A 254,163-nucleotide genomic window follows, 5' to 3' on the forward strand; every position below is an offset into this window, starting at 1 on the left:
CCTCTCTTTTGTTTTAGTAAATCTAGTAACCGGTTGTGGCGGTTCACCCACTCTTCATTGAAGCCCCTGTGTTCCAATTCAATTGATATTTCCAGCTTTTTACTACTCTTAGGACTTATATAAGTAATAATTTAAAGTTTCTTTTTCCTGTGAGGTCCATATTCATTCACCAGCTGCTGTTTTCTGATGAAAAAGCAGCTGGACGTTTTACCATCTTGGTTATACATTATGTATGATTTATTTTGTGGCATCTAAAACATGTTTCGCATCTGTCAATTGAATGTGGTCTCATTCCTCGATTGATTAATAGTTACTTAAACCTTATTTTAATTGTTTCCCATGCATTACCATATACAGGATATGCAGTATGACATGTCATGCACAACTGTTCTACCATGTAAAAGAATGTGTGTACCCTAAATTATCATACTTCAATCACAGTGATGTTTTTGACCTTACTTCAAGCAATGTGATCATTAAGTAAAGACGTCATCAGTTTGCCACACTAACAAGACTTTAACAATGAAATAATAAAAATGTACTTGTATTACTTTTTATATTTAGGTATACAAAGTGTCTCACATCTCGAAATTTGATGTTTCAACAAAATAAATATGGTAAACAATAACAGTTTCCATTGGTTAACATATAAAAGCTTTATCTGACCTGACTTTTTCTGATTGTTCTGGCATTTTGCAGCTGTTACTCTGAGACGCCAGATTTCAGTGGTGCATGTCTACTGCCAACATGGACATAATCAACCACAGTTGCTACAAATTCTTTACCAGTTACCAAAACAAATATCATTTTAATGGTGCAGGCATGTTACCAAAACAAATATCATTTTAATGGTGCAGACACAATGTGTGATACATTCTGTTTGTCACGTAGTTTATTTGCACTGCGAATTTTTGGCTTAGATGATAAAGTGACGTCTCGCCGTCTTAAATAAACATTCAGAATTTTAAGATGGAAGAAAACAAAATGTGAATGTGACATTTTGGTGAATTTAGCTGCTTGTGTTTGACTAATAGCTTAATTGCTGCACTGGAATGAAGAAGCCATTTATGGCCACTCATTCCAGCTTAAATCGTTACGAAAAGAGTAGGGTTACAAATGATGGTGCCGAATCCAGGGGCCACAGCTGGAAAGGACTTGCAAAAATCCCAATAAGATTCTAATAGGGAGGGTAGTGGACAATATTTATTCATGGGTTCCCTGAGCTGGATCCCTTAATTACAACCAGAAACACGAGTGCAGTGTTATCCTAAAATACTCGGGGTGTCATTTAAGGAGGGTCACTTAAATGATACCCCGAGCTGTTATCCTGTAGTAACGCCTGCCTATACCTCCGATTTGTAAATGATCATTAGACCTAAGCTTGCCAATTTTGCACTATTTTGTGTGTTACTCTAATCATCTTGGGGTGGTTCACAAGTAGAACATCCAAATCCTCTGATGACAGGGTTCCAGCACGCCAAACTAGGGGAGAAAACCACTGGCATCAACCTCCTAGTGGTAATTACAAGTTGGGAAACCACGTGTCATGGCACCCTTGAAACAGCCAGTATTTACCTTGCAAATGTGTACTGACACCCAGCAAACACTGTTAATCAACTGCCAACCATTTCAGGACAACTAGAATTGCAGCTGGTTACAGCTCTCATTGTAATCCCCTATCAGCCACAATTGAAGTCTGTGTAAAGGAAAATCAGACGTTTCTTTTTAAGCACATTATACATGTTAGAACTATGTTCTATGTATTAGAACTATGTAGAGTTTTGACCATTTTTGTGTTCAGGATTTTTTGGGCAGGTCTGAGATGGTGGCTCGATGACATAGAGAGGTTACCAGCATGACCCCTCCCTGACTATATAAACACTAGAGCACACATACTCATAGTTACTATTTTTACACAGGGTAGTTTTATAAGCTTTCATTGGAGACAACTGGGATTTGCTTTGGATAATCCGCTGTTACTGGTTAATGGGGCCATTTTTGGTCAACATTAGCGCTCAAGGAGTTATTTCAAACCCAGCTGAAGCATCCGTTGACGTTGGCTTCAGCACTGGCTGTTCAGCTGGGAGGAGAGTTAACTGACGCAGCGCTGGCAGCTGACACCGGCCGCCGTCGGCCATTGCCCGCAACTTCGGCTTCAGCACCGGCTGTGTGGCTGGGAGGTCCCCAGCCGGAGGGAGAGCATTTGCCGGGCAGCACTTAACCAAAAAGCACAACGTGAGAGGCAATTGCGATGATTGTTGATGGTTCGCTTGTTAACTAGTCATTTATGTTATATTTTTACTGAAACAAGTCCACATTTACCTACAAAATAGGTGCTGAATTAAACAGTGGCTCCTAATGTTACTTAATTTTAAAAATATCATCCATGTTGCTTGCCTTACACCTACAAACAAGGCCTATTTTAAATTGCGTAATTTTATACAAGCGTTTGGTATGAGCATTGTTAAGTCAGAGGCCACTCAGTGAACACGCCCCCAGCATTTCAGAGCAGAGAATACCACTTACTTTTCCACGATTTTGACACTTAATTTTATATACTCGGCAATTTTTTTTAATCATTCAAATTTGACTGTGTGATTAATTACACATTTTTCTGTGGTGTGACAATCTCAGAAGGGATAATGTACAGCAAGCAGGTCATTATTGTGAAATGAACCCCGACAAGGTGATGCAGGACTTACATTCATTTCCTGGAGACTTACTCTAACCATAACCTTAACCACTGACCCAAAAATCAGCTTTTTCCCAATTGGGGACAAAGCTGTTGTCCTCAATTGGACAACCCGTCCCCAGTTAACTGGTCTTTAGTCTGAAATTTGTCCCCAACAGTAGCCTATCACACACACACACATGCACGCGCACACACACGCACACACAACCACAGATACAGAAACACATGTCCTGTTCCCCAGCTGGATAGCAGTGTAAAGGCCGTGGCTTTCTCATGCTTTATTTTTCACATCTCACCGCACAGCCGGCACAGTATGCACATTTGTAACGTATAAGAAAATATAAACAAGCTATTTTGGGAATTATTTTATTTATCACATCATCTCATGGTCTTATTTGTCTGTTCTGTTCATCATAAGCAATAAAATAGATAAATTGTACTTATTTTAAACTAAAAACGATTTGTAAATTGTAAGTTAAATGTGGTCTAAGGTACATAAAATATCAAAGTAAGTATATATATATTATGGTTATTGATGAATAATAAGTCACTTAGCAGATACAACATCTTACTGGATGATAATAAGTGTTTTTTTCTATGCATATTAATGAATTTAAACACGGGTCAAATTTAACCTGTCCTCATGATTTTCTTCCCTCCCATGTAAGGCTGGGTGATATTGCATACATACCCGTAAACTGCAGCAGGTGTGCATGTAGTTCAACTAATCACTTTTTGACGTGGAAAAAATAACCTTTTTGTGCACATTGTCATAGGCGCCTGAGCAGTGGAGCAAATGCATCCTTATTATTCAGTTTATTATTCAGTTAATTGCTAATTGTTTGCCACAGCATGCTTTGGCTGTCAATCACAGTCTGTCAATCCACACAGGAGTCTGATTGTTTACAAAGGTGAGAAACATGCCATTTAGCTTAACTGCGAACATTGAAAATAGAACATAAGAAAAGATAAGCTAGCGTTTGTTGAATGAACCTGCTTGGCCCACTGACTCCAGCCAAACTTTAAATTACCTAAAAGTAGGATCGTACTGTTGCTGAAATGCTGTACCAATTCGCAAGTCAATGCTAGCTAACTTTGCTAGCCCGCACTACTAACATTAGCTCACTGATTGGACAGGATTCAGCTGTGGAGATGGGACGTTCACAAAGAAGTCGAATCAGAGTCGGCTCTTTTAAGTGTAACGTGGCTATTAACAGGGCTGCTCTCATGCATTGACCATGACGCTCACACAACTGACTCTTTTCACACGTTCTCAAACCACACGTCCATTTCCTCAAGCTTACTCAAGAAAAACAATCTCATAAGATGAGATACTGTTCTTGATTCTATCTTGGTTTTCATGGTACTCTCAATCTAACTAATCTAGACTATGGCAGATGGCTGTTTCTTGACTTAATCCACAAGGTTAGGTGGTGTAGAAATGCAGGAAATTTGTCTATCTTTCCAAGTTTGCTCCCCCATTTTAAAACATAACCAGGCACCCATGCATATTGTAATAACAAAATTTTACAATTAAGACATTTTAAACATCAAGCAAAAAAAAAAGTATTAATTGAATTAATTCAAGATATTGCACAGCCCTGTACGCTGATGTCTACTACCTACATGCAATGTCAAACAATCATTACTATACTGTATGCCTGTGTCACAATCCCCACACCTGCAAGATTGTATCTATTTCTGCAGTCACTGGGTAGCAGTTATCCTTCTCCATGTCTTTGTATAAATATTATGAATCGCTTTATATACAAAGAACTACAAACACCAAGATCATCTCATCAGCTAGCATGCAGAATGAGTTATTTACTACACACACACGCACACACACACACAGTATATCCTGTTTTAGCCTGCCTTATTATATAACTATGCACACGCACACACACTACTTTGTGTTCACTGTATGCCATAGACATACAAAGAATACCGTGGGGTTATATGAGGTATGCAAGCAATACATGTACACTTAAAATGTACACACAGACACACATTTGTATCGCACAGAGTCTCTCAGGAACTCCCAGTGAATGAGACTGTTTACAGGAGTCCTTCCTGTCTTCGGCCCTACAGATATCTCTGACTGAGACTCAGGAAGACGTTGATTAGTTTTCATGTATTTCAACATACCCTTCCCCACCCATCTCCCTCCCCCCTTCCTCATTCTTTTACGCACCTCGGCCCACTCACATGCTTTTTTCCTCCTGGTAACAATGTATAGGGAGTGTAGTAATGGCACTCCATGTTTTCATTTTGACCCCTACACAGTTTCCTCTGCTTCCTCAGTCCCCTGTCTTTCATCCTGACATGCAATATTCCTCTATTAGCCGTAGAGGTCTATTCTAATGTGTTTTTCTTCTCTCTCCCCCTTTAAATGTCTGTATACATACAGACAGGAAGAGAGCATTAGGAGTGTCCAAGATACGAGGCTCTCTTGCTCCCTAATGAATCAAAGTCATCTTCATTCAATTTCATAAATACTTTCTTTGAATATTCTTTTCTAAAAAACAATCAGTGTGGCTTTTTTGAGCTGCTGTTTTTATAGCTCCACTAATGTAATAAAGACAAACTGTGTATCGCAGGCACAGTAAATCCCTTTAAGTGAAGGAAATTAGCTTGGTTCATACAGTCTGACAGACAATATTTATTTGCAGACTGAGTCAATCATTAGGTCATGCTAAAGCCAAGCGGTAGACTCTCCTTCCCCAATAACAACCCCTCCCCTGCAGTTAAAGCTATTTACAGTGAGCGTCTAAGGAATCTGTAATGTATACAAATGGATAGTGCTTGTGTGTGAAGGTAGATGACAGTTCAATGTAAACATATACTGTGTATGGTATTCGCTGTTGTTTCATTGAATACTGATTTGACATCTGGAAATTTGAGACTATATTTCACTAATATGACATCTGCGGACAAGTGAACCCTTATTGGGGAACTAAAATCGGGGAACTCACTAGAGACAGATTGGAGCTGCACTGATGAATAGTATTATATTAACAATGGATCAAATGACTAAATGTAAAGTGAAAGTGAAAAACCCCTGAGAGAATCATCACCCAACTCTGTGGTCGCCCTCAGCCTCTTTTAGCTTATTGTTTTGGTTTCGTGGCCTGCAACCTTACTGTTTGGTTCAGTCTTACTGTTCTCATCAGAACAATTTCCAACCACAGCTTTTTTCAGCAAATGCTCTGAAAAAACCCCCCCTTCCCAGCATCAAATGGCATGACAGACTAGCTGGTGAACATAGTGAAGCATTTAGCCGTTAAAGAGCCCGACATACAGTATTTCCCACCAGAGCTGTTCAAGACCAAAACAGAGCTAAAACGATGTTTAATAATGTTGGACTTAAATTTGTCAGGTGGACAGAAACGCGACCAAATTAATGCTTGTGTCTGCAGTACGTGTAAATGGGGTGCTGTTTGCCATAACAACTGTAAAAGTTGTCTGTGCTGTCTTTACAGCTTGTTCTGCTGCCACCAAGTGGCCCAAAAAGGAATTACCTTAATCCTACCGACTGGGGTACCCGCAGACCCTAGAGGAATACTTTTTGTCATATCTCACAGGTGCTTTATTCTATCATGCCAATTTTTTTCATTACTTTGCCAATCAATTTGTTCCGAATAACTTTATATAATTGTTTTCTGTTTCTGTTTTGATTAGTGCTTTTTAAAAATACCAAGGTATTGGGGTCCAGGGCGTTAGCTATAGTGACGTTAGCCGTTAGCCCGCTAGCTATAGGGATAACTGCTAACGTCAGTATAGCTAACGCTAACAGCAGATTAGCAACAGTAATGTTACATAACTTGCTAATACACAATATATGTACCTTGTGTTTAGAGGGTATGGGGCTATTAAAACTCACCTGGAAGAAAACAGGAATGCTTTCAGTCCTATATAGAACATGGGGTAGTGGTGCACTTGTGGCCCCCTGTGGCCGAAATGAGTATTACATCAACAAACACTGAAAAAAATCCTGACAAAAAAAATATTTTTTCACCTGCTACTTTCACAGATGATGAAGAAAACAAAACAAAACTTTGTCCCCTTGTGGCCGAAATGAGTATAACAACAACAAACAAACATATTTTTTCACCTGCTACTTTCAGAGATGAAGAAAACAAAAACAAAACTTTGCCCTCTTGTGGCTGAAACAAGTATTACAACAAAAAACACTTAGAAAAATCCTGACAAAAAAAATATAAAAATTCACCTGCTACTTTCACAGATGAGAAAAAAAGCCCTCTTGTGGCCCGAAATGTGTATTTCCTGGCAAAACTTTTTTTTTTTTTTTCTGTTCCAGAAGAGAAAAGAATTTCTCTCATGTCTCTAATGTTTTGAGAAGAAATAAGTTAATATTTTGCTATGATGGTTATTTCTTACAATAGTTTATTCTCCAGGGACCCCAGTTGGTAGTCCTTGTATGTTAAATATGTTGGTAGGATAATAGACTCACAGGTCAGTCTCTAAATGCTTCGCTCATAGAGACTGAGGACAATCTCCCAGATTTTGTTGTTAAAACTAGTAGGAAACAATTAGAGAGTTTAAAGAAAAAAAAACGGCATTGCAGAATCAATCCAAAGTCTTAAGGGCGACCCTTCATATTGGGGCAGTGACATGCAGTTCACTACAGAGGAGAACGGGTGGGAGAGCATCATTTCTGGTAAGGCTTGACAAAATGTAAGGGGCGTAGGTTTGTTAGCAGCCTTTCTCGATGCCATTCAAGCAACTACTGTGCATTTAGAAAAATCCAGACTTTGGTGGACAAGATTTCTGAATGTCTGGTATCACGAGACTAGTAGGAGGAGGGTTAATGCAGCTTTTACAAAAGAGCGGCCAAAATTGAAGCAGCAGAGGTTGAAATATCCTAACTTTCTTTTCTATTGGCATTATCGACAAAACCAGGTACAAAAGCCCATTCTGCCAATTTTTCTCTGAACTGCTCAATTTATTTCTTCCTTTTTCTTAATCTCCAATAAACAGTAAAGACAATGAATGTGTATGATAGGACTACTTTCTCATGGTTACGCTCCATGACTATGCAGCTCTGTTGGTGGTTGCTCTCAAGCGTGACTTAGCAATACTACTGGGGGTGAACTTCAGGGACAAAACTAAGTCCTCTGTCAGCTCAGAGAGAAAGCAGATCCTTCCTTACTGATTCCTCTTTGATGAGAACAGCATTTGACTATGTTTTTAACTCGAACATTAACCAGACCAAGGAGGAGAGCAAATGGAAATATCTTGAGTTCAACCCCACTATGGTCCTCACTCTTTCTTGTTCCTTTCTTTTATTTATTTAGTCTTATATATTGAAAATGTGTCTATAACAGATATTTGGGAAGCCACCAACAAACAGGAAATGACTAATAAGAAACAGATGGAAACCAATGTGATAATTGGATCTGTGCTTTATTTTCTGTGTATAAGAGATTGTCTCAGACCATTAGGGCTCATGGTACACTACACTTTAAATTCAAACTATGCAAAACTTGTAAAACTTGAATTTCTGCCAAAAGTACACAAGTTTTTGGCCCTTGTATACCCATTGTAAACCCAGATCTAGATTTTTTTAAACTTCTTTTTCTATTAGGGAACTCTATGAAGTGTAAAGGCAAAAAAGTTAAAGGAGGGCATGTATTAGGCAAATGCCAAAAAAGCAAGTTTAAGCTGGTCAATCCGTTGTTTATTAATTCCTAATTCAGACTTTGATGGTTGCATGGGAGCATGTGAGTATAAATTAGCACACTATCTTCAAAGTCAACCTCCAGTCCCCCCTAGGCTGGCGAAAACAACAATCTGACACATGGGCATCAATTAGCGGTGTCTTCAGTCTCCTCCTTCCTGGGGATCTATCTCCCCTCTGACCTGCTGACAGGACTAGGAGCTTCACTTCACTCTACAAAGGGCCAGAACAGGGTGTCGACCCTTTGACTCCGTCAACATGGAGTCAGAGCTTCAGTTACAGCCTGGCTACCCACTCTCTGTCTCCCATAGACACACATTACAGCAGTGGCAAATCCTTCTTCTCTGGTGAGCATAGCCATGCACAACACTGAATATTTGAGCCCTCATGACATGTAATGCCATTTAATATGCTTTAAATTAAATTCTGCATCCCAGCCTTTCTGAATTCATTTTAAATTTCCATGAAATTAATATATTCCTATCCGCCACAAAAATGTATTCAAGGCAAAGGACTTGAGACAGGCTGCTGTCCATTTTAAACATTTTTATCCATGTTTTTGTTGCATTTTGTTGCAATCTGACACTTTACTTGAGTCTCTCAATTCTGAGTGTGTGAATACAATTTACCTTTTGAACCTAAAAGAGACAATTCTCAATACAGTACTGTCACACTTTATTTAATGCTCAGATCATGGCACACTCGACACAGACATACAAGCTGCTGCTGCTGAGGAGCGAGCCCCGAACACTGGTGCGAATACTTCTTCATCTCTTTCTTACCAACCTCTAGTAGTTGTTTTGACAAAGGTTCTATCAACTATCTATTAACTATCAACAATCTATCAACCCATTTTGCATAATGAGTACTTTTACTTTTGATACTTTAAGTCAATTTTGCAACTACTTCTGTACTTTTACTTAGGTAGGATTTTGAATGCAGGACTTTTACTTGTAATTGAGTATTATACTGTGGTATTTCTACTTTTACTGAAGTTAATGATATCAGTGCTCCTTCTACCACTGCTCAAAACCCAAATGGCAACTACCACAGCTTGAAGTATCTTAAAGTGCAATACCACTGACAGCTGCTAGATGCTCCCACTGACTCCCATTCAAAATGTGTCAATTTCTCACTAGAAATACTAAGTCAATAATGTTTTGTCATTATGGTCTCAATCGCTAAATTTGGCCCCTCTAATTAGTGTGCTGGTGGTCATTTTGGAAATTATTGCTCCATTAATAAGATTTGAAGACTTACATTAGCTTTGATGTCAGTCGTGGGTGTCCATTGACAGTTTGGGACTTGCACTGAGACAGACTATTGTTGCAATATTTCAGTATGTTTAATAAAATACCAGTGTGTTAGCATAATTTAGCTAACATTAGTCCATGTTCGTATCTGGTGTTCACAGTAAGCTAGTGTGGTAGTGAGGCATATTTCAATAACGTGAAAGGCAACAACCCGCACTCCTTATTTGGAAACTCCTCGCTCCAAACGGGAAAACTGCAACTCTGGGCTTCAAACTGCCTCCAATGCAAAGTAATGGGTGATGTCACTCTTTGCTACATCCATCTATACAGTCTATGCTCAACACCTGTCACTATGGTGACACAAAATGATTATTAACCATTCCCTCCAGGAAACTGATTGATTGATTTGATTTATTGATTGGGACAGTGTGTAGTTTTAAACATTAAAGATGCACTGCACCGGAGTTAGCTCAAAGCTAATTTGCATCCGTAGTCCCCCACAATCAAAACATACAACAGCACAACAACACAAAAAAACAAAACAAAAATAAAACACACAGAACACACCAAAAATGATGCATTGGTCAGACAGCAAAGATGGACATAATCTACCTCAAAAATAAAAATGGGCACTTTCACGCCCAAAAATGAAACTATATTTTTATGTTAATGAATTTATTTCAATGGCATTATTAATGGCATTTTATTTGGTGCTAATGTTTATTTAATAAAGGCTTATAAATGGAACTCAAGTATGGTATGTTCTTTTTTATATAACTTTGGTTATATATAATGGTTCTCATGTTCAGAAAATAGATTAAAAAACTGAAATATAGTTGTTTCTGTGATATGCAGTATGCTTTTTTTTATCAAAGGAAGTGATTACATATGAGTCTTCATTGGTAGTAGTTTTTTTTGCTTGCAATTTTTTCCCATTTCCCACAATGTTACCGCAAAAAGAACACCTCAAATATCACAAATTGTATCACAATTTTTGAGAAAAACCACTGCAAAATCCAGCATTTTGGCCACAATAATCACAAAAAAAATTTTGCAGAATCCTGGAGGGACTGATTTATTGTCTGAAATCTTGATTTGCTGCTCACTACTGAGTCGACTACTGACTGACTGTCGTATAGGGAGTAGTGAATGGGTGAAAGAGGGAGTGATTTTGGACAAAGCCATAATTTTGTTCCTTCCTGTGTCCCTGACAAAACTAAACAGCTTGTTGTGGAAGTTAAGTCAAAAGTCAGAAGCCATTGTGTTGTAAAGTTCTGCTCTGTATGGCTTTGACTGCCTGACAATGACAGGAATGTGATTTCTGTCAAAGTTTGTTCCCGGACCCTGGTGTCAGTATATAAAATTGGTGGGGGCTTCGCTCAGTGGAATGGATTGTTTAAAGAATGATGAGTGCCAAAACTGTACTGCAGTCACTCCCTGAAGGCAGTTTCAAACTAGTTTTCCCTTAAAACGTTATAGCATGTAGCCTTTGATACCGTGAGAATCTGCTAATGACAAATGAACTGCCATAATGACTTTTCCCTTGTATCCCAGTAGACAGACATACTTTCACGTATGTCAGTAGGCATGTACACAAGTGCGCACACTTGCACAGTTGTTTCCAGCATGTGACATCGCATTCCTGGCATATTCACATAGCTATTGTGATTGGAGGATATCATATTCTCCTCAGAGTGCAGTAATTTCTTGGCGTGACATTTGACATGACAACATTGTAGAGACGGGAGGAGACCGGAGTGGGGGTCACGCTGGGGACCACCGAGGTCGATTTCTAAAGTTCGGTTCACAATTTAGCACAAGATAGTGCTGTGCGTGATCCATGCCTCAAGCAGCATGCATCCCATTGTTTTTTAATTTTTTAAAAATCAATCATCGAACCCCCCGGTCACTGATATTTCAAGAGTTGCTTTACAGTAGATGACTGTAGCCACCACCACATTTCACCAACCCATCATGATTTACAAACTGGAGACAAACCTCAAACTGTGCTTCAGTATTTCTTGCGAGCAACAGAGAATCCAGACAACAAAAGCAGTAATTCTTATGTCTCAATCACTAACCATGGCTTTAGACGTATAAGAAGGGAACTTGCACAAAATTCATAGCAGAAACAAACTCCCAATAGGCCTTTTTCATGTTAAAACATTTTAACTTGTCACAGTAGGAAAAGCACAAGTGTAAATAATGAAATGAATGATGGTCACGGCTTACTGTGACACCTCTATAAAACAGAGCCATTGTTAATGTTATTAGTAACACCTGTGCTTTTCCTACTATGACAAAAATATCTGCTATAAAAAAAGGCATATTGTGTTACAAAAAGGCTTTAAGACTTGGTTGAAATAATTACCAAGTAAAACAATTGTATGTAGTAGGTAAGAGGACTGAAGGCGTAGATAAGCAGTCAGTCTACCAACCATATAAACATCAGAGTTTAACATTTTAGCCACAGACTTTAATCGACGACAATCCAACGCTGGGGAAACGCTGAGTCCAGTATCATCTGCAAAATAAGAAAATGTATCTTTTACATCTTAAAAATGGCTTGTTTACTGTATTTTCTTTCTAAGAGGCTTTGAACCACTTCCACTTCCTCCTGCATTAGAAATAATAATTATGTGTTAAATTCATTATATATTATATTTATCTGCTTAGTAAGTGACAGAATTTTATAACAAGACTGTATGAAGAATGCAATTTTACTCACAATATCATATATTAACTTACAGAACTTTCTATTATTATATACAGTGCTTTGTGTTGCAGCTACTCAACAGTGAGTTTATGGTATTTTCCCCCATATGGTTTCAGTGTAATACTATAGTGACTGTTTAAATTGTATAGGGTATGCTCCTGACTTTTATTACATTCTATTTTACCAATTCAGTCTGTCCATCCTACCCAGAGGCTCTCCAAAATAACAGGGAAGAGATTTGTTTACCAGTTGGCTGTCACAGGTGGTAAAGCTGAGTACTGTCAGCGAAATATTCATAACACACCCACATCAGGGACTCTACACCATATGTAGCAGTAATGTACAGTGAACAGCATATTCCTTTACAGTCAAAATATAGACAAGGAGTTTTAACTTTGCTGGCAGTTTACTTTTTGTTTGCGAATACCTTTTTTATACCTGTGTGTCAGTTAATTTTAAACAGATTTAGTTTTGCTTATTGTGGCAATAGGTCTCCTATGGTGAATATTAATTCAGGGTCTGAGAGGGGCTCAAATGCTCCAGTTCAGACCCTCAAGGGGTCACATCTCCTCAGGTATATGCTGTGATGCTCACAGGGAATATCTGGTGTGTGCCTGTTTGTATGTCTGCGTGTGTTTGACCCTTCTATACTCTACCACCCCCTTGAGTAACCAGATGATGATTAAGATCATAAGGTCTCCATGCGCCCTCATCATGTTCACTTTGACTTGACTTTTTCAACCTCAGATCCCATGTTTCAGGGTGAACATCAGTTGGCCTCTGCCCACAAGTCATCTGGTCAGGATTATTAGCTGGCACTGCGTAACTCGTCTGTGAACCTGTGTATCATCAACACTTGAGGCACTTTTACATTGTATAAATTTAAACTGAGAAAACACTGCCTTGAATACTTCATCACTCCTGTTGAGAAAATAAACCAAATGTTAAGCATGAGGTCATCTGTGCTGCTGATTCATCAGCTGTTCCCGCTCTCTAGATACTTATCAGAAATCTCCTAACTGAACAATGTTGGTCAACAATCAAGCTGGTAGTTTAATCATACTAACAATAAAAGTTTCTACATCATGCTCAAGTTAAAGGGTGACTGCATGCTCACTTCCTCTGTGTATACTGTAAGTGTGTGTGTGTGTACGTGCAAACATAGACGTGGTCACGCATGTGTGTCTGTGTGGACTTTCTTACCGTACAGCTGGGTTTTAGAACCTCTGGAGGGGTCCCATTGTTAAAGACTTCCTGCAGAAATCTACCGGGGAGAACAGAGGAAAGGGAGGATCACACAAATGATGGAGGCTAAATAGAAAAAGAACATTTTCATTTTTGGCATAAAAAAATAACAATTGTTAGTTTGTGCATTAGTTAAACAATAAGTGAATCAACCCACACATTTTATTGTAACAATGAAACTAAAACTAAAACTTAACCTGCAGTTGTAAGCTAACTCTAGATTTAGATTTAGCTTGAATTGTTGTAAGAAAAAATTTGAGTCATTTTTTTCTGCATCTGGCTGGTCCTGAGACAACGACTTCATTCAGCCGAATGCACGTGATAAAACACTTCCGTAGTCCGTTGACTGATCAGTGTCCTAGATACAAGGCTTTCAATACATGTATTCAAGCCTCTGCTGTGAAGTGAAATTACTCGTTGGTCAATCGAATTATATACTGTAGATGTATTGCCTCATTGTTATGTTTATTATTCATGTCAATGGGAATGGGGAAATGGCAAAGCACTTCCCGTAATTGTGCAGAGTTGGAGCAGATGTTGAAAGAGACATTATTTTGTTGCTTTCTTTCTTTAACTTCATTATTCTTCATCTGTCACTCTCTTTCTTGTTTTGTATTCTTAATGTTGTGGCTGTGTCTCTGGCAAACAGTCATATTTATAGCCCACCTGGCCTCGGACCAAGCGTGCTCATGTCCTTGGATGTGCTGCTATTATAATAGCACTGTGAATTGTCCGGAGCTTCTGTTTCACCTTCAAGTTTACAACAATATCAGCTACAGAGAAATTTGCAGATGTATCCTTTTATTCTGCAATTATTTAGGCCTCCTCTCCTATCTCGTTTCTCATTATTGCAACAATCTGCGAGAAAATTGAGAGGATCTTCATTTTCGAGGCCTTTACACACGATCCCAAAATTGTGATTCTGCTTTTTCTCAGCCTTCTAGTATTCACATGGGCTTTCTGAATATCACAAGCTATTAAATATAATTATATTTTCTCAGCCATTATTCTCCAGTGAGATGCAGTGTAGTGCCCTATTGAGAGATTCAGTAATTCACTTACTGCAGTGCAGTGGTAAGTGACTCCCCTAGTTCTCTCTGTGGGGGTGTTGTCTTAAAAGACTGTGTGCATGTGTGTGTGTGAGTGCGTTCTTGTGCATTTATATAGAGGGGGGCACTGAGGGTCAACCCTTTGCCCACTCCAGAGACAGGAAATGGCTCCAATATGGGTCTGAGCGTGGCCTCCTTTAAAACTCTGGGGAGTGATTTAAGCTTCTTGTCAAGACCAGAACTCCAGGATCAGTGAGCAAAAATGTACAAAGTGAAAAATACAGATGTTTTGTTCGGGCCATTTGAAACCATAGATCTCTGCTAGGCTTCACAGGGACCCAAAGGTTTATTAATCGTGTCAGTGGGGAAGCAGATGATGAGCTGATATGTCAGAAATAATTTATGTCCAATCTAATATTTATATTTTTAAAAGATGGTGGTTTTTCAATGGATGGAGTTCTAACTTCTGCTTGTTTTCATGCTTTTAAAGACTTTTTATTGGAATCTAGTAACATGTATTTAGTGTTTTTGTGTGTTTAGGCAAAAAAAACAGAAATCATTTTTTTCTTTCTTTTCTTATCTTATCGTTATCGCCCTTCTTATATTAGTTTTTTTTTTCTTTTTTGTTTTGTTCTTTCGATTTTCTTCATTGGGAGGGGGTTGATGTAACTGTATGTGTACGTACAGTTCCACCTCACATGCGTATCTGTATATGTATGTATGTGTATATATTCTTTTAGTTGGATCTCAGATTAATATTATGCTGAATTAATATTATTTATAATATATTATTTTTAATATAAGTTTCCATTAAGGAAATCTAAATTTTAAAGGAGCTGTGGGTGAAAAAAATTCAGATTCTGTCCCTAATGTATTATATTTCAATGAAAGTCGATGCGTTAACAGACAGTAGGCAAGCAAAAATGAACTGTGCTTGAAAAAAAGGCAGTATCTAATTAAATCTTCAATACCATTTTCAGCTCTGTTTACATCTGTACACACAGATTTTAGCATGAAGACATTTGCCACGAGACTATTTCCAGGCCTGATGCTTGTGCATCTTGTCATCTTGGACTGCGTGCAAATATGCTACCTAGATGGTCAGAGTGTCGGTCGACTGCCTGGCTGTGATGGTAGTACAAGATGGTTGTTTATATAGAGCATATTTCCAACCGTCTGGGGAAACATCTCTCCAAGGAATTTTTAGAGCCACACTTAAGGGCTCTTTAACGTCAGAAAGGAAGACAGTGTTTATTACTTGTAGCCTGTTTGTGATGTGTTAGTACTTTCTTGGCAGAATTCGCCTAAGATGAACAAAAGATTATTTAACTAATCTGTGTGATGCAAACAGTTCATATATTCACAATACACAATATTCAGGGAGATGAATGTATTTGCTCAACAGTGGTGGAATATAACTGAGTACTTTTACTCAAGTACAAGTAAAAATTTGAGTTACTTTACTTGAGTATTTCCATTTTATGCAACTTTATACTTCCACTGCACTGCCAGCCATAGTTGCTAGTTACTTTACAAATAACGATTTTACATACAAAACGTAGGATGAGTTTATAAAATATGTTGCATTGCTCCACCTTGACAAACTACAACAATAAAATGCTTATCACACATAGATTCATCAGTATTGACTCAATGACATAATAGCATAGTTCTTACAGGGGCTGTTCTACATTGAGTACTTTTACTTTTGATACTTTAAGTATAATGTCATATGTTTACTTAAGTAACACTTTGAATGCAGGACTTTTAATGGAGTATTTTACTGGCAAAAAGAAGGGTAAACTAACAACAAAGTATAACATAGGAAAATGTTGTGAACAATAAATTATTAAATTGGAAAAAATGTGTAAGAAATATTTATAGAGTAAGAGGTTATCCTAAATATTCTCTTCAGAATGGAGATATGCAGATGCTAGCTCTTAACAAAATAGCTGAATAAGGTATCACAGGCGTGTATATGTACTGTAGCTTATGTATAGTTATATCACATTTATACCACAACAACAAAAACAAAGCTTCGGCTTACTTTGAGCAGAACCCTCCCAGGGCCTCACAAAGCAGGATTAGTGGGTTAACTACCTTTCTTTACTGAAGCTTTTAGGTGTCACGAAACGGCTCAAGTTCAAACGGAAAACGACCCCCTTCACCATCCAGCTGGTAAGAAAATGGAGTCACCATTCCTCCCAGTATGGATAAAACTTATATTCACATTAAAGTGATATGTAAGTATTCAAGAGCACTATTGCCATACCATTGCTCTCTCTAAATAGCATGTTAGTTGCTGGAAATTTAGCTTAATAATAAATACAATTTAGTCAACTGTTACATATTTATTTCGCTCAAATTAATATTATTCAGTAGGGCTGCAACTAATGATTATTGTCATCATCAATTAAACTGCCAATTATTTTCTTGATTAATCATTTAGTTTATAAAATGTAAAAATAATTGTGAAAAATGGCATTCAAAATTTCTCAGAGCCTGCAGTAATGTCTTTATTTGCTTGTTTTGTCCACCCAACAGTCCAAAACCTAAATATTTCTAATCTACTGTCACATATGACAAAGAAAAGCAGCAAATCATCACATTTTAAAAGCTGAAACCAGAGAATATTTGACCTTTTTGCTTGAAAATTGAGAAAAAATCAAATGATTATTTGATTATCAAAATAGTTAAAGATTAGTTAGACTAATCGATTAATTGACTAATCATTGAAGCTCTTTTATACAGTGACTGACTGTATACTGACTGTATACTGTAGCTCTGGAGAGCATGGGCTGACTTGACAAAAAGAAATTCTTTTTATAGACCTTTTAATTATAAAAAGAGAGAGAAAGAAAAATGTATCTGCTCACTGAATATGAGACTGGTCTCAGACTTCCATCATCAATAAAGCATCAATTTTTGTTCAAACCTTTTTATCTCCACTGTCTGCAGGAAATAATCCAGCTGAACTCTCTGCTTCAGCTGCAAAACAATGTTAGTACTTATACTGTATGTTTTTCACCATAATATCTTTTATACTATAATATTTTTTGTGAAAAAGAACACAAATGTTAAATGTTAAATGTTAAATGCACTCTAAATCACTAAATATTTTTAATGTCAGCCAGATATATTTACCTTAATAATAAATCCACATCCACTTATTTCAGTTTGTTTTAGTATGTAATTATTGTGATGTTTTCCACTATTTTTATTGCTTCTTTTTATATCAGAGATTTATGCTTATGTTCTGTATATTTAACCTCACTGAATCACTGCTTGGTGCTGCTATGACCTCATTTCCCCACAAGGATCACCAGTTTCATTATGATCTGTTGTTGTTGCTGAATGTGATCAGAGGCTTGTTTCAAAGCTCCTCATGTAAATAAGCTAATATCCTATAACAGCCTGAATAATTGAACTCACATCCTGAGACACACACACACACACACATCACCAAGAGCAGATGTGTGTCACAAATAGTTTGCATTCAGAAACAAAACATTATAGAACAATGTTTATCTAACTGAGACTCTCATAACCTAATAATGAGTCTTATTGAAAAGTTTGGAAGTACCTTACTCTTCTTTTTCAGTCTTGGAAGATTTTCTTGTTTTCAGGGATTCAAATCTTGAATCTTTCACACAATTCCTTCTTTCAGCTCAGAAATGTTGTAAAAAAAAAAATCATTCAGAAACTTTTCCATATGTGTGATTTTCTTTATTTTGTACAAACTTTAAAACTTCATATTTGAGGAAAGGAAAATCAAAGCAACAAACTAAGTAGTCATGTGTTCCCACAGCATGTTTCTGTCTGTCTGTATGTAAATTTATCACAGCTTGGAGAGATTGAGCTCCTGATACCTGACACAAGTGACCATACAAGGACAGCTACATCTCCCAAGGCCAGTGTGGGACTCCTCCTCACTGACAAATTGAATGCAGGCTCACCACTTGCAGCAGCAACAGCCACAAACTTACAGTTTTCAACATTGATATTGATATGATACACAAATTCCACTGAACAAATTACCTTTGTTATTATCTTTGTCTGTCTCTGTCACTACTGTAATTTACTTCAACAGTTAATTGCTGTAAAAAATTATAACAGTATTCTGCTGTAGACTGTGATGAACAGTTTCTTACTGTAAATGTTACAGTAAACAAATGAATAGTTTTCCTCTTATTCATATTAAGAAAAACAACAATAAATTGCAGATGTATACTGTAAATAACAATGTGTCTTCAATCTTAATGGTCCAGTAATGAGATCAATTTTACATTTAAAAACATATAACCATTAACATCTGGCACAAAAGAGGATGAGACAAGTAGCAGCTTTGAGGAACTGGACATTTATTCAAAGGCTTTCAAATATATCAAGTATATTCAAGTATGTTTGAAAAAATAATTCTCCAGGCTCATGTCCTTTCAAAGGGGGTCGATGACCCACAATGTAAAATGTAAACTGCCAGCAAAACTACTGTTAAAAAAATATAATAGCACAAACAGATTGAAGGATGAACAATTTGTAATGCCTTCAAACGTCCTCCATTATACATAGCAGAAGGTCATCATCCAGACTTCCAGGCTCGCAGCTCACTGAGCAAGAAAGAAAAAAGAATGAAAATCGAGCACAGAGTGAGAGAAAGGGAAATGAAACAAATGGGAGTGATAAACATTTTAAACAAGGACAACTAACTTCCCTTGTTGAAGTGACGTGTCGATGTTCTTCAGAAGAGTGGTGATGAGAATTCACTGTTAGCTTTCCTGTCTTCTTAGGAATTCATTTGTTAATTCCCGGCTGGCTCTGTTTCCCTCTCAGAGATAATCACAATGAAAACAACATATAACAAATCACCTAATATGTCCCATGGTTTAGTACAGCTTGGCAACAAACTACAGTATCTTTGCGGCAAACTGCAGCTTAGAAACACACTTGGGTTGAGCTAAGATAACCAATATAACCATTCTGTCTTTTGGGGTCCAGCAGCAAACATGTCTTAATCAACTTGGCTACATATATGAATAAACTTCAATTATATTGTGCTTTAGAAAGTAGGCTATTATTAATTATGAAATGCAAGTAGGATAAACAAGGTGTACGTATAGACCAGGCTGGACTAACATTAGTATTCACTGATGTGTAGTTCAAGAGAAAACAACCATCCTAAAATAATCTTTAAACTAGACTTACAAGCAGCAGTGAGAATAATGTTTAAATACCAGTAATACAAACTTCCAACTGAAGAATACTACCTGAAAAAAAGCTCTTTTGTGCCTGCCAGGTGCTTGCTAGGATTATACCAACTGAATGTTAGCAAAAATTAAACGTAGTCACCAATTGGGTAACCAGATGCACAAATGCAATTCTATTTCATCAGTATGATGTTACTGACTCTTTGGTTTGATTCCACAAAGGTGGATGAACAATGATTGTATGATGTCGATGATTGCATGTGGCTTCCATTACTGCAGCAGCGAAAATGAAAAAGCTGTATTTTACCGTCAAATCTTACAGTAGCTACTGTCAATGTCTGTTCTTGGTTTTGGCTCCAAAAAGCATAACATTTCACAGTATTTTACTGAATTTAGAAAGAACAGTACCTTACTGTTAGAATTTGGCTGTATTTTTACAGCAATTTATTACAGTGTAGAACAATTTTATATTTTGTGCAATTTTGCAGTTTTTTTCTATATACATACATTAGAAAGAAACATGTCAGCATGTGTGTTCTTTAATGACATGGAAAAGATGTAGATCACAATTGCTCTTAAGATGGAAGCACAGGACATTCAACTCATGAATTAATGTAAAACATGACGTTACTCTGGGAATTAGGGATCATGCAATATGAAGTATGTTACTTTTTGTGTATTGGGATAGGATTATAGGGTTTCTGCAGAGAAGAAGCACCTGCAATTTAATGGCCTCTGCAGTATTTTTACAGCCATGCAAGACAATACTGCATTAATCACTGGTATTCCAGACATGAAAACAGTTCAATGGGGCCTTTCACTGTTACTACTACTTATTGGACCTCCTTTCACATCTGCTATTGTTGCTCTTCCTGATATGTACTGCATAGTCACCGTAGTATGCACTGTACTACACAGAAAAACATCCAGCCTCTATGTACATGGCCGTACTATTAATTGTTTTTTTGTTTTGTTTTTTTGCTATTTATAGTACTAGTCAAAGGTTTGGACACACCTACTTATTCAAGGATTTGTGTTTCATAGTTTTAATGTCTTCAGTATTGTTCTCCAATGTAGAAAATAGCAAAAAATAAAGAAAAACCCTTGAATGAGTAAGTGTGTCCAAACTTGACTGGTACTGTATTTTATGCCTTTTTGCATAAAATTACCAATGAGAATGTTCTAGTTCTGTAGGTAAAACACAAACAAACATAGCATATCTGAGATATTACATACATAGTTATATGTATTTCCATTAAAACCTCAGTTTCTTGTGATGTGTAACAAAGGTCTTTTTTTGAACGGAAGACATGTAGACATAATAGCAGGAAAAGCAAAGGACTAATAATTATGGCTGCACTCAATTACAGTTCCAAAGCCCCTGGTGCTGTGCATGCTGGATCATTAATATTATAGATTACACCTGTGCATTCCCTGCTATACAACAAAATATCAGCCATGAGAAAGATCTATAAAACCCACTGGCAATCCACTGGCTTGCCACAACTTCCTTTGTGACGAGTCCAATCACAAAGGAAGGAGGATATGGGAGGTACATGAGGTGAAGTGGAGGACATTTGGCAATTTATCTGCTACGTCATCATCAACAGTGGACCTGTGCCAACGATGAAGCGGTCGTGTAGCTCAAGCCAACAGTATGCAGCCTAAGAGGTAATATATATAGAGAGAGTATATACACAGCACAGAAAGTCATAAAAATCATAGAAAATAACACTGATGTGATGTGTGAACATAAATGAGCTGGTATTTAGCTTTGTTAAGGTTATTTAAGGTTTGTCTTCAGATGATTATATAATCTATATTTTTTTTGTCAGTGATTACAATGTGCCCTCCTTAATCCCACCAACAACACAATTAAATAAATGAAAAAAACCCAGACATTTTCCTGAAGAAGATGTTCCTGCACATCCCCTTTTAAAGGAGCATTCAGCAGCGTCAGTTTCAAGGAAAGGGAGAGGAGAGGAAGACATCTATTTCCTGCACGCAGCCTGCCATCTTGTGCTGACAGTGTGTATTACACAGTGTCTGGTAGCTTTTTTGTCTCAATAAAATGTGTATTTTCTGAATATAAAGATAATGTATAAACGTTATGTGTTATATGAAACACCTAAAATGACAAAAAAATGGAGATGGAGGGCTCTTCCACATCAGAGACCTGTTTTTAAAACATTTAACTAGAGTACATTGATGAGAGATACACTGTTCCACACTCGCACACAGTTCCACACATACGCTTGGAAGATGTCCAGTAAACCACAGTCTGATTTATAGTCAAGTCAAGTCAAAATTTATTTGTATAGCACATTTAAAACAACCACAGTTGACCAAAGTGCTGAACAGGCTTAAAATGTCAAATACATAAATATAAAACTAAATAACAAATAAGAATAAAAGAAAAACAATAAACATAATAAGAATAATAAAAGAATTGTGGCACAATAGAAGATGAAGTCAAGGTGTCAAGCTCAACTCCAATTGAATGCCAACAAGAAGAGGTGGGTCTTAAGCAGCGATTTAAAAGTTTTTAGGGTCTGAGCAGTTCTTATATGAATAGGTAAACCGTTCCAGAGATTAGGGGAAGCCACTGCAAAGGCTCGGTCACCTCTATTTTTGTGCCTGGATCTTGGAACATCCAAGAGCATCTGGTAAGGTCGACCTCAGTGCTCTAACTGGAGTATGATGATGTAAGAGTCTTGCTAGGTAAGATGGCGCCAGCCCATTTAAAACCTTAAAAACAAGCAATAAAATCTTAAAATAAATTAATCTCTGGGTTTGCTGGCAACCTCAACAGTGGTTATAAGGGAGGGAGGGAGTAATGTTCATTTGTAAAAAAGGTCAAAGTGTAGCCTATTAGTAACACTGTATATATATCTAAATAAGTTTTGAAACATAAACTGTGAGCTGGGAGGAATTTGGGGGATTTGGAGATCACTATACTGTCAATAACAAAAACAAGGAGTGTATCTTTCAGTATCAAATTTGAACTTTTTCTCTTTTTTCTATTGTTTTTTGCAACTTTTATATAAAAAATATATCTATATACTGTGTAGCCTAATATATAACATTTTTTATAATCTTTCAGAAGGGTCAAATGTTTTCAACTATTTCTTTGCAAAGGCTTTGTGTCAAGAAATTGAAATGGAGTTTTCTCATTGTGTTACACATGGTGTGAACTATGCCATAGCTTTCAGGGGGGCTCACTTTTTTTTTAATCAGGTGGGAAATTTTGGGTGAATTTGCAAGTAAGCTTCCTTGTTTTCTTTTGGCATATCTGTCTATCTATCTGAGAAATGAGTAATGGCGATTTGGAGTAATGCAGAGTATTGTAGATTAATGCGCACACTGTGGGACTAAGAAAGGTTTTTTCCTATTATCTTTAAGTTAAAGTGAGTTAAATTTATGATATTGTGTCGTCACGCTTCGATGGTGATGGCAAGAATCGCATGCATGCCAGTATCTTGATTAAAGTGAATTAGTGATGAATAATCCTCATGCATGAATCATACATCAATAATAGCCTAATTTTATGATGATGAAGATACAGAGAAATAGAAATGCATGGCAAAAAAAATATTTAATAATAATATTTTAGAGACCCCACCCCCTTCTCAAAAAAAAAAAAAAATCACAAATCATGTTTTCGGGGGAGCTCATGTCTTACTAAGATGAGCCAAGCTCACTCTGGCTCCCCCATAGGTCGCACCCTGGTGTTACACTGTGAAGAGACGAGTTCAACTTCTAGATTTACAATTTTCCCCGAGGCGCATGAAGGCAACAGGGGAGATGCGTTCACGGTCAGTTCAGACCTCAGACCTCGTTCGACGTCACTGCCACTTCCACCATGTTGGATCAGGAAGTGGGCAGAGTCGAAGCAGGAATGCCGAGCCGAGCTTAACGTTAACGACCGTCTTTACTCGATCGGTCGACCGTTTTTCACCTTTAACACTCAGGTTGCACACTGTGTCGCTTTCTAGCTGGTCGAGGTAGGCGCTTTTCTCCGGATTTGATCGGTTTTTGCAGCATCAGATATGACTTCTCTCGCGCAGAGGACCTCCGGCCTCGTCCAGCGGAGGACCGAGGCCATCCGCAGCGCCGCTGCCGACAAGGAGCGGGAGTCCGGCGGGGAGGAGGACGACGCGCGCCGCGGGGACGAGGAGGAAGACGACAAGGGGGACTCAAAGGAAACCAGACTCACACTGATGGAGGAAGTGTTGCTCTTGGGCCTCAAGGATCGAGAGGTGTGGGCTGTTTTTAATCCGTCCACTAGGTTAGCTTGTAACTCCGCTCAACGCTAACATCAGCTAACAGTTACGTTGCGTCACCAATCGTGTTTGCAAACGTCAACAAAGTTCGCTAATGTTTCCCAGATTTGCTTTGACTACAGCCACAGCTTCGAGGTTTTGATTTAGCGGGTAACGCTAGTCAAAATGTATGTCAAGCAGCTTGTATTCGCAATGCTACTATGTAATAATTATTTATAATCATTGCATTGTTGGTGTTGAAGTGGGGTAAATGGTAAACGATGAGCGGAATCTAACATTACTTAGCCGCATATCTTGCATTGATTTACCCTGGCAGTTTTCTTGACAGCTCACCAGTAGCGACGTCCCTCCTTTCCAACCTGAGAAAGGTTACCTACCACCCACCAACACGTCAGCATGGCGGGTTAACAAGCGCTGCACCTTAGCTGATATTTTTCCTCCTTCCTCCTCCTCCTCCTCCTCACAGGGCTACACGTCTTTCTGGAACGACTGTATTTCCTCCGGTCTTCGTGGGTGTATGCTGGTCGAGCTGGCCCTCAGGGGGAGGCTACAGCTGGAGGCCTGCGGCGTGAGGAGGAAAAGCTTGCTCTCAAGGAAGGTGAGATAGATGGTGATGTGTTCAGGTGTTCAGAGGGAAGAAAACAAAGATCCTGTGTTCAGGCTACCCTCGGAAAATGTTCTTGTTTAGTACAAGACACCCTTGTGAGCGAAATCATGCATTTCTGTATCGTACGAAGAATCTGAATCAACTATACTAGTCAAGCATGTTTATGCATACATGAACTCCGATTCAGTGGTTCTCAATGCACATAAACAAAATAACAACATAGTAATCTTCTGAAATATACACAAGAAATGCCTGTATACAGATTAATTATTTATTAAAGTAAATTTTATTTGTATAGCACATTTCATACACACAGGGGGCGATTTTACCGTTAGGCGATGTAGGCAAGTGCGTGGGGCCTCAAACAGCTAAACAGATTTATAATGATGTTTAGATATGAAAAATATTGAATTATGTTACTATTTTAACTCACTGTACCCTGAAATAACTTAGAAAAGGCCCTCAAAGCTCCTAATAAACCGTATACTTCAGAGGAAAACATGACATTACATGACAGATAAATGTTACTGGTTACGTTGCAGATTCAGATTTTACTCATAAAATATAACAAATAAAATATGATGAATTATTATTCATGAAACTATTCAGCATTATGTAAAATAGTTAGAATTAAAAGCTCCACCTTGAACAGACGTGAAGTAAATTTAAATACATTGTGCTGATGATGCCTCTCTTTCAATCTTCACTTTTAAGTAAAAATTTGAATGCAGAACTTTCACAGTATTCTTACTGTGTGGTAATAATAGTTTATAAAAAAAAAAAATTTTGAGTATATCTTCTACCACTGCCAATACCAACATTCCCAATTAGAGAAAGGGTGAAAATAAAGCAAGACGGCGTTTGCCTGGGGCCCCCAAATCACTAAATCCGCCCCCGCACACACAGTTAAGCTCAATGTGCTTTACAGTAAAACACAGAAAACGTTAAACAAATGAGATGGTAAACACACATAAAATACCCACACACACACACACACATATGTAAAATACAGTTTTTATAACCCCTGTCCTATTCCCACTACAGGATCGACAACATCAGGCTCACACACACCACACACACACTTTAGGGATCTCCTCACTAAACTTGTTTTATTGTGTGGAGGAGAGCACACAAGAGACTGCGTTGTGATTCCTGTTCACCCAGGATGTGAGTTTAGGTGTTACAGACGGAAACAGTCCTCCCTAGTTCAAACACATGTTTCCCTTTTTGTTTGCCAAGGTGATCTGCAAGTCAGATGCCCCGACGGGAGATGTGCTACTGGATGAGGCCTTGAAGCACATTAAAGAAACCCAGCCTCCAGAGACTGTTCAGAGCTGGATAGAGCTGCTCAGTGGTGAGATAAGCCTGCTGAGTTTGTTAACCAAAACCAGCAATAATCATTTGATAGTTTCACTTGTTGAACGTGTGGATGGCAGGTGTGTGTGTGTGTGTGTGTGTGTGTGTGTGTGTAGGGGCTATTTTTGCTCTTGTATCTGAGTTATCAGTATACCTTCATTGACTAATTGTTAAACTTATATTGCATCAAATGAGTATTTACCGTTTTAAAATTACCCATCATGAACAACTCTATTCAAAACTCTACACACGAGTAAATTCAGACAGTTGATGTGATTAAAATGACATTTACATACACAGTGCGGCTTTAATGTCCTAAAATGGATCTCTTGTTGTCCTTTAGGAGAGACCTGGAATCCCCTGAAGCTGCACTACCAGCTGAGAAACGTCAGAGAACGTCTGGCAAAAAACCTTGTTGAGAAAGGCGTTCTCACCACAGAGAAACAGAACTTCCTGCTTTTTGACATGACCACGCATCCGCTCACCAACAACACCATCAAACAGGTGAGGTACAGCGATGTTCAGTGACTCTTTGTTGTGTGATAAAGGTGATTCAGTTTAGTTTTCTTTGTATACGGTTCATAGTTAAAACATAACATCCTGTTTTGGGGTTAGCATTACAACAAGAATAATCATACTGTAACCGAGCAATGACTAAACCTCTTCCAGCAGTCTATGTCGTATAGCAAGGTCTGGTGTACTAGAAAAACGTTGCTCGCCTGCTTTGCAAAATACAACCATGCAGTTCTATCTCGTGGGGTTAATAAAACTCCTGCACGTTTAAGCTATCGTCTCTTTTAAGAAAAGATACTTAGAGAAGAGGCGGTAACAAGCTCTTGCAGTTTTGTTGGATTGTGTGATACAGAAATGTGTTTGAACCCATTTAAAATAAATATATCAATGAAATGCCAGTTTCGCTAATAATTTGTCAATGTTATTTTCGGGGGCTGCAGCTAATGATTATTTCCATTTCTCGATAATCTTTTGCTAAATAGTAATAATAGTAAAATAGTGAAAAAATGGCATTCACAGTTTTCTCAGAGCACATTGTGATGTCTTCAATTTGCTCGTTTTGTCTGACCAACAGTCCCAAACCTTCAGATATTCAATTTTCTTTCATATATGACAAAGAAAAACAGCAAATCGTCACTTTTGAGAAGCTTGAACCAAAGAATATTTGGCATTTCTTGCTTGAAAACTGATTGAAATGAATGATCAAAATAGATGCCTTTTAATTTTCTTTCAGTCAACTAATTGTTGCAGCTCTGGCTGAATGTACATGATGCTTAAATGTGATGCATATAATAGCCATAAAAACACATTTGTTAATATTTTTGCCTACAGCGCCTCGTCAAGAAGGTCCAGGACTCCGTTTTGGAGAAGTGGGTCAACGATCCTCACCGCATGGACAAGCGGATTCTGGCCCTGATCCTCCTGGCCCACTCATCCGACGTCCTCGAGAATGCCTTCGCCCCACTCCAAGACGACCAGTACGACCTGGGCATGAAGAGAGTCCACACCCTGCTAGAGCTGGAGCCGGAGAAAGAGAGCGCGAAGCCCAACGCCAATGAACTAATGTGGGCTGTGGTGGCCGCGTTCACTAAATGAAAACACCTGATTCGGTTGGACTGGAAGATCTGGCTACGGTCTGTTATTTAATTGGTTGAAGGACTTCACTCTAATAAGACAGACTTCACTCTAATGAGACAATCTATTTTGGTTGGGGAGCTTGTTTGTACATCTATTTCGGATGACATTTTGGCGGTAGTCCATATTAACCCAGTGCAATCTGATTGGTGGTGGGCTTCACCAAGTCACTTTTGGTTGGTTGGAATGGTCTCTAAAATGACAAATGACTGGCTGCTCTCACACAGCGAGGTAAGTTCTCTACCGCTGGGGAGCCGGACATACTTACGAAAAAAAACCATCGACACTACAAACAGACAGGCTTCTGTTATGTTAGATGACATCAATGAACAAAGCAGGTGGCAGCAGTAGTCATGGTGAATATGAAGATTTTGACTGGGGCCAAGTTTCCCTTCCACACACATCATCTCTCCGTTACTACAAGATCTGGCCAGAATCAAACCCTGGTCTCATCTCCATACACTCTCTCTCTCTCTCTCTCTCTCTCTCTCTCTCTCTCTCTCATGCATATGCAAGGATAAAAGGATAGCTAATCACACAGCTATCGATAGTCTCCTGCTTCCACCTGTTGGTTCCCGACTCGTGTTGGGAGTACATGCTGAGGGTCACTGTTAGAATAGACTGCCTGGATGTCTTCTGATTCGCTCTGTCTCCTCTCCTCTCTTTGAATCCTCCTTTCTTCCTCACTCCCATTTTTTTTGAGGAGGAAAGAGAGGACCCAAATAAACGCTCCTGCATCATCAAGCGTGAGCCGGGTAATTTGGCCCTTTTATAGACCTAAATGAAGAATTAAATCTTGAGTCTAGCAAAACTCTTTATGTTATTAGTTTCCTCTTTCTTGCAAACGGTCTCACCCTGTGAGCACAGAGTGAGACCAGTCTTCCATTTCTATTTATGTTGCTAATCGATGCTTGGGAGTAGCCTGCCATTTATCAACTATTTTGCACAGTCAATAGCCCTGTATGTAGGATGATATTTATAGGGATTTTTTTGTTTGTGAAGATGAGGTTAAAAATGATAAACCTTAGCAACCACAGTATAAATATCTCACATATTTTGTCTACAGCTATTTACTTCATGAATACTTAAAAATCATTCCTCTGGACATGTAGAAAAGCTTCTGCTCACGTTTTCCACGTGCGAGGCCCAGATGTAGGAAATACAGACGGTGATCTAATCTGCTCCGATTTGGATCTCTGTGATGAGCCTGCACAAGGTTTACAGTATGATCTTCAGCAGTTGCTTAGACTTTACAACCGGGCTGGGAAATTAGGTGAAGTTAGGCAAAAAGGCTAATTTCACTTCAGAAAATTTTAAAGGGTTGATTCACCCAAATCTTTTTTTTTTTTTTTTTTTTTTAAACACATTTTCTCAGACATACAGTTATTCATTCATTCATTAAGGGTTTGAGATATCTGCCTCTATAGTTATACAATGAGAGTGAAAGGAATTTCCTTTTAAGATGCTCATCAGCAGGAAAACACTCAGAAGGAACATTTCTTTCCAGTCAGTTTTCCAGTTACTCTAAATAATACACAGACCTCAGTGCAAATAGCTTTCATGAACAACATGAAGACTTATAATAACTGACAACAGCATGTTCTGTGGATTATATCACCAGAAGCAAATAGAGAGGTAAGTGAGAAAATGTTTTTTTTTTTGTTTGTTTGTTTGTTTGTTTTATTTTATTTGGGTGAACTGATCCTTTAAGTTTCCCTCTTGCAATATAATGTATCTCTCATTTTGTATGTCATGTCATCATTAAGTGTTATTTCCATGTTGTACTGTTTGATACATGCAGATGATGGGAGGGTTACTTGGGCCCCAGATGAATCCTTGTTAAAGAGTGAAACAGTTTGACAATGATGCAAATCTGTTGGAGAAAAAAAACGATCTCCAAATATGCTTTAGCGCAGGTCTGAGAAAACGTCTGTTTCAATGTGAACGAAATTATGGTTGTGAGCATCATTCTGGTCTGATCTACGTATGAAGTTACATCACCTATTGTTTCATGGCAGACGTAAAAAGTTATGTCCTTTTTCTACCTATAAACAAAAAACAAAACCTACAGGTATGAGGAACTGTCGAGATCTGTTTACAGCAAAGAGACCATGCATGCTATTGGTGGAGGGCTGGGGTACTTGTGGATTTAGCTAAAGAGGAAAGGCTTGTATGTAATTATTAGTCATTTTATGTGTACGATCTAATTGAACTCAATGAAAGGGATCTTCTCTCCTATCCTCTATAATTCTGTATGCTTTTGTATTACCACACAAAATAAAGTAAGGATCCTTTAAGTGCCTGAATTTAGAAATGTTTTCCTGTGGTGGTTTTTATTTCGTATTGTACAGTGTGTGTATATATATATATATGTATATATTAGTAGATTATATCCTAACAGCTACTCTTCCTGGGGTCCATAGAGGAAAAAGATTTACTACAATGTCATGCAAATCAAAAGTTTGAAATGAGAAAGTGTCCAAACTTGTATGCACGTACATGATACGCGTGCTTAAATATATATATATATGTATATATAAATGGAAGATAATTTATTTCATAGTTTGCTCTGATTAAACTTGCTGAATTATCCTCTAAATGCATCATACAAAAAATTTCATGTGCATCTTAGTCTGATAACTGTGTATTAGATTCATCTGATGGTGCTGAAATGAAACGATTTGGAAAATCGGTTAAATTTGTAAGCTGTTTATCAAGAGAAAATTCAAAACGTTTCCTTGTTTCTGCTTCTTTAACGTGAGGATTTTCTGTTTCTGCTTTTTTTTTTAACACGATAAACGTTTTGGACAAAATTTGCAATTTTAAGACATCACCTTGGGCCCTGGAAAGTTGAATTGCTGTTATCTGACATTTTATCAAGGAAATCAATGCATTAATTGGGAGAAAAAAATAACAACAGATAAATAGATATGAAAATTATTGTTAGTTGCGTCTGTTTTTTTCTTACCACCACTATGGTACATATGACCAGGCACAAGATTTCATGAATATGCGTCTTTTATTACCATCCCATGCAATGCTTCAAAAAGAAAGAAATTGGATAAGTAACCAAGTCTTAATTATTCCAAGTCTTCAATCAACATAAAAGCGATAGACTTATAGAGCAGTGTCTTTCATGCGTTAATGTCCACATACAGCATGTGTGTCCAGATCACACGTGACAAACAGCATTTTCTGACAGTTCACTTCCCTTCAGATGTTCCTCTTTGTTCGAGTCGCCCACAGCTCTGAATGCGTGAATCAACAGAATCTGAATTTCTCTGTAGAGCTCCAGTCAGCAGTCAGTCCAGTGACGGTTCATATTCAGCAGCTCCATCTGGTTGTTTTCACCAGCTTAGTGTACATCCAACTTGAGAGCCAAAACACAGCCACCAGTGATGAGTCCACAGCTGAGACTCTTCTGCTTTGCGTCTGATTGCCATCCGGCTATCCGATTCTTCTTCATGTATCTTGAAGTGACATCTCATTTGATTTTAGTAACGTTCTTGTAGTTTCTGATCAATATTTCCAGCAGTTTGTATCTCCAGTAAAGCTCGTCTCCAACTTGACGCAGCTCAAGTGCACAGAGATTCACAGTGGCAGCAAGATCTGAAGGGAAAAAAAACATTGGTTGAATATCCATGTTGCAATACACTTAAAGACAGCTGAAGCTAATTTAAAAACCAACCAAATTCAATCAAATCTTAGATACTCACCTTGGCCAGTCATTTTTTATTGAGCGATAACGTCTCTGCCTGTCCGGAGAAGAGAAGAAAAGCTCTATAGATTCAGTTTGTCTTTTCCCTCAGTGCTTATGTAGCGCTGTTATTGCGGTTTGACAAGAAGGAACTGGTTTGAACTATTGATAGCAGTGCAGCTTACATAGTCCCACTGGTTGATGATGTCACAGCACAGCTGAGGAATCCCCGTCGGTCACAGCCAAGTACCTCCCACCGCTAGGTACAGGACTCTGTTTACAGTAGTTATGGGCTCCCTTAATCAGTTGTATTACATAAAATGCTTACCATTTGTACACCTTGAAGAACACAACACACACCTGTGTTGTTTGTGCAAAGAGGTGTTTTTTTTTTTATTTAATCAACATTAACATGCTTTTGTGTGTAGACTAAAGGAGGAATTTACAGTAATATATCATGGACAGGTCATGTGACAATGTTAGAAGCAAACTGGTTTTCATGAGGTCACATGTCATGTTTACTTCCCTTTGTACACAAAGTAAACACAATGTCCAGCTGCAACGTCTCACATGGAGAAATGTTTCATCATCCAGACCATCTCATACAGACCACGCTGTCCCATAGATAGAGTCTGAATTTTGAGAACACTTACATAATCCCACCATAAAGATTTATTACGTTTTTCAGAGTATGATTTGAATGCACAACAACAGGAGCATCAGTGGCTGATGTTGTGTCCTTATGTCCTGATCATGATAAGATGTTTGGCTGAGGTTGTTTTTTTTCCAGAATGTACAGCACAGTCAGAACACAAATGTCATTTCACAGATCATATAAACAAAAACACCCGAAATTCCAAATAGCTACCATGTCATGTGATCACCAGAAGGTCTATTTTACATCAAAAACATGATATATTAACAGACATCTTACACATCATTGCTCTAGCAGACAAAAGCAGACAAAGCATCCAAAGCAGACAACCTTCATTCAACAACAAAGCAGCATTTATTCCACCAACACCACCTCTAATTAAATTACTCACACCAGAGTGGTGACCTAAATACAGCAGGAACTAAATAAAAGATTTGTAATGTGAAAGATAAATGTGCATTTAAGTTCCTTCGAACCCCGTGTGATTCGCCTTCTCAAAGTAGGCTAAACTGATAACACATGATGTGTCTTCATACTATGTGTGTAAAATCATAGACATGTCAAGGCTTGCCCTGCAGTTGTGATTCTCGCTCTGAAGTAAATGGGGAAGTACCATGGAAATTACAGCAGTCTGCAGTCAGGTGATCTGTGCTACTGCCGGCTGAGTTCATGCAATGTAAGAATGTTTGTGGACAGTAAAATGTGACAGAAAATTGCAGAAGAGACAGTAGGGGCTTTTTTAAATTAAAGAATAAGGAAAGAAGATACAGTAAAAACTGAAGGAAATGCAAATGAGTTTAACGTCAAGCACAATCTAGTTCATGCAGAGTGATCGTATGGTTGCAAAAGGCATGAGCCTCGCTGCTGATAATGATGTTGTAAAACTTTTTTTTCCCTCTAGGTTGTCTGTTAATTACCACATCCTGAAGGTAGTATATGAAGAAAGCGAAAGATAGAGAGAGGGTGTTTTCAATGTAAATGAACTATAAACACACTTATCAGAGTTACTGTACAGACAAAATGTTTAGTCAACTGATATTATGTGTGTCACCAAACTGCTTGTTGTTGTTGTTGACGACGTGAAAATGTCGTCCAACATGTTACTTGGAAGATAAAGAAATCCTGCCACTCCCAATCTATAAGTGCGACAGGGAACAAAGAAGTTGTAGTTTAACATTAACTATAACTAATGTTTGACTAAACACGGTTGACAGGTTGGTCTTAACTGTTCTACTCAAACTCCAGATGGTAGTGGATTGATTGTGTATATAAAACCATAAAGGACATAAATATCCTTAAGTTTATAAAGTTTATAAGTTTATCAAAAAAAAAGAATGTGTGCAGAATTGTTACCAATGAAGCTGTAGCAGAATTCGACTACTAGGTCAAAGGTCATAAATGAGTTGCTACTGACAATATATGTTATACCAAGAGTTAATTTTTGATCATATAAAAAGTGCTCTGTATTGAATCATGATATACTGGAGTTGAAGGCCATAGAAAATGCCACACAGGGTGGTTTCATTGATAAAGTGACAAAAAAGTATATATTTGAGTGTGTTTTCAGTGTTATAGTTTGTTAATTTAACATTATAAGGAGAGTTCTGACACATGAGCTCCAATGTTTCCAGCATTCCTTGAGTTAAATGGACATCTGCCTTACAAATGACAGACTCAAAGGTCATCCTCTAAAAATAGATGAATAAATACATAAAACCACGCTCAAGTTCACAAATAACTTCATTTAGATGAAAGGAAAAGGTCAGATTAGAAAAAAGGTCAGAACCTAACTCTGAGATCACTATTTAGTGTTTTATAATTTATAATATACCAGCTATGTAGTAGTACAGAATTTAAAATAAATGAATATAAACATAAATATATTATATCAGAGGTGGAAAGAAAGTACATTTACTCCAGCACTGTATTTAAGTACAATTTCGTGGTATTTGCACTTAAGTAATACTTGAGAACTACTTTATACTCGTACTTCTTATACTATACTTTTTACTCCACTACATTTATTTAATAATTACATAATTATAGTTACTTATTAGACTACTTAGATGTCTACTCTACATTTATATATAAGTAGCCTACTGCTTGCATGTGAATGCATTAATAATAATACTACTAATAATAATACTAATACTACTACTTCTGGTACATTACCTACAGTTTCTGGTAAAACCTCTGTACTTTCACATAAATTTAAAAAATTAAGGCAGGACTATTTTTTTTAGTGTGGTATTGCTACTTTTACTTAAGTAAAGGATCTGAATAGTTCATCCACCACTAAGCATAATCCATTATTATTACTGCAGTACTACCTGACTGGCCTGTACACACCTTTATTATTCACCAGATGGCAGCACATTCAAACTCAGCGTTACAGCTTGACAACTGTCTGCTACACATATCAATCCAATCTATCCTACATACTATCTATTTATAGATGGGTAACAAATTAAAGGAACAACTGGTTCAGGTCTGAATGCTCTACCCCTATAGTGAGGGGATCTGGTGGCTCTGTTATGCTGTGGGGGGCATTTTGCTGGTATGGTTCGTGTCCACTGGTCCCCTTAGAGGGAAGGGTCACTGCAAATCAATACAAAGTTGTTCTGAGTGATCACCTTTATCCTATGATGAAACATTTCTATCCTGATATCCTGAGTGGTCTCTTCCAGGATGACAATGCCCCTATTCACAGGGCAGGAGGGATCACTGAATGGTTTGATGAGTATGTCACCTATCCGTATCTATCTATAGTATAAAATCATGCAAAGAACTTTAAGAGGGTTTATGAAATTGTTTTTGATCATTTAAATGTCAAATTATTTCGGCTAATAGTCAGTTTTGTAGTTTGTGTATGTAACTGTTGCTCATTTGATTACACTGGGACAGCGACACTTTATTAAAGTCAACATTAATAAAGGACAATGACAAAGTGATGACATTAAATATACATTTCACATATTGTACACTGAAGGTAACATAATTTTAAGAAATATATTTAAAAAAAACATTCAAAAATATATAAAAATGTGTAAATTAAACATATAAACACAACAACAACAACAACAACAACAATAATAATAATAATAATAAAAGAAGAAGAAGGACAAAAAAAAGTCTGATACATGTGTAAGAATTGTATACAGGTGATATTAGAGCAAAAACAAACAAATAATTTGATCAAAAAATGAATTCATGACAGTCAACTGTAGAAAGTATTTTTATTGTTGTGTAATTTACATTTAGTAAATTTACATTTAGTTGTTGTTTGTTTTTTTCTCTCAACTTTATTGAAAACAGTCAAATTAAAAAGACAGTAACATGTATGAAAAGCAAAAAGAGGAAACAAAGTGCCTGGGAATTCAATTATGACATATGACAGTAAAATGAACTAAAAAAAACATTGGGTAAGGGGATTGTGCAAGAAGCTTTGCATTCAATAGAAATAAATAATACACAGGAGGATGATAAATAAATAAGTAAAGGTGCACAGATTAATAATCAAGTAACATTAGTCAATAATTTCATATGTTTTTAAATTGTTTGGGTCTTTGTTGCTTTTTTATTTTGCAGCTTGACTTGTACTTGAATTGTAATAGAGCTCAATTTGAATTAGAAATAAGGTAAAGTTTGTTTTTCTATTGGTCCGTTTCATTTTATGTATGTGGAATTTGCCAAACATTTATACAATAGTTGGATTAAAAAGCTAACATTCTTGTCCACTAGGTTATTTAAATAAATAATTTAGGATATCACCTCCATAAAGCGTGGCCATTTGAGCAGATTTTTTAGATAGGCATAATACAAGATGCACGTCAGATGACAGGTAACTGTGACGTCAGGAGTGCAGCCTCAGCATGTGCCCAGCCCACACTGTGGCTTTAAAAAGCAAGAAGAGAAAGTGTCAACTGTCAGTCAGTTAACAGACCTGTTGTAACTTCAGTCTCCTGCTGCGTCTGCTGCATTTCACAATTATGAAAAATCTACATTTCAAGGATTTCTTTTGGGTGAGTTTCCGTTTTTGTGTTTTGAATTTTTTGTGGTGTGTGTTCATTATTACTTTTAACATAGACTTTTGGTTGAAAAAAAGTGAAGCATGTCAGTAAACCCAGCCATGCAGAGGGCATATTAGCAAAGTAACTTCACTGAATTTAACAGCAGTTTCTCTTTTGCTTTTAGTTTTGCAATGAAAATGTGAACATTTGTGGTTCTCGTAAAATAAGCTACACTTGAAAGCCATCGGTAGTAAAGTTATGAAGAAAGTAATTTGTTTACATATTCCGATATAATTGAATTAGCACGGCAAGTATGTAGCCTCTTATCTTTTATACGGATAAGAGTCAATAACCCACTGATTTCAACATGCACATGGTTTGGATGATTACAGGCTGTTACCCTCAGCTTATCTAAATTATGGAGAGGTGCAGTTCAAAACACCAATTTCTTCACTCTTAGTCAATACATACTGAGGTTAAAGTGTTTATTTATGTCTGTGTTCACTGTTGTCTTGGGAACTTCATTGTGTGAAGTTAGAGTAAAGCGAGTTTAGACAGTCTGCCAGTCTTACAGTAAAGGATTGGGTGTTTTCTGCCTGTCCAGGTACAGAATCTGTTTTGAGGCAATAATATTTGTGTAACGTAATATAATATATATTTATTAACTAGACATACAATCTAAACAAATCTGATGAACAGAATGAAACATTTTCCATCTTATCGACAGAACTCTGACCTGACCTGCACATCAGGTTATGACGCCATCATCCAGTATCTCAATGATGGCAAGAGAACCTGTAAGGAGATGGAGGACTTCATGAAAGCCAGGTAATGAGGTGCTTAAAATATATGATGTCATGATCTATGTGTGTAATAATGCACAAATATCTCCATGTAAATTGTGGTCTAGCCCAGACCAGCGAGATTGTAATCTAGCTCCTAATTACCGGTCAGTTGTGCCAGTTGGAGCACTAGACTGGTTGCCATCATGCAATAATAGGCAACAAGATAGATAAGCACTAGGGGTGTGGTCGAGTACAAATACATTATTCGGCAAAGCACAAATAGTGGGGTTTCTTTCACGAACATTTGTTTCATACAAATATTTTAAAAATGATTTGTTTTCGGGAAGAAAAAAAAAACCCATGTCAAATACCAGCACGCAGGTCGGTTAAATCGCTATCTGAGTCTCTCCTCTGTTCCGCTCTTACGCCTATCAGCAGGTCTCAACAACGGGAGTCACATCCACCTGCTACATGACGCACGTTTCCTAATTTGGACATCACTCCCAGAGTCGGGGGTGTTCCCAAGAGATAAAGCTGAGCTACTGGCTTTCCATAACCTGTTGTTCCCCTTCTCCTTTCCAGAAAGTTAGGTTGTAAAAAATAGGAAATAAATGGAAAGTGCAAATCGATAATCACTTTGAAGTTCCTCCTTATACATTACACGGTGTGCTGTCTCTGTGTTATGGGTGTATAGATAAGTAGAGGTCTGTCTGCAATGAGGCAATGAGTAAAGTTTTAGCTCAGTAGTCAGCGCAGTCGTCTATGATCTTGGAGACTCCAGTTCAAGACCCAGTGTGGGGACCTCCTTTGTAAGGTAGTTTATTCATGAACACTTATTGTTCACACTTGTTGTTCATAACACTTTTCTAAAATTAAAAGCGTAATAAAAACAAAAACAGGATTTTTAAGCCTCTTTCCACTTTTATTTGAATACAAATACACATAATTTTGCTGCCTCAACAAATATAGATACACATACAAATACTGGGCTCTCTGCACATCCCTAATAAGCACGATATAAGCTGCAATGACTATCGATCAACAAAAAATTAATCTGCAACTATTTTGATTAGCAATGAATCATTTCAGTCATATTTCAAGTAAATATACCAAAGATTCTCTGGCTCCAGCTTCTTAAATGCGAGAATTTACTGTTTTTCTTCTACATATATAACAGTCAATTGAATATCCTAAGACTCCGACTGTTTGTTGGACAAAACAGGCAAATAGAAGCTCACTGTAGACTCTAAGAAATGGTAAATGGCATTTTTTCTATATTTCTTTAACATTTTGTGGCACAAACAAAGATTCCATTAATCAAGAAAGTAATCGGCAGATCAGTTGATAGTGAAAATAACTTTGGGTTGCAGCCTTACATAAGTTTGGGATAAAAAAGAGGAACATGAACTGTAGACTGTAGAGTCATTTTTTGAGGAACTGATGAAGTTTATTGATGAGAAGACAAAAACTTTGTTGTGGAAGTGGACATGAAAAGATCAGAAACAGAAGGATTAAACATCTCTTTGCAAGGTTGAAGCTGCTCAGGAGTGTACACTCAGATGCTCAAGAAGGTGAACTAGGTGCAATAAGGTCAAAACTGAGAGAAGGATCAACATGAGAAATACATAATTGATGACAAAAGTCTTTTTCTTGTGTTTGTTCTGCAAACCTCATGCAAAATAGCATTAATGGCATCATTTGCAAGAATTAGTTTCCAATCTGTGAATGCTGTGGTAGAGAAAGCTGCTGTAATAACCATATTAAACGCCAGAAAGGTAATCCCCCAAACAGACACCAGAATAGTAGTTGCTTACAAGAACTGATGTTTGTCCAATATGAAGTGAATAGCTGGACTTGAATATACAGCAAATTAAGTTAATGTAACATTCTTATCTGTTACACTTAGAGCAGGAACAGAAAACTGTTTCTACTGCCCACAGCGCTGTAGCTCTAAACCTTTCATAACAAATCACTTATGATGAAGCATCAGCAAGATGGACTTTACAATACAGACACTTATAAAGTTTGACATTTTAATTCCTTCTTCCTCATATAATAAGTAATCTGTCCTCTCTGCCTCTCTCTGTCATGTACCTGCACGAGTCCAGTTGGCAGTCAGTGATTCAGTGAAACAGGGCCATTGTGGTGGCATAATAAAACAAACAACTGTTGATAAAGCAAAGGAGGAAATGGAATAATACCTCAACTGGAAATTCCCTTATGTAAGAATGGCAAGCGATTTTGTAAAACTATACTGATTTGCAAAATATCAGCAGTCACACTTACTTTATAAACAACGGTGTCGATATGCAAACATGAAATTAAAATGCATAATCATAATATGATATCCTCATTGATGGACTTCATTTAGAAATGCATGCAGTCATTTGTACTAGATAGTATGCACAATGCACATGCAGCTACACAGAGAGCCCTTGTTGTGTATGAACACTTATTGTTCACACTTGTTGTTCATAACAACATGATTGTCATGTTTAATGGTTTGTGGGTTTCCTGATCGTTTATACTTAGCTCTAGCTATCTGTCTTTTTCCATATTCAGTACTGTGCAAAAAGCATGTCTGACAAAATGCTGTAAAGTGAGGATGCTTTTAAAAATAATGTTCAGTAATCAGAAAAAACAACATCGAATCAATCACACTTTGCCTTTAAAACAGCACCAGTTCTCCTCGGCAAACTTGCACACAGTTTTTCAAGGTACTTGGCAGGTTGGTTGTTCCTATATCTTGGAGAAGTTCTTCTGTGGATTTAAGCGTCTCGGCTGCTTCCATCTTTTCATGTAATCCCAGACTGACTCCATGATGTAGAGATCAGGGCTCTGTGGGGGCCGTACCATCTGTTGCAGGACTCCTTTTTCTTCTTGTCAAGATGGTTCTTTATGACTCCGGCTGTATGTTTGGGGTCATTGTCATGCTGCAGGGTAAATTTGGGACCAATCAGATGCCTCCCTGATGGTACTGCATTATGGATAAGAATCTAAACATCTAAAGTGCCTAAAACCTTTGCACAGTACTGCATGTATTTGCCCTTTTGATTTTCAACTGACATCTATCAAGCCATTAGGATGTTACTGATATATCATACTGTATTATACAGTCAAATCACTTTGAGAGATGACAAAGGGTCATTGTCAGTCAGTCTAGACTAGGAGCACTTCTGTTTGACGTCTGTTTTTCCAAAACCATTTTTATATTTCTTTTGTATTTTGGAGCAAAACATGATTTTCATGTTAAGGTTTTAGAAGGACTATCAGTCTTGTCCTGTCTTTGTTCTCATCTGTTACACTAACTGATAATTTCATATGGGTAGTAATGATGGTAATTTCTCAAAAATTGTTCTCTTTCATTGATTGTATGGCTACAACTGATGACTACTTTCATTATTGATTAATGTTGATAGTTTTTTCAATTAATCCATTGGTTGTTAGGGTCTATAAAATGTCAGAAAATGGTGAAAAATGTCAATCATTGTTTCCCAAAACCCAATACGCAACCTCAAAGGTCTTGTTTCAGTTTGCTATCATAGAGGACTAAAGAAACCAGAAAATATTCACATTTAAGAAGCTGGAAGCAGAGAATTTTTGTATTTTCTCTGAAAATATGCCTCAAAATGATTAATCGATCATCAAAACAGTTTACGTTTAATTATCAGCCAATGGACTAATGGTTGCAGCTCTAATTCTTTGTATGAATGCTTGTATTCTGAACTCAGTTTTGTTTTTGTTTTGTTTTTTCTTTCAGGGCATCAATTGAAGAGAAGTATGCCAAAGATCTCCTTGGTTTGTCCAAGAAGGTGTGTGGACACAATGAGATGAAGTAAGCACCCTCATTGTTGAGATGCTGTTATTTGAGATTTAGTTACAGTGAGCCTCAGATAACAAAATGAATGAGTCTGTCTCTGCAGAACTAGTCTAGTATTTATTAGTTTGGATTTATGGGCAATGCAGAAGAGAAGATGCGTGAGCCTGCTCTGTGGTTCTCAGCGAAAATGTTGAAATATTCTAATCAGCATATGCTGTGGAAATACTCTACCTCATTACAACATAGATTATGAACTATTACACCATATGTATATTTCAGGAAATCTTGTTGTTCTCTGTTTTAGAGAGATAAAATATAGAAAAAATGTTTAAAAAAATGCATCATAATGTGACTCAAACAATGGTTGTATCATTTTACAGACTGTTGCATCTAAAGAAAGTAATCTCAGTTGATAAGATTTGATATGTTGGAGTAGACATGTTGTTTCTGTATCAGCAAGTCTAGTTCCCATTCTGTGCATGGTCACATGATCAGTGTAGCTTCATTTCTGCAGTTTCTGTTTGAAGATGTTAAGGTTTGGAAGAGGAAGGAAGACTAAGCGGGGGAGGGTGAGGCAGGGAATATTATTTACTTAGTTGGTTATTAATAATCCTTTCCATTAAAGATGCCTCGTTGAGTTTTCTTGTAAACAAACAAAAGTTACTGTTTATATTCAGTGATTCTTGTGTGAGTCAGTGGGGTCCAACTAATGTGTTAATATGTTACTAATTTCCTTCCTCATAAAACATTTACAGAGGAGATCATAAAACTGTTTGAAATCGTTCACATTGGATATATCCATGTTTGCTTCATTGCAGTCTTCTTGTTGGCACATTACCACCATCAACTGTCACAACATGTCAAAAATGCACAATACAAACAAACAGGAAACCCTACTCATAAAAACATTGCTACAAAAAATTATCCACAAGGTGCCTTTAATGTCCTCAATGTGTGCTGTGCAGTGGATAATAAAAGGACTTGTAGATTCATTGTGTAATGTGTGAAATCCTTCTGTAATATGCTTTTCTTTTGTTTTTTAAGCACGTTAAAAAGATCCCTGGACATGTTCAAATTACGTAAGTGCTTAACGTTTTTAAGTCTTGAAAGTGCCTGTCATCCACCATTGTTTACTTGTCTTTCTCAGTACATGTTTTCTGTGTTGGCAAGAACTGTAGTTGTGTTTTTACCCCGCAGAGACTGAACATGTGAGTCTGTCACACTTACAACTGGCACAGAGCATGAGAGAGGAGGCCAAGAAACTGGAGGAATTCAGAGAAAAACAAAGAGAAGCGAAGAAAAAGGTTGTTAGTTTCATCAGCGCTTTGGTGCACCAAGGTGACAGTCTAGTCAACACATATGCAGACGGTGACTAGATGTTGTTGTTGTCATTTCAGATAGACCAACATATGGACGCTCTCCACAAACACAAGTCTTCACATTACAAGAAGACAGTGGATGTAAGTAAAAATTTAAATATATTTGAATGTCACCCAGAGTTAATTATTACAGGCTCAACATGAAATAAATTTTTGCAGTGTCACACCCAGACTATCCCTCAAGATATTTTCTTGGTTTCTTTTCCTTGTAATGTGTTGGTCTGATTAGCATGTGGACTTTCAGTCACGTGCAGAACACACGTGTTGACTGACCTGTCAAATTTAAAGACAAAGTGTGTTATCTGCATTAACATAACATAAACATCAAAAAGTGATATTACCGAGCTTGTTCTTTTAACTGGTGTCATGCACTCTCTAAGGTAAATGAAAACCAGAAGTATTGAGAGAAAGTGATGCCACCAGATAGTACTTTTATGATTGTTGCCATCGGAGTTTCAGGTGTGTTGTGAAAGCAGTGAAAAAAGCCATTCTTATCTCTTCTCTGTTCTTCCTCTTTGGTGGGGGAAGTTCTGTTGACCAGTCTGGGAAGTGAACTGCAGGCCATCATTGATCATGAAAACTAATGCCAAAAAGAGAAGTGTTTCTCATGCACTTTTCCCTAATGAAAATAAGTCAGCAGCAACAGAAATTATTTCAGGAGATACAGGCTGACCTGAAATAGAGAACAATATAAATCTGCTGAAATCTGATGGTAACTGCTGTCCCCAGTCAAAGAAGACATATGACCAGAAGTGCCGAGATAAAGAAGAAGCAGATCAGAACGTGAACCGAAACACCAACACCAACAACACCAAGCACATGGAGAAGGTACAGTTGCAACAGTGAGCCTCTGCACTGATGGCAGATTAGTGTGTTATCCTCCATCTTTGGTCTGGCACAGGGTTTGATCTGAATTGTGCAGCTTTTCAATGAGCAAATATGAGACCAAATCAGTGAACATGACAGCATCAGAAAGCTTATTTTCACATTGGATGTGCTGTGAATGTGCCAGTTTTTCCACCGCATAGTTCATCAGTGTGGAAGAAAATGTGAACTTCTCAGTTCCACTGCATTGTATTTGACTCCGATACAGATACGGCCACTGTTAAAACATTAGTGTTTGCATAATAAATTTACAATTGCGTCAGATTTCCTCCATCTACTGTGCGTGTATCAGCTTACTTATCTCCGAGAGGCATCACATTGACGCTGACACCGCATGATTTCCTCATGGGCAATCATTTCTGTATTTGTTCCATGTTATATTGTCTTAGCCATACACCCACTACTGATGGCTTCATATGTTCTTTCTTCATCTTCCTTCAGCTCTACTCAAAAGCGCAACAAGCCAAGCAGAATGCAGAAGAAGCAGGTAAAAAAAAAAAAAGTGCCAGGGGGCTCTTGTAGATTCTGACATACACAACTATGCTGATTTGAATATGGCTTTAGTGTTGATAAACCACATAAGTGACAGCAGTGTTTAGCACAGTTTTGTAGGAAGTACTTGTATATCTAGTGTATTGGTGTGTATTTAAAGCAATTATAAACAATATTTCAATATTGACAATACATGACTAACTCTATGTGAAAGAAGTGACTCATAGTGATGAAGTCACAGATAATTATCACCAGACTCTGCTGTTTTAGTTCAGCATCATTTTCTGTGTCTGCCCTGCACCACACGGCAGACAGCAGAAAGTTAGCGGCTAGCAGTGGAGAATTAAGCAGTTAAAGGGGGCAGATATTTCCCTCAGGAGTTGGAGGAGCTAAAAGGAGAGGGAATGTTGGCCTTACATTTGTCAGGTGGCAAGACATGACTCAAAATAATAGCTAATGTTCCTTTGTATCAGCTGGATGTATAGATAGGCAACTGTATGTACTGGAACAAGAACTCCTCACCCCCAGAACTCAAAGTGGATCATGATTGGGATAATTTGAACTCAAATTGAATCAGTTTTTAAAGATGGATCGGTCATGTAGTCGTGAGTGATCTGGTGTTTGTTGTTTTACTTGTATTGTTAGTATATTGTTGGTGTTTTGTGCTGTTTTGTATGTATTTTATGTACTTTAAAGGCCCATCTACAGACGGGCATTGCAAACTAACTTAGACTATAAATACTGTAGCATATGCCATTAGTTACGTGTCCCTATACAAATAAAACCATTAAATAAATAATATGTAATTATTGCAGGTTTAAATACTGTGTTTGATTTTCAGACAGGATATACCAGCAGAATGTGACCTCGCTGGGGAAGGTCACAGATGAATGGCTGAAGGAGCATGTCAAGGCCTGCGAGGTAAGACTCTCAAAGACTCAAGGTTGACAAAATGGGGATATAGCACACGCATCATGTAAACGAGCCGAATGTTTCCTCCACAGATGTTTGAAAAACAGGCAATGGAGCGGATCAACTTTCTGAGAAACACAGTCTGGACTCACCTCAACTTGCTATCCCAGCAGTGTGTGACCAGTGATGAGGTAAGGCCCAGTTACTAAAGTCAGCAAACTAAGAAAAAACTTTTTTATTATTATAAGAATCTTACTTTTATAAGCTTTATCAGACAAAATCTCCAAGTGTATCAATAAAAACAAGACTTACTTGGACTCTGACCTCATTTTTACTTCCCCTGTTTGTGTGTGTGCGCAGTTGTATGAGGAAGTGAGGAAATCGCTGGAACAGTGCGATGTCCAGGAAGATATTGAACACTTTGTGAACCTCAGACGGACTGGCGACAAACCACCAGGTATGAATGCAGGAATACTATGTCATTAACAATAAATCAGTGCTGGAACAGTGCTAAGAACACACCCAAATGAAGGTTGTTATCAGACCACAGAAAAGGGTGCAGTGTTCAATCTAAATACCTTTTGCAGTTGCCAGTATGAGAACAGTGTCAGCCTTCCTCTCTAACAGCTCCAGTAATGTACGAGAACTTCTACAGTGGTCAGAGGCCTCCATCTGGAGCGCCACCCCCCCGACTGCCTCCACCAGTCATCAGGTAAACATGTCTATCCATCTATTTGTTCATTTCCATTTGCATTGTTCTTTATTGTTTACCTTGTTTTGTGAATTTGCAGGAGAGGGCCATTACCTGATCCAAAGCACAACAGCAGGGGTATGTCTTTTATTTACTCTCTTTAATTTACATGTCAGTCTTCTGGCATTGTGTATGAAAGAGGTATTTTTAGCAATGGCACCAAAGCTTGTGGCTTTACTATGAACTACACGCTTCTGCTTTGTCATACTTAAAGATTCCCTCCAGACATGTTTTAAGAAGTTTATAAAGTACTTCTTCTTCTTCACGGTAAAGTCCATCCTTAGTGTGCATGTACTGCAGCTGCAAGTTTCCACATCACACAAGTTGAATATTGGACCAGGATTGGCACCGGACTAGTTGTGATGTCACAAATCATGCTCAGACCTGCCCCTTAAAATCTGATTTTAAATGAGCTCAGAGAAGCTTTCCACTTTCAGCAGATGAAGTGTGAAAACAGCCTTCTAGTGTCAAACTCTGCACATACATCATTCTGCACAGTGAAACATTCAACTGCACTGTAGGAACAAGAAGCATTTTTGAGTGGAGGGGGACTTTAAACACCACATCATTTTGACCTTTTGATCTTTGTTTGGTTGCAGAAGACACAATCTACTCAACAGTGCAAGACGCAGGGTACAGTGTTGTTCAATACTAACACACAGATCTGCCGGAGGAGTCATTGTAGATCCTATGCAGCGCTGGGGCTTTGTGATGGACACGAAGGTTACACATGTCTCATCACTTCCTCTTTTATGATTTCCTGTAAAGATAAGGTCTTACCAGATGGAAATGCAGTGTCATATATATGTGTATATATATATTTTTAGCGAGGTTTGTAGCATTTTGAAAGTATCACTGTGTTATAAACAGTTCAGTAAACATCATTGTTTTTATTTTTAAGTCCTTGTGTCTATTCTTAAAATCAAAACAGGCTAAAATGAGAAGTTTTGCTCAGTATTTTGAAGAAAATTACATTCTGTACAACGATACAGAAGCTGATTACACAAGTAAACACATAAAATCAGCTAATTATTATGTAAACTTAAGAAGAGCCTCTTTATTACCCACACATTAATGTGCAACACTATATTCTGCATCATTGCATCCTAATTTATCTTCAGTTCTGTATTTATTTCTGTGGATCTGCACTTTTTAAAAAAGTGTTGAACAGACATTCACAAAATAGCATAAAGTGTCATCTGTTGTTTTCAACTTGTTTTCATTTCCTCTTAGATGTGAGCGTAGCCTGTCAGATGACTGCTATTTTGGGATTGGAAGCTAAATGCTCACTGTTATTTATCTACAGTATGCAATATATGAATAACAAACCCTACATCCTAACATTTGACAGTCTTATTGTTGGCTTTATGTGCTTCATTGTTGGAATATTTGCACATTTACTTTGCTTTATTTATGTTAAGAACACATCATTTGTAAGAAGAAAATGCTACAACCTGTTTGAAACTGTAGGAGGGATTAATTGGCATCTCACTGTGCAATTAACCCGGTGTTGGTTTTGTATCAATAAAATTATTGTTCTTCACAGCACTTGAAGTCTGAAAGTTTCTCTATTCTGAGTTTGTCTTCTTATTTCCATGATCACTCCTAGCAGGTGACAGATTTGATTATTTTCATTACTGACCTGGGCGTGGTGTGTGATACTGGATTAAGGTCCACACATTTTAGCTGCACCCCTGACTTGCTCCATCTACAGACTTAGTACTTGGTTTAAATCTTACTTTTCTGTGTCCAATATGCCTGATCCCTGTTAACTTACTGTGAACTATGTAATTGCATCAGTTGGCAATGCTTTATTTCACAAGTCCCTTAATTCTATACTGATTGCCTGGAAATTAGTTAATTTTTAGGGCATTTTGCAAAAAGGCCTGGTGCAATTTGGTACAAATTGTAAGACAAATGGACAGAAGTTGGTTAAGTTGGTAAGTACTCACTCAATTTTTGGGTTCATATGTAGTTCTTAATTTGCAAAAAAATCTTAATAAATTAGATTTTTAACAATCCTTTAACATATAGAAAAAAAGATACTTTTCAGTTTGTAGTTTTGTGGGTCAAACAATATATTAGCATATTAGGTTTGCAAGTTTCTTAAAAACGCTTTCAGTAACACTTTATATAATGGATTTCTTGCATTCCTACTAATTTCCAGGGATTGTATTCACAAACATTGTGACAATACTCTCAGAGAACTGATAATTTAGCCTAAAGGTTTCTCGCAAGGAGTCCTAGCTTAGGAGTGACGTAGGAAAATTCTCAGAGCAACTCTGAGCAAGGAGGGGACAGAAACTTTTAACTTAGTGAGGAGGTGTGGTTAGCCGTGTTGCTAGGTATGACACATTATTTAAAAATGTGTGATTGGTTGATCAAAAATAATAAAAAAAAAAAAACTCTTTTAAGTGATAATGGGCCTAGAATGAACAGTGAAATCGATAGGCCTCATCATAGAATTTATTCTTTCTTAAGACATGGTGTTATTATAAATACTATTTTATGTAATGAAAATCTGTGTTGAATAAATTGTGAGCCTTTAAACGAAGCCTACGAAATGTTTGAAAATAGTCCTACTTGCAAAGTAGTCTATTCACATGCTGATAGTTGTTACATTTGTTTGCTTACATTTATTTACCATGCTGGTAATTTTAGTATTTGATCTATTTGATATTAACGGCGTAAAAATGGCTCAGATTTCATCAGTTTCTGTGATTGCTGGCCAGTCAATATAAGTAGCAGTGTTGGTTGGCATGTAAATCTTTCTTTTTTCAAGCTGCCAGCAAATTCCAAAATTTTCCAAATTTTTCATTTCTGGAGTTATTGTGTTGGGTGGGAGATGTGAGCACAACTCTAATGATATTGACCACAAATATTATCCCTGCAATCTGTAGCGTTTCATTAACTTACTGTCATTCAACCCTCTGTCTTACTGCCATTTCCTCCTCTGCTTAAGAAACTCTTAAGCCTCTTTAAAGTCCTCCTCCCTACTCATAGTTTTTCACCTTTGGAGTTCTCTTAAGGGCTAAGATGCTTTGTGAATAACTTCCATTTTTACCAGAATCTAGTCTTAACTGTAAGGGGAAATTCTTAGAAAATGTCTAATTCTGAGCCTTTTCTTAGAATTTCGTCACTAGGAGAGTACAAGGAAACTATGAATACGGCCCCAGGACAGTCTTTACATAATTTCCTAGTTGTTGTGTAACTGTTCATTCTTAAGACATTTCTTTGTTTTTGTAATTTCTTATAATTTGTACAAAATTGAACCACCCCCTCTGTAAAATGTCTTAAAAATTAACAGTTAAAAACCTGCAAATTACACAGAAAATTTCAGGAAACTAATATAAAATTAAAGGACCTGTAAAATAAAGCATTTCCCAATCAATCAACCATGACACATTAAAAGGTTCAATAAAAATTAATACAGCTTTATTTCCACCACATTTGGCAACATAATTTTCAGTTTCTTTTCTCTCAAATTTTTTGTCTTTTTGCATTTCATATTATTCGGTCTTCCTCATGTGGGTGAGAGTTCCTTGTAACCATCATTTATCTTTAGGATGCCCATATATGTCCACTGTTTGTTTGCAGGCGTCCATCCTGAATATCAGAGTTGAAACAGGAAGCACTTTGTCAACAGGACTGTACAGTAGGTGCAGAGCCCCGTCGACAGCGTAAGACAAAGGTATGCTGGTTCTTCAGTGGCAAATAAATCCTTTGTTGGTCTGATGTCACACAGCATGCTCTGATTTGATCAGCTCCAGAATCACAGGGATGGTCTTCTCACCTATAGCAGACAGACAGGATCAGAGCAAATGTAATGCTGGAGAAAAACAAAACAAAACCATCTTTTCCTTTTATTTTTATGTGCAGACTAATCTGCTTCAAAACTGTATATCTCCATATTAATATTCTTATGGTTGTATTTATATAATTATTGTATAATTGTAAAATGTACATATATTACTACACTTAAAGTACAGCATCTGTACACAACAGCGGGTAATTTTTCTTGAAAAAAATTTAAATGTAAAACAAAGGGTGTTCCTCTATTAATAAAATCATAATTTGCTTGACCAAGATTTTAGCAGCTGTCAAATTATGAACACTGCAAAGCCATGCCTTGTTTAACTTTAGACAGCAACTGAAGTGCCTTTGTCATGTTTTTTCACTTGGGTTTACCTTCTAGACTCATCCGAGGGTTCTCTATCTTCTTTTCAAGCAAAGAGTCCATCAGCTTCCTCAGGTGTTTGAAGATCACACCGATCCTTACAGGAGCCTTTAAGATCGAAGATAAATTGAAGTCAATAAACCAGGAATGACATCCATTTCATTAGTCTACAAAGTCAAGTTTGGGAGCCCCAGAACAACTCCAGTGACCTCTGACCTGGAAATGCATCCAACTGTCTAATGTGATGAGCCTTTCTCTGTGCTGAATATCGATGTCACCTCCAAACAGCAGCATGGGGAACGGAGATATCAGAGTTGTGTCTCGCAGGTAGATCTTAGTGTATTTCACCTGTGGATAAATGTTTATTAGCACAACTGTGAATTATTGATAACAGATATTACACACATAGACACACATTCTTTATCCATACCTTTTCCTGGTACAGCAGCCAGCCGTGTGTCTGCAGGTTGCGGTTAACAGATGAGGGGTGGACCTGAGCCTTGCCTTGCGGGGTCTCCACTGTGCAGGCCACCCGCTCGAGCACATCCACAGAGGTGGTGCACAAGACCCGGGCCACACTGTCGTAGAGCCCGGCTGTCAGCACTGCGTTCAGGACGGAGATCTGCTGTTTGGACAGCGTGGCCGCCTGCGGCTTTAAGTGAGAAGAGGAGCGAGACGACCAGAAACCTGCCTGCTCCATCATCTTCATCAGGTCATGCTTCACATCCTGGATAAGAGTCAAACATGTGGGATTAGACAGGAAGTGGAAGAGAAAATGATCTGCGAATAAATGTATACGTGTGTGTTACCTCTATTGTAATGAGAGCTGTTCGATTGAGGAAGTGTTTTCTGCAGAAGGACATTTCTGCTCTTTGACCCTCATTCTGTGAGTTCTTCCACCTGACAGTATGACAGGTTAACAAAAGAAAATAGATCATCAGGAAATAACAAAATCAACAGTAATTCAGGGACTCAAAAAATGTATTTTGATAGAAAACACAACACCTTCCAAACATTGTGAGTTATACATTTTCTACTGAAAATCTCAAACATGCAACTTTAGGAAAAATACTCAAGCTGTCTTTGAAGTCAAGCCTTTAAAAGTATTCAGAAAAGTCTGTACCCCAGATATGCATTGTATATGGTCAGGTGATCGGAGTTGGCTAATGCTAGTGCGGCTTTAGCCAGGTTGGCTTCCTCCTTTCTATTCATTGGTGTGGAGAAGGGAGACTTTTCAGTGATTGCAGCCGCGATGGTTGCCTGAAACAAAATGGCAAGATATGAAACAAATAATAATTCAAAAATATATATTTATTACATAATATAGTTATAGAAGTAGTGATATAATAAAATACCAAGATATAGTCATTACACAGTCGCAAAATATTAGTTAGAGAGTGTTTTCTGAGAAATGAGACAGCGGAACGTACTATGGGCTCCAAGCAGCCGAGAATGGCTCCATAGATGAGCATCTTGCCAATCTTCACATTGACGGGCAGGCTCGCCAGGTGGTGTCCCAGAGGGGTGAGGAGATGATGGTTAAGGTGACAAGCACCGATCTTCCTCAGCAGGTTGACGGCGTTACTGACTGACTGAGGCTGCGGAGCATCCAGGGCCCGGCTCAGAAACTCCTCTGGGGAGCCGTACTGACATTTCTACCAGAGGGGAGAGAGGGGAGAGAAGAACATCTAAGAGAACATCTAACAGAAGCTTCAATAATGTTTCCACATGTGGTAGAAGGTTGAAGTGTTTGGCTTTGAGTGAATTTTCATTTTTGTGCGACTGAGTATGGTGCATTAAATACCATAATATGAAGACAGAGCTCCTCCAGGGGGACCCGTAGTATCTCTGGAATGGAGTAATCCATGAACGCGTCAAACCTGAGATGAAACAGAAATGCTGACGTGTATAGGTGTTTTTTTGTCTGAACACATCCTATTTATCTGATGGGAAATGATCAGTTTCCTACTTTCTGTTCTTGCAGGGACCTTTTTAACACCACATAGAATACTATTTAATTCCTGTTTCATGATAATTACAGTCAAAGAATGACAGGAAGAAAGGGCTTTTTTTGAGAGAACTGGATTTGATGCTTTTTAAGACTTTTCTGGACCTGCAGATGCCCTGTTTTGATTGAGTTACCATCTCCACTTTACCTGTATTTCGGGTAAAGTCTGAAACAGAAGCCATTGCGGACTCGTCCTGCTCTCCCCTGCCTCTGGAGGGCGCTGGCTTTGGACACAAAGGTTTCCACCAGAGAACTCATCTGGCTGCTCTCATGATACCTGAACAACACAGAACACTGGAGTTAAGTCTCTCTGCAACCAACTTCACTTATGAACTTATGAACTTCCCGTTACTATAATTATTTTCTTTCTACTTAGTATTTATTCACAGAAACTGGCAATTAGATAAAACATACTTTGACAACTCCTGTCACAGAAGCCATTAAACAGATATAATAACTTACATCCCATGAGGACAGAAATATGTTTTAACTTCATAGGAGATAATATAATAACACTACAGTATGAGAGACTTTTTCTGACATTGTTTATGAGTCCTTACTTATTTTCTTTGGTCTTCCCAGTGTCGATGACAAACACAACGTCGGGAATAGTCACACCTGTCTCAGCAATGTTGGTTGACAACACAATCTAACAGAGAGCATAACAGTACAGATTTTTAGAACTTATTGTGAATATATTGTACTTGTTCAGTTTCACAGTGCTTCATTATAACACATTCTGTAGTACCTTCCTAACTCCATTGGAGGGCACTGTGAACGCTGCAGCCTGGTCCTTTGAAGAGAGAGTAGAGTGCAGAGCAACAATCTTGTACCTTAAAGTAACAGACACAACTACAAGTTAAATAAACTGTTTGGGGCAAGACTGTTATGGGTGTTTATTAGATAACAGTACATGACATTAATGGACATATGTCACCTGTTTTTGTCCTTGAACCTCTTGTCTGAGGAGAGCAGGTCGTGGAGCTGCTGGATGTGAGCCAGACCCGGGAGGAACACGAGAATGGCCCCATCCAACTCCGCAAATTGTGGAGATTTATCTGGCAGAGCACAAAGAAGGCCAGAAATTTTACACATTAAAAAAAAAAGCATGCATAAAAATGTACTTTATGCTGTCTGAAACAAGCATGATGATGTGTTGTACCTAGGTAGTCTAGAAGGTCAACCAGCAAATCCATGTTGATCTTATTGGGGTTCGTATACTGCAGCACCTGCCGAGTCCTGCTGCTGAAGTGGTCCAGGTCAGGACCTAGGTCCCAGCCTGCAGATGAGTCCCTTATTATCACTTCCTGAAAGAAAGAGAAGCACGTGTGCAAGTTCCCAGACATTAGAGCATTTGATGAAATAACAACAGCAACAATAGTGATTATATAACATTAAACTAGGAAATACACAGATGAATAAGAAAAGACTGAAAGGAAATAACACTTGTCTTCTCATTTATTTCCACAAGCAAAAGTCTAAGAAGGAGATATTACTGCTGCAGAGATCCATCATTACCTGATGCTGTAATGTCTTGCCACCTTTTTGAGTGACAGAGATGCTAACTTCCTCTTCTTCTTCAAGAATTTTCTGGCTGTACTCCGAGTCCTTTTCCAGGACGTACCCTGTCTGCTCCACGATGTCTTCCAAATGGAACACCTGGAAATAAAACCACAGGCACTTGAGTACAGGATTTCCTGTTTCCTCTGCCTTCAGGTTCAAGTTCAAAATTCAAAAATGCATCTGTAAATGGAAAAAACAGATGCAGCTTATCCCTGTAATCCACCTCCAAAGACGCCAGGACAGACAAAAAGGACATTTAAAATAGATAGCTACACCAAAACAACAATAGCTCCTCTCACCTCCACTGGGAAAGTCCTTCCAGGGATGGTGATTACTGGGCAGCGGTTGAAGTAGTTGGAGAACTTGTCACAGTCCACTGTGGCGCTCATTAGGATCAGCTGCAGGTCTGATCTCCTCAGAACAACATCTTTCAGGATGGTTAGCAGGAAGTCTGACTGGACACTGCGTTCGTGGACCTGAGAAGATGGAGGTGTGGATATTAACCTGAGGGTGGGAAGGACACTCTAAAGTCATTAAAGACGTTTTTAAACAAAGTCTTTAATCCAACAGAAACTGTCGGTACCTCGTCTACAATGATGTGCGTCAGGGAGCTGAGGTGTCTGTCATGCTGGAGTTTCCTGAGCAGAACTCCAGTCGTACAGTACAGCAGGCGGGTCCACTCCCCGGACTGATTCTCCATCCTGATCTGGTATCCGCACAGCGACGACTGAAACATGATTTCCACATGAAACATGATCGTTAAAGCGAAGTGAAAGTTCATCCTATAAGCCTGCATTATTATTTGTATGACAGCTAATCACAATGTTTCAAATTAAGGGCCATCAAGCCTTTAGATGTCTTAGTAAAGATGTATTTTCACCTTCGATCCCGGTCCATCCTCACAGCCAAGCTCCTGGCTGACCCTGCAGGCCAGGCTCATGGCAGATATCCTGCGGGGCTGGGTCACCACGATGTTGCAGGGCTGCGCCACTTTACCCCCAGTCAACAGCTCCTCCAAGAGGAACTGAGGAATCTGAGTACTCTTTCCGCTGCCCGTCTCTCCAGCCACCACGACCACAGGGTGGCGCTGCAGAGCCTCCAGGACACGATGCCGGTGTTGGAAGACAGGAAGCTGCTCTCGCTCTGCCTTGAGGGTGGGATACTCGTTGAATGACTTGGGTTCATTTCACGTAAAATGTCTTAAAGATGGTAAATTGTACAATGCTTAAGTGTGTTTACCTGTAGTTTGTGGGCCAGTGGTGAATTCTTCAGCTTCATTAAAAGCTCTCTGGATGCCTCGAGTGCTCCTTCCCTTTCCTTCCTTCCTCCTTTTTTCTCACTCTTGTCCTCCAGTTCTTCTCCTCCCTCTCCGATGTCAAGAGCAGCCAGATTCTCCCAGGACTCTTCAGGCTCTTCATCCCCATCGCCACCTAGCCCCAGCTGGCCTTCGGAGCCAGACTCCTGCTTCTGGTTCTGGTTCTGCTGCTGTTTGAGTCTGGTCAGTAGGCGGGAGATGAATTGGTCTCGAGGTTTGTTGGCAGCAGTGCGGCTTTCTTCCTGTTGCTGCTGCTCGTTGTCTCTCCACTCCAGCCAGACATCTCTGTAAGTTGGTGGGAGGAGCTGGTGCACCGACTGAGAGCGACAGATAGAGAAAGGGGGAGTGAATCAATTGTTAAAAGAAAATTTGAATTAGAATATACGGCTACAACAGGTCAATCTGCACAGAAAAACAGTGCTATCCTCTGCTAGGTTACATGTATTACCTGTCCTTTAACCAGGGTGTAGAGTGCCTGTGTGGCTGCCAGATGTTGAGCCTGCATGCTGTCTTCAGTCAGGATGGTTGGACAAACTTCCACAACATCATCTGGCCTCTGAACACGCACCCTAATGGATACAAAGACATCACATTAAGACAAAATATTTCTAAAGGGCATGACTGATTGATATTTTCATAGTGTGTGCACACATGTGGCATACATGCTTAAGTTAAAATTTATACAGTATATACTACTGTTTGAAGGCCTAACTGGTCAGAAAGGAAGTTCAGGACCACAGCTTGCTCCCTGATTGTCCAAACAGAAGAAAACCCTGAGAGACCCCTGAGAAGAACCTCGCTCATCAAATTTTCAATTTTTCAACACATCAAAACTGTCTTAAGCATTTCTCCCTTGGCAAGTGTATCTCTCCAGTGCTACACACAAAACAGAGTGTGTCTTTTTATGTGACAGCATTTGTATATGGGAACAGAGACGCAGAATCACACACTTACTTGCATCTCCAGTATCTGCCGGCAGGAACCTTGTGAAAAGACGGCGGGGGACTCTTGGGCAGGTTCTTTCGGACCCAGTCTATGAGGAACTGTTTTGGAGACTTCCCTGTCCAGCTGCGAGCTGTGTAGTCAAAATTGCGAATATCCTTTGGCTCGTTCTTTTTCACAACTGCAGAGGAAAATGTAACAATATGGTCAGCAACACAGTGTGTATCAGAGAGAGGTCAATTATAATCAATTATTGCATTAAAAAACATGACCACTCACATAACGCTCTTTTTATCTGTGGTCAGTGATGTGTCGTATGTGTGTACAGCATCTATTACAGTGTATTACTCTTGAACCATATCAATACAATTTGAAGCTACTGTAAGCTACATTACTACATTAATAGTTATGTTTCACATTTACTATATCCTGTAAAAAAATTTGAACCTTTTTTTTTAATTTAGCTTGGCTCAGAAGGTGTTTATTTGTGAGATGTACCTTTCTGTGCAGGAGGGTCCTTTTCAGCTTGTTCAAATAAGTTGAAGCTGAGGTCTTCTTTGTCCTCAGTGACAGGAAGTATTTTCTTCTCCTTCTGAGGCGCATCCACCACTTTTATAGCTGGATTGAACATCGGATGGGACTCCAGTTGCTTCATTTCTAGAAACAGAAAATACATTTGTTCTATGAAAGTCAAAAGTAAGTTGGAAGAAATTGTTTAATCTCTGAATCTGAATGTTAAAGCACACACACCTTGCTGTATGACGCGTATTCTGTCCTGTGCCATCCTTTGGCCCGCCTTGTCTCCTTTTGTTTTGGCAGCGGTTGCCATGTCTTTAGCATCATACAGCTGAGCAGTGAGGATCAAATACCTATCGTTCTACATGGCAAGAAACAACACACACTATTATAGAACTACTGCACCATGCCACATACTTTATTGATTTGATTTGATTTATTGAACAGGACAGTGTGCAGTATTAAGCATAAATGATGCACTGCACCAGAGTTAGCTTGAAGCTAATATTTAATATACCAGAATATCACAAATCCTAACTTCATACAAAAGCTGAACGGCTGTCATCAACCAATCTGATCAACATTTCTAAATAAAAGTATAGAGAGCATCTCTAGCCACAAAAATGTGCTATAGTGTCCACTATACAGATGGGCTATTTAAGAAATAATTAAAAAATAATTTTGGGAAATATCCTTATTCACTTTTTTGCTGAGACTTAGGTGAGAAGATCGATACCAGTCTCATATTTTTCTGTTAAATATCAAGCTACAGCCAGCAGCCAGTTAGCTTGGTTTAGTATAAAGACTGGAAATAAGGGGAAACAGTTAGCCTGGCGCTGTTGAAGGTAACAAAATCTACCAATCAGCACAGCTCACTACTTAAAATGTGATGTCTGGTATGTTTAATGTGTACAAAAACCAAAAATGTATCTAAATCTCAGTGAAAAAGCAAAAAACATATTTCCCAAAATGCCCAACAGTTCCTTTAATTTAAAAAAAAAATCTCAGATTTAAGTGTCTTTAATTTTACTTACTGGATCAAACTTTTCGTCCAGTTCAGGATTGCGCACAGTCTTCTTCCCTCCATCCTCCTCTTCCTCCTCCTCCTCATCACTGCTCTGCTCTGCATACCTTAAGATCCAATCCTTCATGCTTGCAGCTTCATCCTTCTCTGTGGCCTGGCAAACACCACACTTATAAGGTTTAATGTGTCACAGTACACGTCTGTTTACCCAAGACACACTTGTAAATAAACACACATACCTTGGTGGTCTCTTTGCGGGGATTACTGGGTGCTTTGGGGCTCGGGGGTGCAGGTTTCTGCTGGGCAGGAGGCTGGAACCTGGGTCTGCTCCTCTGGCTCTCCTCCTGCATCTGCTGGGTAAAACCTTCCGGCAGCTCCTCTGGTAAATAGACAAATTAAGAAAGTTATTGCTTTGACAGCCTTGTTTCCTCAGGATGACATCTTAAACAACTGCTGATGCTCTTTTACCATCTTTAAGGTTGAGGCAAAGCCAGTCGAGAGCAGAGTGGAGATCCCCTCCGTACAGCACACTACTCTTCATCGCCTCCTCAATGTGCTCTCTCTTGAAGTTGAACTTCTGCAGAGCTGTGTAGAGATCCTGCAACCACAAACAAAACCCGAATACAACAATCTCCCACAGAAAAACATTGATATATGTATTAACTGTGTAAAAGTTGGAGAATCGGTTTTGTCTTTACCAGTAATTTCTTGTTTGTGAGTCGGCCTGATACGGGCCCTTTGTCACAGTTTTCCTGTCTGAAGTCATTGATCAGCTTGATGATCTTTTTCTCCAGGTCAGCTTGAATTGAAACCTGCGTTAGAAGGAAAGTTTTGGTCTCATCTCAACCATTAATAAACATTTTGAAGCATGAAACACACATGAAAAAAATGTGACTCACAGCTAAATAAATGATGGACTATTTCAGCTGCTGGGACATTATATAAACAGCCCATTTAAATAACTAATACTACAGCATGTCTGACTGATTTACCTCACCCTGTAGTAAAGTCAACAACAGGTTACAGGTTACAGATGAAACATTTACTAGGCATAAAGAGTAATTAAAGAGAAATCCTGTCAAGCTGCACAGTAAAGATAAAGTACACAGTTAATGAACCAACCACTTACTTTAAGGATCGATTTGTCTGAGACTCCACCTGTGTCAACCTGGGCAGTGTTGGCAAGACTGTAGGTCTTCGGAGCTGGAGGAAGAAAAAAGTATGTTTTATTTATGATTACATCACAGATTTACTATCACACACTATTGTGCAGATTCAGCTACAACTAACAGCTGTTTCTATTTTGATGGATTGATTAACTGTTGGAAGTGTCTAATGTACAGTCAAATGTCCACCACAAGTTACCAGACACCAAAATTTGTTTACCAATCTGACAAGAACATTGTTCACACATCTGCCATGAAGCAAAAAAAGGGGATTTTGTGACTTTTATTAACCTGTAACCAGAGGAGGTATGTTATTTTATACTTATCAAATTACTAAAAATAAGGACACTGTGACGAAAATATGACGTCCCTTGTGCAAAAGTTCTCACAGTGAATCTGCACAACCCTGCAGCCTCGCGGTTTATTTACTAGTTTGTTTACTCGTTTACTAGTTGAAGTAAAAACAGTAAAAGACAAGTAAACATACATACAAGGCTGAACACACAATATCATTAATGTCTACACAATATAATGCAATCTATCCCACCACACACTACAGCTGGGAGTGTGTCAACACATTCTGACAGTCTGTACCTAATGGAAGGACTTTTAGGATTTATTTATCCACTACTGTACAGAGTAGATGAATGTTAATGATATTACGTCCACCTCTGTACAGATAAAAGTCATACTTTAACGCTGAGTGCCTGCCTGACTGTGTGAACTGTATAGTGATGTTTCTGGTGTCTGAATTTTGGGAATGACACCGATAGAAACCAAACAAACTCGGGAATGACGTTTTCGTGCTGGTAGATAGTTAATACCACCTTTTGACTTGTTCTCTTTGGCTGGTTTAGCCGGCTTGTTGCTGTGTGGCTGTTTCTTCGACTCCTCCGCCACGCTGTTCCCCGCTGCAGCGGCACCAGCCCTGCCCGTTGCTGCTGCCGCCGCTGCCGGAGCCACCGGAGCACCAGCCGCCGCCGATTTCTTCTTCTTACCACCCATTAAGTCACCAAAATACTGCCTCCTCTATGCGACTGTATGATGGCGGATCATCAGCAAAGCGCTGAAAGGTGGTGGTTTTAAATAAAGAGCAAAACAGAGACTGAATCCTCACACTTCGTATATATGACGCGTCACTTTTGGACCACCCGGCTGCCGTAGAGGAAGTGTTACCGGAGAGCAACCTCGTGTTGTATTGTGGGAAGTGTGCCCCTAACAATCATGGCAGACGCATTTGGAGACGGTTTGTTCAGCGTGTTTGACGAGGAACAACAAAGTGCCACAAGCAAAAAGATACCTGCCTCACTGACTCCAGAAATAGGGTAAATGTTTGGGTTTTTTCGCATAGTTAAGTTTGGGGTTTGAACTTTAAGAGGGAACCTGATTGTAGCATGAAGTGTGCTCGTGTCTGATAACGTTAACGTCAACTGACGAGTTAGCGAGCTAAATGACAGTTAACTCGTTTATGAGACACCAGATAAAGTGTGTAGCGGTACCGATAAACGTATTTTTAATGTTTTACATATAATATGTGTAGGAAGTTTAAATTTCAAACTGTTTAGCTAACCTTTCCAGCGTAAATTCAGACACCGTCGGCTAACAGCAGCTAACTTATGTGTCTGCCTGTGTTTTTCTATTTTGCAGCAAAGCTGTTGTTAAAAATGGCACTGACAAGGAGGCTGGTCCATCTCCCAGGGTCAAGAGGGAGGCAGACAGCGACGGTGGAGAGGAGGTGGTGTTTGGGAAGAAACCACGACTGGAAGCCGTATCTGCGAATGACCTAAAGTGAGATGAAGTACATCTTAGAAGACGGGTTCGCAATGTTTCAAGTCTGTCTTAAAACAACAGTCATATGCCCAAATGAACATTGAAACCGTAATCATTAATCATTAACAGTAATCAGCTGTAATCATTCCTCCTGTTCATACCAGATGATCCCTTCTTATTGTACTTATAGTGTAAGTGATGGGGGCCGAAATCCACAGACTGCTGAAGCCTCATATAAGCTTCAGATAAACTTTGAAATGTGTTTTTGCAAAAAAACCCACTTATATCACTTATATTGAAAGTGCATTTGAAGGGGATCAGTTAATAGCCAGTATGAACAGGAGGAATGATGACAACGAGGAAAACATCTTTCAGTGTTCATATGGACACCTGACTGTTGTTTTAAGACAGACTTGAAAAGGTGTGAACCTGTCCTTCAATACTGTGTGAGCCTGTGCAGAGTGTTTAGGTGCTGTCATAACTTCTGTCTGTTGATGTACACTCAGTTTGCAGTCACTAATCATTGGTGGAAAGTAGCTAAATAACTGCATTCACTCAAATATTGTACAATATTTGGGTTATTTCTACTTTACTGGAGTATTTCTGTTTTATGCTACTTTACTTTACTTCACCTAATTTAGTTCCACCTTGAATACTGCTTACACAAGGATGAATTTATAATTATAATCCAATAATATAATGCTGAAACTGTGCTATAGAGTGATTACTTTACTCTTTACTTTAGTTTTGGTTGAAACTGTCAGAAAGGTGTTAATTCAACTCTTTGTCATTCAAATCGATGATTTTGAGTGTTGTCACTGTCAGGTGGAATATTGGCTTGAGATGCTGCAGAATATGCAAAATATTTTAAGTTGCTGCTTTTGCTCTGTTCCAGTCTTGCAGAATTTATGCCACAAGTGAAGGTGGAGCAAGTTGAGACTGTTGAAGGATGTTCCCATGAGGTAAAGAAAGCAAATCAAAGAAAATTTACAGATTGACATATAAAAGGAAAACCAGGAAGTTGTCTTAGTAAGGCACCACAAGCTGCCAGAACAGCACTGTGTAATTGTGGCCCTGTTTACACCTGCTATTAACATGCGTCTCGGGTGATCTGATCACAAGTGGATAGCTTTAAGTACGTCTGTGTACACCTGGCATTAAAACGCGTCTCCACATGCGTCCTGAGTGACCACTTGTGATCGGATCTCACTTCCCCGCTCTATATGCAAATAAACACGGACATCATTTCCGTTTTCAAAGACCAAATTCGTTTGTTATTAATTTGCGGGAGGATCTGACTCAACTTGTTTGATAACTATTAAATAACTATTGAATAAATATTCAGGATATATATAAATATTCCGTGTCGGAATAGAGAAAGAGAGAGCGTTATATGCAGCGATCTCCCCGCAGCTGCATGTTTCCCTTGAGAGACACATTTACGCACAAGACACAGCAGCATAACTTCATTCCTTATTTAAATTTCCGACACACTGACAGCAGCGGTCAGGATCTAATGTTAATTAATGTTCCGTGTTCTTCTACACATCCAGTAGGTCAGCTGTTACACACACAATCCAGGTTCATACTGTTTGGAGTAGGCAGCCGTCCTCCTGATAAATCCTGAGCTCCATTATGTCGAGCAGCGCAGCAAAACTAAAAACCGTAGTTAAGAACTTGACAGGACAGAGGAAACTATCCAGCAACGTCTAGCTTCTGAAATATTTTTTTAGTCAGACAATTGAAAAATTAATGGTTTAATTTCTATTCTAATTGACGATTTGAAGAGGAAAACCGGTTAGGGGAACGGGAAAAACAGGAAAAAACAGGAGGTGGATTACGTTTTTAATTCACATGAAATACAAAATAATTAGTTTGTCCTGTTATCAGACAAGTTGAACAGCTTTGGACGGAGGGTCCTGTGCCTAGTCTGCCGGAAAATAGAGGACGTCAGTTGACTAGGCGGTCCCTCAATGTGGCCCAAGACGTTATTGCGTTTACACTGTTAAATGAATGTGGTCACATGTGGCCCAGACCACCTCTGAATGTGGTCTGAGTGATCGGATCTCGGATGTTAATACCAGGTGTAAACAGGGCCTATGATTCACACCATTTGTGTACCAGCTATCTAGTGACCTCTTGTGCCATCTATGGCATCGTTATGTTTCTTCACTAATTTATTCAGGTGTTTCCTTTCATTTGTCACCTGTCTGATTTCTCTGATTATGAATGTCAAACTTTTATGGTTAAAAATTCTGTCTTTCCCCAACAGGTCGCTCTGCCTGCCAGTGATGAATATAAACCTCTGAAGCCGCGAGTGGGGAAAGCAGCCAAGGTATAATGGGCCTTTAAATGACACTACTTGTGTGTTATTACTCCTTTAAGACTGTGCATTGAACTAGTTGGTTTGCAGAACTAGAATTACTTTACTTCGTTTTGATCGTTTTGTCTTGTTTGTCTTGCAGGAGTATCCTTTTATTCTCGACCCGTTCCAGCGCGAGGCTATTTTATGTATCGACAATAACCAGTCCGTGCTTGTGTCCGCACACACATCTGCTGGCAAGACTGTCTGTGCTGAGTGAGTATCATCAATAAGCATCGCTAAGGATAATTTCTGGTGGTTTTTTTTCCCCCCCCTTTGTTTTGCTATTGTGACAACTGTTTCAAAATTTATTTGCTTACTGTGCTGTTGAACAAAGCATGTAATTAAGTCCAGACTACAGCAAATATTCTATTGTGTGAATATAACTAAGGAATAGCAATATTTACTAGCTTTGACTACTGGCATTGGTGGATCTGCTACCATTGTATCTGTATTGTTTGTGGGGCACATGACACTGACATTTGACGACATCCACATGTCGCTGTTTTTATAAATGCAATTTAAAATGGAGTTTTCTGGACTCTTGGATGCAGCAAAGTGGAATTTTTTGAGAAAGTTTTTACTTGTAAGTGACACTATCCTAAATGTAATTACTGTTAGAAGGTTGAAGTGAACATTTTTCCCATTCAGGATTTCATATTCACTGATAATTAGATTTTCATAATGCAAGATCAAAGTTCTTGACTTGTTTATCTCATGCAAGTTAAAAAAATCTACTGTGACTTTATTAGTTTTACTCGTTTTAGTCAGCTGTTTGTGATTGTGTTTGTTCCAAGTATGTATTTTGGAGAGCTGTGCTCTCAGAGAACTGGAGGTATCTAAAGCTCCAAAGTGCAAGTGATAAAATTGCAAATGCAGTTTTCTTGGTAGCAAAAACCTTGAAAATCAAGGCCCAGGTGGACAGCAATCAATATTATCTTTCATTAATCATAGTAATGTCAGATTTGTGATCTAATCTGATTTACTGTATATCCTCTTCTTGTAGATATGCCATTGCACTAGCCCTCAGAGAGAAGCAGAGAGTGATCTTTACCAGCCCCATCAAAGCCCTCTCCAACCAGAAATACAGAGAAATGTACGAAGAGTTCCAGGATGTGGGACTGATGACTGGTGACGTCACCATCAACCCCACTGCCTCCTGCCTTGTCATGACAACAGAGGTGAGTTATAGTTGTGTCTGGAAAAAGTGGAAACCTTATTAGATATGTCAAATATCACCTTTATTGGAAAGGGGCACTTTACAGCCGGGGAGTAGAGACGGAGCCGAGAGGTTGTTCTGACACAATGAACTGCTTTCCTCCCAGATCTTGAGGAGCATGCTGTACCGAGGCTCTGAGATCATGAGGGAAGTGGCGTGGGTCGTCTTTGATGAGATCCATTACATGAGAGATTCAGGTGGGCAAAGAACACAGATGGCACAAACACACTATTGATCAACCCACGTCCATTTCATTTTTATGATAATTAGTGACAATTCCCTTTTAATTTCTGTGTATTTCAGAGCGTGGTGTGGTGTGGGAGGAGACCATCATTCTTCTTCCTGACAACGTGCATTACGTCTTCCTGTCGGCCACCATCCCCAACGCTAGACAGTTTGCAGAGTGGATTTGCCACCTACATAAGCAGGTGGGCCTTCTTTTGTGGACTTGTACTGATGTATATTATAATTATAAGGGTTAGAATTAAAGTTACTTTGTCCCTCCTCCTGTATGTAAAGTGAGAAGGCCACAATTATCTGTCAGTTCTTATGAGGGGATCATGATAACATCTCTTTGTGTTTTTCTGCCCTTTATTTTGCATAATTAATGAAGTGTTTCTGTCTCATGTGTTCTGTAGCCATGCCATGTAGTCTACACAGACTACCGGCCCACTCCGCTGCAACACTACATCTTCCCTGCAGGGGGCGACGGACTCCACCTGGTGGTTGATGAGAATGTAAGGACACACACACAGAGTATACTTCAGAGTTATGGAAGAGAGTTGGCTAATTAGTGATAAATAATCCTATAGATCTCATATTAGCCCAAGATGACACTTGCTCTGTTTCCTAATTTTGGACACATCCATTGCAACCAGTCTTTATGTGATGTACAGTATATATGATGCATAACATCTGTTTGTGTTTTGCTATTTTTCAGGGAGACTTCAGAGAGGACAATTTCAATACAGCTATGCAGGTGCTGAGAGACGCTGGGGATTCTGGGAGCAGCAGCGGAGGGGGCAAATGGGACCCGAGAGGACGGAAAGGAGGAACCAGAGGTGAGTGTGTCACTTTGATTTGAATTCATTGATATACATCAAAGTTTGTGTACTCACATGCACACATGGTCTCTTCAGGTCCATCCAGTGTGTTCAAAATAGTGAAGATGATCATGGAGAGGAACTTCCAGCCTGTCATCATTTTCAGCTTCAGCAAGAAAGAGTGTGAGGCGTACGCTCTGCAGGTGGCCAAACTGGACTTTAACAGGGGTATGTGCTACATTTCAGTGTCAATTATATACGTGTGTATAATTATTTTTTTATACTTTGCCTGTCACTCTATGGAGATTTGCAACATCAGGGGTAATTCAGAGAGGCAAAGAGACTATTTAAAAGCAGTCAAGCATGACTGACATTGTATGCACTGTACAATACTGCTGCAAGCACCAGTTCAGTAGCTATACACAATAGTAATGGTGGTTTTTTTGAACTGCGTGCATAGTGGAAGGTTTACGTCAGACTCTTGAAACAGTAGATCGATGGCATGTGATGTGTATTTTAAATGAGTTTATTAATCCTTTTTCCTGGTTTGCGAAGCCCAATTCATGTCAAATTGTCTGTTAAGCAGATTCGACACGATATAGATCAATGATTTTCGTGTTTACAAAGCGTAAATTCTGGTGATTGGACTGTGATAAGGGTTAAAATGTTTTCCAGATGTGACAGTCCAGAGTAGAGTTGGCAACTCTGATTTATAGCCATATTATTGTGAGTTTCATAATCTCATGATATTTTCCATTCTGGAAAGTCGATTATTCCGACTGTGTAAAATCCTTGCTGCTTATTCACCCAGTTGTCAGTGATCAAATGTCATATTGACATAATTTACCTCTTATTAGCGTAAATTAAATAATTTTATTACAGGCTGTATTTTCACTGCATTTGTCACCTATCAGGTATAAAGGTCACTCTATCAGCACATTTAACAGTGAGCTTATTCTTGGAATTGGTGATCAGATTGTCTTTCTGAAATGCCAGAATAAACATATTTTTGCGAAAAATTGCTGAGAAAGTTGGAGGGAGTTGAAATTAGGCAAGCAAAAAACCACTCACCAAAAGGCTGAACTGTTGGCAAGCTATGCTGAATGAATCCTCCCCACTGAGTGAAGCCATGAATATGGCTTATCACGCCTGCACAGCTGGTCCTGCTGTTTGGTCCAGTGGATAAGTGAAGTTACTTCATGAGGACAAATCTCTGCATGATGGGAGATAATCCAGCAGATTGAGTTTGGCTCACATCCACCAGCGTCGGGCTTTTTCTGTTAAATAAAACATACTTACGAAGTCTTACTCGGGAAACATTTTTCCTCCCTGATCTCGGTTTGTTTTTTCTGCATGTGCTCTGACATTCTTATAAATGAAGTTTGTTTTAATGCTGAACTCTTCCAACACTGAAGCCTTTTGTCTGTCGGCACTGCCAGTTTCATCATCAATATTGCAAAAAAAACAAAAGGATCTATTCTGCCAAAGATCATTTCTCATTACCAACACAATTCTTAAAACATATGAAACTTTCTTAAACAAACCAAACTTTCCTAGAGGAATAAGGCAGATGGCATCCAGTAATAGATTTCAGATCATTTCATTTGAAGAAATGTTTCACTTAATGGGGGAAAAATATTGAAATAAGCAGATTTGTACAAGAGTGATTGACTTTTTTTTTTTTAGTAGTTTAAACAAATAAGAAGCTTTCATGTCAAACTGATTGTATTTTACGGCTACAGAAAATTGCATCACAAATATTGCTTTTACTTAATGACAGCTGAGATAATTGCTTTGAATGGTTCAACATTAAAATGCTGCATGAGTTTCAGAAGTGAAATTCTTTCTATTTTTCTTTATACTTCTCTTCACTACTCTTTTTGCTCAGCTTCATTTACCAATACATGTCTGTCATTTACAAACTCACAGACACCAACTCTTCGTTTTTTCTCTTTTCTCTCTAGTAAACAGTTGAGAAGGCAGATTGTGTTTGTTGGCAGGTTGTTGTTGGCGTTGAGTTCCTATGTTTGTGTGTGTGTGTGTGTGTAGGTTGGGATATGATGAGGAGAGGGAGCAACGTGGCTCTTCTGGTTTCTCTCTTACCAGCCTCTGTACCCCCACCCCCCATCCCCACCCCCACCCCCCATTTCCCTCTCTTCTACCTCTCTGACTTTGTGCCTTCTTCCTTCAATCCTTATCTTTTTCTCAATCTCTCTCTTTTTTTTTTTTTGTTCAATAGAGAAATTAGCCCCCCTCTCTCTGTCCCTGCTTTGTACTGTGACACATAGTTTCTGGGCAGTGTTAGTGGACTGGCAGAGCTGTGTTGGAGTCAGGGGACCAGCTGGTGCCGAAACACAAATAAATTGACCAAGTGCAGAGATGCAGTGACAAAAAGAAAGTATAAAGTGGTACATGCAAAGACTAATAGGTGGACAGTCTTGTGTTGTTGTGTTGTTGTACTGCAGCATTATAGTTGTTATTACCCACTAATGGCAGGGCCTGACGTTGCTAAAGCCTGGATATTCATCATCCCTAGCCCAAGGGATGAATGACACACCTCCTCATGACTTTTGTCCACTATTAAGTCAAAATTTCCCCATGACCAACACTTAAATTCATGACAAAGTATCCTGGAAATTACTGATCAAGTTGCCATAAAGTTTGTTGTGGATATTCATGTTCATCAGAGAATAAATCGTAAAGTTTTTGATGACCCTCTGACCTTTCCTTTTCTGTCATCATCAGGACAAAACTTCCAGTTGTGCACAAAAAGTGCTGGCAAGGCGCAAAAGTGTGTGTCAGTATACTGTCATACCCTGGAGTATAATGAACTTTGCAGGCTCGAGGGGCCACAGATGGAGCTTTAGTCTTAATTAGCACACTTGCCTCTACTTGAGCAACTATGTTAGAAATCTTTAAGAAGTCTGCTCTGTTTGAGTTAATAGCTACATGTATGATATGAAGTGGATGTCATGGCTTTGAGCCATGGACTTACCTTGCATCTCATGTGTGTGTTCTTCTGTGGTAATGCTTTCTTATTAAACCACAGTACAAGAACCCACTCACACTAAAGTCATTTGTTATTAAAAATGCTTACTGGGTCCTTAGACACTGCAGAACTCCAAGGTTCTGAGTAATACGGGCACAAGAAACAGAAGGTTTCCCAGAATGGTCTCATGAATAAAGACAGGCATGTGACTAAGTTTCCACACAGCCAGAAATGGACAGAGATAGCCAACTAGCTACAGCTAACAATGTTATGTGATTAACACAATAATAAGATAGTGGTGGTGGTGGCACAGTCAGTGTATTCACATAGTGAAGATAGATAGAGTCCAACGATAAAGTGTTGGTTAAAAATGTGTCAGCAGTCAAACATTTTCCAGACAATGTTTTTGTAATAAAACCTCAGCTTCAATTAGAGTGTTTTGAATCTGTGGATTTAAAAAATGGTCAATTAATCAATATGAACATTTGTTAATAATACAGAGAAATAAACTACAGAGTTAACAAGACTTGAAGCAAATGAAGCAGCATCATTTGCTTCCTCAGTCCCTGGGTGGTAAGAGTTTTCCTGTAAGCTGTTTCCCACAAAACTCCCCAGTGTCCTGGATTAACCACACATTCCGAGAAAAATTACATTTGAAACATTGTTGAGTTGTTGGGATACAGGTTCAAGATGTGAGAAACGACTTTGTTCTAATATTCCCAACACTTTCTGAACAGCTATGAGAAGTTGTTGTTAACAACGGCACGATTTGTTTGTTCCAGATGATGAGAAACGCCTGGTGGAGGAAGTGTTCAACAACGCCGTGGACTGCCTGTCAGACGAAGACAAGAAACTCCCCCAGGTGAGGAGGACTGTATTCTCACACTGTGGTCGCTCACAACTGGTGTGATGTTTTTATAACCCTCCGAGATTGTCTTACTCCAGCGTTTGAACCCACCGCTGCCACGTTATAATGGTGACAAGAAAAAGAGCCTCAACATATCCTTCATAGTCACTTTCTACTAACGGAGGACTGTTAAATAGCTACACACATAATGTCAACACGGACTCAAACACTGAGCTCCTGTTGTTTTACCCAGCTGTGTTGAGTCACATTATGAAAACCAGCCATGTTGAGGTAATAGTAGTTAGTGGGTAGACCGCTACAGCACGAGCAACGGCAAAGCCAACCATAGATCACACTTTTCCACTACGAGGGTCAGATACTTTTCCACTTTCTGCTTCTCTGGTGCTTATGGCTGTGATGTTATGAACTTGCGCGCTTGAAACCTTCATAAACAAATAGTACAAACAGTAATCTGCTAACAACACTCTGTATTTCTCAGGTGGAGCATGTGCTGCCGCTGTTGAAGAGGGGGATAGGAATCCATCATGGAGGCCTACTGCCCATCCTGAAAGAGACCATAGAGATCCTTTTCTCTGAAGGCTTGCTCAAGGTACGACTACTTCTGCATTAAGATTAAGAAACAAATCAGACTTATTCCACCTCACAGGGTTACTGCAAATGGCTTTATTTTTAAATGATGTTCAAGAAATGTTCTCACATATGGACAAAATATTATTTTATCTTTATTTAACGAGAAAGTCTCTTGAAATACATGATCTCTTTTACAATTGTTTTTACAATTTACAACAATGAAATCTAACAGAACAAAAGATAACAAGGGATACTGAAAATTGATACATAAAAGTGGAATTGGTACAGTCCAGGCAGTTCCTGCTGATATGTACAATAATAATAATTAAAGGTACCTTGTAAAGTTTTTGACCACTATGAATGCATTTATGAGTCCTGCAACTCAATGTACTTTTTGCTGCTAGTTTCAGGCCGTTCCACTGATTAACAGCTGGTGGCAGTAACACTCCAAGAAACATGCCAAAACAAAATGTGCCAACAAAAGGCCACGAAGAAGACTGCTAGCAAGCAAACATCTTTGTTAACAATGCTGTATCAAAATACTTTGGCTTCGCAGACGTTTTTGAGGAACAAAATGCCTTCAACATATTTATTAGCCCTCTAAGACAAACAAAACGCCTTTTGATGAACACTGAATGTTTGTTTGTTTGGACCAACAATTACATTGTCATAAAATAGAGATGAGATTATCTTAATGTTGCCTTTTTATTCTCATGCCAGGCCCTGTTTGCCACAGAGACATTCGCCATGGGCATCAACATGCCGGCTCGCACTGTGCTCTTCACTAGTGCCCGGAAGTTTGATGGCAAGAATCACCGCTTTGTAAGAGCACTCGCAACACACACACACACACACACACACACACACACACACACAGTTAGTGTCACCAAACATCCAGTCAAGGGGAAATTGTATCAGCAGGAGCCCTGGATCAGTTCCCTCATCCTACATTACATGCAAAATCAAAATGTTATGTTTTCGAACTGCAATTTCCACAGCTGTGGCTGTTGACACACATAAGCAGGAAGTTCAATGGTGTAATTTATGTAAACTAGGCAATTCCTTTGGAAAAGTTTCTCTGCCTCATAAGGGGATGCTACATAGCCCATAAACATCCAATAAGAGAGCCGCATGAAGCTAATCTTCCTGTTACTGTACCCTCCCTGAGTATCCAGTAAAACTCATTAACAGTGCTATCTCTTTAAAACAACACTGCTGGTCTGTGTGCAGTGTGGAATTGACACACTGTGTGTTGCTCTGAGGCCTTTATAAGGTCTTAAAGTGCTGCAGCTCACATCGCCACATAAACAGCCACGTATTGTTTATAAGAGCTGGGGGCTGTGTGTGGAGCTGCCATCACTTAGAAGCACCCTTCATCTTCACTTCATACACATGGATTTTCAGCTCACACACATACACCCACACATACATACACACACACACAAAGGATTGAAGAGAATGCCAAAGAGAAGAAAACTGCCCTCCAAGAGGTTCATCAGGAACATCTGGTGCCTCTGATAGTGCCAAAGCTCCACGCAGGCACTCACACACTTAAATACACACAACTCTCATTCCTGAAACACACTGTGTTTCAAATCAAGTGCTGATCCCATGGCATGCCTGAAATGAGGATCAGATCATTTCAGCACAAAAAAATCTTATCTGCCTTTTTCCCTTTTTTTTTTGTGCATTTTTTATTGCTCAAAGACCAGTAGATAACGAGTTTAATCAGAGCCATGTGCCTCACAGGCTTGTGGAAAGCTGGTTGTCTCTTCCTCTCGAGACAATTGCATCATCTAGATTTCTATGGTACACATTCAATACTTGGCGAGGCACTGATTGTAGAAATACCTCAACTGTTTTCTCTAATATTTAGTCATATTCTCTGCCCACCTTCTTTTGTCAGTAGTAGAATATGCCATTTCTTTTTCAGCGTTTGTCTCAACAACAAATATACACAATATTACAGGTATAAAAAAGAAATCACTAACAAATTTCTTTGTTCTTAATGTTATGTGTGTTTTCACGTGATCTAGATTACTTCAGGTGAGTACATCCAGATGTCTGGGCGTGCTGGGAGGAGAGGAATGGACGACAGGGGAATTGTTATCTTCATGGTGGACGAAAAGATGAGTCCAGCTGTAGGCAAACAGTTACTTAAGGTACTGTGAATCCAGGAGCTATAAAACTTTGTCCTTTGTGTATACACTTACTAGTCATCCATCATATCTATGTAAACCTCTTCAGTTCTTATCAATGAAACATATTCCCTTGCTGTCATGCTGAGAATCTCTTGGAACGACTGATAAAAAATCGTCAGGAGTTGCTCTCTATGGATCATCAGGCCATCAAAACTTGACAACACACAGCTTGTGCGTTGTCAAGTTGTGGCCAGAGACTCTCGGTCTTATGTCTTTGATTTGACACATTTATGGCTCCGCTGCTTTAAATATGTAGCCGCATAGATTTTGAAAGAGGCTTTGTTAATGTAAAACTGTTTGTTGGCACCGTCGCAGCTCTTAACTCCAAGGGTGTCTTGGATAAAGATGTCGAACACATATCTGTGGTTCTGGAGGTTCAAAAGTTATGATTACAAAATCCTCAGCAGTGTTTTATTATTTGAAAGTAACTCAGACTGCATTTATTATATATTTATATCTTAGCACCCTTGTAAAATATTGATAATGCTATCAAAACGCACACATTAAGAATTCATTATGTTTATTTTTAATGACTTTTTTTCATTTGCTGTGCAGGGCTCAGCAGACCCTTTGAACAGTGCCTTCCACCTGACCTACAACATGGTGCTCAACCTGCTGCGTGTGGAGGAAATCAACCCAGAGTACATGCTGGAGAAGTCTTTCTACCAGTTCCAACACTACAGGGCTTTGCCTGGTGTCGTGGAGAGTAAGCATGTTCCCCCCCCCCCATATGTACTACTGTACACGCCCAAGTTGGGTGAGGTAGTAGTGACTAGACAGACACTTCTTTACATTCTTGTTCTACAGGGATACATGTGTACGTGATTAGCATACATCGTAGGCTGTTAAAGATAAATCAGACTTTACTCTAAGAGGCTGCATTTTGTTTACCGTAAGAGGCTGCAGAGGTTGTATTTTGCAGCAACTTTCTTGATTCCATGATTAAGATACATTATCAGATGTCTGGTATAAATTATTTTTCATGTCAAGAGGTGAGATGTGTAGAAAAGTCATTAAGACAGGATTTTAGTGGAAGATGCTGAAAAAGAAAAACATTGTCTATCCTGTTGCCCAGTTCTAGGTTGTATTTTAATCATATTGCTGATTCTTTCTGTGCAGAAATTAAGAAGTTGGAGGAGCAGTACCACGCCATTGAGATTCCCAATGAAGAAAGTGTGGTCACTTACTTTAAAATCAGACAGCAGCTGGCCAAACTGGGTAAAGAGATACAAGAGTTTGTCCATAAACCCAAGTACTGCTTGCCCTTCCTGCAGCCTGGGCGACTTGTCAAGGTAAGACTTCACATGCAGTGATACTATGAGGACAGAACGATATTTATAGATTTTTTTTACACGACGCTTAATGTCTCTTTGTTGTGATTGCACAGGTAAAAAATGAAGATGCTGACTTTGGCTGGGGAGTCGTTGTAAACTTTTGCAAGAAGTCTAATGTGAAGGTAAGTCGGTGTCATAGTGTCACATGTATGTGAAGTCATTTTCATCTGACTGTGATTAACATGCATTTCCTCTTTTTTAGACCAGTACAGACTCAGAGCCGCTGTATGTGGTGGAGGTCTTGGTCCACTGTAGTAAAGAGAGTGTAAAAGATGCAGCGACTGAAGCTGCTAAACCTGCTGCTCCAGGGGAGACTGGAGAGATGCAGGTGGGTGAAAGTGCATATTACAAACATGAATATGACTTCATGTGTCTGTAGTCAGGATGACAATGATTCATTTTCTTTTTTTGTTTTTGCTCAGGTGGTCCCAGTGATGCTCCATCTCCTGACTTCCATCAGCTCAGTTCGTCTTTACATCCCTAAAGACCTGAGGCCCTTTGACAACAGGCAGCTCATGCTCAAGTCTATACAGGTACAAAATGCAGCCATCTTGAAATGGAAGATGTTGAAACTCATACAGGTAAACAGAAATTAAAACCTATATGGTTTTTCTTTCTTTTCTTTCCAGGAAGTGCAGAAGCGTTTCCCAGATGGAGTTCCTCTGCTCGACCCCGTAGATGACATGGGCATCAAAGACCCTGCACTGAAGAAAGTTATTCAGAAGGTGGAGGCCTTCGAGCACCGCATGTACTCCCACCCGCTGCACAGCGACCCCAACTTGGAATCGGTCTATTCTCTCTGTGAGAAGAAAGCTCTGGTGAGAAACTACATATGTGTACTTCAGGTTGTGTGTGTGTGTGTGTGAGTTGAAAGTCAAATCATGTGAAACCCTGCTAAATGTCAAACTCTATTTAAAGTTAAACAATTTATCCACAGGTTAAAGTTGGTTTATCTTTCCTATTTATCTACATCGGTTCCATTTTGATAGATACAAATCACTGACCTTCAATTGTCTTTTCCTGGTAGACACGTCGTCCGTGACTTTATATACTGGTACAGACAAACACAGGAAAAAAGCAAGGACATTGTTCCTACAGGGCCTCACGCACAGTCATACTGTAGGTCCGATAACCGAAAAACACCTGATCAGGTCACATGGAGCAAGGCAGATGATATAATGAATAAGGACTCGTAATAAGGAGTTGATTTTATTTATTTTCTTTATCAGGTATCTGTCGAACTCTTCGAACTCTGCGTCATGTTGAATAGTAGACTAGTGGACTTCACTTCCCTGGACTGTCTTTCAGCATTTTATTGCAAGGCAGCAGCACAACTTCACTGCAGATGTAGAGAAACAAAGCATTCACAGTTTGGCCTCAGGTGACTCCAACGACTCTTACAACAGCCAGGAGCACTATAACAAACCAAGTGGTATCGATTACTTTAATAACGACCCCACACAAGTTAAACACCTGGAACTCCCAGTCAGTTAGAAGTGAAGAAGCCACTTGGATGAGAAGGGAAATGTCATCAAGTATATTCAACCAAGTCCAGTTGTCCTGACTCAGCCCTTCTTGGTTTCACAGTGTCTGTTTTGCAGATATGCTCTCTGGCTGTGTAAAAGCTCAGCAGAGTCACTAAACGCTAAAAGCTGGCCAACATGATCTCATCCGTACACTCTAATGGTGCAAGCTTTACAGGAGCCCTGCAACACATATGTCTGGACAATCTTCTGTTTTGCAGATTTATGAATGAAAATAAATAAAACCTTATCTCCAAGATGTAAAAATATCAGCACGTTTAGTTTAAGTAGTTAAAGTAGCTCAAGGTCACATATTTAGCAAAAGCACTGAAAGTAAACATGGTGAGGAAAATGCGTATCTTATCAGGGAAAAGTCCAGAACTAAGGAAGGAAATAAAAAAAGGAAATGATTGTGTACAGCTAGTAAAATAAAACAATGCACTTCCTGTTAAAACTCAAAATATTCTCTTTTACAGGGAAGTGAACTCAACGTTAGAACATACCGGTCCCGTAATAATATATTGGCAACACTTCAGGAAGTGTATTAAGACTAAGGAACACTGTAAATTTTTACCTTGTGAGTTGTTCATATCCAGCAACTCATTAGTATCCTTTATGTCATCAAACAAAGAATCACGAAACTTAAAACACAATGGGCAGTAAAAAACTAAATGATAATTATTTTCCCTGAGATCACACATTGGACAATTTGACTCTTCCAAAACAACAAATCAACCCGCTTCAATATGAAGATGTAGAATACAAGCTCTAACATTTTTTTGTTTGACAATAAGTACGCAGCTTTGGTTTACCCCAGATCACATTTGCCCAGTCGTGTTTAGCCTCAAAACACTTTTTCCCTTAAAGCTACAACATCAATCTTCTCCAACTGACTGAATTTATCATAAAACCCATATCTACAACACATCATACACGTCCCGTAACCAGTTCCCAATTTGTTGTTAATTCCATTTAAATATTATTTTGGCTTGTTTTTCCTCTTCCATATCGCTTAACCTATTAGCCTGGATGTTCAAACCTTCCACCGAACCTCACAGGGCTCCTGCCCCATATCTCCTCTTATCGCTAAGAGTGGAGCATATCAGGAAATGTCAAATTGCTCAGTCATGAATAACTTCACATATAATAAAATATGATAAATAACAAGAACACCTTTTATGTCATGCTCTGCTTTACAGAAAGATCTAGTCAGCTCAGTTCAAAACAACATGATTTATTGGACCAGTTGAAATAGCACTACTGTATGATAGATGAGGGAGAAACACAAACTGGACTATGTTTGACAATTTAGATAAACATTTACATCTGTCTGTGGTCTTGTGTGTGTGTGTGTGTGTGTATATATGTATGTGTGTGTGTTGTGAAATGATAGAGTGTACAGTACAGTCTAAACTGGATTACTTTATGTTGGACTGGCAGAGTAAGACTTTTAAGATTAACCTGCTCTTCTATTAACATCTCTCCAATCCCTGGACGGCCACTCACAGCTAATCCTCGTCTTGTTTCTGCAGCTGACCTCTCCTTTGACCTTTTTAATAGTCAAAGCACTTAATTTGTTTAGCAAAGCAGGTAGCACATTATCCCATTTTGTCACAGCTCACAAAAACACACCACGGCTGCTAAAGTCGACACATGTGATACCATGCTGGCTAAAGTTAGAACGCCATTCATTTTCTGTGCTGATGGCTTTCTTCAGTATCTCACATGCAGCCACCACTTGAGGAAAAATATGCTGACATTGCTTAAGTAATAAACCACGCTGCTGCAATCTTTCTTTGTACTTGCGGCTCTGAGGTGTGTTGTAACAAACGGGTAAAGGTTGAGGTCAGTAACGGACCTCATTATGGACAGATAAGCAGGCAGATTAACAACTGTTGTCAGATAATTCAAATGTTCTACTCCATCACTGCGACAGTTAATGTAGTGTTTGAAAGTAGCTCATGTGAGTGTAGCACAGCTGGTTGTTTTCACAGTGCATTTAGTTATTAGAAAGACTTTTTCATTTTCTTGAGCTTCCACGAAGATACTTATGGTTGCAATATATTACAATACATTTGTTTTTGTGTTTTTAGATTGCGGCAGATGTTCGAACAGCCAAGCGAGAGCTGAAGAAAGCTCGGACCGTCCTGCAGATGGACAAGCTGAAGTGCAGGAAAAGAGTTCTGCGGCGCCTCGGCTTCGCCAGTCCTTCTGACGTCATCGAGATGAAAGGGAGGGTCGCCTGTGAAATCAGCAGGTCAGGACAGAGCACACATTCAGCATGCAATATGAATAAATAAAGTTAATTAACTTGTCTGACACTAGTTTAACAAGGATAGATGTAACAGATTTTGCAAGATTAGTTAATAAAATGTCTATTAATTCTCTTTCTGTTAATCTCTCCAGCGCCGATGAGCTCCTGTTGACCGAGATGGTGTTCAACGGTCTCTTCAACGATCTAACGGTCGAACAAGCCACCGCCCTGCTGTCCTGCTTTGTCTTCCAGGAGAACGTACGTGCACATGCGCGCACACTCACAAAAACGCACATAATTCCCCTAATTCTCCGTACAAACAAATATGAAGTCTTTCCCCACATTGAGATAAAAAAAGCTTATTCTCATTCCCACACATTAGGTCTTCAATTGCATTCTTGGCCTCTCCCCATGCACTTCAACCAAAACAGAAACCTGAGGTTGATGTGTGTGTTTGTCTTGCCTAATGAAGCAATCCAGTGTCAGATGGTTTAACAAACCTTTTCTTTGGCTCCACATCAGCTCATCCTCCTCAACAGAACACATTTGTGTCTAAACTGAAAAATGGCTCCCATTGTCATCGCCTCTCTTTTGAGTCTTATTCAAATGCTTTATCAGAGAGGGAACGACAACAAGCAGCTGTCATATTTGTATACCAATATACAGGACCGCTGTGTGTGTGTGTTGGTGTATGTGTGCAGCTGTCACCTGTCATTAAACTAAACTCATCCACTCACTTATTCTGACATGAGAGTGCTCCAGAAGACTTCTATTATTATGTTTTCGGGTTGTCTGTCCGTCCCATTCCCGTCATATCCGATACCTCAGGAACGCCTTGAGGGAATTTCTTCATATTTGGCACAAACATCCACTTGGACTCAAGGATGACCTGATTAGATTTTGGTGGTTAAAGATTACTGTGATCTCACCAAACATGTATTTGGCCAGAACTCAAGAATTCATACGCTAATTATGACAAAGTTTCACAAAAATGCCTAATAAGATAAAATGATGAAGTGATGACATTTCATATCCTATAGGTCAAAGGTCAACTTCACTGTGATATCATAATGTTCTGCAAAAACACTTTTCTGGCCATTATTCAACTTGATAACTCAGGAACAGTAGGGGAGATTGTGACCGTATTTCACATTTGGTCTGATACTGAATTGGTGACAATAATCTTGGTTGCCCTCCTTGAAACTGTGGTGATTGTTTAGATCTTCTGTGCTGCCGGGTGGAAGATGTGTGTGAAGCATTGATGTTTTAGAGTTTGTAGCTTCTTTGCAGCAACATCCGTATCTGAAGCTTTGTCTTCTGTCATGGCTACAGCTTTGTGTTCTGTCAGAATCCGCTTTATTGGCCGAGCATGTGAACACATACAAGGAATTCGACTCTTGTTTTTTGTTTCTCTCAATAAACTTACACACAAATAGACATAGCAGAACAAGAACAATAAAGCTGAGGCAAGAGAATAGACCATGGATAACAAGCAAGACAACAACAAATGAATAGTTTTCCAAACACACTTGACTAGGGAGGTTTGCTCACTGGGTGAAGAGCCAGAGCTGAATTATTCACTGAAATCATACATGTCAACATAGTGATAACTTCCACTTCACCACAAAATAAACTTAATACAATTCATCAAATTCCTTCAAATTTTCAAAACAAACATTATGAGTCTTGACAGACATGGATATAAACTGCAACTGGACTGGTTGGCGGAGGCATGCAACTGCCAGGCGGTATTTCTAATTAAAAGTAATTGAGTTTCAATCAATGGTTTAACGATGTTAATCAGGGCAGGAAGGGGTCAGTCCGTCCCCCTGATGTCGACTTGAATGATCCTCATCCTGTGACTGACAGGGCTTCAAAAACTGACCAAGGTTGGCACAGAATGCCTGAATTTTAGTCTGGTTGAAATAAAATAAAGAATAAATGCATGTGATCATACAGCATTTCACATTTTAGAATCCCAGCTTTATTTGTCAAATGAAAAAAAAGTATTAAGTAGAAAAACATGTTATTCATCAAAGTAAGATGTTGAAAGTTATTTGGGTATCTGTACCAAAACTTTGCTATCATATCGGCACCTACAGATAAATATGAGACTGGTATTGAAAGAGAATTAGTACATTTCCTAAAACATCAAACTATTCTTTACCAGCCGAGGATGAACCTTTGACAGGAAACCCAACGCTTTTTCACTGTGAAAAAAAAAAATTCATAGGGAAAAAATGTTGCCTTTTGCTGACGCTGGGATGTTATTACAAAAGTTAACACGCAGTCAGGTGTTAATGTATAACATTTAGAGCTGCTAGAGGTAATTGTTATTGATTAACCATCATACTGAAGTAACAAAACCGTAGTTATCAAAGACAAGCAGGATCGAATGTTTGAGTGTCAGAAAGCAGCAGCTTCAGTCTTATATTCTTCTGGTTTTAAGATGAAATGTTCAGAAACCCGTCTGACCAGTGAGACGAAACCAGTGTTCTGTTATAGTTGGGAGGAGATTTGATCTATTTCTTCTTAAACATGCCTGTAGCAGGTTTAACCAGCAACCTATTTTACCCAGGGCGTGGAATATAAACAACAAAAACAAATGTTTGAAATTTGCTATCACAACAATTAACAATGTCATTTTGCCCTCCAGGCCAGTGAGATGCCAAAACTGACTGAACAACTTGCTGCACCCTTGAGACAAATGCAGGTGAGACACTATAGAACAATCCCAAATTTGTATCTGCAGTTGTTTGAATCCGGTGGAAATGTGAATGCTGTGGTTGTGTTCAGGAGTGCGCCAAGCGTATAGCCAAGGTGTCTGCAGACGCCAAGCTGGAGGTGGACGAGGAGACGTATCTAAACCAGTTTAAGCCTCACCTGATGGATGTGGTCTACGCCTGGGCTAACGGAGCCACGTTTGCTCAGATCTGCAAAATGACCGACGTCTTTGAAGGTGAGCCACTTATATGAATATCCAACAGACATGCCAGGAATTGAAAATGCAGGTATTAAACTCGAAGGGGAAATGTCATGCACATTTCCAGGTCTGTATTTATATTCTGGGGCTCTACTGGAATATCTTGGCATGATTTACAGTTTAAAAAACTCCTTATTCATCTTATACTGGCCCTTTATGCAGCCCCTCAGTTCAACCTCTGTCTGAAACAGGCCGTTTAAACTCTTGTCCCGATAAGCCCACTCTGTTCTGATTGGTTAGCTTCTGGAAGCTATCCAATCAGCTGACTTTCTTCAGCTCTGGCTACATAAACAAACAATAGTAGTCGCATTTTACTTCTTTTTGGACCTTTGATCATGTTTTAACAAAGACATCCAATATCATAACAGTATAAAAGTAACAGAAAATCACAAAAAGCATGATAGAACTGGACATTGTTCTTGCACCTTCCTCGTCACCTTGTTCTATTAATTCGTTCATTACATCTAATTTAGGTTTTCACAATTGGTCCATGATCTGGCTGAAAATGTGTGGCAAGCCTTTAACAAAAATTCACCCATTTACAACATGGCCTTTACAAATCCCTTTCACCTTTGATTTCTTTGATCATATACAGTCTGCAGCCACCTGGAGGCTGTCAGAGGCTCCCTGATTGATTTATTGTGTGTGCTTTGATTAGAAGCCCATTCCATCATTCTCCTCATAGTTTCTGTCTTCGCCTGCCAACAACGACCTCAGCTGTGAAATACTGGACGTCATCAAAAGAAAGAAGTAATGCAGAGTTAAGAAACCGAGGGAGTATTAGATGTGGGTGTGTGTATTTGTGTTGGAAAATGGGAAAGACAGAATTGAGAAATTTCAGCAACAATCTGTGTATTTTGACCTCTGTCCATTTCAAATTTGATGATACTTGGCTGTAAATGAAACACTTTGTTTCACAAATTCGTATTTTTCATATTAATTTTACTGGAAAGAGAATAATTTGTTACTGGTTGTTGGGAAAATGGGAATTTCCTTGATGCCTCATTCAAACCAAAGTAAATATTAACTGACTCATCTTTGATCATCAATTTTGGAAACTTCTGCTTGCCTAATCATAAATTTCCATTTCTGCATGCTCAGCTGACTTGCTGTGTCACGGACTAAAAGACTCTCTATGTTACAATAGAAATTAATCGGCAGTTTACCAATTGAACACTGTCTCTATTTTGCTTAGAATTAGTTCAAAACTACAAAGTTATTTCCTGGAAACTTATTGGAAATTGTTAGTTTATGTGAAAATTATAACCCCATAAAATATATGAGCTGTTAAATTCTGCAGCCACAGTACTGATGATCCAAAGCTTTAAACTTAAACAATCCTTCAAGACCTCTTTATCCTCCCATCACACTTTTGAGTATGAATTCATTTTAGACCACAGCAGTAAAATCTGCTTCATTGTTCGATATTATGCACACGCTGAACACTGTGTGGCTTTGTGTCTCCGCAGGGAGCATCATCCGCTGCATGCGCCGTCTGGAGGAGGTACTGAGACAAATGTGCTCTGCAGCCAAGGCCATAGGCAACACTGAGCTGGAGAACAAGTTTGCTGAAGGTAGGAAACCTCATAGTGCTGTTTAAAAACACACAATCTGTGCTCCACGACCTTGAAGACACAGTCAACCCACGTTATTATACATAATCGTTGTCCCAAAGGGTGTAAACTTTAGAGAAGGTGCTGTTTTAATTAATTAATTAATTATTTTTTTTTACCACTATAGAAAAATGTATCCTTCCTTACAGGCTGAGTGACACACTATTGTTTACATCTCTGTTTGGAATAAACTTAAATTAATTCAGTCTTCATTTGTGTCTCTCTGCAGGAATAACAAAGATCAAGAGAGACATCGTCTTTGCTGCCAGTCTCTACCTATAATGACCTCACATCTTTCCCACATGATGGGCAGTTCCTACTGGTGGATTCATTCTGTTTTTGACTTTTTGTCATGATTAACCCCCTATAGATCTCTTAACCATCCGCTCTTTGTTTTTGTGTCACATTAGGGTCAACTTTTTGTCTTTGTAGTTCGGTTAAAACTGTTCTTGATGGAAAAATTATTTATTCGTCCCTCAGATCACTCTTCTGAACAGTTTTTTTTTTCCATCACACCTTACCTGAACTTTGTAATGTTGAGTCCTTTTATCCACAAAGAGATCCAGGATTTACTGCTTCCATAAGGGTTCCTACCTTGTACTGAATGATGTAGGAGCCAATTTTATAACTGAATGAGCCTGAATATGTCTGAGGATGTAAGCACAACTGTTGCTTTTTTTTGTTTGTTTTTTCATTTTTAAAGGCATTTAAGTGAATGCATCTATGTGGCCAGAATATATTGAACATACAGGCTTTTTATTTTTTTGCTCACATAAAGCAAAGTGGTGCATCATGAGAAAAGGTAAACAACACAAGCTTTTAATTTTACATGATGGCTCATGGCATAATACATCAAACACTTTTGTTCCATTTGTGTCCATGTTAATAAGTAAAATGGCTTTATTTTTCCTTTTTTTTCTGATTTTAGACATTTGTACATATTTGAAACACTTTTTTTTTTTCAATAAAAGTCTGTATGGTGATGTCTTTTTACATACAGATGATACATACAGATGATACAAAAAGTACATTGTTGTCTGTTCACTTGATATTAGTTCTTAGATACACAGGGAGCTGTGATAGCAGCAGTAGCGGTCCAGCAAAGGCAACACGGGACACAAACTGACAGTCTATTCTTCAACTTTCTAACCAGACATGATACAAGTCAGGTGTTCCTCCTTGATTATATTGGATTAGATAGTTGGAGAATCAGACGGCAGTGGCCTGGAGTCAGCAGCTCCAGATGTGAAGCGGTTCTGCCTCCTCTGGTCTAGGATCAGCTTTAGTCTCCAATACATTCTGTTCTCGGGGAAACCTTCCCCTTCATAATTAGCCCTTTAATTAACCTCATCGGCAATGTTATGAAACACTGCCGTCTCTTAGGGTGCGGGAGTGAATCTAAAACTGACCCTAAATCAGATCTTTGAGCAGACTGACTCCAGGGCAGGAAAAGCACAAAGCAGAGTTACATTCACAGGTTTCCAACCCTCCTCTCTCTCTCTCTATCTCTCTCCCAGCAGTGGTCAGACCCTTTAGTGGGTGCATGCAGTTAAGTCTTCCCACTGGCTCAGTAGATATGGTTCCCATCATTACAGAATCTCTAGCCCCTAATTTACGTCTCACTCTTAAGCATATCTACAAGGTTGTCTCAGCACTTCCACATGGAGAATTGGTGGACATGACAGCAAATTGCCTAAAATTATAAAGTCTTTTAAAATCTAAACAGGCCTGAGTTGTAGCTTTCCAAGTTTCTTGAATGTTTCCTCTGGGATGCACCATCATCCGCTAACTTTAACTGAAGTAAGAATCCACACTGTAAATCCATGCAGGGTTTTGGATGAGAATCTGCGTGAGATGAAAGGCTAGAGAGCTGGGATCCTGGGTGTGCGTTTGGACAGAGCAGCGGTATCCTCACTCTCACTTAGCTTAGTTGGGACTTTCAAAGTGGTTTCCGTTTGTGGGCGTCTCCTGCAGGGTTGTGTGGGGGATGTCTGCTTCTTTACAGGAATCCACGCGTGGCTTGAAAAAGTCCGACACGAAAAAGACCTGCAGGATACAGATGGAGAATTTGGAGAAAATCCATCATTGCAATGAAACTTAAAATCCCCCCCCCCCCTCCACTCAAAAATGTGTTGTGCTCATTGTTCTTTCAATTTGACATCTGAGCTTCACTGTGCAGAATGATGTATGTGCTGAGTTTGACACTAGAGACTGTTTTCACATTCATCTGCTGAAAGTGGAAAGTTTCTGTGTGTTTACTGAAAGTCTGAGTTTAAGACATGCGCCTATGAGCAGGATTTTTTTGACATCACACACACACAACTAGTTTGGAGCCAATCTTGGGCCTGTATTCCACATACACAAGTGTGATGTGGAAACTTGAAGCCTCCAGTGCACAAACACTGAGAATGGACTTTTCAGCGAAATAGAGGACGTCTTGTGTTCAACAATTAAACTTTTGAAAGAAAAAATATTTGCATATTCATAGATTCTGGATTTCTAATGGGTTAAAAAGGAGTAGATGTCATTTTAAATGTCTTAAAACACATCTGGAGGGGCTCTTTAATTAGCTGCATCTGTCATTTTGGGAAAATTGCCCATTTGTTTTTTGCTGAGAGTCAGATCAGAAGATAGACATGAGAGTGTTAAAGTATGAAGCTACAGCTGTTTAGCTTAACTTAGCATAAAGACTGGAAACACCTGCTTGTACAAAGGTAACAAAATCTGCCTTACAAAACCTCGTCTTGTTTACTTTGTACAAATAACAGTGGTACTTTATTTGGGGAAAGTCATGTGCCAAACTATTTCATGGCCATAAGCAGTGACTTCCTGGAGTCTCCTCTGGTCGCCTGGCAACCACAAGGTGACTCCAGGGGCTAAGAAATAGTCCCACATGTAATCCCCCAATAAAACCACAATTTGATGTTTTTATAGTTTTGTTTTTGTACAAATTAAATGGTTTACATGTCAATTAGAGGTAAGTAGGTGGATTTCTTTTTTTTTACCATTGGACAGCTAGGGTAGCTGTTTCTTTATGCCAAGCTAAGCTAGCTCTCTGTAGCTTCATATTTAAAGTGGTGCTTGCTTACTTAATCTTCTCATCTAAATCTTACTGAAAAAAATGAATAAGCACATTTCTTAAAATGTCACACTTCCTTAAAAACACCACTCAAAGGCAATGAATTTGTAACCAAACAGCTTAGTTTCAGATTAAAGCACAGCACTTACCACCAGGAGAGCCATAAGGGCACCCTGCAGGAGTCCGGTCAGCACGTCACTCCAGTGGTGTTTATAATCTGACACCCGTGACAGTCCTGTGTACACTGCAGCAGCAATCAAGAAGAACTGGATTGTGGGTCTCAGCAGCCTCGCCCATTCAGTCTGGAGTCGAGCCTGCAGGTAGAGCTGATAAAGACGACACGGGACACACAGTACGTTTTTAAAATGCTTAGAGTCACAATAATAAAGTGTTTCTGGCGATGATAAAGACAAGCGGAGAGGGCACCAGGTTAGATCGTCTAAATAATCATTATAGTGGGCAGCATTCCTGCAAGACAAGCAAATGAGCCGGAAAAAAAAAACGAGCTGCAGTGATTTGTAGATGACTCAGTGTGTTTACATTTCCACACTAGAAACAAATCTATCATGCAGGAAAAAGTAATAAAAATTGTTTCCTAATGTTCCTGCATTGAAAAAAATATCCCCTTTTTTATGGCTCAAAAATAAGGGTGATAAAAGGTGAGAAAATACTCCTACAGCTGGTTTCACACGGGTCATGACCACATTTTCCTCCTTACTCATAGGAATAATCAGTATAACATTGTTTATTATATAATCACAAACATTATCCGATCTGATACTTAAATGCTGATAACACGGCCTCTGGTCTTCGTTCAGCTGAACATCAAGTTCCTCTGTGGCATAAACCAGATTCTAAATGTTGTTTGTATTAAAAACCGGGCGTGTCTACTCTCTTTGTTTGAATCAAGGACAAACAAGTGTAGCCACTTTATCCATATCCATGTTTCTCTTCCTGTTACACTCCACTTCTGATGCAAACTGTGTCATTTAATGAGTGGCAGGAGAAAAGTACTTCAGGGTCTGTAGGTAAAATGTTCAAATGTCAGCTGCTGTTTCTTGGACTACCAGTCCATGCAGAGGGAGAGAGCTTTGTATTGGCGCCAGGACTTTGTCCCTGTGTCTATTTATATCCCCTAATGTTGGATGAATCAGCAGCCTATAAAAATGATCAGGGTCGAGCAGTAAAAGCAGCTCTGAAGGATACTCAAAAAAAAAAGCTGCAAACCTTTAAGTGAAACAATGCCACTGATAATCTAAAGAAATATAAAATATACATAAAGAAATCTTGAATCACTGCAGTTTAAGGGAGTAATTTGATTTTTTGGGAAATAAGCTTATTTACTTTATTGCCAAGAGTTTGATGAGAAGATTGAGACCCCCTTCATGTCTGTACGCTAAATATGAAGCCATAGCCGGCAGTTGATTAGCTTAGCTTAGCATAAAGACTGGGAACAGGGGGAAACAGCTAGCCGGGCTCTGTCCGAATCAGCCTACAAACACCTTTGAAGCTCTATAATTAACATGTTTTGTCTTGTTTGTTAAATTCATACATAAACAGAGCGTAAAAATGACAAGTTGTGGATTTTGTTACCTTTGAACAGAGCCTGGCTAGGTGTTTCTGCCTGGTTCTCATCTTTATGCTAAGCTAAGCTAATCAGCTGCTGGCTTTAGCTTTATATTTAAAGCACAGATACCAAGACAATTACATTTGATTGACAAGAGCCGTGACACTGTTTACATAAAAGTTGGTAAACTCTTTAAGTAAAAGGCGTGGACTGCCCGTCCACCTCGAGTTGTAATTATCAGTCTTTACAGCTTAAGCACCTGGTGTGGAAGTTAGTATGCACACAGACTATCTCAGTGGGCTTTTCAGTGCAGTACAGTGCATGTGTCAACCTGTCCCTTTATTTCATGACGAAATATACCAAAATAACAAAGGAAAAGGAGGGAACGACACCACACAAATACTTTGAATATAAAGGTTGATTTTCTCACCAAACTCTCGGCAAGAAAGCAAATGTAAGCATGTTTCCCAAAATGTACTCCTCTACGCTAGTTGCTCCGAAGCTTAATATGCTAATTAACATGAATAAATAGATATCAAACGTGTTTTCCAAAAACACAAATGAAACAACCAGAATGTCCCATTCTGCAGCCTGCCTTTGAACACAGCCTTCCAATAAATACTGATTTAATTGCGGATGAATATGCAGCTGTGTTTGGTACTTACAGCCAGGAACATCATGCAGTACATGGAAAAAGAGGAGTGTCCGGAGTAGAAGGATAGCCTGCAACAGAAAAAAGACAGAAAAATGGCTCAACACTTTGCAATGTGCTTAATAAATTTAATGAACTCATTAAAAAGACACATCTTGTAATAGGTCAACATCAACATCTGTTACTCAGAGGCACACACCCACACAACACCACATCCTGGCACCTATATGTGGGGGTTGTAGTGGTGTCAGTGTTCACTGACAGGTGTTTGTTGCTGCGGGTGAGAAGTGACCACTTAGATTGACGTTGAGAAAAAGAAACACGCCCTCCAGTCCCCACCACCGCCTTAGTTACTTCCTGTTTACAATAACAGTGCTGCACACATACACATACTGTACTATAACTGTACACCAGCTCATTGGTGTGTCATTCCACTCTGGTGGGCGATGAGGAGTTCAGGGCTTCACGGTGTAGAATAAGATGAAATATGTATTCCAGAGTTAGTCTCTAATGTGGACAAACGACCTGCAGCTCGTTTAAGTAGCAGGTTTATTGATTTGTCTGGATAAGTTTGGCAGGTAAATCCCTGACCTGCCTTAAATCTCAGACGTGGAGTGATGGAAAATAAAGGAGCTGTTCTGGGGTTCAACTTGTTTCCACTGTAGCCTCATCACAAATTAAGTCTACCATTGGTTTTAAGAATTTTATAGCGGCTGAAATATCTCAATAAATGCTGGATGGATTAGTCTAAGATTTGCTACAGACATCAATGCTCTCTAGAGGATCAACCCTACTGACTTTGGTGATCCTCTGACTTTTCCTCTAATGCCACCATGAGGTTAACATTTTTAGTTTTTAATGAAATTTCTCATAAACTGTTGGATGGATCGTATTAGATTTGGTTCAGACATTCATGTTCCCCTCAGCATGAATTGTAGTAACTTTGATGATCCTCTAATTTTCCATCTAGTGCCATCATCAGGTCAAGTTTTTGATTTGTTAAATACTTTGATTCATGTCCAAATACCTGCGAAACTAAATCACTTTTCCATCAGCCTCAGCTGTATTTTGTTTTTAGTGCTGATTAGCAAATGTTATCCTGCTGACACGCTAAACTAAGATTGTGAAAATGGTAAACGTGGAACCCTTAAATTAAAATGGGCTGCAACTAACAAGTATTCTCATTAGATTGATCAGTTTTTTTCAATTAATTAATTAAGTAATCAATCAATTTGTCTATTAAAATGTCAGATATGAAAAATACCATTACAAAGTCGATGTCATATTTTGTGTGTTTCTCCAACCAACAGTCCAAATACCTTAAGATATTTAACTATATAAGGCTCAAAGAGGCTGAAATCAGAGTTGGCATTTGTGTTGCTTAAATGACTCAATCCATTATCAATATTGTCTTGCTGTAATCATTCCCCCTGTTCATACTGGCTTTTAAAAGATCCCCTTCAAATGTGCTCAAGTGATGGGGGCCAAAATCCAGGGTCCTTGTTTTGTGCTAAAATGTGTTTAAAGGGCTAATTTGAAGCTTCAGCAGACTGAATTAATCAAATAAAATGCAATCTTCCAAAGTTACAGTCATGTTTGTATAAAATTCCCTCTTTGCATTTCCAGTGTTTCCCTGTTGAGCAGCTGTGGAAGTACAATAACAAAAAGAGGGAATTTGGCAATAAAAACACAAGATATTGACTTGATTTGAATAATTTGGATGACTGAAGCTTCATATTATCTTCAAATAAACTTTTGAATACATTGTTTCTCTATATTTTGTCCCCCATCACTTACATTGAAAGCACATTATGACAGGATCGTCTAATGGTCAGTATGAACATGGGGAACAATTACATGAAGCCAAACCTGTTTAAATGTTCATTTGGGCACCTGACTGTTGTTTTAAGACACACTTGAAAAATTGTGAACCTACCCTTTAATTTTCTGGCGATCAAGTAATCAATTAATCAAAGTGTTTGGTGGTGGACAACCCAGGCTAATCCAACAGACCTCAGTAACATAACCTCACTTTCCAATGCAATAATAATGCAACAGATTAAAGCTGCAAGTTGGTCAGACCCTGTGAGGGCTACGCTCATTCTTTATTTAGTAATGCTATCAAGTCTGACCAAAAATGTGTTTCTTATAGATATCTACCTTACAAGAAAATCAATATTTTTCATTACACATTCAATCTTTTAGTATCTAATGAATCTTTGCCTTTTAAACGCAAAACACACACACACACACAGCTCCAACAGCAGGCCTCTTCTTCCCTGGGAAATGTAAATTAAGCTAGGGAGGAATCATATTACAGTAAGATGATCCAGAACAGACTACCCTGACCTGCTCTCTCCTCTCCTGCTGCACTTATTTTCTCTATTAACGACAAGCAGACCAGTCCAAGCACGCACACACACGCACACACACACACGCAGAGGAGCTGGAAATATAATGTGTCCGGACATTAATCTTAAAAGCCTTGCGTATCTGCCTTGAATCACCGGATCTTTTCTCTTGGTCTGCTGATAAATGTTTGTCTCATTATGATGCATTAAAAACTGACTGCAGAATGGTAGAGGGGGCTCCAGGAAATCTCTATGATTATGCACCACACCCTCTAAGTGTAGAGCAGATAACCCAGAGGAGAGACAGAGAGGGTGGGGGACAAATTTCCACTCAGCTCGTGGGGAAGCTTTCTGTTCAAGAGGAAGGGCGAAAACATCATACACTCTGACCTTTAAGTAGAATAATCTAACCTTTGAGTACAGTAGAATAAAACATTTTCTCATAGCCCTATAAGCCCTTCTTAACATTGATACAATCGTCACTATTTAGGCCTCCAATTCTATAATTACTGCTGGTCTCCGTGGTTGTGCCTATAACAGAATGAGAAGTGGATATCCCCTCCGCCCTATATACTTCCTTCTGCTCTGAGCTGATAAGACATAGAGACCTTAACCAAAACAAATTCTACATTCCTGTGATACTTACTCAATCCTTCCTCTGCTCTCTGTTTTAAACTGCATCTAGCATATATTCACTATTAACTGTTGAAATGTTGTACAACCTCGAAGGCGAATGCTGTAATAATTCTGTTATCACCGTTACTATTAGCCTACATAATCATAGGTTGTGTAATGATACATTTAACCTTTGCACTTTGCGCTTGCACCATGAATTACAAAACAATGCAGAGCACAGAATTTCTTTTTTTTTTTTTCCGTCAGATTTCGTTAATCTGTTTTGCAAGAAAACAACGGCCAAGATTGCCACAAGTTTAAATGAGGAGCTGATTTCAACATGAACTATTTCACTCGACCATTTGTGATTGCTGGAAAAGATTTGGATATAACGGTAATACCAACCTGCCCTCATTCACCATTCTCGCGTCTCCGGTGCAGGTGAAGTCTTCAATGTAAGCCCCCGCCGAACAGTTGATGAGTTTCCAGTCAGGTTTGCACACGTCCAGGAAGTGCGGCCTGAGCCGGCCAATAGAATACTTGGCTATGTCGGTGAGAGACTGGCTCATCGCAGCACCAAAGAGGAAAGTACCGACTGCTTTGTAAACACAGGCGAGATAGCTGCCGAAAGATGACTTGGATTTGAGGCGTTTTAGATAAACTGAAAGGCACTCGCCAAAGATCATCTGTAAGGGGGGGGGTGGGAAGGGGAAGGAGGAAAGAATACAAAGTTAAATTTAATATTCAACTGAAATCTGCAACATCAGAGCCTGCAATGTTTCCCTAACCCAATCATGGGATCTAAAATAATTGGATATGTGTGAGAAAGTACGGCCTATTACATACATATAACATTACAGAGGAATGTCCACTTATGTGAAATAGCACTTAATATAGAAAATGTCAAGGCCAGAGGATGATGTCCACTTAAAATAATAAATATTTATATAATACTTCATTTAGAGGAGGAGATGGAGTCCAACTGCTTGCTAAAAGTTTCTGCCATATTTAGTGTCTTTTTGCAAAGTGCTGCAGCAGCTGCACATTAAATGATGGCTGGTAACCTTTGTCTTTCACCTTCAAATGTCACAGAGTTATTAAAGTTCTCAACATGATGTTAGCAAATTAGCTTAAAGTTAAATGGTAGTGATGACTTTTGCATGCAATTAAAAAACACACACGTTATTACAGGATAATGTATTTAGCAGCAACCGAGGATTAAGAGAAAGGACAGAAGTAAAAGTTTGAGTGTAAAAATGGGGAAAATTATAGATAAAAGGAGGAAGAGAAGGAGTAAATGTAAAATCACCAAAAAGGGTAAAAAACCGTTAGCAGAAGACAAAACAGATGCACTTACAGTGAGTAATGTGACGGGTATCATAACACCTCCTAACAACTGATAGGAAATGGTGTCTTCTTTATAGGGGTACTTGATTGAATCGTCATTACAGAAAAAGCCCCGTTGGAAAGGTTTGTGTTGCACATTGAGTATTGCAAATGGCAGTCCAGCTAGCAGAGAGGTAATGAGAGAAAAAAAAAAAAAAAAAACACGGGAAAAATTACAGGTTATAAGATCATGTCAATAGGCCCCGCACCCCTACCCATGATGCAACAGTGTGTGCCTGGGCAAAGCAAAAGACCACAGCCCAGTTGCATCCTCTGCGTCCCCTGAAGGCAGCTTGCCAAACTTTCAAGAACATCAGGTTAAAAATATGAATGGTTATTGTGTTGGCATGGCAACAGACAGTTAAAAGCTGATAAGGGGAGGATGTTAATAGACAAAAGTCAAAACTTAAGAGCACAAAAATGACATTTCAAAGCAGGTTATTGAGCGCAACTGAGCTCTTTTTCCTCTCTGTTTGAAGCTGTGATCGGTGAAGTAGTGTTTTTATCAGGGATCGTGTTACCAGATTGGCTCATGTTCTTTCTTTTGAATTCTCGCCAACAGACCCACAGCGAGCAGAAGTCGTCAGCATGTGAGAAGAAACAGTCCATATGTGACCGAAACATCCATACACTACACACTTTGTTCTTCACTTCCCCTCAGAACAAAATGACACTTACTGTCTCCTCTTTATCTCTCTTGGCAAACCCACAAACTTTCCCTCTGCCTAAAACTGACTAACCGCTCTGTATTCCCCACATATTCTCACACACCTTCCTTTGCCAGACATTGAACGATGAAGTGAGTCCTTAAAAAAATTAGACTACGATAACATATTTAAAAAAAGAGAAAAAAAATTGTTACAGATCAGTTATGATTACTCATGATACATAAAAGACTACAGGCGGGGATGGAAGAGATAAATCACCGATACCACAAAGCAGTAACAGAAGACACACACACACACACACTTTCTGCCTCTGCCATTCTTCAAAAACAATCGTCTCTGTTCCAGAAGAAGCATTCCAGCTATTTTAAGGAGCAGAAGGACACAGCACACGGCCTGCATGTCTGTTGTATTCATTAACAACACTGACCGAAAATTTCACCCAGTAGATTAAGACAACAAAAGCCTGTCCTTACTATTCTGGAAACAGAATAGGAATAGGAAACTGTTATGTGCTTATTCTCACTACAGCTATGTAGAGCTGCAACGATTAGTCTTTCAATTGATTAGCTGCCAACTATTAAATTCATCGCCAAGTATTTTGATAATCCATTAATCATCTTAATCGTCTTTTTTTTTTTTTAAGAAAAAAAAAGTCCAAATTCTCTAATTCCAGCTTCTCCAATGTGAACATTTTCTGGTTTCTTTAGACTTCTTTGATAGTAAACTGAATATCTTTGGGTTCATTAGTCGGGATAAAAGAAGATATTTGAGGACGTCATCTTGGGCTTTGGGAAACGAAAAACCGAAAAAATGATCATCAGATTAATTAATAATAAAAACGATTGTTAGCTGCAGCCCTACAGCTATGACTAGATTAATTTATGGTTTGAGACCAAGTTTCAGTACGTATGTTTCAAATGATTTGGACAGATTTGCAGTTACTAAAATTGATTAAAATCCAATTTAAATATATATATATATATATATATATATATATATATATAAAAAATCGAGGCCCAAGATGAAGGCTAAAAAACTAAAATCCTGGCAGATCAAAGCACAATACAAAATCCGAAGTAAATCTTTGGCAGAAAGTTCGATCAATCCTGCTGTAGTAAGTGGGATGTTGAGAAAAGAAAATAGTTGTTTTTTTAAGTTGACTAAGGATCTAAAATGGACTGATTCTGTTTAATACTGATTGTTTTTAAGTGGACATCCTCCTTCGCCTTACGCTTTTCGTAAACATCTGCAAGAGCTGATGTTGGTGAACACCTCTACTAATGTCATTACGTGACAAGCCTCACACTGGGGATAAGAAACAGTAGCAGAACTAAAAACATACTGCACATATTTGGTTTCATTGAGTTTAACTGTGCTACTGTAACAGCTACTGAACAAATGAAATTATCTATGTTTACATACAGGCAGTTTGAGTTCTGAATATATCCTAAAAATAACTCTCTGGAGACTTGTTGGTTCTACTTCCTGGTCCCAAAAGAGCCTTTCTCACAGTGGATATTTTGACTTGCCATAGCAGGAAAAGCATGTGTAGCTGATAATAATAATAGTGGCTTCTTTCCATGTAGGTGTGTCAGTAAAGCAGCACACACCGATCAGGGCGGATGCACTGGCACACCTTTAAATACATTTAAGTTACACCTCTGATTGACAAGTCAACATATTTTCCATGAGACAGGTCATGTGCCTACGTCAAACCTGCCTCGAGTGACTCCTACTTACGCAGCTAATGGGCAGGGTGAAGCCCACAGTGTAGAGCACTGTGGAGGAGATTGTGCCATGGTGGAAAGGGTACTTGATGCTCTCGTCGTTACAGAAAAAGCCCCTCTGGTAGGGGCGGATCTTACCCAGGTTAAAGGCTGCCAGAGGCAGACCTCCTGTGGACGGAGAGATCAGGAGGAGAATTTAAAAAAAAAAAAAACATGAGCAAAGCAAAAAGTTGAGATCTTCAAATCTGTCATCTTTCAGGTGGAAGTTAGAGGACGATGGAGCTTATTAGCATCGTAGGAAAAGAATATGTGCCAAAATGAATTTGTGACAGAAATGAGAGAGCCCAACCTCAGTTAAAGGATAAGGCTGGAAGTATTTTTCCTTGTGACATCAAATCCCATGAAAAGCCCAAAACCAACAATTCGTTAATCCATCTCTCAATACTTTCTGACTTCTCCCGCTTGTCTATGGCTCTCAGCCCTGACCCCATTTGTTCCTACCAGACGTAAAACTTTAAAAACTGATCATGAATATATACCTTCAACTTTTAAAAAGGCTAAATATTTTCCTGAAACAGCTGGGCACCGTAGCTTTTAGGAAACGTTACTAAAACAGGACTTAACGGTGCATTTGTTGGGGACTATTTTCAGCTGTGGATTAATACACATTTGGTGCATTAGTGAGTATTTATGGCAGCAGGACGGTGCATGTGAGAACAATTCAAGATAAACTACAGTGTCCATGTTCATCGTAATGAAGGAACATGTCACGCAGTGCAACAGTGGGACTCTTTGGTGCGTTTTTAATAAGTTTTGGACAACGATAACACTCTACAACAGAGAAATAAGCTATAAACAGACTTTGGATACACAGGAAAAACATGTTAGAATGATAAACTCATTGTTGGTTTTGGACTTTTATTAATGAGATTTTTTAATGTTGATAATAATATAGCCAGCCATATCCTTTGAGGCTGAGCTCAGTCAGAAACTCTACAGCATTATATATCACACAGTAAAAAAAAAACCCTCAACAACAATGACTTTATTACACACAAAAAACATGTTATCTTTGGGCAGTTTTTCAGTCTGGAGGATTGAGAAGCTTCTGGCTAGAGCACCGAGTCACATTGGTATGAAAGACATAGCATTGTGGACATAGCTAAGCACTCCCTATAGATAAAATACCATAAAGATAACAGATTATGCTAATAGGTTGTGACAGTCCAAAGTCTGGATGTAATGCTGCTTTCATTTCACTGGCTGGTTGGCCCATTTAGCTCGTTGTATAGTAGGGGAAAAGACAGTCATTCGTCCGTTCAAGCAGAAAATTAGGGTCGATTATTGAGCTGTAAGGCCCATTTTCACAAGCCACAAATGGCAGAAATCAAACAAACACACACAAACATCACACAAAAGATACACCTTCATCTACAAACGGTCTGCTTCTTCAATCCTTTTCTGTCTGCTGTTTCTACAGCTGTCAGTGTCAGCTGTGCCACCCTGAGTTGATTGGCTACAACAGCTGGAAATGCCACAAAGTCGAAATGGCAACACCCTCGAATCACTTTCTAACTGCACCAAGCAACAGTGTTACACTTTTACTTGACCTCCTCTAAAACAAATGTGCAACTAAAAGGGCTAACCAACACAAACATACAGACAAGAGAGAAAGAAATAAAGAAAAATGTGGATATTTTCCAATAAATCTCTCAGCCTGTACAGTGATTGTATTAACAAAATAAAAAATGATGCATAAGCACACCAGAGCAAACACTCTAACCTGCTCATTATGCATGTTTTTACATCCTGATTAATCACATTTATCAAAACAGTGTTCCTACAAGCTTAACCTCAACACTCACTACGTGTATATGCATGTTTGGTAACAAGCAGTTCTGCATGACTGCGGGTGGCTGACTATCAGATTCTTGGGTATAATTTAATAGTCTGTTTTTGTATCGTTAGCAGAACATCCAAGTTTTCTTCGGCATCAGTCATCCAAACAGCACAGTGAGATTGTACAGTCATTCTCACTGACAGAACACATGTTCCCTTGTGAGGCACTTACAAAATTATGCAATATAAAACACATCTGTAGCCTCTGGGATTTAGCAATACTTCAAAACAAATCGTGTCAAATTTCTCTAAAGAAAAAAAATGTGTAACTTTAGGAAATATTGATGACTGTGCACGGGAGGCTATAGCTTTATGAGTCATGGTGTATATCGATCATTCATAATGAGATTTAAAAGACATTAAAGCCCCCAGAGAAAATGTCTGTCTCTGCCTACCCTTCAAAAGTGAAACCACACAGCACTTATACAGTGATTCATACATTCAATATAAAGACTGGCTGCAAAAAAATGAAGATGGATCAATTCACCACACTTTCAGATAAAGTTAATTATTTGAAACAGCGGTTTCAGATGCTAGATAATCAACTCATACACCGTAGATAACAGAAATTTTACCCTGAATATAGTTTCAGGACTGATATGAGTACAAGTGCCCGCCTTATAACGACCTTAGACTTCCTGAGGAGAAAATGTGATTACATGAACCGGGAAACTTAGGTGAACTGTGTCAGTGCTGACACATGAGTTTAAAACATAACCTGTAGGGTAGTGATGTCAGTTAGGCTATAGCATAGTTCCTCTGCAACACTCTTAAATTCGCAGATTAGAAGATTAATCAGTTTATATCTATCTTTAGTTTATAAAAATTTGGAATATGTACAGTTAAATATGAGTCTACAAGTGACCCACAAAATATGACATATGTGAAATGTGACAGTAACTTTTAACTACAGATAAATTATTTACTGGATAAGTGCCTAAATATAATTGACAAAATATTGATAACAGGGACTATTACAGTGTTATACTATATTTACAGAAAATCAACTATTTTGATAATCTGTTAATTGTTTTGAGTCATTTTTTAAGAAAAAAAAAAGCTCAGATTTTCTGGTTCCAGCTTCTTAAATGTGAATATTTTCTTTAGTCCTCTATGATAGTAAAAGGGACAAAATAAGACATTTTAAAGACCAAATGACTAATCAATTAATTGAGAAAATGACAGATTAATCTCTAATGCAGCTCTAATCATTAAAGTCCCCATCCACTCAAAAAATGTGCTTCTTGTTCCTTCAGTTGGATGTTTAAGCTTCACTGTGTAGAATGATGTATGTGCAGAGTTTGACACCAGAAGGCTGTTTTCACATTTATCTGCTGAAAGTGGAAAGTTTCTCTGTGCTCACTGAAAATCCAAATTTGAAGTATGATTTATGACATCACAAATAGTTTGGAAGCCAATCGAGGTCCAAAATTCAACTTAGACACATGTGATGTGGAAACTCGAAGCCTTTGGTGCACAAATGCTGACAATGGACAGTGAAGGAGGAAATATCTGGTGTTCAGCAGCTCAACTTCTGAGATGAAATATATTTGCATATTCATCAGTTCTGAATTTTTTATGAGGGAGAAGAAGTAGATGCCATTTTAAGGATTTTAACAAGATAATTAAAAATTTTTTGTGGAAAAAAAAAACAGTTTTATTACTGAAAGCAGAGTATTTTACATACATCTTTAAAATGTCTGGAGGGGATCTTTAACCATTAAATGCCTGTGAGCACCTGAAACTCACGTTGGTGTGACTCATTAAATTTGCATACAATGGAAACAAATCAAATTCTTCATTGTATTGAGAGGGGAGGGGGAAAAGCTACAGCAACACTTGGAAAAATCACTATAAATACATCACAAATTACATAAACATATTGCTTGATTAGTGGCAACATTAGAAGTTAAAATAAACTTCTGTTAAACAAAATAAAGTCTCAGTAAATCTCACCCTTGTGCTGCTGAGCATTCACCACTCCCTTCACGTGATGGCAAGCAAGTTAATATCCGAACAGGAGGATTATATTTATCAGGTCACAAATCGGCTTATTAACAATAATAGCAGCAACTAACAGCCCACAGCAGTTGAGCAGGCAAAATTAGTAATTAAAAACACATACCTAGGATCAGACAGGCGATGTCGAGCAGGACAAAGGGGATTCCTCTCGTCTCGAACATGTTTGCTCTTGTTCGTCTCAGCTCCGAGTCCCTGGCTTGTGGTGCGTCCTCTCCTGTAATAAACACCAGGGGGATGCTCCTCCTCGGGACGTCGCTGCTTCTGTTTCCGACCCGAGTGTGAGGTCAGAAGCTCGCTACAGCAAATGCTATATAAAACCACAATGAACCGTCGACGCCCCGGTAAGAATTAAACAGACCGTCCGGGGCAGCTGCAAAGCACATACCGATGATAATCAGGCGGAGAAACGCGTCTCGCTGCTGCCGCTGTTGTTGTTGTCGTCCTCGGGTGTCGGGTGCCGACTCTTCCGCTTGTCTGTCATCATGGTTTTAAAGCTGTTTTGAAGCTGTTGAGGGTTTTTTTTTAGCACTCACTCTCACGGGGGTCCGAGCATTTTAAATAGACACCTGCTCAGAGCCGCTGTGTGTGTAACCGGCGGTGCACGAAGCGGTTTTGACGGATCCGAAAAGCTCCGAAGGCGACCGCAGCTGCAGGCCTGGTGCCTTCAAGTGCAGGCAGGAATGTCGGAAACACGAAGGTTAACCTCCGTGTGTTACTCGGTGGTTGATTCGATGACATCCTTCAGAGCAGTGGTTCTCAAACTTTATCACGTCAAGGACCCCTAAACTGATTAGACCACGGACCCCCATTTGATAAGATTTTTGCTTTTAGATGTTTTATTACAGAAAGTGTATGAAACCCATGACCATAATAGTCATACATTATGTCATTGTGTTACTTATGTTTGGAATTATAGTGAAAATAAATAATCTCCCTGTTTTGCCAGGGACCCCCTGGAACCACCTCAAGGACCCCGACCCCACTTTGAGAATCACTGCTTTAAAAAGGACAGGTTCACTTTTTCAAGTCCGTCTTGAAACAACACTCAAGTGCCCATATGAACACTGAAAGAGGTTTTTATTCCTGTTCATAAAAGATCCTTTCGATGTGCTTTCAATATAAGTGATGGGGGGCCAAAATCCACAATGTGTCCACACATTGCACTCGTTTTGTGCAAAAATGCTTTAAGAAGTTTATCTGAAGCTTAGGCATCATTAGGCTTCATTGGATTGTGATTATAAATCCATCCCTATGTGAGCAGCATTTTAATATAGCAAGTCAAGGTGGAACTAAATTTAGCTTTATATACTGCTGTGTATTTCATCTATAACAAGACATTATATTCCATTTGTTGATCACATGTTTTATGTGTAAAATCTGAATGTTTTAACTTATAATCAAAGCTCTCAAATAAATGTAGAGGAGTGAAAAGTACAATATTTCATTCCGAGAAAAGGGAGAAGTAGAAGTACAAAGTAGCATAAAATGGAAATACTCAAGTAAATTAGTACCCCAAAACTGTACTTATGTAGTATTTGAGTACTTATTTAGCTATTCTTAGTGGCTGCTAAGTAAGTGTTGTTACATCAACACACAGAAGTTATAACAACACTTAAACACTAAGTACAGGCTCACAGTATTAAAAGGATAGGTTCACAATTTTTCAAGTCTGTCTTAAAACAGCAATTAGGTTTCCATATTGTAGTGTTCCTAGGGGGGGGGTTCGGCGTCAGCAACACCTCTCAGTTTTACCAGTTAAGTTACTGTAAGTGTTGTACAGTTTGTTCAGCCAACTCTATTAAGTGTTAGTCAGTGAAAGAGTCAGCAGAGATGTCAAATCATGAGTTGTTCCATGCACCAATAATGGCATTCCCCCCTCTTAGACAGTAAATATTGTAAAACTGTTGTGCCATCCCACTGCTGTTGTGACAGATATAGTTGACTGTGAAGGGAAGGCTCACTGGTTCCTGTGCCAACATGACCCAGCTCTACACAATATGAACACTGAAAGAGGTTTTCCTCTATGTGCTCATTCCTCCTGCTCTTACTGGCTGTTAAAAGATCCCCTTCAAATGCATTTTCAGTAGCCCCTTCTACACAGCTTGTTCAAGGCGGGAATGTTGTGCTGCTATTCCATCTCGCCATTCTGTATAAAAAGGTACAAACACGGAATGTGGGGGGGCATTGTTGTTTTTCTATTAAGCCGGCAGTGGAGGTAGTCACATTGCCGGATTGACATCTGTGTAAAAAAGACAGCCAGTATGGCGGGACTACACACACTAGACGCCGATACTGTTGTGTTACATGTCACAGCTCTTATCTGGAACGCCAGCATGCTATCTAAAAATCACATAGGGGGGCGGCATTATGCTGGCTTTGTTTGCTTTAGCGCAAAAAAGAAAAGCCAGCATAATGACAAGTCTTCTTTACAGCAACATTGTGAGATCTCTGTATAAAAGGGGGTAATATAAGTGATGGGGGCCAAAATCCACACAGTCACTTTGTGCAGAAATGTATTTACAAGTTTATCTGAAGCTTATATGAGGCTTCAGCAGTCTGAGTTAGTCATATCAAGTGGATATCTGCCACATTTACAGTCTGTTTAGCATCAAATTCCCTCTTTGTGTTTCCCTGTTGAGCTGTGGTGGAAATACAGTAACACCCAAATGAAATACAGGTGAGGGAAACGAGACACAGGTGAGACAAATGAAATAATCAAACACGGGAAGTAAAGTGACCAGACACAAGGAGGAAATATTACAAAATAAAACAAGAACTAAAGTAAACAAACAGGTGACACAAAAAAAAACAGGAGGAACACACAAGGGAACAGAGAAAAGCAAAACCAGGAAACAAATGCAACACAAATGAAAGAGCCCCTCAAAAAGTCCAACTAAAAACAGGAAAAGTCTGAGGGCATCAGAAGGATAACAAAAACCAAGGAAGTCAAAAGAACAAAAACACAAAGAGTCCAAAAAACAGAAAAAGTACCGGTAAGACTTGACAGTAGAAAGAGAGATAAATACAATTGAGCTTAGGTGTCCCACATTGGGTGATGTCCCACATTACTCTAAAGCAGAGTATTTTCATATCTGGAGAGGATCTTTAACTTCAGCCCAGAAAGATAATCTCATTAGCTCTGGGAACATTTATCATGCATGGAACTACAAAAAAGCCACCGGCACTAGAGAGGTCATTTAACCAATAATTATTGGGATGAATTTAAATATTATGAGAAGACATGAAATGATGTATTTATCCCATTTGCTAGATAATGTTTTTATACACTTATCTGTCTGCAGTTTATTGCCTTAGTCAATATGTTCAGCTCAGTATGTAGCCTATAGGTAAACATACATTTCATTATCTTTGATGGTTGAACTGACCTTGTTAATTACTCACTGACCCCATCTAGTGTTTTGGAGGTTAAGCTACACTAATAAAAACAATGTTGAAAATTGTAATGATACAAATAAACACTTGCTCCAAACCGACAGTAATGATGAATATTTATTTTCTTCATATCATATATATTCTTTTTTTTTTTTTTAAGGGATATACTAGTACTCCATCCACCACTGGATGTCAAGTCCTTTGATCACCCACCTGTTGCTCTACACTGCCCTATTGTAGTTTTAGATACTCTTACTCATATTTATGCTCAATGTCAGTGACATTTAGCACAGAAATACATATAAACCATTTATTTTAAAGATGGTGTTATTCAACCACAGTTTTGAATGGGGAAATTATTTATGCCTCCAAGCACAGGTGCTAATATCACTTATTTTCGTATTTTATATATAAATAAGACTAAACATTACCATGTCTCCAGTGTGGCTGCTGATGATTGATTGATTGCAGGTTAATCTTCTTAAATGTTTTCATCTCTATCAAAAAACTGGAGGTCCTGCACTCCTACACAAGTGTTTCCACTTTGTAGCACCTGATTAGACCTCTGAAGTTAGGTGGAGCCTTGCTAGAAATGTCACAAGTTTATCAAAGTGAAATAAAAACAAACACGTAAAGTTGTATGCTATCCCGCCTCAACAGGTGCAACAAAACTAAAGTCGTCACAGATGATGATTGAAAACACCTGTGTGAGTGAATCTTTGGGGCAGTGGGGCAGCAGGGGTAGTGGTGGCAAAAGATTAGAGAAGCAAGCTTGTGACTGGAAGGTCATCGGTTCAGCAGGATAATTCTGGATGGGGGAAAGTGAAAAAGCAGCACTTGCCCCTCCCTCATTACCACCACTAAGCTGCCTTTGAGCAAGGCCCTCAACCTCAATTGCTCCAGTGGAGCTGCTCAGTGGCCGGCAGATCAGACTGGTTGTACTGGGCAGCTTCCAGGTGTGAATGTGTAACTGTGACTGTGATCAGGGTGTTACTGTAAAAGAGAGCATTCCTATCAGTGAAACTTCCCTGAATAAATAAAGGTTAAAAAACATTAAGAGGAGATTATTTCTAATGCATAACTCTATTGTTCTTTTTGAGAGTCTTAAATATACACATAGTATAAGTAACCTGACTACAATCTTTGTTATATCAAGGCAACATGATGTTTTCAGTGCTAATTGTGATTTTAAGTTGACTTCATTTCACAAACAGGGCCTTTGTATGGAGAGCCAAAGTGTTCAGTATTGTTGTTCTCATAGCCAATTACATAATGTGCTCTGCTCTGTTTGCCTTCATTGACAGATAAAATCTTAGTGATTAAAAGTAGCACTCTGAAATAAACCAGTCATTGCAAAATGGCATTGTGAATTAAAAACAGACTTGAGACAACCATTACTCCTCCATAATACTTGAAAATGTGAAAATAAGCAGGATGATATATCATTTTATAATAATGAGTTCAAAAATGTTTATAACTTAAAGTTACTTTTGTCTTTATTCATACTAGTTCTTTATAATGTCTTATTTATTTTCTATTTAATATTTAGTTCCTCAACATATCCCTTAGAAGAAAATAAAGGTAAATGAAAGAAGATAAATTGTAATATTTATGTATTATTACATGTATCATCATAGGCCAGCCAAGAAACTAAAGTAATAATTTTGATATATAATAATAATATCTACGTCTTACATACCACCTTAACATTGGATAGGACTTGATGAATTACTGTAGATGACAAACATTATAATAAAATACACACAATGCACAAACATGTTTTATTCAACTCATTTACATTAAGTGAAAAACAAACTTGAAACTTAAAGAAAATCATTCATGTTTCAAGAAATGTTTCAATGGCAAACAATAAAAACACGATTCAGAAAGTGCCTCTCTTCACATCTTTGGTCCTCCACCAAAAGTACAGCTCTTTTTGATTGCTTCTAACGGACTGAAGTGCTGGAGCAAAATTTAAGGACAGAACAAATATAAAATAACCATCTAGGCAGTTGATGAAGATGGTTTTATATCTCTAAACATACAGCATCTCTGGTTACTGTGACTGCTTAGTAATGTAATGACATGTAATGTCACATTTTCTTTTCATTATTGCACTCTGGACTTTTTCCAATTCTGTGTAGCTGTGTATATTTTTGTACAAAACAGTCACATTTGATTGACAGACACAAAAATATTAAGATTAATAGGCTCATTCTGACTTATTAAGTCATCGTCAGTGTCAGGACAGTGAACACTAAAACTGCCAGTCAATAATTTTTCTTTTTTTTTCTGACCACTATGCATCAACAAATTAGTTAAATGACAAAAACACAAATTAGTCTACATTATCTTTTAAATTAAACATTTAAAAAATAAATTTATCTCACCAGGCCTCATACTCATCAAGCTTTTGTCATTTTACAGACAAATAGCTAAAGATGATGTAATTTATGGCAGGTTTTTCTTTCTCCTTCTCACTTCATTATAGAGGCAAATGGCCCACATGTAATACTGTCACCAGGCACCAACTGCATTTGAAATGAGAAAAACTGAAATTATAATACTTATAAATGGTGGCATTTACAAAACAATAACAAACATAAATAAAGGAATGAAGATTAAGCATCAATAATTTATATAAAAATTATGTTTACAAGACCATCCCAGGCTTTAAACAAGTCCTTCATTTATTCGCCAGCATATCGTTCACTTTCAGTCCACTAGGTGGTGCTGTTTCCCTACATATAAAAACCTGTAGATAAGTTCAGTTTTAACTGGTTCATCCTGAAGGGACAGTGTTAAGGTTTTATTCACACAAGGCACACGGTTCAGAGAGATGTAATAGCTCAAACTTAGGCTCTGTTTTCTTTCTGAGAGGGTTTGCCTGCAGTTACAGAGAAATATACAAATGTTTAATTACAGATGGATGTATCAGACAGGAAATCTGTTGATTATCGTCCATGCATGGGCGAATGTCTTGAGCAGTTTTAACTTTATGTTGCTCTTTCCAGATCAAAACAGAGCAACAAGGTGCGCTGAGTCCTTGAAAAGTAAAAAGTCTTCACATTGTTTCATTAAAGGAATAGTTCAACATTTCGGAAAATGCATTTATTTTCTTTCTTGCAGAGAATTAGATGAGAAGACCAATACCACTCATATTTTTCTGTTAAATATGAAGCTACAACCAGGAGACAGTTTGCTTAGCTTAGCATAAAGACTGGAAACAGCTAGCCTGGCTTTGTCAAAGGTAACAAAATCCATTTATTAGCGCCTCCAAAGCTCATTAATTCACATTTTATCTTGTTTTGGGTTTTTTTTTTTTGTTTTTTTAAATCTGTACAAATGTGTGTAAATAGTGTAAAAATTACAATTTGTGGTTTTACAAGGGGTAATTACAGGGCTATTTCTTTGTCGTGGAAGTCAATACACCTGGCCAAGAAATAGTCAATAAATAGAAACATAGATGTTACCTTTGGACAGAGCCAGGCTAGCTGTTCCCCCTGCTTTCAATCTTTATGCTAAGCTATGCTAACCATGTCCTGGCTGTAACTTCATATTTAATAGACAGATATGAAAGCGGTATCGATCTTCGCATCTAACTCTAAAGAGAATAAGCCTATTTCCCAAAATGTTGAGCTATTCCTCTTAAATCTGATGTAGTTCAGTTCAGTTGAATTGATCTGACTGCAGTCATTGTGATGATGTAACTCAACCAGGTGCAAGTCTTCATGTCTTCTTGGGGTTTGAGTTTTGCTGTTTCTGCTTGCGAAGGTGAGCCTCAATCTCGTGCCTGAAGAACAGCATCCCCAGCTGGCCGTGCGAGGCCTCGTTCATGGCCTTGGACTGCATGCACATTCGGTATTGGTCTGGAGGGAGCTCATCAGCACAATGCTTCTCGTGCCACAGGTGGAACAAGCCACGAGACGGCGCTCGGACCACTAGGAGGTTACTGTGGAGGTACTTTCTGTAGAGGTGGACGTCTTCACCACCCCAGCCTTTGATGTCAATGTCAAAACCTCCTGGAGATAAGAGAGCAGAATGGGAATGTAATGTAAAACTATTATCATATCATTATAGGATGTGTTGTTATATTAAGTGGATATTTCAAACCTCTTTATATGCAAACACTTTTCTGGGCTATTTATATTTTCAGAGCTGTGTTCGCTACCTCTTAAAGGAATGCTGATTATGATTCCTGATTAGAGTGTACAGCATGTGATGATAATCAGTTTTCCCTCCACACTGCCTGGTTTGTTGTTTCATAAGTGGGCACTGAGGACATTTTGGACTGATGATGATGAACTATTCGATCCAACATACTTAAACTTGCAGACTTGAGAACTACTCATGTCAGCTTTTGCTCAAGCTTTGTGTCCCCCTGCAGTTTTATTTTCATTACTTTGTCTCAGTCTCCAGTTTTTAAACTCGTGCTTCAGGGCTAAACAGATAAGACAGGAATTTGAACACAGCAGATGAATCGCTCATTTGTTTGCATGTATGCACTCATGGCCTAAATAGCTCATTTCATTCTTTTTTCTGAAGAACATAGAACTGCACAACTTAATTTGGCTTTTAAAGTAATGGTCCCACATTTTGTAAAATGTGGGACCAATGTGTTTGTTTAATGCGTATAAATAGAAGTGTAAAATACGAGTTAGAGTCTTTTATGGGAAAGTTAGTTTTCCTGGGCAAGAAATAGTCCGGCACATAACCCCCCATTGTCGTTTTTATGCTTCATTTTTAGTACAGATTAAACAAATGTGATATAACGAGTTAATCAGTGAGCTATAGAGGAGCTGGTAGACAGATTTTATTATGTTATCTCTTTAGTATGCTAAATATGAAGCTACAGACAGCAGTTGGTTAACTCATCTAAACATAAAGAATGGGAAAAAGTGGAAACAGCTAGCATGGCTCTCTCCTAATGCAAGAAAATCCACCTACAACACCTCTAAACTTCACAAAATTACATGTTACATCTTGTTTGTTCAATGTGTTAAGTGTAAAAACAACCATTTGTGGATTGTGTTACTCCTGGGATAGAACCAGGCTGTCTGTCTCCCCTTATTTTCAGTCTTTATGTCAAGCTAAGCTTTTCTGAAAATGTCAAAATAGTCCTTAAAAACAGACTTCTGGCCCTCCTGGAGCCTTGTTTTGTGTGAATTAATCTGCATGCTTGTGTGATAGTGTTTGGGCCCTAAACAATAAAACACTTTCAATTTCACTGTTGCCTCTAACTGATTTCACTTGGGGGGGAATTAAAAGTGATGTAAATCTGTCTTGAGAGCCAATATTCCTCACCTAATATACAGACGGAGAAGACATGGGGCTATGAGATATGCTAATATATGCTGCTGCTGCTACTCAGCGCTATTCCATGCAGAGTAATGTAATGAAATCTCCCCAAAGTTAAGAAAAGTAATGTAATATTGAACCATTTGTGCTTGAAGTTTTTCATATCCATTAAGCTATGGCACCATTAACGTAGCTGTAGCGATCCAGGAAGCCCATTTTACCGTGTTATGTAACACCTCTGCACAGATAATAAACCCCCAAGAGCCACTGTTTAGACATTGCTATATCACTAATATGTTGTTGTGATGTGATGATGTTGTTGCTCTGTAATAATTACCTATGTTGATAAAGTCAGACCTGTACTGGCAGGTCATACCGAAACCAAAATCCCTCCAGAACCCTGTGTCTTTCTTGATCACCTGAGGAGAAAAGAACCGCAAGTCTTAGAGAGCTATGAAGAGAAATATATCAGCACAACACACACAGGAGGCACTTCAAACAACGCTTCTGTTGATTTGAACACCTCACACCTGGAGAGGGGAAATATTTCAAAACCTCCAAGCTATATAGCGTAGCATTGAGTATGATATTTTCCACAAGTGGCTCTCAGAGTGTTTGAAAAAGGAAAGAGAGAAGATAGATTTGATTGGTATGTGTTACCAGCTGTTGCTCCACAGGTGGGATGTGCTCAGGACTTCCGTAGATCAGAGTGGGATTGTACTGGCTGAATAACACCGGGTAAAACACCTTTTTGCCTGAGAGGGGGAGAAGCAGCGATGTCACACAACTAGGCTGTGATTTGATGGGAATGTGTGTGTGTGTGTGCGTGACACACTGTGTGTCTCACCAGGCTGCGTATTGAGGCGGCAGGTGTTGAGGAAGTCAGCGGTGAAGTAGATGTCCACGTCGCAGAAGAAAAGGAGCACGTTGCCTCCTTTCCAGGCTCGGGCCCCGACGTCTAGACCTCGTCCTCGAGAAAACTCCTCGTCCAGCTGCAGCAGGGTGTAGTTTTTAAAATTAACTTCCCTGCAGACACAGAGAGGAAGCGAGGTTAGTCAGTGGTTAACAGTGGTTAGACAAAAAAAAAACAGTAGTCAGTTCTCTTATGAATTGACCAAAATGATAAAAATAGAAATAAGTTTCCTGAATTTACTCAAAAGAAGAGCTTATTCAAACTCTCCTTGGAAGACTACTTTTGAATGTATTCATTGTAGAGCTGCAATGATTAGTCGATTAATTGATTAATCGATCAACAGAAAGGTAATTGGCAACAATTTTGATAATTAATTCATCACTTTTAGAAATTTTCGAGCAAAAATGCCAAACGTTCTTCAATTCTAGCCTCTCAAATGTGACAATTTGCTTTTCATACATGACAGTAAATTGAATATCTTAACATTTTAAGCTCTAAGTCAAGCTAATTGAAAACATTACTGTGGTCATTACTGTGAATGCCATTTTTCACTATTTTCTAACATTTCACAGACTAAACGATTAATTGATAATAAAATCAATCATAAAATAATCAAAAAAAAATTGCTAGTTGCAGCCTTCACCCATTGTATGTATTACTGGTTTTGTTTACGTACATATATACATTGGCAAGATTTTGTTTTTTTTTTTCAAAACACCATGCCAGTAATTCATTGAATTAAATTGTAGAGAATTAAACTGAGTTGTGAAAAAAAGGGATTTTTTGAAAGCAGAAACCTTTTTGGATTGTGTGTTGTGTGAAACGCTTCAGAAAATGTGCATTACCTTAATTCATCAGCTAATATGAGCGATTCAAATGGTCAACAATGAGCTTTATATATTGCAATAAGCTTGCAATATATAAATATAATCTCGGTGTTGACAGGAGTCTCTAAACCCATTGTGCATCCCAGTTGTGAAATCTCTCCCTGCAGCAAAACAGTCATCGTGATCTGCATTTAGGTATGTCGGCACCTGCAGCACAGACAGTCCTGGAGGCCGGATTACAAAGCAACTGCCCTGGGGCCCCTGATTCGCTCTGTGGCAATTAGTTTGTGGTAATTTGATTAACTTATCAGTTTGTTTGTTTGGGAAAATGCATCAATTAAAATGAAAAATGAAAACCCTAAGGTGCATTTTTACCTGATCTCGAGGCCCTGTCTTGTGGAGGTGCCCTGCGCCAAAATCCAATTCTAATATCTTTATTCTTCCAGTTGATATTTTGCTCCCATGATGCCTATTCCTAAATGAATTAGTGCTTAATCAAATCACTACAAACTAGCTCAGCGCACGAGGGAACAGATAGTAATTCAGAAGAGGAGTGCTGGTTGAGTTCTGGGGCTCTGGGCAAAAATATAATTAAGCTGCCATGTGGACTGTGCCTGACGGGTATTTGAAAGCAACACAATACAATATTTAGAGAGTGGAAGGATTCAGAGGGCCTATAGAGAGCTGACATCATGATGTCACGTCTGGTTAGCCTTCGTTTAACTAGCTTCTGTAACTCAATGCAATCTCTCATTAGCGTTCTTTCATCTGTCTGTCTGAAAGACGAAGCATGTTCCTGGGGTTGACTTTCCATATTCTAAGACCACTCAGCATCCACTCCAGCAGTTGCTATCAGAAATTTAACACTTTGTTATTTTAACAAGGTTAAACAACATTTTTGTTGTGTGCACAGAAAAAAATACAGCCCCCATTAAAAGAACTACAAACATGACGACACTGGTATGTTGCCATGCAATCATAAAACTCCCCAACGCTGTCTTCTAAAGTAATTTTTCAACTTTCTAGTTGTAATCTCTGCTGCGACCGCGACCCCTTCACTCGCTCATGGACTCGTCTCCTCTGCCGAGCCAATACATTTAGCCTACAAACATTTAGGACTGATGGGAAATGATGTTCTTAAAGGCCGCTAAAAAAACATAACTATTAAATAAACAACGATATTAGATTGTGTTCCAGAAAACTCCCGCCCTTATCTAAAATATGAAGCAAGCCACATGACATGCTGCTTAGAAATGTTCTGTTGCAAGGCTGGATTTTTAGTTATTAGCATAGTTACAAATGTCAGCGGGATTTTCAGTGGGTTTTCCTACTTCTGGAGCAGAAGCCACAAGTTCCAGATTGACTTTGGCTCTCTTTTGGGGCCCACAGCTCAATTTCGACCTGGGTTCCATCAGTGGTAGCGGCCCTGGTAATCCTCAATTCGCTTCCCTTTATGTCTCACATCATTGGCATTTTCCACCGAAAGATTAAAACATCATGACCTCCACAATCTCCTTTCCAAAGTCCACATCAGCACAAACTTTTGTGGACTGAACTGCACTTTGTTCCTCCAACATGTTCCTTGTTTTTAGGTTCTGCTTGTCTCATACTGATTCTGTTGGAGATACGAACAACAAACCTTAAATGAAAACTGAAAATCAATCGGACAACAAAGCGTCCTCCATCACTGATCAAGGTCGCTTGTTTCAAGGATGTGGTGAGAGTAAAGAGAAACAGCTGCATCCAGATGTACTCTGAGGCTGTGGCTTTCTCCTAAACCGTAACAATTCACACTGTTAGTGACTAATGCTTTATTCATGCATGCACATTGACTGACACACAACACAAGCACACACGCACACTTGCATCAACTTCAGATAGAGGACACTGATGAAAACTGGTTCACATGTCTCTGTCCGAGGCAGAACAAACAGGATCAAGCCTCTGCCTTCATTCATGTGATGCTGGGTGGCATAAGACATGGGAAAAAGTAGCCGGAGAAAAGGTAGACATGCACAGCTTTGTTAAAGGAAACAAGGATGACCAGAGGAAAAACGGTCTGTTTGTTTTTGCCAGAGGCAACTTGAATCATGCTCCCCACATTTCCATGTCTCACTTCTGTGCCTGTGGATGTTGTGTATCAGCATATTTATTCATGTTTATTCCTGCATAAAAACCTTTCTCTTGCTCCCATCCTCTCACTCAGCCTCTCCCATAAATAAGACATAATAAAATCATTTGATCCTGGTCGTAACTGCCCTAAATCCCAGAGAAACATAAACACGTCAGTACTCATGAGTGTCTTATTTGTCTGTCTGAATAACAACTCTGGTTGACCAGATAAACAATGTCCTCACATCCAAAATATGTGTCCTGACTTAAAATATAAAGGGAAATTTCCAGAAATAAGTAAAATATCAGGAACTATTACAAGACTTCTATGTCCGTCAATACCTGCCTGCGTATTTTTGTGCTGTCAGTCAAAACATCAGCAGACAAGAGTCCAGTCTCCACGTCTTTCTACAGTTTACGAATCCAAACAGAGTCAATCTGTTCCAGTCTACACAGAGTCCCAGGAGAGCTGGACCCACCCGCTGGCAGTAAACTGTCAACAGATGGAAGACACAGAGCACAATAGCCCCGTTTGTCTCAAACAATGTTAACCATTCACATTTTGATTCAGTCTCAACTTTGAAGGATGTGTTCACAATTCTTCTTGCCTTAATCATTCCTCCTGTTCATACTGACCATTAGAAGATCCCTTCATAATGCACTTACAATGTAAGTGATGGGGGCCAAAATCCACAAGCCTCTTTCTGTGCAAAAATGTACTCAAAAGTTTATCTGAAGCTAATATGAAGGTTCAGCTGTCTAAATGAGTCAAATCAAGTAGATATCTTTCATCGTTACAGTCTTTTCAGTGCCAAAGTCTCTCTTTTTGTTACTATACTTCCACCACAGCTCAACAGGGAAACACTGGAAACACAAAGAGGGGATCTGATGCTAAAATGACTGTTAATGTGGCAGATATCCACTTGATATGACTAACTCAGAATGCTGAAGCTTCATATAAGCTTCAGATAAACTTTTGAATACATTTTTGCACAAGATGACTGTGTGGACATACTGTGGATTTTGGGGCTTAAACAATAAAACACTTCAAGTTTCACTTTAACCTCCAATTAATTTCACTGGAGGGAAACAAAATAGATGTAAATCTGTCTTGAGAGCCATATTCCTCACCTACTATAATAATAATTATAATAAGCTATAAGAAATGAAATAGTCCAACAGCTTTTTTCCTTTCAAACTCAGACCGCAATATGATATACCTAATTCCCTCATATGAATCAGCTTTCAAGTCAAGCAAACCTGAACATAAGACTGTTAATGTGTGGACAGATAATTCAATCAAGACACTAAGGGTTTTTTAATTGTACAGATTGGTCTATATTTCACACACTAGAGCTTGATGAGGCTACCGTCACCATAACCGATGACATGAAATTCTGTGTTGACAGCGTGTGGTAGCCAAGAAGGATGTCGTCGTCTATCCTGACAATAAACCCTATATTACAAAAAAAAAAAAATCAAAAACTGCATAAATAGGAAAAAGCAAGCCTTTAGAAATAAAGAGAGAGCAAGACTATCAGTAGTTCAAAAAGACCTTAAACAACTTACAAATACAAGGGAACAACACAGGCAAACGGTGGAGCAGAGCTTTCAAACTTCAAACACTAAAAAACTTTGGGACACAATGAACCCTGCAAAGAAACAAATTATCACCTCGGGTGAACAAAAAACTTCTCTCATGACGGTGACAATATGTTTCAGTCTCTGCCAGACACTGATGCCACATGGACCCACCTAGTGTTCAGCGTGTTTTCAGTAGGGTGTGCACTATTAAGTTCACAGGCCAAGACGGACTGCCAGCTTTTTTGCTCAAAGAACGTGCAGAGGAATTGACATCAGCATGGTGTTCTACATTACAACTCACACTGTCCCAGCTTTGTGGAAGAAGTCAATCATATCACAAGTGTGTAAAAAACTGTGCCGCAGTGAATAATGATTTTCATCCTGTAGCTTTTACCTCAATTGTCATGAAATATTTTGAGAGATTTGTAGCGTCCCTGCTCAAGAAGCAAGTTGAGCCAATGTTAGATACAGGTCAAATTCTCAATAGGCATGAGCGCAGCACTGAAGGCGCCATTCTCAGCATCTCATCTCCAAGCACCTTGAGAACATAAAAGCCTCTGCTCGAATTTTATCTATTGATTTTAGTTCAGCGTTTCATACTGTGCAACCCTACCTGCTTTTAGAGAAGCTGGAAGACATGAGTGTTAACACTACCCTGATTAGATGATTTTATTCCTTTTTAACTAATAAGACACAGCAAGTGAAGGTCAATGGCACATCGTCAGAGACCAATCACAGCAGTACAGGGGTCCCACAAGGTTGTGTGGTATCACCTGTACTCTTTTCATTGTGCACTACTGACTGCAGGAAAGTACATCCCAATAATTATAAAATTTGCTGATGATACTGTGATTTTGAGCTTTCTCCACAAGGACATGGACCCGTCTGTGTACCACAATGAGAAAGACACCTTCCTGAATGTCACCTAAATACAGATGGTCTATGACCCGAGGCAAGTGACTGACCACGAGCCAGTGGTCATCAAAAACCAGACAATCATTCAGGTGTCCTTGTATAAATACTTAGGTGTCCACATAGACAACGTTTTTTGCTGGAAAACACACATTGATAACCTGTGCAATAGACTGCAGCAGAGACTTTACTTTGTAAGGCGATTGAGGCTGTATGGAGTGAGCAGCCAGATCATGCTGATGTTCTACCAGGCAATCCTAGAGAGCATCATTAGATATAGAATTACAGCACGGTTTGGCAACCTAACAGTGCCACTGAAAAGCAGACTTGCCAGCATGAACAAGACAGCTATGAAATAATAGAGAAGAAAGAATATGAGCCCAGACAGAGCCTGTACAAGCAGAAACAATCAACAAAAATCATTGCAGATTCTCAACATCCCCTCTTCTCTGAGTACGTACCTCTGCCATCAGGAAGAAGACTTTTTGTGCCAAAAATGAAAATCAAACTGCTTGAAGCTATTGTTTGTTCCAGCCTCCATCGAGCTACTGATCTCTAGTGCTAAATCTTAGTGCAATAGAGCAATGTGCAATAAATGCACAAGCACTTCAGCACTTCCTCACTTTTGCACTTTAAATCTTACAGCTTCTTTTTAAGCCATTGTGTTGTCAGTGTCAAATGTCTCATATTTTTTAAGATGTTTACTACTGACTCTACAAATAACCTCCTGTAAAGCTACAAATTGTCACATTTGTTGTACGCATTAGCCATGCTAGCTGTTTCCCCCTGCTTCCAGTCTTTATTCTAAGCTAAGCTAAGCTAATGGTTTACTGGTGGTAGCATAAATTTAAAGGATAGATATGAGAGTGGTATCGATTTCCTCATCTAACTCTTGGCAAGAAAGCATCTAAGTGTATTTCTGCATTATCCATAATTCAGTAACACTGACAACATAGGTTAGCTATGATAGCACATTTGTACATTTTTACTATCTCCTGCAATCATTTACAAATTCAGCCCCTCATAAATAAACTTTAGGGGACATGCAGTTATAAATGATTTATTAGTAGTATAAAGGGCAGAGATATTTTCCTGATTACCAGTGTTATTTAGGGGGAAATGTAATTGTCTCTGTTTGAGCCAAGGTTGATCTATTCATCCTGGCAAGTGCATGGTGTGTGTGTGTGCTGTCCTCGGCGCATTAGCTGTGTAAATAATTCTCACAAATCCATATGTATGTGTGATCCCATTTTCTGAGCCCACAAATGCCAGCACAGCCTGGCTATTTTGTGTCAAGTGGAAAAGTCCACTTAAATCCTGCAACATCCTCGTTCTCTAAATTACTTCTTATATCCTGCTCTTTTTCTTCTTCCGTCCCCTCAGGCATTAGCATCCTCATTAAGGCCTAAAATAGTCAGTTTGTTTACTGTAGGCGTGATGGCTGGTACCTAGTAGCTAAATTGTTGAAATTGTGTCAGAGTGAGAAGCCTGTAAAGAGCTGTCATGTTGTGTCTTAGCAGCAGGCCTGATCCTGTTAGTTCTGCTTAGGACAGGGAGGGGAGAGACCAGATTTTCTCTCTGTGTTTGTTTTTTTTCTCACTCAGTAAATCTGTGTTTGTGTGCAACCATTTGTATATATGTGCTTGTGTGCAGTTATAGCTCGAGGACTGACTTCAGACTACTTGCTGAGTCTCGACAGTAAGCCTCTATATGTGGCCACATCCAGGCTCCTTTTCAGTCTCGACACATTTCTGAGATACCAGAGGAGCACGCTTTCTTTTTGCCTCATAAATATGTTTTTGAACTAAAGAAGCTGAACTGCTCTCACTTCTTCAACATCTCTGTATGTTTTCTGATGCAGCATTGTCAGTCAGCATCTACCTCCTACCTGGGAACTCTTTATGCCTGCAATAATTTTCAAACAAATCATATTTCCTGTGTCTGTCTGTCACCTGCCTGCAGTTTACAGAGCAGGGGAGCTGGTGTATCCTCCCTGGGCTATTGTGTTAAAGAAGAAAACAAACCTTGTGCTTTACAGTGAGCTGGGGAATCAGCAGTCTCTGCATGTAATGGAGAGGTAAAGTGCAAGCTATAAAAAATGCAGACTTGTTGTGATCACTCTCAGACTCAACCCCCGGGCGAGACAGCTAAACAAGTTATTAACACCGAGTAATTTGCAGAATGGGTCTGTGGTGATCTGTTAAGACACATGCTCTCCTAAATATGGACGTTGGACAGCTTTCAAACTCTGTCTGTGATTTGGTTATCATTTCATCCACTCATAACCTTCTCCCAATCACCCTCGGCTCAGCATTATCCTCTTGCTTCATCAGAGAAGTCAGAGACTCTTCAGAGAGTTGTTGACCCGTCTGTGAACTGAATGCCACAATAACACGAAAGACTTGTTTGAGAGGCTGTTGCAAGTTGGTATGAGAGAAAGGCGATGGCTAAAGAAGTACTTTGTTTCTTTGGCTGTCCAAACTCGTCCTTCTCTTTCTTATCTTTGCATCCCATTTTCTTTGAGATCTTTGAATCTCTTTTTGCAGCGGAGCCATGCCCTCTCTCCCCTCTTGTTGTTTTCCCCCTCAGACCTCTTCTCTCCTCTGCTTCAGAAGCACAGTAATTATTCATATGTATCGACTGGTATCTCTTAAAACACCCATTCTTCTTCTTCCCTCCTTCACACAAAATGTCCCTTCGGTTCTTCCTCACTATCTCACGTTGTTTTGAATTATTATTCTTGAGCATGTAAGGCTCAGAAACCTACATGCCCCCCAATGGTTTGAGACTGAGTCTAGTCTTTGAAATACGGATGTGTAAGCGATATAGCAACTGATTCTATCTATTTTAAACGATATCCCTGGTGTCTGGCAGAATGCTTGAAGACTGAGGTTCAGATTTGCTAGAGCACCTCTTTCTCACTCTTTTATTCTGCTAGTTTTGGCTGTTGTTACAGAAGAACTGGTTCAGCCTTTAAAGGATATGGCTGGCAACTCACAAGTATTGTGTGTGTATCCAAAGCTTAATATATCTTATTCCTCTGTGCCATAGACCTCTGTTGTAGGGCTGCAGCTAACAATTATTCAATTTCAATTTCATTATCGGAGTCTGTCAATTATTTTCTCAATTAACTGAAAATATTCACATTTGAGAAGCTGGAATACAAAAATTTGGACATTTTTTTCTTAAAAAATGATTAAAAACAATCAATTATAAAAATATTTGCCAATTAATTTAATTGTAGGCAAGTAATCGATTAATTAACTAGTCCTTGCAGCTCTAGTCTGTTGTTGTCCATAAACTATTAAAAACATGTCAATGAGCCACACCGTTGCACCGGTTGACATGTTCCTTCGCCACGAAGATTATGGTCACGGTAGTGTGTTCAGAAACGGCTCCAAAGACTAATAACAGCGATCATGTTTTCTGTCTCCGGAGAGTAGTTCCTTGACTTTGTACTACATTGTAGATTGTAAATTTTCAAAGAACTTTAGTACAAAGTCAAGAGGTTGTGATATGTAGCACAACAAGCTAGCGAAGCTCTGTGAACGTAACCATGTTCCTTACAAGGAACTGCTCTCTAGAGACTGAAAATGGGATTACTGTCATTATTCTTTGGAGTTGTTTCTTAACAAACTACCATGACCATAATTGAAGCGAAGGAACTTCACTCAGTACAATGATGTGGCTCATTGATGTGTTTTTAATAGTTTTTGGTCAACAATGAAGGTCTACAGCACCAAGGAATAAGTAGGATCAAGTCATTGTTGGTTTGGCTCTGCGCATGAGATAGCTGCTGCAATAAAAAGCCTTTTCACTCTCATTTAAACCCTAAAGAGGCGTTGACATGGGATAGAAAACTGGTGAAGATCCAGTCAATTTAGATCTTAGATTATGCCAGCTGTGGCATTGCAGCCATTTCTCTGAGTGAGCTTCATGGGAAGTTTGCCTCGAGAAGTTTATATTGGCTGTTGATAGTCATGTAAATGTTGTTTTGGAAGAATGTGAGCTGGGACACTGTGCTACTAAAAAGCACAGAGTGTGACTGCATGTGATTTCACACAGAAAAAGGCATTGCTAGTGGTTATTTGGGACCAGACACAAACCAAACTAGAGGTGAATTTAATTTGTTGGAAGGGCAGTGTGCAATCAGATCAGCTGCTAATGATACCATCATTGCTGGGAACAGATATTGACTTGTTTGGGAGTGAAGGTGTGTGTGTGTGTGTGTGTGTGTGTGCGTGTGTGTGTATGTACTTGTACTTGTACTGTATCTTTGTGTGAACCATCCTCAAGTTTTAGTGTAGTTGGTTTTAGTACAAGGTCATTCTGGCCAATCATCAACTCTTCTTTTAGGTTTTAAACTTGGTTTTTAGGGTTAAAATTGGAATTTGGATTATTTTAGGTTAAAAACGGAATAAAATCAGTTAGTATGTGGGATGCATCAGACAATTAATTTAACACAGTTGGTCGATAAAAGAACAATTGTGATAATTGATTTATTCTTCAAGTCATTTATCAAGTAAAAGCACCCCAAATTGGTTCAGTACAACTTCACAAATGTGAGGATTAGTTTGTGCTTTTGCTTTAGCCACATTAGCGGCATGGGTCTAGGGATGGCAGGGATGTCAGTCTATCTGTCGGTTAGTTGGTCCAACACAGACTGAAATATCTCAACAACTATCTGATGGACTGACATGAAATTTTGTACAGACATTCATAAGAATGGAGGTCCAGAAGATGATTCCTTCTGACTTTGGTGATCCCCTGATTTTTCCTCTTGCACCACCATGAGGTTGGTATTTTTGTTTTTCAGTCAAATGTCTCGACAACTTTTGGATGAATTGACACACAATGTAGTACATACAGAATGTTCAGGTTCCCTCAAGATGAATTTTCACAACCTCGGTTTTTCCTCGAGTGCCATCATCGGGTTAAAAAAATTAAACGTGTCCAATATTTTGGTTTATGACCAAATACCTGAAAAATATTCCCATCAGCCTGAGCTGTACTTTGCATTTAGTGCTAATTGGCAAGCGTTAGCATTCTAACAGAGTAAACTAAGAACATGGTAAACATTATACCTGCTAAACATCAACATGTTAGCATTGTTACTGTGAACTTATTAGCATGCTGATGTTAGCGTTTTGCTCAAGTACTTCACAGGGCTGCTAGTGTGGCTGTAGAAGGTCTTTTTTGTTGTATTTTTTTATGTAAATTAAAAACATCTTTAGATTTTGACCATTAGGTAGACAAAAAAGCAATTTTAAAACATTATTCTTGCTCAGGTAAATCGAAATGGACTATTGTTACTGTTTTTGACATTTTATGGACTAAGAAATTAACTTGTTCAGCTAAAAAAATCAATAGAATAAAGAAAAGAATCCTCAGCTGCAGCCCGCCTGCACATGCAATCCTATATTCACTTTGTGATGGTATTTGTGCACACTGTATGTGTGTCTGGATCCATGCGTGTGAGCCTGGGGTCTCAAATAATAGCACCACAGGAAGTTATGTTCTTCAGATGATTTCCATTCATTTCCACTGCAGTCTAAAAGCCAGCTAAAATAGAAGAGGAGTACAGAGTTGATTACAGGAACTGATTCACACTCAGATAAGCTGCAACAGAACTGGTGACTGCATTGTTAGGCTATGAGAAGAATACCAAAAGACTAAAAGAGTTCAAGGCAGAACCGCTGCTCAGAGAGAAAAATTACAGGACGAAGTGCTTTATTCAACCTCCTTTCACTGACTATACTCTCTCTTACTTCTGCTCTAACTGTTTTCCATTCAGTGCCTCTCTGTCTTACAAACCTTCGCAATCACTCTTTCAAGAATTCTCCCACACTAAAATCAATTACTTTGCAGGTTTCTTGTATTTTTCTGTGTTCTTCTTTCCATATGTTTTCTTATTTTGCCTTCATTAATGCTTCATGTGACCCTTTTCAAGTGTATTTAATGCTGCCTTCTTTAAATCTCCCCTCAGCGACAGCAGCAGGCAGAAATACGGAGAGACAAAGAAACGCTGTGTGATACTGGTGACAGTCCGACTGATTCAAGGCCACACAAAAACCTTCGAGGATGGGAATCGACAAGCATCACCATAGCAACCCCCTTAGGGAATTTGTGGCTGAAACCACAGTGGATCTGACTCCTGATCAGCTCGCAGCAATCGTCTCCAGAGGTGTGGGTGTCAAAGTCCACGGGAAAAGGTTGAGCTTGAGTCAGGGGACGATCACAGACCTGTTGTAATTTATCTGGGTTGGCTGGTAAAGGTAGCCGAGCTCTCGGCTCCTCAGCATGGGTGGCACACTGCTCCATTATTCATCAGGCAGATGACTGGCTGTGGCAGGATGCCGAGCCAGGAGGTGTGTGTTGCGAGAGAGAGACAGATTACAAAACGCAAATAAAGGAGGTTTCTGAATGTGCGGAAATGTGCGAAAAATATTTTTACAGCTTCTGAGCCTCTGAGAACAAGTGCGTGACACCGGCTGCATTTGTTTCATTACATAAATTGCGTTTCATATTCTGCATTTGGCTTCTGATTCAAAGATGTGATCTTGGCTGTGGTTCCAACCCACCTGGATGTGTTCTCCAGTGTGCTGCGGACTTCGCTCATCTGTTCTTTCCCAAAATACACCACTGTCAGATGGACCCGGCCGTCCTGACGCACGCAGACTTCCCTGTACGTACACAAAAAACACACAGAGGAAGAGACATTATGGATGAAAGGGTTCTCAAACTGAGAACTGGGGGGATTGTAGGAAGGAAGAGAACTGTCATAAAATGAGGGGTTTGAAGAAGAAGGCCCCGGTTTGCAAGTTTTATTCTTTTTAGTGCAAATTGAACAACAATTCTGACAGTTAATTAATCATTTAAGTTACTCACCAAGAAAAGATGTTGCTTGCCTCAGCTTCTTAAGTATAAGAATTGGCTGTTTTTCTGTTTTATATCTTTGTATATAATTTGACTTTTTGAGGGGATTCTGGGGATCACCTTTGCATCTGGGAGACTGTGATTGGCATTTTTCATTATTTCTGACATTTTATTGACTAAATCACTCATCAATTAATCAAAAAAAATATTGACATTTCCATTGATAATGAAAATAATCATTAGTTTCAGCTCTAATCCCGACTCTCCTCATTCTGACACGGTACTAAATTAAAGCACAGCAAGGGATTGTAATGTATGTGAGCAGAGACCAGGTGGGAGATGCCTGCAGGCACTTTGATGGAGACATGTCAAATATACCACACACATGCTGAAGATAATTCACCTCCCCTCCCACAAGACACACACACACTTACACACACATACACACACACACACATATGCGCAGATGTCAGAATTTTCCCAGAAGCGGATGTGGGGGGGGGGGGGGGGGGGGGGGGGGGGGGGATCTCATAAAACTCAACTGAACACAAGATGCTTAAAAAGACTAAATACGTGCAGAAGATACTGAGTAGTCTTGAATAATAACATTTTTACAGTCATTATAGATGCTGTTGTGTAAAAGGCTCTCTCTCAAATGCCGGCTTTATTAGAAGTAAATTGATTTTCATAATTATTTCATCATGTAGTAACAGCGGTAGTATTTTCTTCTTTAACTCCAGTGCGCCTGTCTGCAAATGTTTGCAGTTTGTTTGTGTTTGTGTGGATTTTATCTCTATTCTGCACTTAGAAGACATACCAGTTATTTTCCAGTCTAACATATGATAAACACAGAGTCACTTGCTGTTATCAACCCCTAAACACACACTCAAACACATAGCCACGTGCAATTTCTTCTAGTACACCTTCAATATGGATGAGCTTAAAGTGTTTGCTCAGCAACTCGACAAGTCTTTCAAGCAAGTACACTTCTTGCCATGCTGTATATCAACTACTGCTGTTCTGCCCAGGGGGGCGTTTTAATGGGCTGCAACACTGCTACTAAGCAGGATTTACCATGTAAAAAGAGCTGTGATAAGCAGCAGCAGCAGCAGCAGCGGCAGCAATAAACAACAGACATTAACGAGGATGTTTCCTCAACTGATGGTGACAGACAAGCACGTTTTGCTGTTAGCTGATGAGGTTTGACTGCTAGTCACAACATGAATGTGAATTTCTTAAAAATGACAATAGCTACTCTCATTATCATTGCCTCTCAGGGCTTTAATAACAGAGATTCAAACCTCTATCTTATACACATACTAGTCTGGATCTACTTGTGATTAAATTGCTGTATGCCTTAAAACGTGTGCAAGTACGAACATTACTTGTGGTCATGTGGCTTCTGATAAAAACTGAGCTGGGATCTGTGAGGCCGTCTTTATTCATATTCATGTCAGAAACTTTTAAACCTTGCTCAGATTTGTTTACATTCTGATTATGCCTACCAGCACCAAAATAAATTAACTGATAACACTACATGTGCACATTCAAAATGTTAATTACATGTTCCATAAAAAAAAGGGAAAAATTGCCTCTCTGATGTTAATTTTCTTTAATCTCCCCCACAGTCCCTGTGTGTATCACATTTTCCTGTGTTTGTTATTTGTGATACAGAAAACACATTTTGAATTATTTAATATGGGGCTTTTTGGTTTAAGTCGCATTGTTTGCATTGCTTCAAAATTAACAGCTGGAAGCAGAATAAAGAAATCGGAGAAAAGTTGAATCACTAAGTCTGACCTGAAGTTTTGCATGAACTGCTTGAACTTGTCTGTGCGTCTGGACAGTGGGACGATGATGTTAATCGGGACGCCGGCTGTGTCGACCCTCTCGTTTTTCACCTTCATCAGCGGCCCAAAGGGACGGAAGAGGATCAGGCGTCTGAATTCATTACTCGACTCCCCTCTGAACGTCAGCTCATACAGCGTCCCTTTGTCCTTCTCTGTACGAGTGATACCTGTTGGGTGCGACACAAAGATATGAACTCATGACCAAATAAAGTGAAGGTGACCATGCATGTTTGTCAGAAGTTTATATAAAACAGTAATATACAGTATAGAAGCCTGTTTAAAGGAACAGAGTTAGATAAGAAGATTCACTCTCATGTCTATACAGTAAATATGAAGCTAAAGCCAGGAGATAGCTAGCTTAGCTTAGCTTAGCACGAAGACTGGAAATGGGGAAACAGCTAGCCTGGCTCTGTCAAAAAGTAAAAGAATAAATCAGCTGACCTTAGCTCTAAAATTCACAAATTATATCTTGTTAGTTTTATCTGTCAAAAAACTGAAGATTAAAAACAACAAATTGGGGTTTTATGAGGCGCTATGTGCCAGACTATTTTGTGGCGGGACCAGTGTCAACAAGACTCCAGGATGTCTAGCCCGGATAAAAAATAGTCCGTCACACAAACCCCTGTTACACCAAAACTTGTCGCTTTTACGCTTTGGTATGTGTACAGCCCTTTCCTCTTTATTCCAGTCTTTATGCTAAGCTAAGATTACCATCTCCTGGCTCAAAGATGCAGAATGTATTATTTCATAGAGGGAAGCCCATTTATCATTTTTCAAAAGTTATAGTTGTTAATGGACAGGATGTGTTATACTGGTTGCAATGGTCACAGTTCGAAAGTTGTAGTGTGCTTGTTAGAGCCAGTTAGGTCAGATATCAGCCGTTCACAAGGTGATATAAAATCTTTTTATATCACTATATGAAACCACTGAGTGGTCAGAATTTATATGGATCTGCCAGGACACCATGAAAGCTTCATCTGGGAACGGACACAGGCTTAGCGCACACTCAAGACTCTGCTATGCCCTTTTCTCCTGATATGGTCACAGTATGATTTTCCGTCACAATCAGTGCCTTACTTACTTACCCTTACCCTTACTTACTATTCAGGTCAAATTTGAGCCATATCTACATTTGGGAGCACTAAACACAATCTAAGCAGCATTGTTTTAGCCTGAAATTGTATGACTTCGACTAAAGTGACTGATACATATGTTTGTACATAGATGTTCTGAGTTAAATTTGACCCATATTTATTAAAAAATTCAAAAATCACCGATCAAAAATTTTGTTGCATTCTTCACCTTCAATAACATTCATTGAAATCATGATTGCTGTTATGTTCTCCTGTTTTAGGGAAACATTGCAACCTAAAGAATATACCTTCTCTGCTCTCTGTAAGCTTAATTGGGGATTAATCATTAATAATTTGTTAATGATCATCTGACCCTCATCAGAAAAATCATATGCTAAAGTTGTAAATAAGCAACTATTTATAAATTTCTGTTAACTTTTGGACAGATGTGTTGCAGATCACAATAACAGTATGAATGCAGGACAAAATGTAAATGTAAAACCTGACTGGATTTTTGTTGTACACTGAGTTTTAATATCAGATTTTAGTTCCTGTGCCTGTTGTTCCTCTGCGTCTCTTTTTGACACAGTGATTTTGTTTTCCCTGTTTTCTCTGGGGTGAGGCCTTTCTGTAAAATCCTTTGGGATTTCTTTGTTTCTTTGTGCCAAGGGCCATATTTTTCCTTGTTAGTTTTTGACATCTAATTTAGAAAATTGGTGGGAAAATAAACATTTTTCAAGAATCTGAGCCGAGGGACTATCATTTTTAGCATCAGTTTCATCATTATCTCTTTGTGCATCTGTCAACGGTGCTCCGTGGCAGACTGATCTGATATTGTGTGTATATGTCGGGGGAAAAAAGAGAGAAATAGGGCATATGAGGCCACACGAGACATTGTCCATGCACTCTGCTGTTGCTGGGCAAAGAGCAATAACTGTACATACACTAACAGTGTACGTGTACACAACTCAAACACACACACACACACACACACACACATATGCCGAAAGAGAGGCTATTCTGGTCACCCCGACCAATTTTCTTGTTGCAAGCCTTACGTCAGCCTCCAGAGTGAAGTTGTTTTTCAATTACTCTACTATTACTAGGGTTATTACTTGCAAATTGACCTACTAAGGTTGGTTGGAGAGAGAAGGAAAAAGGGAAATGGGATACAGAAAGTGAGAAGTGAGACCTGAGAGAAAATAAACAGACAATTGTACAAAGAGGAAGAAAATACATCACTGTATAAAGACACAAAGTCTTCAAAGAGAACATGGGTGACGGAAAAAGACCAGACAGAAAGATAGATAACAGAGGAAATAAAGAAAAAAGAGAACCATTTGTAAGCAAATTACAGAGAGAAAGAAGAAGAGAGAGAGAGAACAGAAAGATTCACAGTCTGATAGCAGCTCGAATTAAGGCCTTCCTGTTAAATTTGGCCGGCTTCCTGTGATGGTAGGCCTCATTTCCCAGAGGGACACGATAAGCTTTCATTTTGTTAATATGTTGAACAATTTAGACTAAATGCCTTCGCTTCCTGTGTCTGTTTTTCTGTCTAACTGCACTTCTCTGTCCTTTCCTGAGCACAGAGCTCAGCAACTGACAAGTTCACTTTGCATACCTCCGGTGTTTGTGTGCAGTTTCAGCTCACCAGCTTGCTAATGCAGCCTTGAAAGCTCCCTAAAAGATGCTTTTGTCAGTCTGGCCATCTAGGCTGCCTTTCACTCGTCTGGCACGTTGGATAAAATGCTGCTTATTCAAGATTTTGCTTAAAATCGATGTTGAAGTCCATTAAAGAGCAGTAAGTGCAAAATATGAGGAGGGAGTCGCTATTTCATTCTTAGTGAGCTACACTTTCCTGCTGTCTTGGTGAGGAATTATACAGGCTGAATACACACGGATACGCGTAAATGTATGCACATCTATTAAGATCTACCTCATATAAACACATACTTTGAGCACACAAGACCACACACATGTTCATACACATGTAAAAGGGGTTCCATATACATGATGACCTATGGCTCATTTCCTCTGAGCCAGGTGCCACTATTACTCACTTTTAAGCCCCCCACCCACTCACGCACTGAAGACGGTGACCTTCAAAGAGAGGATCACACGCACACACACACACACACAGTAAAATACCATGTTTGAAGAGATGCTCAACTGTGAATGAGGAGCAGCTGGCTTCATTTCCTGCAGTTGTGATCAGAGCAGGACAGGATATCCTGGCTGTAGTTGTACACAAACACGCACATATTTCTGACCTTCCAGGGATTCATGTACAAAGAAAAAGATGAAAGTAACCCAAAATTGAAGTATAGTGTTGTCGATAATAGAAAAGAGCAGCAACAATTAGTTGATTAGTCGAAAGATTGCAAGAAAATGAATTTGCAAGTATTTTGATAATCACTTTTTAGCAATTTTCCATGCCAAAAAGCCCCCAGAAATGCTGGTTCCAGCTCCGGAAATGTGAGGATTTCTGCTTTTCTTTGTTTTAAATCATTTTAAATGGAATATCTTTGAGTTTTGAGACATTTGAAAATGTCACCTTCGATGCTGGGAAACTGGGATGGGCATTTTTTTAATACTTTTTGACATTTTATAGACTAAATGATAATGAATTAATTAGGAAAATATTCTGTTGAATAATCAGTAATGAAAATAATTGTTGGTTGTAGCCCGAGTGCACATAAAGATAGTGTGTTTCAGATTTGTTCTCACCTTCTATGAAGTCAGATGGCGTGTAGACTTTGCTACTTTGAGTCTTTTCAGCTGCACCCCTGCTGTCTTGTTGGGATGAGGGCGAGTTGAGGCTGTGCAGAGCCGTTTCCAGCACCTCCCCCAGCTCCTCTCTCTTGTCCTTCCTCACAGGCTTCTCCTCGGGGTGACGTGTCAACCCCATTTCCAGCTGGTACACCCTCTGCAAGGTGAAACTCTCAAAGGGCACTACCGCGTATTCGCTGGGCAACCTGGTCCCGGCGGTCACCTCGGCCTTCGACAGCTGGCTCCTCAGGAACTCCTGGAGGTCCGCCTGCTGGCTCTTGGCTCCCTGAGCCTCCCCGAGACCACCTCCCTGGGATACAGCCCCAGTTTCCTGCCCCTCTGCTGGGCCCCCAGCGGCTATCTTCAGGCTCTCCTGTACTCCTTTCAGCTGCTGGCTGCGCTCCTGCAGAGCCTCTTTCAGCTGAGCTATCTGCTTCTTCAAGGAGGAGATGTGGAGGCGATGTTGCTCCTCACGCTCTTGGAGGAGCGCCTGGTAAGATTGGACACCTGGGGGTCCTCCACTTTGGGGAGGTCCAGCTCCTGCTCCTCCTGTCCCACCGACTCCTGCTGCCAACCCTGGCCCTATACCCCCCAGACTGGGGTGGTTGGGACTAGCGCGAGGCAGAGCATGACTCAGTGGGGGGTCATCTGAGTGCGGGGGACTGCAGGTCATCACATAGATGAGTGACAGGGAGCAGCAGAGGAGAACCAGCACGCCTCCAACACGGGAGACCCAGGCTAGTAGTCCACGCCGCAACATCACTGCAAGTAGCATCAAAACTCACCTCTCTGAGTTAGACAGCCATCCACACACACACACACACACAAAAATCATGTAACCTCACACACCCCAGCCACAATGATAAGAGGCCATTTGTGATTATGTTCCATCACCCAGCTACTTATCAGCGTGAGGTCATTTAATCTGAATTAGGTCATTACCTCTCCGCTGCCTGAGAATGTAACTGTTTTTGTCATTGGCAAAGTCACTGAACAAGGGTCAAAAGCTTGTTAAAAAACACTTTTTCCCCTCTGTCTCGGTCTAATTAGCTTCATGTCTTGCTAGAAGACTCTGTCCCAGACACTGTTACATCATCTATCTCTCATATGTGACTCATTTGTTCGCATGTGCTATGACTCTCTCAGTCAGTCCATAACGTCTTCTTCCTGTCTGCCTGTCTGTGTAATCAAGCACGGAGGAAAGTGTCTCAGGAAATGTCTTGGAATAAATGAATGTTTGGCCGCATCAGCCCGGATAAAGCTGGCTGATGCATGGACCAAGAATTTTTACGTTCCATGAGAAAGCAAAGCCTCGGTGGTCAGCGGCGGTTTCTTCATGTTGTTTTCCTGACGGCTCTGAAGGCAGAGAGAGAGAGAGAAGAGTGTCATTAGAAAGACAGTCATTCTTGTCTTGACCCCGACAAATCTATCACATCATTTTCTGTTTTTCTTTCCTATATCACATCGGCATGTCATTTAAAAGTGTCACAAATCAGAAACATGCCAGGTTACTTTGACATGTTAGTTTAGGATGGCAAAGGGTTGAACTGCCTACGCCAAACCAAGCATTCCTCCGAGACTACAGCTCGTGACAAACGATGTTGTCACTGGTGAACGAGAATATAAGGGGCGTGTGCTTAAATGTGTACAAAGGATGTGTGTACTTGTGAGTGTGAGTTCAGTGGATACAGAGAAAAGTGGGACCTGGGACATATCTATACATTTATCTATTTATACCTGCAGTATTTATACAATGGATGAGGGTAGGGTAACACTGCCAGACTGCTCTCTATTTATTTATTTATTTAACTTTTTTTTAACCACGTTTCTTTAGATACAATATCTATTTTACAAGACTTGAAATGATATCCTTGCCTATTTAAAACCATTACATCCCTCATGTGGCATTTTTATAATGTGGCATTTGAACGCCAGATGTGAGTTTCCGAATTAAGTTCATCTTATACATTTTTTTTTTTTTTAAGTCAACGGATTATTGAGGTGGCATGTTGGTTCACCTTACAGCAAATCCTCTTTTGTTTTAATCTAGAACAGACCGGCTAGGGCCTGTATGCATGGACTTTGTATGTTCTCCTACAACCCAAATGCATGTTTTAGGTTAACTGGAGACTCTAAATTGCCTGTAGGTGTCATTGTAAGTGTGAATGGTTGTCTGTCTGTATGTGTTAGGTCTGTGATAGACTGGTGAACGGTTCAGGTGTACCTCACCTCTCGCCCAGTGTGAGTTGGGATAGTTGGGTTTAGATAATGGATAGATGGACTGTTTTAAGTATTTTATGCAAAGATAGTTTTTCTCAATTCAGAAAAGACTGTTAGGGATATTATAAATTATCCATCTAGACCAGTGGCTGCTATCCTGGGGGTAAAGACTCTTAAAACGGTACCAAGAAAAATATGAGGCCAATAGATGATTAGAGCAGTTCGACATTTTGGGAAATATGCTCATTTGCTTTCTTGCCAAGAGTTAGATGAGGAGAACGATAGCACTATCAATCTTCTCATCTACAGTAGCAGTCAAAAGTTTGGACACACTTTCTCATTCAAGGGAATAGGAAGGTAATAAAGGACAAAAAATACTTTTGATACACAGAATTAATTACTTTTTCTAATATTTGCTTCATTCTTGTGAAGATAAGAGGGTAGATTCTGTCTTATATCTAACACCAGCACTGAAAACGTGAGTGACATTGAGGTGCATTTCAATGTGTGAATGTGAGTTTTGATTGAGAATATATATATATATATATATGTTTTTGCGGGAAGGTGTTTCAGTGTTTGCATTACTGTACATATCTGTAAATGTATCTCTGTGTATCAGTCTCAGCCTCTCTCAACTTCCCACACAGTCAGCTCTTTGACAGAGCTGCCTGAAGCCGAGCCCAATGAAAGGATTAGTATATGGCAGGAGTGAATACTGGACTGTGCTCCAACTGACGGCTGAATCAGGGGAGACAGGGCGTCTCTCCAGCAAGACCTCCACTGCCGAAAATGTTTTAGAAGAGGGTGCTTGGGGTGGGGTGGGGGGGAGAGAGGGTGAGTGAGTGCGGGAGAGCAAAATATGGCTGCTTTCATGGAGTATCATCCTTTCAGTTACAGAAAAATTCATGATGTCATATGAGTTCATAAATCCGCATACAAATATGCTGTGACATTTAATTTGGGCAGCTGGGTGGCTCAGCGGTTAGCACTGTTGCCTCACGGCAACAAGGTTTGAACCCCGGCCATCCCAGCTCCTTGCTGTGTGGAGTTTGCATGTTCTCCTTGTGTTTGCGTGGGTTTCCGCCACGTGCTTCGGTTTCCTCTCACCATCAAAGATATGTATGTAAGGGTTAATACTCCTGTCAGTGCCCCTGACCAAGCCACGGGCAAAAGAGCACTGCACTGCAGCTGCCCACTGCTCCTAGTGTATGTGTGTGTGTGTGTGTGTGTGTATCAGATGGGTCAAACGCAGAGGGTCAATTTCCCCACGGGGATCAATAAAGTACTTCTTCTTCTAATGGTGTGGTGGCACTTTAATCACTCTCTATGGCTGGTTCACAAACGACCCTCATTAGCCTTATAGCCGTGTGATCACAGCCCGCAAACCTCCTTTAAATAATTACATCACTTCTCCCAGATGACTTTGACTTTCCCGGTTTTATGGCTTCCCGTAACAAACTACACTTGATCTAATGCCAGTGAAAGTGACCGTGAGCCATTCGCACAAATGAAAGCATGCACTTAGTTGTGACATTGTGAAGGCCAGTTTCCCTTTTTTTTAAAAAAAAAAAAAAAATTGAGGGACAAATTCACTACTTTGCATATTTTAACTACTGTAAGTCTCTGATTTTTACAGCCACAGTAGTAACTTATCTTCACACGATCACAAGACAAAAATCACTTCTAGTTTTATTCTGCAATGCAATTTAAAATCATAAAAAACTAATAATAGAAGTGTGATGGACGCACCAGCTGCAATATTATGGGTGATATCATGTTCACTCACCCTCACTTTAATTCTGCTTTCTCTCATTTAGGTTTACATTCAGTTACAATTTTCATAATTAAATAACCAAAACAATTTATTAGTATTTTTGTCGTACATAATTTCTAGATGAAGTGTGCACATTTAGTTAACTTTGTATTGTCAACACTTACATCCTGTTAAGTTGTACTAATATCATTTTCTATCTTTTGAGTTTCCATGGTTGATCAGAGTGACATCTGGCTTCCATCATGTGAAAGATTGGCACTGTTAAATACCTGCACCTGGGTCCTGGATTATACCAACCTCCTGCAACAGCAAGCAGGGTTTGGAGAAAGAGCCTGTTTGTTTGTGTATTTTGCAGTTAATTTTGTAAGTCCAATTTAGAGTTATCGTGGTTAGATTTCGCTTAGTTGATACTGAGTTAGAAGCAAACTGTCTATGTAGTGTGTGTGTTTATTTGTAGTTAATTTAGTTGTTGTGTTTGTCCACCCCTCCTGTTTGTAAAATGGTTTGGTCAGCCACTATATATATTCCTCTCATGTGTCATTAGTTAGGTCAGTTTTTGTCTCTGTTGAGGTCAGTTAAGTTATGCAACTGTTCAGTTCCAGTCTGTTGACCTCTTTTAGGGACAAATTTAGTAATTAGTCACAATTGCTTTGTTCTTTTTGCATTTTTTGGGTAAATAAAAACTCACCTCGTAACATTTAACATTCATTCCAAGACATCTTACTGTAAATATACACTATGTAACACAATATAAAATAAAGCTGTAACTAATAAATGTTATCATTATTAATTAATTTTTACAGTATTTATTACATTATGTTTCATATGTGATATTGTCTTGGTCACAAGGGCTTTTGTCCTATTGATTAAATGTGAGGATACTATAAAAAAACGTTTGTATACATTTCCAGAGCCCAAAATGTCACCTTCAAATTGATTGTTTTGTCCAACGAACAGTCCAAAATCTAAAGAAATTAAATTCACAAGGATATAAAACAGAAAAAAGCAGCAAATCCTGTCTTTTGGGAAGGTTTTTGCTCGATAAATGAATTAAACAAACAATAAAAAGATGATTTTCTTTTGATTGGCTACTTGATTAATCATTTCAGCAAATATGTAAAAAAAATATGGTATATTGATGTCATACATGATAAAAAGAATAATGATGCATATCTGTATTTGACTGCGCTGTATTTCCTCCTGTGACACATTGCTTTTAGAAACAGCTGCCAAATGTATCATAAACACAAAGGGAGTAATGATTCTCTGTGGCAAAGCAATCGATCCCTGCTGGAAAGTTATGAGAGAGAGAGAGATTCACCTCTAGGAAAGGAAACTGGTGCGACGGAGATTTATGAGCAGAGACTCACAAACCACTGAGTCTCACTGGGAATGAAAGAGTTGATTCAGCCCCGGTTATTTGACTCCCCGTGGGGATAGGCATGGCTGCAACACAGGAAGACTGCAGCTAAATCATCATGTTTGATTTTATTGGTAGTGGGAAACAGGCGTCAGTAATTTCCTGCTTTGTGTTACTGTATTTGTGCCTACACAATGTTTATCTTTACAGTGTTTGCTGAAAGAACGCTGTGTTTGATGTTTTCATTTCCTTTTAAATAGATAACAAAACCCGCTATTGTATTAGATGTCATTAAGAAATCCATAATGAAAATACTATACATTTCCATTAAACTTAACTGTTTTGGTTAGCAATAATGTCTTGCTGTCGAAATAAATCAACAACTATTAGCTGGATTTGCACAATATTTTCATTCATATTTCCCAGACCATGTACCCTAATGACTTGGTGACCTGACTTTTTGTCTACCGCCAGCAGGTTCACATTTGTGGTTTTGAGTGAAATGTCTCGACAACTATTAGACGGACGGCCATGAACTTTAGTTCAGACTCTCACCCTCAGAATGAATGATGCTAACTTTGGAGATCCTTTAAAGGGGACAAACAAATGTAGAAATGCTCCCTGCCAGTCAAAAGTCAGGAAAAAACTGCTATGAACACTGATGTCAGCATGGTAGGCATGCCCATATGCGGTCATCGATTCTGTAGCTTGCTATCAGCTGATAGTTCTGCATCTTTTTCCATGAGTTGTTTTCGTTGTCCACTCTCATATTTCGGATCGTATTTCAGCCCTAATATGTATGGAAGCTAACCAATCACAACAGAGTGGGCTCATTGGGAGAGGTGCCTTAAAGAGACAGGAGCTAAAACGGCCTGTTCCAGACAGAGGCTGAACTGAGGGGCTCCATAAATGTGCATAAATTGTCCTCTTTAACTGTTTATCTTACATCATCATTCCTGCACAGCTATAATGACATTCCCATCAGCCTCAACTGTACTTTGTATATAGTGCTAATTAGCAAATGTTAGCATGCTAATAAGCTAAATTAAGATGGTGAACATGATAAAACATTAAACCTGCTTAACATCAGCATGTTAGCATTATCACTGTGGGCATTTTAACAGGCAGACTTTAGCATTTAGCTCAAAGCACTCCCGCTGTGCCTGAGTACAGCCTCACAGAGCTGAACAGCTCATGTCTGTAGACTCTTAGCCTTGTTAACACTATGGAGCACATTCCCAAAAGACAGTTTTTCCCCCCTGAGTTACAGTTTAAGTGTGTGTTCTCTGAATGTTGCACAGATAACTTTGTTGATGAGAGACTTCAGCTTCAAACACCCAAGAACCAAAGATGTCATGACTCCCAGTAAACCCAAACTGAGAGGACATTACATCATATGATTGTGTGACTTTCTGTATGGCACATTAGCACAACACCCCAAATATTGCATATATTGTTTTTGTATTTTATGCTCTATTTTACAATATAATTCAACCCATGTCTCCTAGAAATATGAAGAAATATGTTTATTTATCTACATTCATTTATTACAAATTTGCAACAGCAAATTAGTTTTGTTTGAAATGATTGTTTGAAATACCGCCTACATGATGATTTCTGTCCACATGATGAAGAAATATTACTTATTGAATTTGGCAAGTTGCAATGTCGCAATACAGCGACTGCATACTGTTGCAATGTCAATACTGAACATATCAGAAAAATGTTCAGTGACTCAGAGCTGCTTAAGTATGATTATATTTTTAATTACATTTAGGCAACTCAACACACTTGGTTAAGGTAAGGGAAAGATTGTGGTATTGGATAAAGACTAACTTAACAGCAGGCTGAAAAGCACCATTTTTCTTCTCTCTCTGGTTGAAAGTTTCAAGTCTGTTTCACCTCTAACTACACCCACCATCACTGCAGAGTGCAGCCGAACCTTAATCACTGTGCTTCTGTTGCCTGAACCCAATCACACGCAGGAATCAGGATGCAAACTCCAGTTTTGGTGTCAAAGTCCTGTGAGAACCATCCACCCTGCACCACCTACAAGAATCAAGCACTTATCTTTCTGGAAAAAAACTTTCTCACCAAACCAAATCTTGGCAGCAATCATGTTTCCTCCAAAACGTTCATGGCCATCTGATAACGGTTTCCTGGTATTTGTCTCAACCTCAACTGCTCATCCTGCTCTGGCACAGCCACGATCAAAGTCCTCATGAAACTGTATTTGCCAACAATCGTCTTTGCAAAACAGAACTAATAAATCTACATGTAATATGAACACTGTCAGGCTTGTTTGTCGACAGAGAAACAAAGCAGAGAGTGCATTTTCTCCAGATCCTGAGATGACATAACTGATAAATGTGTTTTCTCCCCCATATCACATCTTTCATTCTCTCTGCCAAGAATAGAAACAGAGATGCAGAGACGAGAGTTGGAGAGGGTCAGACACTGACAGATAAAATAAATGATCAGATGATCAGGCCATCACAAAGGAGAAAAAAAGAGAGAGAGGAGAAAGAGAAAGATTTAGTATTTGGTGGCCAGAGATGTTTCCAAAGCAGAGCTCGGCAGCATCTGGTTCAGCCTCCGAAATCACTTCCTCCCCTCCTCCTGCAGCTTCCTGCCCACAGGGCATTTGTGTGTGTGCGTGTGGGAGGGTGGGCATATGTGTGTATCTGTTCCATTTGCAGCAAAAATATTAATGTTACCCTCTTAACACCTGTTAAAAGTGCTGTGTTTATCTTTGAGTGTGTGTGTGTGTGAGAGAGAGAGTTGCATGGAAAATGAGTCCACTCAGAGAAAACAGTGTTGAGAAAAGCTATTGAGCTAGAGATAGAAACTACAGGAGCAGTAAGTTTGCCAGAGAGAATGAATTTCTTCTCAGTCCTCTGCACCGTTTATTGTTGACAGTCACACGAGTACAGCAGAAATCACACACAGCTGACAGGTTCAGGGTGTGTTTGTGCCCCTCTGTACTACAGTGTGCACAGGTCAACCTTTAAATGTCTGACACATTTGAGAAGCAACCTTGTGAGCCTCACATCATGACAAATGCAGCATCTCAGACATCCCTGCTGTCTGATTTAAAGAAGAGATTCTCTTTGCTCTCTGCTGATATTTAATATATTCAAGCCCATACAGGCCAGAATAATGTATGCACTAAGAACATACAGTATATGGCATATTCAAAGGCAGAAGCACTTAGAGGATGCGTTAATAGAGTGTGTGTGTGTGTGTGTGTGTGTGTGTGTGTGTGTGTGAAAGAGAATGCAAGTGAGAGAAATTGCACGACAGAGTGAAAACAGACCACAGGACCGAAACCACCGAAAAGATTGTGTGTATCTCATTTGAAAGATCTCATCAGTGTGTTAGCACATTATAGCTCTTGAACATAAAAGTCTGCACGCGGCTTATTTTTGCTCACCATTTCGATATGCATGCCCAAGTTTTAGATTTAGATAGATTAGATTAAAAATATTTTCCTTCTGTTCTTAGGAGCCAATATTTGAGCCATTATTTTCCATTAATTTGTTTAAAATGTATCAGCAGATTCATGAAACTTGCTTGAGTTGTGTAATCCATCATACTGAACATCAAGTGTGTTTTCATTTTTGCCAATGTTACATTACCATTGCATGGTTAATGAGTTTAAAGCGGTACTCTGTTGATTTAGTGTTGCACTTTCATGAAGGTGGGGGACTTCCAAGTGACGAATTTAAAAAATAATTTGTGTAGCCGAAGCTAAAGCTAGATTTATAGTTGTGTGTTAAGAGGCTAAAGTGAACTTCCTCAAAAATGTAACACAACATCCAGGCTACAGCGGCTACAGAGATACCACATTCATATCTCATGAACCGCAAGAACTGTGATTGGTCAGCGTGGGTATCACACTGGGTGAAATAACAAAAATATGGTGACTGCACAGAAAGAGATAAAAAGAATGAAAGATAGGTACACGCCTTAAACTCTTAAACAAAGAGAAAATTTCCACTTCCAAAAGGAGAATGTGCAAACAGTCCTCTAGTGTCAAACTCTGCACATACATCATTCTGCACAGTGAAGCTCAAACATCCAACGGAAGAAACAAGAAGTGAAAGACATTTTTGAGTGGAGGGGGGACTTTAAAATAAATACAGTAAATATATCCATCTAGAGTTGCGATGGTGCTATCAATGGGTGCAATACAATGCTGAACTATAAATCAAAACCTATGCCATAGGTATTTATTGGTACTTTTCATTAACATTGACTTTTTGTCCCTTGTACCAGTCAAGCTTTAAAAAAAACCACTAAATTCCTACATTTTACATAAAGCAACCAACAGTATCTCTTTGTTAGACCATCCCTTCCTGATGAATTGCCAAGCGCTATGCCCCCAGTTTGTGACACAGTTTGTGTTCTGGTATATATGTTTAATCTTTCAGCCCAAACTACGATAAGCACCGATGACATCATCAGGATTACTTTCTCAGACGTGACAAAGCTCCTCCAGAGCCACAGAAGACATTACACATCTGTTTTCCCACGCTGATGACGAATAAACTGATCTTGATGTGTGAAATTAAAGGAGTTCTCCTTTAGACTAGATGTTAAAAATGTTGCCCTACAGAACTAAAGAAAGTTTTAAGAGTCTGCTGATGGAATGGAAACTAATAGATGCCTGAAACACTGGAGAAACATAAAAATGATTAGCTGTGATAATAAGTACACTTTATGGGGAGTAAATGAGCTAAAACATGCAAAACCACCGGTACCAACTCCTCTTTCTCTTAAATCTCAGCTTTAAGTGCTTGTCTAAAACATACACATATGCACACATGTTTATATGAGAATGCATGGATGCATTAATCTTTTAGAGAGCTGCCCCTCCTCCCTCAACCCTCTCCTCTGTAAGTGGCCTCTGTAATCATTACAAACAACCAGATAACCCACATAACTACGCATGTTTAAGCTTTATCCCACACTTTGTCTCTCTAGCTTTCTCCCTACAGCCTCGGGTTGGGTTGTGTGTTTGTTACAGGTCAAGGCTGGTGATGCGTTTATGTGTATGTGAACGTGTTGGCCTCAATGAATGTCAGGACTTCTTGTCAGACGGCTCTGTCTGAACCTGCCCTCCAGCTATTGCACTGTAAAAATGAGGAATGTCCTCTATCAGTAGAGGAGAGGAGAGGAGAGGAGAGGAGAGTAGAGGAGAGGAGAGGAGAGGAGAGGAGAGGAGAGGAGAGGAGAGGAGAGGAGAGATTAATTAAGATAATTTTTGAAAAAATGAGTGGGACAAAAAGGAGGCTGGGAGAGTGTCAGCTATGCCCACAGATTACTTTAGGGAACTATTAAGTGGGTAGATCAGATACATGGTGTGAGGAGAAAATGAAGAGCAAAGCGGAGTGAAGTCAGTATAAAGTGAGCATGAAGGGGGGGGAAGAATGAGCGTAAAGCGGAGAAAGGTTTCTTTGATGTTTCTTGTCCCCTCAGGTGATTCTCCCTCCCATTCATTAGGGGCCGGTTTCCCCGGAACCTTCCTGTCGATGTGCCATCTGGAAGGCCCTTTAAAAAAAAAAAAAAAAAAAAGACACACTACACTCCTCTACTTCTCTAAAAGCGCCCCGTGTTAGCATTCGGCACACCTCTCCTCTCCTCTCCTTTTCTCTCCTCTCCTCTCCCTTTCTCTCTCCTCTCCTCTCCTCTCTTTTCCTCTCCTCTCCTCTCCTCTTCGTTGGTCCCACTCCCTCAAAGTGTTCCATTTCCTCACAGTTAGGTTAGATTGTATCAGATGAAACTTTAATGGCACCCATGGGGAAAATGGGTCATTGCAGCTATGGCGAATGTAGATAGACAGACAGATAGATAGATCTTAATTCATATAAGATTCATAGATGTGTGTCACTGTACGTGTTCATAGACAGAGTATGTCAAGAGTAGAGCCCGACTGCTGCAACAGTATTTGATACATTCGATTTTAAAGCTGCACTAATCAATATTTTTATATTAACGATGTGTCAAATGACTTTGTGTAATGTGAAAGGGATCGCTTATACTGATTAACCCACAGAGAATTATCACCCAACTCTGCAGCCCAATTTAGTGTCTTTCAGCTCATTGTTTTGGTTTTGCAGCCCATTACTTTAATTTTTCGGTTCAGTGCTCTGATAGTGTCATTTTTAGGCTGCAGCAGGCAGCTGTTTTCAGCAACAAAAGCTCTGATACATCGACTGTACGCTACCTGTCCACCACCAGCAACAGCAAACAGACAAGATTAGTGACTAGCTGGTGAACATAGTGGAACATTTAGCTGCTCAGAGAGCCCTGGAGATGTGCAAATAGAGCACAAAGGAGAGTGAGTATTGGATTTATATTCATCAGGTGGCCAAAGACTCCAAATGAATGCTCATGTTGCTTCATGTCTGCTGGTGTGAATAAGCAACTGCAAACATGTTCACCATATGTCAGCTTTATAAAGTGATAATACGTCAACGGTCTGTTTACAGATTGTTGTTCTGCTCCAAAGCAGACAAAAAAAATCAATTTATGCAGGTTTAAAGGGGACAGTATGATGCACATTTCCATGTCTATATTTATATTCTGTGGCTCTACTGGAATATTTTTGCATGATTTACAGTTTAAAAAAAAACTCACTTATCACATAGTGGCCCTTTATGCAGCCTCTCAGTTCAGCTCAGTTCAGTCTGAAACAGGTAATTTTAGCTCCTGTCTTTTTAAGGCCCCCCCTCCCAATGATCCCAATGTGTTCTGATGTCGTCCCCCCACGTAAACAAACAGTAGTTGCAGGATTTCCCGTTCTTTACTCGAAATGGAAACTTCTTAAATACATCCGTACAATTTTGAGCCTGAGACCAATCTGAAATATGCAAATGGACAACGCAAACAACCCGTGGAATAACTGTAGCAACAAAAGCTATCAATGGATGCCTGAACAATCTGCCTGATCAATCATCATGAGGAGGAAGTAGGGGCAACTTTGCAAACAAAGTGTTCAGTGCAGTCTGAAGCCTTGGCTTTTGACTTGCAGGGAGCATTTTTACATACACTCATCTCAAGATTGGACTTTGACCATGTTAAACAAACAGAAAACACACAAAGCAGGATATGCCCCCTCTAAGGGATTCTTATCAAAAATGTTTGTTTATATTATGTGTTTATAAAGTAGTTTTTTTAACTACCAAATATCAAAATATCCGGTATCAGTATCCAGCACTGGGCTACACAGTTGATACGTCAGATTTGAACCTTATAACAGATATATCTGCATACATGTCGGCCTATAAGTGACAAGAAATTGCAGTACAGAAAGTACTGAAGTAATTTAGTTTGTTCATCTGAGATTTCAAGTTAGTTTTCAAGTGTAAAATGCCCTGATCACCACATATTTTGGTCGCAATTTGGGCATTTTATACCTTTATTGGAGAACTAACAGCAGGGAGATGGCAAATTTAAGGGATCATTATTGAAATGTTTATGTATATAATGGCCAATAAGTCATTATCATATTTATATTGTTGAATTCTTTTCAAACATGGAGATTTGCTTTGTTAGCATTTAACGACTGAAGTAGCAACTGTCACCCGTCACAACCGAGTTACTCTGATATCTATCCAAAGTGAACAGCGAGGAAAGACAAACATGTAGGAGTCAATTTGTGATCCAAATAAAAAGATTGATCTCTTCAGTGAACCAACGATACAATAACAGCTACCACCCAAATTCTACAGTGTGCTATATACAGCACGTGTGTGGGCACAGTTCATTCAATAAAACACAATGAAAAACCACAACACAGCTCTGATAGGTTGCAGCTCATCTGTTTGTAATTATGGTGCAACATAATAAATCTTAGTGTTTACAGTAAGACACGCAGTAACTCTGTGACACATATTGTTCACAGTGATTCTACAAGAGGGAAATTAGGAATAGCTGATAATAGAGCAATAACAAGAGAGGAAATAAATTAAGGTTGACACTGCTTAACAGAATAAACAGTGAGTTCACAAATCACATCTGTTTACCATCATAAAAACACATCATCACCCTCAGAGTTCTTGTCACTTATGTAATTGAAACCCAGTACGGAAATGTTTAGCAAGTGACTTGTGAAATATGTTCAACAAGACCCAGTTTAGTCAAGGCCAGAGCTCATTACTTCCCTCTTCTACCCGGACAGTAAACTGCCGCACGGACATTACTCCCACACTGTGAGGTTGCATTTCTCAACTGCAGCCTGTTTGCATGCAAAGGTACAAAGCTTTTAGGGGTTAAAACGGCTCTTTGTGTTGTCTTTAGCCATAATTGTAACAGAACCCTGCTCCACCCACTTGCTGTTGATAATTTCTAATTGAAACTGACAGTGGAGCTCTTGAGGCAATATACCCTTCAGCGCCATTCAGAAGCTCTCCATTTAATAGATTTTTATAAACCGGCATCATCTAAATGAGCATGGGCAACTGTAATATCATGAGAGGTAATTTGTCAATACACTGCAGGGACATTACATCACTGCCATTAAAATGTCACCGGGTGGATTCTGTTATCTAATATGTGAAACATGAGAACACACACACACACACAAACACACACTCCCAGACATGCACATGTAGGACAAACACACACACACACACATGTATTGAGCATCTCAAATGGGGCAACTTTTATCTCCCAGGCACAGGAAGCACATATATGTCATCATGTATCACATCATTTTTTTTTCCATTTAATCACTCATAAAGGAATATACAGTGGAATAATTTACCGTGAGCATATACAGTATGTTTCCCACTCTCCAAAGTCAGCCTCTCTCGTTTCTGCTTGCTTGCTAAACAACCTCAAATCCCACATAATCTCCAGTTTCATTCTTCCAATATGAGGGAAAACAACTCTGCCAGCATGCACACCAAATATTTCAGGGTGCTAGGTGCCTGTTAGTGAGTGCACTAAGCAGGATTAGAACCATTTTGCTGATAAAACCTCCAGCTCACTCAGTATGCTGTATGTATGTGTGTGTATGTATGTGTGTGTGTGCGTGCGTGTGTGCGTGTGTGATGCAGAGGAACACCATGTAGAAGCATGCACTTTGGCTGAGTGCATGTAATTTTATTATCTGGGTCTACCCATCACAAATTATTGTGGGCGGTTTTTTTAATTCTTTCATGTGATTTTGCTTTCAAATGGCCTAAAACATGATTTACAGATTGAAAGCGTAGCTGGTCTTTGAAGATATTTAATTTAATTAAAATTAATTAATTAGACTGTTTTATTTATATTAAATATATGAGAAAAGAAAGTGAGTATCCATACTGAATGGATGAATAAAAGCTCCTCAGCACAGCTCTCAGTGAAAGCAAGCAGACACATTTTACTGTAGCCTCACATTTAGACTAAATGAAGAGTGCTACAAACAATATGATTAAATTGCAGTTGTTTTTGCATGTTCCTTCACAAAAAGTTAAAAGAAATTAAGAGGGAAAAGATTAATTAAACTCACAAGATTAAGTATGTTTTAATAGTAATATTACTATAAACAGGAATATTCATTTACAGGCTATATTTGGACTTATTCGGTGTTATCTTGCCCTCTCACCCGGCCAACTCACCTCTTGTTCCCGCAGTGGTTAGTTGGTTTCAGCCTGACTGGAGGTTTTGTTCCGTCCCGGTGCAGTGGTGCCGTCCTGCAGTCTTCCGCCGGTCGACAGCCGACACTTCAGGCGTGCAGGAGCGGGTGTGAGTGTTTGTATCGCCGAGCTGAGTCAAGTTGACCGGAGAGAGGCAGGAAAACACCGGAACATGACGGCTGCAGCCTTCAAAATACAACCAATACGTTGTATGTAATTCTGAAATGCCAATCAGAGTCAGAATCGGCTTTATTGGCCAATTATGTTTGTGCATTAAGGGAATTAGAGTCAGGTTTACAGTGGTTCTCGATGCAAAGATAAGTAAACATAAACATATTATAAACACTATTAATTACAGGAAAGGGGGTGTATATAACAAGTCAAAGAGTTTCTGTAAATTGTAAATATGGATACAAGTAGTGCAAAAGTGTGCAAGAGTGCAAGAAGTGCTGAAATAAATTTTGAATGCAAGTTACTTTATATACATACAGACAGTACAGCAGGTGGTTATGTACACTATATGTTTAGTATATACAGCCTGCTTAAAGGTTTATGTAGATTTTTTGAGTGCCTCATCGATTTGATGATGCCAGAGTTATTATATTTTAGAGGGTTTTAGTTTGTTTTTATAGATTTTAACTGGTTTAAATTGCTTTAAGTGCATTTCAGTATGACCCAAAGTAGATGAGTTGTTTGTTTGATGTAATTTTTATAAAATATGCTTATTTGCTTTCTGCTGAGAGTTGTGTGACAAGATCAATGCCACTCTCATGTCTGTGCGATAAATACGAAGCTATAGCGTCCAGTTAGCTTAGCTAGACAGATGTGAGAGTAGTGTTTTCATCTAACTCTTGGCAAGAAATTAAGAATTAAGTGCATTTCCCAAAAATGTGAATCTACTCATTTAAAGGTGCTACAACCTATAGCCTGATAGCCTACAACCCCTGCAGAAATTATCACACATTACCCAAAAAGCATAACATCATCATTATCATAATTATCATTTTCCGTTGCTGTAATTGAAGCATTAAGTATGTACATTCTCAGCTCTAAAATTAGCCTTTTAAAGTCTTGACAATATCCTATAAAAATATAAGTATTGTAGCCTATTCTATAATATTAGAAACAAAAACAAGTTCATGTTTGTTATTTCACATATCATTCATTTGAGCTCTTATTATGGTCATCGCTGGTAACAATTTAGTTATTAGTATATTTCACATTATGGTTAATAATGTAAGGCATTGATAAGAGGGCCTACTGTTGGCCTCTCAGTAGCTACTGTCAACACAAATATGTTAAAGTATATGAAAATCCACTATTTTAACTATGTTTTACAGCTTGTGTGTCATTCTTTGTAGACTTTTTGAAACATTTCATCAATTCAAAATTGTTTTTTATAAGTAATTTTCATAAAACATTAAAAGTCATGAAGTATCAAGGTGAAACAAAAACGTTAATTATGTTTTTTGAGTTGTTAAAGGACCCCCCCAATAGAATATAATGCTCTCCACAAAGAAATATAAAGTATGTGTCTATCATCCTCAAATGTCAGAGCTGTGCAGTTTGATCTGATCTTATTCACAGTAAGTGTTTGTCTTGTGATGGACTGGGAAGAAACATTTAAACGTCCATTTATCAGTCTTATTCTGAAGGTTAACAGAGGAAGTCTTGTCTGTTAAATGTGCTAAGCTTGACACCGGCGCTCCTCTCCATGCAGGGTCCACCGGTCCACCCACCTCCCCGCCTCCCTCCTTCCATGCTCTCACATAAAGGCAGCCTTGTTGATTCAACACACCGTTACAGCAGCAGGAAACACTACTGCCTTTCATTATAAAGCCAACAACACGTCCGACTGACTCCAAATGTGAAGTCCACATAAAGATCCATCTCAATCTAAACTGACCTGGGAAGTTATGCGGACCAGGGTCGAAACCAGACAGCAGACAAGAAGCAGATGCAGAAATGAGAGGGGCTAAAGTGAGCATGTAGTCAGTCTGCGGATGCAATCTGTGTGTGTTTCCGTTGTAATTGTGTCGTTAATCCAAAAGGAGATGTTTTAATGTCCAGTATGAACAGGAGGAATGATCACAGCAGGAAAACCTCTTTCAGTGTCCATATGAATTACTTTCTAATAAAACACCCTCTATAAAGATGGTAACTTATGGTTTTACTGGTGGTAAAAAAATTATTTACTGTAATGCTTTATAAATCAGTTACAAGCTTTTATGAGAACATTTTTTGGGATTAAAGATTGTCAAAATCTACTATCCAGAGGCCCCAAAAGCCCCAGGTTTACTCCATGCCAATTAGGTCTATATAATTTGATTGATCACAAATTTGTTAGAAATTTGTAGCACTTGAATAACAATATCAACCATACTATCCTTCATCTGGCTCTGGTTTTTAAGAAGGACTCTGTGTCAAAATCAATCAAAGTTCTAAAACATTAATTATGTTTTATCAAATTGCACAGACACAACTGAGGGCACGGTAGTATTATTCCATCACAAGAGTACTGTAAGGCTGCAACTGTTATTTTTACAGTTATTTCATTAACAATAGATCTGACAATAATTTTTTCTTGATTGTTCAGTGTATTAAATGTCAAAAAATGATGAAAAATACCTACCTTATTTGTACTTGTTACCAACAGTCAAAGACCCAAAGATGTTGACTCATGGAAAAATGGGAAAACTAGCAAATTTGAGAAGCTGGTACCAGTGAACTTTTTGGCGTTTTTGCTTAAATAAATAAGTAAAAAATTAAGCAATTACCAAACATTTTGCCAGTTAATTTCCTGTCAATTAATCAACTATCATTTCAGCTCTAGAGTACTACCATGTATAGCGGGAGCCAACCGGGGCCACACAACAAACTTTTGCCCCGGGTCCCCACAGGAGATTTATCTGGCCATGCATAAATGTCAGTATTCATTAATAAATCATCATTGGTTTGGCTCACTTTCCAATAAGCCATCAGGTCTGCAGCTGTAAATGTTTGTTCATGAGTGGAGTTTGGTCCCTGCAGCACTTTTCCAGACAGTAAGTGGTCAAAAGGTGCACTGGAGAAGTCTTCTTGGAGGAGAATAAACACCAGCCAGAGAGATTTTTAACAAGCTGACAAACCAAAGACTTTTCTTATTAATGGCCTATAACTTATCTAAAAACCATTAGTAAATGACTCATTCAAGTTAAAACTTATAAACCCTTTTTATAAGATGCCTTATTAGAAAGTTGTAGCTATAATTTTCATATTCAGCAGGCTGTATATACTGTAGATAACCACCTGCTGTATGTATATAAAGTATTTTATCACTTTCACCATACAATATTTATTTCAGCACTCCTTGCACTATTTACATCCTGTTTACAATTAACAAAAGCAGTTTTTACCTGTATACACACATTGCATGTTGTTGTCCATTTGTTGATTCTACATGTATCTATCTAGTTTTTCACCCCCTTTGCTGATATATATACATAATCGTGATATGTTGAATCATCTTTGTTCGGCTTGTTGTCCTTGTGTATCTTTCTGAACATAAGCACATCGAGAGCTACTAGAAACTGGAGTCAAAATCCTTGTATGTGTAAGCATACTTGACCAATTAAGCTGATTCTGCCCACATTCTTGCTGTTATATTTGTAAATATCCCACAGAAAAAGAGATGATGAGCCAGAGCCAGAATAATTAAGGTAATTCTGACTTCTGACCCCACACCATGACACACTCTTATAGCTAATGCACCCAAAAGGATAATGTTATTTCTATTTAGGCATATAAAACAGACATGTTTTATGTGACATGAGGGAAAAAAGGACTGGGAAGATTAGGATAGGTGAGACATGTTTTAGGACAAAAAACCCATTTTTGATATGATTTTTCCACCAAAAAAGTTAAATTAGCTCGTTAAAAAACATTAATTATATTATTATAGCTCCCTGCTACCCACCTCCCACCCATTACAACCCCCTAAAACAGAGCCTCCAAACAATAATTAGATGGATCGGTTGATTAGTAAATTAGTGAAACGTGAAGGGACAGGAGACGCTTGTTAAAAATTCTTAAAATTACATCTACGCCTTCTCTCTCGTCTCCTTCCTCACTGAAAAGTCTATTCTCACTGCATGTACAGGATGTACGCCGGAGGCTTTCCACATCAACACTTCTGTATTTTGAACCACGATTTGCTAGTTGTGATTTCACAAATCATGCTTAAAGGTACATGTCTTCAACTCAGATTTAAGGTGAACACAGAGAAACTTTCCCCCCTTCAACAGATGAATGTGAAAACAGTCTTCGAGTGTCAAACTCTGTCACAACATTCATACGATGTACACCTTAAGTGTAGGATGTGTCAGTGAGTGTGAGGGATTTAAAGAGGGTGGGAGAGTAGTGCACTTTCCTAAATTTAAGGTGAAATTCAGAGTTTCCGCACCATATTATCATATATTACTATATAGTGACCCCACATGGTAGACTATGAAACTGCAACTCCCTAAATTCTGTAAAGAAGCACATCAGAGGAATAAGGACGCAAACTGAATCAATAAAGTTACTTGTGGACGTCATAACACTCACTTTGAAGCGTAGTAGATGTCAGTAGGTTTGTTGCGTTTCTTTCTAACATGCAAATTTGAGTCTTGTGCTCCATTTTCCTCCTCCCCCCTCTCTATTTTACCTCATGGAGTTGCATCACTTTATTCCACGACAGACTGGGAGATACAGGAAGGCTCCGTCTCTGTAAAGTCCTCTGAGACATGATTTTAGGAGAAGCCCCCTCCCCACCTGACTTTACACCTGAACAAAGCCTCGGGGGTTACACTTCAGGCACTTTTAAGCATTTAATATTACAAAGCAGACAGACCTGGAGAGACTGGGCCGTGCAGGCTCATCATAATGACATCACACCTGTTAGGTTTTCTATGTACAAAAGGGTAAAAGCAGTGTCAGCGCACACACAGGGGAAAAAGGCAATTAGGTCCAAGGCGAAATGTGCTAGCATGTTGGAAACAATGTCCTGCGGGCTTTCTGCATCTTAACGAGGCAAAAGGGAGCCTGTTTGTTTGTGTAAAGTTGCACGCAGAGGCTCCTTGATACTTTAACACCACAGTGATACAGCAGGACAAATAGACATGTGAGATAAAACAAACAACCACAACAAAATCACAGAATATATAGATTTTTTTTAATAACAACCAGTCTTAACAACTCATAAAAAACAAAATATAAAAATATACAGGCAGCTCAGAGTAAACCTACTAACCAAATATATGGAAATAAAGGCAAGCTCTCTGGTATCTACTTAGTATAGGCAAGGTTTTTTTTAAATTAATTTAAGTCAACTGAGCAACTACTGCAGCTGGCTTGTATTATTTTCACATGTGCAGCTTCTTAAAGACAGTGGATACGTCTGAGGTTCGTGTTAAATGCATAGGATGTTTGTTAGGAGTCAGCAACTAAAGCAGAGGTTCCCAAACTTGTGAGCAACTGAACAAAAGTTAGATTTTTCCTTCTCAGATTGTTTAATTTGAAGGATTTTAGGAGCGCTAAAGAGGTAAAGAAGAGAACAAAGCGTAATAAATAAACATGATTTTGTGTAACAGAAATATAATTTGTTCATTTATATCCATTTAAATCATCTTGTGACCCTTCAGAATCATCTTAATGAACTAAAGTGAACATAGAAAGGTTTTTACTTTGGTTTTTGTTCATCTCTCATTTTCTTTGCTGTCATTTTCTAACCCTTAAAGTTCTGGAAGATCTCCGCGGCGTCCAGCCAGGTCCTGAAGCAGGCCAAGCCTCGGTCTCGGATCTGTTTCCTGCCCTTGTCTGTGATCACGTCGCCGTTCTCCTTCACTATCACCAGTTTGGGCACTGCGGTGATCTTGTAGCGCTGCTTCAACTCGCTGCCAGACAGACGAAAGAAAAATGACAAAGATGTTAATATAGCTTTTAATATACCAATGTCATTATACTGCTATAGCTACTAATACATTAAACCACCCAGCGTTACTTTTATACTTGCAATAAATTTGACAGTGGTGGAATATAAAAAAACTACATTTACACAAGTATAGTGCTTAAACACACATTTGAGATACTTCTTTTATACTTCTATTTGACTTCAGAGCGAAATATTGTTCTCTTCACTACATTTATCTAACAACTAAAGCTACAAGATGCTTTACAGGTTAATATTTGAGACATACAAAACTTAGTTGATCAACAGAAGCCAAAAGTTGACTGGTTGTAGCTTCTCAGATTTGGAGGATGTGTTGCTGCTCTTTGTGATCTGTCATTTGTAACAGAATATTTTTGAGTTTTGGACTGTTGGTCGGATAAAACGAGACATCTGAAGATGTCATCACGTTTTTTGCTATTCTGTGACATTTTATAGACCAAAATGTGAGTCAATTAATTGAGAAAATAATCAGCAGACTAACTACTTTAAGTACATTTAACAAGTAATAAGTCTGTACCTCTGCCTAAATAAAACTTTTATTGACCTTCACTGTATTGATACTTTTATATGTAGATGTATTCTTGACCTGTTGATAATGTCTATATAAGAGTACAAGGACTGGCTACTACACATCTATAGATACAGACTGGATTTGAGTCTGTCCTAAATAACATACATGTGTAACACACTTGTACAAAATATTCACAACACACAAAATAGAAGAAAATCAAAACAAAAGATTAAATCCAACGTGGGACCTGAATGGAGCTGCAACTATTTTGATAATCAATTAATCATTTTAGTTATTTTTCAAGCAAAAATGCTGAATATTCTTTGTTTCCGGCTTCTCAAATGTGACGATTTGCTGTTTTTCCCTCATCACATATGACAGTAAATTAAACATTTTAGGCTCCAAGTCAGACGAAACAAGTAAAATGAAGACATTACTGTGGCCTCTGAGAAACTGTGAATGCCATTTTTTCATAGACTAAATGATTCATTGAGAAAATGATCAGCAATAGGGCTGCAACTAATGATTATTTTCCTTGTCAATTAATCTGTCGGTTATTTTTACATTTAATATATATAAATATGTTTCCCAAAACCTGAGGTGCAACCTTATTCAGTTTACTATCATAGAAGACTAAAGAAATCAGATAATAGTCACATTTAAGAGGCTGCAACAAGAGAATTGTACAATTATTTTGTTAAAAAAAAAGACTCAAAACAATTAAATGATTATCAAAATAGCTGGTGATTAATTTTCTGTCGATCGACTAATTGACTAATTGATTAATCGTTGCAGCTCTGATTGGCAGATTAATCGATAATGAGAATAATGGTTAGCCGCAGTCCTAGATCTGAACATTCAAAGACAAAAACTATGAAAATCAAACAAAACAGTTAATAAATAGCAGATCAAGGTGCATTAATTAAAAATGGAACAGTTCACTCTTAAAGTCTGCCAGGCTCAGCTGTAAGAGGAAGTTTGTAAGTCTGTATTTAAAGCGAAACTAATCCCTGAGAGGGTCACCCTCAAAAGTATTTTACATAAGCAGGAGCACAGCCTAATAAGCTCTATAGATAATTATGTTAAAGCCCAATAAAGCACTAATTAGTGCAGCTAACTTCGTTTTGACATATAATGTTGAGCTCAAAATGTTAGTGCAAGATATGTAAGCGCTAAGGTTAATATTCACACGCTTTTTAAAGTTAAATAACCATTTTTTCATTAACTTTTCTTTAAGATTTGATGCTTACTGTTTGTAATCATCCGTCCAGGGCAGAGCCAGCCAGTCTCCGTGCATATCATGATAATATTCAACCATGTCCTCAGTCGACTTGTCAGAGGAGACAAAAACTATTTCAAACTGAGCAGGAGGCTCACCCTCCTCCACCAGCTCCGTATAGAAATCACACAGGATGGGTGTGAAGTCTCGACAAGGCGGACACCATCCTGCAGAAAAGTAGATTCCCACCACTTTGTTCCTCAACGCCTCTTCGGGGTCGACAAAATCCCCGTCTTTATTCACGAGAGTCCGCCCGGAAAACACCTCTACCATGTCTGCAAAAACTCTCACGCACACTTGCAACTTAATTTAAAGGGATGTTTAACAGCTCAAAGTGTTGTTTTAGCTCATATTTCCTCACGTTGGCCACTTTCGACTCCTCTCTGTTGTTCAGAAGTGTTGGTTCTCTGAAGAAGAAGGTTCTACTTTCCTGAAATGTTTACCTTTCTGTAAAAGCTACTTACTAACAGCCAATCCCGGTAATCACCTGCGGACCAATGAGGACACGAGGAGACAATGTTGTAGTTCATTAGCCACGTGGGTTTCAGAGGGGCCAAAGGTGCATTCAAACGCTGCTTGTAAGCTAGTAATTTCCAGTTCAGCAGCAACAACACGACGTCTCACAACACTTTCAGGCAGGTAGCGACCCAGACTGGCGCATGCGCAGAACATGGACTGGACAGCATTTATTGAAATGCAATTGAAGTTCTGCCTGAATATATATTTATATATTTTTGGCTGCAAATTAGATTCTGTTACTGCAGTAACAAACAAATGGAGAACAAAATATTTTTATTTATTTGTCCAAAGTTGTAAGTATGCTTAGGAATGTATAGAAACGTGTTAAATTGTTCAAATAAATAGAGAACTCTATTAATCCCAAATGAAATTTAAGTTTTACAGCAGCCACTTGTCATAAATCAAAATACAAAAACAATAATAACTAAAAAATAAATAAATACTGAGCATATGGATGGACAATTCAGAAGTTCATCATGCTTTTCAAAGTTTCTATGGAAATTGGATACCAACTGGTATTGATTGTAACAGAAAGATCCATTATGTAGGAGCAAGTTACAACATTTTCAAGCTGCCTCTCAAGCTTACATGGTCTTTGATACCAAAGTATAGGTTTTCATGGGAGTACTCCTTTAAATTATTGTAATGTCTTCTAATGTCTTATCAAAAAAAAGAACTTAATTAATGACAGACTGACAGAAGCAGATCCATGTAATGTTATAGCACATGTGTGCATTCAAACTTGTTGCTTGGTTCACTCTTTCAACAAGTAATTTTCAGTAGGAACTCTTTCAGTGGTTTATTATCATCAAGACACATTAGTATTTCAGTATAGTATTTTATAAAGGTGACCATGTGAATGATGAGTTTCTAAATGCAATGCATACATTCAGCAATGGATATGGAGCACTAGCTAAAGAACCCATCACACCAGGCCTGGTCTTTCTCAGCTCTGGGGGAGGCAAACTCAGTGACCTCCAGCGCTAAGCATCCAAACAAGGAGATTTGTGATGTGCAGGACAAAAAGTCTCTGAGGATACAATTATTTTACCATATGTGGAAAACAGAATGTATCTGTTTATCTCTGAATTTTGTCAACTGTTCATACTATTCATGGTCACAGGGAGAGTTTAAACAGAGATTAAAAGAAGGGAGAATGGACACATAATGTAATCATTACATGTCCATTAATTACAGTACACATTATAAATGTCAGTTCTATTCAATGTTGGAGAAGCTTCCTAATTGCTGGTGACTAAAAAAGGAAGTCCAGGTGCCTTTTTTGTAAAGACTGAATCACCTGCGTATGTGGGCAATATGGTGTGTACTGTATATATGTTTCTCACCTGTCACAAGCTTTGAGTGGTATGGCAGTCTTGCTCCACTTTAAGAAAGTGAACCTTTAGATAGACAGTGATAATAACCTTTTCTTCATCTTCTTCTATCTATCTAGTTCCCCCATCCACTCCTACCCAGTTTCCATTGACTACCTCGATGCATACGATGTGTTTCACCTGGAAATTTTATGTTGCACAGGATATATTCATATTACCGTATATCACAAGGATACTAGAAGAGTTCTGCAGAGCTCAGCCTCCACCCCTACCCAATGTCTTTTTCTTCTTATCACCCCTATGCCTCCCCCAGGCCGGCCATACATAGGAAAACTACATAAAATAAACACGTAGAACAAATAAGCTAAATATTAACTGCAGCTGTAATACAGAAAATTTTGACACCATGTGATATTGATACCAGACAGGCCACTTCATTCATCTCCAGAAATTTTAAATGATTTTATACATACACATACACTCACTGAGTACTTTATTAGGAACACCTGTGCAATCTGATGCAATAGGGCTGAAGTGGACCGCACCAATAGTGTTGTAAGTGACCACAGTGAGTGTCAGTCTTACAATTATGAGGATAGTCCCAGAGGCAAAGTGGCAAGTCATACACTGTATGCTTTTGTGTGCGGCCCACACACTTAAAGGTTCAGTGTGTAGGATAGTGGCATCTAGCGATGAGGTTGCAGATTGCAACAAACTGAATACCCCCCCCTCTTCCAATAGGGTTTTTCTATTGGCACTTTTGGCCGTGCCAAGTCAAACCGTGTCTCGTTGATTTGCGTGTCCATAACCAATTTAAATGTGCCGAGTTGTGCCAAGTCGCACCCGAGATGGACCATCTCCAGAGTCAAGGCAAAGCGTGCCCGACCTGCTTCCAAGCAAGTTGCAGGTGATATTTTGCTAACCGCAGCCAACCCATGACAACCCCTCATCTCCCCGCTTCTCCCCCTCAAACAAGTTGTGTTGTGAGACTCAACTCAGGTCTGTGCTGGAGACCAGAGAGAAAGACATTTTAAAAGTCTCTGTGTGTTCAGCTCTCAGTACTTCTGCAGCATCTAACTGAATGTTTCCGTTTGTACTCTCAGATATCTGCTTTATTTTACTGTTTCCTGATCGCTGTCAGCCATATCAGAGCCGTGTTAAGTTACTGCTGATGAAAACATATTTCCTGTTGCGGCTGCTGGGTTGACATAAAGGAAAAGATAAATACTGAAGTGCAAAATGTTTTATTAAATAGCTGTTCGCAATGAAGTTCAAAGTGTGTACACTAGTTTAAAGTTTATGAAAATGTATATTTCTTCCCTGATTTAAAAAATAATTTTGCCAAAATAAAAATAAAAATAATTTGATGCATCCAACCAAAAATTAAACCATAAGCATCCTCAATAAGTTCAACACTTTTCCTGCCCTATGTCCTTTGGAGCAAGTATGTGTGTGTGTGTGTGTGTGTGTGTGTGTGTGTGTGTGTGTGTGTGTGTGTGTGTGTGTATGCAAAGTACTAAATATGCAAGATTTAAATGTTTTGCATTGCAAAGCAAGCATGGTGATAAAATAGCCACTAATCCACACTATGTGTTTTGACATGCTTGGTGTCTAACATATCTGAGTCCAGTCCTCTGTCTCATTTCTCATTAAGAAAACAGGACTAACACAATCTTTAAAGTGTCCCTATCAAGCACATGTGGAGGTCAGTGTGCTTCTCTCTCTCCTTGCTTCTTTAGTGGAGTGGACTGAGGGCATTTGGAAAGAAACTCGGCCACTCTGTCTTGGCAAGCATTTGCTGCCCATTAGTGGAGTCAGCTACCACGCTGAAGGACTGAAGGGACTCTTTTTTTACAAGGAATTCTTATTTCCCAAAAACAATTTCCACCAAGATGACCTCTAATTCCAATTTATCCAACATGCGGCGGCTGGTAGAACAACTGAAGCTGGAGGCCAGTGTGGAGAGAATCAAGGTAAAGGAAAGAAATAAAAACAGAGGGTGGAATATGCTCATATCTTTAAAGAATGTAAGAGTTTGAGGTTGAATTTGTTGTATCTATAAACTGTCACCCATGAAAAACATTACAGTATGACTGAATGCTTTCATTTTAAACATTATATTAGCCACATACTACTTAGCGCGGTCATACTGTCTTATAAAGTCTCATTTGTTTTGTTCTACTGCTTTAATTATATTAGCCCACACATTATGCGCATTATATTTGTGTTGTACTTAAAACAGTTGTATGCTCTCCACGTGTATTTTGACACATCAAAAGGTGATAATTACAGATTAAGATGTTTGTAGAACATAATACATACTTCACAAGAAGTTTAAAACACGTCACAGATAGTCTAAATATTTGCAGTCAGTCAGGCTGTTTCAGCAAAGTTAGAATGTGTTTTGTGTATTAAGATATTGTCTCTTATCCTTTTCAGACTACTACTATCTTGATGGTTTTATCTGTAATGTAATGTTGTCATGTTTTAACTGTTTGTTTATGTATTTATATCTGGTTGCTAGTGTTACTGGGGTCCACACCCTTAAAATACGTCATAAAAGCAGGATGCCTATAAAAGTATCTTATTAAACAGTAACTAAAGGTGATGTGAACATAAATATTGTCATACTGGACACAATAGACTAATCAAAAGTTGCTGGCTGAGCTAGGATGTATTCTTACGTATTTCTTGGAAGCGGAGATGCTGCTTAAGTCTCTGCGTGCATCGATTGTCTGCTCAACATTTTTTTTTGTTTTGTATAGTTTTATTTTTCCTTCTGTGTCATGGCAAGTTTCTGGCCCATTCCATTAGACAGCACTATTTTACAAAACATGCATCTTTTCCGGTGATATATATGGAAAAACATGGACAAAGGGGGAAAAAAACCCCCCAAATATTCCAAATGAAATGTTCATGATAAAGAACTGTTACATATCTATAGCTTAACCTGATAAAAGGCCTTTTTTCTCCAATTAACTGGCTAATTTATATGTTTCATGTGTGAACATGTTGTATATATTGCTTACATTGTGCTGTACATTTCCTACACTGCATGTTTGCCTTACTCCTTGTTCTTTTTAACTTTTTATTCTCAGCAGCTCCATATTTTTGTCTGCTCTCATCTGTTATAAATTTACATATTGTTTGTTTTATTGTCATTTTAAATGCAAATTTTATGTCTGGCCAAGGTACAACAGTTGAAAACACTGGCACATTAACAGTGATAAATTTGCATTCTCCCTGTAAAAGAGAAAGTATATACATACAGTATAATGTATATTTCTGCGTTTGTGCCCCCAGGTGTCCCAGGCTGCTGCAGAGCTCCAGCAGTACTGTCTGCAGAACGCAGGCAAGGACGCCCTGCTGGTCGGAGTCCCCACAGGCAGCAACCCCTTCAGAGAACCACGTTCATGTGCTGTAGTGTGAAGCCAAAGAAGGTCAGAGTCCAATTAATTGTAATTGTAAGTAACACCTACTGTGGATGTGTTTTGGGGGAAGAATTTCAATAGGAGAATAAAAACATTTGCACTTTTTTGCAGAGGAAGAAGGAACGGACACAATTGGCACTATGGCATCTCACTGAAGAATTCTGCTGCATTTTTTACATACTATAAGATTTTACATTAATGTTTTTTGAGAAATACATAAGAATTGACGAATATTTGTTGTAACTAAAATCTGTTACTACATTACTGTATAGCCATAAAAATTTTTATATTTTGATCAAGGCTTTTTAAAAAAAACAAAAAAACATTAAAGGGCGTTATATAAACCTACTTCATCTTAGTTTTTATTTAAATAAAGTTTGAAAGCTAATTCTTTAAGTGTGATCTTTGTGTTATACAGTGGACAGTGTCAGAGATATATAGGGATTGTCTATGGATTATACTAAGCGGATGTTTATGGCCAGGCTCTAAATTATCCCTTGGAATCTCACAGCGTCGGAGCTTCCTGATGTTCAGTCTAAGTTAGGAGCACGGGCAGAGAGAGGAAACTGGGTCTTCCTGTTCAAAACTGCAAAGACACTCGACAGAGTTTTACGTCTCACTCAGTCTTTGAGGTTTTTAGAGATCTTTTAACGTATTTACAAGATCAAAACTATGCTAGATTAGGAATAAAATGTGAATCGCCATGACGTAGAGATTGGATTTTATGAATCATGTTTTCTATTTTATTTAAATGTGTTTAGTCACATAAATCAGTATCCATTTAATTTATTTATTTGTATATATTGTGTAAAATGGAAGTTAAAACATAGATATTTGAAGATGTAGACAGTTTCCTCAGAAACAGTCCAGATCAGCCTAACAGAGGTCTAGCCAGTCATGAGACAGCTCTCTGCTTTGTCACTTCCTTTTCCTCTTGGTACAATGTTCTTGGACGCGTCTCAATAGTCTCCACGTTGTGATGCCTCCTCTCTTAACAACCTTTGTTCAAAAATACCGTATGTGCACTGTGGGGATCAGATGCTCCTCTATTTTGACTCTCCTTGCTTGAGAATTGAGCAGAAATATTTTTGTGTGATGTAAAACAGAACGGAGGGCTGAAAATGAACACTAAACCAGAGAATAATGTGAAGCTGATTCACATGTGAACATCAATATTGTATCATTTTTAACCCCAAATTTGCAAAATGCATGAGATTGACAGAAGAAAAACAAATCTTGTGACAGAGTGACAAAGTTCATTTTCAAAAAGTCAGTAGATTATTTTTAGAGCCACAAAATAGATTTTCCACTTCTGGTCTTACTTTTAATCTGAACATTAGTCATGTGTAATGTACCTTCAATGTTTTAGAATATTTCTGAAAGTTATACAACCTAAACAGACAAACAGACAATACATCTTGGTATATTTATTCATAATGTACTAATCTGGGGTATATCTCTACATGTGCTTGATAATATTTAATTTTAAATTGTATTATTAGTTTAAAGTGGAATTGAAGTATACATTTGCAACGTTCATTTTAAAACAAAGTATTTCTGAAGATACCAAAACCTCTATTTAAGATGCACATGGTATATTAACATGATTTGCACTCTTTTAAATCATTTCAGTTGGTGTTCATATAGTAAACCTTTAATAAGCAATGAGTCCACGATGATTTAAACAGCTCAGGTGGAATGAAAATTAAATTAAATGAATGAAAAGTCTATTATTTATATCAATGTTTTATTAACCATATCCACATTTACATGTCTCAGGTGCTACATTTACATGTATCCTGACATTCTGCTCTCAGAATGTCAGGATATACATATATTTTAAAAATCTTTAAAACATTTAGTTAAAGCCATTTGTACTTAGCTATTTTTCCAAAACAAACCTTTTACATTACATGAAAATTTAGGTTTAGTGTTAAAAATATCCAAACAGTTGTTCAATGGAACTTTAGACAGTGTTTTACACCCACTTGTCACTTCAAGTCATTAAGTTATCACTTCGTTAACAGTAAATTAACGAGATGGGGCAGGTGCCACCATGAATAACAAAAAATACAGGGAAAAGTTGAGAAAGGTTAATTTTATGCAAATGTCCTCTAAAGCAGTGTGAGCCAATCGTGCTAGTTTTGATTCCTGTGGAAACATAGACACAGAGTTGTTTACTACTCCACTACATGAAATAACTTGAAACAAAAAGGAGGAAAAGCTGATCGTTGTGGTCTCTCTACAACATGTATTTAACAAGCTACCAAGATTGGTAAAAAAATGACAATGTGTGAAAAGAAATCGCCAACATTGTTGGTTCATTAGTACGGCAGCTACGTCAGAAAAGTTCGAGCAGAGTATGTAAATTACGCAACACACACACAGAACTACAGATTTATAAGAGGCCAGAGACTGATTACTACTTTCTATTGTATGTGTGAACGGACTATTGTCTTGCTGCACTGATGTAGCAGTGTAGTCCAGGGTGTGTCAGTACACTGTGACATCACTGTTAGGTGTGGTTACAGGTGCAACAGATCACACTTCTGACCACCTCACTGCTGGCTGCAGTCAGTGATGACACTTGAAACTTTCAATCAACTACAAGCGGGCAAACCACCCTCTTACACCAGACTCACAATCATATTCTCTTATAATGGAACACAATAAAAAAAAGAACAGATAATGCACCTTGATCCATTAAACCTCCATGCTATAGTGGTGGTTCAATAGTTTATGATGTGAGCTGTGGGCTAGAGATTATATCTGGATGTTTGTTGAATGTCTCCCTCTGAGCCATCAAGAAAAAGATCTGTCTGTGCGGTGATACTAGACAGCTCACAAGGGTTGAATGTGTGTAATCAGCTGTATAGATAGATATAAATCTAGAAAACTACATTTTGGTTCCAGTTGCTCTCTGAGAAATTTTCTCTTTTGCAAGTACATGTTAAACAAAATCAAGCACAGCTTGATGCTTTTGATACAGCATGCACACAGTGTTTCTCTTTTTCATGTTCTTTTTGATCTTTTCCCTTTTCCAAACGGGCTGCCGGTTTCTCACATGTAGATTTAATCATAGAAAAGGCATGAGAGAGTCAGAGAGAAGCTGGTTCAGTTATTAACTATGACATATATATAACAGTTATATGCTGTTACAGTACATGTTTGTGGCTGATCTGAAGGTAAATTGAAAGTGTCATACATGTTGAAAGCACATATTTACTTGTTTAGGAGAACTTATGCCATCTGCTGGTCATGTTTAGAGCACAAAAAATATCACCTTTCATCTCACCCAAAGCAGTATTTCTGATGATTGGATATCACCAGTGGTGGAAGAAGTATTTATATTCTTTACTTCAGTAGAAAAAGTAGAAATACCATAAAGTAGAAATGCTCATTTACTTATATATTAAAGCCAAAGTCCTGCATTTACAACGTTATTTAGGTAAATTAGGTATTATCTGCAAAATATAAATAATATATAAAGTATCGAAAAGAAAAGAAAAATGGCCCCTGTGAGTGTTACACAAGGTGGAGGTAGTTTTAAGTGTTTATTTTTATACTGTTAAATAGTTTAATCTGTAACAATCTATACTGTTTTATATGATCATCAGAAGTTTTATTTGTAAATTCTTAATCTGTAAAACAAGTAACCACAGCTGTCAGATAAATGTAGTGGAGTAAAAAGTACAATAAACATATAAAGTAGCATGAAAAGGAAATACTACACAATTAGTGGTGGCCATTTGAACTTTCATATGAGAGGACAGGTTCACAATTTTTCAAGTCTGTCTTAAAACAACAGTCAGGTGCCCATATAAAACACTGAAAGAGGTTTTCCTTGCTGTAATCATTCCTCCTGTTTATACTGGCTATTAAAAGATCCCCTTCAAATGCACTTTCAATGTAAGTGATTGAGGCCAAAATCCACCATCCACCATGTGTGTCCACACAGTCATTTTGTACAAAAATGCATTTAAAGTATGACTATGTAACATCTGCGGAGCAGTAGCAAAAGTGGCCTTTGCTGCCACAAATGGTAATTACAGGATGCTAATCTATGTTTGTACTTTCAGATATCAGCCTTATTTTACTGTTTCCTGATTGTTTTCAGCTGTATCGGACCCTTGTTAAGTTACTGCTGATGAAAAAATTTCTATGAGTTTGTGCAGGTGGGTCTTTGGTGAATTACAATCACTTGTTATCTCACCAATTGTTATCAACAGAACTAAGATACATACTAGCAGCCACCTGACTGTATTTTCCACAATGCGTTAAGATGATGTGGATCGTAACGTAAGTCAGTCAGTATAACAGCTAATGGCTGTTAGCAACTACGTTTTAGCTGCTGTGGGTTCAGGTGTTGACAATCCAGGAAATAAGACCAGTCAGAAGCACAGCGAGGGATGTCACAACAGTGTTGAAGTCTGTCCCCCTACAAATAGTGTTCCCTCACATTACAATAGTGCAGGACCCTCGCTGGAAGGTAAAATAAGTTTTTTAAGCTACCTTAAATTACTACCGAAAATGCACTAAGAACATGTCGTCTCCAAATCTTGTTGTGTCAATTTGTTTTTAGTGAAGAATAGCACTGCTAGCGAAGTTTTTCACAATAAAAGCCTTCCATTAATTTCAGTGGAAAGCCTTTAATGTGAATGGAGTTACATCCATGTAACTAAAGTTACTACTTCTCGCGGGTGATCATACTCGCTCAACTCAAGTTACATAGTACAAGAACAGGCGTTCAGGGCGCAGAGTAGGAATGAAAGAGGCGCCCTTCTCCTTATCACAAGTCAGTATACCATCAAAATTATTTTGAAGCTGTTATTTTAAGGTAAAATAGTTGCATAATGTTGCTTTAAAAGTTTATTTGATGCTTATATGAGGCTTCAGCAGTCTGCGTTAGTCATATCAGGTGGATATCTGACACAATTACAGTCTTGTTAGTATCTTTGTGTTTCCTCACAGTGTTTCCTTGTTGAGCTGCAATGGCAGTATAGTAACAAAAAGAGGGACTTTGGCACTAAAAAGACTGTACCGTTGAAAGATATCTACTTGATTTGACTCATTTGGACGGCTGAAGCTTCATATTAGCTTCAAATAAACTTTTAAATACATTTTTGCACAGAAGGATGATTGTTGATTTTGGCCTCCATCACTTACATTGTAAGTGCATTATGAAGGGATCTTCTAATAGCCAGTATGAACAAAAGGAATGATTATGGCAAAAAAAAAAACATGTGTCAATGTTAATTTGGGCACCTGACTGTTGTTTTAAGACAGACTTTAAAAAAAAATTGTTAACCCATCATTTAAACAGTCTTCCAGTTGATTCATACCCTGCAGGAATGAGTCTAGACCAAAAAGAGGTATTTTGGCATCTGATTTTGTCATTTCTCTACTTTCTGTTGGTCCTGGGGATTTAACCTGCAAAATTAAATCTAAATCCAGCTGCAGGGAGTGGCAGGGAGACGTGCCTAACCGCTGCCCTACCATCCTGAGATGATTAAAGGACTGAAACATCGGTGAAGGATGGCTCCCAGCTGAAGACCCTGCAGCTGTAAGCAGAAATACCTTGTAGGTTTCAACATCAACCGGTCACCAAATAAGCATGTTCATCTTAAAGTTCAGGACAACACAATGGAAAATTTAGTAAATTCAGGAATGCTTTTCTATCACACAGGCTACTATTCATTGTTGTCAATAAATGCTCCACCAGACATTTCATTCAGAAGAAAAGGAAAGCTGCAGTTGTTCTTTGACAAGGAAATAAAGTGAATAGCTTGAATGGAGTGGTATTTTCCTTTAAAGGTGTGGGCGGGGAGCAGAGAGCAGAGTTGGGTTTCAGTGCCACCCCCTTTCTATTCTCACACACACTGTAGTGCACTCCAGTCACACTCCATGGAGGCACTTTGGCCTGCGTGTGTGCTTTGGTTAGCCTCAAGCTTTCCCGGCTGACTATGAACTCAACTGCCATCAATGAAGGACCACAATTCGACTCACCACTGGGGAACTTCCACAGCTTGTCCATACCTTTTTCAGAAGGTCAATGACCTCTTAGGACCCACTGATCCGATTGAACTTTCATGTATCGGATGAGCACTTTTATCAAGTGAGGAAATGGCCAAGGTGTACAGACTCTGTGTAGGAATAGTAACAGGTAAGAATTACAGTTTTTTACTTGAATCAGTGTCCACCTTCACTACTCTGTAGTTGTAAAGTGACTTAAGAAGAGTTTAGTAAACCATGACAGAAACACAGGAGTGATGTGCATAATATGCTATGCTATAAAGAATTTTCTGAATTTTTTATACATGTTTTCTCCTTAGCAGACATCATGCTCATATAAAAGAATGCCACTCTATGTAGTCATTTGATATTGTTTTGATTGTTGACGCACTTTTCCACACCCATGTGCTTTAAAAGTCAGGCAGCCAAAGCAGGTTTGAGGACAGTGCTTTCCCTTCTGTGCTATAATTGTACAGTAGACTTCAGTGTTGGTTAATAATTGAGTGAAGAGTCCATACACCAGCAATATACCCCCTGTCATTACTGATCATAGTCAAAACACGCTTCCCTCATGTGGAATGAAATATGAAATTTGGATACCAAATGTACTCGTATATCTATGAGGTCACTAACATTATGTAATCAAACTGCTTTGAGAGTGACAGGATAATTAAAATGGTTTTTGTTTGGAATAGTAAAAGTGTTTGTTATTGAAAGAGTGCGACTGAGACAGAAGTGGGCGTGAACACTCTCTCCTCTTCCTTCCCTATAAGGCTGGTTGGCATCATGACGCAGAAACTACTCACAAATTTTTTCCCTGTCATGGTGCTCTCTTAAGCAGATCCCGTAGGTGGGATGTGGCGAGAGATGAGCTCAAATGTATGAGCATTGTGCATGTGTGTCTATTTGTTGTGAGTGTGTACATCTGTGTGTGTGTGTGTGTGTGCATGTGTGTGTGTGTGTGATCAGCTTTTGTTTGTGTTTCTGGCTGCAGCTCTGGCCTTATGCAAATACTCCCTGGCAGAGTGGAATACCACCGACGAGTCTGCCAATCGAACTGTGTCCCACTGTCATCACCATGGCAACAGAGACAATTGCACAGGTAGATATGGGAGGTAGGCATGGGGCGGCTCCTCTGCGGTGTCTTAAGTGGTGGCTTTGAAGGATTTTAAGGTGGAGAAGGCGCAGATGTGGATGCAAACACGCTCAACGGCAAATGAAAAACCAGAAAGATAGAGAGACAGCGATAGGGAGGCAGTTGTGGAGGAGGTGGAGAGCAGAGTAGTAATTAAAGTCCCTGTACTAATCAGTGGCCTGGACAAATTGTTAGCAACTTCTCTGTGTGGGGGGAGGCAGGATCAACAAATTACAACCTTGCAATTAATTTCCTTATAATTGCTTTTGTCTTTGTTTTCTCAAAGTAACTGAATCAACCGGAGAAAACATCAAACATTTTTCACTTTAACAAGTTATTTAAAGGATCTGCTTCATCAAAATTCACTTTTTTCTAATGAATACTTTGACATTTAAGGAAATATACTTAGTCATTTTCTTGTTGAGAGTTAGATGAGGGGATCAATACCACTCTCATGTTTGTACATTAAATACTAGGACCAGAAGGCACTTAGCTTAGTTTAGCATAAAGAATGGAAACCAGGGAAAACACAGCATGTAACTCACACTAAAACGAAAAATTTGTCATTTTCACACTTCATTTTTTGTGCAGATTAAACAAAAAAGATATAACTATAAATAAGTGAGCTTTAGAGGTGCTGGTAGGTGAATTTTGTTATCTGCAGAGACAGGTTAGCTGTGTCCCCCTGTTTCCAGTCTTTATGCTAAGATAACCAGTTGCTGGCTCTATCTTCTTATCTAACAGAATAACAAGAGAGTGAAATCATCGAATTCTAGACAAGAAAGCATAATAAGCATAAGCATTTCCCAAAATGTCAAACTAATCCTTTACACTTTGTCACTGGATATTTTTCTTTTCAGCACTGAGGTCATGGCAGCAAGCCTGTTCTCTGGTTTCAGCTAACAACTGAAGTGCTCTCCTTGATGTCACCTGAACAGCAGTATTCTTTTACAAGCTCATTTTCAAAGATGGGAATGTGCAGTAAAGATAGCGGCAGCCTCTGGTATAAGAAGCATTATGTGTAACCGGTGGTCAGAAGTTCACAATTATGACCTACTAGCAGCTGTGTTAGGGTGTGTTTTAGTGTGTGAGTGTGAGCAAACTAGACAGAAGAGGGTAGACAGAGATAAAGTGTATGTACAGGTAGAGTGGGTATTGCACTATAACTGTATCCTAACTTTGCATGTGTTTCATTTAGTGAAGAATTGTTGTATTTGAGACACATACAGTTGCTAATGAGAACTTGATGACACCAGGCTTTTTCTGGCACAGATTCATCAGGCTTCCTCACTAGATCGTATTGCAAACAGTCTATTTATACGCCAGGTCATACCAGAAGGTGAAGGCTTCGGTCAGAGAAGCAAGCTGACTGAACATTTTGGGAAATTAGGTCATTCGATTTCCTGACAAGAGTTGGATGAAAACATCGAAACCACTGTCCTTCCAGGAAAACAATATTATTAGTCATTTCACCAAATGCCCAGAAACGACATTTTTACACTGAAGTGACAAAGCCCTCTACTGGTTGCAGTGATTTCATCTTGCTGATTGGGCGTCAGATCAGAAAATGCTTGTATATGATGTTCTGAAGAGCCTGGACCAATGATTATTTAATTTGGAAGTCTTGTTGGCTAAATATTTGGCAAAAGCCAGCGGGTAATTAGCTTAGTTTAGCATAAAGACTGGAAATGGGAAAATGGCTTGCCTGGCTCTGACCAAAGGTAATAAAATATGCTTACCAGCACCTCTAAACACATTATATCTTGTTTGTTTAACTAGTATTAAAACTGAAGTGTAAAAATACAATTTGCAGTTTTACTAGAGTTATGTTTGGACCTATTTTTTTGTCCAAGAGAGATAATTTATAGGCCTTGGACGTGCATGTAGACAGATTTTATAATGGTCAGAGCCAGGCTAGCTGTTTCCCCCTGTTTCCAGTGTTTGTGCTAAGCTAAGCTAACTGGTTGCTGGGTGTAGCCTAAGATTAAACTGACAGATAGTGTACGAGAGTGGTTTAATCTTATCATCTAACTCTCAACAAAAAAGCTAATAAACCTATTTCTCAAAATGTCGAACAATTCCATTTAACTCAAGAAACTTTCACTGTTCATAAATTTATATGCTGTGAATTTTAATGGATAATCAAATGCAATCACATTGAACAATCATTCTGAAACTAATTGTAAAAGGTTGTCATTTCATATTTCCAGCAGACATAGATACGGGGCAGTGGAACGGCCACTTTTCGAAATGTCCAGAGGACCTCAAGCACTACTGCATCCACGGGGAGTGTCGTTACATTCAAGAACAAAAGTCACCGTCCTGCAGGTGAGAATCTTCTACTGCTAAAAGATGAAGATACTGTATGATGATTGAGAAATATAAAGAGACAGGTGCAGTAGTTAAAAGAACAGCAAGGGGAGACTCAAAGTTAAGAGCTTGGAAACAAAGAGGGAGGAAATCGACAAGGAGTTGAAAACAGAAAAGATGAACGAAAGACAGTAGAGTTGTTTCATGGCCTGTTACCTTCCTGCACTATAATGGGTTTTAAATGTGATATATTAGGAGAAGCAGACTAGCACAGGTGGGTGCCAGGAAAATTCACATGGAATCATATGAAAATGAAAGTCTTTATTTTCCTTCTTCCTCTCAGGTGTCAGCATGGTTTCATTGGTTCCAGGTGTGAATACGTGGACCTGGACTGGCGGATAGGAGAGAAACGACAAATCATAATTGCCTGCGTCATCGCGGGGCTCGTGTTCCTCATCCTTCTCATTGTATTCATCTGCATCTGTTCACAGTGAGCCTTTGTGTTTCAAAGACGGAAAAAAAAAGTGATTTCCCACTGTAGGAAAATGTACTAAAAGGAAGAGTTCAACATTTGCTTGCTGAGAGTTAAATAAGAAGATTGTAACTACTCTCATGTCTGTATGCTAAATATGATGCTGGAAACAGGAGTTAGCTTAGCTTCGCATAAAAACTGGAAGCAGTGGGAAACAGCTGGCATGACTCTGTCCAAAGTAGTGATGCTACATATTCATAATATGTATTTGTGTGGCTGTTTCTCTGTCAGTCGTAGGTGCAGACTCTGGCGGCGGAGGGGAAGACGGAGGGAAGAACCAAGGAACGGGACAGAGAAGCTCAGTATGATGGATAAAACACGAACAACCATAACGCCAGACTCGACAGAGCCACCACACACTAATACTGTATGAGGTGTGTGTGTGTGTGTGTGTGTGTGTGTGTGTGTGTGTGTGTGTGTGTGTATCCACCAGTCTGTTAGGGATTGTTTAGACATTAAGGAGTTTGTCCTTCATATGACAGCTGCTGCCTTTTGTCTCACAGTGACAGCAATGTGCTGTAGGAGGCCCCTCTGTGCTGGACAGGAATGAAGCCTGCTCAAAGGAAGGACATTTCTGGATGAAGTGTGGCTGTGTTCAATCACAAAGGAGTATGCACCCTTCACTAAAGGGGGAAGCCCTGCCTGAAATTTCAAAGAAGATGCTTTCCTGGATTTATGCTAAACACAAGTTGGAGATCAGTGTTCAGCAGGCGTTATGTTAGCAGAGACGCTTTTTTCCGCTGTTAAAAAGCAACAGGCACTTGTAGCCTTTCACTTAGAGCTGCTTAATGCACAGCACTAAATAAATTGTTGCTACGTTGGAAAAAGCTGTGACACCAGCTGGCAGCTGGTGATAACAGTTGATAAAATTATTGGTCTGTGTGTCTGGGAGACACAGAGACATTGGAAAATGAGAGGAGAGGGACTGTATAAAGATGCTACACTCCATGCTCTCTTTGGGTAACTCTTAACTAAATAATCCGTTGAATGTATAGATATATGCCGAGTACCAGCAGCTGCAGTATACTGTTTCAGTATGCTGTATTTGTATGTCATATTGTTTATACTTTGTTTACTGCTGCTTTTAATCTCACAAATGCACAGTGTTGATATTTCAGAATCAAAAAAAATCAGCAGTTATCATCCTTTATGCTTCCTTCATATCCTTTACGTCCCTGTGTAGACTCACACAGAATATTGTTACTCATCAACATTAGCAATGCAAGAAGAGCCTTCTATATATGAAAGGTTGCAGTTCTGGACTCCCAGGTTTGGAGGAGGACAAGGAGAACTTGTGCTGGAGGATTTTTTTGATCTGTATATTTGGAGCCGAGCAGCCTCCGAGCTACAGCGACAGAACAGCCGAGCCTGTGTGTGAAGGCTCAACTGAGGTGAAAGTGCTCCACTGTATGAGACAAACTGCCAGCCTTTCACTGGGTTTAATGTGTATCTGTATGTGTATTAAGTCTGCATCTAAATGTAAAATGAAGAGAGTTAAAGTCAGTGAGGTCTGCTCCTGCTGTTTAAATATAATCCATGCTGTCCATTTCTATCATTTTTCAGAAAAATTCAGCACAAAATGCTAAAAAAATAACTGTACTAAGACTAAGTTACTCAACGTTATCATGGTTTTTTCTAAAAAATGTTACTCAGCATAACCTCCCTGAAGACTGTGTAATATAATTTTTGATCTCACCACAGACCAATGAGCTCAAAAGACCTCTGCTGACTTTCACTCCCACACAGATAAATGTCACTGATTCTCAAAAACTAACCCCCGATCCAGATGATCAGTTCCATTTCCAAACTTTTAATTGAAAACATGCAATATTCACAATATCCCCACATAAACAACTGCGCCATACACACTCAGATTAAGTAATGATTATGCTCCCTCTCAGGCGATTGTACTTTGGTTTCAGTTGTATTGTGTTGTTGTGTTGCCATGGTACTGTATTACCAGCCGGAGTCGGCTGTGTGATGTTGCAGGAGCCGACAAATTCCAGTGTGACAGAGTGACGATAATACAGTATTGTCCTCTTACATAATATGCCTTAATCCTGTTGGTGGGAATTGTCTTGTCTTGCTTTGTCCTTGATTCACAAACTGTTTCATATGTTGTTCCTTAAAATGTGCAGTCTGCTAAATATCAGTGACGTGTCTGTGTGACAGAGTAACCTTTTATATATGAAGATTCAAATACAGGAGATTGATAGCGCCACAATGAAAAGTGGCTGAACATTTGGCAAAGTTATATTCATACACAGCACAGTATGTATAGTAAATTTTGCAATCTGTTTAGTTTAGCTTCACTATTAACTGTCCATTTCTTAATTTATCCTTTTTTTTTGTCCAAATACACAAATCAGCACTTGAAATTGTAAATATGGGACTTCATATTAGCGAACAGACGTTAAGAGACATATCAATTTTCTTATCTAAGAATAAATTATATGTAAAAGAATAAGCATATTTCCCAAAATGTTAAACAATTCCTTTAAGTTACTGCATTTTCCCTTTTGTCTGTTGCTTATTTTTCACTATATCAGTATTGGCGTGTACCAACATGACAGTTCTCAGCAGCTGCAGTTTGCAGCATTTCTTAAATGTTTTTGAATTCCTTGGAAAAACTCAAGAATTGTTTTTGTCACTGCCTGCTATAATTTAATCATGGGGGGAAGACACTTGGCTGTGTGTGTTTTGCAATATGCCAACTTTAATTCATTTTACAGAGGCAAAGACCTGCTTGACTTGTGCTTGGCTTCTGTTGTTGAGCTGCTTTGCTGAAACTGGCTGAAAAAGTCAGCTATTCTCAACATTTAGACCAAGGCAACTATGAAATTAAGTACAAGGAGAATGGATTAAAATGCATTGGAAAGACACTGACAAGAAGTGATAAAGCATTTTTTCTCTCATAACCTAATTATATTGGCTTAAGGATATTAGTTTTCATATAGCAAAATTGAGGTTTAATGTTTTGCCTGTTAAGAACACAATCTTTTTTTATTATTCTCAAGGACATCTATTCTCTGCTCTGTTTACAATGAAGGTGTTCTGATCTTCGACCTAATTTCAGGTGACCTGTGTGGCCCGCTGTCTTCAAAAGAGTGACAGCTGTGGAATGCTTCTAGTTTCTATATGAGGGGTGTGTCTGCAGGACTTAGAAGTGAGGCTGATAAGAAAAACAGATACCAGCCTAACTGTAGTAGATGTTTGATTTGGAACGAAGACACAGTAAAATTTCCTTCATTGTTATTTTGAAACACCTCAAACTTATCGCTTCAGTAGACTTCAAGTGGATATTAGACCTTGGGATGAAGTGTAGATGTGACTGCACGCTTCATTCAATACAGTTTTCACACTGACTGCTAACAGCTCCATCTGTTCTACTCTGGTATGTGTGTAAGCTGGTGGCTCCAACAGCTGTGCTGTGACTACCAAACAGTTTGACTGGAAGCTGTTGCACCACACAGGGTGCCACATCAGCACTGGAAGTGAACATAGGGAGCAGTTCAGGCTGTGTTAAATGTGTTTTGTATCTTTCCTTGTACAGTGTGTGCTCAGTTTTTGTAGTTTGCATGAATACCACCGGAGGTCAGCAGAACTCTGAATATAACAGCCCTCTAAAATCTTCATCTCACAAGTTATTTTAATGCTCCAATCTTGTAAGAGTTACAATCACACATACCATACCCTGATGTGAGAGCGGCTACACTATTCTTTCTTCAAATGTAGCAGAGAGAAATGGTTATGATTATAAGCACATTTTCATGGCTGCGTGTGTTTTGCAATAAGCGTAGGTGGCTGTATCCACAATGTATTGTGGATACAGCAATTATCGTTCTCTTCCAGTAAATTAATCCACTTCATGACATCAGCTGTCATGTGAAGATTTCTTCCAAAACTAAGAGGATCAGGAAACCATTAGCGGGGAGGGCGGGTAGCTGTGATTGGAACAGATACCACTTATAGCAGAGATTTTTCCTGTCGCAGACCTTTATTTGTCTCCCTTGGTGCTGCAGAGGTTCAGAGGTGAACTGAAATGTTGATTCCAGAGGAGGATTTGTGGTATATAAGCATGAAAGAAAGGGCAAAAATTTTTCAGGTTTGCCGTAATTTCATTTTGATTCCCACAAATATGAAAAAAAAAAAGGATCAGGCACCAAACACGTGTAGAGATGGAGCTGCTGCCCTGCTGACTTCTGGGATGATGAAAATAGATTTGGTTTCTTTTTCATTATTATCATCATCAGCACTGATGATGCATCATTTCATCCACATAATCCTGCTTATCAAATCAAATTACACGGCAGGATGAATATTGGAAAATTGCTTCTAAAAAATGGATCTTATACAGTATGTTGACATTTACTGACTCTGATCTCATGTTTCCTTTTGAGCTGAGATATTCTTTCATCTACATTTTTGATTTGCATCCACTGAACTAAATGCCAAATTATATATATATATATATATATATATATATATATATATATATATATATATATATATATATATATATATATATATATATATATATATATATATATATATATATATATATATATATATATATATATATATATGTGTGTATATATATATATATATATATATATATATATGAGACAAGCAATGCAAAGATAACTTTCTTCTTTTGTCACGGTTGTATTAAGCAATATGTTTGGTTTTAACACTTAATTGAATCAACCCCTGTAATGTGAAGAGGTTGCTTGGTTGGTTGGTTAGTTCTGTGCAGCTTTGGTTCACCAAAACAATGCCAAATAATGTGGCAGCTGCTCTTATCCCACAAAAATATTTTTAAAAAAGCCAGTTGTTCTATACTTGTCTGCAAGGAAAATAGTGGAGAACTACAAAAGTGACTTGTTAGTGTGATAACGGCAGAGAATGAAGACCCAAACGCAGTAAGCAGACAGGAGACTGAGGCAGTTTCACTCTTCGGGGTCGTACTGAAGGTTTCAGGCAGCCAGGAACCAAAGAAAAGCAAAACTCGGTCTGGAAGCTCAGTTGCATAGATTTTACACTCAAAGTGGCTGATGATGTGAAGGGACAACCTCAGACTTGGCAAGCTGATTGAGCAGGGTTGACGGCTGATTAAAGGCAGCTGTGACGGCCGAGCTTACATCCAGGGAGGCAGGAAGCAACCCCTGGTGGATCAACAGGGGACAGGGATTAATACTTGGAAGCATTAGAAACTCATCTATTATGACAATTAGATCCTCTGGCTTGTTCTCTATAGCACCAGCATGAAGTGTCTTGGCAACTATTGGATGCATTAAAAAAAAAAGTGAAGCCGCAAACTAATAACTCAGATAAATTTATATTACAGATGAAAATCAATGATTTGGCACACTGCCTTCTTCAGGAAAAAACACAGCCGTCATCCAACTGGCATTACTATCGGCTACAAATCAGGGCAATTAACCTAAGTGGCTGATAGGCGAAGCCTGAGGCCAAACACAAGTCCACATAAATCAAGAAACCATAAAGTACAAACCAGAAAAGTAGTATAAATTTCTATTTTGAATGTTATCTTTTTCATTTCTTTTTGTTGGTCTCTGCATGCAAACCAGCACCTCACTAGAATAGGTGTGTGTTTTCCCCTTTTTAATAATTGGTTGGATTGCAATGAATTTTAATGCAGACATTCATGTCCTACTGAACTGGAGCCTAATTCAATAGGAGCTCATCTCAGCTCATCTCTGTCTCTAGAGAGCAAAAGTGAGGCTAGAAATATGGGTGTAATCATAGACAGCGATCTATATTTTAAGAGCCATCAATTATCTCACAAGATCAGCCTTCAACCATCTAAAAAAAAAAAAAAACATAGGGGCTTTATATCAAAATCAGACTCTGAGAAATTAATGCATGCATTTATAACAAGTACACTAGACTACTTTAATGGTCTTTTCACCGGCCTCCCAAAATCAGCTGTGCGGTGACTGCAGTTAATTCAAAATGCGGCTGCACGCATTCCCACCGGAACTAAAAAGTCTGAACACATTAAACTTTGTTTTTAGATCTCAAAATTGGCTCCCTGTCAAAACCGGAAGCAATTTTAAAATTCTGCTGCTCATGTACAAAGCTCTAAATGGCCTTGCACCTCAGTGTATAAAAATACATGCATTAGGTACAAGCCAGCAAGAACTCTCAGATCCACAGGCAGCAGTCTTTTAACCATCCCTCCTACTAACTCTAAAGCAGGAAGGCTGTCTTTGGTACACTTTTAAAAGCAGGTTAAAAAACATACTTTTCACATCAGTCTATGGCTAAGTTCTTAGTGTGTGTGTGTGTGTGTGTGTGTATGAATGTGTGTGTTGTATGTTCTGCACTTGCACCTCTATGATTATGTTGCGATTATATTGTCACTTTATGTGAAGCACATTTGCCCTGTGTATGTGTGAACTGTGCTTTAGAAATAAAGTTCGACTTGACTTGACTAAAAAGCTTCAACTCTGTGGGAATCATTTCCTTCCGCTTTCCTGCTGGGTAACAGACAGAAGACCCACAAACTAAGTGCAACACACCGGTCTCAAAAAAGGAAGAGACTAAAATAGATGAGAACTTCTTTAATTACATTTCCACATAAATTTCCATTTTTAAATGTACGCAGTTAGCCTTGAATTAATTTCAGTTATCCTTGTAGTTATAAAATGTTTTCAGCACTTAAAAGAATAATTGTTTTACTTTGGGAAATAGCTTTGTCACTTTCTTGCTGACAGTTAGATGAGAAGATTGATACCATTTTTATGTTTGTCTGTTTAATGTGAAGCCGTAGCAGCAGATTAACTTATTTTAGCATAAAACCTCACAAAGACTGTGCTGCTCAGAAACTCCAGAAACCACAAATTATCATTATTATTTTTATTAAACATGCTAATTAGTTAGCTTTAGGTGCTGGTTTTGTTACTTTTAGACAGAGCCAGGCTAGCTGTTTCCTCTTGATCCATTCTTCATGCTAAACTATAAACTAAGCTGCTGGCTGCTTAGCTTCATATTTACCATTGTGACGGCCTCGGGTTGGCCCTATCCCGTCTTCCCTGTGCTTTTCCCTATGTTTTAGGAAGTTGATGGGTGGAGCTGAGACTGTTTCAGAGATGCAACACACCTGGGCAGGCTGAGCTTAGGAGGCTTTACATCAGACCTGCTAGACCTGCTATTTAATTTACTTAATTAAAAGTTTTGCATTATTTAAGGACTATGTGTGGTCTCCTTCTTTTGCCACACACTTTTGAGCCAGCTTGTGACACCATACAGATGTGTGAGTTATATAAATCTTCTCAGCTAACTCTCAACGAATTAGTCTATTCCACAAAATGTGAAGCTATTCCTTTAAACTTCACATTTTTGTATTCAAAGCATTTATCAATCAGATCATCAAACCAGCCTTGACAGCCAGTTAGTAGTATGTATAGTACAGTATATCCCTGATATAAACTCATCTGAAAGGTTTTACCAGTTTTGACCGTGAAGGAAATTTATTGTGCAGAAATATATCATAATCTCCTCTTTTCATCTATCCTCTCCAACTCCGGTCATGTCTCTACCCTCCTGCTACAGTTCAACTTTCATCATAATTTAAAATTATTTCCCCCTTCATATGTGCCATCTAGCCAGGTGGGCCCAGGAAAAACTGATGAAGCAGCAGTGCTGCTGAGTCCCATCCACAGCAAAGTGGAATCAATAGGAAGTAAATTAAAAGTAATGGTGGGCTGAATTCACAATGGAGAGACGATTACTCATGAAAGCTAATAAAAAGCGTTTGAGGACAACTTCTGCAACCTTCACTACAGTTAAATATATATATACATATATAGACTATACTGCATGTGCGTGTGTATGTGTGTCCACTTTGCAAAGAGTAAATCATATGGTCATTACAGGGTAAAATGATTCACATCGGAACATAAATGAAATTCACACCGTTTAAATTATTCTATGTCCACCTCAAAACGACAGATTTTTACGTTTTTCCCACGTGGCATCTAATCAGAACCAAGGACAGCGCCAGATTGCGCCTGAGCGCTGCGTCAGGACGCCTTTTCACGGTTGAAGAGCTGGAGACGCACAAAGAACATCTCAGAGCAACAACCTGAGGAGCTGTGTCACCTATCAGGGATGCACAGCAACATATCTGTTTTTTTGTGTTAATTTCAAAAACCTAGACTGCTTTTCAATTTATGCTGTTATTTAAATAGCACAGAAGCTGGTGCAAGAACCTAAAATCCGTTTCTCATCATTTTTTCCCCAACAAATGAAGCATTTGGATCTACAAATGACTTTAGTGGACATCCTCGAGGTCCTGGATTAAAAGTTAAAATGTCTGGAGAATTAACCGACACTAACTGCGAAGGATCAGCAGGGACAGTTTATGCTGCATCCGTCAACTTCAGCTGCATTTTCAGCACTACCAACCGCTCATACGGCGATGACTTCCACCTGTCAGACTTTGACAAAACTGATGTTGTGGGAGATGGCGCCGCTGTTGTGAGGATTGTCATCTCTGTCATTTACTCTCTGGTTTGTGCGCTGGGTCTGGTTGGGAACTTACTGGTCCTGTACCTCATGAAGTCTAAACAAGTATGGAAAAAATCCTCCATCAATCTTTTCGTAACTAGTTTGGCAGTGACTGACTTCCAGTTCGTCCTGACTCTGCCGTTCTGGGCGGTGGAAAACGCGCTGGACTTCACTTGGCTTTTCGGCAAAGCCATGTGCAAGATAGTCTCCTATGTGACCGCTATGAACATGTACGCCAGTGTGTTTTTCCTGACTGCTATGAGCGTGGCGAGGTACTGGTCGCTTGCCTCTGCCCTGAAGGGCAGGCGGCGGCGGCCACCGTGCTGCTCCGCGCGGTGCATCACCGTCTTCATCTGGTTCGCCGCTGTCTCCGCCGCGCTGCCGCACGCAGTTTTCTCCACAACCGTCACAGTTTCCAACGAGGACCTGTGCCTCGTCAAATTCCCGGAAACCAACGGGACCGCGCAGTTTTGGCTGGGGCTCTATCACTCTCAGAAAGTGCTGCTGGGTTTTGTGGTGCCGCTGGGAATAATCTCAGCGTGCTATCTGCTCCTGTTGCGCGTCATCGCCTCCAAAAACACCAACACATCGAGCGCCAAAAGACGCGCCAAAGTTACCAAGTCTGTCACCATCGTGGTCTTATCCTTTTTCCTCTGCTGGCTGCCCAACCAGGCGCTTACAGCCTGGGGAATCCTCATCAAACTCAACGTGGTTCATTTCACTTATGAGTACTACACCACGCAGGTGTATGTCTTCCCCGTGTCCGTGTGCTTGGCGCACTCCAACAGCTGCCTGAACCCCATCCTGTACTGCCTGATGAGGCGGGAGTTCAGGAAAGCGCTGAAAAAACTCTTCTGGCGGATGACTTCGCCGACACTGACCGCCATAAGGCCGATCACAGCCAGCACAAAACCAGAGATGGACGAGCAAGGGCGCGTCCTGGTCCCCGTCAGCGCCCCCGAGTTGCCCGCTGTGGTGTTTTATCCTCCGGGGGCTGTTATGTAGAAAGACGAAACCTGCCTCAAAACAGCACTTTATAGCTTAAAGTGCCACGGAGAAGGTTTTAAATCCTCTGTGTCTACATTAATTGCACTATTTCTATTTAATTCAGGTCGTGTATAATCATGAAAGCTGTATCTCAAATTGGATCTGCATTTAAAGGCGAGAAAATAAGAAATTGCCAAATACTGTGCCACCTCTACATGCCAGTTCATCACACTGATACCTGTCAGTGATCAGTAATGACTTATGCTTGTCCGCAGAAATGTTACTCTGGCCACTTTACATGTGTCTGTGATTTTGTAATTTGCTGCTCTTTGTGATGAACGAGGCAGAGACGTTTATGTTGTGCGTTAAGGAAGAAGAGAAGTAATTTTATGAGAGTATATTTTGAATGTGCTACGTCTGTCCAGAAATATTTTTAATGTGCAAGTAAAGTGCATCTTCAATATGTGAGACAATATCCTGGTTTTTCTCTTTGTTCAGGATAAGAAAGTGCAGAAAACACTCGAGTGCTCTTACTGCACTTTCATTCAGTTTAATAGGACACAGCAACCCCTGGCCTCATGTCCAATGAGTTACACACATTAAAAAAAGAGTGCATTAATATCGGATTTATACTCAGATTGTTGAGGTATCTGAATCAGTACCAGGAGAGACAAAGCTGGATCCCTGCATCCTCATTATAAAGATGGCATCCTGTGTCATAATCCTGCAGCATATGGTTTGAATATCCTTTCAATGAACTTTCATTTACACTAATTCTCTCATAATCGATACAGAACTCCTTTAAATGTATTAATTAACAGAGTTATTGTAAGAATACATTAATTATAAATATTTTTTATAAATAAATAAATCCTTTATTTTGCCATTAATGTACAGTAAATGTTGCTGTGTGCAGAAAGTCAGAAGGGTTATCTCCTCTCACTGATGTTTACATATATTTAGGGCCATTTGCAGAAACATATTATATCATACTATTTCTTCCCTGCCAGTATCACCCCTTCAAAATACAATTGAACAGCAGCAACAGCACCATAGATGGATGATACTGCCAATTCATGGCACCCACAATCAGTTAAAGGAAATGTTCACAGTTTTTCAAGTCTGTCCTAAAACAACAGTCAGGTGCTCAAATAAAAACTGACACATGTTTTTCCTGTTGTTATCATTTCTCTTGTTCATGCTGACCGTTAGAAGATCCCTTCATAATGCACTTACAGTGTAAGTGATGGGGGACAAAATCCACAGTCCTCTTTGTGCGCAACATTTTTTTTCCCTCAAAGATTAGGAGGCTCCAAATTAGTCAAATCAAATCGATTTCTTTCAAAGTAACACTTTTTTTTAGTGCCAAAGTCCCTCTTTTTGTTATGATCCTTCCACTAAAGCTGAACAGGAAAACACTGTCAAGACACAAAGAGACATAAAGACTGTAACTGTGGAAGATATCCATTTGATATGACTAACTCAGACTGCTGAAGCCTCATATAAGCTTCAGATAAACGTTTGTCCCCCATCTCTTACATTGTAAGCCTCTTGTGAAGGGGATCTTCTAATGGTCAGTATGAACAGGAGGAATGATCACAGCAAGAAAAACCTGTTTCTATGTTAATTTGGGTACCTGACAGTTGTGAAACTATCCTTTAATGCAGTGTAGCTGAAGGAGGGTGTCGTCATGGATGGATAGAAGTTTTTTTAATTGTGACTTTCTGAGGATTAATAGACAGTTTAAATCCCTTATTCAACAGAAAGTGCAGGATTCAATTAAGCAATACTGTCTAAAAACATCCTACGAAGCTCATTTTAGTGGTATCTCTTACATCTCAAAGCTGTGTGTGTGTGTGTGTGTGTGTGTGTGTGTGTTGCAGCAGTCTTGCAAACCCACTCTAACAAATAACACTCATGAGATAAATAACATACTGATTTTTTTAAATTAAGCAGCTAAAAGCAAATAGACTAATTAATGCACATATCAACAGGCTAATCTAATTAGAAATAAATGAAAAATGGCTGCAGGACCTGTGTATTAAATTGGTACACCAGAGCAATCTGACATGTGGATATTGAATCTATCACCCACAGTGCACACGCACACACACACACACACACACGCACGCATTTCATCTGTTTGTAAAATTCCTTTTGAGGGAAAAAAAATTAATAAAATCATGATTAGAAATTCAAATGTACCAGTGTGTATTCCTCAAGAGACAAGCTGACATCTTCATTTATCCCCTGCGGCGCTGATGAAGACCCTTTGATGATTTTGAATGTCTAAGAAAAGGATTTTCATTCAGAATACAGTTTTTGTTGTGTACCACTATTGCATTTTTTTAAAAAACAATTTACATATGAAAACAACATGTGAAAACCCAAGATTCACAATGATAGAAATCTGAAATCTGTAAAGTTTTGGCAGAAATTTTCTTCAGCTGCATCTTCTGTAGATGTCAGTATATTACAAGTGAGTAACAGACAAGAGTGAAAACAAGCTCTGAAAACGGAGCAAGCTATTGATCTCTTCCCTTACAATGCCTGCAGGCAGAAACAGATTTATAATGAGGAGCAACAAAGGATCACTTATGTTATTCACTGTGATCCAGTGAAAAAATTAAATGGCTGAAAAATGATGGAGGCCATTGGCCACTACACTCAGCTTTTTTTTCACGTTACATTACATTAACTTTTCCATAAGTTCAATTACCTCATTAAAACTTTTCTAAATGACATCTACTCCTTCTCCCTCAAAAAACTGAATACAGGACACACTCAGTGTTTGTGCATTGGAGGCTTCACATTTCATTCATCATCACATTAACTTGAATACTGGCCTACGATTGGCTCCAAATTAGTTGTGATGTCACAAATCATGCTCTTGAATACACCCCTTAAACTCAGATTTAAGGTGAGCACAGAGAAACTTGATGAATATGAAAACAGCTTTCTAGTGTCAAACTCTGCATATACATCATTCTGCACAGTGAAGTTCAAACAGTGAAGGAACAATTAGCAAGAACATTTTTTAAGTGGAAGGGGACGTTAGTGGGGACACAACGTTTTTACACATGTTGTATTTTAGTGGGTTCTGAAATTTCAAAGTTGCTGTTATACTTTGGCACTTTGGTGGAACTTTCTTTGCAGGTTCCTTTAATGGCATGGTGTTACCCTTAGGCAACAAACCACCTTTTTGGACCTCACACTGCCCCTATACATTTTTAATTTAAAAAAAAAAACAATAAACATATATATGATATCACAAGACATGTCTGTGTCCAATGAAATGAGGGTCTGAAGTAAGTATGACCTTTTGTCTGGGGATGGAGTCTTTTCAGGAAGCAGATAAATATTACTTTTTAACATGTTTAAATTCAAATAATTTTATATAAAAATATATGCATGTGAATGAGAATGTAAAGATGGGTATATTTGATTGACATATTTTGTTTTTATTTATATACTAAAACATTGTTTTTTCATTTGTTGCTTCAGGGCAACACTGTGCAGTTAGACCACTCTTGTTAAGGCAATATCATGCATGGAGATGTGCTGGGATGCAGAGTTATGACCAGTTACTTTATTATCTACAAACTGGATCCCAGGATGAGGTTTGAGACACAGTTAGGAGGTCAGGGGTCAGTCAGTAAAGTAACAGTAAATGGCTGCTTATATAGCACTTTTATCTAAAGCGCTTTATAATGTTTCTGTTGCTCAGTCTCTCTCTCTCTCTCTCTCTCTCTCTCACACACACACACACACATGTTTTGACATTAAAGCTTCATATTGTGATTAACTGAAACCATCTCTGGTTGATATTTGTCAAAATGCTTGTTTTCTCCTTATTCCACTTATTCCACAAAACCTTGTTGTTTCAGTACCCTGGTAGCACATTGTTGCCCTGAGGCAACAAACCAATAACAGGTGGGAAGGGGAGTGGGGGCTGTAGGGGTGGATTTTATGATGGATATATTATCAGGGACTCCCAAGCTCCACCAAGAAATAAAAATTTATGCTACAGAGGGTTAAATAGTAAATTTGTCTGTATTATTTCTGCCCACAAGACTATTAGGAACTTACATATTCTACTTACATATTTACATACCCAAATTTTGGGGATAATCAAACTTCATTTAACCTCCACTGATTGTTTGAAACAGTGGTGTGCAACCTTTTTTTTACTTGTGACCCCTTAAAATAAAGCTACAATATGTCTTCTTCATAACTTCATAACAAGTTGCAAAGGTTGCTGTGTGGTTGCCTGTTCAATCAAAGAAATTTTTTTCCTCTCAGGTTTTTTCATTTTAAAAAATCTACGGGCTTAAAGACATCATTATGTACAGCAGAAATATATCAATCCAATATAGTCAAAAGATATATGTGATTTATCTTGAAGCTCTCATGTCATAAAAAAAGAAAACCCCATTATGAAAACAGCATGTGACCCTTAAAGGAATATTAGAGCCAGGCTTGCTTTTTACCCCTCTTTACATTTTCTTTATGCTAAGCTAAGATAACCGGTTGTTGGCTCTAACTTAATATTTAACCAACAGATGAGAATGGTATCAATAGTCTCATCTAACCCTTTTTTTTGTGAATAAGCAAATTTATTCACAAAAAAGCATATTCCAAAATTATAAATGTCAAACTATTCCTTCAATAATGAAATAAACAGATCAAAACATTAATTTCTATGCCACCCCCAAAGACTTTTTGGATCCTTCACTGTTGACAAACCGTATAAAGAGTCATGAATGTCATATAAATAAAGTTAATGGACTCATGAGGATCAAAGACATTTTAAGGATATAATAAAGAATCTTTATTTATTAAAACAATATCATTAAAATACTTTTACAAGCAGAATCATTCGACATATCTGATAAAGAGAGCGATGAAGATGCAGCCAAACAGGGACATGGTCGAGGCCGAGAGCACCACAACAATTACACTTCCTGCTATGTTGACCAGAGCGCCGAGCCCCGCGCCCACAATAATCTGAGCCAGCTGGACCATGCATGTGAGCGCAGCACAGTCCACCCCGCTGCCTCGCGGACTTTCATTGCTTCCTCGCAGCTTCAGTTGCTCCTGGAAACACAGTAGGGAACGTGGGGGCGATTAGAGACGAGGAAGAAGGAAAAACCAAGATAGAAATAAGATGTCATCAGTTTCTATATGACCAGAAGTGTTCGTGTTCAAAGCAACAGTTGGGTAATAAGATTCAGCTCTGGTAAATATTGAGAGACGACTTCATATATATTTTCTATATTATAGTATATAGTATCTATAATATCTGTATATTTCGTATGACTCCTGCGGCTCTCCTCAGGCGCCATGTGATGTTGAATTTCATCAGCAGCTCACTTGATTTAATGAGGTATAGACCTGGACATTTTAAAACATGTTTAAAACATGTTTTTCTGCAAACAATTGATTTTTGAACCACAGCTTGAGGGGAAAATATTGTGTTTTATTATTTATTTTGGTGTATATACTTGTTTTCTAGTATTATGTGCAAAAATTATGACCAGTTGTCATTTATGTCAAATAAAATGTTCTGAATGAGAATAATTACATTCAAAACTAGAATCAAACAGCAATATTGCAAGTTACATTTAAATCAGAGCCCATAAACTGCAAATTTAAAATGTAATATTATTTTCTTTCACATACTCAGCTTCCCAAATGCCGGTGAAATGACAGCGAGTTTTGAATATGAGCAACACAAATTATCGTTTAATTCCTGCTGCCAAACGTGCTGCGTTCAAGAGCAGCCTCCACTATTATGGTGCCAATCTGTGGAATCAACCACACAGGCCTAGAAGGGAACATACTAATCTGAAATCTGGATGTCTACTTGATTGACAGACTGTTGCTATTAGTTGTAATTGTTTAATGGTTTAATATATGTACCGGGGACTTCCTAGAAAACAGTATTGATGCTAAATGGATTATCCTGGTGTAATAAAGTAAATTAAATTACAGAGGGTCTAAACAGATTTTACACATGAAGATCTTTTCAGTTGCCATGAGGAGTGTTCAGCCTGTGAGAACTGTTGAATAGTGTCTTTTCTGGCTCTAGAGAGAGCTTTCCAGCATTATATCAAAAAATGTAACAGAAAGCCTGTCTTACAAACTGGAAGGGTGATAATAATGTAATGAAAGATGCTATCCAGTTGCATTATGGGAAGTGTAGGAGTGTAGGAGTTTTTGGGGGCTCGGCTCATGCTGATGACTAAAAGTAATAAAAAACTAAAGGATATCTTGTTTTAATCCATCACGTCCCCCAAAACTTTATGCAAGTAAAATACTAAATCTCTTTAAACTGAATCTTTCATTTAAGCCAGAGGAGCAATTACATTTAACTGCTCCTGGGTCATTTTTTTCTGCACTGTTTATTGAGGCGGAGCAACATTGTACGGACAAAATGTTTCTTTATTACTTTTAATTCATTCAAGAGTAAAATTGCTTTATTAAACAATTTGAGGGCTGTATCTGAAGGCAGATTTCAATTCCCAAACATGGTGATAGCAGCACGTTAATACTGCTGCATATAAAGGAAGGAACCTAACAGGAAGTAAATAATCCTACAATTTGTTTTGTTGTTGTTGTTGTTGTTGTTTGTTTTTTTAAAGGACAAGTGTTATCTCATTTATGTGGTATTTAGTGATAGATGGTTCCCCTTATTTTTTATTTTTCATTTCTGTTTTTTCTTACTGTACTTGTAGCTAATTCTGTTTGCCCAGATTTATTTTCTTTTATTCTGTCTTTCTTTTATTTCTGTTGCTTATTTTTCATTAATCTACTGTAATAAGTAATCTTGTGTTTCATTATGTTTTGTATATATTGGAAAAGGTAATAAAAACCTTTAATTACAAACAAATCTGTTCTGTTTCATTCATCTCATAAGTTTATATGATGTTACGCATACACGCGTTGATATTTAGTGGATTTTTACATGAGGCTTGTGTTTACATTGTTATGAAGATTAATATAAAACATTTGATGAAATGTTTAAAAGGGAAAACTTTCATTAAGGGGCCATATATTTTTGTTGGACAGCCAGATTTGGCCCACGGGCCACTACTTGCATACCACTGATTTATGCCATTCAGATACTGTTGTGCATTTCAAACGTACCTCTTCTTCACGCTGATACTCTGCTATCAGGTTGAACGGGATGGTGTAGAGTGTGCTGGACATGACGCCGAACACGCTGCAGAGGATGAGCGTGGCGATGACGGTGGGGAAGAGGCCGATTAGGCTGGTGCCCATGCCGAACACAAAGTAGCCCATGAAATACAACCCCTTCAGGCCGATGTATGGGAGAAGGAAGCGTTGGACATCTGAAAACACACCCACACATAGTTTAGTTTAGTACAAGCAGATAGAACATGTATTCATTCTGACTTTAAACTTGCATTAAGTGATTTTTTGGCCACTTGGTGGCAGCAGAAACACTGACATCATCACCTTTTAAGATGACATGTTGAACTTGTTAGCAAACAGTTACTTCTTTACACATCCAGCAGTTACAGAACAACAATATGATTCATTTGGAGTCGTGTTTCTATCCACCTGGTGAATGTAAGTCCAATATTCAGTCTCTTTTAACTCTATTTTTGCTCTCTACCAGCTCCTGAGGGAAATATCTGGCTCTTTAGCTGCTAAATGCTCCACTATGTTCCACCAGCTAGTCGCTCACTGTGTCTGTTCGCTGTTCGGTGCTGAGCAGGTAGTGACCAGTGTGTTTTTAGAGCTTCTTCTCTGAAAACAGCTGCCTGCTGGGACCAAAAATGATGTTATGAGAGCGGTGAGAGTTAACCAAAAATGTAAAGTTGCAGCGACGTTGTCATTTGATACATCCTTGTTATAAAATATTGATTATGGCTGCTTTAAAAAAAATGCAGTTACAGAACTGCATCAAATTTACTGAGAAATTACAGCAAAGCAACAGGATGTGTGTTGGTTCAGGGTAGAAATTTGATTGTCTTATATGGTTTGCACCTCTCAAACATGTCGTCATAAACATTTAAAAACTCTTCATGGTTTGTGTAAGATTTGCAATAGTTGAATGGACATTTTAGGGGAGTGACTGTCTTACGTTTCTGAACAGCAATGAAAAAAACACACATTTGAAAACACCATTTTCTAAGGATCCAGACCATTAATAGAACCAATGTCACGCTGAGAGGCATGCAGTGACAAACCCTTTGTTATTTTATCTGAACTTTGCTTTGCATATACACATTATTTCTCTCCCTTTCACAATCGTTATCTCACATGGATATCGCTATAGCGGATCCGCTTTCAGATTTTAATATACATAGTAATGCAACTCAGCATGCCTCTGGGAGAAGACGTGTGTTTCATTTGTGCCGAGGCGCTCCAGCCTGTAATCCCAAAGTGAAAGAGAAGGAAGTGGTAATTGCTCACTGCTGTTTCCCTGCACAAACTCGCCAAGCTGTCCTTCACAGATGAGCTAATGATGTCGGTGCAGGACGTGTTAATGTTAGTGGATGCGGCTTCTGGCTGTGATGATGAATGTAGAAGTAAGCACATAACACAAAGACAGATACTTACAGGAGTAGAGAGCAGAAGACACAGCATTAATACACAGTCCCCAACAGCCCACTTCCACTCCTCTCTCATATGTGATGTAGGCTGTGGAGTTGTGGTCGGCATAAGGATTTCCTCTGTATACAATCTGCAAATAAAAGGAGATAAGAGAGAGTGAATTTGAAGAAGAGGGTGTCGAATATATAGCACCATTTTCGAGGAAGAAACTGTAAAGTCAAAGAATTGTAAAAGCTGAGGAGATCCAAGCACACAGCTTAATTGATATAGACATCAAATGTCGCCCACTATCTCTTTTATACATGCTTTTATCTCCTTTTACTTATAAAAAGAGGCAAATTCCTTATAACTTGGCAGGAAGCTTATTTCCATATATTTCTTCTCCCTAATAGCAATTCCTGCAGTTTTGGATTATATGTTGGCACATTGGTTGTCAATGAATCGTGGCAGTGAGCACTACGTCATGGTGTGAAGTACGTCCTTTGATCAGTGTGCACACCGGGAACTTGTCAAGCATTCATCATTACTGTGTTACACATGTCAACAGGAGATTACACACAACAACAGACTCATGCCTTCCTCTTAACCAGCCCTCTGCCCCCTCACAAACAGGGATTAATGAAGCTTGAATGCGGATAAATATTGCAGTGGGTTGTTCTTCACCTCTAATGTTGTTGTTCTCAGTTTTCATCTTGCCTCATTTGACACTGAATCAGGGCTTTATATAAGGATTATTTCTTCAGTTCATTGTTTAGTCTTAAGAATGGGGCACATCGCCAGGGCTGGGACCGGCTCACGTAAAAAGCATCAGGGGTCTGCAGCGATGAGGTCAACAGTGTTTGTGTAATTACTCTTACTGCCAGAAGGGGGAGACAAAAGTTCTGCACTGCAGGTTTAATGGATCCTTTAATATACAAACACAAAATTTTATATTCTGTCCTGTTTGTTTTTTTCTTCACACAGATTTTTTACATTATAATAATGTCATGCATTATATATGTATATGCTACTTTACCACATACAGCACACACTTTATCTGCACACAAAGCAAACATGGTGTACTGAACTATTGTATACAAAATAAATTGTAAAATCAAAATGTTTTGTAGCTTTTTCTTAGTTAATCAATTAGTTGTTTTGTCTATGAATGTCAGAAAATAACAGAAAGGGTTGAAGGTGTTGACCATAAATCATAATGTCCCCGGTTCCACTCCTTGTCATTCTCTCACACTTTCTCTTCCTGTCAGCTCTCTTCTGTGTGTGAAAAATACCTATCACACCTTCCCAAAGCCCAATGTGACATTTTCAAATGTCTTATTATGTCTGACCTACAGTCTAACACCTAACAATATTCAATATACAATGATACCAGAGAAAAGCAGTAAATCCTCATGTTTGAGGAACAGGAGCAAGCAAATGTTTGGCATTTTTGTTTAAAAAATGACTCAAACGATTCATTGATTATCAGAATAGAAATCTGTATCAGAGTGGAGAGCAAGAAACGATGTCTGCAACACAGTGCACTGAGAGTTCAATGGCAGTAATCACTGGAGTTGAGTTAAAATCTGTATCACTGACTGGAAAATAAGCTGATTTTAGGAGCTAAAGGGGGAAAGTAGTGATGGGCAACTACAAAATGGATTTAAATTGCCAATGTGAAATTAAGACCTTTATATTTCTTGGATTATGTTTTTGATGTAATTGTTGTGGTGCAGTGGTTAGCACTGTCGCCTCACAGTAAGAGGGTTCTGGGTTCGACCCCAGCCAGAGCCCTTCTGTGTGGAGTTTGCATGTTCTCCTTGTGCCTGCGTGGGTTCTCTCCGGGTACTCTGGCTTCTTCCCACAGACCAAAAACATGCAGGTAAGTGTAATTGGTGACTCTAAATTGGCTGTAGTTGTGAATGTGAGTTTGTGGTTGTATGTCTCTATACTATGAATTAGGCCTGTGATTGACTGGCAACCTATCCATGATGCACCCCACATCTTGCCCAATGTCAGCTTATAATGGCTCCAGTTCCCCAGCGACCCTCTAGAAGATAAACAGTAAAGAAAATGGATGGTTTTGCGTCAGCACTCATGCAGACACAAAACCATCCATCCACAAATCAATACCTGTCCCATGAAATCGGTGAAGAAGAGCATGTTGCAGAGGAAAGCTGTCCATCCCAGTAGGTGGCTGACACACAGGCAGCGGTAGTGATTTGGCATGTTGATGATAGTTTTCAGTAGTGACCTGAATGTCATCCGCTTCTGGGCCTGCAGATACACACAAACATCACAGACACGACTGCCCGTCAGTGCTAATAGCTACAACAGTCAAGATAGGGAAAAAAAAAACTCCTTTTCCTCTAAAGCCCTCATTACTTTCCTGGTATTTCATTGTTAGTGGCACCTAAGCTCATGCCTGACAACAATTCAAAAGCTTTCACAATAACACAAAACATGCCTGCGCCATCAAGACCTCAATTAGAGTGAATGAGGGGATTCAACATTAAGATCTCAGAGGACTCAACTTAAAGACTCTGCTCAAGGGTTAGAGAGATGATCTTTGAAACCTTCAGTTATACCACCCTATTGTAGTTTTACAGATATTTTGATTTTATAGCACACAAAAGCATTAAACGAAGTATGAGCTGACATGACATTGCCATCTTTTGCTTTCATAAATAAAAAGAAATAAGCCCTGCTTACTTCTTCGGTAATCATAAAAAAAAAAAAAATGTGTACACCTCATACACACACTATATAAACTGACTAATGTGCTCTGTGAAACAAAAGAAAAACAGCCAAGCAATTAGAGCAAGACAAAAACCATCAAAGCAAAAGCATGAAATGTTAAAAATTATTTATCAAGCATCTTTACGTTTGAGCTACAAATGAGTTCAAAGATGATACAAACTCCTCTGACATATACTCCTCCTTTTGATCAAGACATGTTATACATAGTCAGGAATTAACTCAGCTTAGATGCTTTGATGTCCAGATTTTATAGAATTAAAAATTAACTCATCTGTATTCATTGACGCCTCGATCCATACTGTGTGTGTCACATGGAAATTTCTATCTTGCACAGGATATATTCATTATTACTGTATATCACAAGGTTATTTGAAGAGTTGCCTCTGCAGAGCATAACCTAATTAACCTTTTGAACTAGAATATCCTCAATTCTCCCAGTTTCCCACAAGCACCGTCAAAGTATTTTTATTGGCCAGGCTGGCTGCATGGCTCTAGGAATGGTAAAGTCAGTCTGTTGTTTGGTCCACCAAGACTAAAATATCTCAACAACCATCGGATGGATTGATATGAAATTTGGTACAGATATTCATAGCACCCTGAGAATGAAACCTACAGAGTTTGGCGATCTCCTGACTCTTCCTCTATAGCACCACCATAAGGTTGATATTTGTGGTTTTGAGTGAAATTTTGTACAGGATGAATTCAAATCATTTTGGAAACTTTTCCTCTGGCGCCATCATTAGGTCGAATTTTCAATCTGTCCAATACTTTGGTTTATATCTGCAAAACTAATCACATTCCCATCAGCATGATATCCCAATATTGTTGTATAATATATATTGTAATATGTTCACCCTATTAACATACATGAGTGGGGCCAAATATTAGGAACACTTTTCAATATAATACACTCCAGTACACCACCAGCACCCACTGCGACCTCAATAATAAACATAAAGCAGAATTATCACCTTTCTGACAATGTCAACAAAAACTGAAAATGTATAAGCTTCGTAGAAGTAGAAATTATGGCAGAGCTGTTGTGTTGGATTGCATTAGATTGCACAGGTGTTCCTAATAAAATGCTCGGTCAGTGTATGTGTATGTATAAAATTTCTGGAGATGAATGAAGTGGCCTATTATTAAAATTATCTCTATTATAGCTGCGGACTGTTTTTGTTTCTGGATTAATTGTAATTGTTTGTTCTGCTATTGTTATTTTTTAGTTTATTTGTTCTACATGTTTATTTTATGTAGTTTTTCTATGTATGGACAGCCTGGTGGAGGCATGGGGGCGATAAGAAGAAATGGACATTGGGTAGGAGTAGAGGCTGAGCTCTGCGGAGGAAACTCTTCTAGTAACTTTGTCATATACAGTAATATGAATATATCCTGTGCAACATAAAATTTCTTCGTGAAACACACAGTATGCATCGAGGTAGTCAATAGACATCAAGTAGGGGTGGATGGGGAAACTAGCAGGTTTTGTTTTGTGTAACATTTCTCCTTGGTATTTTTTCAGTTCTGCCTTCTTTAATGTTAATGTAACAAAAAGATAGAATATGATGAAGAAAATGTTATTATAACTGTCTAACTAAAGGTTTACTTTCTTAAGGTCGAGGCCATACCATATCTTAAGGCTGTCATACCACTCAAAACTGATAACAGATGAAGACGTATATACAGTACACATCATATTGCCCACATACACAGGCAATTCAATCTTTGAACAAAGGCACCTGGACGTCCTTTTTTGAGCAGGACACTTCTCCGGCCTTGAATAGACTTTTATGATGTGTACCGTAATTAATAGACATTCACTTTCTCCTCTTTACCTCTCTATTGAATTCTCCTCTCAGTATGAGCGGTTTAGAAAATTCAGGGATAAACATATATTCTGTATTCCACAGATGCTTTTATAATTGTATCCTCAGAGGTTTTTTTATCCTGCACATCACAAACCTCTTTGTTTGGCTGCTTAGCGCTGGAGGTCACCGAGTTTGCCTCCCCCAGAGCTGAGAAAGACCTCGGCCTGAGGTCCGGGACTGATGCTGGGACAACAGGAGAGACAGGTGAGATGGGTTCTTTAGCCAGTGCTCCGTATCCATTGCTGTGGGAGGCCAACAGGCGGAGGGCACTGGGAGGTGAGGAGTCAGCGGCAGGGTCCTTGCCCAGAGGTTGCTCTGGAATACTGAAGAGGTGAACGGTGAGGAGGATGCCCCAGGTAATTGCTGAGAAGAAGTAGATGACCTGGTACTCAGATCCCAGCAGTTGACCCATCATAGAGTGACCCCAGTCCATAGCTCCCACCAAGTAGCCACAGGCTCCACCCAGACCTGGAATATACACAGCAGCAAATATCAAAACACTATCCAGGCAGAAAAGTGCGCTTGTTTTAAAAATGGGATGTGTGCTCGATCTGATGGATGTATTTCAGTGTGTTCCCTGCTTTCATATTTGGTAATAGTTCAGCTACTGTAGTGCTGCATACATCAGAAATAGTAACTAAATGGAATCAGCTATTATCCGCCCTCTCATACATGTGTGAATAGTGCTTTTAGTTTTGTCGCAGCTACTATTGAATGCACTGTGAAGGGTAATAAGATAATCAGATAATGTGTGTACAGCACAGTACGTATACTGCACATACTGTCACGCAAAGGGGAAAAAAATATCCAATGCCATCCTGATATTTTCTCTGGTACACACCACTGGAAAAAGAGGTATAAAGGAAGTTAACAAACAACATATTGCATGCTGCACAGATAATGAAATTACAAATCTACGTTAAAGATCCCCTCCACACATGTTTTAAGATACATATAAAACACTCTACTCTACTAAGTATTATTATCATTACTATTGAGTTATTTATTTCATTTCTCCTTTTTTACTATTATTATTTTGCACTATAAAATATATAAATGTTGTAGGAATGATGTAGGTATGAACAATACCATATGTATAACTCTTGCACTCTTGCAATGAAGTATTAAAATATATATATAAAGTTTAACTGCCAGCCAAAAGATGTCTCCTACTTCACTCTGAAAAATCCATTTTCAGTGAACACAGAGAAACTTTCCCCCCTCAGCAGATGAATGTGAAAACAACCTTTTAGTGTCAAACTCTGCACGTACTTCATTCACAATGAAGCTCAAACATTCAACTGTAGCAACAAGAAGAAAAATACATTTTTCTGAATGATTGGTGGGGGGCTTTAAATAACAAATAACACATTAGTATAAAAAGATTCTCATAGATTATTTTTGATTAGAGTATTATTTGTTTACTTTCTTTTAGCAGCGCAGTAACACACAGCTGGAAAGACTGAATGTAGCTCATCAAGAATTTGATTCAAGCCTGTTTGTCACTTCATTAAAGGTGCAGTGTTTAGAATTTCGTGGCATCTAGTGGAACAGACTTTGCTTTACTTATTTATAAGTATGTTTTAATTAGTGTATAATCACCAAAAAATAAGAATTGCTGTGCTTTCATTACCTTATAATGAGCTGTTTATATCTACATAGGGAGTGGGTTCTCCTCCAAGGAGCCCGCCATGTTGCACCACCATGTTTCTACGGTAGCCCAGAATGGACAAACCAATCACTGGCTGGGCCTTTCACATTTTTCGCGGCTACCGTAGCTTCTCCTACATGCTTGGAGGGGGTATTCAGTTTGTTGCAATCTTACGGCTAGATGCCACTAAATCCTCCACACTGGTCCTTTGAGGCTCACCAGTTGCACTAATAGGGGAAACAAGTGCCACATGAAAGTAACATGTGCTCTGGTGTGGCGTTCAATGTCACATCTCTCTCTGTTCTCACTGGATTTCCTCTCCTTAACATAAAAGGAAAGTTAAATGCTGAGGCCTCACAGTTTCAAGAAAGGTGAGAAACTGACCGTTTCTTTAATTAGTATTTCAAGAAGTAAAGCGAAAACAACTGCTTTGTTGTACCGTAATATGGACAGATGGACAGGTAGCGCAATTGATACTTCACTGTTTTTTATGTTGATTTAATGTACAGTAAATAAGTGAAAGATTATGGTGGATTTCAACTAGTGAACATATAAAAAATATAAACATATAAAAAAACAAAATTAAATAACAAAAATATACTTGATGGGTTCATTTACTGACTAACTGAATAATTGATTGATTGATTTACTCAATCATTCATTGACCTTCACAACTGCAGCGTTCTGCCGTTGGGCACTTGAAATGGAGGCAATTTTTCAACATTTCGGCAACTGGCAGGTGAAGTAATAACCACTTAAGGAGTCACACTTCACTTGTGTCCGCATAACCCGAACATTGTTGTTTGTGCAGCACATAAAATACTCTACTCTGTTTCAAAATCCTTCTCCCCTTTCTTTCTGTGTCATTGACATCAGCTTAAGTGAGTACATTTGTGCCCCTGCAATAACTCTGATTTTTATTGCAGCACAGCGCAATAGAGCAAAACAGGGATATCGCTGTGATTCACATGAGCAGTCTCAAAAATATACACAGAGAGATTGAGATTTAGTATCAGTAAGGTGCAATTTTATGTAAATAGTTTGTCATGAATCAATTAAACTCAAACAGTTTCACATTATGCCAGCAAAAACTGTGCTCTGCAAGGCTGGACAAGCTCATCACACTCAAGAGGGCGACCTGAGCACTGCATATTTATGGAAATAACCTAAACAACAAAATTTAAAAGGCATACTATACAAGATTTGCCAGTTGGTGTTTGTAAACACAGCGTTCAAAGTTGGCCTCTCTTCCCCAGCTCAGACACCAGAGCAAGAGTCAAGTCAGTTTTTTTTATGTAGCGCCAAATCACAACAAAAGTTATCTCAGAGAGAGACAGCATGAGCAGCGGTGGTCGAGAGAGCTAGAGAGTGAATAAAGAGAGGGAGCGGTGGTAGCAAGAACAAAGCCGTTAATCAGATAAATAAAATGTTATTTTCTGATCGCTGCACAGTGATTACAGTCTAAAGCACAAATAAACACACCCACACCTCCGCACAACCCTGTGGGAAGGTGCCGGATTTTGTGTGCATGCAGCCGAAGTGCAGGTTGTCCGCTGTGGCCTCCCTGCTCTGCGCACGTGCGTGTTTGTGTGTGTGGACCTCGGTCAAACAGTGAATCCTGTTCTCTTTATACATCCATGACACAGAGAAAGGGCAGAGGAGAGAGACAGAGACAGTGATGTAACCTGGTCAATACGCTACAAGTCCCGACCAACACAGCAAAATAATTAGAAAATAAGAAAATTCATGCACAGGGCAGGGTCTCTTCTTCTTTTTTCTTTTCTTTTTCTCTTATGGTTTTTCGTATTATAACGTCTGGTTGTTGCAGTGAAATGCTGTGATGCTTAAACTAAAAACATGTAAACTCTCAAATGATCCTTTGAGTAGTCTGTGTTTACCTGTGTGTTTGAGTTCAGTAACGAGCACATCTATATCGACATAAACCAAAATATTGGAAAAAATACAATTTTGACCTAAATATGGGGTTAGAGGAAGTGACAGTCTCATACAAAGTGATCACAATTCATCATTAGGGGAACATGAATTTGTGTACCAAATTTCATGGCAATCCATTCAATAGCTGTCAAGTAATTTCACTCAAAACCACTAATTTCAACATCATGGTGGCACTAGATGAAAAGTCAGGGGATCACCAAAGTCATCAGGAGATATCGTTTGGGAACCATGAATGTTTGTTCAAGATTTTGTGCCATCCATAGTGCCACGCTGCTAGCATAGTTAAAAATGACTTAAATACTGTTCCTGTTACTTATTGGTAAGAAACTAATTAAAGACCTATTGTCCAGCAGAAAATTAAAAAGGTTTGCATGCCCCCTGACACAAGCAGAGGCTGTGAAACAGCAATATTACATAACTGGCATTCACTCCCAAGGTTTGTGATTAGAAAAGCTCATACAAAAAGGTACACAAATCACAAAGAAACACACAACTGCTCCCTCCCCCTCAAACCTCACATACCAGCAGTGGCAGGGGCGTCTAAGGAGTCATGTGCCTGGCCTCTGTCTCACTCAGCTCAGACCCATGACTGCAGCACATGACTAGCTCTGGGCTGGATTACAGCCTGACTAGCATGCTCACACCACCCCGTGCCTGCTGACAGCTGAGCGCACCAGTGACGCTTACACTGAAAACATCATCTTGCCCCAAGCAGCGTATGAAAAAATATTTGCTTGATCCTGTATAGTTTTAAATGTTTCATTATAGACTTATTTTGGAACATATTTTTGGGGCTATAGTGCTTTACAGAAGGAGTCTAAGAGAAAAATGATACCAAAATGTGGGGCTTCTCTCATGAATGCTACATAAGGTAATAAAGCGTGCAGTGTTCAGCTGTGTTATCACAATTCATACATTGTAAACCCATGAAAAGTAGAGATATAGTTGCTATTAACTCTCACCTCAATATAAAGCAATACAAAGGACCTTTAAAAGAAATCATAAAAGATTCCTCAAGTCTTCATATCACTTTTTAGAAGACCCCCAAAATGGTTTCCAATGTTGCCATGTGGAAATGTTGGAAAAAAGTTCTTAAACAGAAATCTTGGTGCATCCTATGTTAATCTACATAAAACTATACTTAGCTGTTTTACAACCTACGATCAGTCTAAACACCTGCAAAGCAAAAAGGTTAGACATTTAATTTTAGCTGAAAATTTGAACTTGCACTTGCTGTAAATCAGTGCAAAGAAGGACTGAAATATTGAGCTGTCGAATGATTAGCTATCGCATGCAGAACTACTGTATACAGAAAAATGGGGAAATTAAATGTCATGAAGGTCCATCTTTCTTCCTTGTTCTGTCAGAAATTGACCACTTGGTTGGATGGAGGTTGTAATTGCAATTTACCACCTGGAAAGCACTGATTTTGTCATTAGAATGGAGCATTGAACATAATGTTTAAAGAACCCGCCAAATCACAATCAAGACATATTTGAAAAAACCTGACTCCAGGAAGTCAAAAACGCAGCTGCTGTCTTTGGCTTATGTCAGTCTCAATCCAGTGTGTCTGCTTTCTGCGTCAAATTCCTTTTCACAGTACGAACCTGAACTTTGGAGACACTTTGCATCTAAACTCACTGCACTGTATCAGACAGCACAAGAGGAGTATCCATTCATCCATTCAGCCTTATTTCCATGAACTGAAGGTGAAGTTCAGATGGGTTAATCCATCAAGAAAACTGTCCAACACATGTAGGTCTGTATCAGAGTAGCTGAGGAATACATCATTTCAAGTTTTAGAGAGGCTACCAAACACCCTCATGCTCATGTTCAAAAACTCACTAATCAATCCTACATGAAAGCATAATTTTAACTGTAATTCCCTTAGAGACTTATTATAAAAAGGAAGCATTTGGTTGCATTTGGTTATCCCAAGGTGGTAAAAACCAAGGGAGGGATATTTTTCACATAGGGACATTGGATTGACAAGATTTCAGAAACAGACTAGAGAAAAATTTATCAAAAAACTGAGCTGTTTGCGCATTCAGAGTTCAGTTTTTCAACTTTTAAATAGTGTTATTTTACTGATTACATACTTAAGTTCAAATTCAAAGTGAAAACTGTAGAAAATGATACACAAGGGTAAATATATTATCACAGTAATGTACGACAAAATCACTTCTGTTTCTCCTATCTCAAATACTATAACTACAAAAATAAAAAAATCTTTAATTTACTGAGCAATTAAGTCCCTTTCTCCTTCATTAACTTCGTCTTTGTCCAGTCACACTGTGAGTCATGCAGCAAACTGTTACTACTCAAACACCTCTAAAAAACATCCCCTATATTATATTTATTTAAGAAAAAGGTATTCAGTAACTGTAGTAGTACTTTTTTCTTCATTTTTTGTTTTTATCTTTAAAATGACTATAAATGATCATCTGTGCTGTATGAAAACATCTCAGTATAATTTATTTCAACATATTGTCATACAGAGTGATTCAACCTTACTTACATATCTATCAAAAGACAGAGATAAATGTCATCCACAGTCTCACTGAACATGCAAAAAAACACACAGACAGCTGGAGCTGTTCACACAATCTTTAGTACGTGCTATTCCACCCACCAGTGTGTACTCAGGCCAGTCAGAAGAAGATCCAGTTTAACTCAGAGAATCACTGCCATACAATTAATACATTTTATGTGAGTTGCATAGTCACAAAATGTCCATGAGGCAACTATTACCACTGAATTGCTCAAAAAACAAATTATGCTGATTAATTCAGTGCAAATCCATCAAGATGCATGATGCAAACAAGCAGCAAGGAGAAATTTATGACAGAAATAAGCATAAACAGTGTGTGTTTATGTGCATGCTCGTATTACATACCCGTGAGTAGAGCATGGTAGTGCAGACCTCTTTCCTTGTCTTGATGTGAACACACATCAAACAGGTAGGCCTTGATGGGCCCGTCGATAAAGTCTGCAGCAAAATCAAACAGCACGACTCCAAACATCACCACCACAATGGCCCATATACTCCTCAATGACCTGTCACTGATGAGTCCTGCAAAACAAAAGAAAATATCTGATTATTCATTAAGCACTGCAGCAAATGACGTAAATGATAATATGTTGACACCAAACCTGAAGTGTCAAATTTGCAAGTTTAATTTGGCACTGTAGGGATACAAGAAAATACCAGAAGAACAGCACACTAAAATGCACCTAAGAACTTTTTAAAAATGAAGACAATAGGCAACATTGCTTTCCAAGAAAACCAATTATGTTTGACAGGTAACAATTATATTATAAAACCTGTCTGTGTGAACACAAAGCCCAATCTTGTTCTGTGTTCTGGATATGAAGGAGGCTAAAAAAAACATATCACAAGGAAATGCATGAAATTAGAACACAGTGAAGTGAAGGTTATAATTTATGTAAGAAGTATGGATGAGTTTAGAAATGGAGGAGCAATATAAAACTATTAACAACAAGACTAAACCATGCTAGCAGCTGTGTGAGAATTAAGCACAATGGGGCTTTGAGTTACATGTAATCTCTATAAACAGATATGTGCAGAATCTGTAGGCAAGGGACAAGATTTTGGGATTAGAAGCGCTCTGGTTTTCATTACCGGCAATTTCTACAGGAACATGCTTCGGTTGCATGCAGGTAGCTTAACAGTCCCTGTGGGGAGCAAAAGAGGCAGAACGCATTGGCTGAAATGTTGTCTGGACCTAAAACACATACAAAAAGTACCAATGTTTGTTTGATTTTAAACTCTTAACTGAGTGTAAATTGGCTATTTGTGAAACAATCAAGCCTGGATACCCACTGGCTACACCTGAACCCCTCAAATATAAGCCGTTGCCCCCAGGTTCTAAATCATTGCCAGATGATGGCCAGTGGTTTCCGAGTTTGAGTTAAATGCTAAAATCAGCAAGTTAGCATCATAGGAACTTGATACTGGACTCAAAGATGGCGCCTGATCACTCAAATGAAAATTGTTTGTCTGGTGCATAAGCCAAAAATGTTTTCTAGCTTCTGGATTTGTTTCTGCATTGTGCTGCTCACCGAAAACGCGCAGTAGCGCTTTTTTTGTGCTGGCCCATAGACTTTTCTTTAAGATGATGTTGTGGACTTTAAAATCATGGCTCTGGGAAAGCTTTACAAACATAAATCCTTCATGGTCACAGGACATTTTTTTGTTCCACAAGTGGCCACTGGGGGAGATTGACAGTAAGGCTCAGTGGCGGGTAACATGCTCACAATGACAATGCTAACATGATGATGCTAAAATATGATGTTTACCATGCTCAAAATCTTAATTTAGCACGTTAGCATGCTAACATTTGATCATTAGCATTAAGTACATGTCATCAGTTTGACAGTTATTTGGTCAAAAACCAAAGTGTTGGACAAATATAAACTTAGACCACATGACGGTAGATGAAAAGTCAGATGATCACCAAAGTTATGACAGTTTATCCTGAGGGGGACCTGAATGTTTGTAACTATTTCCAATAGCTGTCAACACTAAAAGCCAAAAATGTCAACCTCATGTTGACGCTACAGGAAAAGTTAGGAGATCATCAAAGTCAATGGGATTCATCCTCTGGGCACCATGGATGTCTGTACAAAATTTCATGGCAGTCCATCTGACAGTAGATATTTGAGTCTGGATCAAAGTGGTGGGCTGACCCACCAACTGCCATTGCCATCTCCTAGAGCCATGCTGCTATTGTCGCTAAAAAAAACCCTCAAAATATATGAACTGCAGCTGAGAGAAATTTTATGAAGTAGCAATCCGAGAACACAACACATCTCTCTGTCACTCTGTTTTCGATTTACATGAGGCCTTAATTGACCTTTTCCTCGCTACTAAACAAAAAAACACTATTTAGAATTGAAAGGGCAATTCTGAGCGTGGTCAAACTGAAGCTGACAGATTTTCTTTTCTCTCCTTCACACGGCAGTTACAACAATGCAAACATTATGTCACACGATTCCTGTGGCATTTACTACAACCCTGAGAATCATGGAAAGATAATCAGCTTATCCGGCACACGTCAGAAGAAAGAAATACTTTATAGTCCATATTATGATTAGAAAAAAAGCCCAGATCCCTGTTATTAGGAACTCAACCAACAATTGCAGCATTCAACAAAGGAAAAGTGCATTTCAAAAGACTTGATTTCTGATTTTCTCCCACTGCCAGATTTGCATGATCTTTAATATTCAGCCTGTATGCAGCTATGGTAACACAAATAAACATTGTGCTGCTATTTCTCTTGTATAATTATATATTGATTTAAAATAAAATAAGACCTCTAAATCTTACCAAACATTTCCTAAAACTTAAAATGGTCAATATATTTGCAGAGAAAGTTTTGGATATCTGCTAAAATGTGCAGAGCTGTGTAGCAGGCTGTTAGAAATATGCTTTTTGTGGTATTTTCAATGTCCTGTTCAATAATTACTCCAATCAAAAGCTATGATTGAGGTATTTCAGGCCTCATGATTAAAAGTTGCTGGGCCACCTGTGAAAATCAGAGAATTATCACTGAATATGCACCTAATCCCTACTTATCCTGTGCCAGCTGTTTGGTAGGTAACAATACAGCAGTACTGTAACTCTCAGCAGTGAATCAGTTCATGTGGCTACTCGGCAAAGAAAGTGTTCTTTACTTAATTTATCTTTGTTAATAAAAGTCAACGATTCTTTTGTGCAGCCATCTTCTCGTGATGCTGCCTGGAGCCCGGCGGATTCTCGTGAAAAAGGTTCAGCCTTTTTCACAAAGAAAAATGTTAGCGGTTTCAAAATGAATGTGCAACAAGACAAGTCACACATTTAACTTCAGTCACAAGTTCAAAGTGTGAGCATAAGAGCTGCTGAAGACCTCATGCCCACACATTTAACAGGTTATTTTTTTCTTGATGGATGTGTCACAGTCTTTGCAAAATCTGTGAGTGAGCAGATACTGATGTAGTTCTATGTGCCTATGTCTGTTTGTGCCTGAGGGCAAAAAGTATAAGTTATAATCACTTTATGATTTATGAGATTAAAATGGTAACAGTTAGTGTTCATATTCTGACAGAAACTTGAAGATAAAACCGTATGTTTGCACTGCATTTGTTGAGTTAATAAGTTGAGTCACAGTTCTTCCTCTTCATATTTTCAAGTACAAATTGTGATTTCTCAGATTTTCCCCTTTGATTCAAAGGCACAGTCAGCCCCAAAATATGACAAGACTAAAAATATAACTGTACCTCCCCCTCTCACTGTCTGGCTCTTAAAGTCTCTCTTTCATTTCCTCTCTTCCTCAAATTCTCCCGCCCATCCTCACCTGAGATGACAGCATCTCCGTTAAGGAAGAGGGTGATCCCCACCAGCATGAGGATACCCAGGACCAGGATGTAAGGCCTCCGCCGGCCCCACGACGATCGGCAGTAGTCGCTGGCTGAACCGATGATGGGCTGAAGCAGGAAGCCCAGGATGGGGCTGATCAACCACACCAAGCTGTACATGCTGCGGGGTAGGCCCACGCTCAGAAGCACCGGTGTGACGAATGCTGCCTCCACGGCATAGCAGAATTCCCTTCCAAACATGACCAGGCCGTGGAGGATAAGGCGGCCCCGTGAGCGCCTGGGGGGCTCCACAGATCCAAACACAGAGGTCTCCACACTGTCCATGTAGTCCTCTTTGGAGCCAGTGTAGTCTGTTGAGTACTGGTGCAAAGAGTTGATGTGTTTGCCAGGCTCTGAGAGCCGGCAGGGTTGGGGCCTGACGGACTGGTCCTCTGATAAAAGGGTCATGGTTGAGAAAGGGGGGGAGAGGGGAAGAAAGAGGAAGGGAGAATGAAAAGGGAATGAAGAGGAGAAAGACACAGAGACAGAAAGAATAATAGCGTCCCTCTCAGTCAGCCAGAAGATGGATAAATGGCTAAATGCCCAATCCTCGCACTGCTGCTCAGCTTGAGCTAATCCCCCTCTTTACTGCATAGCTGAGCAAAAAGTCCAAGATCCACACCTCTTTACTTTACATGTGAAGGTCTGCCTCCTGGTCTGAGCAGAGCAGAGTGGGACTCACTGAAGAAGAGAGGAAGAGGGGAGGAGAGAAAGAAGTGGGTGTATTTAAGAGTTTACCGAAGGTCCTCAAAGTATTGTAGTAAGGCCCAGGGCAGTTTATGGGAATGTGTGTGAGAAATTACATGCATATGAGAGTGTGTGATATGTGTCTTAAAGAGGGTAATTTATTCTATTGTTTCCACAGACACTAATGATTAACCAGTAATAATTACTTCTTGGTGATAGTAGTTATTGTTCTTTCAGCAGACAAGCTGATGCCACCAGACTTAATTCATTTAGTGACACATTTAAAAGCTAATTCAAATTAGTTAATCAAATTTACAAATGTAATATTCAAATGGCAAACTATTAGTAAACAAAACTAGGTCAAAATCTAGTATAAGGCTGGACCATGTATGAAATGCTAGAGAAAGTGTGCCGGGCTTTGACTGAAGCCAATTTGACATAGGGCTTTTCTCAAAACTAAGTACATAAAGTTCAGACTTGGCAAGTTCGGCTCAGGAATACAAACTTCCGAGGAAGGGAGGGTGCAGTACGGTCATTCTGCAGTTGGAACAGCAGCGTACTAACAGCAGCAGCTCAGCTTCGACACAACTACCTGACTGTACTGTGACAAAACTCAAAGCTCCACTAACATTTTTTCTCACAAAAAAATAACTTCATTGACAGAGAAATGCAATAAATTATGTTATTCAGTCTGTAATGTAGCTAAAGTAAAAATCCAAACTGTTATGCAGCTTAATAAATAAAACAAAATTTCAGATAGACTGATCTGCTCATTTTTAAAACATTTATATTTATTGAAATGTGGTGACACCTGTACATAGAGAGCCCCAGAGGCAGCGCTGTTGTTCTAGACTGACATGTATCTTCCAAAAGGAATTACATCATATATCAAAATGCTATGGAGACATTAGAGCCATCAGTAAATCACCAAAGAGCTACATAGATCAGTTCATCGGACCACGTTTTCCCTGGGATGACGATAGACATTGACTGGCCAATCAGCTCAGGAGTCGGGCTGCTAGCAGCTGAGATAACCGGCTAGTCTAACCCGGCCAGCAACTCCTCACATCTCCAAAAACGTCAGAGCAAGTTTCCAAATAGGCGTTTTTGGATAAACTGACCACATATTGGGAATCTAAATGGTTACTTTATAGCCTGAAAAAATTAATTAAAGTGACAGTAACAGTCCTACAGTGATAATTACAACTGTCACTGTCTCAAAATCTCCGCCATCGCTGCTGGTTGGTGCGAAAAGCATTCTGGGATACTAGGCTGACCGATGGTGTAACTTCATCACTCAGTCAGTGAGTCAGTGGTGGACAGACATTCATGCTTATATGGCTGGTCTCTGCGGTCCAGCCAAAAATGAGTAAAAACATGTTTAAATGAGCCATTTAATAATTTCATGTCAGCATTTTAAATAAAGAATAAAATGTGTTTTTTAAATGTTAGATTTTTTTGTTGTGTTGTTCATTAATGTTTTCTTATCATAATGAATCTCACAGTTCTCATACATTTGCAATTTCTGTTTTATTCACACATTTCTTTTTAAAAGTTATTTACAAAAAATAATTCAAAAACTGACAACTATAATTATAATTATAATTGCCAACTCCACTCTCCACTCCTCGCTCCATAATTTGTCACATAATATGACTGAAGTATAATTTTTTAAGAGAAGTAAATAAATTGGTGACAAATGAATAATAAAATTATTTTATAGTGTGTGTGATCATGTGGTCTGTAAAAGGAAACTCACTTTTGCATAGACAGGGGTCGTATTCATAAAGCTTCCTAGTACAAAGAGTTGCTCATAGTGACAAAATTCTAAGAAAATTTTCATAATTACGATGTTTTCTAAGAATTTCCCCAAAAGGCCCAAACTCACCTCCTTTGACGCATGTCAAATGAGGCGCGACAATTATTTCTTTCAGTGCGTTTGGGCCTTTACAGTTAAGACTAGATCCTTGTAAAGATAAAAGTTATTCACAAAGCATCTTAGCCTTTGAAGGGAGCTCCTAAGGTGAAAAACTGTTAGGAGTGGGGAGGAGAACTTTTAAGAAGCTTAAGAGTTTCTTAAGCAAAGGAGAAAATGGCGGAAAGACAAAGAGGTAGGAGAAATATTCTACAAATGCTGAGTGACAGTAAATTAATGAAACGCTACAGATTAAATCGTGCAGGGATAATGTTTGTGGTTGATCTCATTAAAGATACGCTCACATCTCCGACCCAACACAATAACACCGGTTATCGGTTATGTAAGAGTGCATTTTTATCTCCTCACTAAGGTAAAAGTTTCTGTCCCTTTCTTGCTCAGAGTTGCTCTGAGAATTTTCCTAAATCACTCCTAAGCTAGGACTCCTTGCTAGAAACTTTTAGGCTAAGTTAGCAGCTCTCTGAGACTATTGTCAGAAGGTTTGTGTGTGACTCTTCAGAGGCTCCAGGGAAGGCAGTCAATGCACATCAATTAAGTTAAAAGATTGTCAGAGGGAGCTGAATAGCCTTTGCTCATTGTCTCTTGTTATTTATTGCATGTGTCATCAGATTATCATGTGCTAGTTGAACAGAATGCATGTTTTTTCTTTTGAAGAAATACCTTCAAGCTATGTTATATATAAAATATTATGTTTCACATGTTTCACCAACTATAACCAAGAAATCGTAGTTTACCATAAAATATTACCACAAAAAAATCCTTCTCTTGCTGGGATCCTTTTAATTATTCTTCTCAACGTTGGTCTGCTGATCTGTGTTTGCCGTTCTTAAGCTGAGGTGAAGCCATAGTGATAACGTGATGCTCTGACCTTAAATTAGCTTTCAAGGGAGACATTTACGTCTAGCTCTTCACTGTGAACCTCATTTACTGACTGCTATCAGTTTCCTTGAAAGATCAGGTTAAGGTCAGGTGTCCCTCTTTCTCAGAATCAGCAGACTGGCCCTGCAAATCACAAGAATATCATTAGGATTCAATCACACGCAAACAGATACACACAGTGTGAGCGAGTAAGAGACATAAAAACACTCTTTGTCTTCCATTCTCTTGAATTTTACACACTTTGTTAGTCCACTTAAATCTTTACGCACTTTTCTTCCCACTGTGATGACCTATTTTTACCGGGCAGTGATTGGGTCCCACTGTGCTGAATGATTGTTTTTTTCTGCACCTGTATCCTTATTAGAGCCAACAGGTTGATCAACGAGTACAAATCGGTGCTAAACAGCATGATGGGTCAGCCTGGAGTGATGTGCCACTCTTGATTGATCCAACACGCAAAGTCTGAATCACGAAAGAAGGAAACCCAATCCTGACCTGCCTCCAGGGGTGGAAACTAACATCTTTAAGTACATTTAATCAAGCATTGTACTTTACTTGAGTATTTCCATTTCATAATTCTTTATACTTCTATTCCAATACATCACAGATGGAAATATTGTACTTTTTGCTCCACTGCATTTATCTAGCAGCTGTCAGTTAAAGTATATAAATAAAAATTAGCTTAATCTCAACCAGCTGCAACATAAAACGTTGCTTACACATGAATGTATCACTAATAATAAAATAAAATACTGATGAGATCATTTTTCAAGCATAACAAGTAGTTTTACGGTTGATATTAAACATCTTACAATTAATACTTTTACTTAAACTATAAGGCTGATGATATTCTTCATTTTTGTTATTTTCAGCAAATCTAATAAAAAAAGTTGTGTTCCCTGTGTAGCCAACACATGATATAGCATTCCTCTGCGCCATAGAGCTCCACTGTTGTCAAAAACCTATTAAAAACACATCAATGAGCCACACTGGTGCACTGGGTGATATATTTCTTCATTACCATGAATCTGGAAAGTCAATCCCACATACACTGTTTGCTGTGTAATGAACCGAATCTGCAGATTAAAAGTCTCAAACCATTTGCTCCTGTTTGAGCAACGATTACGGAAAACAACAGTGCCCTGCTGTTTCAGGAAATTATTTTGTCTTTTTTTTAAATGAAAAGATAAGTTCATAATTTTTCAAGTCTGTCCTAAAACAATAGTCAGGCACAAAAATGAACACTGACACAGGCTTTGCTTGCTGTAATTATTTATCCTGTTCATACTGGCCATTAATCCCTTCATAATGCAGGGAAGGGATTACAATGTAAGTGATGGGGGACAAATGCACCGAACAGTGGTATTACTGTCCATCAAGACACAAAGAGGGATTTTTTTACTAAAAAGACTGTAACTGTGGAAGAGATAAACTTTTAAATACATTTTTTTCTCAAAACAAGGACTGTGGATTTTGTCTTCCATCACTTACATTGTAAGCACATTTGGAGGAGGATCTTCTAATGGCCAGTATGAACAGGAGGAATAATTACAGCAAGAAAAACCTGTTGCAATGTTAATACAGGCACCTGACTGTTGTTTTAAGACTTGAAAACCTATCCTTTAAAGTATATATTCATGACCAGTTTTTAAAGATTTGCATCCTCAGTAGGAACAAATGGGTTGGGGCTGAGTGCCACAGAAAGTGGAGTAGTTGTAAAATATTAAGGGACAGACTTGTTATTTTTGGTCTTTTCATTGGATTTGTTTAGAATAACAAAAATGTTAACTATTGTCAACCTTATTCTTTATATAACATTTTATATACATTAATTTTATATTGTGGTATTGGATAATAATTTGTGTTGATTGATTTTTCCACACAAAAAAGTTCAATTATCTTGTTGAAATCCTTAAAATGACATCTACTCCTTCTCCCTCATTAAAATTCGAGGATCTATTCATATGCAAATATATTCAATTTCAGAAGTTTAACTGTTGGAAACAAGACGTCTCCTACTTCACTGTAAAGTTCATTCTCAGTGTTTGTGTACTGGAGGCTTCAAGTGTCCACATCACACTGGTGTAAGTTGAATACTGGACCGGCTCCAAACTAGCTGTGATGTCACAAATCATACTCATAGGCCCACCCTCCTAAAGTAGGATTATCACTGAGCACAGAGAAACGTTCCACTTTCAGCAGATTAATGTAAAAAACAGTCTGTCAGTGTCAAACTCTACACATACATCATTCTGCACAGTGGAGCTCAAACATCCAACTGAAGGACCAAGAAGGAAAACAGATTTTTGAGCGGGGGGGGACTTCAAGGATCTGAATAGGTTACTTCTTCCACCACTGCCTGTCTCATACAGAAGCATCGGAAGCAGCTCATCAGCAGTGTCACCATTTTATTCAGTATACTTGTTTGGTCCTACTAACAGTGAAAAACCCAAATTAATCAATTAATCAGCTATTCGTTTCAAACACCAGCAGACAGCACTCAGTGAAAGCTGTAAAACCTGATGAATTGTCAGGGTGTCGAACCACAATACTGCTGCACAAATCTCCTGCAAACATGTTCATGTGAACATGTCTATACCGCATCACAAACGGCTGAGGAAGGGTCCCTGCCTGCCAACACAGAGGCTTGTGGTTATGCAATCACAGGCAAATGAGCTTCTGATTAGGCAGGGTTTCATCCTCTTTCTTGTCTGTATGACAGAGAAAATCTGCATTATGCGACAACAAATTCTTTTTCGCTTTCTTGCTGTTAGAGTTGAGATGAAAAGACTGATAACACTTTCATATCATTCCAGTAAATATGAAGCCACAGCCAGCAGCCAGTTAGCTTAGATCTACATAATGACTGGATGAATCTTGTTTGGCTCTGTCAGTATCAAAATCCGCCTACCATCATCTCTGAAGCTTACAAATTAACATATTATGTCTCGTTTGTTCAATCCTTTAAAAACTGAAGTGTGACCGACGAACAGACTGGCCAACAGACACAAATTGTGGTTATGCAAGGGCAACTGTTTCCCCTTGTTTCCGGTCTTTATGCTAAGCTAAGCTAACCGGTGGCTGCCTGTAGCATAACAGACAGATATGACAGTGGTATCAAACTTCTTATCTAACTCAAGAAATGCAAGAATAAGCGTATTTCCCAAACTGTCAAACCATTGCTTTAAAACATGTCTCATAAGCTTTTGGAAAGCTCAACCACACTACAATTTTGTTTTGTTGTGCCTGAAAGTGAAGGTTCATATACAGACTTCTAATAGAGTAAATATCCTTGAAAATTAGGGTGCATGTGTAACTGCAGTAAAATAATTGTAACCATGGATGTATTAAGAGAACCAGATATGGCTAATTGGCCAATTTTACCTAGAGGTCCCTCGTGGTATTGCAGGGAAAAAATCCTGTGCAACCTCCATTATAAAAGAGACGTCTATAAAACTGTAGACAGGACATTTCGAACTGCAAATAAGTTAAATTATTACTCTTTCAATTATTCATTTTTAATCCATGAAGGTTTTATATTTGTAAAACTAACCTTGAGCCTTGAGAAGCCATTTTATCATCCTGATGTAATCTCAATGGGCTGAGCAGGAACTCGGGGACCAGCGGGAGAAACACTGCTGCGCATTTTCAGTGTGACATACAATGAGGAAGCAAACCCAGAAGCTAGAAAACTTTTTTGGCTGAGGCTGATGGGAATGTCATTAGTTTTGCAGGTATCTGAACATGAGACAAGTATTAAACAAATTAAGACTTTGAACTAATGATGGCACTAGAAGAAGTTACAATTTCATGCCAATCCATCCAATAGTAAGAAATATATATATTTCACTCAAAACCAAGTTGGCTATTTGGTCATACATGTTATTGCACTTCATCTTGAGCAGGGCTTTAATAAGTGTACCAAATTAGTATAATAGTTGTTGAGATATTTGTCTGAACCAAAGAAGATCAGACCGACCAACAGACCAACACATTACCATTGAGTCATGCTGCTAGCATGACTAAAAATGTTACACCATCCTTTTTCACCAACATTGCTGACGCAGTTTTCAAAATCCCACTCATCCCCCACCCCACCCCTTCCAGCAAGAGAAATGTAATGAAGTTTTGTTCTTCCACATCTAAAGGTTTTCATTATATTAGATAGAAAGCAGACAATTCAATTTTCCACTAATATATCAGCTCATAAGGCAGCAGCTATTCCTTGAAACTGTTAAAGGTTATCTTCCCATCAGTGCTGCTGGAAATCAAAGCCAGAATGACATCTTGATATTCTCTTTGTTAAATAAAGAAGCTATTCAAATAGTCTGTCCGTTTTATCCTTTAGATCATTTATACTGAACACAACAGCTCTTGTGACAAGCCATGTCAAAATTAGCACAAACACTGTTGAAAACCTCCTAATTAGACCATTAAAACTGACACAATGATTCACACAAAATGTTTGAACTTTATACTCAGAGGTTTTAGTGTTTTAATAATGACATTTGATTATATTCATAAATATAAATGTTAATTTTGAGAAGTTTCAGTGTAGAGCTGACCTCAATATAAAAACTCCTCAAGGTCAAGATTCACTTTATTGTGCTCTGCGGTAGATAAAAATTAGTTTTGTTGGCATCAAAGATGCTGTTAGATCCATGCATGGATGTAACACACACCATAGCCTAGTGCATCACATATGTACACACAATATAAAATAATACAATGCATAATATATATAGCAGGCTACATAAAAACTACATGACAGAATATTAAAAAACAGTGCAGTGCACAAAAGATGAGCTTTAGGCAAATTTAATAACTCAACTGAAGACTGGATTAAAAAGATAATTCATCTTCACTATCTTTGTTCATCAGATTGATTAACAGTGGCCCTAAAAGTAAAAGATTAAAAGATTGTGTCCGTTTATGAAACATTTGGGAAGCCTATACCCTCTACCTGAGGGCGAAATCTCTTTGTGAAGGTCGTGATTAGGGAGGCAGAGTTGCAATAATAACAAGCTTTTTTCAGTCTAATGAAAGTCTTCAGGGAAGACGAGACAATATTTTGAATGAGCTGTAAAGGTCCAAAGGTAGAAGTAGCTAGGCTTGTGTCATAAGTGCTAGACAGACTACAGTATAGTCCTTATAAACTATAAATTATGAGGAAAATTCATCATTTTTGCTCTACATGAAAACACGCCACTTTAATAAAATATTGGCTCAGACGGCAATGTCGGTGGGCCAACAAATATCTCAATATATTGGATGGATTGCCATGAAATTTTGTGAAGACATTTCAAATTTCTGGTTTTGAGTGAAATATCTCAACAACTATTGGATGAATTTGCCATGAAATGTGGTGCAGATGTTCATGTTCCCCTCAGGATGAATTGTAATAACTTTGGTGATCCCCTGACTTTTCATCTAGCGCCATCATCTGGTCAAAATTTCAAGTTGTCCAATACTTTTGGACTAAATATTTGCAAAACTACTGATATTCCAAGAACAGCTATACTGTGTTTACTGCTTATTAGCAAATGTTAGCATGCTAACACGTTAAACTAAGATATTACCATCGAAACATCAGCATGTTAGCATTGTTATTGTGAGCATGTTTGCTTGCTGACATTAGCAGCTTAGCTTAAACATCTCTGTGCCTAAGTAGAGCCTCAGAGCCACTAGCATGGCTGTAGACTCTTAGTCTTGTCGGCATCAGTACTTGAGAGGCAATTACAGGGTATCCTGGGTGTTTAGAGTGGCCATTCCTCTAATATATTTGAACTACATACTCGTCATTGAGGGAGACAAATTATTGGGGAGGACCTGAAAATCCTTCAGCACTGTAATTATTGAACTGCCTTGCCCAGAAATTCAAAATCTTGGAATAATGCAAGGATTTCCCCTTCCCCCAAACCAATTGTCCTGATGGATGAGTTCTTCACCACACCATGAAATCACAAGGGCTCTTTTGTGGTCGGCTACAGCAAGCGATGACGCATGTGATCCTTGGGGAGGGTTACTGATCAGAAAGAGAAAGGTGGGAGTAGTCAGGAAGGAGGTGAGCAGAAGGAAAAGGTCATTTTCTGTTTCCTAACTGCTTAGAAGAAAATATTCATATGAGGGAAAAGACAAACATGATTCATCAGCCCTGAGTTCACACGCTCACATACACATGCGAGTGCAAATAGACATACAGAACACATGCACGTCCATATGTACCATCATCTGGCAGATTCAAATGAGCTGATCCTGATCTGATCCTCCTCCTGTCATCACAGCTGAACTTCTACATATCGGCTCATGTAATACAACGAGGGACACAGTTTTATCAGATCCTGGACTCAGAAGCTGTGAAACAAACAAGAAATTTAGAATTTGAGTATAAGAAACAGATCATGCGACCTCACGCTCCGTATTTAAAATTAACCTCTATGCAGTTATTGTGTTAAAAGTTTAGTCTGTCACTTAAAGGACAGGATCACAATTTTTCAAGTCTGTCTTAAAACAAATGTCAAGTGCCACTTAGTGCAACTCAGGAACAGGACACAGCAGTGCAGACTAAACAGAACAAAACCAAACAAATGATCCAACAAGACTGAACTGCAAACCAGGACTAAAATACAAACAGAACTAATGAGGAAATGGGGAACAGGTGAACAGGCAGGGAGCTGATAGGCAGTGGGAGACACTGGGAGCAGAGCAAGACTAACGAGACTAATGCAGGGCAGGTGTGTAGGGAAGGTGTGAGAGAGAAGTAGGCTGGGAAGGAGCACAGAAACACAGGAGGGAAAACAGTGCAAACAGACAACCAAAAACACAGAAAACACCAGTAGGCTCAAGAAAGCCCTAAATACCAGCAGGCCAAATGCAAACAAAAAAATACTCTGTGCTACAGAGCTAAATGGGCTGCAAGATAAACTGAGACATGCAAACTCTTTAAGTCAAAGGTTCAATGCACTGAGCAAAAAAACCTCAAGTGGTCCTTTAATATAATCTGCAGCCCATTTTATCTGTCCATTTCCCACTCAGTCCAGATTTATGCATCACAGGGAAAAAAACTGAGGGTCTCTGGTGGACTGGTGGAGAATGCCAGGGACACAGAGTTAGACTGTGAACAGAGCCATAACAGTTACAGTCTTTTTAGTGCCAAAGTCCCTCTTTTTGTCACTATACTTCCACTGCAGCTCAACAGGGAAACACTGTCCAAGGAAACACAATGAGGGAATCTGATGCTAAAAAGACTGTAAATGTGGCAGATATCCACTTGATATGACTAACTCAAACTGCTGAAGCCTCATATAAGCTTCAGATAGACTTTTAAATGCATTTTTGTGCAAAATGACTGTGTGGGCACACTGTGGATTTTGGCCCCCAACACTTACATTGAAAGCGCATTTGAACCAGATACTTTAATGGCCAGTACAAATAGGAGCAATGATTACAGCGAGGAAAACCTCTTTCAGTGTCCATATGGACACCTGACTGTTGTTTTGAGACAGACTTGAAAAATTGTGAACCTGTCCTTTAAAGGCAGCAAATTCAATGACAAATGATCTGTTACTGGAATGTATAAATAAGTAGCTCTAAGTCAAAAATGTCCTCCATTTAAATGCATCTCAATAATTATGTTCAACAACACTTCACATTACCATAAAGTCTATAATCCAGCAACTCATGATACAACATGTGGTGACACTTTCTCCTCATCTGGTATTTTTACTCAACTTGTTTCACAATGGAGATTAACTAGTGAAAAATACTGTGCACAGTTCAGCTTACATATATATCAAATGCTGTTTGAAGCTATGCAACGCTACCATCATGCTATGCTTACACTCAGTTGCCCTGTGTTTGGCCTGGCACGGTGTAAGTCAGATGTTTGGAGTCACACAGCAGACATTCCTCACATACCTGCTTGCCTTAAGGCCTTACAACACCACAACTGTGTGTGAGATTGTACATAATGAACAAGTGAAAGATGGCTGGGTGAACAAAGCTGGAGTGAACCGTTCTGTTGCGAAGAACAGTTATATAAGTTTCTCCAGGGAATAGTGACATGACACACAACTGCCCACAAGCAAGAAAGTTGGTAAGTCTGTAAAAGGCCATTACAGACCACTGTCGCATCTACAGGTTGCTTAGTGACAAGCAGATGACCTTGTCACTATTTTACTTTGCTGGAAATTACAAACATCTCATTACAGCACAACTCACAGTCACTATACTCCTTAAAGAACAGGTTCACAATTTTTCAAGTCTGTCTGAAAATAGTCAGGTGTCTATATGAACATTGAAAGAGGTTTTCTTCACTGTAATCATTCCTCTTGTTCATACTGGCTATTAAAAGATCCCCTTCAAATGTGCTTTCAGTGTAAGTGATGGGAGACAAGACAAAAGTTTATCTGAAGCTTATATGAGGCTTCAGCAATCTCAGTTAGTCATATGAAGTGGATATCTGCCACATTTAACATCTTTTTAGCATCAAATTCCCTTGTTGTGTTTCCTCTGACAGTGTTTCCCTGTTGAGCTGCGGTGGAAGTATAGTAACAAAAAAGGGACTTTAGCACTAAAAACACTGTAACATTGAAAGATATCTACTTGATTTAACTAATTTGGATGGAAGAAGCTTCATATTAGGTTCAGATTAACTTTTTAATACATTTTCGCACAGAAGGAAGATTGTATTTTGGGCCCCATCACTTACATTATAAGTGCATTATGAAGGGATCAGTATGAACGCGAAGAGTGATTATGGCAAGAAAAAACAGTTTCAATGTTCATTTGAGCACCTGACTATCTAACTATCTAACTATAAAGCAAGGACTCTCTGTCTGTCTGTCTGTCTGTCTGTATGTATGTATGTATGTATGTATGTGCTTCGCATATCTTGAGAACCGTTCGTCTGATCTACTTCACACTTGGTGGGTGTATCGCTGGGGACCCAAGGACATGCAGGGTTGAATTTGGTGCAATTTTGACACGCGATGCATTCAGTATTAATGAACTTTGAATAAATCAGCGATCAGCTCTGTGCAGCAGCAGGGGCGGGGCTTTAGGGCTCACGAGACGAGAGAAATAACAGTCAGAGAAATAACGTGCTCTAAAAAGAGAACAGTAGACAGCGTAAACAGAGGGGTATTTATAGAGACTTACATTCAATTCCTGGAGATGTACCCAAACCATAACCACTACTTGCCTAAACCTAACCCTTACCTTAACCTTAACCACTGACCCAAAAATCAGTGTTTTACCGATCAGGGACACAGCTTTTGTCCCCAATTGTACAAGCATCCCCAATCAACTGGTCTTAAATCTGGTGTGTGTCCCTGAAAGTGACTTAAATCATACCTTTCCACCCACCCACACACACACACACACACACACACACACACATACACACACAGGGGAGAGATGAGACGAGAGAAATACAGTCAGAGAAATCACACGGTGTGCTCTAAAAAGAGAACAGTAGACAGCGAAAACAGGGCTTTTAATCGAGGATGAACAGACTCATTCTTCCCACAGTCAGTTCAAAACCATTATGTCTCATATGTCTCCGAGACCGTGGCGATTGTGAAGCGCCACCGCAGACAAAGCACAAATCTTTTGAGCAAACAAACCCATTCAAATCCAAACTGAAGACACAGAAACTAAATGATCTAAGAGCCCAATATGATTGATCCACTTTATTTTAAAATGCACATTTTTTTCAAAAGCTCTGTTAAGTATTTTATTTTTAAATGCAGCCTTTATTATGTTCTGCTGTTCTGAGATATTTTCCTCTGGAAATTGTATCATCACATCAATAAGCACATTTAGTACAGCACAGTAGTTTGTGCTGTACTAAAAGCAAGTAATAATTACATAATCCAGTTTTGGAAATTACATATTCTACAGACGTCACTGTCTGGATCACCAACCAGACAAAGCCGGCAACTGCTCCAGAGCCCCACAATTCGCAGACTGCGTGTCAAGTGGTATGTGCAAATTTGACTGAACATATGTTTGGGAATTTAAACAACTACAGCACAATACCAACATTATAAGGGCTTTAAAGAAATAGTTTGACGTTTTGTGGAAATCCCCTTATTCCCTTTCTTGTAAAGAGTTAAATGAGAGGATTGATACCACTCTCATGTCTGTATGCTAAATATGAAGCTAAAGAGATACGTGAGCTGGGGAAACAGCTAGCCTGGCTCTGTCTAACTGTAACAAAATCCACCTAAAAGCATCTCTAAAGCTCACTAATTAATTACATTGTGCCAGATTATTTCTTGGCTGGGCACATTGACCCTCCTGGAGTCTCTCTTTGCCTGGCAACCACATAAACGTGTCATTTTTACACTTTGGTTTTATAACATGTTAATTGGTGAGCTTTAGAAGGACTCTGGGTGGCTTTTGTTACCTGCAGCTAGCGCAAGGCTAGTTTTCTCCTCATTTACAGTCTGGGAAGCTAAGCTAATCAGCTGCTGGTGGAAGCTTCATATTTAACGTACAAGCATAAGAGTGGAATCAATCTTTCTATCGTGGCAAGAAAGCAAACAGGCAAATTTCCCAAAAGTGTGAAACTATTCCTTCAAGGTTGGTTCTTCTTTATTACATAATCTTTGTGTTAATTTGTGTTTAAACAAATTACCACAAAGCCACTCTGGAACCAGGTAGTATTCTAGTGTAAACAAATTGTACACATTGCACGGAGAGGGGGAGAAATGGGGGTCTAATAGGGACCCAGCAGCTAGTTTTTTGCTGTAGCCCTCTAGCAGGATACACTTCTCATTTAGACTATTTCTTCAGTTGAAAGTAGATCTAATGAATCACAATGGAATCTGTGGAGTAGTCACATTTCACTTGAAAAGACATGTTGCTGCTGAGTTTTTCAAATGGCATTTTTACATTGAGCTGAGCACCAATAATTACATTCACCTCATCTCACAGATCTCAAACCTTCAAATCAAAAATGATCCGCATGGCTAGATACCACCAGGAGGGTGAGGAAAGTTTTCTTTTTCTTCTTTTCCTTTGAATGACCCTTTAAACCTTTGCTCATTTCAGTTCTCTACTGCTTCAAAATTGCAACTCAAGTCACATGCACACTCATATTTGAGTCTTTTGAGGAGGCTGTTTTTTTAAGTCATGAAATTCTTGATGTTGACCTTATATAGCTTAAAAGAAATTGGCTCATGATTAATTGCATGGTGGAATTAACCTATAATCTGCACTATATCCTATTACCTAAAATCCATAGGCTTATTGTACAGCTACAAAGTCATTCCAACAGTCAGTCTCTCTTATGCTGTTCCTCATCTCCTCTCCTTCACATCATGTGTTCATGGTGGAATAACATACAGCATTTCATGCATGGGACATATTTGCATTTTTGTGCTTATTTTACAAGATATTTAATAAGTAAGGCTCAAATGTACATGTGTCTTCTTTGGCTAATTTCACAGTTCAAGATTTTCCATAACTGCAGCGCTGCTCTCAAGCTTAAGCAAAGGTGTTCTGGAGGTGTCAATCGACTTTTCAAACACAAGAAAATCTTTAAAGTATACCCATGCTGCATATGATTTATATGAGTACATACATTATCATAAGGCATGAGAGCACAGAGGGTCTCAGCATTTAATCATTTGAACCTATGGTAGCACTTGTGGGCTGCAGTGAAGTGACAGAATAATTACTGCACAGGTGCAGGTGACACCAACTGAATAAATTATTATCTACTTTACTGATGAGTAAACAAAGTTTTAAATAAAAAAATACTCCATTAGTATATATTGTGTTTTAGTTATTCTCTGTTTTCATCATTAAATAAGCAGAAAATAAATAACTGTAATGTGGTTATTTATACTTTAACTCCCCTTAAACTCCTGTATGTGTGAGCAACTGTGACCTTTGTAAATAAAACATATAACGTACCACAGAACAGCCGACATCCACTGTACCTGTTTCGTCTTTTTCTCTGCTCCGCTATCTCTTTCTGCCGGAGTGTGAAATTCACTTGGGAATGTCTTAAAATGTCTATATTTATCAACAGTTGACTTCAAATGAATATTTAATGGTGCTTTTCATTTGTTACTGACTTTGTCTCGACACATACAGAGCAAAACTAGTTTTTCGTGTTTGTAGTAAGTGAGAGAAAGGAAGAGATTTATCTGTTCTGTCTCCTCTGTTCTCTGTCATCACTTGCTCTTGTTTATATATTTTTCTGTTTCTGCTGTCAGACCATGAAACAAGTATGAAATTTGATTGTATCTCATAAATACTACCTGTTGACCAGGCAATCATTCCCAACCTGTAGGATGTGGATTAAATAATTACTTTATTATCAAGACATCACCAGACAAAATAAACAAAAACAGAGGGTAATGACAACAGCTGTGCCATGAGATAGACTATACTGACGTTAAAATGATTACTGATCACAGAGAAAGTTAGAGGCAACAAAAGTACAGCCACAAAGCATCTGTAATGTAATGTAAAACCCAAAGAATGTCAGCAAAATAACTCTAAATATATAGGAGCATGGCTGCTGAAGATCTGCCGGATCCAGTGGACACACAGGCATTACGAGGCTAACACTCCCTGGAGGAGGAACAAAACAATAAATGCTGTATTTACTCAATTTTCAGTGTTGTTGATCTATCAAGCTGTGCACACAAACCTCTTTTGGCGAGTGGAAACCAGGTTGCCTCTGAGTTGGAAAACTGACTAAGACTCTTTATTTTTTAAACTCAAACATTCAGAGGGCAGCAGTGGCAATAAAATAGAGGAGGCAGCTATTCAAACGGACAACTGTAACCAACTGACAAACCCAAATAGCATCCATGTACCCTGAGAATGTGAAACAGTTTTGGCCTTTCACTTCAACCTATCAAGGTGGGATATGTGAACATCAGGTACCTCAGGCCTGAGAGAATGAATGCAAATAGGTGAGATGGAGAAGTATTCCACACTTTCTTACACAACATTTCTCAGTTTGAATGTTCATGAAAATAAAATAATTTCTTCCTTTTCCTACTTTCCCTCTCTACTTTGATTCTTATACAGTGCAGTTGTTAGAAATAATATAAATGGCAGGTTTTACTTTAAATCCCTCAATCACAAATGATGATTTTGGATCCATATTGTTTTGTTTTTTGCCCACATCAATTATTTCTATGGTACAACTCATAATTGGTCTTATCAAGGTCCATCTCTTCCATGTGGTCTTCCCAAAATCTCAACACTAAAAGATATAGTGAAGTTTGGATTTCCAACTAAGGTTTAGACCTTATAACTTTGCCTTGACAGCATTACACTCTACAATCTCTTTTGTTAGCATCTGGTCTATCTGTGCTGATGTAAAGCCGTACTCCTGTAAAACCTCAACTGTGTGTTCTCCAATAACAGGGTCAGAAGCAAGGCAAGGCTCCGCAGGAGTCCGAGAGAGAACCGGAGCTGGTCGGGGACTTTCTTCTCCGCTGGGGTCTTTGATGAAAGAACCTCTTTCCTGGTTATGTGGGTGTGAGCTCACCTGGTCGAAAGACAACACAGGTGTAACACAGGCATCAGTCCCATCGAAAATCTTTGACCAATCCGCCTGGGTCTTTGTGGCAAAACGTTCTGTGAAGATCCGTCTAAGCTCTGGCCAATCGGTGAAGCTCATCTGAGGAGGTAATCCTGCAGCGTCCAATTCTAAGCCTAGACAAAAAAAATAGTTATGTAACCCCATGGAGAAATTTGTGTCAATAGCAAATGATGTAAAATAAATAAGTGTTTAACATCTTGGAGCAGTGGACACCAGCCCGACAACTCCACCTGTTGACCTTTGTGGAGTTCCAAGTCGATTGTGAAGTATTTCTGTTGAAAGGTCATTTGTTCACTTTCACCAATGAGGATTGTGCTCTTAGAGCCGTATTGGCTGAAGTGCTTCAACTGTATTAGGTTATTGCTAATTCAGTCACTTCCTGCTACTCTTGTTTCACATTAAGGCTACGTCCACACTAATACGTTTTCATTTTAAAACAGCATTTTAAAACGAAAACGATCTTTGTCGCAAGCATTTTAACACTGTTTAAGAAATAATCTCCATCCATACTAACACGACTGAAAACACATATCACATGACCATTCATATACACTGGGCATGCAAATCACTCAAATAATAGCTTGCCTGCAAATGTAGGCAGTAGTGGCATTATAACATGCAGAATTTAACTGCACAACAGCTGCTATGTAGCATAGCAACAAGGTCAGCAACACCTATAATTTGTTATCCATGTTGAATCGTGATTGATAAGACCCAACCAGGAAGCGAACATGGGTGTCTGCATCATTGTTTTCAAAAGTCTCCTTTCCGCTCGTCCAGACTAAAACGCAATCCTGGAGTGTTTTCAAAAGTCTCTGTTTTAGGGGTTCGAAAACACCAGAGTAGTGTGGACGCTAGGTGTAAACGTAGCAAAAGTTATGCGTTTTAAAACAAAAACGTATGTAGCCTAAAAGCTTTGCATAAGAAAATAACATTTTTGTGGCGAGAATATACATCTCTGAACCATGTCTGTTACTAAAGCAAACTAAATTCTTAGAGCAAATACGCAGCAATAATGGAATAATGCTTTAAATGTAAATAACACATTAAACAGCCTCCAATCAGTACATGCATATAAATGATCGTCAAAAATGAATGTTTAATATGCTCAAAGCAAAGGAAGGTCTGTAAAGCAGTCTGTTATGAGTACGCTTGATTCTTACAGTATCTGTTGTCCATATCATATGAAAACCATCTCCTTCAGTTCATTAAATCCCTGCAGCCATCTGATCTGCAGGCAGCAGGACAGATATGACACCAATAAACTCACCCAGCTCTACAGGCATCAGACGGTTTAGTTACAACTGGGTATTCTGCTTGTTTATGTGGGAGATATCGTATTACTAGGGATCATTAGTCCTGTGCATCTTGACCTCCTTTCCAGATTTTTATGCAGTTTTTCCAGAGCTTCATTTTTTATTTTTAAAAAGTATTACAGTGAAAACGCTGCCATTTATGACACTTAAGACAACCAAAGGCTCCGACTGATGCAATCATAAACAGCTTCGCCAAACTATATTTTTCTTCATGTATTTATATTGTCATTGTACTAATTATCTGTTGAACAAACTAACATGTTGTGGTGCTATGTATTCACATCACAACGCTCACCACAATCCAAACAACAATATGATTTGTTGAACTATTATTGTTATATTTCACTGTGATTAGCAGCTGTTTCCAAACTATGAGACCAGTGATATGACTGGCTGACAGTGTATTTATTAATCACCACACCTTTCAATCTATAATCCCCTTCACTCAGCCCTTTTGCACTTGCACCAAAATAGCAAGTTCACTATTTTCCAGTGTGCCCAAAGATCTACCTTTTACCGCTGGTCATTTAAAATAGGACCTTTTAGACCTGTATTAGATATGCTTCGTATTTATCACCAAAGTGATCACAGATCACTGCTATTTGGAGGGTGTTTATTTGACGCCATCTCCTTGCTGTGCCTTAGTTCGCAGTTGTTCATGGCATAGTATATATCTATGGGCCAATATTTCTGGCTTATATTTGGACATAAGAGAGAAGCGACCACTGTCTTAGAGGTTTAGAGTATTTGCACACTACGAACCTTTAAGTAGCTGTTTGTAGAACTGCGGCTCTATGGCACCCACAGCCATGTACTTTGCATCTGAAGTCTGGTAGGTATCGTAGAAGGGCGCTCCACTGTCCAGCATGTTCTCTCCTCTAGAGCGGTCCCACATACCAATCCTACGAGATTTCCATACAAATGAGCCCACGTATGCTGCTCCTTCCACCTAATGACAGTGAGAGAGAGGAAAGAGAAAAAGAAAACAAGGTCAGACGGGTCTATGTTTTTACTTATATTTTATGCATGATCACTCCAGCCATACATGAATTAAAATGCAGTTTTTGCACATTAAAATTTTAAAATTGAAAACTAAGCTTTTCAGCAAAGCTTGTGAAAATACTGCAGAAAGGCTATTCTGCTGACATTTAGTGTGTAAATTACCAGCTGCCTAGACTGATAATTTATTTGAGTCTCTATCTGTGCACAAGCTACTACTGCTGCTGAAAAACATACTTGATCAAACACCAAAAATGAAATGCACTTGATTAAATTTGTAATATATCAGTCACTTCCAAAATTATCATCCTATGGGAATATCAACATTACGGATAATGTCACCATACAGCACATAAAGGAGGTTGATTGCAGTCTATTCACAAATCAATTCCTCAAAAGTCATTTAAATGGGCAAACAATAACAGCCTGATGTACAAAAAGGGTTTAAATGTTTGAAGAAGTAACACAACGCACTGTGTGTATACTGGGCTTTGCTCAAACTGCTCAGCTATTTTCTACCAAATTGCTGCTCTGTGAGTCATCAGGGACAAGTCACAGTAGAGAAGACAGCTCTGTCGCTAGTCAGGGCTTCAGTGCTTCAAGACCAAAACCAATACTTGTGCACAAAATATTGAGTCTTTGGGAAACCTGAGACAATTCCCTCCCTTCTTTGATGCGTTTCTGTCATGTAATATGAGACTTACAAAGAAATACAAGGTCATGAGCAGGCGTTGGAATTGAAAAATGACACTGAGAATGACGACACTGTGCTTTATATCTATATTTTCTTTCATGATACTGTGACAAACACATTTTGCAGTAGCTAAGTGGTTAAAATACAGGATACAGAAGATACAGAATGTGACTCCAGTCAGTTAATGTAGTTACAGTAGCAGAGGTGAAACCATTTTATAGAAAATAATCAATAAGGTGAGAGAAATGGGAGGCAGTCTTTTTAGTCTCAATACGCCTCTTGCTCCCTCTCTCTCTGTAAGTTACATCCACGCTTTAGGACTGAGCATGTAACACTGGCTGCTGCTATATTACAACCACTTTAATTCACTGTCTTCACGTTCACAGACTCCAATTTGAAATCTTTTGTAGGCAAAAGCCTACAAAAAAGTCTTAACCACCTAGTCAGTGTTGGGGATAGTTAGTCCCCAGTGAAAACAATTTAACACCTCTGTAAATTGCCTCTAAACTCTCTATAGGTGTGAATTAAGGTGTGAAATGTGTCAAAGTGTGTTAAACTGTCGAATTGGGTGTTAATTGGCTCCAGCCCAAACAACCCTCTAAAGGATAGACAGTAATTAGAGATGGATACTAATGATGTGACTGATAACATGCTTTTGACTTAATGGGCTCAACTGGTGATGTTACACGTAGATCTTTCGAGCCGGGTTGAGGGAAAATTAGATGTAATTTTAGAAATGTTCACTCAGCCCTGACATGTCACGGTTGATCGTTCTGAGGCAGATAGTGTCCCGCATGTGATTGCATCTGGCCTCTCTGTTCATCACAATCATCACAATTACATGGTACAGCATGGACCAGAGCAGGTGTTTGTCTGTCATCACTGTGAAGATTTGCTTTTATTGCAAAGGGAGCTTCAAGGCTCCATTTACTGAAAGGTAAAGTGCTTGAATCTCAAGAGCACTTTGTGATGGTTCACATTTTTTGTATCTCAGTATTTTTCCACTTCGCATTGTAGTTGGGTAATATGCCTGAAATTCCTGTCATGATATCAAGAATATTTTCACAATATATAGAGTATAAATTGCAATATGGCAAATTTAAGCAAAATCATATGTAGAATGAATTGATATTCTGTACTGTGAATTACACCAAAAATAAGTCTTCACCTGTAATAATAAAAAAAGCAAGTTGGTATTGCAATTAATTTAGACAGCAGGATTTTTTCTCTGTATAGGCTGGATGTATAAACTAACAAGTATTTTCTAACTAGTTCACTATATCCCCTTAATAAAGTAATAGATTATATGTCAGTGTTGTAAGTGCAGCTTGTTTCTGCAAGGACCAAGAGGACAAAAAATCTGTTAATGCAGATTTAATCGAATTATCGCCCATTCTGGCTCAGCTTTATTTTGACAGTTATCCAATAATGTGTCTTTGATCTACAAATAACATTTTTTTACCCTCGCCAAGCTGAGGCTTCTCCCTGTTAATCTTACCAGCGGTTTGCAGTTACCAACCAGAGTGAACACTGGATTTAAAAACATGTATAAAACTAAGGCATTTAAATACTTCTCAGCTAAATAGAGAAACTCTGGAGGAAACTCTCCACACAGGACGATAGAGTACATAAAACCCAGCAGATAGAACAGTACATCACACACATTTTGACTCCCATAACAGATGTTAACATTCGAGGAGTAGAGATCTGCATCCATATGCACAGGCTCATAATCGCCATGGGGGACGCAGGTCATATCCTCAACGGTATATGAAATATGAAGATTTGTCCCTTGCAATATTTGTAATTGACAAGGGACATCATTTTTACCCTTCAAAACATAAAAGAAAGTTAATTTGTTCCCCGTGATATTAAGCAATATTAAGACCAACTCCAAAACTCTACACTTCTGCTTCATGTTGGTCTACATGTCAACCATCAACAGTGAACACAACAAAGGTTTTCACGGCTCAAAATGTTTTTTTTATAATTTCTATATCCTCCACGCACCATCACAGATCTCTGATCTACACAAGCAGATCAATCACAGGTCTATACAGGTAAAACAGAGTCTGTTTAAATCGCAGCATCACTGATGCACATGTACAAACCAGTGTCACTGCTCTTGTTGATTAACAGCTGGATGGTGTTCAAAGTTACAGGCTGGAGGAGGATCCTTTTCAATCAGCCACTTGTCTTTTGAAAACTGAATCTGTTGTTGATTTGTCACTAAACGGTGTCACTGTGAACCGACCAGGTTATCGATGTGTTGTTGGTCAAAACCTATGAACACTTACAGGTGGCAATTCTGAAACTTGCTTGTGCACCATGGCATGCATTGTCTCTGATTCATTGTCTTTATCCCTCCATGTGCTGTGTTTTGTGTTTTACTGTACATCCAACAGGTAGCTGCTGGTTAAAGAGTTAATATTGAAAATGTGCCAGGTGTGAGCCAAGCAGCAACAACCACGGCTTGAGGCTGAAGCCAATGTGGAGGTACCTTAAAGTGCAATGCCACCAATGGCCACTAGATGCTGGTCCCAATAAAATCCCTGGCTCCAAGTGACTCCCATTCAAAAAGGGTTAACTTCTCTCTAGAAATACTAAGTCAATCATTTTTTTCAACTTGTCATTATGGTCTCAATTGCTAAATTCTGTCCCTCTAATAAGTGTGTTGGTGGTCATTTTGGAAATTATTAATCAGATTTGAAGACTTATAGTGGCTTTGATGTCTGCCGTGTGGGCATTGATTGACAGCTGTGATTGACAGTTGGCTCACCTGCTGCTCTCCCCATCTCCAGGACTCACACTGAGTCGGACTATTGTCGCAATATTTCAATAAGTTTCATGTTACTTGATTAAGATACCTGCCCTGTTCGCACAATTTAGCTAAAGTAGCTAACATTAGCTTAAGTGTGCACCGGTAAGTGTTCCCAGTATCCGAGTGTTTGCTTCGGTGCGAGGTAGTGAGTCGTGTTTCCAGAGCGTGAAAGGCAACACCTCCTTATTTGGAAGGTCCCGGCTTCAAATGGAAAAGATGGCACTGACCATATGCTGCAACTCTGGGCTTCAAACCAGCTTCAATGCTAACCAACGTCACACCTCGCTGCTTCCATCTTTATATAGTCTATGATGTGAGTGCATTTGGATACAAATAGAAACCTGACTGAGCGGTGAGGCAATTTGTTACTTAAAGATTGTGTTTGGCTATCAAAATGAGGAGGCAAGCTGACCTGCTGGATGTTATGAATACAGACACAGCCTTATTTCCCCGATAAGCAATATGCCGCAAGCTATTCCTTACCTAAACTGTCACCCATACGCTGTGAGTGAAACAGCTGGTGATGTGAATATGAATGAGCGAATGAGAAATCCTCAGTCATACAAAAGCTAAGGCCATAAACAGAGCCATAATCCCATTGATACAAAATTAAACTGGGCACATAAACAGTGAGCCAGCAACAACCCATGTCTTATTTCTCTCTGGTGAGTTATGCATGCGTGTTTATGCCCCGCCACCCACAAGTTTAGTGGCACAGTGGAACATGGAGACGCGTTAAAAAATGAAACCTGCAGCAAATTACTATGAGAGAAACACATTATTCTCCTGAGCTTTGTGAAATGATGTATGGTAGAATACACACAGGGGGAAAAAAAGGAAAGAATACTAGCCTACTGACTGTAGGCGTGTATGAGTCAAAATAGTTAAATTACATTAGATGGAGTGATGGGAATGGGGTGAAGAGCCAAGAGGCAACAAAAACTACATACACAAATAACAAATGATTTAGTTTTTGTCTGATCACTGGAGCAAACACCACCCACACTCAACATTCAATTACTTAACCTAATAAAGGTATATCTATTAAAGTAATGAAGTCATGCCAAACTGAATTAAACAGTTGGCTTCAAGAAATAAAGAAAAACAATAGACAGTCAGTGAGAGCACATTTCCTGGAGTTGAGTTGTTTCTACACTTGAGGCTTTTTCAGACCTGTGCTTTTTTTAGTCCAGTTGAATTGGACGCTGGTTTGTTTTTCACATTTGTGCGATTTGTTTGGGCAGATCTAAACACAGTAATCGTACTCGGGTGTGGACCAAAACAACCGTATAGAGACCCATTGAGGATGTGGTCTAGGTCCGGCCCCAAACAAACTCTGGAGAGGTTTGTTTGCAGTGGTGACGTGATCCGACCTCGATCCAACCCAACTACTAGCCGTAGTCTGCAAGTTTTAGCTAAGTGGCTTTGTTTGAAACCGAATCAAGGGGAAAATGCACCAAGTTTACCAACTCATCTACTGATACAGACCAGATCAAATGAACTATAGGTTTGAAAACCTTAGATTAAAGGTGCAATTCACCATTTTACACATAAGGGTCAGTTTGCTTGTCCACTCATAAGTTAAAACAACCGTATAATGTATTGTCTGTCTTCTAAAATTTTAGAAATAACCCTGATGATGTCATGAGAGCAATTGCTAAACATAAAAACAGAATTTTGCAAAAATGCTAAATTCATGATAAAATAAATGTACACAATAGGGTGCGCTATGTGCATTGAGTTGGATGTTGTAAATGTATACTTTTTATGGAGTCGCTAGACATTCAAAAAGTTCCAAAGTTTAAAAACTCCCACCTCCTCCAGGAGTTCATTAAACTGGTTCTGCTTTATAACTTCCCAGCTCCATTAGAGCCAGTATGTCAGGCACAGCGGGATTCAGAAACTTTGATGTTCCTTTCAAATAACTCCGCTAAGGGCTGTCCAACTAATCACGTATCCCAGTTAGACTTGATCCCGATTCCTGAGTGTTTGCCACGGTGCCATGCAACATGATCCGGCAACATGTTGCATTGTAACACAAAATACAGCTTGTAGCATTTCACTTATCAAACTGTTTACACCACAAGTATTGAGACAGAGGAGAAAAACATTTCTGCTGTGGTAACTTTCCTGAGTTGTAAAATCAACCTAAACTACCTGGTTTGCATTTCATCTTCATCTCTTTCCTCTAGCAATACGCCCACACTAACACTCTTGCATATGTTTGCTGGATAGCTGTTGTCCCTAATCCCGGCCTACGATATTGCCTGGCTGCAGTTTATGCAAAGAGTCTCATTGTGATTTGTTTGAGCTGTTTAAGGTTTTTGTTAACACTAGTGAAAAAAAAAAATCAAACATACCTATGCATATTCATGAAAAGGAAAAATAATATGTTAATGTATCTGCGCCTCTCTCAAAACAACACACAAGTGGAGCACGTGGTATGTCACAACTGCGGCTGACTCAGTGCAACAATATATGTTTACTAGCGTTTGACAATATGCTTACCATGCTAGCATCAATGATCTGTCCTTTCCCTGACTTTGTCCTTTCCAACAGCGCCAGAACTATCCCCATGGCACAGGTAAGACCGCCACCTGCAAAGTCCGCTACCAGATTCAGCGGAGCATAAGGCTTCTCTCCGCTACGACCCAGCCGGGATAAAAGGCCTGTGATAGCAATGGCAAGACAAAAACAACAAATGGAGTGAAACCTTCACATAAAATTTAATGACATCTCCACAAGTGGAGAACGATGGAATATCTGGCCGGTCTCCAGCCCTGAAAATGAAAGAAAATTAATTAGCTCAGTAACCGAAATTAATCAAAAAGGAGAGGTAACAGAAATCAGAAAGGAATGGTTATAAGTGCACTTCTTTTTAAATTTATTTTGACAAAAACTTACTTTGTTAAATCAGCATGTAACTTTTGCACAGGAACTCTTTGTACTTGTGCCTCTCTTTTATCAAACAGACATTACAAATAGCCTTGAACAACCCGTTATAGTAATGTTCTCAAGTGTTTACATATCTATCATTACTTACTGACAGCAGGCATACCGTGTTCTGAATATTACACACATTTGGTTAAATATTACATTTATTCACTGAAATATCCAGGCTTGTTATCAATGTATAAATAGGCCTAAGATTAAAGTTTTACTGTGGTCAGCTTTTACAGCAAGTATTAATATTTTGTGTTGATCACGGAGCTGATGGTTTTCTCAGCATGATGTTGATGTTTTAAAAACAGCATTTTTACCCTGACTTGTATTCATGTTACTGCCTTTTATTCCCTGTTTTAAACAAATCGGGACTTCTTAACAAGCACATTAAACACATAGAAACACCAGCTGTTTCATTAAAGCGACAAATCGCTGTTAAACTCGTTATAGTTAGAGCAATATTACAGGAAAATCACTACTGGATGGGTTTTACAGTAGAGTAAACATTCAGAGGGACAAAAGCACCACAGATTACTCGCCTGAAAGCCTGTAATTTTGTAGTTTATGAGGGCTGTATTACAATAAGAAGAGGTTCAGCTTTGAATACAGCTTTATTGATGGAAATAAGAAAGACAGATGGGAATGCATCTATAGGGTGGTACATATACAGTACATATAAGACCGTCTTGTGTGAGTGGGCAGTCATTTCAGAGTAACCATTCAAGATAGATATTGATTTGTTGTGTCTGATTTCTGTGGACCTTCCATTATATTGTAAATTGCTGATTATTGTCAAGTTATAGACAAGTATAGACAAGGTTTCCAAGGCTCTATTAGGTGTGATTGCACACGTGCTACACAAAAGTTCAACTTTGTCCTTTCACAAGTTTTCCATGGTCATGAAAAAAAAAAAAAGAGCTCGGATCGAAACAGAATGTCAGTACACAGAGGAAAAACAACCACTAACCTCTCAGAAGAGAATATAAAAACTTGATGCAGTTCCATCAGTCTGCAATGTAAGGTGTGTAAATATTTAATACCAAAATATCAACGGTTGTGTGTGTTACTACCTGACATGGCGAGATAGTTGATGTCATGTCCAGCTGCTGTGGCATAAGATCCACTCTGTCCATACCCCGTCAAGCGAGCGTAGATCAGACGAGGATTTTCCTTTAACAGCTCCTGTGGGCCGAGGCCCAGCTTCTCCATCACGCCTGGGAGGTCAGAAGAGAGTCAATCTATACTTTCAACAAAAACATTTTTCCATCAGTGTTGGTTCAGGTTGAACCATGTGAGCTAGCAACAGTCTTGTCTCCCTTAACCACTTTTGATACTGGAATATACTTTTTTTTTCATCAGTATACGTGTAATCTTTGAATATCACATCACAAAAGTGTTTTTTATTCAAGTATTGTACCTAAGTCCAACATTTCTGAGGGAGATATTGAAATTCTTACTGCACTACATTTATCTAACAGTTACAGTAAGATTTCACATTTAAAAAAAACATATGATGAGCTTATAAAATATAATACATTGTTAAAGATTAAACCAGGTTTTTCCAGGCTTTTTGGTTTGTGAGCCCTTACAAAAAAATCAGTGTCTAGTTGGGCCGCCATGTCACATCTGGTGTCTACGAGTTATTAGCATTTCCACTAAGAGTGATTTCGCTCCTAAATTACTCAGATGGTCTCATTTAAATAATAGTTTGAAGCCCAAGATGTTTTTTTTCTTTTATGTCCCATTAATCATCTCCCAACCCCTCAGATTTATTTTATGACCCTTTGGAGGGAGCCTGACCCCTAGGTTGGGAACCGCTGAACTAAACTACTGAGTTGAATATGAAAAACTAGCTCCACCTCAACCTGCTACAACAGTAAAATGCTGCAGTATCTATATAGGAGTCACGGGGGCCATTTCTCTGCAAGACAAACACTTTTACTCTTGATATTTTAAGTACATTTTGCTAATAATACTACTGTACCTTTACTGAAGTAGGATTTTGAAGGCTTTTACTTGTATTGAGTATTTATATATTAATGTATTGGTTCTTTTACTTAGGTAAAAAACTCAAACACTTCCTCCACTACTGATTCTGACTACTATGTGTTACAAAGCTCATGACAGCTATCACACTGTTGGTGCTCTGACCTTTACGGTAGGGCTCCAGCACCACATCAGACTGGACACAGAGCTTCCTGAGTACGGCTACACCCTCTGATGTCTTTAGGTTGATGGCCACAGATTTTTTCCCGCGGGCTTGAGTGTCCATAGCCATGGCAACCTTGGTGCGGTCCACACGGATCACCTTAGCCCCAAAGTCTGCCAGGATCATACCACAGAACGGTGCTGGAGCCAGGCCCGCCAGCTCAACAACTCTCACCCCAGCCAGTGCCATGATGAAGGGACTATAGGAAATGATATTAGACACAGTTAGTAAGTGTAATAAAATCCGATGCAACACTAATAGCAGAGGCGGGTGAGAGGGGCTCACATCAGATCCTGTGATGTCATTAGAAATTTCACTACTAATTACATAACTAATGTTATATAGTTTATTAGTTAATTCGCCCAAATAACAAGACACAAAAAAACATAATTCATTAAAGGAGTAAAAAAGGACTGTGCTGGTGAGATTGAATAAACCCAAAAGGGCTAAAGCTAAAAAAAAAAAAAACACACAAAAAAACCCATTAACATCTACATCTAAATTTTATCAAAAGAAAAGAAAAGTCAAGTTTTCTACACAAAATGTTTTTACAAATCACATCTGTAAGAGTCTATAAAGTGTCAGAAAACAGTTTTTAAGAAAAATGCCTTCCACATTTTCCAAGAGTTCAAGGTGACATCTTCAAATTGCTTGTTTTGTCCAACCAACACTCAAAAGTTATTAAGTTTACTATTAAAGAAGACTTAAAAAAATTCATATTTTAGAAGGTGGAACCAGCTGCAACCATGACAAAAAATGTCATAAACTATGAATAGATTACCAAAAGTGTTGCAGATTCATTTTCTGGCCACTACATAAATTTAGGGTCTCAAATTTTGATAGATGTTAAAACAGAAGATGGTGGTCAGCCTGTCTGTATAGAGCTGTAGTTAGTGTGTCATGTACATACAGGTTTCCAACCCATATGGACTTACAAGACCTCCAAAATACAGTTGCAGTGGTGAAACATTTGTCAAACATATACAAGAACAAAACATGACATGTACATTGAATTGCAAACAAAGAACTGTCTTCTGTACCAAGCTCTACAAATAAAATCTGTCACAAAGAAGGTTACCTTCCTGAAACACAACTCAACTTTTTTTTTGGACTAAACTAGCTAACTGTATATAAAGTAGTTGAAACTAGCTCCACCTCCAGCAGCTACAACAGTAACATGCTGCTTATACACTGATGCTTCACTATTAATAATCTAATGTCATATATAATAATATATCAGTCAGAGGGATCAAACCACTAATTTTACTGCAATACTTTAACTATATATTTCTGCTAATACTTATGTACTTTTACTTAAGTAGGATTTTTCATGCAGGATTTTTACTTATAATGAAGTATTTTTACATTGTTGTATGGGTACTTTTACTTGAGTAAGGGATCTGAATACTTTTTCCACCACTGGTAATAGAAAAGACCAACACAGACCCATGAAAGGAGTACTACAGTTCATTATAGTACATCCAGACCTGCTGTGACAATGACCTTTAGACTTTTGACTCTGTGTCAAGTACCTACTTTTTTACAAAGTCCAAAGTGACAAACTTTATCAAGAAGTGATACCAACAACACAAGGCTGCTTGTTAAAAAATCTACACTGAAATATTTGTGTTAACAAGTACTAGCTATGTTTGTACACAGCAAAAAATCTTAAAGTACTTTAAACCGTTCTCTGACATTAAGTTACTTTAATCATCATCACAACCACTGTGCAGTTTGAGCAAAAACAGGCCAGTTGGTTTGACCATTTTATGAAAATTACTGACATTTAAACGGTAAAACAGCAAGTCTGTTGCAACAGCGATGATGATTTAGGGTACATCAGTGAGTTACACATGAACCACAGTTCACAAGCCTACCTTTGCAACAGGTCGGGGACAGGAGGACACCTTTGCGGACGGTTTGTTTTGTTGCACTCGTATGCACGCCGGAGCACTCAAACTGGAAGGAAATGAGCCGTTGAATGTGTTAAACGCCACCATCGGCGGGTCACGTGACACAAAACAAACACATACATACAGAGAATAAAGTATTTAGCCTACTTAAACATGTACCATACGCTAATATCGTTTGTTGAGCAGTTTAAGAATTTTGATATGACAAAAAGTATCCTCCAGTGAAGCCCGTTTTAATATTGACTGCTGACTCCGCCTTGCCCAGAGGGCCATCGGCATACGCTGGTAGAAATTAAAGTGAACTCTCTTACTAGCTGCTTCCTGGTGACCTCAGCGCGGCGCTCGCAAGATTTCTGGGAAACTGAGTTTTTATGATTTCACTTGCGTTAAGTAATTGAACACTGTTGATAATAAAGTCTACTGTTTATGGATGTATAAAAAAATATGACAGACTTCACAAAGCAGCGAAAGTAAAGAAGTTAGTCAATATTTTAGTGTATAAAAAACAGCTCTTGATGAAATGAGACTACTCAGACGATCAGGCTATTTTGCTACCAAAATTAAATTACTATGAATAGGGGCACTTCTCCTTTATAACTTTAACACAGCCTGATATGTTACAACGAAAAAGCCATAGGCTACAGCAATAAACAGAGAACCCAATATATAACTGCTTATTCATATATCACATATATCACATCATGCACACTCGCACAATTAAATACTCTTCTTAAGTTTGTGACATTCTTGGACACTCTTGAAATACATTGGTATCTATATAACAGTTGAGTGTGAATGTCATACTCATAAAAACCCATAAGTGAGCTCTCTCCTCACCACTGCATTTCTTTCCAACATATCTCTTGCAGTTGATGCACCTGAGCCTTAGCCATCCTTGAGACACCACAACTCCTCCACTACCTTAGACTGTAAAGAGGTTGCAGCTCTCTACCTGGATAGGGCAGGCCCACCTCCTTCAAGGAGAATACCATGACGTCATATTTGGAGGTGATGACCCTCATGACCCTCAATAATACTTAGCTGCAAACTAATTATCTGAGATATCCTGTCTACCAATATCACAAACAGGATGCAGGACAAAGTGCTGGCTGAAAGTGTTTCCTATATGTAACCCCTTTTTAGTTCCAGACAGCTCTCAGTGATCTACAGAAATTTCGTGAAATGGAAAAAACTATATTTGATTTTACATACTGCTGTGATAAAACCCTGACACACAAGCAGCTGAAATTTAACCAATCAAATAGGATTTTCTCCCCATTTAACTTCTGCAAGACTTTACTGAGTTAACTTCAAGGGCAAGAATTAATTAACATGCCTTTGGAGCAGTTATGTCAAGGTGAACAACCAAAGTTTGAAACATATTTCCAGAAAACCAGTTATGTTGATAAATGCAAACATACAGTATATTGACACTGAAAAGTGTAATACTATGTTAAAAGACTGAATGCCTAGAAGGAATCCACCTGCAATATGTACCAATATAGTGTCATTTGTCTTCAAGAATATATATATATATATATATATATTCTTCTTTTGTTGATGGATTGCTTTATTACCCAACAAAATTTTATTGTTACTTCAATTGGATGTTTGAGATGTATGTGCAGAGTTTGACACCAGGGCTGTTTTCACATTCATCTGCTGAAAGTAGAAAGTTCCCCTGTACTCATTGAAAATCTGAGTTTAAGGAGTGGGCCTATGAGCATGATTTGTGACATTGCAACTAGTTTGGAGGCTAATCATGGTCCAGTATGCAACTTACACAGAGTGGACGGTGCTGTGATTCCATTGTATATAGTAGTAGGTAAATACACAAACCTTGTAAAATATTCCTGTACAAATACTTGAGGGACGTTATCTGTCGATATTTTGACGAGATGGTTTGATTTAGACACTACTGGAGTTCATGTCCTGGAAATTTGAAGCCAGACGTCAACCACTGTGTTCTCAATTGCATAGCAAGGTAATGTTAGCATGCATGACGCCCCACTGTGCTATTGTACTTCATTAATAGAGGAATTGTACAGGTTTTACATTCATTTGAACTCTGTTTGAAGGTAAACGACAGTGTGCTGAGTTGTGCAATCTCCAGAGTTCCATGTGGGTTTGGTGAAACTTGTTGAAATGTAAGTATCCTTTACAAGTATATGTAGTACATTCACAGGTTATTTTTGTGGGTTTATGGCTGTTAAATATGTATTAATCTGGTTCTATTTTATGTTTTCTGTTGATAGCCATAGCCCACTGCCGTATTTTGTTTTTGTTATTTTTCTTTTAAATCATTTTTTGTGTTAAATCTGCAACAAGCTGTGAAAGCACATGAGCTGCTCTCTAAAAGGACTCAGTAGCTTACACATGCTGTTCAAATGACCTGTTGCAAACGTGGTCAACAATAAAATTAAAGCTACAAGAACCCCTGAAGTAATTGTGTCCTGTGTGGCATCTAATTCCACTGGCTACATTTATGTGTCTTACAACATGTCTGGAGAGGATCTTTAAGCAGCATATTTTCCCACAAATCTGAAAAGTACATGAGAACTTTCAAAATAAACAATTTTTTTCAGTTTCTGTATGAGCGGTGTCAAAAGCAGTGTCTTATTTTTCAACAGCTGGGTAGCCCTTGTATGTTAATCTATATTACACTGCTTTCCTATTTTATGGGAGAAAAGCTGTACTCTTTTACAAAATATTCTGACATAGCTGTTCCATTAGGAAGTGGGTAGCTTTACTTCATTTTGTTTCATTTTAGTGCATCAGCAGATCTGAGAGAAATTAACTTTACAGGCTGAGGGTAATGGCCTTTACAATGCTGTTAGTGCTAAAGAAATAACAGACCATTACCTCTGAGAATCCTTTAGGTGTTACAAAAAATTAAATTTCTTTCTTCAAGAGAGTCCCTGTAGTCCAATTAAACACTATTTACTATAAAATGCCTGCTCACCAGCATGCTGTTTGAAAGCTTTTTTCAGGGATAAAGATTTATTTTCATGCCGTGCAATTCTAATGTTTCTGATTCATTGTTTTTTGTGAGGAAATGATGTTAATATATTATTGAATCATGCTTTACTGACAGCAGAAAGTTTTGTCAATGCTGTAGCTTTCCAGTACAACAGGAAGATGATGAACTACACATATGCTTAAATGTAGTACTTCAGTGCAGTATGTGAGTTTTGGAATGAAATTTCCTCCTGAGAATATCATCACCTGATCTTTACACAAACGCATTTTAAGACAATAATCTGTTTTTGGCTCTGTACATAAATAATAATTTAAAATGTTTTAAATTCAACTATATTATTCAGTTTTATTACTTGTGACTAGTTGGTTTGTTGGATCCACCTTATTTATAATTCTTGTTGCTCTTTTCTGTAGTGTGCTTAGCTGTTTTTGTTTTCCCACACCTCTACACAATTACTCCCAACTGTGTTGTGTTGGTTCATCTTCTACAGTTGTAATGTATAAAGTGTAAAATGAGAGTTATGAGTGTAACTAAGGTTCTATGAATTCTGGATGACAACCAGAGATGGTATGTAATACCTGGATATGCATGCGCAGGAGGTCAACAAAGTCATGTGACCAGGGTGAAACAAGCAACCTGATAAAGGGGCCTGGCACCCAACAGTTGACTCCTACAGAACGTTTTCATCAAGACTCTGCATGACAATGAACTCTGGCATTCATCCAGAACTCGTAGAACCTTAGTTACATTCGTAACTCTCATTCTGTCTCATTCTTCCTGACCACCAGAGACAGATGACCCCTACCGTCAAAGTCACAAGGAATCTGTAGTCACCATGCCTCAGTTGCAGACCAAACGAGCAGACAAGACCACTGTCACCACATGATGAGGGGCAACCATGTTAACTCTGTAGAAGTAGGCAAAGGTACAGGAAGAAGCCCATGTAGCTGCAGCACAGATGTCACTCAGTGGAACACCTCTCAAGGCAGCCCAAGAAGTGTAGACACTCCTGGTTGAGTGACATTTAAAACATCTTGTCAAGAACTAAACAACGGCTTGGACTCAAATGCAGACAGACTCAGTTGACAAGTTCAAAAGTCAGTCCTTTAATCACAGCTGGGTCGGCCTTCAGAGTTGAAGGCAGATGGTTGTGGAGTGCGCTTGAAAAAGGCACTTGAGGGAGCAGCCTCTACAGGGGGAGCATCCAGACCAAGTCGTGAGATGGCCAATTGAACTGAATTGGCTTGCTTAATTGGCTTACTTACAGGTGGAATGACCAGCCTCAGCATCCTTCAAAGAATCTGCTTCTGACCCTTGAGAACCTGTCACCAAGGGGAGGGCACACTCCCTCTCCAGTTCCACCTGGTCTCCTGCTTCCTTTTCAGTAAAAAGCTTCCCTGAGGCTGCAACAGATAGTGCATCCTCATTATGCTAGGCCATAATGAGGATAGGCCAAGTAGCTAGGACAAGCCAAAGCCAAAGGTTCATCACACTTCTGTTTCTCCCTATTATTGGAGGTGTCACCTTGTGTGTGTGTGTGTGTGGTGCTTAGAACCTGAATGGGGGCTGAATATAGGCATTCCTGAAGGAGGTAAGCCAGCCTTAGCAATGCTCCTGTCATACCTGGCCACCCTTGTGGTCCTCTCCGTTAACGGCATGCTGCTGCAATTAGTGCAAGCAGCAGTTATCTGTCAGTGCCTACCTTAGGTGTTCAATGCCAAGACACATCTGTCATGGCCATCCTCTGGAACATAATTGACTTCAGGACGGAGTTACTATCATAAACCAGCAGCCTGAGGAATAAGATGGTGTAATGGGTGGTGGGGTATTGAAGCCATTCCTACCCCACAGAGACACCACCAAGGTGAGCACACCTCAGCACGTGTAGCACCCTATAGTTTGATTATGGCAGTAGAGTGAGACACACTCATCTACAAATCTGAAATAAACCAGCACCTATAACGCCAGGCAACTCACACAAGTTACCCTTACCATCAATGTTTACCATTAACAAGTGTTAAGTCTGAAGCCAAGGAGCAAAAAAAAAACCTCTCCACTATGAATCCCTAACTGTCGACACAGTCATCATAATGAGGCAAAAACACCTCTTGAGACTGGTCGGTCAAGTATAAAAACAACAAGCTAATACAGCACACAATAGTAATTCACCCACAATGAGTAGAGGCGCTAAGTGGGTAAGTTAGCAAGGCAAGCCCACCAGGGAAATCAAGGTGGCCAATTACCTGGGAAAGTCCAACGCTTTGTGGTTGGAGTTGCAGCAAAACTCTCAGCAGAGATGAGCACCAATTATGCAGCCTCTGAAGGACGAAACATAGCTCTAACTGATAGATTATGGGGCTACTGGCATAGGCAGTAAAGCACTGATGTTAGCTAATGGTAACAACATATACAACCTGCACATTTAGGCGAGAAGATGAAAAGGAGATGACTGCTGGGTGTCTGGGGGGTACATACCATCTCTGGCGGTCAGGAAGAATGAAATGGTGTGACCTTGATTATGTCACAGGTTGTCTCAAATATATCGATCAGACTGAGCTTGTTGCTGCCATTGGGACTCATGGTCAGTTAAAAGAAAAACCTCTCTGAGATTTAGAGCAACTGTGCCTATTCAGTTGTGGTGCAAATATCTACAACAACTGAAATGTCAACTTTTACACAACCCAGATGGATACCGGTATAGATGGACACCAGGTTTATGCAAGATTTATATGGATCATTTCATAAATGCCAATTTATATTGAAGATTAGTTAGAAAGAGGTGTACCTATACTAAGATTTTTTCTCAACATTTCAAAAAGAAAAGGAGCAGGAGAGGAGAAAAGAGGAGGTTTCTGTATTGTGATCATCCCAATGAAGGGGAAATCACTTACCCACATTCATCACCTAAATAACAGATGATTACAGCTTGCAGCTGAATTATCTCTCATGAGTCACCATATTTATTCAATACAAAGCCTCACTCAAATGATGCCATCTGTAACATGAAAACTCAGCTTAAAATGAGTAAAATGAAACCAATGTTTTCTATATCTTTGAATAACTGTATCACCCTTGTTGATATCTCTCTGATATTTACTGCAGAGTAAATTTATAGCTATTATGTTGAGGGATTACAGTGATCTGCATGGTTCCTGGACAGTCAAGGTGATATTTTTGTTCTTTTTTATGCTGCTACACTGCCCTTTGAATGAGAATCTAAACAAGCTTGAATCAAGGGGAACGGGAAATTAGATCACTTAAATTTGAAATTTCCAGCACTGTGTTATAATGTCTATTTACAATGCTGCCGGAGAGGAAAATCTGTCCTTCTGTGATTATTAAACCTTATTACAAAACAACTGAACCACTTGTAAGCTCTGTTAGAGTTAGTCTCCAAATGAACCCACAAATTAGATTGAGACTGTTTTGACAACAGCTGTTTCTGTGATCTCTTAGCAGTCCCTAAATTGCTAAGAGAACAAGGAAATTTGAAAATCTATTCATGCTGGGCAAACTCCATCATAAGATATGACAGAAAACTCCACTTGGTTTTTGTATCTCAACTATTGATATCTCAGTTAAATATAGTTGAAGTACTGGAGTAAATTAATAATTCTATGACTTCCTTTTTCCACAAGTGAGAATAAATGTGATAAATTTTAACATTCTGGTCCAATGTCAGATAGGAGTCAGTCTCATCCTGTTGACTCATGTAAAATTCATTGCCTTTCTTGGACAATGATTCTTATTAATAATGACAAGACATCAGAAGTTTAACCTTGAAAACCTGTTTAACTATTTACACTCTGAGTTGAGGATCAGGACCAAGGAGTTACATATGGGGTACCTTTTGCTTGTACTCACTGTGCTTATTAGACATGTTCCTGTACTGCACATCACACCTGAACCACCTTTCTCTGCATCTGATCAGTGCATTGTATTATGGACCATGGGGTAAGCTGCCGGACCTCTTCTTCTAAATAAAGAATTTCCCTGCGTCTACCTGTCAGTCTCAAAGGGAAATATCCAGTTAATGCCTTTGAAAGTTCTTGTATAATGAGTTCATCCGTCCATGGTCGGTGAATGCAGCGCACACTATGGATGCTGTTGAACGTGTTCTGTTTATTCATGACAGAGCCCAGCTTTTCACCCCCTCAGCCACTTTTATCCCCTTCAACACTAATTGTCTGTGTTTCCATTTGGAATGTGTGTTTCTTTAATGTCATGTATTTCCCTGGTGCCTCTGACATTCAAAAAAAGCTCCAGGGTTTACTGCCATCATGCCAGTCCTCCATTAAAAGACTAATAGTCCACATGAGAACAAATGACACAGTTCTTCAACAGTCCAGGTTGACCACATCTGATTTTAACCAACCATCTCTTTAATTTTCTTAAGTATTGTGGAAAGTCCATTTTTATCTCAAGTCCTAAAAAGCAGCCAAAGACTTAATTATTCAAACTGGCCTTGTACTGTGTAATAATTTTGTGTTTTAAAGGTCTGCTGTTGTTTATGTTTGATTGTCTGTTTCTTTTTACTATTTTATGGTCTTATTTTTTCAACAATTTTACTTGTGAAGCACTTTGTGACCTTGCTCAGTGAAAGGTGCTATAAATAGTAATAAACTAAAAGTAATAATAAACTTTACTTACTTACTCATTTTCTTTATCTTCTTTTTTTCTGCGCTGCTTCCACCTCGTTCATTTGCTGCAACATTCCACAATATAGTAAGTGATCAATTGCAGAAGAGGAAGCAATATTGATTTCTCTGCTGCTACTGGGAGCCATAACTGTCCCTAAAGCACAGAGGAGAACTTCCTTCTTAGGAACAAGGCTGGATTATCAACTAGGCAAACCAGACAATTGCCCCAAGGCCACAGAAATCCAGGGTCCCTTGGGGTTGGGGTTTGTTTAGAAATTTGACTGATAAAGGTCTGAAGATAGGTGCTTTGTTACCTGTACGCATGCTGCTAATTATTACCCTAGGGCTCCCTAGGAGGTTAATCCAACCAGGAAGCTGTTAAAAGCCATGCTCCAAAGAGTAGGAAATTGTTAACTGTCATAGACATTAATTAAACATACACATGGTGAAATGTGAGCATTCCTATGGAGGCCTAGTAGTAATGTTAAATGTTTTGACCTATCATTAGGCCCTGCAGTGGGCCATCATAAATCTTCTGAGCACTCTGACAGGCAAAACCATTCTCAAGCCCTGACCTAAAGTACTTTTAACCTGTAACCAAGCAAAGAAAAGATATTGGCTGCTTAACCAGGCCTTTTATCTACATTGTACTCTATCTGCTTAGGCTACATTATAATGGCTGGCCCAATTGGCTTGATAGGCAGTTTAATCTAAATGCTGGGACAGCCTGTAGCATAGGCCACATAGGCAGTCGCATAGGTCGCCAAATGAGGGGGATGTGTTTTGGTTTTTCTTACCTACAGGTGTGTTTGTATACAGCTTTTGGAAATATGCACTGGTACCCTTTGTTAAACATTTTTCTCTATTTTAGCCCTATTGACTTGCATTGACTGGAAATATCATTTTTGCTCTTTTGTGTGTGAATTCATATTTGAAATTCTTGGAATGGACGCACTATTGTTGCACTTTTTTAGGGGCTCCACTCTAAACCTACAGGGGCTCCGATCTAAAATCTCACCTGAGGCACCAACATAGTCAGGATCAGCCCTGTCTGAACGCCATGGCCTATTCAGCTGTCCAGCCAACATGACTGTTTATCTAGTTCCACTAATACACCCTTAATAGCAACCCATCTGGTATCATAAACTTTCCACACATGAATCCTGTCCCTTGACCCAGAGTAGGGATTTCTGGCACAACTTCACCTACTTCCAAGGCTCATGGAGAAGGAAAGAAGTCTGAAGGGATCGAGACTCCAGCAACAAACTACTTTGTTGTGTGTTGTGTTGGTTTCATAATAAATTCAAATTACTTATACTGCGAGTGTTGCTGGAGTCTTGACCCCTTGACCTGCCTTAGTAAAAGAAAAAATGGTTTGAATTTCAAGCTGAGTGTGAGTGTTAGAGAGTGCAGGCAAGTCTCTGGGGTCGTCAGGTGGGCCCCAACTCAACTTTGTTTGAGTTGTGTGTTCCAGTAGAGCCTACCGCATGTTTACCTGCAGCTACACACTCAGCAGTCCTCCAAAGGAAGTGGACACTGTTTGACTAATGTCTGAGACACATGCTACCTCTGCTAGCAAAAAGCCTATCCTTGCCAGTCATCAAAGTACTCTTACCATCAAACAATGGAGACTTATAATAGCCAACATCACCAGGCACATATAAGCCAGTCACCAGACTTTGTACAGTCATGAACATGCCAAGCTTTGACATGTCTGTGGCATGTAACTAATAAAGCTAAGTTAACCAGCCTTACTAATTAACATGCTAAACTAACTAGCATGTTGTCAGTGCTGGTTGATTACACTAAAAAGGAAATTGTAGCACCACAGCAGAATTCCTGGGTTACATGAAACATTGTGGGGTTATAACAATTAAGAGAAGGAATGATTGATTGGTGGATTTTTTCTGAAAAGGTCAATTACATTGTAACCCCTTCATACTTCCTTCTTCATTGAATCCTTTGTTGCTGTTTTGGGCTTAAAATTGGCAATATTAAATTGCAAAATGAGCCATTGCTTAATTGATTTGGTAATGCCACTTAAACCAACAGAGACCATGACATTTCAGTGCTTCACCCACAAGTAATTACTATGATGGTACTATGTGGTACTATGGTGTATGGTTGAAATATTGCACATCAAAACATATTTGCATTAAGCACAGTTCTTGTATCTTGAGTATTGCCTCGATAATAGTTAGTGAAGTGGGTTTAAATTACTGTACAGTGTTGAAGTCTGCCTTGAAACCAATGGCAATTATGGGGATGAGGCACATGGACTAATGAATTTATTTGACTTTTTTCAGATTTTGGAAGACATGAATGTTGAGAAAAAAATCCAATGCCATATTGACCATATCAAAGTTAAAAGAGTTAAGTCTTTTTTCCACAGTTGGGTGCACTGAGTAACAGGACCTTGTCACTATTAGAGCTTTCATAGTAAAAGCAGCTCTTTGGATTTGAAAAACTGAATGGCAGAAAGCCTGGTTGGCTGAATGCAATTTCCCAAGAAATTTTCATCCAACCACACACAAGACACACAAGGGGCGAAGGCTAATAGGTAGTCATTTCTTTCTCCAGAAGGGGTCAATTTTTGGCCTCTTAACAACAGCTCAATAACAGCTCTGACACAATAAATTTGCTCTTGCATGTTCAGTGGCAGCAGCAGTAGTAGCACATAAAGGACGGAGTCTTTCTAATGACACCTGTTTAGAGGCCTATGAAAAAAAATGCAACACAATCAGAGTGGATGTGGTCAAAAATACCATCTTGCAAATCATAGGCTAGAGGTTTGGTTCAGCTGATGGGATAAGAGGAGGAAGAGTGAAAGGACATTGCAAAGCTCTGCTGCCCTCTGTTGACTGCAAATGCAAAGCAAAGAGACAAAAGTGTTCGATTATGAGTTGGAAAATTCACAAGATAGTGGAGTAGAAATGCACAGATCAAGATGTTGTAATAATCGCTACTGCTGGACTGTGCTGTAATACCTACTGTGTGTGTCTCATTGTGTGTGTGTTCCTGCAGAAAATTATCTCTATAATACCTCTAGGTATGCAGACGAACATCAAAGCTCACTGTGAAATGTATCTCTGATGTGACATTAAGTGGATTTTTATGCTCGGAATGAACTTTGATGAAATGTTCCCTCTGGTAAAAGAGGAACAAGGGATGTCTTTGGTGTTGCTTAGCCTGAGAATAAAGAAAAAATAAACCAGGACCATGTATATCTTGGCATTGTTATCTTCAAAGTGTCCCACCGTATTGAATTGTGTTTCATTTTTGTTTCATCATGAGCAGTCTTAAAAGAAATGATTTACCCTGATACTGTTCTGACACTGGCTTGGCCAACTCATTTTTTGTCAAAAGATCTTTCAGAGGTGCGCACAGTCATCTTCCACAGGTAAGGTTGGAAATCATGGAACATACAGTACATTAAATCAGTCTGTTCTGCATAAACAAATTACCACTAGTGATTACAGGTAAGTCATAAACTAGTCATAAACCGGAATCTCATTTTTATAACATTTGTATAACAGTAAATCCCCCTGTCATTAAAGTGAACTGCCACTCTTAAAGGAGACGTTCACAATTTTTCAAGTCTGTCTTAAAACAATAGTCACTTGCTCAAATTAATATTTACACGTTTTTCTAACTGCAGTCATTCCTTCTTTTCATTCTGGCCGTTAACATATCCCTTCATAATGCACTTACTGTGTAAGTGATGGAGGACAAAATCCAAGGCCCTCTTTTCATGCAAAAATGTATTTAAAAGTTTATTTGAAGCTAATATGAAGCTTCAGCTGGGTGAGCATAGAGGCATGAACTGCTGTCTGGCAGCAGTAGGTTTTTTGAGTCGTCAAGGTCTGAGATTCCTTCTGAGAACCTTTTTTTATCAGGGTAAGTTAGCATGGATGTACTTTGCCCGCAGTGCCTTCCCAAAGTTACATAATTTCACTTCTGGAAACAGTCCAGTATCTACAGTCTTATGGGGCAGTTTAAAGGAACAGTTTGACATTTTGGGAAATACACGTTTGTGTTTTCTGATTGAGAGTCAGATGAGAAGATTAAAACCACTATTAGACATTAGCATGGTATCGATCTTGTTATTTAACTCTATAAAGCAAATAAAGAGCTTCCGGGTTCTGTTAACCTTTCTTAGCAGCGTGTCGTTTGGTTCTATGGTGTCAAATTATCTAAATCATGAACCCAAATTGGTACCGTAAATGAAAACAATGATTGAAAAACAAGAAAACTGAAACTTGCAACCTGCAGTCATGTAATTATTTATCCTCTAATTACAGCATGAAATAGCTGGTGTCCACTCTGCTTTTACCTTTTCCTCCTTTGTCTCACAGAGTTCACAGTTTTGTTTATGGTTCAGTTTTCAGTATTTTCCATCTGCCAGCCTAGCAGTATTCCTAATGTTATAACCTAAAGAACTGTATTGTTTTAGTGCTTGCTATAGAAGCTAGAATTAGCAAACATTGCATTGTCCATGTTTCTCCTGAAACAACATAAAAGGTAAGTGTAGAATGATTTCATACATTAAGTATTTGGCCTGTTGCTATTGCAATGGGTGTCTGTGATCCTCATCAGCATTTTATTATTAGTTGTTAGCTAGTGTTGATGTCTAGCCTCTTTCTGTAAACAAATTATGTATTTACTGCAACAGTAGAGCCTGCAGGAAACAAACAGTGATGCAAAGAAAATTGCAGTCTGCATTTTTAACAGTTTCCATGACTTTTTTTCCTGTGTGAAAAGAAACGGAACCAAGGTTTACCAACTCATCCATTGACTCAGACAAGAGCCATGACAATTTGTCAATCGAAACCAATTATTTTTACAATCGAGTCATCACCCTGAGTAATTTTGGAAGAAAAAATATCTCTGGTTCCAACTTCTCAAATATGAATATTTTCTAGTTTACTTAGTGTTCTGTGATAGTAAATTAAATATCTTTGGGTTGTGGAATCTAAGTCGGGATAAAACAAGACATTTGAGGACATCATCTTGTGCTTTGGGAAACAGCGATCAACATTTTTCACCATTTTCTGACATTGACATTAACCTTTGTAGCGAATCTGAAGTAGCAGTTGTTGAATGTAGATGCCAGTTTGTCTCAGAATATGGATAATAAACCCCTGGGTCACAAATTATGCTCACTGAGAGATAGCTTTGACTTACAGATGCTATGTGACAAAGGTTAACCCGGATGTGATGACTTCATTAGTGGTAATAAGCAAAGTTACTGCTGGGTGTTATATACTCCAAAGTCATTATCATCAATCCTTGTGTAAACAATAATTAACATGATCATTTCCTGTTCCTCTGGTCCTTTAAGATAAGCATTTTGTAGGTCACTTTAAGGACAATCTTAAAACTGAGATAGAGAGATGTTTCCAACTTTGTAGCAGCTGTATGGGGAATTCTCTTTCCTGTGTCAACTTGACAATAAACACAACAAAGTCAGGTACATAGGGAAATGATTTTCCGAGGCAGTCAAGGTCGAGGCCAACACAGTCTTGACCTCAACCCCATCGAACATGTTTGAACATTCTTATCCTGGATGCCATCTGCTGTTCACATTATATTGCTATTTCACTAACAAAGACCACGCCATTTGTATGGTGTACACAAAATTGTTTATTTGGTTTGGCGGGTGGATTTGGAAAGGGTTGGATGAGGGTTGGGCAGAGTGGGGTGACTGAGGGTCGAGGGGAGGGATGAGAGGATTGAGTGCGAGGTGATGCATGGGTTCATAGATACAAGACAAGAATGAGCATTATACATAACCAACAAGCTACAGATTTAACTTTCACAGTACATAATGTAAGAACACTGTTAAAAGTTTGTAAAGCTATTCTTTTTTTTCTCCTTTGTTTTCCATTTGTCATCTTACTGTGAAAATGTAATTGCTGACCCTGTTTGTAAGGACAGGTGGGCACTTGACCCTGATGGTCTCCAAAACTGTTGTCTAGCTGTTTAGCATTCCAGAGTTCAACATGAAAGAGCTATTTCCTGCCCTACACACATGCTCAAAAGCTTAATAAGTATCTCATCATGCTCTATAAATAGTATTTTGCAGTTATGACAAGAATTGGAATACAGGGCTTTAATGAAAAATCACTTAAATCCATTAGCTATCTCATTGTCAGTCTGTAGAAAGTAGGTTTCACTGGATTTAAAAGTAAATGAATAGCGTGAATAGCATCACTCAGCCAGCTGCTACAATATAATGATTAAACGTCCATTAAAAGAACACATTTTCAAATGAAAGTAGTGGTTTACGTTTTGGAGTATCCTGGTTATGTTTTGCACATTTAAAATTAACACCTTATCCTGATTTTGGATGTGCTACTTGGACTATTCCAGGATACTGTCGTGTGTTAACACCTTATCCTGTTTTCTGAACATTCTTTACTAGTACAGAACATAGTGGTTGAAATGGTGAGAAATTAAGATATGCACAGTTGATTAGAAACCTGGATACTGATAGAATCATGTATACTATCAGAAAGTAAGTAAGTATATCATCGTACCTTTAGGGGTACAACGGCTTGTCACTTGGGCGGTATGCTCTAAGGTACAGCTTTTGTACCCTTGACATTGGGTAGTTGTACCCTTGTGGTTTGCACCTTATAGAGACCAGTCTTGTACCTCTGGTGATAATTCTATACCTTAATTTAACAGTACAAAAATGGACCTTTAAAAAGGGTACAAATTTGGCTTTTACAGAGTACCGTAGAACCCTGTCATATATAATGTTATTTATTTACAGGACAAATACAGAATGGAACTCATCAGAATTTATTAAATCCTTTTCTTTTTCACATTTCAATTTCATTTCATTTTTAAACACAGTGTTGAACTGTGACATATAAACTATTATCTACAGATTAAGTGTTATTTGCCTGGAAGTCCATTTCATCTCCTGGTTTCAGTAAAGTCCATTCTCCATCAACTTTGACACTGTATACATGAAAGTGACGGTCACAGAGGAACCTGTATTTTACCACAAATGATCCACATGGTGTCTATGTTAAAATGTACTTGATTTGCCAAAATAGTGGAATTATCTCTAAATGCAGTACATCTATGACAAATACATCTCTGATGGCATACTTGATATTGTTGACTGTTACTTCAGACACACATTGGATAGCTTTGTCCATAAAATCTACATTACAGAGATTGTGATCGATTGTCAGGGCTCTCTGCAGTTCCACAGGTTAAGACAAAAATGGAGTGGTCACTTTTTCCAGGCACCTTTTCAAACTCACTTAGCATACTCTGTGAAGGAAACTCCCAGCATTGTCTGATAAGTGTAGTGTAGATAAGTGTAGATAACTGTAGTGTTGTTGGTACACTATTAGTATGTCACAGTGTGGTTTGAATGTCATCTTGAAACCTACTGCTACTGATGGTAAATATTGTTTTTTCTGTTATGTCAAGAGATTCTGATCTCTCTGAAGGTGAGAGGAAAGAATCTTTTTTTGTTAAATTTACTTGTTCAAGAGTTCCTGACAGAAATGAAGGATGTATTTGGGGATGTTATTACACCCAAGTGTCATTACTTAATCCATTACGCAAGACTGATAAAAAAATATGGGTCACTGTGTTGTTATGATGCATGAAATTTGAGGGCAAGCACTAATATTTTAAAATTGTTACCCATAACTGCCGAAATTTTGTGTATCATCAAGGTGAATGTTTTCCTGGTGCATTTGGAGCACTGGTATGGACTAGGCATGGTGAATAAAGAAGGCATGGTGAAGCCAATAGAGGAGATTTATCTGCCGAGTGACAGATATTGGCAGAGGCTGGTCACCATCCTCAACTATTTTGGCAATGTGTCTTTGGAGGAACATGAGAGTGGTGTCTTGGTTATGCAAGATTGAAGACGAAGTACATGCAGAAGGCTAAGATGATCCCTTAGTCTAATCCTGAGCTGCGACACACCTCGATGTCATCCACTTTCCAGTCTTGATCAGTCAACTGAACAGTTTGGTACATTCTGTCAGGATCACACTATTCAAAACCAAAAGGAAAAAAGACAAACAAAGCAAAGGAACTTAACAGCCTTACTATATGGTGTAAAATGTTTTTTCACTCACCCTCCATACACATTTTCAGTTTTTGTTGACATTGTCAGAAAGGTGGTAGTTCTACTTTATCTATATTATTGAGGTCGTAGTGGGTGGTGGTGTACTGGGGTGCATTATATTGAATGATGTTCCTAATATTTTGTCCACTCCATTAACATACATGGGGGTGGGGCAAAATATTAGGAACACTTTTGTACACATTTTACCTTTTTGAACACATTGTACCATTATATATGTGGGTAAGAATCCCAATTACCACCTCAAGATACATCTTCACATATTATAAGAGCTCTTATAATACATTGTTTTTGAAGTCTCATGTTTGGACTTTTGACCATCGCCATCTTGGATTTTTGGAGCCAGAAGTGATGATAAGTGACCATATTTGGACGAGAGGGTGGAGCTGACCCTAATGCTAGCTGCTAGCTTGGTTAGCAGGGTGCATTTACTGTCTATGGTTAACTGTGATAATGCTAATGCTAATTTTCGGTAACAAAAATGGGCTTAAGACCATTAAAACAAAATGTACTTACTGGAAAAACAGAACATCTGACTCCTCAGAGGGTCTTTTAGTACAACCAAACGCTGAACAAGACTTTCTTAGGCGACCAAAATGTTACAATTAACTTTCATGAACTGAAAACACACTGAAATAGTGACAGCTACAGCTACGCCTATACTCTGTGAATCTGGGGTTACGCCATGTTTACGTTACCTAACCAACCAGAATGCAAGTTTAAGGCACTTCCACATTGGCTTCATTTCTCTATGTATTTTTCCAATGTATTACATCCATGTGTTTTGTTTTGTCTGAAACACAAGAGGAAATGAAGATTTGTTTGTCTGAAAAAATACCAATTTATTGCCAGAATGTTGCTCATGTAAAATAGGTCCAATATATATTTCAATGTGAATCAGTCATATATCTGTTCTCAGGATTTAGCTCTGTGTGTGTGTGTGTGTGTGTGTGTGTGTGTGTGTGTGTGTGTGTGTGTGTGTGTGTGTGTGTGTGTAGTTTTTCATTTACTTACAGTCAATATCATATCATAATTACTGGATAATATTAGCAATTTTTCATATCCACAAATCTACTTACAAAACATTTATTTCTTTTATGTCAAGGCTACTCAACCATAGCCTACAAGTTAAAATCAACCTTAAGCAAGGAAACAGTCAAATCTAATCTAATCTAATCTAATTTAAGTAAAATTAATATTTTACCTAACTTTTTTGTATTTGGCCTAACACACACTGTCTCCTGATATTGCACCTTAACATTTAGAAAAAACGGTACATGTATGTACCTTTTACTGCTTGGGAACATATATGTACCTTTTTGGCCCTCAAAAAGGTACACTTACCTTGAGGTCCAGTAGTGAGCCCTGGGGGGGGGGTAACATTAGTGTAGATTGAACATTGGGGGACAGAAATGGACTCCTATTGTACCCTTATTTCTGACAAATAACCAGGTTTCTCATGTTACATGTAAGTGCCATATCCTAAATATGATCAAAACCAGGATAACCCTCAAAACTGAGATACTAATGTGCATGTAAACACACTCCATGTCTATACATAAATACCAGGTACCAGGACAGATCCCACCTGTTTGTTTCAATCCTCCAAACAAAAATGTGATTGTATTTAACATTTTAAAGTAATTAAACACAACTGTTCAGGATTACCAGGTTATACACAAAATTGTGTGTTCAAAAAAAGTACTTACTTTGGCCTCAAAGGTCAGAGTTGCTCTAACTATTTTTATAACAAGCAGCAGCAGCAGTTTGAAAAGTTAAATAAAGAAAATTAACAAAGATGTATAGTCAGATCCACTGTCCAAATCAGTAGTATATGGGCATAAAAAACTAAAGACACAAAAGCCAGGGACACAATTTAGCTTTTTAAAAAAACATGTGTTTAGGTAGAAGAATACCACTTGTTTTCTTTAATTTACAGTATGAACCTTTCTTGCCCTGCTAGCATACCATCTGTAAGAAAGATAATAACAGGATGTAAGTTGGTTGGTCTGTCTCTTTCTCTCGCTCCAGAACTTTGGTGAAGGGTGAGACACATCAACAAGGACTAGATTGAGAGGAAATTTGTGATGGCTCCCAAAGGATTGTTCACAATCTTCGGTGACCTCTGCAACCTGACCTTTCCTGTGCTACTGCTGTGAGGTACAAAATATTCCCTGTGACCAACAGTTAAGGTATTCCACAAAATACAAGAAGATTTTCCATGTAGTTTGCAGTCAATATTTTCTGTCTTCAGTAGATGGTTGATAATGTTTTAGGTGACCTTCTGAGCTTTCCTGGAGTGCCACCATCTGACCAAAATTCCCACTTGTATATGTAACAAATACCAATGTGATTGGTAATTTTCCAAGAAAATGTTACTCAGCAAACCATCTCTATGTTGGATCTTGGCAAACAAAGGTTAACAGCTTCAGCCGCACTGATATGACCTACATATATGGCTATGACGTACAATGAAAACCAACATGAAGGTTCATACAGTAATAAAGTACTAACCTAAGTGTGTCATAAACTTTATTAACTACATTCCACCTACAGGAAGAAAACTCACGTGCAGCTGCTGTGGCAGAAGGAACTACAGATGACACAAGATTCAGCCAGGTGTATTGTAGTGAAATAAATAAAACAGTCTTGCCTCATGTTATCTGTATCAGTGTCTTACTCATGACAATGGTGATTGTTTTGTCAGTGACAGTCATGGATGTACACTAATACCTCTAACATTTGTCTATGGTAGTTGCTGTTTGCAGTACTTACAATGCATTATTACTCATGTAACCTGCAGGTATTTCCCTCTGTCTTTACAATAAATCTGCATCTGTTACTGCAGGCTGCAGCAATAACTAACTAACTCTGAATCATTTCTTTACCAGTTTGTTTATTTCACAATCCAAAGAGTATCTTATCAGTTGTTGCTGAAGCCAGGCAATTTAGAGAATGACTTCTCTAATATTTTTATACAACAGTAATTTGACACCTTAAAAGTTAATCATTTTAAACTATAGAAAAGCAGACAAGTATCTAAAATATAAATACATGATGTATGATAATAATAATATAACTGTCCCAGTATCACCTACAATAGTGCCATACAAACCACTGATGGGAAACCAAGTGCATGACTTTGCATGTTGTCTATAGTTCTTGAAGTGTTTTGTTGTTGTTAAAGAAAGTAAACATTGGTGGCCTTGGCAAGGAGCTCAGGATGTGCTCCAAAAGTCCATTGTCATAGAGTGGCAATGGATGGTTCTAGCTTATTCTTTTAAACTTAAAAATGGGCTTAAGACCATTAAAACAAAATGTACTTACCGGAAAAACAGAACATCTGACTCCTCAGAGGGTCTTTTAGTACAACCAAACGCTGAACAAGACTTTCTTAGGTGACCAAAATGTTACAATTAACTTTCATGATTTCAATGTGAATCAGTCATATATCTTGAAGTGTTTTGTCATTGTTAAAAAAAGTTAACCTTGGTGGCCTTGGCAAGGAGCTCAGGATGTGCTCCTAAAGTCCATTGTCATAGAGTGACCCATCTCTATTGCGGTATTTGTACTATTATTATTACTGGAAATCTGCCCCACAGATATTTTCAGATATTTTCGGACATTCTGCATGGAAATCTGTGGAGACATTTCCGAAAACATTTTATTAAAATAAAGGTAAATATTAGCACACAATAGGTTCTTATTTTTTTAAACTGCCCAATGCAAAATGTTTTAGGCTAGAAAAATGCCTTTATTGCATGCTGATAGGTCAGCAGAGGTCAGAAGGAAAACAGTTTTTGTCCAATAACAAATGTGCTCATCAAGAAAATGAAGCTGTGTTATGTTCAAATGTATATTTTACCAATATCTGCATATTACAAATAATGTATGAGTGATATAAAATAACATTATTATAAAGTCACAGCACAATATTCACACAATGGCCAACATGTGGTACCCATTAGATATTACGTGAAATACATGACAATCAGGCTTCATTGCCACTTCATTGTTCAGTCAAACAAAGCCGGATTTTGCTGAATGGTTAAAATTGATGACAGACATTGCATCTTTTGAATCTCTAATCACAAGGACCAATAATTGCAAAGAGAAGTTTTATGAAGTTTGGTCTAATTTTCTGATGTATATAAAGGAAGAAACCTAGTGTAAGTAAATACTTGTACTTTTTTTTTAAGGAAAATGTATTATCCTATTTATGTGGTATTTAATTTATTGTTTTTTCTTTTTATTTATTTAGTTTTGTTTTGTTTTATAACTTATTTTTCATTAAATTACTGTAATATATGGGCTTGTGTTTTTTACATTTTGTATATATTGAAGAATTTCAATTACAAAAAGAAATAAGTGGTAATGAAGCTGTTGTTGTGATTGTTGTTTTTCAGAATATTATTACATCAGCAGATAGCAATTCAGATATACTCAAGTTATTGTTTCGAACAGGAAACAATCAATCATTCATTCATGAAGAACAGCCCCTAGAATATATTTAATTGGAAATACAGACATCTTGTAACTGCGTTGCCAGCTGTTCAGGGCATTCCGATAATGTCTCAGCCAATTAGTAACAAAGGCTGGGGTGGTGACAATATCAGTCACTGAATATGTTGTGACAAATAGTCAGATATTCCCCTAAATATTTAATTTTCAATATGAACAAACATATCAATAAACATAATACAGTATGTTTCCTAATTTTATAAAAACAACTGAATTTGCATCAATAGTGCATTTTATGCTCTGATGTCAGTATTAACCTATTGCTGTGGGTGTGGTGTTCCTCACTGTAGTCCCCCCAATGTTTCCTATCCTGTATCCTCAAACTGTGTGGAAAAACATTAGGAAGTGAGATAAACATAAGGGCCATGTACAAGGACATGATACATCCTGTACAGTGGATGATGGGCGTCTAAAAGTTGAACAAAGGTGATTCCTACATTACAATACCATTTACTTAAAATCCCGAGGCATGTTTTGTTGCGAAATTTGGATTAATTCAGTGACAAAACAGTGACAAAACAGCTAAACTGCAGCATCTGTTCACGGACGATGCTGCAGCAATTAGTGACAAGTGTACTAAGACACATTGATTTAAATATAAATATCACTGTGATGTTCAATATAATTATTTTGCCCTTAAAATCAATACTGATACTCATTTAAGAACCCTGTCTATACAGCTGATTGATTGTTGCGTCACTGCATATCAATCTTCTGAGCAGTTTCTTGGACAATACCTTGGAAATGACGATCAAGCAGTTGGTAGAATGGATAAACATGCGTTAGAAATTGGTAAAAAATAAACATTGGGAGTTCACTTCTCACATCTTCCTTGGGAAATGTGTTTCCTACTGTTCCAGGCTGATAATGAGAGAAGTTGGATGCATTTGTTCTTGCATCATTTAAAAAGTAGTGAGACCGGTAAGTTCTTTTCGAAGGCTGATAAAGACTGATTTAGAATGTTTTGACTGGCGCTCTACAGATGTTCTCCCACAGTCAAAACACAAGAAGTGCTCATGATGATATGCTTAACGGAGCAAATGCATTCAGTAGAATAGAAAAGAATACCTACAGTAAAAGCATTAGACCTCTTTCATTAACTACATTTATTACAAATTAGTGCATGCAAATGCATATTTCAGAGCTTGTAACACTATGACCAAACATGCAGCCTTAACTGGGCAGAACTTAACCTTACAGATTGTAATCTAAACCCACTGCAATCTATATTTGTGTATAGCCTGTCTGATGAGATTAACAGATTGCCACCTTGATTTTGCAGTTGTATGAGTAAGGTAGAGTCATAGTCTCAAGGGAATTAACTAGGGCTTTAGTCAACCAAAGAAAATACATAATCTTCAAGTAATCGATTAGTTGCTCTTCCAGGACAGAGTGCACAGTGAACTCACATTTCTCCATTTTGCCTCTTCAGGTTAGGCTAATCTATTGTTGCTAACTTTGGAGCTAACCCCATTCACTTTTCCAGTACTTTGGGAAACAACAGACCTGACTTTTTATCATTTATTAACTGTTGCACTGGAGTCTGTGCTGTACATTTATTGCCAGACTGAGAACTTACCGCTAACCTTTTCCTCTGCTCCGCTCGCATCCACCGTCACTTTCCTGCCACTCTTTCCCACTCGCTACACAAACATACTAAGCACTGGCCTATTCCTAAATGGAGTTACGCTACTGATATTTAGCGTTATTTTTGGCATTAAAATAATATCTTTTGTAACACGGAGATTATTCGACCAAAGAGAATTTAGTCGGACGAGAGCATATCGACCAACTAGTTGACCAGGAAACTACAGCCTTAGAATTAACAGTGACTGTAGTAGCAGTTTTATCATGGCTCCATGGTCATTTCAAGCTTGAAATAACAACTAACATGTAGTGTGTACAGCTGCTGCTCCACCTTTCTCCTGTGTGGCAGTACCGCATAGGACAAAGGAAAGCTTTGTTTTTCAGCCATGTTAGCAGCACGGCTCTAGGGATGGCAATAGTGGTCTGTTGGTCAGTCCACCATTTTGGTTCAAATTGAAATATCTCAACAACTATGAGATAGATTGCTATTATAAATAGACATTTATGGTCTCATGTGTTTAGGGCCACTTTCATAATATTACCAAATGTTAGCATAGTAACACGCTAAACTAAGATGGTGAATATAGAAAACATTATACCCGCCAAGCAACAACACGTTAGCAGGCTGACATTAGCATTTAGCTCACATCACTGCTGTGCCTAAGTGCAGCCTCATAGAGCTGCTAGCAAGGCTGTAGACTTGTTTTTTTTTTTTTTATTATTATAAATATCTTCCACTTAAATCAGCAGATGAGGGCAGTGAAAATATCAACCAACAAATGTGCCATGGACTCTCATCTGCCCTTCTTCATATGTATGAAAAAAATAGGACATTACCCAAAGACTGCCCAAATGTATGTAACTCTGCACTCAGCTGAAGAATTAGATAACAAGAATATTATTAAGCTACGATAATATTCTTTGAAAAAAGATAAGACCTTCAAATAGGACACTATATATTTCATGTCCCTGTATCCTACATGTATTTCACTAAAGGAAAGACGAAAGCTTAAAATTTGTAGGAACAATAACAACTACATTATTAATGATTTGTTGACAACTAAAATTCAAACCAGGAACCCACAACAGTCAATAAGGAATAAAATAGGAAACAATTTACAGTGAGAATAAGTTGCATGTACATGATCAGTAACATACAACTTACAACCTTCCCTAATGCATCATAAAGTTAAACAGTAATTGTATTGTATTTATTTATCGGGACAGTGTACAGTTTTTAAAGTAAATGATGCACTGTACCAGAGTTAGCTCAAAGCTAATGTAGATCTGTAGTCCCCCACAACCAAAACATACAACAGCACAACAACAAACAGTGCAAAGCAAAAAACACACAGAAGACATTATACAAAATACATGAGACATGCTGAAGAGTGTACTCCTGAATTATATACTGAATTTTCTGGGAGCATGGTATCTGTATAGAGGAATGTTGAGCAGCAGCCAATGTGTACATAAGCAATACACATAATGCCTATGTTATTAACATCTTTTTTCCTTGAACCCTCCCCCATGAGTGAACTATTCTTAACTTGACATTGCACCCTTATGCTTAACTGTTCTGTGGGCTTAAATTAACAGGTTCAGCCCCGGTGAGAACCATGCCAAGATGTTTGTTTGTACACAGCTGAACATTAAGTGAGATACAATAACTGATAATAAGCACAAAAAGCCATGTACATAAAAAATGTGTGCATTGCATTATGTCAAACGTAAGCAAAACTCCTCTGTTTTTGCATTTATCGTTTTATTTACTTTCAGTGAAACATGTCAAAGTCTAGTTTTTCACCTCTCCTGCTGTAGGGCTCTCTCAGGTCAGATGACGCGATCAGGACCTTTTTTCCCAGAATGTTAATGTAAAAAACAGACGTACCCTGCCAGAGAGGGCAGATAAGTTCACTCATATGGAAGCCACATATTTCATGGTAATTATTGAGAAATTTTACCTTCTTGTATGTTTTTTTTTTTTTTTTTTGAGTATGTTGGCTTGTGTGCATGTGTGTGTGTGTGTGTGTGTGTGTGTGTGTGTGTGTGTGTGTGTGTGTGTGTGTGTGTGTGTGTGTGTCTTTGAGTCCGTGTGAGTGAGGAGTCAAAAATTTTTAAGTTATCTTTAACTTGCATTGCTTTCCCTTGGATTTCCCGGCATTAAATACCCATTAAAATAATAGCAGCAATGCCAAGACAAAGAAGAATGACATCAAATATTTTTAACATAAGATATGATCTGGTTTTTGGTGTTGCTGCACTGTGAATGCACGGTTCTGATGAAAATAAGAAAACGTGGATAGCCAGTAAACTCACAGTTTCACAATTTCAACTCAAATAGCCTGGCATACATTTAATCCCAGCATCCTAAAAAAAACAGGATAAAATTACACATGTTTTGCTTTTTTTTAACCTACAAGAAAATAGGGTTAGGGTTAGGGATAGGGTTAGTTACATTGATAGCAGATACTTCTCTGAACCTCATGATAAAGTAGTCAATCACACTCAAAGACCAAAGAGATAGTTTAAACCAGAGCAAAAGCTACTGTGCATGGGTCAAATATTCCACACCTCTGGGACAGTTACAGCAAGGCCATGATCTTTCTTTTGCTTTGCTTCTGAACACATGCAAGAACCAAAAGCAGCTGATCAGAGGGCCTGAGTGACCCAAGAGGTAAAATAGGGCGGAGGAGTTCAGGGTTATAAGAAGATGCCAACCCAGTCAGAGCCCTAAACCATAAATCATTCAAATCAGCTTCCATGAGAGCCAATGAAGTGAGGTCAGTACAGGAGGCGTAGTGAGAAGCCTATAGTAGCACAGCAGCAGTTTGTGGATGTAAACATTACTTAATAGTAAGATAGAGTCCACAGTTGAGACAGTAAACAAAAGATTATCTGATCTGTCTGACAGAACAGGATAACTACTAATTGAATAGTGTGGCTTTTTGTGAAATTGTATTCTTTTCTTGTTGTTTTTATAAAGAATGATATTTTTCCATTTCCACATACTACTATACTTCAGCATAAACATATGACAAACAGACACAGGCGCACTATGACTAATCAGTTCTATATGTAATCTTTTGCAGGTAGCCCAGTTTAGCTCAATAGTCTCTTTTAACCCTGAGATATTGTGCTACTGTGCAGTGATGCTACCCGAAAATCAAATCAAATGTTATATGTACATATATATGTATGTGTGTAAACTTCAGAACCATTCTCTCTACGTTACCAGAGGAAAATTATCATTTAACCGTATTTTACATTTCTAAACATCCAAACAAAGATCATATACCTTAAATTCAATGAAGGCCTACTTAAATATCTAGTATCCAATTACTTGAGACTGTAATTCTTTTGTGGTTAAACTGTAGATATGTATATCCTGTCACCTCTGTCACTGTTGCCTCAAACAATGGTCATTCAAAGGAGCAACATCCTATTGAAACTAGGTGCGCTACTGATTGCATTTTCCTGTTGCGTGTAACATAGGCTTGATGTTTAGGCTGCCGTGGCCTATACAATGCAAACTACAGAGGGACAGTGTGACAATGGATATGTTTCCTATAGCCTATTTATAAAAATTAGGACAGCAGATGAAAAAGATATTGTTCTTCAATAAGGTTGCCATTTGAAGTCACAGTATATGTTGTCTGTGTTTGCGTTAACACTTGTTTGCCAGATGCACCATTTGCATTCTCAAAACTACTGTGGCGTTAAGACTAAACACCCTCTGGACTTATACAGTGAAGCCGTTACACTAATTATAGTGAAAAGGGCATTTAAATAAGTAAACTCTTCAAGGTGCCTTCAGCTCTTCCTTTCAAACTGCTCAGTGGCAGACAAACTAGTACTGGCAAGTTGTGGAAATTTAGATACAACAGTATTGATAGAATTGTTAGACTATGTGTCATACTTATTAAACACCTGCATACTGTAACTGAAGTAATTCATTTAATCACTGATTTTTGAATCTATGACCTTTGTATGATGTAATCACATTTAGATGTTATGCCAGTCATGTGCTTTATCTTGTGTGGGCAAAATATGTTAGGAGGGGAACCAAAAAAGCTTTTTTTAAGTACATCTGATTCATATGATGACCCTGATTTAAGAAGTCATTGCTATTTAAGGGGTAGTGAAACTCCAAGGAGTGAGACAGGAGTCAGAGTTGGTCAAAGTTCACACAAATATGGTACATAAGTTACTGATCACACATATTCTTTGAAGCTGGCATTAATGTACTGCTTCCCGTGCACATTGAATAAAGTTGTATTGAGACTTTTATTTCATTGAAGATTTTCCATTACAGGCAGGCAGCTCTACGGTGTGTGACTATATGAATGTGAAACAGCGCTGTGCTCAAGTGTGCTCAGCAAATGTTTCTCCCCGATCAATAGAGGCCACATCAAACATTGCCTCTGTGTAGGGTTCACCATCATTGCAATAGTAGACTTTTTTTAAAAATTCAATTCTGAATGCTACAAGTACAGAGTCTGATACTGATATTTATAATTGTTGACCTGGGACAGATCCTAGTGTGTCAGGGTAGATGTGTGATATGTTGTGTGGTATGTGTCCTATGACCTTTATGCATACAATTGACTAACAATTGCAGAAGTTCAAAAGTTTCCAGTTCATTCAGTCATTGTGAGTCTGTTACAGGGGTGGTGCTGTGCTTACAATCCCGTGGTTTTGGTGGGGTAAGATGATTATGTTCAGTGGTGTGAGCAGTTCTTTCAATCTGAATGTAACGAAAACTAAAGACGTGTGTTTATTCTAGCAGAAGCCCAATACTCATACTCAGACCACTATTTGGGGACAGGATGATTGTACTGTCTTCATATTATTACTAGATTCTGGTAAACTATCCAGGGGTGACAAGGTCAGACTGCATCACATAAAGCGGCCAGTAAAATCATTGGTGTTAATCTTCCTGATCCGTCTCACAACTTCAGCAAGAGAGCAATTTCAAAGGCTTGAATCCCTCTGTGTTGTCTACATCCTGTTTTAGGAGAGTTTGAATTTCTGCCCTTGGACAGAGATTTAAGTGTATTACGGGCCAGGTCTAATCATTTTATCTCTCATGACATCATATTGTTAAATGCGCATGATGTTTCAGCTGGTGGGTGATGATATTTTAAACATGATGACTTAGTTGTATGATGGTGGCTGGATGTTCACCAGGTTTTATATTATGCTGTCACTTTCTATACACTGTATTTAATGTGGTGGTAGGTTCCAGGTTTTAAGTTAATAGTTCATATGTTTTACATAGCCTACTATATGATATGTTTGACATATTTTATCATATTTTCTATATTCTTCAAGGCTATATGCATTTTATGTTTTACCTTGCTGCAAGGAAAAAATATAAATATAACAGGTTCAGCCCGTATAATAGAACAGAATAGACTACTTTCTTGAAAACCTGTAATTTAAAGTTTTATTATCTTTTTGCTTTACATAAAGTTTAGTTATTGAAACTGAGAGAGCGTGTATAAAATGCAAATAATTTATTGTGGGTGATGATAAGATAGTTGTCATTTTCATAATATGCACCCCCAGTTCCACATGGTTGGATACCAGCTGTTGCTTTGCTATTTTAAAGCGGTAGTTCTCCCAAACAGCATAATGCACCTGTCACATATACTGTGCCAACCAGATTCCTTCCATTCAATTTGGTGTCTAAGGACTTTTGATATGAAGCAGTAGCCGGAAATGTTCGGTTTGCATTAACAAGGGCTTCACAGCAATAGCCATAGCTTATAGGCTATAGAGCTTGCCTCATATTTTAGTTCATAGAAATAGGCCAGTGGGCGCAGTATTTACAGAGGAGGCACCTATTACTACACCTTAGGGACTGCTCGTTATTTATCAGTGGGAGGGGGATGGCTGGGGTGTGATGTCGGTTTTTCTTTTTATCTTGACCGTCCCCAGAGCTACACATATTTTTCCTTGAACCTCCCCGATTGACTGGGGAAAAATGCATGACCCTCCCTCTAACATAAATAACCATATTTTATTATATTCACAACAAGGGTAGGTAGTATTGGAGAAAATAAAAAGCAAAGGCTGACCTTTTCCAACTATTATTGTTAAAAAAATTTCTTCTTAATGACCATCAAACAATAGAGACCGGAGCCAAAGTGCCAAAATTTAACAGAATTTATTTTCTTGTACAAGAAGGAGCATTTCACAATGCAACACACAGGATGAGGTTAAAAAGAAAAAGGCTCCCAGAGGAGCGCCTACAACAGGGTTTTATATACCTTATATGGGCATTACAATTCTTTTCTTAATCTGTCAAATACAGACTTATAGATAACATGTCTGTTTTCAGTTCTCCTGTCCGAGAGCGAACTTGCCCAACTGACCCCCAGATAACATGTCTCACCCTGTCTCCAACAAATTTTAATTTCTACATTGTCCTCTTTACAAATAGAATGCTGAACTTGCTTTAACCTTAGCTGATAAGTCTGCTGATGTCGCAGAGTTGCAGTACAAGACAGGAACAATTCATCATGATCTATGTAAAATAGTAACTCACATACACAGTGTAATCATAATTTTTATGACAATTATGTTTAATAGTTAACTGTGACTCTTAAACCTCAGCAAACTACCAGGGCTGGCAGCTCGTAGCACCATTGACCACATCCTATTGGAGCATTTAATTGGCATGACAATTTTCATTGTTATGTGGACAATACTTATATTTATCAATGAAGCCAGATGAAACCAATCAGTTAACTAAACTCCAAGCATGCTTTAAGGACATGGACCTGCAATTTTCTGCTACTAAACTCAGATGAAACTGAAGTTATTGTGCTTGGTCCTAAACACCTTAGAAACACATTATCTCATGATATAGTAGTACACACATTTGTTACTTCTAAACTGGATTATTGCAATTTCTTATTTTCAGGCTGCCCTAACAAGTCTTTAAAGACTCCCCAGCTGGTCCAAAATGCAGCTGCACGTGTACTGAAAAACCCTAGAAAAAGAGATCATATTTCTCCCATTTTAGCTTCACTGCATTGGCTTCCAGAACAGAATTTAAAATCCTTCTCCTCACCTACAAAGCCCTTAATGGTCAGGCACCATCTTCTCTCAAAGAGCTCATAGCATCCTATTATCCCACTAGATTACTGTGCTCCCAGAATGCAGGTTTACTTGTGGTCCCTAGAGTCTCCAAAAGTAGAATGGGAGGCAGGGCCTTCAGGTGTCAGGCCCCTCTCCTGTGGAACCATCTTCCAGATTTGGTCCAGGGGGCAGACACCCTCTCTACGTTTTCTCTCTCAACCCAACCAGTCAAGGCAGATGGCCGCCCACCTAGAGCCTGGTTCTGCTTGAGGTTTCTTCCCGTTAAAGGGGAGTTTTTCCTTGCCGCTGTCACCAAGTGTTTGCTCATGGGGGAATTGTTGGGTCT

At 38.7% G+C, this 254,163-nt stretch overlaps 12 protein-coding genes and 2 long non-coding RNA genes across 22 annotated transcripts; 7 read left to right on the plus strand and 7 right to left on the minus strand.

Annotated features, from left to right (window-relative positions):
• Positions 1-23,697: 23,697 nt before the first annotated feature.
• LOC137170520 (Golgi phosphoprotein 3-like) lies at positions 23,698-29,094 on the plus strand. The gene is made up of 5 exons (XM_067573960.1): positions 23,698-24,119; positions 24,610-24,741; positions 25,990-26,104; positions 26,450-26,610; positions 27,451-29,094. The coding sequence occupies exons 1-5, from the start codon at positions 23,910-23,912 to the stop codon at positions 27,712-27,714; spliced, it is 882 nt and encodes a 293-aa protein (XP_067430061.1). The 5' UTR covers positions 23,698-23,909; the 3' UTR covers positions 27,715-29,094.
• Positions 29,095-30,446: 1,352 nt separating this feature from the next.
• Positions 30,447-32,781, minus strand: LOC137170521 (uncharacterized). Its single transcript, XR_010924624.1, has 2 exons — positions 31,470-32,781; positions 30,447-31,362 (listed from the first exon to the last, which is right to left on the minus strand). It is a non-coding gene; the product is annotated as an uncharacterized lncRNA (long non-coding RNA).
• Positions 32,782-36,013: 3,232 nt separating this feature from the next.
• pstpip2 (proline-serine-threonine phosphatase interacting protein 2) lies at positions 36,014-46,687 on the plus strand. Its single transcript, XM_067574706.1, has 14 exons — positions 36,014-36,127; positions 36,843-36,943; positions 40,661-40,735; positions 41,765-41,799; positions 41,918-42,024; positions 42,118-42,180; positions 42,829-42,927; positions 43,426-43,471; positions 44,318-44,397; positions 44,481-44,579; positions 44,749-44,845; positions 45,016-45,100; positions 45,180-45,217; positions 45,739-46,687. The coding sequence occupies exons 1-14, from the start codon at positions 36,095-36,097 to the stop codon at positions 45,792-45,794; spliced, it is 1,014 nt and encodes a 337-aa protein (XP_067430807.1). The 5' UTR covers positions 36,014-36,094; the 3' UTR covers positions 45,795-46,687.
• A 1,865-nt stretch (positions 46,688-48,552) lies between these two features.
• dhx29 (DEAH (Asp-Glu-Ala-His) box polypeptide 29) lies at positions 48,553-59,005 on the minus strand. The gene is made up of 28 exons (XM_067574434.1): positions 58,678-59,005; positions 57,814-57,887; positions 57,383-57,496; positions 57,153-57,282; positions 56,924-57,063; positions 56,695-56,838; positions 55,895-56,021; positions 55,643-55,801; positions 55,157-55,325; positions 54,651-54,771; positions 54,127-54,519; positions 53,768-54,034; positions 53,471-53,614; positions 53,187-53,363; positions 52,843-52,983; positions 52,487-52,631; positions 52,262-52,382; positions 52,073-52,157; positions 51,885-51,973; positions 51,473-51,601; positions 51,121-51,196; positions 50,747-50,971; positions 50,440-50,576; positions 50,126-50,216; positions 49,747-50,043; positions 49,533-49,664; positions 49,328-49,424; positions 48,553-48,932 (listed from the first exon to the last, which is right to left on the minus strand). The coding sequence occupies exons 1-28, from the start codon at positions 58,853-58,855 to the stop codon at positions 48,877-48,879; spliced, it is 4,158 nt and encodes a 1,385-aa protein (XP_067430535.1). The 5' UTR covers positions 58,856-59,005; the 3' UTR covers positions 48,553-48,876.
• Positions 58,988-81,607, plus strand: mtrex (Mtr4 exosome RNA helicase). Its single transcript, XM_067574435.1, has 27 exons — positions 58,988-59,175; positions 59,498-59,638; positions 60,516-60,582; positions 61,893-61,955; positions 62,086-62,198; positions 62,989-63,163; positions 63,308-63,398; positions 63,505-63,629; positions 63,840-63,938; positions 64,142-64,262; positions 64,341-64,472; positions 68,016-68,095; positions 68,580-68,690; positions 69,392-69,493; positions 70,708-70,833; positions 71,428-71,578; positions 71,992-72,164; positions 72,260-72,328; positions 72,409-72,534; positions 72,629-72,739; positions 72,836-73,024; positions 75,823-75,986; positions 76,136-76,241; positions 78,640-78,696; positions 78,780-78,942; positions 80,436-80,540; positions 80,809-81,607. Exons 1-27 carry the CDS (start codon positions 59,075-59,077, stop codon positions 80,859-80,861), a joined length of 3,114 nt encoding a protein of 1,037 aa, XP_067430536.1. The 5' UTR covers positions 58,988-59,074; the 3' UTR covers positions 80,862-81,607.
• On the minus strand, positions 81,378-100,448 carry plpp1a (phospholipid phosphatase 1a). 6 transcript variants are annotated; one of them, XM_067574440.1, is made up of 7 exons: positions 96,931-97,211; positions 96,649-96,806; positions 92,638-92,792; positions 89,249-89,529; positions 85,891-85,948; positions 83,808-83,984; positions 81,378-82,625 (listed from the first exon to the last, which is right to left on the minus strand). In XM_067574440.1, exons 2-7 carry the CDS (start codon positions 96,704-96,706, stop codon positions 82,506-82,508), a joined length of 849 nt encoding a protein of 282 aa, XP_067430541.1. In that variant the 5' UTR covers positions 96,707-96,806; positions 96,931-97,211; the 3' UTR covers positions 81,378-82,505. The 6 variants fall into 6 exon arrangements, with proteins under 6 accessions (XP_067430541.1, XP_067430540.1, XP_067430538.1 ...); XM_067574439.1 differs by having other exon boundaries at positions 96,649-96,852; XM_067574437.1 differs by lacking the exons at positions 92,638-92,792; positions 96,649-96,806; positions 96,931-97,211 and adding exons at positions 90,201-90,352; positions 100,370-100,448.
• A 1,252-nt stretch (positions 100,449-101,700) lies between these two features.
• Positions 101,701-139,274, minus strand: csgalnact1a (chondroitin sulfate N-acetylgalactosaminyltransferase 1a). Of its 2 annotated transcripts, XM_067573955.1 has the most exons (9): positions 139,118-139,274; positions 124,111-125,508; positions 123,532-123,618; positions 120,261-120,477; positions 118,166-118,267; positions 106,084-106,262; positions 105,897-105,991; positions 105,574-105,655; positions 101,701-103,960 (listed from the first exon to the last, which is right to left on the minus strand). In XM_067573955.1, the coding sequence occupies exons 2-9, from the start codon at positions 124,925-124,927 to the stop codon at positions 103,668-103,670; spliced, it is 1,872 nt and encodes a 623-aa protein (XP_067430056.1). In that variant the 5' UTR covers positions 124,928-125,508; positions 139,118-139,274; the 3' UTR covers positions 101,701-103,667. The 2 variants fall into 2 exon arrangements, with proteins under 2 accessions (XP_067430056.1, XP_067430057.1); XM_067573956.1 differs by lacking the exon at positions 123,532-123,618.
• A 5,030-nt stretch (positions 139,275-144,304) lies between these two features.
• nxnl2 (nucleoredoxin like 2) lies at positions 144,305-147,500 on the minus strand. The gene is made up of 2 exons (XM_067574811.1): positions 146,865-147,500; positions 144,305-145,047 (listed from the first exon to the last, which is right to left on the minus strand). Exons 1-2 carry the CDS (start codon positions 147,164-147,166, stop codon positions 144,879-144,881), a joined length of 471 nt encoding a protein of 156 aa, XP_067430912.1. The 5' UTR covers positions 147,167-147,500; the 3' UTR covers positions 144,305-144,878.
• A 2,935-nt stretch (positions 147,501-150,435) lies between these two features.
• On the plus strand, positions 150,436-152,525 carry gng10 (guanine nucleotide binding protein (G protein), gamma 10). Its single transcript, XM_067574897.1, has 3 exons — positions 150,436-150,719; positions 152,050-152,186; positions 152,289-152,525. Exons 1-2 carry the CDS (start codon positions 150,639-150,641, stop codon positions 152,173-152,175), a joined length of 207 nt encoding a protein of 68 aa, XP_067430998.1. The 5' UTR covers positions 150,436-150,638; the 3' UTR covers positions 152,176-152,186; positions 152,289-152,525.
• Positions 152,526-158,046: 5,521 nt separating this feature from the next.
• On the plus strand, positions 158,047-165,048 carry btc (betacellulin, epidermal growth factor family member). 2 transcript variants are annotated; one of them, XM_067574167.1, is made up of 6 exons: positions 158,047-158,340; positions 159,184-159,291; positions 161,538-161,652; positions 161,978-162,124; positions 162,398-162,540; positions 162,670-165,048. In XM_067574167.1, the coding sequence occupies exons 1-5, from the start codon at positions 158,301-158,303 to the stop codon at positions 162,537-162,539; spliced, it is 552 nt and encodes a 183-aa protein (XP_067430268.1). In that variant the 5' UTR covers positions 158,047-158,300; the 3' UTR covers position 162,540; positions 162,670-165,048. The 2 variants fall into 2 exon arrangements, with proteins under 2 accessions (XP_067430268.1, XP_067430267.1); XM_067574166.1 differs by having other exon boundaries at positions 158,049-158,340; positions 161,535-161,652.
• Positions 165,049-166,721: 1,673 nt separating this feature from the next.
• On the plus strand, positions 166,722-168,633 carry LOC137170986 (uncharacterized). The gene is made up of 2 exons (XR_010924696.1): positions 166,722-167,026; positions 167,192-168,633. It is a non-coding gene; the product is annotated as an uncharacterized lncRNA (long non-coding RNA).
• A 1,796-nt stretch (positions 168,634-170,429) lies between these two features.
• On the plus strand, positions 170,430-172,384 carry rxfp3 (relaxin family peptide receptor 3). Its single transcript, XM_067574687.1, has one exon. It carries the CDS (start codon positions 170,504-170,506, stop codon positions 171,704-171,706), a length of 1,203 nt encoding a protein of 400 aa, XP_067430788.1. The 5' UTR covers positions 170,430-170,503; the 3' UTR covers positions 171,707-172,384.
• Positions 172,385-176,495: 4,111 nt separating this feature from the next.
• On the minus strand, positions 176,496-200,180 carry slc45a2 (solute carrier family 45 member 2). Its single transcript, XM_067574843.1, has 7 exons — positions 194,845-200,180; positions 191,385-191,561; positions 184,976-185,349; positions 182,387-182,530; positions 180,281-180,404; positions 178,838-179,043; positions 176,496-176,785 (listed from the first exon to the last, which is right to left on the minus strand). The coding sequence occupies exons 1-7, from the start codon at positions 195,311-195,313 to the stop codon at positions 176,564-176,566; spliced, it is 1,716 nt and encodes a 571-aa protein (XP_067430944.1). The 5' UTR covers positions 195,314-200,180; the 3' UTR covers positions 176,496-176,563.
• A 10,536-nt stretch (positions 200,181-210,716) lies between these two features.
• On the minus strand, positions 210,717-225,131 carry amacr (alpha-methylacyl-CoA racemase). 2 transcript variants are annotated; one of them, XM_067574392.1, is made up of 7 exons: positions 225,026-225,131; positions 224,843-224,924; positions 222,908-223,164; positions 221,827-221,970; positions 220,322-220,482; positions 214,062-214,248; positions 210,717-212,096 (listed from the first exon to the last, which is right to left on the minus strand). In XM_067574392.1, the coding sequence occupies exons 3-7, from the start codon at positions 223,152-223,154 to the stop codon at positions 211,687-211,689; spliced, it is 1,149 nt and encodes a 382-aa protein (XP_067430493.1). In that variant the 5' UTR covers positions 223,155-223,164; positions 224,843-224,924; positions 225,026-225,131; the 3' UTR covers positions 210,717-211,686. The 2 variants fall into 2 exon arrangements, with proteins under 2 accessions (XP_067430493.1, XP_067430492.1); XM_067574391.1 differs by having other exon boundaries at positions 224,843-225,112.
• Positions 225,132-254,163: the final 29,032 nt, after the last annotated feature.

The sequence above is a fragment of the Thunnus thynnus genome, chromosome 19 (genome assembly GCF_963924715.1).
Source record: "Thunnus thynnus chromosome 19, fThuThy2.1, whole genome shotgun sequence".
Classification (NCBI taxonomy): domain Eukaryota; kingdom Metazoa; phylum Chordata; class Actinopteri; order Scombriformes; family Scombridae; genus Thunnus; species Thunnus thynnus.

Coding starts and splice junctions, on each gene's coding strand:
- LOC137170520 (XM_067573960.1), top strand. CDS start 23,910: ATGACTTCTCTCGCGCAGAGGACCTCCGGCCTCGTCCAGCGGAGGACC. Junction 24,120..24,609: donor TGGGCCTCAAGGATCGAGAG/GTGTGGGCTGTT, acceptor TCCTCCTCACAG/GGCTACACGTCTTTCTGGAA. Junction 26,105..26,449: donor CTGGATAGAGCTGCTCAGTG/GTGAGATAAGCC, acceptor GTTGTCCTTTAG/GAGAGACCTGGAATCCCCTG.
- pstpip2 (XM_067574706.1), top strand. CDS start 36,095: ATGAAAAATCTACATTTCAAGGATTTCTTTTGG. Junction 40,736..41,764: donor TGTGGACACAATGAGATGAA/GTAAGCACCCTC, acceptor TTGTTTTTTAAG/CACGTTAAAAAGATCCCTGG. Junction 42,181..42,828: donor ATTACAAGAAGACAGTGGAT/GTAAGTAAAAAT, acceptor TGCTGTCCCCAG/TCAAAGAAGACATATGACCA.
- dhx29 (XM_067574434.1), bottom strand. CDS start 58,855: ATGGGTGGTAAGAAGAAGAAATCGGCGGCGGCTGGTGCTCCGGTGGCT. Junction 50,972..51,120: donor AGCTCTGTCTTCATATTATG/GTATTTAATGCA, acceptor CCCCTCTGGTAG/AAATGTCAGTACGGCTCCCC. Junction 49,425..49,532: donor ACAGTTGGATGCATTTCCAG/GTCAGAGGTCAC, acceptor TCGATCTTAAAG/GCTCCTGTAAGGATCGGTGT.
- mtrex (XM_067574435.1), top strand. CDS start 59,075: ATGGCAGACGCATTTGGAGACGGTTTGTTCAGCGTGTTTGACGAGGAA. Junction 62,199..62,988: donor GGCAAGACTGTCTGTGCTGA/GTGAGTATCATC, acceptor CTCTTCTTGTAG/ATATGCCATTGCACTAGCCC. Junction 75,987..76,135: donor GTCGCCTGTGAAATCAGCAG/GTCAGGACAGAG, acceptor TAATCTCTCCAG/CGCCGATGAGCTCCTGTTGA.
- plpp1a (XM_067574436.1), bottom strand. CDS start 100,433: ATGAAAACATTTAAGAAGATTAACCTGCAATCAATCAATCATCAGCAG. Junction 92,793..100,369: donor GCAGCCACACTGGAGACATG/GTAATGTTTAGT, acceptor CTCCGTCCACAG/GAGGTCTGCCTCTGGCAGCC. Junction 83,985..85,890: donor ACTGCATGATGTTCCTGGCT/GTAAGTACCAAA, acceptor CGTCTTTATCAG/CTCTACCTGCAGGCTCGACT.
- csgalnact1a (XM_067573955.1), bottom strand. CDS start 124,927: ATGCTACTTGCAGTGATGTTGCGGCGTGGACTACTAGCCTGGGTCTCC. Junction 123,619..124,110: donor GCCATCTGACTTCATAGAAG/GTGAGAACAAAT, acceptor GTACAACTACAG/CCAGGATATCCTGTCCTGCT. Junction 106,263..118,165: donor ACACTGGAGAACACATCCAG/GTGGGTTGGAAC, acceptor CTGTGTCTGCAG/GGAAGTTAATTTTAAAAACT.
- nxnl2 (XM_067574811.1), bottom strand. CDS start 147,166: ATGGTAGAGGTGTTTTCCGGGCGGACTCTCGTGAATAAAGACGGGGAT. Junction 145,048..146,864: donor TGGACGGATGATTACAAACA/GTAAGCATCAAA, acceptor TCTGTCTGGCAG/CGAGTTGAAGCAGCGCTACA.
- gng10 (XM_067574897.1), top strand. CDS start 150,639: ATGACCTCTAATTCCAATTTATCCAACATGCGGCGGCTGGTAGAACAA. Junction 150,720..152,049: donor CCAGTGTGGAGAGAATCAAG/GTAAAGGAAAGA, acceptor TTGTGCCCCCAG/GTGTCCCAGGCTGCTGCAGA.
- btc (XM_067574166.1), top strand. CDS start 158,301: ATGGCCAAGGTGTACAGACTCTGTGTAGGAATAGTAACAG. Junction 158,341..159,183: donor CTGTGTAGGAATAGTAACAG/GTAAGAATTACA, acceptor TTCTGGCTGCAG/CTCTGGCCTTATGCAAATAC. Junction 159,292..161,534: donor CAACAGAGACAATTGCACAG/GTAGATATGGGA, acceptor TCATATTTCCAG/CAGACATAGATACGGGGCAG.
- rxfp3 (XM_067574687.1), top strand. CDS start 170,504: ATGTCTGGAGAATTAACCGACACTAACTGCGAAGGATCAGCAGGGACA.
- slc45a2 (XM_067574843.1), bottom strand. CDS start 195,313: ATGACCCTTTTATCAGAGGACCAGTCCGTCAGGCCCCAACCCTGCCGG. Junction 185,350..191,384: donor CTACCATGCTCTACTCACGG/GTATGTAATACG, acceptor TGTATATTCCAG/GTCTGGGTGGAGCCTGTGGC. Junction 180,405..182,386: donor TCACCGATTTCATGGGACAG/GTATTGATTTGT, acceptor TTTTATTTGCAG/ATTGTATACAGAGGAAATCC.
- amacr (XM_067574392.1), bottom strand. CDS start 223,154: ATGGCACTGGCTGGGGTGAGAGTTGTTGAGCTGGCGGGCCTGGCTCCA. Junction 221,971..222,907: donor GCTGGAGCCCTACCGTAAAG/GTCAGAGCACCA, acceptor CTGACCTCCCAG/GCGTGATGGAGAAGCTGGGC. Junction 220,483..221,826: donor CAACTATCTCGCCATGTCAG/GTAGTAACACAC, acceptor TTGCTATCACAG/GCCTTTTATCCCGGCTGGGT.